Below are 288,358 nucleotides of genomic sequence, written 5' to 3' on the forward strand. Positions count from 1 at the left end.
AATACATGTTGGCACTGCTTCCCCTTTTGAAAATCTCTATTAAGCTAAGTACTATTTATGATGCTCAAGTTATTTAATTATTAAGGGCCCTGTTTATTAAGCCGTGCTTGTAGGTGCGCTAACTTTTTAGAGCACGCTAATGCTAGAGACATCTATATATTTCTATGAATGTCTTTAGCATTAGTGCGTGCTAAACATTTTGCGAGCCTACAGTGTCGCTTAGTATGGCCCTTAAAGTTAAAAATATAAAAAAATATATATAAAAAATACAAAATGAAAGAAATGATAATGGTTTGGAATTGACAAGATTAACATCTATGGTACCAATGAAGAAATTGATGCAGAGGAAATCCCTTTGAAAGAAATGTTTTGGGATCAGCATCACTGAGGTGCCATACCTAAAAACTTAATTGATCTTTTAGCAAGAGGGTTATAAGGAATCTTCTTTGAATTCATATAGTTATTTGATTCCTGCACCTATACTAAACACACTATTTGTGCCAGTGTTTGTGATTGCTATTCAAAACAATTGTAAACATCTATATGGGAAAGGGATGGAAGTTGAAAAAAAAAAAAACACACACAAAAACACAAAACCACAGACACCTGCATTATATATGCCTGTTTGTTTGTGCTGGGATCTAGAGGCAGAATAGATGAGCCTCAGAATTCTTTATGTCATATTTGAGACTAGTTTTCAGGGATTTAAAACTGGCAAGTCATGGAGAAAAGTGGAGCTCTAAAATACAGGGTGTGCCAACTTCACTTGTGTAAAAAAAAAACCAGTAGTGTCCATATAGTTTGAACAAAATTTCTTTCAGAACTACCAGCAGCTACAGAAGTCATCACTGCATCCAGCTTAGAACTCATCAGATTTTATAGTCTGTTAAATAAAAAAAAACCCTGAAAACCAAAAGCACTAGCTATAAGAAACCATCTAGCTATAAGAAACCAATCTCTTCAAAGGTTAGGCAGAGATAGATCAAGATCCAGAAAATAAAATGTCTCTAATTTACTGGTGATATTTCACAGAAATACACTGAAATTAAAATAAAAAATTACAATCATGACAGACTTATTTACATTTGAAACCACAACTTAATTATTTCCGATGTCAATGTAATTTACAGTTTTGAACTTTCAAAAAAGTCCTGAAGATATCAATAAAAGTCAACTGAACCTTTCCAAGTCTTGCTTCTGGCACTGGGTCTTGATTACAGATAACACCCCCCACCCCTGTTGCTCTTTTGAAAGAATGGCTATTACAAGCCTGCAATTTACTGCAGCACATCTGCAGTGAGTAACTGAGAATTTTCACTCCACTGTCCCTTTCACCCAGGAGATGGGTTTAGGCAGATCTTCTTTCAAATTAACATTCTGAAAGGTCTCAAAAAACCTCTCCCTTGCTTTCTCCCAGTTATGTTTGTTTTTACTTGTGGCAGAAGCATCTTCAACTGAGCCAGGCGTGCTTGCACCCAGTCCTGCTTGTTTCTTCCGCAGTTGAAGCTGGATCTACAAAATAGAGAGGACAACAGACTTAAAAAACTGTTATGTATATTTTAAGCCCCCTTCAAAGATCTTGTCCATTGATTCAAAAAAGCAGTTACTTACCTGCAGAAGGTGTTCTCCGAGGACAGCAGGCATATATTCTCACAGGCGAGTGACATCATTCACGGAGCCCGTTGTGGACACTACCATAGTGCACTATCACTTTAAAACTTTGAGGCAGTGCCCCCACCATGCATGTGTGGGTGCCTTCCTGCCCAACACTTGAGTACGGGACCAGAAGTATACACTAAAGCTAAGAAGACAACTCCAAGGTGGAAGGGATGTGATAATATATGCCTACTGTCCTCGGAGAACACCTGCTACAGATAAGTAACTTTGTCTTCTCCGAGGACAAGGAGGCATGATATTCTCATATGTGGGACTCGCTAGCTGCCAGGCTCACAAATATAATAATCATCTTGAGAACTACCAAGTGGAAAAAAGGGCTGGAGAGCAGAGTTGACATTCAAGCAGTAAAACGATTTTGCAGGACTGCTTGTCCAAACTGGTTATCCCATCTAGAATGCTGCTCCACACAGCAGTAAGCAGTGAAGGTGTGGATAGAAGACCACATTGCCGCCTTGCAAATTTCTTTGATGGAGGCAGAGTGAAAATGGGCTACTGAGGCCACCATGGCTCTTACATTGTGAGCCCAGCCTGAACACAAGTGTAGGAGATAAAGTCAGCCACCCAAGTCGAAATAGTATGTTTGGTGATGGGAATTCCTACTCTGTTACGGTTGAAAGACACAAAAAGCTGGAAGAACTTCCTATGAAGTTTTGTATGCTGCAGATAGTATGCTAGTGTACACTTGCAGTCTAAGGTATGCAGTGCTGCTTCTCCAGGCTGAGAGTGTGACTTAGGGAAGAAAACTTAAGAAAAATGTCAGGAAGTATTTTTTCACAGAGAGGGTGGTGGATGCTTGGAATGCCCTCCCGCGGGAGGTGGTGGAGAGGAAAACGGTAATGGAATTCAAACATGCGTGGGATAAACATAAAGGAATCCTGTTCAGAAGGAAGGGATCCTCAGGAGCTTAGCCTTGAATGGGTGGCAGAGACGGTTGGGAGGCGGGGCTAGTGCTGGGCAGACTTATACGGTCTGTGCCAGGGCTGGTGGTTGGGAGGCGGGGATAGTGCTGGGTAGACTTATACGGTCTGTGCCAGAGCTGGTGGTGGGAGGCGGGGCTTGTGGTTGGGAGGCGGGGGATAGTACTGGGCGGACTTATACGGTCTGTGCCCTGAAAAAGACAGGTACAAATCAAGGTAAGGTATACACAAAAAACTAGCACATATGAGTTTATCTTGTTGGGCAGACTGGATGGACCGTGCAGGTCTTTTTCTGCCGTCATCTACTATGTTACTATGTAAAACAGGACGTACAATGGACTGATTGAGGTGGAACTCCAATACCACTGGGGTGGGTTTGGGAAAACAGACCTGTTGTGGTATAACCTAAGTCTTCCACAAGGGCTTGAAGTCTGCTTACTCTTCAGGTGGTAGTAAGTGCTATTAAGAATACCTTGCATGTAAGGAACTTCACAGAACAGGAATGAAGTGGTTCAAATGGAGGTTTCATGAGAGCTGTGAGGATGACATTGAGATCCCACATCACTGGAGGTGGTTTGATAGTTTTATTCCATACCAAACCTCCTTTCATGAATTATCAAAGGATGAATGGAAACTGGCTTATTATCAATCCTAGAGTAAAAAGTGATAATGGCACTCAAGTGTACTCTATGTTAGTTTTGAGGCCAGAATTAGAAAGATGGAGGACATACTCCATAAAGGTAGTAAGAGAGCATCTAGCAGGGCCGAGTGCTCTGGTTGTACACCAGAGGGAAAATCATCTCCACTTGAAATGGTAACATTTCTGTGTAGAAGATTTACTAGAGGCTAGGAGTATCCTAGAGACACCGTCTGGAAGATTTAAGGAAAGTAAATCTATGTCGTCAAAAACCAAGTTGTCAGGGCGAGAGAGCAAAGGTGTTACTAGGGTTGGAAAAGAGCTACCCTCAACAGTTCCTTGCATGATAACTCTAGGAGAAGAGGGAACCAAATTGGATGTGGCCAGTAGGGAGCAATTAGGATCATGGTCCCTTGGTCTCAACATAGCTTGAGAAGAGTTTTCCCAATGAGAGGTAGTGGGGGAACGGCCTACTGAAGATCTGTTTCCCAATGGAGCAGGAAAGCATCTGGGCCTATATGGTTGGGAGCATAGATTCTGGAACAAAAGCAGGGAAGCTTGATGTACTGAAGAGGTCTATTGTTAGGGTCCCCCACTGCTGGAATATTCAACTAGCCACAGGCATGCTGAGGGACCATTCGTGAGATTGAAGGACTCTGCTCAATTTTGTCACAGCATTCTGTTTGCCAGCTACAGAAATAGCTCTTATACAGATGTTTCAAAAAGCTGCCCAAGTCCATATCTGGATTGTTTATCCACAGACGTGGTTTTATTCACGTAATACATCGCAACCTGGTTGTCCGTGTGAATTAGAATATCTGATCTAGGATGCGGTCTTGGAAAGTTTTGAGGGCGTTCCAGATAGCTCATAGTTCTAAGAGATTGCCATCTCCCCTGTGGGAACTAAAACCCTAGGTATGGAGACCATCAAGATGAGCACCCCAACCTACCATGGAGGCATCCGTGATGAGGACTTTGTGAGGTGGAAGGGGCTGAAACAGAAGTCTCTGGATGAGATTCTAGGGAATCATCCACCACTGTGGAGAGTGTTGCAGCTGTGGTGTAACTCGAATACAAGCTGAGAGTGAGCCAGTGGCTTGAGACCATTGACAGGAGAGCACCCACTGAGGAATTCAGAAGTGGAGCCAAGTCAATGGTGTTACATGGACTGGTGAAATTAAGTGGCTGAGTGGGCGGAAAATCTGATGAGTAGATACAGTGGAGAGATGAATTATGTTGTTTGCTCTCGGCTGAGGGAGGAAGGCTTGATCCTGAGTGGTGTCCAGGACAGCCCCAATGATCTGTAAGATCTGAACTCACTGCAGATGTGATTTGGGGTAATTTATCACAAAACCAAGGAGTTCTAGGAGCTGTACAGCGGATTGAATTGAGGTCTGTGCTGACTCTTGGGAGGCTGCCTTGATTAACCAGTCATCGTGATATGGGAAGATGTGTGTGCCCTACTTGTGGAACATTGCAGCTACCATTATTAGGCATTTTGTGAAGACTCTAGGGGCCCAAACCAAGCTGAATGGCAAGACTTTGTAGTGATAATGCACAGCCCCACAGCAGAAGTGCAGGAACTTTCTGTGTACAGGGAGAATAGGTATGTGAGTACATACCTCCTTCATATCTAGACAGCAAAGCCAGTCGTTGAGTTGTATCATGAGAATTAGTGATCCCAGGGAAACCATGCAAAATTTTTCTTTGAATAGGAATTTGTTCAAACCTCGCAGATTGAGAATTGGTTGTACTCCCCGCCACCCTGTCTTTTTTGGTATGAGAAAGTATCTGGAGAAAAACCCTTGACCCTCCTCCAATGGAGGAACGTTTTACTGAATTCTGCTGGAGACAGCAGAGAGCTCCTCTCAAAAGTACTATCATCTGGAGGGAGTTGAAACGAGACTCTCTTGATGGATAGTCATCTTTTTTCCCCAACGCAGAGTGTAATCCTGCTGTATGATACGTAGCACCCAACGGTCGGAGGTTATGAGTGGCCACCTCTGTATAAAGAGGATAAGTCTACCTCCTACTGGTAGATTGCTTGGCATGGGTAGCAATGCTCTCTAGGATGGAGTCAAAAACTGGGTTGTTGTTTAGACTGAGAAGGGGTCTGACTTCTGTCCCCGATGCTGCCATGGACGTGAGCGTTAGAGCATAGTCCTTTCAGGTGGAGGAGGAGGTGAGGGAACAATGTTTATATGTATAGCAATTAAAGCACCAAATGCTCCAACAAAAATCTAAAAGACAACGAGGCAGCAGAAGGCTGTGTCCTGGATAGAGTTTTATTTATTATATTTGTATCCTGCACTTTCCCACTAAAAGCAGGCTCAATGCGGCTTACATAGTAATAGGTAACACAGAATTTTGTTATGTAAAGTAGGAAATTAAGTATAACATAATAGAAGGATGGATGGGTAGTAAATGGATGGGTAGGTAGGTAGAGACAGGTGATAAGAGAGAGGAGGGTAAGGTGGGAGATAGATTCTGGGTCAATGTTGTTTTCTCTTCAGTATATGTAAGGTAGATGGGGTTCATGAGAATAGTATCTCTATGCTGGAGGGAAGGAGAGATAAGGATGACAGACATTCAAATATTTGAAAGGTATTAATATACAAACAAACATTTTCCAGAATGCGTTAGCTTTTGCATTTTCTCTGGTGGGAGGAAAACATTTACTTAATATGTGTCTAGAATAGATCCTATGAATGAGCTCATTTTAGTAGGCTGAAGAGTTTCAGAAACTGATGTAAAGGAGATGAACTGTTATGTTCCTGAGTGTGTGCTAAATCCTTTGATGATGTCATCAGGTATGGAAAACTGGATGCTCCTGTTTGTGCAGATGAGCTGCTATAAGACCATCAGATATCTGGTGAAAACCTCAGGGGCTGAGAAGAGGCCAAAGGGGAAGTGCTAGGTGGTTTACCTCATGAAACTGATATATTTTCTGCATTTTGGATGAATTGAAATATCTGTGTGGGTCTCCTCAAGATCCAGTGAACACAGCCAACCCTCTATAGTCAAACTGGGGAAAACAGAGGGGGAAATGTTCATTTTGAACTTCTCTTTGCAAATACATTAAGTTGAGGTCCCTGCGATTCAGGATATCATATAACCCTCTAGTCTTTAGAGGGATGAGGAACTATCTGGAATTGAACCCCTGATTCCTCTACTATATTAGAACAGGTTATATTGGCAGGAAGTAACACTTCTGCATGAAGACACTAGTTCTGAGTTCTGGAAGAACTGTTCTACCCTAGGAGGCCATGTGTGCCTGATTACATCCTGCTTGCCAATAGACAAAACTAATGTCCCTACAGCAGTTGTGTTTTGATACTAAAGTACCTGCCTTTCCCATTAAAGTTGTGCAATATTTGATGTCTAATGATTACCACTGCTGACCAGAAACAGCAATAAGCTGATGACTCACTTTATTCATGTGGCTGTTTATTTTTGTTTGTTTTCTGTTCTTTTTTAGAATGTATTTGTAACAAAGTATTTCTTTAATACCGCATTGTTCTCCATCCTTTAAAGACTCCAAGAACCCCCCCCCCCCCCCCCCAATCTATACTTTCCCGGGGACCTCCTCATTTTTCTATGCCCTCAAGGTTGGAAGGGAGTACAGTACAATCTTGATTATCTGTCCTTTGCTAAGCTGACCATCCGGCATATCTGACAGACTCCCTGGTGACGTCATTGCATAGCCATTAAAAAGCGTGTGGCTTCTCTTCCTATTTCCCAGCTTCACGCGCTGCAAGGAAACCATGTTTGATCTGAGACAGTGTTTCTCTGCAAGGGAACCACACTTTGAAGCTGATACTCAACGTGTAATTAAACTCTGGAATTCACTGCCAGAGAATGTGGTAAAGGCGGTTAGCTTAGCGAAGTTTAAAAAAGGTTTGGACGGCTTCCTAAAGGAAAAGCCCATAGACCATTATTAAATGGGGAAAATCCACTATTTCCGGGATAAGCAGCATAAAATGTTTTGTACATTTTTGGGATCTTGCCGGGTATTTGTGACCTGGACTGGCCACTGCTGGAAACAGAATGCTGGGCTCGATGGACCTTTGGTCTTTTCCAGTATGGCAATACTTATGTACTTCTTTATGCACCCCTCATTGTCATTAAGAAGCAAGCGGCTTCTCTTCCGTTGAAGAAGTTTTAAGCTGAGCCCTTGCTTTTACAGCATGGCAGCAATTTTTGGCCAGTTAAAAGAGGAAAAAAGTTGTTTTGTCTATAGAGCAGAAAAATTTGCAGAAAGACATGCTAAAGAAAGTGACCATTAAAGATGTTTTGAACTGAGACCTTGTTTTTCCTGTCAGGGAATCATTTTTGATCTGAGACCGTGCTTTTGCAAAACATTTTTGGACCAGACATGCCTATGTAGCCTGACAGCCTGCTTTTCCTGCCAGGGAACCATTTTTGACATGAGACTGTGCTTTTGCAGCAAGCAAAGCATGGTAAGATTCTTGTGCACAATGAGTTTTATGCAGTATAGTACTGCAGGTACAACTATTCCTGATAGTTCCAGGACATTTACATGACTTTCTTTATTCATACTCTCATTCTTAGATTCGGAGAGTTTTCAGTTTTAGTTCTGCTGTATTTATTTCTGCTTCAAACTATTATTGACTGCAGAAGACAAAGCTGTGAGCTCTGCTCGGTTCACACTGCCTGATGTAGAAGACAACTCTAGTGAAGCTGAACAAACAGTATATAAATATGGTTCCCTTGCTTGGTTCTGTATTTCTGTTCACATTGCCTGCTGTACAACTGCTGTACTGTATACTGCTCTGTACTGTATTTCTGTTCAAATTACCTGCTGTACAATGTTTAAAATTTTTTCATTGCTAATTAGTGTTAATAAACAATATGTTTTAAAGATACCCTATGCCTGTTCTTTATGCATAAAGTATGTTTTCTGTGCATTTTTAAGGGGTTACCATTGCTTTCTGTATTACCTGACTTTTCATTATCTGACAACAGGTCAGCCCCATTTAAGTCGGATAATCAAGACTGTACTGTACTACCTTTCAGTCATTTGCCAGAACGTTCAAACTACATACACTGCCCTCTCTTGGAATTAAAACGTACAGGGCACGATACCAAGCTGACAGTGATCGGCATTTTGCTGACCGCCACTGGAATTATTACCTGGAAATTCAATGTTGGCCATTTAATTTCTGGGTATATGGAGACGGCCAAAATAGTTAAGTGGAATATTCAGCACTTAACCAATTATAAAGAAGACAGCACTGCCTTTCATGCAGTCCTATTTATGTGGTTAATTGTAACCGGTTAAGTGCCAAATATTGCACTTAGGGCCCCTTTTACAGAGCGGCACTAAGACAAACAAGGACTTAACGCTTTCTCTTTTGGGACTACCGCCAGCCCAATGCAGCCGCCGGCAGTAGTCCCATCCTGAGCCTGTGCCATTTTTGGGAGAAAAAGAAAACCCCAGGAAATGGCGCGCACGGTGATAACCCAGCGGTAATCAGGAATCACCGCGTGCTGCCTAGTTACCGCCGGGTTAGCATGGGAATCCATATTGCTACCTCAATGGATGGTGGTAAGGGATCCTCTTACCGCATGGCCATGTGTGCTGGGGGCTTTTTTAACCGCTGCGTTAAAGAGGACCCTGGCGCATGGGAAAAATGGCCCCCGTCGCTAGCGCAGGGCCCTTTTCCCACACAGCTTGGTAAAAGAACCCTTTAATTAAGTGGCGACTCTGTCCCCAGAACACTCCCAAAATAGCTGGCTTCAGCTTGAGCGCTAACCAGCCATTTTCAGTGGTCACTATCCAGACAGGTGACTGAATGGCCAAGAGCCTCTCCTGGCTGTTTAAATTATTTTGAATATGAGGCCCACAAGTTCCACTGGCTGAAATTTTATAACCAGCAATGGATTAAAAACTGGTGAGAGAGATCATCCAGTTCTAAGAAACATTAGTCAAAAGATACCAACAGTGGCAGTCCCTTCTTTCTACTAATTTGTTTTTTTTTTTTTTTGCAATTACATTAGAAGGAATAGGTGATGCAGTGAAGTCACCTGTTTTTGATAAAAAGATGAGAGTTTGTTCTGTTTGGCTCCAGCAAGTGTTAACCTACCCAAAATTAACATTAACTTTTCTTTTAAGTTTATTAAAGGCATTTGCTGAAAATAACTAGGCAAACACTATGATAAAGCGTAAAGGTCAAGAACTTACCGGATCTTTCATTCCACTTCCGTCTTTTCCTAGTCCTTCTCCCTTTTTCCATCCCATCTGCTCCAGCATTTTTCGACCTTTGTTGCTGTCATCAATTTCACTTTAGAATAAAATTAAGGACGGTGAGCATGCGAGTATAAAACAGCATCAGTTTTGCTATTTATTTAAAAATGAATGCATGATCACATCAAAAAACATATCAGAGTCAATTTCCTTTTTTGGTGTGAAGCTCCTAAACTAACTACTGTATTACTAAACTGTCTGATAAGCAATCTTTGAAGTATAGGAGAATAATGCTAGCATACATAGGACAAGCATACAAATGGATCCAAATGAAACTATGCACAGTAAAATGTCAAGAGTGCACTGCATTTTCAGCATTAACTTTACTGATATTTAATTAGATCAAGGGTTCTCAAACCAGTCCTCAGGAGACCCAGCCAGTCAGATTTTCAGGCTATCCACAATATGCATAAATTTGCATGCATTACCTCCACTGTATGCAGATATCTTAAGAATATTCATTGTGGGTATCCTGAAAACCTGACTGGCAAGGTATGTCCTGAGGGATAGGGTTGAGAATTACTGAATTAGATTAAAATTAGATAATAAAATTACATGAAGCAGTCATAACTTGGAGTAAGGCTTAAGAAACATACACATGTACAGAGGCTGGAGCATCATCTCGCTGAAAAGAGCCTTCACTTCCCACTCTCTTTCTACGTTTTGCTGCTCGGTCCATGTACTTTGGATTCTTCAAAGCTTTAATGTTTTCATAATCTATACTCTGTTAAGAAACACACACACACACAAAAATTCTAAATATATTCTTGGAGTAGAAAACCATACTATTAATAATAATTTATAAATCAACTTGAAATTCCAATTGTTATGTTATACAAGGCTTATTATCCGCAAATACCCCAGAATTTAGTTCACTGCGGATCACAAATCAGTAAAATGGGGGAGTACCTGAAGAAAGACCTGACAGAATTAGTAGAAAAAGGAGAAGCGGAAGAGTAGTGGTCCAAGCTGAAAGCAGCTATTAATTCAGCAACAGATTTTTATATTAGGAAAGTAAACAAAAGCAAGAGAAACAGAAAGCCTATATGGTCCTCCAAACAAGTGGCTGAAAAAAAAAATGTAAAAGAGGCAGCATTCAAGAAATATAGAAAAACATAGAAAAGATTACTGTGTAAACCTCGAGGAAGCAAAGAGGGAAATTCAGGGGCCCTTTTAATAAACTGCGTAGGCACGTACGCGCATCGATTTTGAGCTACCACCTGGCTACCGCGTGGCCCGGGTAGTAATTTCATTTTTTATGCTCATCCATTAAAAGCACTGGAAATTTTCAAGTGCGCAGAGCTAACTGGGCAGTAATCGACATTGTACGCACGTAGACCATTACCACCTGGTTAACACGTGAGACTTTACCGTTAGGTCAATGGGTGGTGGTAAGGTCTCAGATCCAAAATGGATGGGTGCCAATTTTTATTTTGCCGCATGTCCATTTTAGGCCCCCCCAAAAAGGCCTTTTTTTTCAGGCGCGCTTAAAGATGGACCTGCACGCGCCCAATACACGCGTCTACACCAGCGCAGGCCACTTTTCAGCGCACCTTATTAAAAGCACCCCACAGTTAGCAAAAGCACAGGTGGAAGAAAAAAATGGCTAAAGTAATTAAAAGAAGTGACATGATTTTTTCCAAATATGCTAGTGCAAAGAGGAAGGCTAGCAATGGAATTGTAAGGCTGAAAGCTGCCAACTTCTGCTATGTGTAGCGTAATGAGTACAAAGCAGTTGTGCTAAACAAATCTCTCTCTTATGTATTCACGGAGAAAAATCCTAGGGAAGGACCATGGCTGGCTGGTAGGGGTATATAGAGGTATAACTAGGGGAAGAAAAGAAGTCCCTCTACAACTCATTGGCGAGGCTCCACTTGGAGTACTGTGTTCAGTTTTGGAGGCTATATCTCGCTAAGGACATTAAAAGATTTGAAGTGGTTTAAAAAAACAGTCAACAAAAATGATGAGGTTTGAACCAAAAGACACATAAGGAAAGACTACAAGAACTGAATATACATACCCTAGAGGAAAAGAGGGATATGGGGCATATGATACAGACATTTAAATATTTGAAGGTATTAATATGCAAACAAATCTTTTCTAGAGAAGAGGAAGCGGACATGAATTAAGGTTGCAGGGGGGTTGACTTAAGAGTACTTTTTCATGGAGAGGGTGGTGGATGCTTGCAATGCCCTTTTGCAGGAAGTGGTGGAGATGAAAATGTTAACAGAATTCAAAATTGAAAGGAAGAAACACAAAGGACTCCTATATAGAAAGAAAGAGAATGTAATCAAAACAGTGGTGGTAGATGGCCACTCCAGTAATTGGGAAGTAAGGCCAGTGCTGGACAGACCACTATGGTCTGTGCCCTGATTACGGCTAGACACATCTGGATGGGCTGAATGAGTTTTGACAAAAACTCCAGTAGTTTGGGAACAAGTCAAGTACTGGGCAGACTTCTACTGTCTGTGCCCTGAAAATGGCAAGGACAGATCAAAATCAAGAATATATATGTTATACTGAACCATTTGCTATAAGTTTATCTTATTGGGCAGATTGTATGGCCCATGTAGGCCTTTATTTGCCATCATCTACTATGTCACTACATATGGTGAGTTACATTCAGGCTCACTACGGTCATAATTACTAACCTGTGTTACTGATTAGCACATGCTATTTTACTGCAAGTCCTATTTTATGCAATGGGACCTAGTTATCATTTATCGTTTATTTGGTTTGATATACCAATTCTCACTGAGTCAAAATTGAAACGGTTTACAATATAGAATTTGGATATAGGAAAGGAACGCCATAATATAAAAGGAAAGCAGTTAGTCACTCAAGGCAGAGATAGACAATATAATCAGACAAGCAGAACAATCATACCATCAAATATAGAAAAAAGACGAGAGCATATTAACAATGCGTACTGTGTTAATGCATGCAAAACCAGTAGTGTGTGTTTATAAAAGCAGCCCCAAAGGGCGTAGTTATCATCATGGCCTTCCATTAAGATTTGTTATTTTACCACTACCTCATTCTATTTTATTTATTTTTTACTTTGTTTTTTACTTACTTACAAAGGCTTGATATACTGCAAGGTGCCAAGCTGGCTTCTATATGGTTTACAATAAAAATTAAAACTGCCTTAAGAAAATGTACACTTCACAGTAACACACACAATATTATTGACTGTAAGAGCAAGTAGAAGTGAAGAGGTATGTTTTCAGTCCTGCTTTGAACTGAGCATAGGAGCTTTCCAGACAGAGTTGAACAGGGAGTGAATTCCAGAGCTGGGGTCCGGCATAGCTAATGGTAGTAGAAAGATGTTAATATGTGTCCCAGCTTGAGACCCATCCACTGGAATAGTGGTGGGCCGAGTTATATAGCTTAAACTGCTGAAAAGCACTGACTAGGCCTAAAAATCTGATGATGGCCTTGTTGCTGAGCACCTGCAGAAGCAGGGCTGCTTGATAAGCCTTATTAGAATTTAGTGTGACATTCAAAAGCAGTGCAAAAGCCAAGATCAAGGAATTAATGGCTAAAATCCTAAAAAGTTTGGTTCAGAACATAGAGTCTGTTGTAGTTAAAATGGCTCCCAGAGTCACAAGATACAAAGAAACTGATCTCTCTATATTAGGAAAGATGTTTACAAGTCCGGAAATTGATGTTATTAAGTAATATCAGAAAGGAGGGGCAGGTGGGCACCTGACCTGCGGTTAAGTATGAATCATAGATGAAAAAAAATTAGAAAAAAAGTCTTTCTCCATTGAGTTGTATGGACTGCAAATACTATATAAGGAGTGTGAATCTGAGTTAAAATCGGATTCTTTCCCCAACGCTCCCAGGAGGCAAAGCTACGGTCCCTTGAACCTAGAATTTGACTGATGTGTGCAACAGCTGGCAGTTTTATTTGGTGATAATAAAGACTATCTTTATCACTAAACTTCTCCAGTCTCAGTTTCAATCTCTTCCTTCTCTTTAAACTGTCTCACATAAATACTATACACATAAGTAAATTATCTTTCACTCATGTAGACTTTATGTGGGAACATAAATGGCCAAAGATTCACCTAGATCCTAGAAGACAGAAAGTTGTGGTCATGGGAATTAGATTTGAACTGCGCCTTCTGTCACCCCCCCTACACCTCCGTGTCTGAAGGCACTCCTTTGGACCCCTGTTCACCTCACCGTGGAAAGGGGTTCCGCGGAGGTCTAGAGAGGGGTGGATAAACCAACTCCTAGAAAAACAAGGAGCAATACCAAGACGCATAACAGAAGGAGGGGATAACCAGAGTGAACCTGTGCAGAGGAGTGAAGTTGTCAGGAGGGTGCACATGGTATGAAAAAACATGCCAGATAAATCAGGAGCTAATTGAAGACAGGATTTATAAACTAAAATGCACAGCCTGAATTGGATTCGAGCAGAGAGAGGTAACTAGTGTTCTGACTGGAGTAATGGCATAACATGGTCAAAAGGAAATGAGCGATGAAGTAAGCGAGCTGTGGTAGATTAAACAAGTTGGAGTCTCCTAAGAGAGGAGAGAGGGAGACCTGCATGAGACCTAGTTACTAACAACTGGGGTTAACAGTAAAATACCACATCTTGACATTTGCCCACATTGATAGCTTCCCCCCACTAATTTGGGTGGTTATGTTTTTCCTTAAATTGTTCTTCCCAACATTGGACTTTTCCATTTGCTTCTGTAATGATTTTGTCACCTTTGGGGCATAGTTTAACATATGGTGTGAGGGTGTCTATATGACACTGCCCCTGTCCCTGAAGAATACTCCCTCAGAGTCAGTACCACCTTAAACCCCTTAGTCCTATCTAAAGAGGAAGCGACACAGGAGGGGTGGAGCCTGAAGAACAGCAGCCAGGAAATATAAAAAGGCATGGTCAGAGTTGTGTTAAGGAAGCCCATGGAAGGGAGAAGCAAAGCCTTCATTACCCTGTGTGTAGCTACCATAACCTGGCTCAGGTAGGTTAACCTTACCTTGAATCACTTTGAGAATCCTTTTCTTGAAACCAGGCTGGAACCAGACCAAAGTTGGTGCAACCTGAGACAGAGACTGAATAAGCTACGTCTTAGAGCCTGTCAGCCGCAGGCCTATGTAAAGATTTTCTTGAATTGCAAGAGACTTTACCCCACAGTTTCTGTGCCTGTGAAGTAACAGGCCTCTGCTTTTGAGTTAATAATGAGTTTGCTTTACTTTTGTAACTTTGTCTGGCTGTATAATCTGAAGGCCCACCTCAACCCTTGCTCATGGGTTCCCTCAAGATGTGTTATTTTACTACTACATATGCTATTTTAGCACAAGTCTTATTTAATCATCACATTTACACCCCACACTTTCCCACATGTTTGCATCACAATAAGACCTAGTTAATAACAACTGCCCAGGTGCCCTAATTCAATCCCACCCTCAAATCCTAGTCCTCACATGATGTCTACTCCTTTAAATCCATTCAGTGGGGTGACTTTACATACTCTTGCTCTGGGACCTATTTCCTGTTGCTGCAGCCTATGGCATCCATTGCTCACTCACTGACACTTGACACTCTCTCCTTTTCTTCAGAGTCTCACAGTGGTCTCTACATCCATGAAGCCAGTTGCTACCAAAGCTTTAACTACATTCTCACTGCTGTGCATATGACAGTTTTGTCTTTTCACAATGAAGACTAGGGCAAATGGAAAGTCCTACTAATAGCAAAGGTTCTCCTCGTGGAGCTTGATAATCAAATCCTCCACTTCCTGTTGACTTCTTAAAGTTTCAGCTTGCCAGATCAGCAAAAACTTCCATTTTATTACAATCCCACGGAACATGGGAATCAAGGACTGCTTTATGGAGCAGGTAGAGGAGCCAACAAGAGAAGGAAAAATTCTAGACCTAGTCCTTAGTGGAGCGCATGATCTGGTGCAGGAGGTAATGGTGTTGGGGCTGCTTAATAACATACATCATAATATGATCAGATATGATATCGGCTTTGGAGTAACTACACAAAGGAAATCCAACACGTTAGCATTTAACTTTCAAAAAGGAGGCTATGATAAAATGAGAAGAACTCTGTGAAAAGAAAAACGTAGACGAGCAGCTGCAAAGGTCAAAAATTTACATCAGGTGTGGATGATGTTCAAAAATATCATCCTGGAAGCCCAGGCCAAATATATTTTGTGTATTAAAAAAGGAGGAAGGAAGATCAGCCAGCATGGTTAAAAAGTGAGGTGAAGGAAGCTATTAGAGCTAAATGAAAACCCTTCAGAAAATGGAAGAAGGAACCGACTGAAAATAGTAAGAAACAGCATAAGGAATGGCAAGTCAAATGCAAAGCACTGATAAGGAAGGCAAAGGGGGACTTTGAAAAAAAGATTGTGTTAGAGACAAAAACACATAGTAAAAAAATTTTTTAGGTATATTATAAAAGCAAGAAGCAGGCAAAAGAATCGGTTGGACCGCTAGATATCCATGAGATAAAAGGAGCATTCAGGAAAGACAAAGCCATAGGGCAGAGATTAAATGAATTCTTTGCTTCGAAGATTTGGGAGAGATACTAGTGTCAGAAATGGTATTCAAATCTGACAAGTCAGAGAAACTGAATGAAATCTCTATAAACCTGGAAGATGTAATGGCACAATTTGACAAATTGAAGAGTAACAGATGTTCTGGACTGGATGGTATTCATCTCCGAGTACGGATAGAAATGAAAAATGAACTTGCAGAACTATTGTTAGTAATATGTAATTTGTCTTTAAAATTAAGCTTGGTTCCGGAAGATTGGAGGGCGGCCAATATAACAGCAATTTTTAAAAAAGGTTTCAGAGGAGATCCAGGAAATTAGACTGGTGAGCCTGACATCGGTGCCAGACAAAATGGTAGAGACTATGATAAAGAACAAAATTACAGAACATGTTCAAAAGCATGGATTAATGAGACAAAGGGGGGCATTTTCGAAAGAAACGTCTAAGTCGGAATTTGGACATCTTTGTAAAACGTCCAAATTTGGAGGTGGGGAAAGGTCATTTTCAAAAAAAGATGAACGTCCATGTTTTGTTTCAAAAATACCAAGGACATCCTTGGATTTGGACGTCTTTAGATTTGGAATTCTTTGATTTTTGAAACCAAAGACGTCCAAGTCTAAAATGTCCAAATGCAAGCCATTTGGACGTGGGAGGAGCCAGCATTTGTAGTACACTGGTCCCCCTGACATGCCAGGACAGCAATCGGACACCCTAGGGGGCACTGCAGTGGACTTCATAAAATGATCCCAGGTACATAGCTCCCTTACCTTGTGTGCTGAGCCCCCAAAAACCCACTACCTCCAACTGTACACCACTACCATAGCCCTTATGGGTGAAGGGAGGCACCTACATGTGGGTACAGAGGGTTTCTGGTGGGTTTTGGAGGGCTCACTCTATCCTCCACAAATGTAACAGGTAGGAGGGGTATGGGTCTGGGTCCACCTGTCTGAAGTGCACTGCACCTACTATGAAACGACAGGAACCTGCATGCACTATCATAGACCTGAGTATGACATCTGAGGCTGGCAAGTAATATTTATCATGTTTTTTGAGGGTGGGAGGGGGTTAGTGACCACTGGAGGAGTAACGGGGGGTCATTCCCAATTCCCTCCAGTGGTTATTTGGTCATTTCGGGCACCTTTTTGTGCCTTATTCGTAATAAAAACTGGTCTGATTTTAGTCATGGACGACTTTGCTTTTTTCCATTATGGCTCAAAGACGTCCAAGTCTTAGGAATGCCCAATTCCTGCCTCCACCATGCCTCTGATACGCCCCCTTGTGATCTGGACGTCCTTGCGACGGACTTCTGATAGAGACGTCCAAAATCAGGTTTAGATTATACCAATTTGGACGTCTCTGAGAGATGGACGTCCAAGTGCCGATTTATGTCAAAAGATGGATGTCCATCTCTTTCGAAAATGAGCCTGAATGTCAACATGGATTTAGTGAAAGGAAATCTTGCCTCACCAATCTATTACATTTCTTTGAAGGGGTGAACAAACGTGGATAAAGGTGAGCCAGTCAATAGTGTGTATCTGGATTTTCAAAAGGCGTTTGACAAAGTACCTCATGAAAGACTCCAGAGGAAATTCAAGAGTCATGGGATAGGAGGAAGTGTCCTATTGTGGATTAAAAAATGGTTAAAAGATAGAAAACAGAGAGTAGGGTTAAATGGTTAGTATTCTCAATGGAAAAGGGTAGATAGTGGGTTTCCCCAGGGATCTGTGCTGGAACCGCTGCTTTTTAACATATTTATGAATGACCTAGAGATGGGAGTAACTAGTGAGGTAATTACATTTGCTGATGACACAAAGTTATTCAAAGCTGTTAAATCGTGAGAGGATTGTGAAAAATTACAAGAGGACCTTATGAGACTGGGAGACTGGGCATCTAAACGGCAGATGACGTTTAATGTGAGCAAGCACAAAGTGATGCTCATGGGAAAGAGGAACCCGAATTATAGATATGTAATGCAAGTTTCCACGTTAGGAGTCACCAACCAGGAAAGGGATCTAGGCATCATCGATGATGATACGTTGAAACCATCTGCTCAATGTGCAGCAGCGGCTAAGAAAGCAAATAGAATGTTAGGTATTATTAGGAAAGGAATGGAAAACAAAAATGAAGACGTTAAAATACTTTTGTATCGCTCCTTTGTGCGACTGCACCTTGAATATTGTGTCCAATTCTGGTCACTGCATCTCAAAAAAGATATAGCGGAATTAGAGAAGGTACAGAGAAGGGTGACAAAAATGATAAAGGGAACGGGACGACTTCCTTATGAGGAAAGGCTAAAGCATCTAGGGCACATCAGCTTGGAGAAAAGTCAGCTGAGGGGAAATATGATAGAGGCCTATAAAATAATGAGTGGAGGGGAATGGGTAGACGTGAATCGCTTGTTTACTCTTTCCAAAAATACTAGGACTAGAGGGCACGCAATGAAGTTACAAAGTAGTAAATTTAAAATGAATCAGAAAAAATATTTCTTCACTCATGTAATTAAACTCTGGAATTCGTTGCCAGAGAATGTAGTAAAAGCAGTTAGTTTAACGGGGTTTAAAAAATGTCTAGATGACTTCCTAAAGGAAAAGTCCATAGACCATTATTAAAATGGACTTCGGGAAAATCCACTGCTTATTTCTAGAATAAGCAGCATAAAATGTATTGTACTGTTTTGGGATCTTGCCAGGTATTTATGACCTGGATCGGCCACTGTTGGAAACAGGATGCTGGGCTTGATGGACCTTCGGTCTGTCCCAGTATGGCAATACTTATGTACTTATGCCTTTTTTTGATTATAGGTTCTGTCATAGAGAAGGCATGGAAGCAGAATACGTTTCCTGGTGAATTCAAGAAAGCTTGTTACAAGTACATAAGATCTCTAAGCGAGTGATAGGGAGAATACATGGCATGGATGGGTACTGCATAGTCCATATAGTCGTTATCTGCCTTAATGTTTTCTATGTTTCTATGTACAGTATTTCCTTGTCCCCAAAGGGCATACAATCTAAGCTTTGTACCTGAGGCAATGGAATGCCTTAGGTACAAAATGACTTGCCTAAAGTTACAAGGAAACAGAGTGGAATTTGAACCCTGGTTTTCCTAGCTCTCAGGCCAGTGCTCTAATCACGAGGTGTTGCATAATAGGGGATTTTCATGCTTGTGATTTATCTTACTATTTTTATGACATTTTCTCTTTCAGTGTATTTCCCTTGTTTGGCCAACAGGTGGTGTCTGATCTCTGCATTATAGCAGTAGCAGAGATCTGTATACTTCTTAGCTTACCTTCCCTGAGGGAAAGAGGAAACCCCTGGGGAAGAATAACCTGCAGTGCCACTGGCCAGAAACCCCTTAGTGTTCATGCTCTGGGCACTGATTAGCTCTGAAGTGCAAGATCCAGCCAGAATATGCTGAAATTCTCCAGTCTCAGAGTGGGACTGTACAGAGAGAAGACCTCTGCACTGAGACCCTTTTCAAATCCTATGAACAGTTATTTTTCCTGAACTCCCCAGGTATTACTTAGGTAGTAAAAAAAGTCAGTTAGTTTTAATGTTGATTCCTGTTATTGTTTGCTGTTTATACCTTTTCACCATTCTACATTTTTTATGATAATAAACCTAATAGTTTGTTAGTTCTGTTGTCCTGGACTGACTAAAAATCCTGGTGGTTTGTGTTCTCGGTCTGTGGGCGTTTTCTAGGAACTGTGGGACCCCTGGTACTGTGGCCCCAGTGTCCTTAGAAACCACCAGGGAATAGCTTGCAAGTGGGAGACTTGCCCAGAGGCATGCGGGACCCAGCACGCAGGTGGAGGGTATGGCAGCGTAGGTGCATGTACACAGGTGCAGGCAGGCCTGGGCACAGCTAGGTAGGACCCTCCAGGTGGCCACAGGGTTAACCCCAGGTGGGTGCTAGAGATAGCACAGAGGTGTTACACGACACTAGGCTATTCCTCCTCTTTGATTCCAAGCTACAGCACAACAATGCTAAGTTCACAAAGTAAAATATGTACTTCATCCCAAATATCTATTTTATTTATTTGCTGCATTTGTACCCCACATTTTCCCACCTATTTGCAGGCTCAAAGTGGCTTACACTATGTTGCAAAAGGTATAATCATAAACAGAGTAAGAGGTATGGTCTAATTTAACATATCACTGTGTAAGAAATTAGGTAGATAGGTCAGTAGAATTATTTACATAACACAAAATAAAACAGGTAAGATATAATGACCAATAGTGATAATGTGATTAACATAATCAAATTAGAAGGGAATATATTTTCAGACAATGCTTCAATCTGTACAGCTTTGATTCTTGTATCACCATTTATGTAGGCTGCCCTGCTGTAGTTACTGGAGCCAAGCAAAGTGTACACAATGCGGTAGATTCCAGTGTTAATATCATTCCATTGGGTACCAAGTGCTTACTGAATTAAGTTTAGTATTGGACTGGAGAGTGTACTACAGCACCTGCCTTTATACAATGTAGCTGTAAACCAGGGGTCTCCCAAAAAAAGCCTGTGAGCCAGATGCAGCAATGAGTTTCAAGCTTGTCTAGCCTTCAGTACTCTTCCTATCTCACTCCTAGTTTTTATCCCCCCCCCCCTTTTTTTGGTCAATGTGTACTATCCCACCCCTTTTTCTTCCTCCTTCCCTCTTCCCTCAGCTTAGTCAGAAAACGTGAGCAGCCCAGCCTCTGTCTTAGCGGTCCTTTCTTTTCTATCCTGCTGAATTTTTCCTATGTGGAGTAGCAGCCCAATGGTTAGTGCAGTGGCCTGAGAAGCAGGGGAACTGGGTTTGAATCCCACTACATCTCCTTGTGACTCTGGGCAAGTCACTTAACCTTCCATTGCTCCAGGTACAAAATAAGTACCTCTACATAATATGTAAACCACTTTGATTGTAACCACAGAAAGGTGGTATATCAAATCCCATCCTCTTTCCTTTCCCTTACACTTAGATTATCTTCTCCTCTGCCACAAAAGTGGCAACAGCACAAGGAATAATGTGAAAGCATGAAAGGTCCAAGAATAGTCACTGTCAGCATACCCCAAACTGTTAAACCTGCCAAAAATGAATCCCTCTAGCTGCTTTTGGTCTCTATGATTGCACCTCAGTCATAGCTCACACTTACCATAGACTAGGCACTATCTCCCCCAGAGGAAGAAATGCTTCCCCCTCTTGGTAATGCAGGGCTGGGGTGGAGGTGTAGTTGTCTCCCTGCTCCATTATGTAAGAGTGCTTTTGGCCCCTGGTTATGTGAGTGTGGCTGCACCCTGCTCCAGGGTTCCAAGACTAGGGCATGTATGTCGGTGCTCCCTAGATCCAATAATGGAATACCTGGAGGGTGGAGTGAGGGAAAAGAAGGGGAAGGGGTGAGAGAGAAGGGAAAAAGAGGGGGCAAAAAAATTGGAATGAGGAGAGGAAGTATGAGGGAGCAGTAAAAAAGAGGAGTGAGAAAACAGCATACTGTGAAGAGGAGAGCTGAGTGAAGAGGGAAAGGGGAAATGGGACTTGATATACCGCCTTTCTGAGGTGTTTTGCAACTACATTCAAAGCGGTTTACATATATTCAGGTACTTATTTTGTACCTGGGGGAAATGGAGGGTTAAGTGACTTGCCCAAAGTCACAAGGAGCTGCAGTGGGAATCCAACTCAGTTTCCCAGGATCAAGGTCCACTGCACTAACCACTAGGCGACTCCTCCTCCTACAAGAGAGTGTGCCGGTATATCATACAGCACCCCCCCCTCCACTACTTCCCCAGGAGGCAAATGCTGGGGAAGGGAGAAGAACCATGGAATAGGGTTACCTCACCTGACTCACACTTAGAAACTACTTCCACTGCTTCTCTTCTCTCCCAACATTTGAAATCATTGAAAAGGACATCTTCCCCTCACCCCTACTTAGTATACCCTTTTCCGAGGTAATAAATAGAAATAAGACAAAACAAAGTAAAGAAAATAAAATGATATCTTTTTTTATTGGACTAACAATACATTTTTTTTATTAGCTTTCGAAAGTAAACCCTCCTCCTTCAGATCAGAAATGAGCAAATGATGACATATATCAGAATACATAAGTGAAAAATAAAAGCACTCCAATGACAGTCTCATGGGGAAAAATAGGAGTGGGTGGGGGAGGGGTGAAAACCACACTCTTCATCATTTGAAATACCCTATGCAGTCTTTCATGTGAAAAATTTAGGAACACTTGCTGCAGGGGTATACTGAGATCCTGAAAAACAGATTTTGGATTCTCATCTGCATAAAGCCAAGTTACTCAACTGTAGTGGGTGTTCTCCGAGGACAGCAAGACACATGTTCTCACACGTGGGTGACATCATCCATGGAACCTTGGTATGCACAGCATTCTATTTATTCTAGAAGCCTTTGGCAGGCCCGACTGCACATGAATGAAGCAACTTGCCCAGAGACACAAGGAGCTGCAATGGGAATCAAACCCAGTTCCCAAGATTCTCAGACTAACCATTAGGCTACTCCTAAAAATTCCTGTTGTGAAGGTGCTGCCTACACACTATTCAAAATCCTCATAGGAGACTGTCCAGGCTACATGCCTTCGCATGCAGAATTTATCGCCAATATGAGGTTGAGAACGCCTAATAACTGCTCACCTTTTGCTCTACCTTCCCCTAAAGGTATAAAATGAAGTAGTATCTACGAGCAACTATCAGCATACTAAGCACCTAAAGTCTAGAAGGACTTGAACTTAAGCACAGACTATTTAAACAAGTATAGGCAATTCAGAAAATATGTAAAAACATTTCTCTTTAAAAAATTCCCATGTTAATTCCTCTACAATGAAACTATTAAGGTATAAGTGGTCTAGAAATTCCAAATAAAGTAAAGTAAAATAAATGGGCCTAGGAGGGTGGAGTTGGGTTCTAGACTCCAGATTCTGCAGAACTGTCTGATCAAACCAACTGTTGCATATACTAGTAAATCAGGCCCGTTTCTGACACAAATGAAACGGGCACTAGCAAGGTTTTCCTCTGAGTGTGTATGTTTGACAGAGTGTGTGTGAGAGTGACTCTGCGAGTGTGTGTGTGAGATAGAGTGTGGTTGAGACAGATAGTGTGAGAGTATGTGTGCGTTACACAGACTCTCTGTGAGACTGCTGCCTGGTGAATCTTTTCTGCCCTCTGCTCTGTGGTTTCCCTTTCTGATATCTTCTCTCAGGCATTTGTGTGTTTATTTATTTCTGTCCCAAGGTTCTATTATCTTCTCTGTTGCTTCTGTGACTATTTCTCTGTATGGCTGCTTTGTAGTACGATGTCGTAGCCTTTTGCCGTCTGCTCTGCGTCTTGTACTGTTCTCTGAGCTGCTGTGCTCTTTCAAGGTTTCCTCTGATCTCGTCTCCCCCACTCTGGGATCTTTCCTTCTCTTTCTGAAATCCAGTTTGAAGGTAGAAACAATGCTGGAATCCAGTGTGACAGTGTGAGTTGAGTTTGCTTCTTATAGGAGCCTGTAGTACTGTTCTGTGCTGTAAGCATAGTTCTGAATTGCAGTGCAAAGTGCCTGTCTGCGTCTGTGTTTCATTAAAAACCCTGCTGTTCAGAAGCATGCACTTTCCACAGAGAGGTGTAATCTCTGTCCCTCTGAACTATGCCAGCTCTGGCTCCTGTTTTCAGCGGTGGCGACGTGGGGGGTGGGGAATGGTGGCGATCCTGGGGGGGGGAAGGGGGAGGGGGAGGGGGCAGGACACAGCGGGAGGGCGGAACAGGCCACGAGGAGCTTAGCCAGCTGGCTGTTCAGATCAGCTGGGCTCCGAGGGCAGGGCTATGAGAGCGAGTGTGATTCCTGTGGTTTGTCCCTTCTCTTGATGTCGCGTTAGCTGTGCTCCGAGGGCGGGAGGGCTCCGAGGCGGGGCTACGAGAGCGAGTGCGATTCCCATGTATCGTGTTACTTTCTTGTGGTTGGTTAGTGTAGCTGGTGACGTACCAGGAAGTGCCGACATCATTTCATCACACGGAGAGCATGAATGTCTCAAGGTTTAAGTGCCACGGACTCAGCTTCAGAACGTTGGAGGTGCTTTTTATTCATGGGCGTAGACTGGGGGTGGGCGAGGGGGGGCTTTGCCCCCCCAAACGACGACGACCCGCAGCGGCGAACGGGCGGCCGGCAGTAGTAAAGGCAGCAAGTAGCAGACAGGCTCGACTCCGCTTTCCTGCTCTCTCTGCGTCCCGCCCGAAAGGAAATGACATCAGAGGAAGGCGGGACGCAGAGAGGGCAGGAAAGCGGAGTCGAGCCTGTCTGCTACTTGCTGCCTTTACTACTGCCGGCCGCCCATTCGCCGCTTCAACTTCGGTACCAGGGGCTGTTGGTAGCGGCGCTGCAGCGATTACAACAGTCTGCCTCGGCCTTCCCTGCCACACGTCCCGCCTATGCGGAACAGGAAGTTGTACCAGAGGAGGCGGGACATGTAGCAGGGAAGGCCGAGGCAGACTGCTGTTATTGCTGGCTGGCTGCAGTGCCGCTACCGGCAGCGATCAATGCAAGTGAGTGAGGAGGAAGGAAAAAGGAGAGACGCTGGAACCGGGATGGGGAGGTGAGAAAAGGAGAAAAATGGAGGTACTGTTCAGCTGCACCTTTGGGAGGAGCGAGGTGATGGAACCATGTGGGTAGGGGTGAATGGTGGCAGGAGGAGGATCTACAGGATGGAGGGAGAGAGGTGCAGGTCTGCTGTGCTGGATATGTTTTGGGGGGGGGATGATGAACAGAGAGGAAGAGGTGATGGATTGGGGGGAGAAGGGATTGTTAGATGTGGATTAGCTGGTAGGAGGGAAGAAGGGAGAATGGATGGTAGGAGGAAGGGAAGAGAAAAGAGAGTGTCAGGGAGACAGAGAAGCGAGATTGTGGTCATTGAGGGAGCATAGAGACATGGACACAAAGGGACAATGCTGGACAGAGAGGGGATAAGGGCATACAGGGACAATGCTGGGAGGGAAAAAGGGATATTGGAAGATGATGGACATAGGCTGAGTAAGAAGACAGGGGAGATGCTGGAAATGGGGAGGTAAGAAAATGATGGGGGGGTGTGCTAGACATTGTATGGGGATGGGGACAAAGAGGGGATATGCTGGACATAGGAGAAATAATGATATAATGGAGAAGCTGACATGGAAGGGAAGGGGACATGGAGGGATGCTGGACTGAAGTAAGGGAAGGAGGATATGCTGGACAGAAGAGGGTGAGAGAAAGAGAATATACTGGTCAGAGGAGTGAAAATAGGGAGAGAGGGTGCTGTATAGAAAGGAGGAAATAGAAAGAGAGGGTGCTGGAAGAGGGGAGAATTAACAAAAAACACAGGAATAACAGGATGAAGATTGGGGTGAGGGACACGTTGAGGGCAGATACTGAAACTCGAGGAAGGGTAGAGACAGGGCTACTGCATAAAGAAGGCACTGCATAAAACAGAAGACACTGGGACCAAAGCGAATAGAAAAACTAAATGATGAGACAACAAAGGTAGAAAAAAGTATTTTATTCAGAATTTATTAATTGGAATATGTCAGCTTTTGGAAATGTGTATCTGTGATATTTTGCATGTAAGGTTCAATTTTTCTGGTATTGCTGCATGCTGAGTCTGTCCTTGGAATTAGTGCTGTTATGGTTTAGTAAGAATATGAGTGTGTTTTTGTACAAGTTTGTGTATAGCGTTTTGCAGTGGAGAGATTGTGTGTTGGCCTTACTGAGGTGGCACCAAAACATCAGAAAGGGTGTAGAGCCTAAATCATGACACACTACCTCTTGAAGGATCTACATATAGAGCCTATGCATTTCTAAGGTCAACACTGGTATGGTATGGGAAAGGGGGTCGGGAAATACTACTGGAGATGAAGAGGGAGTGCTGGGTAAGGAGGAAGGAAGGAAGGGAGAAAGAGCTGGCTTGATATCTCATACATATTCATTATGGTTATTCCCCCAAAAAGCCAGCTCTTTTTCCCTTCCTTCCTCCATATTAGCATATTCATTTGCATATGTATATATGCAAATGAATATGCTAATATGCTCCGCCCCATCCCTTGCCCCCCCCAAATAAAACAGTCAAACTACGCCTATGTTTTTATTATATAGGATATAAGATATAGTGATTAAAGCATGTGAGTAATTTATTGAAATATATTAAATGAAAATAGGATTATTATATAAACATAGATAATTGTTATGTTGTGCACATTTTTTTGAAAACTTACTTACATTGGGGCCATGGAGATATAAAAGTATGCTATATTTGAGTATATCTGAGACTGATGTGCATGCAACTGATTATCTAGAAAGTATATACAACATTTATTACTGTGGACATGCAGATAGGTGGAGTTTGGGGGAAGTGTAGGCAGAGTATACTGATAAGCATGTAACTTACAGAATACTATAATTTATTTGCATTCTTGTTACCATCTATATGCAGGCATTTACAATTGCTTCTTAAATCAAGGCATGTTTTCATATGCTACGTTTATAAAGAAACGTAGGTGCCTACTTTTCTTAATAAAATAAGCTTAAGACAGGCACTTTAAACAGTAGTTTTAGTTGGCACCGTTATAAAATTACCTGCTTTAGGCCTTTTTTTCATTTTTACTAGCACTCTTTGGAGCCTGGTTCATTTGGTAACACTGAACAAAAGTGACTCCAAATAGGCCTAAGTTTTTGTAAATTTTTGACTCAGGTTTTATCACAATGGCTCAGAAGTAGGTCTATAGATGAAAGAGGTGCCCCACATAGAACAGGATGATACATACAATAAACTATTACAAGGACTGCATAAGGTCTCTGGTGCAAGGTCATGGTTTACCTAATTGTAATATCTGCAACATGATGTCACTTAGGACCATCAAATTCTGAAGAAAAACTGCTCAACATCTTTGATTCAAGCTGCAAAGCCTGATGCCCCATTGGAATCAAAGGCATTGAAAGGCAAAGGAGTTACACTGCCTGCTGATGGCTCTGCAGCACCGAGGGAATCAACATTGTTTTTAGATGGTTAGAATAAAATGCTACTTCATAAACGAACATGTATCACTTTGATTTTACATAGATAAGTACAAACCGTATTGAACTGAGATAATATAATAAATGCTTTAAGTATTTGGGCAGAGTTTAAAAAAAAGAGTAATGCTTTGTCTCCTGAGACTTACAAATTGTTGTAACAGCCCACTTCCCCTAAACTTACCTGTAAGCCATACTTTACACGCATTTGTTTTAGTTCTTTTCTCCTTACTAACTCTTTTTCTTCTTTGCTTAGTACAGGACCAACTAAAAGAAAACAATTGTGAAAAATTATACCAATATACATGAACAGCTTTACATCACAAAACCCATTATATTTACTATGCCCCAAAGAAGCAGTGCTAGTAAAAATGAAAAAAAGATGTAAAGCAGGTAATTTTATAACAGGGCACCACCTAGAACTACTGTTTAAGGTGCCTGTCTTAAGCCTATCTTATTATAGTTTCATATAATACAGACCGTCAAACAAACGGGAAGGAAAAACTTTTTTGAAACTGTAGATGAGAAAGATCAAAACAACTACATAATATTAACTTCCCATCTGAAAAACATACATAACATCACATATGAATTCTTGAAAATCTATTTCTCCCTTATACCTACAAAAAAGTATATAAGGACGTGCTCATATGTTTTCTTAGGACAATCACTGATTCCAAGATCTTCAAAAATTGTCCAGGCATTAATCACAGCACATCTCCATTATTAAGAAATGATGCCTCCAAGTGCCACCCTTTATGTGCAAAAAAACTAATTTACATAATTGAAAATAATCAGCTTTCACTTAGCTTGTGCAGTTGAAAAAACGAGTCTCGACATGGTCCATGTTTCGCAGAGGCTGTTTCAAGACACCCGCCAATTAAGCTTTTGAAATTTAAGTCATGTGAAAGTGTCCCTTAAGCTGTCAACTGAAATGCAGATGCACAATAATGGAGATGTGCTATGATTAAATGTCTGGACAATTTTTGAATATCTTGGCATCAGTGATTATCCTAAGAAAACATATAAGCACGTCCTTATGCACTTTTTTATAGGTGTAAGGGAGAAATAGATTTTCAAGAGTTCATACGTGATATTATGTATGTTTTTCAGATGGGAAGTTAATATTATGTAGTCATATAATATAGAGACAATGGCCACAAAGGCAATTCTATAAGGGTGTCTAGAATCAGGCATTAGAGGGTGCGTGGTAAGAACCTTTTCTACAGAAGAATGTAAGAGCCTACTTTCCATTATAGAATACTAGCACAACCAAGTATTAGCACATAAACATTTAGGGGGCTAATTATCAAGGAGTGGTAAAAGGTTGTCTTTTATCATACCATGGTTTCCCGTAGGATTCAGGAATCTGCGAGATCTCAGTCCCACAGGTTGTTGAATCCCATATTAAGAGAATAATGCTGCTTGCAAGCCACCTCGCCAATTATTCAGTTGTTTAATAATTTAAAACTTGTTAAGATAGTAGGGATATTATATTAATATAAAAGAGCCTCTAGATTATATGGTATATTGTGTGATTTATTTAGCGTTCGCTTTTCAGAAAGTAATGAAATGTAATCAAAACTCTGTAAGAGGACTTCTCTCTTGTTATCCTAATTAGAATAACTGACTATAAATTAAGACTATATATGAGTTCTGCTAGGGGAGGATGGGTGAGAATGAAGAGGCCCTGCTGTGCTTTCTAGACGCTATCTGTTAATGCTGTAGGCTGTCAAGTTTTAAAACTATGGGGAAACAGGTTTTACACTATTTTTATTTATTTGTTGCATTTGTATCCCACATTTCCCCACCTATTTGCAGGCTCAATGTGGCTTACATAGTACCGTGAGGTGATTGCCTTTCCGGTATGACAAATACAGAGTTATATCATGGTATAATAAAGTGCATGTGTGACAGACACATAAGGGAATAGAAAGAAGGAAGCGTTAAGTTATGTCCAGTTCGAGTATTAGTATCTTTGTGTTGCAGGATTCAGGCATTTAAGTTGGATCGTTAAGGTATGCCTTTTTGAACAAGATAGTCTTTAGTGATTTCCGGAAGTTTGGTAGATCATACTTTGTTTTCGCGGCGTTTGGTCGCTCCTAAAGTTAAGCACAATTCCTGGGTGTAAACACTATTCTATAAACCATGCCTAACTTTAAGCTCGGCTTATAGAACAGCGTTTTTTTCAGCGCCATATATAAAATTCACCCCTCTAGGACTGACCTTCACACAAACATTGATTTAAGAACTGAAACCCAAGCTTCACTGTGACATTTTAAGTCCACTTTTGCACAGAACGTCTAGGTGGGAAATGGGACCTCCAAGTTGGGACATTTACAATTTCCCAGGTATGTTACTAAAGGTTTGCTGAATATGAATCCTTTTGTAAAATGCATATAATGGACACAAAAAAGTACACATGTATTGTGCAGCATCACCAGCAGGAACAGGCATTTTACAAAATCATTTATCTAGAAAAAAGCAGCATCACCCGGGGTTTTGCATGTGTAAGTGCCAATATTTACTTGTGTAAGTGGATGTCCAAGAGGAGACAATTAAAGAGCAGTGGCGTAGCCAGACCTGACATTTTGGGTGGGCCCAGAACTTATATGGGTAGGCACTAGGTGTGAGTAGTGTTTCTTGGGATACTCCTTAATAATGCCTTAGAGTGCACTTGATGATGGATTTCTAAGTAAACAGTCTGTGCAACAGCTCTCCTGCATTAACACAAACCACATACCTGGTTCATGAAACACCAACATTTTTAAATATAGTGATTTTATCCCATATCTTAAACTTGACCAAATATGACTGCTATAAGGCAAACATGTCAATGGCACATATCCTTCAAACTTTGCTTTGTAACAAATGAAAAATGCCCGATTAAGCTGTATTCATAAAACAGGTAAATTCTGAAACTGACATTCCCATTTAAAAAGCCAGAGAAGTCAGACTCATATAGATCCCCACACGAACTACATGCACACAGAATCTTTTACATCAGTCACATGCAGAACACAGACCACCCCTTACCAACTGCAGAATAAAACACAAAAAATTAGAAATCACAGAGATGGCAAATTACCCAGTTCCAGGCTTTTGTGCAGTCTTGATTTAGACTTTCAGGCATATTTTCAAAGCACTTAGCCTTCCAAAGTTCCATAGGTTTCTATGGAACTTTGGAAGGCTAAGTGTTTTGAAAATATGCCTTTTTATAACCCAAATCAGTGTGGGATTTGCAGTGCCTGATTCTGCCCATGGAAATCAGTGCTGCAAGTCCCATAACAATGGGGTGGTCAGAAATGCAGGACTGTCCCAAAATCTCCAGCCTGGAACTGTAGCCTGGCATCAACCCTGCCCTTCCCCCACCCCCATAGTTTGGCATCAGCCACGGGAGAAACGGCAGCAACAGCGATCAAAGCAGTGGCGTACCTAGGGTAGTTGGCACCCGGGGCTGGTCATTTTTTAACACCCCCCTCCAAAATCCAGTACTAGGCAAACCGAGAATACAAAACACTCAGGACCTATAGAGCAATTCTAGCATACCATAAGTAGTAATTTCTACAAGTCACACATGGAAAAGGAAAGGATCTTAAACACTACAGTGAGCACTAGAACATCAATTCACCTATTGTAAAATGAAACCAGACAGAATAGTACAGATCGTCGATCCTGCACAGACAATGCCAACTGAAAGCCATGTCTTTTTCAGAAACACAGATACACCCTAATCCACTATAGAATAAGTAATCATAAACTTTCTATTTAGACAAAAATTAAACTGAACCCCCAAGATGCCAGACTCTGCATACAATGCAACACCACAGAAACCGAAAATGTCCCCTAGTACTGTGCAAAATATAAAGACAGCAGATGTAAATTTGAAAAAAACCCAAAAACTAACAAATATCAATCACCACTTTACAAATTAACAAATAGAAATAAACAAATATAGAAAATAAAATAATACCATTTTATTGGACTAATACATTTAGCTTTCAGATGCCAAAACCTCCGTCCTCAGGTCAATACAGTATAGTGCTGTTACAGTATCCTATCCTGACCTGAGGAAGGGGGTTTTGTTCTCCGAAAATTAGTCAAATGTATTAAAATTAGTCCAATAAAAAGATTACCTTATTTACATGTTCTATTTATAAAAATGTATTAATACATCTACAATACTACTTTATCCTAAAGCAAAAAAATAAAAATATATATTTTATTTACAGTTTGTTGTCTCTGGTTTCTGCTTTACTCATCTTCTTTTCACCGTCTTCCTTCCATCCAGCATCTGTCTTCGCTCTCTCTCTGCCATCCAGTGTCTACTCTCTCTGCCGTCCCTTCCATCCACTGTATGCCCTTTCTTTCTGCCCCTTCAATCCACTATTTGCCCTCCCTCTCCCATCTATCCAGGGTCTGCCCTCCCTGTCGCTGCCCCTTCTTTTCGGCCCCCAGTTCCAGCCCCATTATCCCACCTGCCCCTAGTTCCAGCCTCAGCACACATCTCCCACCTGCCACTCCTTTTCAGCCCCACTATCCCACCAGTCCCCAGTTTCAGCCCCAGCCCTTTTCTCCCACTATTCCGTTGCTTCAGCCCCCAGCCACTTCTCCCTGTCCCCTTTTCAGCCCCAGTCCGCACAGTATCAGCCCCTGCCCCTTTTCAGCCCCCAGTTCCAGTACTAGCCCCCTTATCCCACCTACCCTCCTTTTCAGCCCCCAGTTCCCTTCATCCACATGCCTTGCCATTCTCCCACCTGCCCCAGGCATGGCCCCATTCTCCCTCCTGCCCCCTTCTCAGACCCCAGACCCGTCCCCTTCTCCCATCTGAGCCCCACCCCACCCAGACCCCATCTGAGTCCGTCCGTTCCCCATCTGATGGGAGTTCTCCCATCTGAGTCCGTCCGTTCCCTCCCCTACCAGACCCAGTTCCCATAACCTTCAACTATCTGAGCCATCCTCTCCCCACCCCACCCCTTCTCCCATTCTGAGCCCCCTCCCCGACCCAGTCCCCACCTGCCTACCAGCTCCGTCGACTGACGGAGAGATGACCCTCTTCTGCCCCCGGCACCCAGCCTTAAAAAGAAAACCGAAGAAGCGCCTCGCGCCTGCTCTGCTAAGGCAAGCAAATCACCTCGTCGCGTCGGCCCTTCAATCACTGTGTCCCGCTCTCGCGGAAATAGGAAGTTACATCAGAGGGCGGAACACAGTGATTGAAGGGCCGACTCGACGAGGCGATTTGCTTGCCTTAGCAGCGCAGAGCAGACGCAGGGCGCTTCTTTGATTTTCTTTTTTAAGGCTGGGTGCTGGGTGGCAGAAGAGGGTCATCTCTCCGTCCGTCGACGGAGCTGGTAGGCAGGTGGGGACTGCGGCGCCAGCGGAGCACCCCCCCCCCCAACCTGCTGACACCTGGGGCGGGGCGGACGTTGGTTGGGCAGGCCTGGAGGGAAAGTGGCTGAGCCTGGGCCCATTCAGGCCCGCCCATGGCTTGGCCACTGTTAAAGAGTCAAGCAAAATAACTTAACTTTTAGACATTTGGACATGATTTTACACATCAGAGAGATAAGCACAACTAATCCCACAAGGATTGAAGAGAACTACAAGTCCAAATGAGCACTTACTGGACATTTACGTCTGCCTTGAATAAATGCTAATTTCCACATTTTACTGTATATGCCTTTTCCCATTTTAAAATCTAAGATACATGTACACTTTTTGTTCCCATCCAAACCATGTCTAGGAACACTCCCGCAACACCTCCCCTTCCAACCTACACACCCCATAAGGCTTACAAGTGTAAATAACAGCTTTCTAAAAATCACAGTTTATAAACCTAAACTCTATTATTTACATATGTAAAAGCCAAGCAAACATTCTAAAATTACCTAATTTATCTTAAGAAGCCACAGCCTCACTCTACGTTACCATTATTAAGCCAGCCACATCAGGGATAACAGGATCTTTATTAACTAAATGTATTAATTTCACAGTATACAACATGTACTGTATATTAATATCAGCATACTAGTTTATCATATCTCAAGCTCAGAACAATTTTAACTTGTAGACCATAAAACATAGAACAGAACACTGTATCTGAATTTTAAAAAATGATATATGTTGCCTTCAGTATTATTCAAAAAGGCAAGTTAAAAAGCGAAAAATTATTACTGTACCAGAAGAGGTAGGTGACTTATCGTCAAGACGAAGATGTGCTCTGATCTGTCCTGGTTCACAGCCATTACAGGTTTCACAGCCAGGGTGGACATGGAAGGACAAAACAGTTTCCCCAAACTTTACTTCATCTCCATGCTTCAATACATAGGGTTCAGATATAACATCAGGCTACAAGAAAGCAAATTACACTTAGTCAAACATTTACAGTTATACTGATTTTAAAACTGAAGATGCTTTTCTTGTTCAATCTAGTATCTTAAGACACTTACTGCAGATTTTAATGGTCTATGAAAGGTCAATGTTCAATGTCACTTATCTGGGCATGAGTAATCCTACCTAGATAAGTACCACTCACCAGGGCCAGCCACGGATATCAGCAGTATAATCTGGATAATGCCAATAAAAACTACCATCAACCATGCCAGTGCTATCCAGATGGTACCACGGTGGTCCAAGGGCAGAGTAGGGCCATACTTGGTTAGCAGCAGTAACTATCGAGATAAAGAGGCCCTTTTACTAAGTTGCATTAAGCGCTACCACGCACCTAATGCAGCTTACAATGGTGAACTGCGTGATGCGCTCAGGCATTCTGTAATTGCCAAATCAGCAAGCGCTACAAGATATATGTATTTATTTTTTTGATGGCACGTGTCATGGGGGCGGAGAGTGGGTGTTCCTGTGCTACCCAGTTAGCACAGCTACATTACTGCAAAATAACTGGTTAGTGTATGGATAGTAAATGAGCCCTTACTGCATACACAATGGGTGGCAGTAAGTGCATATGCAGTATATATATATTTTTTAATATCCGCACATTAACACATAGTCATTAACACAAAAAATGAAAAAGGCCATTTTTATGGCTGCGGTAAAAATGGCCTTAGCACACAGGAAAAGGCCACGTAAAGGCATGCTAAGGCCACCTTTTAACCACAGCTTAGTAAAAGAGCACCAAAGTTAGGACAGAGGTACCACTCTGAGGGCTTCTTTTACAAAGCTGCGCTAGCGATTATCATTTATCATTTATTTATTTTATATAGCGTTTCTTATTGCTATTGCAAAACAGAATGGTTTACATTAAAAAAGAAATACTTCTCATACAAACAAACAAATAAGAACTCCAATCATTGATAGAAAAGCACAGCAATCCAAAAAGACAAAGAAATACATTTCTAATAAAATCTACTACTCAAAAAAAAAAAATGAGAGGAAGCCCATAGGAATTGAATGGGCTTCCTCTCATTTGCCGCACCGAGAATCAGCAGCATGGCTTTGTAAAAAAGCCCTGAATTATCACTGGTAGTCAGATAAGTGCCGGCAGCCCACTTATATGTGGATATTCAATGATGACAGCCAGGTATGACCCAGTGCTGAATATCTGATCATTAAAAATCTACAACAGCTGGCATTTGAAAATAAAATGCTGACTGTTGTGGGCTGAATATCAATCTGCAATCTAAAGATAAGTTGTAAACATAAAAGAAAAATAACCGCTCTTAATAATTCCGAAGATGGCAGAAAAAAGGAGGCAAGGGTTCAAGGTTCATCTTTATTTAAAACTCTGCAAATCAAACAAAGGTATGCAAAATTAAAATAGTTTGGGAAAGGGGGAGGAAAATCAGAGGAAATAACCATGTAAGGGAAACTAGGTTACAATAATCCAATGCAAATACGTGACGGGAAAGAGGTACAGTATATATTAAATCTTAAGAGACAAAAGGAGGGGAGGAAGTAGCAAAGGAATACACAACAATTAGTGAACTGCCATCCCAGCAGCGCAAACAGAGACAATAAACCAAAGAAAGACCAAAGATTAATCAGCCAGGAGATTCAAATGTCATACTTCTTAAAGTAGTACGTTTTCAAGGCTACCTTGAAATTGTTAAATGAGGGTTTAATCTGAAGTTCCAGAAGTAATGAGTTTCAATGAGTGGGGGGAGGTAACAGAAAAGCATATAGTCCTAGCACGAAGGGGAATATATTTGAAAATGTGTTGGGACAACTAAAAAATGTTATTATGTAGAGTGCAGGGTACATGCTGGAGAATATGGGAGAAGTGATCTGAAAAGAAATTGTGGGATCCAGAATGGAAAATCTGTTGTGTCAAAATCAAAATTACATAGTGGATGGGAAGACAATGTTCAGATTTCAGAAGTGGTATAATGCAGTCATATTGTTTTGCTCCTTGAATGAGTTGGATTGCTGTATTCTGAATTAACTGAAGGTGATGTAATTGGAGGAGGGGAAGACCATGAAAGAGAGTTGCAATATCAAGACGGGAAACGACTAATGCACGTACTAGAGGGCAAAGGGATGATACATCAAAAAGTGATCAAGTGGCCCTTATCTGTGGCTCTCACCTTCTCTCAAAAAATCTCCGGTATTGTGCAAAACTCCTTCTTTACATTGAGTTTTGCAAAATACTGGAAATTGTTTGAGAGAAGGTGAGCTGATTATCCAGCAGTATTCCAAGGATCTTAACCTTGTCTTTTAAGGGAACAGGCTGACAGCACAGAGAAGGAGATGCTGAGAGAACAGATGGGCAAACCAGTGGAATAAAAAAAATGAGAAAGTTTTAGAGACGTTTAAGTTCAACTTATTTGTGCAAAACCAGTTAGCGATTTTACCTAATTTTCATCATTAATTTGCAAGGAGTGAGATTCCAGGGGGAAAAGCAATTGTATATCATCAGCACATAAATAGAAAGGGACCCCCAGTTTACAGAAGTGCAAGTGGCACAAGAAAGACATTAAATAGAACAGGACCAAGAAGAGATCCTTGAAGAACCCCGCAAAGGATAGAAACAGCATCAGAAAGCTATTTCTGCCAGTGAACTTGAAATGCCATATCACTTAAGTAAAACTCAAACTAAGATAAAACAGTATCAGTGATCCCTATAGTTTCAAGGCAGCTGTATTGTAAGAAAACATTCAATCCTTGTTAAGTAACATCCTTAATAATTTTCTATAAGGCACTTGTGGGATCATTTTCCAATTCAAAATAATCACTCTTATTGAACAACTGTTGCTTCACTTCAGTCACAAAATCAATGCAATCCATTACTACAATCGCGTAGGGGCAGACTGACCATTCGGGCAATGGCCGAGGGCCCAGAGGCTCTGCCCAGTTGCCCGCCACCACACACTACAGCCCCCATGGGGCCCTGGTGGTCTAGTGGCCACTGCCACTATTCTCCCTGGTTGCACCGCTGAGTTTACAAAATGGCTGCCGAGACTCTCGCAGTAGTCTCGAATGAGGCGAGACTACCGTGGGAAGGAAAGAGGGGATTTATTTAAAGAAGCCACAGCCACTAGACCACTAGGGTAGGGTGGGGACGACGACAGCGGCAACATGGTGGGAGAGAGGCAGCACGGCGGGGGTGGGGGCACTGCTGGCAGAGGCAGCAGCATGGCGTGGGAGCCCAGAGTAGTCTCAGTGCCTGGGGGCCTAGAGTACTCTCAGTCCAACCCTGCAATCGCGTCACCTTTATCTACTCTTCAGAGCTCAATGTCCGAATTAAGCTTTAATACATGGAGGTATTGACAGTCTTCCTTAGAGAAATTCAATATGCCTTTTTGTGTCTTCTGTTTTATATCCCACAACACCAAGGACTTAAAGGTCCGAAGAACTGGATCTAAAGGCATGGAGAGAATCCATGTAAATTTAGTTCTATAAATTGATGTATCAAAATTATCATCTTCTGGCTGAATGTGAGGGGAGGTGATCGACGAAGAGTATCACAACAGAGGGAACAATACTGGATATTTACAATAAAATCAGTGAAACTACGAGAACTGAATAGAGAAATCGGCTGTTTTTATTTTTATTGACAATTTGCTGTAATGAAAAAAGTATAGTTGTTTGGTTACTTAGAGTAATGACATCAGAAAGAGGAAGTATCTTTCTTTAAAATGCCAAGGTGCCACGTTAAAAAAGCTCGTTCATGAAGATTCTGCTTGAGGATTTGTAAGTTCTTTTGAAATACTGAATAGCTCAATAAGATTTTATGGGACACAAGTGCTGAAATAATGCTAAGTTACTTACCTGAAGCAGGTGTTTTCCAAAGACAAAAGGCATATATTCTCATATGTGGGTGAAGACATCCATAGTTCTGGTGTGGCCACTGCCAAGTGCACTGTCACTTTAAAACTTTGAGGCACTGTCCCCACCACATATGCATGGGTGCCTTCCTGCACAACGCTTGATTGCAGGACCAGCAGTAAAGTACTAAAGCTATAAAGACAACTCCAAGGGGAGGCAGGAGGGATGTGAGAATACACACCTGCTGTCCTCAAAGAACACCTGCTACAGGTAAGTAACTCAGCTTTCTCCGAGGACAAGCAAGCATAATATTCTCACATGTGGAACTCACTAGCTACCAGGCTCACAACATAAATTTTGGGAACTATGTAGTTAGTGAGCCTGGTGGGAAAAAAAAGGCTGGGGTGTAGCAGCAAAAAGATTCTCTGCAAGACTGCTTGTAAAAACTGGCCATCCCGCATAGAATGCTGCTCCAGACAGTACTGAGCAGTGAAGGAGTGAACAGAATACCACTTTGCTGCCCTGCATAACTCTTCTATGGAGGAAGAGTAGAAATGGGCTACAGAAGCCAGCATGGCTCTTACATTGTGAGCAGTGACACTGGCTTTTGTGAAACTATGATTTTGAAGGTGACATGCCCACTTCTGGGTTCTCAGCCAGTCAGAAGTGATGGCACGCCTAAACCCCACTCCTTTTGCACAAACTCACTACTTGCTCTGCATTATTTGCATAGACCTGCCCCCAAATACTGCTCCTTTTGCATAACCCACCCCTTTTGATGATGTCACAGGAAGTGATGTCACAGTCACGGGCCCTTTTCCTAAGATGGCAGCTACCACTGGACACACTACGTTACTTCCTGTTTCTACTACTGGCTGCCATCATGGATGCGTCACGTGATGAGAAGGGATGCCAAGCGCCCTTGACACTGCCCTCTACAGCCGTGGAGGAATGTGTACAGCTTAACTTTTTTCTCACAGGAAAGAAAATAGGCATTTTTTAAACCCCGGACTCACTGTTTTCTTTCTGTATTGTTCTTTCAAAAGGATACTGTGCTTTTTAAAATCACAGCTCTAACGATTTTTTAACTGAATCAAATCCTCCATTTGTTTTTCACCCACCTCTGTTTTTTTCACAACACGAGGTAGAAGCCCGTTCAAACAGCAGGCACAAAGCAGTTTTAAGATATACTTTCACAAGAAACCATAGGGAGTCTGGCTCATCAGGCTTTCGATACATACTGATTTGTAAACTGCAAAATAGTCTCGATTCCAGATCCCCCCTCCTTCTCCTGATCCCCGGTATCAGACATATGTTCATTCTTTCATGAAAGAAAAAAAAATCATTTTTTACTTGGTGCAGGGAAATAGCAAAATTGCATTTTTGGTTCTAAAGAAATGTACTTTCCTTCCAACTATACTGTTCAGCCACCAAGCTCTCAGATAGTTTGAACAACTACTTTATTCTTTGACATAAGATACATATTTAGTATCTAAATTTAATAAAAGGTATTACTTGTGACTATTTTACTTTTTTTTCCTGTGTGTTGTCAGACAATTATGGATGTAAGCCCCACCCCTGGCATCACCCCTTACCCCTCCCCCTTTAGCCTCCCCAAACAGTAGGGCCACCAACCACCTGTTGGCTAGGGAGAAGGAGGGGTGAAATTAACATCACAAAGAAACAGCTGCAGTTTCTTCGTAATGTTAATTTCCCCCCTCCTTCTCCCTAGCCCTCTCCTTCTCCCTAGCCATCAGCCCAATTTGTCTGCAGCCTCCCCTTCCAAGCCATCCGCTGTAAAAATAACTAGTGTGAACGCGATGTGCTGTTCCCCTCTTCCTCTCACAGCCCTCCTGCTTTTCAAGAGATCATAGTAGTTCCACTCCACATAGAGGTCCAAGGCTCTCTTGAAGTCCAAAGTGTGCAGTGTGCCATTGTCTTTGTATGCATGAGGTTTCAGAAAAAGACTAATAGGACTACTGACTGGTTTAAGATGGAATTCTGACACTACCTTGGGAAAGAACTTCAGATAGGTGCAAAGAAGCACTCTATTAATGAAAAACTGAGAGTAAGGTGGATCAGTTAATACAGTCTGGAGCTCACTAGCTCTGCAAGCTGTGGTAACCGTCACAAAAAAAAAAAAAAGAGACCTTCCAGATCAGGTACTTTTGATGATATACACAATATGTACATATATAAATATATATATTTATACAGAGAGATATATCTATTTATCTCTCTATATGCATGTACATGCACACACGCGTGCACACACACACACACATATATACAACTCATGTTTATTTTTCTTAAACAAAGAAAAGGAAAACAGATCAAAGATGGCCGCAATCTGTTACGTTACTGCGAGTCGCGTTTTCTCTACCCTAAAGAATGCCTAAACGAAGAGGGAGATTAGCGGGTAGAGCTTCCCCGCTAACCCCCTCATTACCTGGTCCTCTGGATCGATATTTGAGACCGCAGGGAGTTCATCGGGACGGCGGATCGCTGCCAGAGGTGGGCGCCGGCGAAATGGAGACTTCGGCGCTCTCTGGCCTGGATGTTACTCTTAGCCCCGCCGAACGCACTCCCCTTCCCCAGCCGATAGGCGCCAGTTCTTTCTTTGTGGATTCAACGGGGTCCACCCCGGAAGAGGTCAGGGGCCCAGAAGATCGCCGAATGGAAGCTTCGTTTACAACAGAAGTGGAACTGCAGGGCAGTTTGCCCATGGAAACGCCGCGGTTCGAGGGGAGAGGAGCAGAGGGGCAGAGCGAGGCCTGGGACCAGCCTGTAAGTTTTGAAATTCCAAAGGAATTTGTGGTTAGACCAAAAGATGTGACATTAGAAGCTTTGTGGGACCTGGTTTCTAACCTAGGACAAGTTTTCCTGAAACAAATAAATGAAGTACAGCCTAAAGTTAAATCTTTGGAAAGTGACTTGCTAAAGAAAGATGAGCAGATTAAGGATTTGAATGGGAAAGTTGTTAATTTGGATCAAAGGATTATGAAGCTTGAAACGGTACAACCTATTATGATGAAAGATTTGACGAGCCTCAGGGATAAAATGGAAAATTTTGATAATTACACTAGAAATCATAACCTGAGATTTGTCAATTTTCCTAAACTTCAAAATGTTGCTCCTCTGGATATGTTGAAACGCTACATGCGTGAAAATTTATTAATTCCTGAACAGAATCTACCACCAATGACTATGGCTTATTACATTCCTGGGAAAGAAACGATTCAACCTGAAGTTCCGATAAATGTTTCTCTTTTGCTTGAGACCTCAGATACTGAACTAGCACTGCAGCTACATTGGTGGCGACAGTCGCATTACTACCCGACAAGAACTGGATCTTTCGTCTGTTTTTCCGAAATAAAGATAAACCCTTTTTGGGTTTAAATGTTTTATTGTTTCCTGACGTCTCCAAGGAGACAAGACGACGAAGGAAACAATTCTTGCTTCTTAGACCTGAAATTCTACACTTGGGGGGGGGCGGGGGGGGGGTACCTTTTTTTTAAGATACCCCTGCAAGAGTATAATAAAGTTTAGAGATAAAAAATATGTATTTACAGAGTCGGCTCATGTATCAGCGCTCATAACCTCAGCGAAAATGGATAAGCGTTAACTATAAGAATCTACTCCGCTTAACAGAATTTGCAGAATGTTTTTCTTTGTTATCCTTTAGATATTTTGTCTCCGGTAGATTTCTGAAATCTTGGATCACATTTTATGGACTTGAGTATAGTTTACCTAATGTGAAGCTTTTTAAGCTTCACCTTTTCCCTTTTTTTTGTTTTATATTTTGCTGTTTATTAGATACTTTTCCTGAACAAGAGGATTGTCTTGTAAAATATTGGATAATTTTAATAAAAAAAAAGAAAAAAGAAAAGGAAAACAGAGGTAGAAAGTACTACAATTGGGCTTTGTTTTGGGTCTGGTGATGATGAGACTGTGTGAGAAGGGCCATGCATGATCAGAACTTTACACTTAGTTCTGAGCTCTGGGAGAGCTATTCGGTCTTGGTGACATGTGATGTCATCACTCACCTGTATGCCTGGTTGAAGATGAAAAATATTGCTCTTATATAGCATTATAAGCCTGTTTGATTTTTGGAAAATCAATATAAATGCTTTAAATAAATCATTTTTAATACTGATACCATGAAAGGCTTCAACTCATTAAGAAGTATTCATTCTCTACACCCAGGGTCATGAAAACAGTCTTCAAAAGTTTTGCCAGGATGATGAAAAAGCTACTTAACAAATGGAGGCTGGATTGTTTATGTGGAGGATGTCAGAAACTGAGATGGTGGTGGAGAATGAAGACTCATAGGACATAAAGTAAAACACAAGAACAGTAAACACTGGCTTTAGCTCTTACTGCCCATTCAAAGCTGTGGTAAGTCAAGCTTTTGGTGTTACTCTTTATAAAATGTATGATATGAATTATTTTTCTCCAAGAAAACAATGCTTACCTGTAGAACTGGATTTCCATTAATAACAGTGCCAGTCTGACTGCCTTGATCCACAATAACATAACTTTCTAATTCATGGTCGAAGAAGACTTCTGCATGAAACTAAGAGAAGAAGTGACAAGTTTAAAACTGCATCATTTTAAGACTGTATATAATTTAATTTGTTTCTTCCTTATACTAACAGGAAGCATTAATAGCTTGATCCTAAAGCTTACCTTACTGACTGTAGCCTCAGGGATTAAGATTGTATGTTCTAGATCCTGCTCTCTGGAAAGATAGGAAGAATTTAGTATGCTTTCCTTATGGATAATATTAATCACACATATATTTATTTACTGTATGCCAATGGATATATCAGTGCAAATAACTCTCATGGTTACAGTGTCTCTAACCCAAAGAGCTCAGAATCAACATTTGATGAAAGATGGAGAAGGAAACAGGCACCATAAGCATATCCTGTAAGTACTGTTGCACTGACAGTCCAATTACATTATGAAAAGTGTTAAGAGGAGCACAGATTCTACCCGTTATTCCTTTCTTTACATGTATAATTTGAGTAACAAGAGAACATTAACATATAAATTCATTTTCCTCCTGAAACTTCCAGATGTTTGAAGATGTGCAGAGATTTGTCCCTGATTATGGGGCTTTATTTATTTTATGAGGGGGTAATAATTTTATAAAGGATTTTTTGTTCATAAAAGGGCTTTTATAAGATTATCCCAAGGGTTATGTGCATAAAACTATGCATGATAAGGCATATACTTTTACATGACCCATATGTATATACGTTTGAGGAAAAGTTTGGGCAGAGTTCTGATTTACATGCATTATTTATAAAATATATGCGTATCTGTGTACTTTATGTGCATAACTCTTTATGAATATTTTCTAAAATGTTTATGCTTACCTTCCAATTGTAGCATGTTTTGTTGCAGTGATAATATATAAAGATCCAGTCTGGAGAACTGGTGATCTAATTACAATTACTCGAATACAAGGAGGCCAAATCCTTTCGGTGTCTGTAACATTAAAAAAGAGAAAATGCATGCTACTTGTTAACTTCCTGTATTTTCAAACAAGTAGACTTAACAGGATATCATTCTAAATAATACTGATCTTATTTACAAAATTAAATTTATGTATGGAATAAGACAATTCCTTATTCTCCAGCAAGAGTTCTACGTTCTATTAACATTTATCGTCTAATTCTCCCAAGTTCCAAATTGGCGTATTTAGAATCAACTAGACATTGCACTTTATTCTTTCCTTCACCTCACATCTGAACCAATCTTCCCCTTTCCCTCTGCAGCAATACTTCTTTTAAAAAGTTTAAATCCGAACTCAAGATCTGGTTGTTTACAAAGCTTTCGAAGTACCAGACACACAGGGCTGGCCAACTACCCTTTTTTTCACTTTTGTTCCTACCCATTCTATATGATGTTTTTATTTCCCCTCCACCAGTTCCCTTTCTTCATTTGTTTGTCCTTGTCCCTCTACGTGTGAGTGAATGCACTTTCCTATCAAACAAATGGTGTTCTTTTTTCCTTTTCTTACATGTTTTTGGTAGTATGTGCACTGCTTTGTCCTGCTTGGTCTGTTTAAGTGGTATAGAAAGCTCTAGTAAATTATGTATTAGTTTATGCAAGAACTTTATAGCAAATGAAAGCCTGGATCTTCTATCAGGCTTTTCAAATTGATTACTGAAACAACAAATTAGTTGAATAATCTGGCTGGATACTAATCACTTGTGTGTTTGATCTGTCTCTCTGAAAGACTAGTTTCTTGGTCCTCTGATCTTGGTATACCTTGCCCTCCCAATACCTTCTGTTATACATATTGGGCTTGATATTCCTATGGGCGCCTACACAGTTAGCACACGCTAATTTTGTGCATGCGCTAAAAATGCTAGCGCACCTTAGTACACAGGGCCCTAAATGTCAAGTTCAAAACACTTTTACATTTCAGACCATGAAAAGTAAAACAAATTGTACCAGAGGAGGTAGGTGACTCTGTGTTGAGATAGAAATGTGCTTGTATTTGTCCTGGTTCACATCCATCACAGGTTTTTCTGCTAGGGTGCACATGGAAGCACAGCACAGTTTCTCCAAACCTTACTTCATCTCCATGCTCCAGTAGATTGGGCTCAGATACAATACCAGGCTATAAGGAAAAATCTGTATTTAATCAAGCAAATACTTATTATAACTTACATTCCATATAATCCATCAAAATCACTATCTTAGCAGATTTACAGAAATGCATCCAGAATACTGCAAACTATAAGACTGACAAAGAACTGTAGACAAACAGACACTTCACCATTTAAATTATATTTATTTATTGCATTTGTATCCCACACTTTTCCACCTCTTTGCAGGCTCAATGTGGCTTACAATACATCATGGATAGTGGAAGTAAAAAGAGAATAGATATTTGGTTTTACAGAAGGATTTTGGGTTGTATGGTAATAGAATACATGATAGTAATATAGCAGAATACATTATTAAACATTTCTGGATATATGTGGGGAGTTTAACATGTGTTGATCTCTGTGGTATATCTTGAATATATATTGAATCAAACTCAGTGTACTTATCTGCTGTATCGTACACAACCTAGTAACTAGGACATTAAAACCAGCATTTTCTACGGATAACAACTAAAGGAACAATATATGATGGGCATGACATATCGATTTGTATTAGCTTTTTCAATAAACACCAAATGGTAGAAAAGTCATAATGAACCAGATTGTAAACTCAGATGTAAATACAAACTTAAAGAAACTGCTATGAAATATACTTTGGGGGGGGGGGGGGGGGGGGGGGAAGGGAAGGAGGGAAAAATACAAACATGATTCTGTTGACCTGGAGGAGTAGCCTAGTGGTTAGTGCAGTGGACTTTGATCCTGGGGAACTGAGTTCGATTCCCACTGCAGCTCCTTGTGACTCCGGGCAAGTCACTTAACCCTCCTTTGCCCCTGGTACAAAATAAGTACCTGAATATATGTAAACCACTTTGAATGTAGTTACAAAAAAAAAAAAAAAAAAAACCAAACTCAAAGGCCCATTTCCCATCCCTAACAACACAGAAGAATTCAAAAGCTTTCATTTCCACAGAGTCACAGTAGATCAGAGCTGCATAAACTGTAATGTAATGTTATATGGCTTTTGTATTCCACCAGCTCCCCAAAAAAGGTTCAAAGAAACAAAAACAAAAAAAAGGAAAAGGAAAATCATAACAAAAATGTTCCAAATAAATATGTCTACATTTTTCCAGAATGAGTAATAGGAGCCTATGAAGTCATTTTCGAAACAGAAAAACGTCCAAAAAATGGCACAAAGCAACAGATGGATTTTTTTTTTTTTTTGCAAAAATGTCCAAATAGCTATTTTCAAAACTCAGGTTTCAGATGTTTTTCTATGCAGTTTGTCTAAATGTCAAGGGGCGTGTTGAAGGCGTGTTTTGGGCAGGACTAAGAATGGCTTACGTTTTGGATGTTTTCTGCGATAATGGTACATTGTAAAAACAACTAAGAAATAAAAATAGGCAGTCGATCAAAAAGATCCACCGATGGCAGGAATTCAGGGGCTCAAAAGGAGCTTTCATCAGCTGGGTGAGAATGACGTTGACATCCCATGACATTGGCGGAGGTTTGACAAGGGGGCTTTGACAAAAGCAAACCTCTCATGAAGCAAACAACTAAAGGCTGTCCAGTGATAGGCTTACCCTCTACACGCTGATAAGCACTGATTGCACTAAGGTGAACTCTCACTGAGTTGGTTTTGAGACCAGACTCAGACAAGTGTAGAAGGTATTCAAGCAGGGTCTGTGTAGGACAAGATAGAGGATCTATGACCTTGCTGTCACACCAGACGGCAAACCTCCTCCATTTGAAAGAATAACACCTCTTAGTGGAATCTTTCCTGGAAGCAAGCAAGACTGGGAGACACCATCCGAAAGACCCAAGGAAGTGAATTCTAGGCTCTCAACATCCAGGCTGTGAGAGCCAGAGACTGGGATGTAGAAGCGATCCCTCGTTCTGGGTGATGAGGGTCGGAAAACACTGCAATCTCCACGGTTCTTCAGAGGACAATTCCAGAAGAAGAGGGAACCAAATCTGACGTGGCCAGTAGGGTGCAATCAGGATCATGATTCCGCAGTCCTGCTTGAGTTTCAGCAAAGACTTTCCTACTAGAGGTATGGGAGAATACGCATACAGAAGACCTGTTTCCTAATGTAGGAGAAAGGCATCCAACACTAGTCTGTCGTGGGCCTGAAGCCTGAAACAGAACTGAGGGACTTTGTGATTGATCTGAGTGGCAAAAAGATCCACCGAGGGGGTGCCCCACGCTCGGAAGATCTTGCGGGCAATGCCCATATTCAGCGACCACTCATGAGGTTGCATTACCCTGCTCAGCCTGTCAGCCAGACTGTTGTTTACACCTGCCAGAAAAGTGGCTTGGAGAAACATACGGTGACAGCGCGCCCAAAGCCACATCTGGACGGCTTCCTGACACAGAGGGCAAGATCTGGTGCCCCAATGCTTGTTGGTGTAGTACATCGCAACCTGATTGTCTGTTTGAATTAAGATAATTTGGTTTGACAGCCAATCTCTGAAAGCCTTCAGAGCGTTCCAGATCGCTCAGAGCTCCAGGAGATTGATCTGAAGACCTGTTTCCTGGAAGGACCAGGCTCCCTGAGTGTGAAGCCCATCTACATGAGCTCCCCACCCCAGGAGGGATGCATCCGTTGTCAGCACTTTCTGCAGCTGAGGAATTTGGAATAGTCGTCCCATGGTCAAATTGGGCAGTACTGTCCACCACTGAAGAGAGTTGCGAAAGTCGGTGGACAGTTGGATCACATCCTCTAGATTCCCCACAGCTTGAAACCACTTGGGTCCATTGAGCAGATCTCATGTGTAGACGTGCCATGGGTGTAACAAACTGTGGAGGCCATGTGCCCTAAAAGTGTCAACATCTGCCGAGCTGTGACTTGCTGAGATGTTCGAACCATGGACACTAGGGACAGAAGGTTGTCTGCCCGTACCTCGGGGAAATAGGCTCAAGCCATCCTCATGTCCAGTAGTGCTCCAATGAACTCCAATTTCTGAAACGTGAGATGGGATGGCGTAATTTATTACAAACCCCAGTAGTTCCAGCACCTGAATAGTCATCCGCATGGACTCCCGAGCACCGTCCTCCGAGGTGCACTTCACCAGCCAATTGTCGAGATAAGGGAACATGTGCACTCCCTGTCTGCGTAGTGACACTGCGACTACTGCTAGGCATTCTGTAAAAACTCTGGGAGCTGACGCTAGGCCAAATGGTACTGAAAAGTGCTGCAGTCCTGTGAGCTGGAAGTACCAGGATATGAGTGTAAGGCTTGATGGACCCTCGGTATGTCTCAGTATGGCAATGCTCATGTTATGACCTTATGACATCAAATCATATATACACGGGTACTCATGGCACGAGGTAAAAGAAAGACTGATAGGTCCATCTCTTGGTTCAAACCTTTTGGTGTAATGGCCTGAATTTTAAAAATGAATCTCTGCTCAGTCCATAGTAGAAATCTGTCAATAGCACTTCCTCTCCATGAAGTCTAAGTGCTTGACAGTACAAAAAAATTTATAATCCTCAAATACATGGCCAGCATTCAAAGAATGTTCCACCAGTGATCTGTCCTTAATCCTCCTTTTTATTGCACTCCTGTACTCAGTAATCCTGGTGCTGAAAATCCGCTTCATCTTGCCAATGTAAATAAGATTGCAGTGGACACATAGCTGTGTGCATAACTCCTATGGTCTTATAATTAGAGAATTTCTGTAGAACAAACTTATCTCCAGACGTTGGATGTACAAACTCTTTGATTTCCAGATTCATTGAGCAAACTGAGCATGATCCACATTTAAAGTCTACTAATGGTAGCTTCCATGTAAATGTATTGCCACATGGGAGAGCTGATGGTACCAAAATATCTCAAATTCTTCTCTTTTATACGCTACCATAAGATCACTACTGGAAAAATGTTTAATGCCCTGAATGACATGCCACTGCTTCTTTAATATGCCTATTAAATCTTGTAACATATGATTAAATGTTAAAGAACACACAATTCTTTCTTTTTTCTATTTCTTCTTAACCTTCAAAAGTTCTTTCATATCTGTGATACACGCTGCAGACAAGAGTTAATACAAGCTAAAGGGTAGCCTTTCTCCTTAAATATATTGCTCATTTCTCTAGATTTTACTCTATACGTAGCTTGATCTGTACAAAGTCTTTTCAACCTTAGAAACTGACTATACGGCAGATTTGCTTTCAGTGATTACTATGAAATGCAAATGTCAAGAAATGATATAGGATGTTTGCCAAACTGTATGTGAAATCTAATGTTGGGGTCAAGTTGATTTAGCCATGTATATGATTCTTCCAAAAGTGATTAGGTACCCTGCCAAATAATAAAATATATTTATTTGTTGCATTTGTATCCCACATTTTCCCACCTACTTGCAGGCTCAATGTGGCTTACATAGTACCAGAGAGGCGTTCGCAGACTCCGGTGTGAACAAATACAAATTGATATTGTTTTCGTGGAACAGTCTCGTTAGGGTGTCATAATGCGGAAGGATTGTGTTGTGACATTCCATTGTGTTGTGACCATTACGTTCTTTGGTTTTGATGTGTTGTAGAGTTTGAGCATTTAAGTGGGATCGGAAGGGTATGCCTTTTGGAACATCAAAATATGTCTTCCACAAAATAATATTTGCACTGTAAAGATGTGTCGTAAGAAATTTCTCTTCTAATTTCCCCATGTACAGATTGACAACCAAAGGTGCCATAGTGGTGCCTTTTATCTGTTGAAAGTATTTTCCATCAAAAGCAAAATAATTCTTTGCGAGTGCAATCCTAGCAATCTGAATTACAAACTCATCAGTACCATAAGAAAGAAATCCCTCTGTGCAATAGTATCTCGAATTATGTCAATAGCATCTGTTTGTGGAATATTTGTGTATAGAGACTACACGTTCAATGTTGCCAGGATAATATTCCCTGTACAATCTATAGTACTTAAAATGTTAATAATATCAGTGTAAGCCCCTGGTGTAGGATGGTATTTTAGATACAAAAAGTCTTAGAAACTTATCTGTAAATATGGATAATGGTACAAGTAATGAGCCAATCGCTGAGATGACTGGTCTTCCTAGTGGTGATGTTAAAGCTCCCCTTTTGATATAAATGGAAGAATCATTGATTTGAGAAGGTTGGAAAAATGAGACTTTTTTTTTTAATAGAAGTAATCGGTTTGTGTTTTTCAAGCATTATATATGTAACACAATAGCTTTTATACTTTTGACTTTTTAAGCATCAAAGTTTTGGTAGCCAGTAACAAATATGAGTAAGTGGTTTTAAGCCTTTGTTAATGTGAAAATGTCACCTTTGACCCTGGCAGCCTCTATTTCAACTTAGTCACGGAATAGCAATGGTATATTCACCACTACTGTTGCTGCTGCTTTTCTGGAGAAAAGGTACGAGTATAACGGGTTTTTTTTTTTATTGCAGCCTTTTTTCAATTTTAGTTTTAAAGTAGTATAATGCTTCCCCAGTTTTATTGCTTTATAGTAATGCATAAGAGCACTGTGCTATAAATTATTAGGGCTTCTTTTATAAAGCCGCACTAGCAATTGCTGAATGGTAAATGAGAGGAAGCCCATTCAATTCCTATGGGCTTCCTCTCATTTGCCGCGTGGGAATCACTAGCATGGCTTTGTAAAAACGGCCCTTAGGGCCCTGTTTACTAAGACGCACTAGTGTTTTTAGCCACGGTAAAAATTAACATGCACTAACACTAGACACACCCATAAATTCCTATGGGTGTCTTTAGTGTTAGCGCATTCTAAAAACACAAGCGTGCTTATAGCACAGCTTAGTAAACAGGGCCCTTAGTTTGCTGTCTTATATAGCTTGAATGGATTATGCTGTATATTCATTTTTAAAGTAGCATAATGCTGCCTCAGTAGTAATGGATAAAAGGAATGTGCTGTACATTATTAGTTTGCTGTCTTATACAGCTTGAATGGCTTATGCTGTACACTCATGAGGACTTTGAGAACTACTCATATGCGTTCTGATGGTTTCTGAAAGGAAGTGAAGGAGTAGCCTAATGGTTAGTACAGCGGGCTTTGATCCTAGCAACCAGGGTTCAATTCCTATTGCAGTTCCTTGTGACCTCAGGCAAGTCACTTAACACTCCATTGCCCCAGGTACAAAACTTTAGATTGTGAGACCTCTAGCAACAGAAAAAATACCTGCATATAACGTGTACAGAACTGCGTACATCTAGTAGCGCTATAGAAATGATTATTATTAGTAGTGGTAGTAGCAGCAGCAGCAACCTGGCGGTACTTCCCACCCCAAACGTGCTGTCATACCTGGCGTTACAAAAATATATATTTATTTTTGTAGCGCCAGTGTGTACCCAGCAGTAATTGGGCAGTGCCGTGTGCTGTGGTTAAAGGGGGCCTCGGTGCACGTAAAAAACACACGTCAATGCCAGTGCAGGCCCCCTTTTGCTGCAGCTTGGTAAAAGGGTCCCTAAGTTAGGTTACATACTCAGGGAGTCTCTTTAATTTAACCCATATTACCCCTGAAATTCTGCAGTTTTGCTAAAGAGCAAATAGAGCATTAGGCTATAAGATGAGACCTTTTTCTCAAAAGCATTCATTCTTCAAGCGAGATTTTGTGTGGAATGTTACACTGCTGTTCCTTGAAGAAACAAAAATGCATTGTGTTATGAGTTCTAAATTATGCAATTCTATTTTCAGTTGTTTAAAACCAGTAGGTGAAATTCAGTGACAACACTTCTAGGATATGTATTCTTACATTATAAAAATGGACAGGTCATTCTGTTGTAGCACATATGAAGTTTAACAATTATAAATTTTGTTTTTAATATATGGTCTGTGTTTATAACTGATATTTTTAGATTTTTAATTTATACTATGTTTTTAATACTAATATGTATTTGTTTCTGTATGTTTATTGACAGTTCTGTTACAAGCCTCTAACGCAGCCCTTTTAGAGGGAAAAACATGGCCGTGTCAGGCTTTCAAATATTTATTATTTTAGAGGTGAATAAATTGAACATTTTTAAAAAATATTTTTTGGCGATCTGCTTCATTTTGTCTCTCATATTGCAAAGACATCCAGGGCAAAAAACAGAATGTTTGTTTTTAGCTAGACCTTTTTCAGAAACAACTAGGTGCCAAAAAGGTGCCCAAACTGATCAGATGACCACTGTAGGTATAGAGGCATGACTTCCCCTTAATCCTCCAGTGATCGCTGACCCCCTCCCACCCACCCCCCTAAGAGTTCTTACTGTATGGTTAAGTAGGTTGTTTGTTGTATGTCTTCTATTCTGTGTAAGGGCTATTCAGTTATTGGAATCATTTATATATGCTGAATGTGATTAGTGATCTACTAGAAGGAATGACATGATTTTATATTTGTGTCATTTGATCTCTACCGTTGTGCTGGATTTGCAGAAGTCTTCCAAAGTCCTATTCCCCCCCCCCCCCCACCCCCGAGTGAATAGTAAGAAACATTATTCATGTTTCAGACTTGCACTTTAGTGCCATTAAATAGATTAGAAGAACTCTGTCACCATAAGATCTTTTACTGAAGGTGTAAAGGCTAGCTCACTGTTCTTTAAAGTAAGGCTCATCAGCCAGTGATGGGTCCCATCAACCTCAAGTGCAGCTGTTTCACTATGTTCTCCCAATACACACTCGTCCTGCCACACCTTTTCCAGAGGTTTGTACTTGTCTGCCTCCACAACAGAGTTCTGTTTTCTACCTGAACCGTAAAACTGTCAGTTAATTTGACCCACAAAATGCCTGAATTCTAGTACTATTTTCATGAAACTATGAGAGCAGTGCAGAAGTTCAGGTACCACCATGGCTCCAACTCACTGAGAGCCGTGTACTGTTGGAATAAAAAAAGAACTGTTTTGGAGGGGGTGCTAACAACAAACCTCCAGTGAAAACCTGGGAAGAGAAAATTAATCAAGGGGGGCAGTTAAGCTTGTAGGGGCATGAGGCAAGGATGGGGTTAGGGAATATATATTATGGGAAGACAATGTGTGAGGTGGGGAGGACAGGAGCTGGGGCAAAAAGTGTTCAGTAAAGTGGCTATGTGGGAAATAGACTGACAGAACAGGAGTGTGTTGAGCTTCAGAGGGTGTATGTGAAAGAGCAGACCTAGGAGAAATCCTTCCCAGGCCAGCCGCATCACTGGAGGAAGACCTCCTAGTGACAAGAGAGATGGCTGCATTCTCTGGTAACATGCAGTAAAAGCTGTGCCTATGTCAAAGTGTTTAGTTGTGTTGTAGCCCAATTCTTGGGGACTATAAAAGATTTTAATGTACTGTATTAATACAATGTTATATGTTATCTGCATAATGTTTTACTGCATTTAAGATATTGGTTAGGATGAGTTTGTACTGATTTAATATATTTGTGTTAACTCCTATTAGAAACTCTGCAATGTACCAAGTTTCCAAGTTTATTTAGCCCTTTTAGAAAGGCACGTAAGGGCCAACATGTGTCCAGCGAGTGCCAAATCGGCATTACCGCCTGGCTACCGCGTGCCCGGGCAGTAATTCTCAATTTGGCGCATGCCGAAAACACGTGGTAGAAAATGTTTCTATTTTCTACCATGTGGCGCTTACCCGGTAGTAAACGGCAGTGGACGCGCGCTGCATGACTACCGCCCAGGTAGCATGTGAGACCTTACTGCTAAGTTAATGGGTGGTGGTAAGGTCTCAGGCTGAAAACGGACGCATGCTGGTTTTTATTTTGCTGCACATCCATTTTCCAGCCCCTTAAAAAAATACCCTTTTTCCAGAATGCAGCAGGCCCAGCGCGCGCACTTCCGCAGGCCACTTTTTGCACCGCAGTTTAGTTAAAGGGCCCCTCAGTGCTTGATCACTCAGGGAAGACTTGGGAAAGTGATCTGTAAAGTTAATAAACGCACTAAAAACACTTATGATACTTCAACTTGTGTGTGTCTTACTCCGAATACACTATATGATATGAACATTTCTGACACCCCAAACAGTAATACTTACCTGTAGCATCAAACGTCCATTAATAACTGTGCCAGTTTGACTGCCTTGATCCACAATAACATAACTTTGTAATTCATGGTCAAAGAAGACTTCTGCATGAAACTAATATAAATGAGTAAGAGAAAACAAAATTTTATTAGCATCTGCATCCCAATCCAGTTTTTCTCTTTACTTATACAGAGAGGAAAAGTTGATGGAAATGTTTACCTTACTGACGGCAGCTTCAGGGATTACAATTGTATGTCCCAGATCCTTCTTTCTGAAAAGAAGGTAACAATATTTTTTTTCTTGATGAATAATAAAGATTAATTATAATACTATTAATTGATTGGAGGCTACACGGAAAGACTGGGTACAATGAGTTATAAAAGACAATGGTCATCCATTGCAGTATTTTGCCTAGAAAATCAAATCACCACTATAACAAAGGAGGAAAACTATTCAACCAAAAAATGGCTTAACCCAGATCAAAAATATTTAAATGTAAAGGAAAAAATGATACAAGTAAAAATTATATTTATAATCACATGACAATAGTACTTATATACTGCTACCACTACAAAGTTCTAAGCAATTCACATATCCAAAGAGACTGGGTCTCACTCCCAGGAATCACAATAAAAATACTGAAAAGCAAATACACAATAGTAGTCAGTTTACAACTTATTACAGCATAAACATGAATATTACAAAAATATGGGTCAAGTGCTCAGAAATAAACATGTGGTAATAGTGTCAAAAAGCACACCATTTCAATCATTGCACTTGGTTTGGGTACTGCTCTCTCATATAGTTATTCAAGGAATATCACATAAAACACAATCTTGCCACCTTTAGTAAACATACATACATCAAAGCGGTTTACAAAATTAAAAAAGTCATAACAAATCGCATCAAACACACAAGAATTCCATTATTTAAATAGGATAGGATAGACAAGAGAGTCTTAAATCACACAGCAAAATACAAACACAGGTATCCACCATGTAATAATGAAAGCCATGTAGAAGCTCACCTAGCTAAAATAATCTAAAAAGGCCATAGTAAAGAACACAAATCCCAAGGTAATGAAATCCAAAGAAAAGGGGCCAAATAAAAACAGAATAATAGGTGGAGTCAAGCTTTGCTTGTGACACAGGTGGAAGAGAGAGAAGGAATTCATTAGCCTGGTGTAAATAGCGAAATGGCTTACATGGAGACAATAAAGATGACAAATAAGATGGGTATCTGTAAAGAGAGCATTGCGAGCTTACAGAAGAATCCTGAATTTAACATGGTATGTAACCAGTAACCAATGTAATCGGTATAAAAGAGGAGAGATGTGGTCCAATAAATGGGCTTGACAGAACACTCTTATAGCCAAACTTTGAATTGACTGTAGATGCTTTAAGAAGAATTGGGGGAGGCCAGTAAAAACAGCGTTACAATAATCCATGCAAGAGGTTACCAGAGTCTGGATCACTGTGCTTTGATCCTGTTCAGAAATCAAATGTTGGATCGTTTGACACTGGCACAAGGCAAAAAAGCAGCATTTTATCAACAAAGAAATATATGAATCAATATATAGCTGATGGTCAATGAGCATTCCTAAGTCCTTAAAAGGATCAACCAATTGCCTGGTAGTACTAGACAGATTTAGTGAGAGTGAGGGTCTCTGGGGTCTATCGATAAGCCAGAGAGCTACCGACATAGAAGGATTTAAAATGAGAAAATTCTCAAGAAAGCCACAGAGAAACACGATCAAGGAGCACAAGGGATGACGATGTTGGAGGATTTTAGCCAACAAGAGATAGTGGATTTGGATGACCCGGTTTTGCCACCTCCCTAATGAAAGCTTGCTGGTTTGAGTAGTTAGATTAGCAGATACTGGGGTGAGTACCGTACATGTATACAAGGATGATATTGAGACATTTGGGAAGTAGTGTACAGACCTCTATGTTGATATTATTATCAAATCATTCCATAGGAAGATTTGGTGACTTTACTAATTAGTAGCTAATGCTATAAAAGACAAATGTCCAACAGATTCTGACATACCATAAGAACATAAGAGTAGCCATACTGGATCAGACCAATGGTCTACTTAGCCCAGTATCCTGTTTTCCAAACTGTGGCCAAGCCAGGTCACAAGTACCTGGCAGAAACTCAAATCGTGGCAACACTCCATACTACAAATCCCAGGGCAAGCAGTTGCTTCCCATGTCTATCTCAATAGCAGACTGTGGACTTTTCCTCCAGGAAACCTTTTTTAAACCCAGATATGCTAACCTGCTGTTACCACCTCCTCCGGCAAACAGTTCCAGACCTTAACTATTCGTTGAGTGAAAAAATATTTCTTCCTAATTGTTTTATAAGTGTCCCCTAGTCTTCGTACTTTTGGAACAAGTAAAAAATCGATTCACTGGGCATCCAAATGGCAGATGAAATTTAATGTGGACAAATGCAAAGTGATGCACATTGGAAAGAATAATCCGAATCATAGTTACCTCATGCTAGGATCCACCTTGGGGGTCAAAACTCAAGAAAAAGATCTAGATGTCATTGTAGACAATACGCTGAAATCTTCTGCCCAGTGTGCTCTGGTGGCCAAGAAAGCAAACAGGATGCTAGGAATTATTAGGAAAGGGATGGTAAATAAGACCAAAAATAATATAATGCCTCTGTATTGCTCCATGGTGCAACCTCACCTTCAGCACTGCGTTCAGTTTTGGTCGCTGTATCTCAAAAAAGATATAGCAGAATTAGAAAAGGTTCAAAGAAGTGTGACCAAAATGATAAAGGGGATGGAACTCCTCTCATACGAGGAAAGGCTAAAGAGGTTAGGGTTCTTCAGCTTGGAAAAGAGACGGATGAGGGGTGATTTGACTGAGGTCTACAAAATCCTGAGTGGTTCTGAACAAGTAGAAGTGAATTTATTTTTTATTTGTTCCAAAAGTACATGGGAAATTACATGAAATATTTTTAAAACAAATAAGAGGAAATATTTTTTCACTCAACGAGTAGTTAAGCTCTAGTACATAAGAACATAAGAGTAACCATACTGGGTCAGACCAATGGTCCATCTAGCCCAGTAGACAGAAACAAAAAAAAGACAAAGATCTGCCACACAAATAGCAAACCAAAAGAAAAAGAGCAGATCAAAAAAGACAAAAAAATGGAACAGGAGGGTAACAGAAGTGATTTATTACAAGGTTACCCGACAAGGCCATGTTTCGCCCTCAGGCTGCGTCAGGGGTACAAAAAACTATAAAATAAAATACATAATGAATAAAACATAAACATCACATGGAGGGGCATAATCGAACAGGGCGCCCAAGTTTTCCTGAGGACACCCTCGCAGGACGTCCCAGAGAAGGGGTGGGGAAACCCGTATTATCGAAACAAGATGGGCGGCCATCTTTTGTTTTGATAATACGATCGGGGACACCCAAATCTCAACATTTAGGTCGACCTTAGAGATGGTCGTCTCCAGTTTTCAGCCACAATGGAAACCGAGGACACCCATCTCAGAAACCGCCAAATCCAAGCCATTTGGTCGTGGGAGGAGCCAGCATTCATAGTGCACTGGTCCTCCTCACATGCCAGGACACCAACCGGGCACCCTAGGGGGCACTGCAATGGACTTCAGAAATTGCTCCCAGGTGCACAGCTCCCTTACCTTGGGTGCTAAGCCCCCCCAAAACCCACTCCCCACAACTGTACAATGCTACCATAGACATAAGGGGTGAAGGGGGCCACCTACATGTGGGTACAGTGGGTTTCTTGTGGGTTTTGAAAGGCTCACATTTCCACCACCACAAGTGTAACAGGTAGAGGGGGATGGGCCTGGGTCTGCCTGCCTGAAGTGCACTGCACCCACTAAAACTGCTCCAGGGACCTGCATACTGTTTTTTTTTTTAGGGTGGGAGGGGGTTAGTGACCACTGGGGGAGTAAGGGGAGGTCATCCCCGATTTCCTCCGGTGGTCATCTGGTCAGTTCAGACACATTTTTGAGGCTTGGTCTCAAGAAAAAATGAACCAAGTAAAGTCGGCCAAGTGCTCGTCAGGGACGCCCTTCTTTTTCCCATTATCGGCCGAGGACGCCCATGTGTTAAGCATGCCTCAGTCCCGCCTTCGCTACGCTTCCAACACGCCCCTGGGAACTTTGGTCATCCCTGTGAAGGAAAGCGGTTGAGGGCGCCCAAAATTGGCTTTCGATTATGCCGATTTGGGCGACCCTGGGAGAAGGACGCCCATTTCCCAATTTGTGTCGAAAGATGGGCGCCCTTCTCTTTCGAAAATGATCCCAATAGTATATTTTATAATAAAACATATCTAAAAACACAATCAAATCATATAAGATAAAAAGATCAAATCTAAAAAACATAATACAATAAAATCAAATCAGTATCAGTTAAAAACATTCAGATTAAATATGCATGCAATAAAATAATAATTTAATACAAGACATAAGATATTAATAAAAAATAATATCAACACAAAATATATGTCAACAGAACTGCATTAGACAGATAGGTGGAGATATACAACACTAAAATAACTGAATGACCGTACATACTAAATATCACCTACCTAATAGGGATAAAAAGCAAAGTGAACCCCTAAAAGTAGTCATATAACCACCTAAAAATACAAAATAAAATAAATCAAAATAAATAAAATCTCACAATGCTTGGTCTCAATCGCCGTCTATTATGCACATTCAATGATCTAAAAACATTGAAATTAATATTCACTTTCTATTTAGTAACTTTTTTGTTAAAAGTAAGAATCGGTGAAAAATACCTATTAGATGGGTTTCCATGTTCTAATGATAGATAGCAACTCAAATCAATAGAAATTAACTTCAGCGTGAACACTACCTAAAAACATCATACTGTTCTGTGACAATCACATTTACCCTGATGATGGTATCATTAAAAAGAACTACACAGTGACCATGAAAAAAACTGATTCAGAAGCACTAATCACAACTCACAGGCAATCCAGCACTCATTACTGCTGTTTGAATGGGTGGATATACAAACATCAATTGAAATTGTTACTGTTGCAACGTACCAAACGTGCTTACTGTTTTGTAATAAACACATTTACCCTGATGATTGTGTCATTAGAAAAACTTTGTGGTGGATGTAGCAATACTGATTCAGAAGCACTCAGCAAAGCTCACAGGCAATCCAGCGCTCTATGCTTCTATTTGAATGGGTGGATATACATACATCTATTTAAATCATTACTGTTGCAACCACATATACCCTGATGATTGTATCATTAGAAAGAATTTAGCAATCCCAATTGAGAAACACTCAGCACAACTGACATGTAATCCAGTGGTCTTTACTGATACTTGAACAGGTAGATATACAATCATCTATTTCAATCATAACTGTTGCAACATACCAAACCCCCTTTAAATATAACAACATTAGGCTGATCAGATTACACTAATTTCAATCAGACAATAGAGCAACTGGCTTAGAAATTGCACTGATAAAACATATTTAAAGCAAGCCAAGCTGTTTAAACGGTACACACCACAGTCTAAATTCCATATGGAGTATCTTATATCCTACCTTACATAAGTGCTTCTTAAGTCTGAAGCAATATCCCAAGCTTACTCAGCAGACTTCGCAATGCTATGCTGACTGGCAGCATTATAACAGGCGCTCTGATTGGTCCTTTAAATATCCCCTTTGAGAGTTCAAAGGTCAAACAAAACTCCAGAACAGGAACTTACTAATCCAACAACAACAACAACCATTTCTAAAGCGCTACTAGGGTTACGCAGCGCTGTACAATTCAAACATAGAAGGACAGTCCCTGCTCAAAGAGCTTACAATCTAAAAGATAAGAGAACAAACTAAAGACAAGTGAACAATCTAGAGGACGAGTGAACAGTTAATCTGATAGGGTGGATAGATTGGGGTATTTTATATTTCTCGAGCGGTTAGGCGCCGAAGGCAGCATTGAAGAGGTGAGTTTTAAGCAGAGATTTGAAGATGGGTAGGGAGGGGGCATGGCGTATGGGTAAAGGAAGATTATTCCAGGCATAGGGTGAGGCAAGGCAGAATGAGCGGAGCCTGGAGTTGGCAGTAGTGGAGAAGGGTACTGCGAGAAGGGCGGAGGTTGCGGGCGGGAACATAGGGGGAGATGAGGGTGGAGAGGTAGTGAGGAGCCGCAGACTGAGTGCATTTGTAGGTGAGGAGGAGCTTGAATTGTATGCGATATCTGATCGGAAGCCAATGAAGTGATTTAAGGAGAGGGGTGATATGAGTATATCGGTTTTGGCGGAATATAAGACGTGCAGCAGCGTTCTGAACGAATTGAAGGGGGGATAGATAGCCGAGTGGGAGGCCGGTGAGGAGTAAGTTGCAGTAATCGAGGTGAGAGGTAATGAGAGCATGGACGAGAGTTCTGGTGGTATGCTCAGAGAGGAAAGGGCGAATTTTGCTGATATTGAGGAGGAAGAAGCGACAGGTCTTGGCAGTCTGTTGGATATGCGCAGAGAAGGAGAGGGAGGAGTCGAAGGTGACTCCGAGGTTGCAGGCAGATGGGACGGGGAGGATGAGGGTGTTATCAACAGAGATAGAGAGTGGAGGAAGAGGAGAAGTGGGTTTAGGAGGAAAGACAAGGAGCTTGGTCTTGGACATGTTCAGCTTCAGGTGGCGGTTGGACATCCATGCCGCAATGTCGGATAAACAGGCCGATACCTTGGCCTGAGTCTCCGCAGTGATGTCAGGTGTGGAGAGGTATAGCTGGGTGTCATCAGCATAGAGATGATACTGAAAACCATGAGACGAGATCAGCGAGCCCAGGGAAGAGGTGTAGATTGAGAAGAGAAGGGGTCCAAGGACAGATCCCTGGGGAACTCCAACAGACAGTGGGATGGGAGTGGAGGAAGATCCATGGGAGTGTACCCTGAAGGTGCGGTGGGAGAGATAAGAGGAGAACCAGGAGAGGACAGGGCCTTGGAACCCAAAAGAGGACAGCGTGGCAAGAATCCAAACGAAAGTGGCAAGAATCCAAACGAAAGTGTATATTAAAAACTATGTTCATCTCAAAAACAGATGAGTGAAAATAAATGTGAAAAAAAAACCTTTAAAAGCAGGAATAATTTTATAAAAAGAATTATATCATGAAATATGATAAATAAAAGAGAGATGAAACAGATTATCCTGTATAATAAAGCTCACCTCCAACATTCTGAGGCTGCCTGGGACCGTGGCTTCCGGTGGTGGTCTGCTTCATGGAGTAGAAAAGAGTGACGTCAGGGAGAGGGGAGGAGCCGCGAGTGTCCAATGTGGAGGGGGAGAAGTAGACTTCATGGAGAAGATAATAGTGAGGTCAGGGAGAGGGGAGGAGCCGCGAGTGTCCAATGTGGAGGGGGAGGAGTAGGGAAACAAGCAGAGCTTGTTTCCTTACACCTCCCCCTACCCAGGAATCCGAGAAGGCGATCGGCATCGACCCTCCCGCGCACACTAACCGCCCTCACAAAAACAAAAGATCAAGGTGGAGCGCATCGCTACTCCCTCGAGATGCCGGAGGTGGATAATAGTGACATCAGGAAGAGGGGAGTCGCCCCCCTTGCGGTCGCCGTCGCTCCCCCCTTCACTCGCCCCCCTCCGTCTGCCACCGGCCCGCCGCCCCGCCCCTCACAGCTCCTCACCTCCGAGTGAAGGCGCTGCAGCAGGCAACAGCTGATCGTTTCCCGGCCCTCCCTCCTTCCCTCCATGTGTCCTGCCCTCACAGAATTTACTCAGACGAGGGCGGGACAGGAAGGGAAGGAGGGAGGCCCGAAGGGAAACAATCACCTGTTGCCTCTGCTGCAGCGCCTTCACACGGAGGTGAGAGGCGCTGTGAGGGGCCAACCCCACCCCCCAAGCAACACTGACCCCCCTCAAAGCCCCTGAACCCCCTCCAAGCCCCCACCGTTGCTGCACCTCCCACCCCACCCCCTCCGAGTCCTCCCGAGTACTAGACAAAGAAAGCAAAAGCAACAGAGCATGTTCAGAGCTCCTCCAACCAGAAAGAAGAGGTGAGCCTATTTAGTTCCCTGTAAGCAAGGAAGCCAATTTGGTTGATCTCTGTTTCCACTCTCCCACGCAGCCGTCATTGCTATACACTCAAAATAAAGCAAGCAAACGTATCAGCTGCTGCATCCAGGTTGTCGTTCTTTATTATTGGTCCATCTGTAACAACTCTAAGCTGTTTCATTTGGACCCCCCTCCAAGCCCACAGCCACTTCCTCACAGTTCGCCATCCGCCCCCCACCCCAAACATTCACACACACACACACACAAAACATTCACACACACACAAAAAAAACAACTGATAGCCACCACAAACACTACCTGAAGGATCCCTCACTTTCAACCCATCACCACAAGAACGCAGACCCCCCTTCAAAACCCCCTCGCCACTCCCTCACAGTTCACCATCCCCCACCCCCTCCCCCTAACATTCTCACTCACACACACCATCACACCCTCCCAACCCCTCCCTTTCCCACCCCTCAAATATTCTGAAAACAAAAACACAATATCTATCACACACACAAAAACACTTCACTAATGACAACAAGCCACAACACGACCTGAAGGCGGTGGGGCACCACAAGCAGGCGGCGGCCGACCACAGGGCCGTGGAGAACACCTGGAAACTTATGCACAAAGTGGTGAGTTGCAGGGGAGTGGGAGAGGGGAGGGAGGACGACCTGTAAATTGGACGAGAGGAAAGGGGGCTGTGGAACTCGGAGGGGAGAGCGGGTGGCATGGGACTCAGAGGGGACAGAGGAAGACAGCGAGGGAGGGGGGGGGGGATAATCTTGCTAGCCCCGTCTCTCTCACGCAGTCTCACACACACTCACACATACACTCTGTCACACACTCACACATTCACTCTCTCTCTCACACACAGTCACTGTCAAACACACTCTGTCAAACATACACATTCAAAGGAAAACCTTGCTAGCGCCCATTTCATTTCTTACAGAAACGGGCCTTTTTTACTAGTAAGTATAATAATGTGTACCCATGGCATCAGAGAGATAATAGGAATAGACAATTTAGAAATAGAAACATAAATTATGCTGATAAATTTGATAAACAGAACAACACTTTACAGAAGAGTCCCGTCATTGAACGTAAATCCAAAAGAGTAAGAAGTGATAATGAGGAAGTATTTGATCAATTAGCACCTTTATACACCTGACCTCCTTGACCTAACCTTTCAGAGCAGGTTTTTCAGCTAGGGAAAATTTGGAAAAAGGGTTTAACAACAGATTCATCAGTACCACCAAAAGAACAAAGAGGGAGATTACCTTATTATATGGAAAGGGTACGAGGGAGAGGTGGAAGGAGAGGTTGAGGCAATTCAGTGAACAGACAATTTGTAAACAGACAAACTATGAAACAACAAATGAGACAAATAGAAGATTATTGGAAATAAAAAATGTTACACACCCAGCTTCATTATATGACAATATTATCAATTTATCTAAAAGGGAATTAAATCAACATGAGCGTTCAATTCTCAATAAAGAGTTGTCTTTTGTTCCAATAGCACAATATAATGCATTCAACACACATATCGATTTATTTAAAATAACTAGGAAATTAAGAATTATGGATTTCTTTTGGATAAACATGTACACGAAAAGAATGAATCTGTAATTATGAAAAATAGTGTTTGGATGCCCACCCGCTCAAATCAATCCCATGATACAAGCTTTTGAACAAATGGTTATTAGGGGCATTGAGATTTTGGAAAATAGGAATAAACATCCATTCTTTAATATCTCTACAAATGAGAAGAAAGCAATTGAGACATTGAAGAAAGATAACTGTATTGTGATTAAACAGACAGATAAAGGGGGAGCGGTCGTGCTATTGGATAAAGATCTATACATTGAAGAAATTAAGAGACAATTAAAAGACAAAACTTTTTATTTACCTTTATCTAAAGATCCAACCAGTAATTTAAAACATAGGATTGATTCCCTCATTGAAATTGGGCATGAAGCTGATTTTTTGACAACCAAAGAAGGTATTTTTCTTAGAGTAGAACACCCACGCATCCCGACCATTTATATACTCCCAAAGATTCATAAATCTTTGATTAACCCTCCAGAGAGACCAATTGTGTTGGGAATAGGCTCTGAAACACTTTCCAAATTTACTGATGTATTTTTAAGACCTCTCGTTCTATCTATTCCCTCATATATTAGAGATTCCACACACATCATTAACATATTAGAACATCTACAAATTAAAAATAAAGATATCATTTTGGTTACATTTGATGTGGAGTCTCTCTACACTAATATCCCCCAGGATGAAGCTCTAGATGTGATTAGGAAAGCATTATCCAATAGGTGTGTGTTTAGAAGGATACCTACTGAGTTTATCATGGAACTTATCACTATGGCATTGAAAGAAAATTATTTCTTTTTTGAAGGTACTTTTTACAAACAAATAAAAGGTACCGCTATGGGCGCAACGGTAGCACCTTCATTAGCTAATCTGTTTATGGCATGTTTTGAAGAGAAATTCTTGCAAAATAACAATTTCACACATAATATTATACTTTGGCAAAGATACATTGATGATATTTTTATGGTCTGGACTGGTAGTGAATCACGGTTGATAGATATTTTCAAATGGCTTAATACAAGAGATAGCAATTTGAAATTTCAGGTTAATTTCAATAGAAAGGAAATTTCATTTTTAGATATTAAAATTCAGTTAGAATCTGGTAGATTACTTCACTATATAGAAAACCTACTGATAAGAACCAATTCCTACATTTTGATAGCTGTCACAGTCATGCCTTAAAGTGTAAAGCGAATGCTACATACCTGTAGAAGGTATTCTCCGAGGACAGCAGGCTGATTGTTCTCACTGATGGGTGACGTCCACGGCAGCCCCTCCAATCGGAACACTTCCTAGCAAAGTCCTTTGCTAGTCCTCGCGCGCCGATGCGCACCGCGCATGCGCGGCCGTCTTCCCGCCCGAACCGGCTCGTGCCGGCCAGTCTCATATGTAGCAAGACAAAGAGAAGGGAAGACACAACTCCAAAGGGGAGGCAGGCGGGTTTGTGAGAACAATCAGCCTGCTGTCCTCGGAGAATACCTTCTACAGGTATGTAGCATTCGCTTTCTCCGAGGACAAGCAGGCTGCTTGTTCTCACTGATGGGGTATCCCTAGCCCCCAGGCTCACTCAAAACAACAACCATGGTCAATTGGGCCTCGCAATGGCGAGGACATAACTGAGATTGACCTAAAAAATTTACCAACTAACTGAGAGTGCAGCCTGGAACAGAACAAACATGGGCCTAGGGGAGTGGAGTTGGATTCTAAACCCCGAACAGATTCTGAAGCACTGACTGCCCGAACCGACTGTCGCGTCGGGTATCCTGCTGCAGGCAGTAATGAGATGTGAATGTGTGGACAGATGACCACGTCGCAGCTTTGCAAATCTCTTCAATAGTGGCTGACTTCAAGTGGGCTACCGACGCTGCCATGGCTCTAACATTATGAGCCGTGACATGACCCTCAAGAGCCAGCCCAGCCTGGGCGTAAGTGAAGGAAATGCAATCTGCTAGCCAATTGGATATGGTGTGTTTTCCTACAGCCACACCCCTCCTGTTGGGATCAAAAGAAACAAACAATTGGGCGGACTGTCTGTTGGGCTGTGTCCGCTCCAGATAGAAGGCCAATGCTCTCTTGCAGTCCAATGTGTGCAGCTGACGTTCAGCAGGGTAGGAATGAGGACGGGGAAAAAATGTTGGCAAGACAACTGACTGGTTCAGATGGAACTCCGACACAACCTTTGGCAAGAACTTAGGGTGAGTGCGGAGGACTACTCTGTTATGATGAAATTTGGTGTAAGGGGCCTGGGCTACCAAGGCCTGAAGCTCACTGACTCTACGAGCTGAAGTAACTGCCACCAAGAAAATGACCTTCCAGGTCAAGTACTTCAGATGGCAGGAATTCAGTGGCTCAAAAGGAGGTTTCATCAGCTGGGTGAGAACGACATTGAGATCCCATGACACTGTAGGAGGCTTGACAGGGGGCTTTGACAAATGCAAACCTCTCATGAAGCGAACAACTAAAGGCTGTCCTGAGATCGGCTTACCTTCCACACGGTAATGGTATGCACTGATTGCACTAAGGTGAACCCTTACAGAGTTGGTCTTGAGACCAGACTCAGACAAGTGCAGAAGGTATTCAAGCAGGGTCTGTGTAGGACAAGAGCGAGGATCTAGGGCCTTGCTGTCACACCAGACGGCAAACCTCCTCCACAGAAAGAAGTAACTCCTCTTAGTGGAATCTTTCCTGGAAGCAAGCAAGATACGGGAGACACCCTATGACAGACCCAAAGAAGCAAAGTCTACGCTCTCAACATCCAGGCCGTGAGAGCCAGGGACCGGAGGCTGGGATGCAGAAGCGCCCCTTCGTCCTGTGTGATGAGGGTCGGAAAACACTCCAATCTCCACGGTTCTTCGGAGGACAACTCCAGAAGAAGAGGGAACCAGATCTGACGCGGCCAAAAAGGAGCAATCAGAATCATGGTGCCTCGGTCTTGCTTGAGTTTCAACAAAGTCTTCCCCACCAGAGGTATGGGAGGATAAGCATACAGCAGACCCTCCCCCCAGTCCAGGAGGAAGGCATCCGATGCCAGTCTGCCGTGGGCCTGAAGCCTGGAACAGAACTGAGGGACTTTGTGGTTGGCTCGAGATGCGAAGAGATCTACCAAGGGGGTGCCCCACACCTGGAAGATCTGTCGCACTACACGGGAATTGAGCGACCACTCGTGAGGTTGCATAATCCTGCTCAACCTGTCGGCCAGACTGTTGTTTACGCCTGCCAGATATGTGGCTTGGAGCACCATGCCATAACGGCGAGCCCAGAGCCACATGCTGACGGCTTCCTGACACAGGGGGCGAGATCCGGTGCCCCCCTGCTTGTTGATGTAATACATGGCAACCTGGTTGTCTGTCTGAATTTGGATAATTTGGTGGGACAGCCGATCTCTGAAAGCCTTCAGAGCGTTCCAGACCGCTCGTAACTCCAGAAGATTGATCTGCAGATTGCGTTCCTGGAGGGACCAGCTTCCTTGGGTGTGAAGCCCATCGACATGAGCTCCCCACCCCAGGAGAGACGCATCCGTAGTCAGCACTTTTTGTGGCTGAGGAATTTGGAAAGGACGTCCCAGAGTCAAATTGGACCAAATCGTCCACCAATACAGGGATTTGAGAAAACTCGTGGACAGGTGGATCACGTCTTCTAGATCCCCAGCAGCCTGAAACTACTGGGAAGCTAGGGTCCATTGGGCAGATCTCATGTGAAGGCGGGCCATGGGAGTCACATCTGCCGAGCTGTGATCTGCTGGGACGCTCGCACCCGCGAGACGAGGGACAACAAGTTGTTGGCTCTCTTCTCTGGGAGATAGGCGCGAGCCGTCCGAGAATCCAGCAAAGCTCCTATGAATTCGAGTTTCTGCACTGGGAGAAGATGGGACTTTGGATAATTTATCACAAACCCCAGTAGCTCCATGAGGCGAATAGTCATCTGCATGGACTGCAGGGCTCCTGCCTCGGATGTGTTCTTCACCAGCCAATCGTCGAGATATGGGAACACGTGTACCCCCAGTCTGCGAAGTGCTGCTGCTACTACAGCCAAGCACTTCGTGAACACTCTGGGCGCAGAGGCGAGCCCAAAGGGTAGCACACAGTACTGGAAGTGACGTGTGCCCAGCTGAAATCGCAGATACTGTCTGTGAGCTGGCAGTATCGGGATGTGTGTGTAGGCGTCCTTCAAGTCCAGAGAGCATAGCCAATCGTTTTCCTGAATCATGGGGAGAAGGGTGCCCAGGGAAAGCATCCTGAACTTTTCTTTGACCAGATATTTGTTCAGGGCCCTTAGGTCTAGGATGGGACGCATCCCCCTGTTTTCTTTTCCACAAGGAAGTACCTGGAATAGAATCCCAGCCCTTCTTGCCCGGATGGCACGGGCTCGACCGCATTGACGCTGAGAAGGGCGGAGAGTTCCTCTGCAAGTACCTGCTTGTGTTGGAAGCTGTAAGACTGAGCTCCCGGTGGACAATTTGGAGGTTTGGAAGCCAAATTGAGGGCGTATCCTTGCCGGACTATTTGGAGAACCCACTGATCGGAGGTTATAAGAGGCCACCTTAGGTGAAAAGCTTTCAACCTCCCTCCGACTGGCAGGTCGCCCGGCACTGACACTTGGATGTCGGCTATGCTCTGCTGGAGCCAGTCAAAAGCTCGCCCCTTGCTTTTGCTGGGGAGCAGAGGGGCCTTGCTGAGGCGCACATTCTTTATGAGAGCGAGCGCGCTGGGGCTTAGCCTGGGCCGCAGGCTGTCGAGAAGGAGGATTGTACCTACGCTTGCCAGAAGAGTAGGGAACAGTCTTCCTTCCCCAAAAAAATCTTCTACCTGTAGAGGTAGAGGCTGAAGGCTGCCGGCGGGAGAACTTGTCGAACGCGGTGTCCCGCTGGTGGAGCTGCTCTATCACCTGCTCGACTTTCTCTCCAAAAATATTATCCGCACGGCAAGGCGAGTCCGCAATCCGCTGCTGGATTCTATTCTCCAGGTCGGAGGCACGCAGCCATGAGAGTCTGCACATCACCACACCTTGAGCAGCGGCCCTGGACGCAACATCAAAAGTGTCATACACCCCTCTGGCCAGGAATTTTCTGCACGCCTTCAGCTGCCTGACCACCTCCTGAAATGGCTTGGCTTGCTCAGGGGGGAGCTTGTCCACCAAGCCTGCCAACTGCCGCACATTGTTCCGCATGTGTATGCTCGTGTAGAGCTGGTAGGACTGAATCTTGGCCACGAGCATAGAAGAATGGTAGGCCTTCCTCCCAAAGGAGTCCAAGGTTCTAGAGTCCTTGCCCGGGGGCGCCGAAGCATGCTCCCTAGAACTCTTGGCCTTCTTTAGGGCCAAATCCACAACTCCAGAGTCATGAGGCAACTGGGTGCGCATCAGCTCTGGGTCCCCATGGATCTGGTACTGGGACTCGATCTTCTTGGGAATGTGGGGATTACTTAGAGGCTTGGTCCAGTTCGCCAGCAATGTCTTTTTGAGGACATGATGCATGGGTACTGTGGACGCTTCCTTAGGTGGAGAAGGATAGTCCAGGAGCTCAAACATTTCAGCCCTGGGCTCGTCCTCCACAACCACCGGGAAGGGGATGGCCGTAGACATCTCCCGGACAAAGGAAGCGAAAGACAGGCTCTCAGGAGGAGAAAGCTGCCTTTCAGGAGAGGGAGTGGGATCAGAAGGAAGACCCTCAGACTCCTCGTCAGAGAAATATCTGATGTCCTCTTCCTCTTCCCACGAGGCCTCACCATCGGTGTCAGACACAAGTTCACAGACCTGTGTCTGCAACCGTGCCCGGCTCGACTCCGTGGAACCACGGCCACGATGGGAGCGTCGAGAGGTAGACTCCCTCGCCCGCACCGGCGAAGCTCCCTCCACCGACGTGGTCGGGGAGCCCTTCTGGGAGGCTACCGCGGGCGAAGCTCCCTCCACCGACGTGGTCGGGGAGCCCTTCTGGGAGGCTACCGCACTCGGTACCGCAAGCGGCACCGATGTCGGAGACCTCACCCCGGACAATGGGCCAGCCGGCGCCTGGCTCGACGGTACCAGTGGCGCAAGCACCCCCGGTACCGGAGGAGTAGGGCGCAACAGCTCCCCCAGGATCTCTGGGAGAACGGCCCGGAGGCTCTCGTGCAGAGCGGCTGTAGAAAAAGACATGGAAGCCGATGCAGGAGTCGATGTCAGAACCTGTTCCGGGCGTGGAGGCTGTTCCGGGCTGTCCAAAGGGGAGCGCATCGACACCTCTTGAACAGAGGGCGAGCGGTCCTCTCGGTGCCGATGCTTACTGGGTGCCGACTCCCTCGGCGACCCAGAGCTCTCAGTGCCGACACGGGAAGGGGACCGGTGACGATGCTTCTTCGATTTTTTGGAGCGAAGCAGGTCACCGGAGCTTCCCGGCACCGACGAGGAGGACGTAGAATCCAGCCGTCTCTTCCTCGGGGCCGAGGCCGAAGAAGGTCGGTCTCGGGGGGGCTGTACCGCAGGAGCCCTCAGGGTAGGGGGAGACCCACCCGAAGGCTCACCGCCACCAGCAGGGGAATGGACAGCCCTCACCTGCACTCCAGACGAAGCACCACCGTCCGACGACATCAGCAGACGAGGAGGTCTCGATACCACCGACGCCGCCCTCCGATGTCGCCCCGATGCAGAGGGTCGATGCCTCGATGCACTCGATGCAATCGGGGGCGAGGATGAAGGTCCGGGCGCCGACGACGTCGAAGCAGTCGATACTCCCGATGCCGATGAAGAGCCCGAGAACAAAACGTTCCACTGGGCTAATCTCGCTACCTGAGTCCGCTTTTGTAAAAGGGAACACAGACTACAGGCCTGAGGGCGGTGCCCAGCCCCCAAACACTGAAGACACGACGCGTGCCTGTCAGTGAGCGAGATTACCCGGGCGCACTGGGTGCACTTCTTGAAGCCGCTGGAAGACTTCGATGTCATGAGCGGAAAAATCGCGCCGGCGAGATCAAAACTCGAAATGGCGAAAATGGCACCACAAAAATAGGGGGAAGAAAAACTTCAACCGAGGCCTAAAAGGGCCTACCCCGACGACGAAAGAAAACTTACCGGGGCAAAACTGGAAGTATGGGAAGGGAGAAAACCATAAAGGTCTCCTTCCGACACCTTTTTTTTTTTTTTCAAAGAACGAAGTCGATAAACAACGCGCGAGGTCAACTTTGGGGCGCGAACGGCGAAACACGACCGTACCGAGCACGGACAAAAGAAGACTGGCCGGCACGAGACGGTTCGGGCGGGAAGACGGCCGCGCATGTGCGGTGCGCATCGGCGCGCGAGGACTAGCAAAGGACTTTGCTAGGAAGTGTTCCGATTGGAGGGGCTGCCGTGGACGTCACCCATCAGTGAGAACAAGCAGCCTGCTTGTCCTCGGAGAATCTTCCTTACAGCCAATTTTTAAGAGTAAAAAATGATGTTCTGAGGATCGTGATTGTAAAGGGCAAATAGGAGAAATGGCTTATAGATTTACGCAAAGAGGCTATCCTGTAAAATATATTGAAAAAGGTATAGTAAGAGAAAAACAGTAAGAGCAAGATCTTTTGCAGAATAAGGAAAAGAAAAATAATGACCAAAAAGTTATTTGCACTTTATATTATGATTATCTATCTTCTGATATCAATAAAATATTAAGATCTCATTGGCCATTGATCCAGAACATTCCTTCTTTTGCAAATAAAGAATTGTTGATAGCATACAAAAGAAATAAGAATTTGAAGGATTTTTTGTCACCATCAGCATTACCAGTCCCACCTTGTAAGGATAGAGTAAGGGGCCATTACCCATGCTTAAATTGTTCCGTTTGTCCGGTCAATCTGAAAACAAAATGTTTTGAACACCCTATTACAGGAGAAAAATATCAGTTCAAACAATACTCAAACTGTAAGACTTCACAAGTAATATAGGCAGCAATTTGCCCTTGCGGACATCTATATTGGTAAAACTATAAGAGCATTTAATAAGCGCAATATAGAACATAAAAGCACAATAAAAAGAGAGGTATTAGATAAACCTTTAGTGGCACACATGTGAATTTAAACACGATTTTAACCAGTTAAGATTTTTAGTTCTTTTAAGAATATATTCAAATTGGAGAGGTGGAGATCTGAACAAATTGCTATTGTAAGCTAAACATCGTTTGATTTATAGATTTAAGACTGTTAAACATTTTGGGTTGAATCAAGAAACTGATCGCTCAGTGTTTTTATAGTGCTATAGAAATGATAAGTAGTAGTACTATCAGCAGATTGTCACTATGTGCTGCTCAATCCAATGTTTGTTTAAATCAGTCACCTGGTGGTCAGTATATGTCACTGCATGTATCCAATGCTTGTTCTACATTGTTTGCCTGGAAATGTCACATGACAGAATTCTTTTTATAAAATTATCCCTGCTTTTTGAGGTTTTTTCACTTTTATTTTCACTCATCTGTTTTTGAGATGAACATAGTATTTAATATACACTTTCGTTTGGATTAGTGGGTTCCTGTTCTGGAGTTTTGCTTGACCTTTGAACTCTCAAAGGGGATATTTAAAGGACCAATCAGAGCGCCTGTTATAATGCTGCCAGTCAGCATAGCATTGCGAAGTCTGCTGAGTAAGCTTGGGATATTGCTTCAGACTTAAGAAGCACTTATGTAAGGTAGGATATAAGATACTCCATATGGAATTTAGACTGTGGTGTGTACCGTTTAAACAGCTTGGCTTGCTTTAAATATGTTTTATCAGTGCAATTTCTAAGCCAGTTGCTCTATTGTCTGATTGAAATTAGTGTAATCTGATCAGCCTAATGTTGTTATATTTAAAGGGGGTTTGGTATGTTGCAACAGTTATGATTGAAATAGATGATTGTATATCTACCTGTTCAAGTATCAGTAAAGACCACTGGATTACATGTCAGTTGTGCTGAGTGTTTCTCAATTGGGATTGCTAAATTCTTTCTAATGATACAATCATCAGGGTATATGTGGTTGCAACAGTAATGATTTAAATAGATGTATGTATATCCACCCATTCAAATAGAAGCATAGAGCGCTGGATTGCCTGTGAGCTTTGCTGAGTGCTTCTGAATCAGTATTGCTACATCCACCACAAAGTTTTTTCTAATGACACAATCATCAGGGTAAATGTGTTTATTACAAAACAGTAAGCACGTTTGGTACGTTGCAACAGTAACAATTTCAATTGATGTTTGTATATCCACCCATTCAAACAGCAGTAATGAGTGCTGGATTGCCTGAGTTGTGATTAGTGCTTCTGAATCAGTTTTTTTCATGGTCACTGTGTAGTTCTTTTTAATGATACCATCATCAGGGTAAATGTGATTGTCACAGAACAGTATGATGTTTTTAGGTAGTGTTCACGCTGAAGTTAATTTCTATTGATTTGAGTTGCTATCTATCATTAGAACATGGAAACCCATCTAATAGGTATTTTTCACCGATTCTTACTTTTAACAAAAAAGTTACTAAATAGAAAGTGAATATTAATTTCAATGTTTTTAGATCATTGAATGTGCATAATAGACGGCGATTGAGACCAAGCATTGTGAGATTTTATTTATTTTGATTTATTTTATTTTGTATTTTTAGGTGGTTATATGACTACTTTTAGGGGTTCACTTTGCTTTTTACCCCTATTAGGTAGGTGATATTTAGTATGTACGGTCATTCAGTTATTTTAGTGTTGTATATTCTCCACCTGTCTTTTTTTTTTTTTTTTTAATTCTTTATTTATTCATTTCACATTTATATTAATAACAGAACATAAATGTATGGAAATATCAGAAATATAATTCGGTATTGCAAAATACCACATGTAACAGAAGAAAAGAACTTTTTCATTTTGTCCACAATAAATTGAATCAAGTACTAAGAAATTTAAAACAAATGGAAAAATTACATAAATTTCTAGCAGACGGGAAAGCAAATTATCCACAGCCAATTTTACAGCACTCTCCTTAACTATGGGACTATCTCTATTGGCGGTACAGCTATTTCTTTTGACTCAATAAATTCAAGTAACTTTTTAGGATTAAAGAAAAGATAATTTACCGATTGAAAAGAAATACAGCATCGACAAGGAAATTTTAAATTAAAGGAGCCACCCAAATTCAAGATTCTAGATTTATAAGTTAAGAATTCCTTCCTTTTCTTTTGAGTGGTTCGCGCTAAATCCGGAAATACTTGAATTTTTTGTCCCAAAAATGTCTCGCTAATATGTCTGAAGTAAGACTTTAAGATATTGTTACGATCATATTCAAGTACAAATGTGACCAATAATGTAGTCTGTTCAGAGATCAACTCCAGAGAAGACTCCAGAAATTCAGTCAGGTTTAAATCTTGAGATGTAGTTGGTTGCTTTTTATCTTGAAGCCCACTGATTACTCCCGTTATATATTGTGTCCGTGTTATAGGAGGGTATGCCTCCTCTGGAATTCCCAAAATGTCCTTAAAGTACTTTTTAAGCATATCCGAAGCATTAATTAAAGGAGATTTCGGGAAGTTGAGAAATCTTAAATTATTTCTACGAACATTATTTTCAAGATATTCCATCTTTCTTTCATGAACTTCTCGTTCTTTAATCAAAGCTTCCGTTATGTGCTGTAATTTAGTAATATCTTCTTGGATTTTCAAGTTCTTAACAGTTTGTTCTTGAAATTGAGCGTTCAATATCTGATCCGCATTTTTTAATTCCGTTATTTCATTTTTAAAAGAAGCATTAATCAAAAGTAGTGTGCTGTTCACGCCCTGGATAGCTTCCCATAGCGAATCCATTGTCACTACACTTGGTCTTAACAATCCTCCAGTACTCACAGTTCCGATCTCCGAGGCAGTCTGCAAGCTTCCCCGAAGGGATTCCTGCAGTGATGATTCCTTGCCCGGGGTTGAAGTAGTTATGGGGCCACCTTCCACTAGCGCCGAGGCTCTAGGCTGCTCCAAGGCCTCCAAACGCTGTTCTCCCATAGCTAAAAAATCGCTTCCGGGTTGCGGAGGTGTAGTGAGAGACGGGGGGCTAAGCGTCGCTCTCTCAGTGCTGCGTTAGGCGCTAGATAACGCCGGACCAAACGAAGTGGACATCTGCGCTCCAGGGATTCCAGCCCAAAAGCCCTGCAAAGTTGTCTGGCGAAGGACAGGAGTTGACGGCGGTACTTTGGTGGTAGTTACCGCCGTTTTCCCTTTTCTTTTCCCCATTTTAAGTCGGGGAAAATAGTCGCCCGTCAGGTCGCTTGTGGGCGTTCAGGAGCCGAGAAACCCGACGTCTGCTCTTGACGCCATCTTGATTCTCCACCTATCTGTCTTATGCAGTTCTGTTGATATATATTTTGTGTTGGTATTATTTTTTGTTGATATCTTATCTCTTGTATTAAATTATTATTTTATTGCATGCATATTTAATCTGAATGTTTTTAACTGATACTGATTTGATGTTGTATTTTATTGTATTATGTTTTTAGATTTGATCTCCATACTACAAATCCTAGGGCAAGCAGTTGCTTCCCATATCTGTCTCAATAGCAGACTATGCACCTTTCCTCCAGGAATGTGTCCAAACCTTTTTTAAACCTAGATACACTACCCGCTCTTATGTGGTAACAGCGGTTAGCGTATCTGGGTTTAAAAAAAAGATTTTGATAAGTTCCTGGAGGAAAGTCCATAGTCTTGAGAAAGACATGGGGAAGGCACTGCTTGCCCTAGGATTGGTAGCATGGAATGTTGCCATTATTTGGGTTTCTGCCAGGTACTTGTGACCTGGATTGGCCACTGTTGGAAACGGGATACTGGGCTAGATAGACCATTGGTCCGACCCAGTATGAATATTCTTAAGTTCTTATGGTAATGAATTGCTTCACTAAGACTGTGAATCGAAATTAAGAGTACAGTGACACTCTGGTCTTGAAGAGAGTGGCTGTTATATCGTGACAGCATGGCGCTGGGATGTTGTTGGAACTTTAGGACATCGTTGCTGTACCTTTCACCAAAGTCATTGTGTTAAAAGAACACGTGGGATTGAGTTGGTAGGATCCTAGAGTTGAAAGACTGGATCACTGGTGGATACACAGGGGAGGTCTGAAGCTGTTAATTTAACTGCTGTTAATAAAAACCATCTTAAACTGAAGCAACATACAGCTGATCTGTGCCTATGGTATGCAGGGAAGACTGTGCAGAGAGGCCATAACTCTGTACTGCTGGTAAACAGGGAAGAGTGCACTGGCTCAGACAGCCAATCTGTGCTGACACTGGTGGGATAATGCTGGCAACAGTGTTGCACTATCTAAGGATGTGCTTGACTGCACAAGTCCATGCACACAGGACAGCACAGACAGGATTGTTACCAGTACGTAGTCCTGCTCCGTTGCAAATAGAGCTTGGAGGCTACCATGTATGAAGGTGGATGCAGGTTCCAACAAAATGGAAGGGTAGTATCGGCCAACCTCTGTGCAGAAGGTGGTCTTCTCTCATCTTGGCAGGCTGAAATAAGGCAGTTTATCTCCTCCTGATACATCCGAAGCGAGGTGTGATTGTTTCTCAATCTTCGTGGAAACATGGAAGCACCATGTTCCACACAACATTTGGTCATGGCTAAAGCTAAATCAAATTAAACAAATGGGATAGGCATCTGAGATCAGGATGTCTGCCTCATTGAGGAGAGCCAATTATCTCCTGAATTTGTGCTGTTGATGCACAAGCCTTTTTGCTGAAAAGGGCCTAGCCTGCTAAGGACTCAGTTTCTAGTGGCATTCGTTAGTCTTAGGTGGATGTGACACTTTCCTTGAAGAGGCCAAGGCCTTCCCAGGTTGTGGAGTGGGACTCATAACTGGTGGTTTCAGAGGCCCCCTCAGGGCTCTCTTACATAGTAGATGACAGAAGATAAAGACCTGTATGGTCCATCCAGTCTTCCCAACAAGATAAACTCATTATATAAATTTGAGGATATCCAACATGGAAGTGGAAGAGTAGCCTAGTGGTTAAAGCTCTGGTCTTGACATCCAGAGGTGGCCGGTTCAAATCACTGCTACTCCTTGTGATCTTGAGCAAGTCACTTAATCCTCCATTGCCTCAGGTACAAACTTAAGATTGTGAGCCCTCCAGGGAAATACCAGTGTACCTGAATGCAACTCACCTTGAGCTACTACTGAAAAGGTGTGAGCAAAATCTTTAGGTCATCAACCTTCTCTAAAAGAAGTGGCACTGTCTCAGTCTTTTCCCATAGAAAACCTGTGAAGGAGTGGTCCTTCATTGGAAAAAGCCTCCATTCCAGGTGAAAGCACAATGTAGTGGCTCAGCAAAAAGAAAGTGATGTCTTGAGTGGCTCAGTCAAAACTCAGATCTAAATATACTAGAAATCCTGTGATAAGACTTCAAGACTGCATTCCACAGATGATCCCCAGCTAACTTGAAAGAGCCTGAACCTTTGGCCAACAAAGGACAAAAATTGCACCATCCTACTGTGGAAAGTTGGTAGACACTTATCCTGATTCACGACTGTTATTGCTGCAAAAAGGGCTTCCACCAACTATTGAGTAAAGGGATGTGAAGCTTAATACAATTAAAACACTTTGGTTTCTTATTCTTAATAAATTACTTTTTAAATATTTCTAGAATTGTCTTTTTCATGTTGAAAATATAGATAATGTTGTGTAGGGTAGTGAAACAAACTCCTACTTTAATAAATTTTGAACTGCACTATTTAAACACAGAAAACCTTTACAAGGCACTATATATGAAAATGGTACTATTAACAATAACGTAGTTGTAAACCACTTTGTTCAACTCCTCAATGAGGCAGTAAAAACAAATTAACAAAAGAAACATAATGTCTTGTGCTGCAAAATTAAACAAGAAATTTAACTGCTCAAGAATATCCCTTTATGAACACATCACCCAAAATGAATTCTTACCGTCCAACTGTAGCACGTTCTTTTGCAGTGATGGTATATAATGATCCAGCCTTGAGCACTGGTGATCTGATTACAATTACTCGAACCCAAGGAAGCCAAATCATTTCATCATCTACAACAATTAAAACAAACATACATACAGTATTAAGTAAAATATGTTCAAAAACTCTGAAGTAGTACTGCAGAACACAAAATGCTGAAAAAGTGTTATGTTACTAAGTTGTACGTAAGACCCCAGTGGTGTACCTAGGGTATGTGACACCTGGGGCCGGTCATTTTTTAACACCCCTCCAACATCCAGTACTAGGCATACCGAGAATACAAAACACTCAGGACCTATAGAGCAATTCTACCATAGCATAAGCAGTAATTTCTACAAGTCACACAAGGAAAAGGAAAGCATCTTAAACACTACAGTGAGCACTAGAACATCAATTCACCAATTGTAAAATGAAACCAGCCAGAATAGTACAGATCGTTGATCCTGCACAGTCAAATGCCAACTGAAAGCCAAGTCTTTTTCACAGACACACCCTAATCCATTATAGAATAAGTAACCATAAATTTTCTATTTAGACAAGAATTAAACTGAACCCCCAAGAAGCCAGATTTTGCATACAATGCAACACCACAGAGACAGAAAATGTCCCCTAGTACTGTACACAATATAAAGACAGCAGATGTAAATTTGAAATAACTAACAAATACCAATCATGACTTTACAAATTAACAAATAGAAATAAAACAAACATAGAAAATAAAATAATACCATTTTATTGGACTAATACAATTAGCTTTCAGAAAGCTGGGGAGTTCCAGAATGTCACGGTGGCATCCCAGCTTTCCCCTTTGGTGTGTCCTAAATCAAGTCTGAAGATAGGCTCCTTTTTGACCCATATTTTTGGCACCTTCATAATTTGGCATTGTAGGCAGTTGCTTGTTTTTCCTAATGTTAAATCCAGGTCTGGTTTGGCTATATTCTAGTCAATGAGTTTACTGTTTCTTTGGAACAGAATACCATATGGTTTAAATCTTATGCTTTTATTTTGAGATTTCCAATTCTGATTTTAAAAACTGGGATTAAAAAGAGTCATAGATCAAAGCCATGTATCTACAGAATTAATATACAGTTGTGTACTGTGTTTCAAAATGTTAAAACCATAAATAAATATAAAAAAAAAAAAAAGAAAGAGTCATAGATCTGATATATAGCCTTTCTGTGGTACAACCAAGATGACAGGCTACAAATGAATAGGCACAGGAATGGATACTTTTGAAACATCTGTCCTAAACAACCTGAAGAAATCTGGTAGTTTTATAGAGTTAACTTATTTCACCATATGAAAAGACTGGCATGTATTTCTAGGGTATTATACACATCAACAAACAGAGACACTAACATGAAGACAAGAACAGAAGATTCTTAGCAAAGGAAAAGGGTGAATTGGCAGAAAACAGATGCACGTCTGTCGAACTACATTAGAAAAGAAAAGTGGGTAGCCTAGATTGGCCTTTTGGGCTTTGTTGCAATCATAATCTGTTTTTGGTGTATTTTTCTCCAATATTCTATTTAACTTGATCATATTTTATTTAAGTATAATCCCTTCCCCAACCCCCTGAAAATGCAGTTACAATGCAACAGATACAGCAAACTACAAATCAGAACCAACAATTTAAAGCATGGCAAATTTGCAGCTTTTTATAAACAAACTAGTAAATAATGCCCATTTCTGACACAAATGAAACGGGCGCTAGCAAGGTTTTCCTCGGAGTGTGTATGTTTGAAAGAGTGTGTGTGAGAGTGACTGTGTGAGAGAGAAAGAGTGAATGTGCGAGTGTGTGTGTGACATAGTTGCCTGGGATGTGAAGATAGCAGCTGCATGGCATTTATACTATTTAGCAACAAAGAAAGACTACTCTTTTTGCAGTGTTTTTATTCGTAGGGTTGGCTTCTTTTCTCTTTTCGTGTGTACTGTGTTTTTGTTTTTTTTTTCACACATGGGTTATATATATCTATACATCTACCTATATATATATATATATATATATATATATATATATATATATATATATATATATATATATATATATCTACAGAGAGCGAGGATATGACAGTGGTGGACAGAGTTGGCTGCATGGATTTTATAGAGAGATACACGTATATATTTGGGATGTGACAATAGTGAGCGACTGGCTGCATGGGTTCTATACACCTGGCCAGTGAGAGGGGATTTACGGAAGTGGGTGCACATGGCATAGCAGAGTGAGGACACGTCTGACGTCTGGAAAAGTGGTCTCTCTGCTGCAGCAGTTACGTCATCGCTTAGACAGCAACGGTGATATCATGCATATACTGACGTCAGGAAGACGCTCCGTTACCAGAACAGGTGTCCACAGAGACTGATAACAGCGTATTTCCGGGTTTCCGCTCGGGTTCGGTCCCACTCCGGCCGCTGCCCCGCTCCACTCCGGACGCCATCACTCGCTTCCTTGTCCCGTGACGTCCCTCGTCAGTCGTGCTCTCCGATTGGCTGCTTGCATGCTGCTTGCCATCCGATTTGGTGTCTGTGGCCATCCCTTTCCCTCTTACCTAATGAAATTGGATGAATGCTGGACCCGTTCTGCCTTCTTACCTGTTTTCATTGTTTGGTTGCCCCCACCTCTTTTCCTATTGGTTGTTTTGTCGCCGGGCCTGCCCTGTCGGGCGATATTAACAAAGGAATTGTGGAGGATAAAGGACGTGCTTTGTGTTCTTTAAAAAGGGGGTGGAGGAGTCCATTGTCTCCGCCTTTAGTCTCCTGGACACCGCCCTTCTCTGTTTTCTCTCTAGCTGCGTTTCTCGGCTAGCCTCTCATAGCTGCGTCCCTCGGTCTCTCTGGTGGTGTTGATTTTCTGTATGCCCCGCCCTCGCGTCACTCGTGATGACGTAGAGGGCTGAGCGATGTGATTGGTTCATTGCCATTGCTCTCCCCTGAACGTCATCACGTTTGACGTGAGGGCGGGGCAAACACTTTGGGCAAATTGTGGTTTCTCCACCATGCATTTAGAAAGTTGGAGCTTGTGGAGGCTTCATAGAATGTTGGAGGTGCGTTTTATATAGAGAGATGAACGTGTTTCTACAGTTGTAATAGATGCTTAACTTCAATGCTTGGGTATTAAAATGTTCACAATTTCTCAACACAAATGAGTATATATATATTTTTTTTAATGGTGAAAAATGAGGAAACAACATTGGTTCCTCTTAAATATCAGTATTTTCTGACATTTCACACTAAAGCCCATCTATGGAAAATCAACAACCTATAAACTCCAGGCTCTTTATAAATATGCTTCTCTTACATTGAAGAGAATTTTTATTACATGGGGAAGGCAATTTTGGAAATTCTGCAGGGAGTTTGCTGTACCCATGGGACTGCATGCTCATTTTCAAAGGAGGAGGGCAATTACATAAGTACATAAGTATTGCCATACTGGGACAGACCAAAGGTCCATCAAGCCCAGCATCCTGTTTCCAACACTGGCCAATCCAGGTCACAAATACCTGGCAAGATCCCAAAAAGTACAAAACATTTTATACTACTTATCCCAGAAATAGTGGATTTTTCCCCAAGTCGATTTAATAATGGTCTATGGACTTTTCCTTTAGGAAGCCGTCCAAACCTTTTTTGAACGCCGCTAAGCTAATCACCTTCACCGCATTCTCTGGCAACAACTTCCAGAGTTTAATTACAAGTTGAGTGAAGAAAAATTTTCTCCGATTTGTTTTAAATTTACTACATTGTAGCTTCATTGCATGCCCCCTCTTCACATCTACCTGTTCAACTCCACCTGTTTTATAGACCTCTATCATATCTCCCCTCAGCCGCCTTTTCTCCAAGCTGAAGAGCCCTAGTCACTTTAGCCTTTCCTCATAGGGAAGTCGTCCCATCCCCTTTATCATTTTTATCGCCCTTCTCTGCACACAATGCAGATATAACAAAGTACTCCCCATACACTGTATCTACATCATGAGAGGTACAGAGTACAAGCAACAAAGCATTTGTGGAGAAATAACAATGTGCTTTCCATATGGAATTTTGCTTTCCCAACCTGTCTGTTTCGTTTTTTTATGTCGGTAAAAAGTTTACATGCTGTTCACACCATGTATACTTTTACCCATATTAGGTAGACGGGGGAAATGAAATTACAACATGATGTTATGTTGGTAAACACGTCTATCCATGCAAAATGTTTTGATTATTGCCCTCTAAACCTGCATTATGAAAACTTTTAATAATATCAAACATGGTTTTACTAAACTGTAATTGACCCCTTTAAATCTTTATATGCTAAGGCAAGTATGCTAACTGAAAGAAAATCAAAAGGGATATTTTTTTAAATCACCCCACAACACATGCTTGAGTGCTATCTGTACTTTCTGCACTCAGAAGGGCTGTACCAAACTCTCCTCTAAGACTTTCTTTCAGCATTACTCCTTTGGCTACCAGGGATTACTGCAGTTATCATAGCTATATTCCCCATCTTTGTGGGAGTAAGTGTATCATCTCTGCTATACACCCAACCCTTGCCAGTCCACTAGGCGGGGCACAGAAACTAGAGTCTCCTACATTATGGGATGAGTCAAACGGCCAGCTATCAGTTTAGTTTTAAGTAAAATTTTAATTAAAATAAGATCATGAAAATTACTGAAATATCATACTGCCCTTTCAACATATTACATTTTGAGATATGAATTTGCTATACAAATAGTTTATAAAGGTTGTTTAAAAAATTTACCTTCCTGTTCTGAGTTTCCAGAAGTGCCCGGGGCTATGCTTGATACATCTTCATCACTACAGTCCTTGTTTTCAGAGTCTGTGATTTCCCCTTCTTCTGGTTCACTCTGTACTGAATCACTCTCGTCCTCCTGTGGAACAATATCTTTTTTATTTGTATCCGACTGTGAATCTGTGCTCTTGGTGTCAATTTGTTTATCCACATTCAGAGGTCCATTTCTGGTTTCCATAGCCACGTTAGCCTCCTTTTTCTTTTTGTATGCAGACTCCTTTCTTTCTAGATAGCTCACTTGCCCATTAGTTAAGTTTTGATAATGTGAACTGCTAGATGATTTCTGCTTCTCTGTGTTCAAACCCTTGAAAAAAAATGAATGAGATTTATGAAAAATGTTTATAGGAATGTGTGAGTTAAATATTAAAGACACAGATAAACACCGAATATGACAGCAGATAAAGAATGTTAGTCCCATCTAGTCTGCCCATTTTCATTCTTGTACAATGCCATAGATCACAGTTGATTTTTGGCATTCCCTCTTCTTTACAGTTAACGATCCTCTGTGCTTGTTAGATGTTTTATTGAATTCTGCTGCCATTTTTATCTTCACCACCTCCAGTGGGTTGCCAGTTCATGCATCCAGCACCCTTTCCATGACAAACACAGTCATTTTAAAAACGCTATTCACTTTTTAAATACTGACATGCCAGAACACAGACATTTAAGCCCCCAAAACGTCTAAAGAAGCATTTTTTTTTTAAGGCTGGGGAAAACATTTAAGCTGCAAAAACATTTTGCACAGAGGGAGAAGCTCTGAAAGAAGAGGACATCTCTGTGGGTAAGTGACATTATTTTATTCTGAGCTTGGTAACTTAAAGATTAGGGTTTAAAAGAGGAATTGTAGGATATTGATAAACACAGAATTTTAAAATAAAAAAGAGCAAGCAAACTTTATTAGCTAGTCTCCATACCCTTTTCCCCATAGTTTTAAAAATTGAAGTTTCTGCCATAGCTTAAAGATTCGGGGTTAAAAGAGGAATTGTAGGATATTGATAAACAGAGTTAGAATTAAAAAAAAAAAGCAAACTTTATTAGCTAGTCTCCATGCCCTTTTCCCCATAGTTTTATAACTTGAAGTTTCTGCCACAGCATTAACAGATAGTCTCTAGAAGGCACAGAAGGGCCCAGTTCAGTCCTCAATCCCACCCACCCCTAGCTCAACTCTTCATTTATAGTCAATTATTCTAATTAAGACATCAAGAGGGGAATTTTCAATTTTCATTACAGTCTGAATTACATTTAATTAGTTTCTACGAAGCAAAAGGATCATTATATTCTTCTGATATCCATAGTACCTTAAGAAGTTTTAATTAAATATCAAACATATAAACGGCGAGTGACCGTACTCACTCGCAAATGCACAGTAGAGACTTCCCTGTCTGTCCCGCCCCCGCGTCAATACGTGATGACGGGACGGGGGGGGGGGGGGACAGAGAGGGAAACTGCGTGAAGGGGAGGGAACCGCCGAGGTCACCACCACTGGTACCCCCCCCCCCCCCCGGAGTCGCCGCTGCCGCCACCCCTCCACCCGGCCGTCTCTTCGCTATTCAACTTACATCTCCACAGCAGGCAGATCAGCTGAGCTGCTGTTGGCCTTCCTTCCCTGCCTGTGTCCCGCCCTCGCTGACGTTACGTCTACGAGGGCAGGACACAGGCAGAGAAGGAAGGCCGACGGGAGCTCAGCTGATCTCTGCTTGCTGCGGAGATGTAAGTTGAATAGCGAAGAGACGGGCCGGGTGGAGGGGCGGCAAACGGGGGGAGGGGGGCGGCGACCCACCAGCCCGTTTTAACGGGCTCAACGGCTAGTCTCTATAATACTAAGATGCAGTCAGTAGTCCAGCAGCGAGAGGGGTGATATCCAGTTTTTTGCATTGAGTGTCACATGTATGATTATCTCCCATTTGGTGAGATGTCATATGTGTGTGCTCGATGCAAAGAGCTCCTAGCTCTCGGAGAACGAGTCTGTTCTCTTGAGGCTAGAGTACCAGACTTGGAGGAGCTGATGGAGACAGAGGTACATAGAGGAGGCCTACAGGGACGTTGCAGAGAAGTCCCACCTCCAATCCGGCAGCCCCTGTGCTTCCTAGGAGGACGGGGGCCTTCGAAAAGGAGCGCATCACCCTGGTGAGGATGGAAGTAATCCTGTAGACCAGCACACCAGAGAAAGCAATATCCTCTCACATTGAAGATATGTTTCCAGGGGCTAGTGCCCAGATGGGAAGGGTTTGGACGGCTGTTGTGGTTGGTGATTCGATTGACTTATCTTAGAACCAATGTGTAGCTCTCAAAACATGTAGCTCCCAACATGTCTGGTGGAAGTCGGAAGATGCAGGAATGCCGCCGGGTATTTGGTTCTAAGATAAGTCATTATTTTTTTTGCATTTTGTATGTAGCCTCTTTTTCTGTGGGAAGGGTTTTGCCTATGATGAAGTAAAGTCTGTTTTTGACCACTTCAGCTCTTTAAAAACTGTTTGTTTTGAGCTACTTTGAGGATTTTCCTTCCTTTCACTTCATATTACAAGAGTATAAGTTTCATGTTTTGTGGATTACTTTTTGTCTTTGTTATTCCACACCCATCCTTTAGTATTTTAGTTAATTCATAAGATAAAACCACATTGGAGAGGAGGAGATATTGACTAACTTTTATTGTAAGAAGAACAGAAATTTATCTTTAAATGTGGACTGCAGCACCAAATGGTTTGAAACAAGAATCAGAGTTTTCAGTGTTTTTGTAAACAAAAGGGACATGTACACTGTCATATACATTCATAAGTATTTTTAAATTTTAGCTGTTGACTCATTCCTTTAGGGTTGCAATTATTTAATAGTATATATTTTAGGTTTTCCTACTGCTGTTTTTACTTAACTTTTATAAGGAGACGTTCATACTTTAAGTATATGGATACCAAAGATCAAGCTATTTTTGTAGTTACCTGGTGCCAGTGTCTTCCTTACTATCAACAACGCTTTTTTCATCATTGAAACACTTCCAAGATGGCCACTGGAATGAATAGCATCTTTTTATTTTTTAACATTTTTTTCACTTTTTATGCAACGTTTTTTTTAAATTTTAAGCAATTTGGGAAGGGTATTTGATGATTCATTGATATTGATCCTTTGTTTTGATTTTCGCTGTCATTCATATGACATTTTTCGGATTTCTAATGGTTTTTTAAAAGGTTTTAAGCAGTGTTTTCTCAAGATAATTAGCGTTTTGAGAAGGGTACAAGTAGCACCATTGGATTCTATTAGTGGTTTATACACTTTATATCATTTACAATGACACCATTTTCTATATTATTAAGGACTCCAAATCGATTATATTTAATATTTTTCCATCAAGTATTGTTCCTATAGCTAGGTATAGATTTTTATTTTTTTATGATAAATCAATGAATTTTAATTTTACAAGTGCTCTATAACCTTTAACCTCAGCATAGAGTATATAAGGTACAATCCCAGTTCAAGAAGGCAGACCCTGCTCAGCCACAGTGAAAGAGAGAGAGAACTGATGATCAGTATTTATGCTGTTTTCCTGTTTTCAAGAGCTGCTACTTGTAACTGCTGCTTGTTTTTCTTTTTTATTCATGCCCACTACTATATTTATTAAGGTTAACGCTCATATTAGAGTTATCAATCACAGTCTGGTCTGGAGGGATGTTAAGGAATCCTGGTGGTTTATGTGTTGGGTCTGTGAGTGCTTTCTGGGAACTGTGGGACCACTGGGAGTGTGGCTCCAGTAACCTAGAAATAACGGGGGATAATTTCAGAGTGGGAGACTCGCCCAGAAGCGGTTGTGACCTAGTTGGTGGGAGGAAGTTGCTACTGTACACCATGAGCGGCAGGTGCAGGCAGACCTGAGCTGTACTGGGGATAGACCCTCTAAGTGGCTGCAAGCTAACCCCAAGCAGATAGCTAGGTGCTTTCTGACAGATGGCAATTACAGCTAGTTTAACATGCTAGTATTTGCATTCCTGCTTTTCCCAGTGCAAAAAGCAAGATTATGATACTCGGTATACAATTATGTTCACAGCCTATATTACTCCAAAGTTTTCTGTGGAGGTCTGCATACTCTTTGTGGTTATATTATACCAAGCCAGTTACAAGAATTCCAACTACAGAGGTTTGCTGGAGGAGGTATGCAGGAAAGTGTAATTTTAAACATATTTATTTATTAGGATTTATTCACCGCCTTTTTGAAGGAATTCACTCAAGGCGGTGTGGTGGCACCTGAAAACTTCTCTCATTTGCCAAGAACTTTAATAAAATTAATGTGACAGAAACAGAAACCTGGCTCTGCCCTGATGACTCTGCTTCAGTCGCAGCCCTGTGCCATGGCGGTTATCTATTTTCACATACTCCTCGCTCTGCTGGCCGTGGGGGCGGTGTTGGACTACTTCTCTCTCCCTCCTCCAGATTTCAACCCCTTCTTCCACCTCAATCTCACTGTTTTTCCTCCTTTGAAGTCCACTCTATCCGCCTTTTCTCTCCTCTGCCTCTTCGAATAGCGGTCATTTATCGTCCCCCTGATAAGTCCCTTTCATCCTTTCTCAGTGACTTTGATGCCTGGCTTGCCTTCTTCCATGATCCTTCCTCCCCCTCTCTCATCCTTGGTGACTTTAATATTCCTGCTAATGATCCTTCCAACTCTTATATTTCCAAGTTACTCGCTTTAACGTCGTCCTTTAATCTCCAACTATGCTCCACCTCCCCCACTCATCAAAATGGTCACTGTCTTGATCTCATCTTCTCCTCCAACTGTTCACCCTCTAGTTTCCTTGCCTCCGATCTTCCCCTCTCTGATCACCATCTTATAACTTTCACACTTAAATCTCCTCCCTCCCAGTCCCGTCCTATCCTATCTAATTTATCTAGGAATCTTCACGACATTGACCCTTCATCTCTATCCTCCCATGTTTCAAACCTCCTCTCTACTGTGGCACCATCCACGTCTGTCAACGAGGCTGTTTCTTCTTACAACTATCCTCTGCCTTAGACACTCTTGCACCTTTGATGACCCGCCCTGTAAGGCGTACAAAACCCCAACCTTGGCTGACTTCTAATATCCGCTACCTACGTTCCTGTACCCGCTCCGCCGAACGCCTCTGGCGGAAATCTCGGGCCCTTGCTGATTTCTTACACTTTAAGTTCATGCTGACCTCCTTCCAATCTGCTCTTTTACGTGCCAAACAGGATTATTATATCCAACTGACCAACTCTCTTGGCTCTAATCCTCGACTTCTCTTCACCACATTGAACTCTCTCCTCAAGGTGCCCCCTCCCCCAACTCCCCCTTCATTATCTCCTCAGACCCTTGCTGAATTCTTTCACAACAAGGTTCAAAAGATAAACCTTGCTTTCTCTACCTCACCAGCTCTCCCTCCACTAGTCCGTTCCCCTCTCTCTCCTTCCCCTCATTCCCTTTCCTCCTTTCCTGAAGTTACTATTGAGGAAACTACACTTCTCCTTTCTTCCTCAAAATGTACCACCTGTTCCTCTGATCCCATTCCCACCCACCTTCTTAATGCCATCTCTCCTACTCTTATTCCTTTTATCTGTCACATTCTCAACCTCTCACTTTCCACTGCGACTGTCCCTGCTTCCTTTAAACATGCTGTGGTCACACCTCTCCTTAAGAAGCCTTCACTTGACCCTACTTGTCCCTCTAATTACCGACCCATCTCCCTCCTTCCTTTTCTCTCCAAATTACTTGAGCGTGCTGTTCACCGCCGCTGCCTTGATTTTCTCTCCTCACATGCTATTCTTGACCCATTACAATCTGGTTTTCGCCCTCTCCACTCAACTGAAACTGCGCTTACTAAAGTCTCCAATGACCTATTACTGGCTAAATCCAGAGGTCAATATTCCATCCTCATTCTTCTTGATCTTTCCGCTGCTTTTGACACTGTCGATCACAGCATACTTCTCGATACCCTGTCCTCACTTGGATTCCAGGGCTCTGTCCTTTCCTGGTTCTCTTCCTACCTCTCCCTCCGCACCTTTAGTGTTCACTCTGGTGGATCCTCTTCTACTTCTATCCCTCTGCCTGTCGGTGTACCTCAGGGTTCTGTTCTTGGTCCCCTCCTCTTTTCTATCTACACTTCTTCCCTTGGTTCATTAATCTCATCCCATGGCTTTTCCTACCACCTCTATGCTGATGACTCCCAAATCTACCTTTCTACCCCTGATATCTCACCTTGCATCCAAACCAAAGTTTCAGCGTGCTTGTCTGACATTGCTGCCTGGATGTCTCAACGCCACCTGAAATTAAATATGACCAAAACCGAGCTTCTCATTTTCCCCCCCAAACCCACCTCCCCGCTCCCCCCGTTTTCTATTTCTGTTGATGGCTCTCTCATTCTCCCTGTCTCCTCAGCTCGAAACCTTGGGGTCATCTTTGACTCTTCTCTCTCCTTCTCTGCTCATATCCAGCAGACCGCCAAGACCTGTCGTTTCTTTCTTTACAACATCCGTAAAATCCGCCCCTTTCTTTCCGAGCACTCTACCAAAACCCTCATCCACACCCTTGTCACCTCTCGTTTAGACTACTGCAATCTGCTTCTTGCTGGCCTCCCACTTAGTCACCTCTCCCCTCTCCAGTCGGTTCAAAACTCTGCTGCCCGTCTCATCTTCCGCCAGGGTCGCTTTACTCATACTACCCCTCTCCTCAAGACCCTTCACTGGCTCCCTATCCGTTTTCGCATCCTGTTCAAACTTCTTCTACTAACCTATAAATGTATTCACTCTGCTGCTCCCCAGTATCTCTCCACACTCGTCCTTCCCTACACCCCTTCCCGTGCACTCCGCTCCATGGATAAATCCTTCTTATCTGTTCCCTTCTCCACTACTGCCAACTCCAGACTTCGCGCCTTCTATCTCGCTGCACCCTACGCCTGGAATAAACTTCCTGAGCCCCTACGTCTTGCCCCATCCTTGGCCACCTTTAAATCTAGACTGAAAACCCACCTCTTTAACATTGCTTTTGACTCGTAACCACTTGTAACCACTCGCCTCCACCTACCCTCCTCTCTTCCTTCCCGTTCACATTAATTGATTTGATTTGCTTACTTTATTTATTTTTTGTCTATTAGATTGTAAGCTCTTTGAGCAGGGACTGTCTTTCTTCTATGTTTGTACAGCGCTGCGTATGCCTTGTAGCGCTATAGAAATGCTAAATAGTAGTAGTAGTAATATATGATGGTGCTTTTGAGGTTGGATACCAGGGACTCTGGAGAATCTCTTGCTAGGAAAAACCTGGTTAGTACCTAGAGTTAGCTGCCTCAATTGCCACTGCCATGCAGTAGAAACAGGCAGATCTTCCCTCCCAGCAAGCGTGGCTTAAAAAAGGGTGGAAGATTTGCAACACGGAAAGACTAATGGACCTTCTGAAAATGTGAATTGAGCATTTATACATACCGAGTCTCCCTTTCTGGTCTTGTTCTCTATGCAAAGGGAAGGGAAAATTAGGTTCTTACCTTGGTAATTTTCTTTCCTTTAGTCATAGCAGATGAAGCCATTACGTATGGGTTATGTCCATCAACCAGCAGGGGAGATAGAGAGCACTCAAACTTTCACAGTGCCCTCTTGGCCAGCTAGCTCCACTGCCTCTTCAGTATTTGAAGCTTCCAAAGCAGTATGGCAAACCGCAATGGGAATCACAAGAGCTTTCCTCACAGCGAACGATGGCCCATCACAAGGGCATGAACTCATAAAGGAGGGAATGCACATCCTCCTGGAGGGAATAAACTCATCCTCCTTATTGCATAAGTGGAGGGGAACACACGTGCCTCCTGGAGGGAATCACACATCCTTCCAACACACTGGAGGGAATGAACTCATCCTCCTATTTATAGAACTGGAGGGGAACACACGCACCTCCTGGAGAGAATCAACACATCCTCCAAAAGAAACATGCTGGAGGGAATGAACACATCCTCCTAAAATTTAAACTGAACATGAATCCTGAAGATTGTTTTCCAACTTTCTCCCAAGGAAGGAACTTCAGGAAATTAGAACAGAACCTGAAAAACAGATTCACAGCATACAGACAATCATACAGGGAGGGCTCATGGATTCATCTGCTATGACTAAAGGAAAGAAAATTACCAAGGTAAGAACCTAATTTTCCCTTCCTTGTCATCAAGCAGATGAAGCCATTACGTATGGGATGTAACAAAGCAATCCCTAGATAGGGTGGGAACAAGCCACACCACGCGCTAGCACTTGTGCACCAAAACGCGCATCCCTTCTGGCAGCCACATCCAGCCTGTAATGTCGGGCAAAGGAGAGCTTAGAAGCCCATGTTGCTGCACTGCATATCTCTTGAAGAGAGAGTGCTCCAGTTTCAGCCCAAGAGGAAGAAATCGCTCTAGTAGAATGTGCCTTAAAGGCTACAGGCGGAACCCTGCCGGCCAGCAGATAAGCTGAAAAGATCGTTTCTTTGAGCCAGCGGGCAATAGTGGCTTTAGACGCTGGAGACCCTCTGCGAGAACCGGATAGCAAAACAAACAGATGATCAGAAGCCCTGAAAGAGTTAGTAACTCGCAGATACTGCAGCAGAGTCCTGCGCACATCCAAAAGGTGCAGCTGCCCAAAAGATTCTGGAAACTCTTCCTCTAAAAAAGAGGGCAAGAAAATAGGCTGGTTTAAGTGAAAGGCTGAAACCACCTTAGGCATAAAGGAAGGCACGGTCCGAACCGTGACTCCAGACTCTGAAAATTGCAGAAATGGGCCTCTACAGGACAGCGTCTGGAGCTCTGACACCCGTCTCGCCGACGTAATGGCCACCAGAAAAACGGCCTTCAGTGTCAAGTCTTTCTCCGATGCTCGCCGAAGCGGCTCAAAAGGAGATGCCTGCAGGGTTTTCAAAACTAGCCCCAGGTTCCAAGCTGGACAGGGTGCTCGCACTGGAGGTCGGAGCCGAAGCACCCCTCTAAGAAACCGTGCCACATCTGGGTGAGCAGCCAAAGACACGCCTTCCACCTTACCACGAAGGGAGGCCAATGCTGCCACCTGCACCCGCAGGGAATTATAGGCCAAGCCTTTTTGTACACCTTCCTGCAAAAAGTCCAGAATCGGCGAGACAGGAGCCCGCATTGGAACAATGGCTCTGGAAGCACACCAAGACTCAAACAGGCACCAAATCCTGGCATAAGCCACGGAAGTGGACCACTTGCGGGCTTGCAGGAGAGTGGAAATAACTTTATTGGAATAACCTTTATCCCTCAATTGCGCCCTCTCAATAGCCATGCCGTAAGACCAAAGCGGCCAGCGTCCTCCATGGCTACCGGTCCCTGAGTCAACAGGTTCGGTACCAGAGGTAATGGCAGAGGAGCCTCCAGGAGCATCTGTCGGAGGTCTGCATACCAAGGTCTCCTTGGCCAATCCGGGGCGATGAGGACCACTTCTCCTGGGTGCAGCCGAATCCGCAAGAGCAGGTGCCCTATCAAGGGCCATGGGGGAAACACATAAAGTAGACCCGGAGGCCAGGGTTGAGCCAAGGCATCCAACCCCGCCGAGCGAGGATCTCTCCGTCTGCTGAAGAAGCACGGGACTTTGGTATTGGCACTTGTCGCCATTAGATCCATCACGGGCTTGCCCCATTTGGCACAGATCTGCAGGAATACTTCGTCTGCCAGATTCCATTCTGCTGGATCGATCTGATGCCTGCTCAGATAATCGGCCTGCACATTGCTCTGACCTGCAATATGAGCTGCCGACAGACACTGAAGATGCAGCTCGGCCCAGTGGCAAATCAGTTCAGCCTGCGCGGCTAGTGCTCTGCACCTTGTTCTGCCTTGTCTATTTATATAGGCCACCGTTGTCGTGTTGTCCGACATCACTCTGACAGCCAATCCTTCCAGGGTCACTTGAAAGGCCAGAAGCGCCTGAAACACCGCTTTCAACTCTAGGCGGTTGATGGACCACTCCGACTCCTCGGGTGTCCATAGACCCTGGGCATGCTTCCCCTTGCAGTGTGCGCCCCAGCCCTTCAGGCTGGCATCTGTTACCACTAGGCACCAAACGGGGAACGTCAGCGGCATTCCTCGCTGCAGCATGCTGTCCGAGAGCCACCACTCCATGCTGAGACGGGCCGCAGGGAGCCAAGTAAGTCTGCATTGGTAATCCTGAGAAATAGGAGACCATCTCCGGAGTAGGGAATATTGTAGAGGTCTCAGGTGCGCTCTCGCCCAGGGTACCACTTCCATCGTGGCTGTCATCGATCCCAGCAGCTGGACAATGTCCCAAGCTCGCGGGCGGGGCATCCTCAGGAGCAGACGGACCTGATTCTGAAGCTTGCACCGCCTTAGCTCGGGTAGGAACACATAGCCCGAGACTGTGTCGAACCTGGCCCCCAAAAACTCTAGAGATTGTGAAGGGGACAGGTGACTTTTGGCCATATTGACGACCCAGCCTAGAGATTGCAGTACTGAGACCACTCTGGCTGTAGCTTGTAAGCTCTCTGTTGCAGAGTCTGCTCTGATGAGCCAGTCGTCTAGGTACGGGTGAACCCTGATACCTTCTCGCCTGAGAAAAGCAGCTACTACCACCATTACCTTCGAAAAGGTTCGGGGAGCTGTGGCGAGGCCAAAAGGCAAGGCCCTGAACTGGAAATGTTTTCCCAACACCGCAAGCCTCAGAAACTTCTGGTGCGGGAGCCAAATCGGTATGTGCAAGTAAGCTTCTTTCAGGTCTAGAGACGTGAGAAACTCTCCTGGCTGAACCGCCGCAATGACGGAGCGCAGGGATTCCATGTGGAAATGCCGCACTCTCAGGGACTTGTTCACTTCTTTTAAGTCCAGAATAGGGCGAAAGGACCCACCTTTTCGCGGTACCACAAAGTAGATGGAGTATCAGCCGCAGCCTTGCTCGGCGGGAGGCACCGGGGTCACTGCCCCTAACTGAATCAGACCTTGTAAAGTCTCCTCCACCGCCGCCCGTTTGACGGCAGAACCGCATCGGGACTCCACAAACACATCTCTTACTGGGGCGTTGAATTCTATTCTGTATCCATCTCTGATCAGGTCCAGAACCCACTGATCTGAGGAAATCTTGGCCCACTCCTCGACAAAGAGGGAAAGCCGTCCTCCGATGACAGGCATCGAGGAGAGGGCCGGCGCACCATCATTGAGAGGGTCACCCCTGAACTCCTGGTCTTGAGCCACCGGCTGCGGAATGCTTGTCCGAGCGAAAGGAGTTCCTCTGCTGACCACGGGCACGTGAAGTGAACCCAGCAGAACGCCCCAGGCGGTACCTTCTAGCTTCACGGAAGCGAGGTCTGTACGAGGAGTGGACCGCCTGGCCCTTAGAGGAAGGCCTCTGCCTATCTTCGGGCAAGCGCTGGGGTTTTGGATCACCCAGGCCTTTCACAATTTTCTCTAACTCCTCACCAAATAGGAGAAGTCCTTGAAAAGGCAACTTCACCAACCTTTGCTTAGAGGCCATGTCCGCTGCCCAGTGTCATAGCCACAGACGACGGCGAGCCGCCACTGCTACTGCCATTTGTTTAGCCGAAGCTCTGACAAGGTCATAAAGGGCATCAGCCAGAAAGGACAAGGCCACCTCCATCCGCGGAGCCACATCCAAGAAGGGCTCCGCTCCATCTCCGGGCTGAGCCACTGCCTGTTGCAGCCAAGCTAGGCAGGCTCTCACAGCATAACAGCTGCATGCAGACGCCCGAACAGTGAGACCTGCAATTTCAAAGGGACCGTTTCAACGCTGTTTCCAGCCTACGGTCTTGAACATCCTTCAGGGCAACACCTCCTTCAACAGGGAGGGTAGTTCTCTTTATCACCGCAGTGACTAGGGCATCCACTGTAGGCATTTGAAAACGAGCCATATGTCCCTCAAGCAGAGGGTATAACTGCCCCATAGCCCTGGAAACTCTCAAAGGTCCCTCGGGGTCAGCCCACTGAGCCGAAACAAGCTCTAGGATGGAGTCATGCAAAGGGAAGGCCCGAGCAGCTTTCTTGGTAGTAGCCATCCAGGGATTACCCAAGGAGGCCATGCCACTGTCAGGATCTTCAATCGAGAGGGCCTGCAGGGTATCTGAAATAAGCGCTGGCAGCTCATCACGGTGGAAAATCCTCACCGCGGAGGGATCATCCAGATCCTGTGGTAAATCCGCACCCGACTCTGGTTCCTCAGACCAAGAACGTCTGTCAGAGTTCTCCGAATCCTCACACCCCGACCACGGGGGGGAAAAGGTGCACCACAATCTGAAGGGGAATTAACCCTTCTGCGCTTATCTTTAGGCCAAGCATCCGGGGAAAAAAGCCTCACTGGGCAGTCCCAGGCCAGAATCCATCGGGGGGGGGGGGGGGGGGGGGGGCAATCAGAGGAGCCTCAGGCGACCCTTGAGGAAGGGCTCTTTTCATCATGTATGCTTTATGCAGCAAAAGCACAAAATCCGGGGAGAAAATCTCACCCTGGGCACCCAAATCCTGTCCGGTGCTAGCCACTCCTGAAATAACCTCATCTCGAGGTGCCCCACCCGGCTCAGGTCTCTCCGTGTCCACGGAGGCCGCGCCATGCGGTGTAAGCAAAATGGCGCCCGCTGCCAGCTCAGAGTGGGAAAAAACATCGCTCGCCATGCTCGGGCCGGCTCCTACGCCAATACAGCACGATTTACAGAGCCGTGCTGCTGATTTGTGCTTGCCACAAGTGGAACAGCGCTTTACATTGTCTGCAGCCATCGCCGAAAAACGGCGGTAAAATCCAAAATGGCGGTTTCGCGCCAAAATCGCCCCGATCACGGGCCCACCCCGGAGGAGTTGGAAAACACTCTTACCTCAAAGGATCTAGTGTACAACTACGATCCTGCTGAAAATCAGGTCAAAAACCTCTGTTCCAGCGTCTCTGCGTTTAAAAACGCGACGCAACTTTTTTTTTTTTTTTTTTTTTAAGCTGTGAGGAAAGCAGAGGTATTGAAGACTCCGGAGGCTCAGATGAGTGGGAAAGGCAGGGAAAGGGCGAACCTATATGCCTGCATCCACTGTTGGTGGGTAAGGACAGGGAAAGCAAGGCAATATGTCCACATCCACAGAGGTATGGGTAAGGCAGGGAAAGGGCTAACCTATGTGCCTTTAAAGTGAAGCTGCTATAGCCTCCAACACCCCGGTTAACAACTGGCAAGCCAGGAACCACCTCCCGGCAGATTTTTCTGGAGCTCGAACAAGCTGCAGCCACCCTGCTAAGGGAGATAGAGAATACTGAAGAGGCAGTGGAGCTAGCTGGCCAAGAGGGCACTGTGAAAGTTTGAGTGCTCTCTATCTCCCCTGCTGGTTGATGGACATAACCCATACGTAATGGCTTCATCTGCTTGATGACAAGGAATAGAGTATTTAGGGGGGAATTGATTAAGCAGCATTAGGGACTTAAGTAGCGTTATTTGGGACTTACGCTGCTTGACTACAAATATCACAGTGATATTTAAGTCGCCGCGGGTAAAGTAGTAATGAGATGCCAATATGCAAATGCATGTTTTGCTTCTCATTGCTATGCAAATACCTTAATGCAACTTGCAGTGATACATTTTAGCTGACTTAATGTAATTTACCCTAATTGACAGTATTGTGTATTCCTGGAATTATGTTCTGGTTTTCTTTTCTTTAGGGGCCCATTTACAGAGCGGCAGTAAGCCCAACGTGGGCTTACCACTCGCTCTTTCGGGACTACCACCGGCTCAGCACAGCCACCGGCAGTAGTCCTGCACCAAGCACACGGCATTTCCGGGGGGAAAAGAAAACCCCCGAAAATGGCTTGCATTGCAATAATCCGGTAGTAATCAGGCATTGTTGCATGCTGCCTGGTTACCGCGGGATTAGCAAAGGAGCTCTTATCGCCACCTCAATGTGTGGTGGTAAGGGCTCCCCATCACATGGCCACACAGTAAGAATTATCTTACTGCGTGCCCATTTTTTGGGGGGAGGCTTTTACCGGCTGCAGAGAAAATGGCCCTGGCGTGCGGGGAAAAACGTTCCCCGCTGCTAGCGCAGGGCCCTTTTTCCTGCAGCTTGGTAAAAGGACCCCCTAATTTAACTGCCCAACTGGAAGATTGTAGCAGTACATAAAGCAATTGGTATGTTACGTATGTTATGCAAGTCGAGTTAGGGCCCAAAATTCATGGTAAAATAACCCCAGCATTTTGCTGCGGTTATTTTACCATCTGGAAGCATCGGGCCGCAGCTTGCTCCCATGTTGGCCAATCAGGATCCCCCAGGCTTCCGGGCTCTCCCCCCCTCCTCGACTGAGTGATAGGGAATGTAGATGGCATGAATGGGAAGACTGGATAGGCCACATGGTCTCTATCTGCCTACATTTTGTTTCTCTATTTCTATGTTTTTATTTTAAGCCCCCACCTGCACAAGGCCCATCCACCCCCCACAAATACTACAAGGTAGCCCTTGCCCACCAAAGGGCTACCTTGGTATCATTGGTGGTCTGGGGGGGGGGGGGGGGGGTCTTTGAACAAGAGTGATGACATTTTGGATCAGACCCATGGTCCATCTAGACCATGTGTAACAAACATACATATACAATGTCGGCACTTGCACGAGTTGCCTGCCAATTTACCAATCTACATGTGGACGTACCACTAATTAACAAAAGAGGTTACAATCCATAGTTATAAACAGCTTAGAGGCAGGAATTAGAAAAAGACGATTAAGGGGGATAATTCCCTTCAATCCTCCAGTAAAAAGTTTGTCAAAGGAGCAGTTTTGCAAAACATATACGTGCAAAGGAGTGGTTGTAAATCCCAATGCTGAAATATCAAGACTTACACAAGTATTTCCTTTGTAAAATGGGGAATACATGTGTCCATTTTGGTCCCACCCAAGCCCTATCAAAACCACACCCCCTTGTAATCTACAGGTAGAGCAGACTTACACATGTAAGTATCGGCTTTCACATGAATATGCAATATACATGTGTAAATCACAAAAATGGCTTCTAAAATAAGGGCCTAAATAAACAAATAAAAAGCAAGACTATATACACCTCTCCTGCAAAATTTAGAAGTGTACAGAAATTATGTACTAGAATAAAACTTTGTACAACAGAAACAAATATCTTTGAGTTTACCTATGACCGGAGCCTATTGTCAATATGTTTAGAGATACTTTTGAAATCAGGATTGGTTAAAATTGCCCCTGTAGTATTTCATTATTTAGCAGCAGATTTGGTTTCAGCAGAAAAATTCATAAAAGAAACAGTGACCATATTCTACAGCAGAGGAATATCATTTCTGGAAAAAAATTAATGATCTTGTTTTTCTTATACTTTTGAACACTTGTCAACAAATTTTTAGAAAAATATATTTCAATTTAAAAAAGGCAATGTAAACTATATTTTTAAAACATGTGAAACAATTACCGTTTCCTCATTGGTTGTGGTCATGTAGAGATCTTGCTTTTTACTCTTTCCCTTTTTCTCTTTGGCCAGCAAGGTACTTGAACAATCCATCTGGTAGGACTGCAAATCCACTCGCGAATGAAACTGATAACGTCCACTTTCAACATCGAGGTAATAATAAATTCCAGTGTTAGGGTCATAATACAGTTTACTTTCCTTTGGAATGAAGAAAAACAAAACAATGCACTAAATGTTTCATGCCAATCTGCAGAAGGTTACTTGAAGCACTCCAACCAACTTAAAATGTACTGTATAAACTTCAACACTTCTGATTTGAATAGAACAAAAATCATAATGCCTCTGTATTGCTCCATGGTGAAACTGCACCTTGAGTATTGTATGCAATTTTCATCACTGTAAGTCAGAAAGGATATAATAGACCTGGAAATGGTGCAGAGAAGGGTGACCAAAATCATTAAGGGGATGGAACGACTCAAATATGAGGAAAGGATGAAGAGGTTAGAGCTCTTCTGCTTGGAGAAGAGATGGCTGAGAGGAGATAAGATAGAGGTCTATAAAATCCAATGGAGTGGAACAGGCAAATGAGAATCAATGGTTTACTCTATTAAAAAGTACAGAGACTGTAATTTCTTTGAGTATCTCCTAAAGTAGCACATTTAAAACTAAAAGGAGAAAATACTTTTTCACTCAACATATAATTAAAGCTCTGAAATACAGAATGACACGGGGACAGGAACAGAGCTCACGGGGATAGAGCCTTTGGGGATGGGGACAGAGACAGAGTCTATGGAGATGGGGACAAACTTTGTCTCATTACCTCTCGCCTTGACTACTGCAACCTACTCCTCACTGGCCTTCCACTTTGCCATCTATCCCCCCCCTTCAGTCCATTCAGAACTCTGCTGCATGTCTTATCTTCCGCCTGGACCGATATACTCATTATCACTCCTCTCCTCAAGTCACTTCACTGGCTTCCGATCAGGTACCGCATACAGTTCAAGCTTCTCCTATTAACCTACAAATGCACTCGATCTGCAGCTCCTCCCTACCTCTCTACCCTCATCTCCCCTTACGTTCCTACCTGTAACATCCGCTCTCAAGACAAAGCCCTCCTTTCAGTACCCTTCTCCACCACCGCCAACTCCAGGCTCCACCCTTTCTGCCTCGCCTCACTCCATACCTGGAATAAACTCCTTGAGCCCATATGCCAGGCCCCCTCCCTGCCCATCTTCAAAGCCTTGCTCAAAGCCCACCTCTTCAATGTCGCCTTCGGCACCTAACCACCATACCTCTATTCAGGAAATCTAGACTGCCCCCACTTGACACTTCGCCTTTTAGATTGTAAGCTCTTTTGAGCAGGGACCATCCTTTTGTTAAACTGTACAGTGCTGCATAACCCTAGTAGCGCTCTAGAAATGTTAAGTAGTAGTAGTAGTAGTAGTATTCTCTAATGCAGACATTTTGATTTTTTGGAAAAACATGCAAAAGTGCTGGCCAAAACTGGCAAAACTTGCACGGGGGCTCTTGTGCATTCCTGCTACCAGCACATCTTCTGCGAGGACATTTTCTATTGTGGGAAGGACTGTAGAAGACAGGAGAACTAGACTGAATCCCGAGATTGTTGACGAATTATTATCCATCCACAGATTAAAAAATCATAACAGTGCTTCCTAGGGCTTATTTCTCCCCCACTAGGGCATACAGACTGGGTTGTATTTTGTACCCCTGGGTGGATTAGGGTTCCTTGGGGTAGTAGAAGTAAGATACTGTTGGGGTTGGAAGGCTAGGGGTGGCAGGGGGGTGTTATTATAGTTACTTGTTGTTTGTGATTTATAAACATCATCATTCTCTACTTAAACTCATTCTAGAGCAAGTGCTAAAAGCAGTTAATGTAGCTGGGTTTAAAAAAGGCTTGATAGTGGGCTCAGCCCGAGAGAAACTTTCAATAGTATTATGTTTAAATATTTTTTATTCAGTTATCAACAACCTTTTCAAAATACAAAATTGCAAATAGTCAAACATTTTTCCACAACAACTAACAATGATATGTACAACCAATTTTCACTCAGAACATATCCCCCTCTTCCCATCCCCCCATCCCTTGCCAGTATGTATATAGTGCGCTACTATATACATCATGGATTGCATAAATCTTAGCCGTGATTACCTAATCTTCAATCTCTCAATTTTTTAGTTTTATAATTTTTTTAATTATATAAGGGAAGAAAAAACTAAGCGGGTCAAGCGAACTAATTGTGCTGTCTTTTCATCTCCTGCTAGTTTTCAAAAGTGTCACTACAACACTAATGTTATAATTAGAACTGGGCATGAAACTGTCATATACATTGAAGATTTGTTGTTTTGAAGAGGAGTCATAGGAGGATTTTGACCAATGACTGCAACGAGGTCATTATAAAGTGCACTGAGCAGTTTTGAAATCTACTGTGCTTGAACTGCTGAGGTCTTTTTTCCTCCCTTATATAATTAAAAAAGCTAACCCCCCCCACACCTATTTACTATGCCTCGTGCTAATGCCAACACAGCCTACTGACTTTGAATGGGTTGTGTCGAATTACCTCACAGCTTAGTAAACAGGGGGGGGGGGGGGGTAAAAATTGTAAATATTTTTTTAAAAAATGAAATAATTAAATGTTTCGTTAATACTATTGAAAGTTTCTCTTTGGCTATTTAACTTGGGGCCTTGTTTTTTTAGCACGCACTAACACTAGAGACACCCATAGGAATATATGGGTGTCTGTAGCGTTAGCGCATCCTAATTTTTAGCGAGCTAAAAACGCTAGCGCAACTTAGTAAACTGTTATTATGGTAGAGCTGAGGAAAGCCACTGCTTAGCCCTGGGAAGTAGCATGGATCTTGCTACTTTCTGGGACCCTGCCAAGAACTTGTGACTTATACGGGCCACTGTTGGAAACATAGGATCCAACTTTTCAAAATGAATGGGGGTGCTAAACCTAATGGAAATGACCTCTTCCTGTACATAGTCAAAGAGTTTGCTCAATATTAGGGGTGCTCCAACATCCATTGCAACCACAGACCTGGCTCCTATGGTTAGAAACAGGATGCCGGGCTAGATGGGCCCTTGATCTCATCCAGTAGATAACTTTCATGTTCTTATGTGAAGCATGCCTCTCGGGGTAAACATTGCTCTTTCATGGTATCATACACCTTTACTAGGCAAAGTTCTCTTGTTTTCAAAACAAAAGGACTTGCTGCTATATCTTACAGTGTCACAAAGTTGGTAGCTCCACTTTCACAGAGGTGTACTACTGCTGTGAAGAATTCAGCAAGTGGCTAAGGATCAGAGAGAACAGGTGGATCAGAAAGAAGAGATCTGGAGTTCTTGGTACATACTACTAAAGAAACTATATCCATTAAAATACATTTTAATGTAGTAAGAAACATGTTTTTTTTTTTAATTAAAAAAACTTGGTTGATAGTTATAAAAGCAAATGTGATGTTACTTCTAAAATACTTTGTATGTTACCTAGAAAAAAAGAAAATCAGAGAAAGCTTGTACCGAGTCATAGTAGAAGCCAGTGTTGTAATCATAATATAATCCTGAGCTTTCGTCATACGTAAATCCGGTTTGTGACACTGCAGCTTCTGCGGTGGCTCTTAAACTCTCTGCTAATGATGTTCCTTCCAGTTCCTTTAAAAAAAAAAAAAAAAGGCAAATGAGTATGTCAAGTCAGTACTTTGCAATTCATTTTATTGACTCAATGGTTTGGGATCTCAGGAAAGAAGCCACAGACAGCAAAGCCACAGTGACTCAGTTACATTCAAAACAGTAGCACTATAGAAATGATAAGTAGTAGTAGTAGTATGAGGTTCCCACAGAACAAGGTTGAGGCTAGAGGTGTGAAAGGGGAGTAGACTATTATAGTTACTGTAGCAGCCTCACAACCAGGAGAACAAGGTTCAATTCCCACTGCAGCTCCTTATGACTCTGGACAAGTCACTCAACCCTCTATTGCCACAGGTACAAAATAAGTACCGGTATATAATATGTAAAACCGCTTTGATTGCAACCATAAAAAGGTGGTAAATTAAATTCCACTCCCTATAATCTGGTCCCCATCCCCACCCATCCCCCCCAGTCAGTTTGGATCAATCCCCACCCTATCCCCGCATCTTCTTCCTCACTCCCCATCATATTGCCACTGTCCCCTCACCATCCTCATAGTTTTCTTTCTCATCCCCAACCCCCCTTTTGATCAATCTCGTAAATTATCACCCCTACCACTGCAATTTCCCCACCCCTAGCTGTCTGTTCGTCTGTCCAATTTAGATTGTAAGCTCTGTTGAGCAGGGACTGTCTTTTCATGTTAATTTGTACAGCGCTGCGTAAGTCTAGTAGCACTATAGAAATGTTTAATAGTAGTAGTAGTAGTAAATTCCAAACAATAAATAAATAAAATAAATAATTAAATATATATATATATTTTTCTTATTATTAACACCTTATGTTAACCAAGTAAGTAAAATACTAAAGCAAATAAGTACTGATTAAGATGTTTTTTTTTAAAATATCAAAGTCCTTAATGTTCTCACTGTTCCACCAAGTTGACACTAGAGGTGTGCAGGGGGGCATAATCTGGGCCCCATCCCCACCTGTCCCCAGTTAATTTGGATGAATCCCCACCCCATCAACAACATAAATTAATCTTTTGTCACAAATATTGTGGAATTTGCATAGATGAATGAAGCTGCATCAAGAGGCAAGAAGAAAATGGACATCGTACAGAGATAAGTATTGTCGCTGTACTATACATTAGTCATGTTGATATCCTCTTGAGTCCGATGATTGAAAAATATGCTAGTCCATCCATATAGTGATATATATATATATATATATTAGATTTGGTCAGAAAAATAATAAATGTGCCCAATATATATATAAATTGGGCACATTTATTATTTTTCTGAGCAAATCTAATTTAAACTTTGCCAAGTGTGTATATTTTTGATTGTGATTGAGCTTGGTTTTTTGTTATTATCTCCTGATTTTTGTTTCAAATAATACTTTAGCCACAATCAACAACAACAGATCTGCAGAGCTGGGTTTCTAATAGATATTAATTGATCTAAATGAAAAAATCTAAATTAGTTTAGCTGTTTCCCTTCAGACATGCTTTGTATTTGATCAAAATGTATTTAGAGATATTTGATACCATTCATTATTCTTGAATAAAATGATCTGAAGATATCATGGTGTAGATGTGCAGACTCGACAGATCCTATGGTCATTTAAGTGCCATCGTATTCTATTTCTTTATCACCTTTCTATTATTGGCTATAATTTCAAGTGAGAAGTAATGGCATACTGACGCAGCTTGAACACTGCAAGTCTGAGTTGTTTTGTTGAAATCTTTTTTTTTTTTGGTCAATACTAAATAAACCTACAGTTCCAAATACCTCTGAATTTTGCATTGGACCATTCTCTTGTTCTTCTGCAGTCGCTGCATAGACGACACCAGAGTGAACATTACCCTCTGAAGTTAACTGATCTGTAGTTTTAGGATGTACACCATCGTTTCCTTTATCTGCCAGTCCTTGTACTTCACTTACATTCGTTGAAAGGTCATTGTTCTGATAATAGTTCTGTGACTGGTAATCTGTAGAAACAAAAGCATATCAAGAAATTACCTTGCCTAGACAAGTACTATATTATACCCATAAACCCAAGCAAGCACATTTAACTTAGCCACATTGAGCCCGCACAAGCTGGGAAAATGTGGGATACAAGTGAACCAAATAAATAAATAGGAATTTTCTATATTCACAGCATATCTTCTTAGATTTACAACTTAGCAAAACTATTAATTTACTGTTCCTTCTAAATGCTGACCAATACATGCCACTGTGATGGACCACTGCCTGTTAACTGGTCCTGTAGTAGCAGGAAAGCACCCTTATGATCAACAGCTTGCTACAGCCTCTTTACTGACTTCTGCTCCGTCACAGGCAAAAATTCATGAAAATTACTCTGTGGTATCATAGTTTCCTCTCTAAGCATCAGGGTCGGCTTAACCATTGGACCAGGTGAGTCTCTGGCCTAGGGCGCTGGCAAATAAGGGTGCCAAAATACCCAGCTTCTGACCTCACCTGATCTGCAGGTTAAGCCTTTTCTTCCTCTCCCTGTGGGTCCAGCAGTGCTCCCTCTCCTCTCTCCTAGTCCTGCAAATTCTATGTCAGTTACCAGAAGCAGCAGCAGCAGCAGCATGACAGGCTGCCTTCAGCCAGCCCATGGGTTTTCCCTCTGTCGTGTTCTTCCCTCCTCTGATGCAATTTCCTGTGGGCGGAACGTGACAGAGGGAAAACAAAGGGGCTGGCCGAAGACAGCCTGTCATGCTGCTGCTACAGCTGGCAAATGACGTAGACTTTACAGGACCACAGGGGAGGGAGGGAGGGAGACGCAGGAAGAGGAACAGACGAGAGGGAAATAAAGTGGACCTGGGGGAGAGGACAGATACCAAACCTGGGGGACGAGGGGGCGCTGGAACAGATGTAAAAGAGGGGGAGGCCATCAAAGCTAGTTGGATCAGGATGCCACTTTTTCTTGAGCTGGCCCAGCTAAGCACAACAGGCATTCCTAATGCAGAGTGGCACCAGTATTATGCAACAACCTGCAAACATCTTTGATAACTTATTCTCTCATTACCCACAAAGTCTAATGGCCACCTATCCATGTCTTTTCATGAATAGCCCTTATCAGCATATCAGCTCTTTGGTCCCTAATCCACTGCCATAGCTTCTATGGGTGGTCTTATCAGTGGCCTCCTACTCCTGAAGACTATCAGCTACTGAATAATAAAGCTACCTTAACTCTTGCCTTTTATGCTGTGTTTAACACTTGCAACAGCACTGCTATATGTTTTCTCAATAGTTGTGTATGTTTGGGGGGGTGGGGGGAGGAACCCCCTGTATACTTGTTATTAGTTGGTGGGTTTGAATGTTAGGGGGAAGAACAGTTTCTTATACATCACCTCTTCTCTCAGACATGACTGAGGAAGAATAGGAGATGTGAAAGTTGTATAAAAGACAGGGCAGGCTGCTGCTTCTCTCTTTCGTTTTGTCATCTCTCTTCCAATCTCCTCAGGTCTTTAAGAAATTTCCACTACTGTACTCCAGTCCTCACGCCATCTCCTGTTAACTCTCTCCATCCACCTAAGCCCCTTCCATCCAAGGTACAACCCTTGACTCCTTCCTTTTATCCAATCTGAGGAATTAGAAAGGGTCAATGAAAAGGGCAAACGCCAAGATTGCATTTGGCAGGGAGATGGGGTACACTGTTGCTAGCAGTGAGTTATCCTAGGCCAGAAAATCTGGAGACATGGCTGCCTTGCTGTTCTCACTCTCTCCCATCTTCCTCTCTTTATCCCTGCTGTATTTCTCCCCCTCTTCTTCTCTCAAGTCTTCCCTTTGCCTGCTGTAGCATTTCCTACTGTAGCAGTGAAAACTTTTCCTTTTCACACCTAAAACTGACTTGGGTCAGCAGGTGGCTTTTATAGTATGTGTAATGAAGGCCTAATTTATTTTTATTTATTAACCACCCTTATGAAAGGATTCACCCAAGGCGGTATCAGGTGCAGTTTAACATAAAATTCACAATTTTGAAAATGACCAAATATAAATACAATAAATGAGCTGAAATTGGAAAAGAGAAATTTAAACCTAATAATAGGACTAACAAGAAACAGTATCAAAAATATACACATTTAACAGCACTGCAGAACAATCATATAACAGAAATATGATAAATGTCAATACAATACAAACAATACCATAGAATGGAAGAACATTCAATAACATAGATATAATACAATATTAACATAATATCAGTGAAACACCTAATAAGCAATACAGCTTATTAGGTGATACATTTTTGTCCATAATATGCACTAATTAGCGCATAGTTCACTAAATATGATCATTTTTGCAAAGAACATAATATCTTTATTTGCATCTTCTAATGCGCATAAGCATTCAAGTGCTATGGTTTACTGCCTGCTTGCTACGGCATAATAGGAAGTCATATATGAAAATAGGCTGCAATTCTATAAAGGGTACCGAAAATTAAGCACCAAGACGAAGCACACTTAGATTCAGTATATGGTACTGAAAAATGGCACCGAACTCTGCGCACAGTGCTAATCTATAAACAGTGCTCCGAGTTGCACGCCATTTCTTGAATAGTGCTTAGAGCCAATTTCTGTGCCCATATTTGGGCGCGAGGATTTACACCATGGCATGTAAGTTTGGCACAGATCCCCAGTAGCCAGTATTCTCCAAGGAGAGCAGTCCAAGTATTCTCACATCTGGGTGATGTCATCGGAGCTCAATGCGAAGATTGATTAGCGAGATGATTGTAGAAATTTCTAGCAGCGTCCTACTGCATATGTGCTGGTGCCTTCCTTCCCGAAGAGCGAGAGCAGGTTCCTCAGTCATGTAAAATAGCTAAAGAATACAACTCCATGGGGAGGTGGGAGGGTATGTGAGAATACTTGGCCTGCTGTCCTCAGAGAATATCTGCTACAGGTGAGTAACTTTGCTTTTTCCAAGGACAAACAGGCAGTCCATATTCTCACATCTGGGAATCCCTAGATACCAGGCTCACAGAAAACAACAACAGTAGGACAATAGGGACTCGAAACATCGGGGCCTCAAAGTCAATTAACCTGAAAAACAGAGAGACCAGTGTGGGGGTGTGTGGTAAGATGGCGTCCTAGCTTGCTGCATGAGCGACTCAGTTGTTTGCTGGCAATTCCTCGAACTTTTTCTTTGAGATGCCCCAAACAAACAGGAAGGTAACGACGAAGGGCCAGCCGCCGATGTCCCTAACGTCATCTCCAGCAAACGCTCGACCGCTTTGTGAGAAGCTCTTTCTTAACTGGCGTAGCAAGCCCCGCATTCACTGACGGCGGAGCGTCGCCATTCTTGGGGCCGGATACCACCCTATCGCCGCCGGAGCTGAACCCACCTCCTTGTCCTGCGAGATCCAGGGTACAGTCAGTAGGCCTATCTGGAACCGAAGATGTTGACAGTATAAACCTATTCGGCAGTTTCCTCCCTGGTCACGTAGAGAAAAACAACCTGGAGCAAGAGACTCCCCAGGAGGTTACAATGGCGGCTATTTGGAAAGCGGTCCAGAATTTAACCGTTGAAGTGGCTAAATCAACCAGAGAAATGTCGACAATAGTGAGTAAACTCACAACAATATCTGAATCTCCAGATAAGGTTAAGACTGAATCTACAAACCAAATTCTTCAGGTAAAAGAAGATATTAACAGTGTGAAATCTACAGTGGAAGTCTTAGTCAAGGATAAAGTCCTGACATGCCGCAAAATAGAACAAATAAGACTATTGAATTTTCTAAAATCACAAGGATTGACACCTTACGATTTCTTCAAAAAATATCTACAAGAAATATTGAAATTATCTCCACCAGATATTCCTCCATGTAACAAATATACCGTCATCACAAAGAAATGAACCTGACATACAAAATTTAACAGCATTCTTAGAAGATTCAGGTACATTGATAGTATCTTTTGTCTTTGAGCAAGACTTAAATATGATAATGAAGTTATCTACTATAATAAAACGCACCTCCAATGTTCTGAAGCTGACTCCGTGGCTTCATTGAAGGGTTCGTAACGGTGTCACATCTCTCTATGCCCCGCCCTCACGTCAAAACGAGATGACGTCGAGGGCGGGCACTGCCCTCGCGTCAAAACGTCATGGTGTCGAGGGCGGGGAATCTGAAGGCAGGACTGGTGAGGGAACAAAATCGAAGGCTGGAGACGGACAATACATTATGACGTCGAGGCCAGGTAAGCAGAAAGCGGGAGGACTGAGGGAACAAAATTGAAGGATGCAGACGGCCAGGCTACAGACGGCCATCGCTGGGTGGCTGGAGGGGGAGGCAGGGGACAGAGGAGAATCGCAGGATGGCTGTAGGGGGGGGGGGGCAGGGGACAGAGCATAATCGCTGGGTGGTTGGGGGGGGGAGCAGAGGAGAATCGCTGGGTGGCTCGAAGGGGGGCAGCGGAGAGAGGAGAATCGCTGGGTGGCTCGAAGGGGGGCAGCGGAGAGAGGAGAATCGCTGGGTGGCAGAAGGGGGGGCAGGGGAGAGAGCATAATTGCTGGGTGGCTGAAGGGGGGCCAGGGGACAGAGGAGAATCGGTGGATGGCTCGAGGGGGGGCAGTGCAGACAGGAGAATCCCTGGGTGGCTGGAGGGGGGCAGGGGAGACAGGAGAATCGCTGGGTGGCTGGAGGGGACAGAAGACAATCAAACACACTCTCTCTCACACACACACACTCGCAAGGTGCTGCCAACCAGGCAGAGGGGGGAGGGGCAGGGGCTCCTGAGACAGGAGGGGAGGGGAACGCAGAGGGGGGAGGGGGTCCTGAGACCTGACAGGGGGCGACGGGATCCTGAGACCAGAGGGGAGGGGGTCCCCACGCCACAGATGGAGGGGGGAGGTATCTCTGTCACACACACACTCTCTAGCTCACAGTCAGTGTCTTTCTCTCTCTCACTCTCACACAGTATCACATTCACTCTCTATGTGTCACAGTCACTCTCTCACACTCTGTCTCTCACACACACTCTCTCTCTCACACACAGTGTATCTGTCAAACACACTCTCTCACACACTCACTGTGTCTCACATATGCACTCGCACACACTCTCATTCAAACACACACTCTCTCTCTCTCACAGACACACTCGCACCCAGACGCACTCTCTCTGTGTCACACACAGACACTCGCACATTCACTCTCTCTCTCTCTCACACACTCTCTGAAACATACACACTCTGAGGAAAACCTTGCTAGCGCCTGTTTCATTTGTGTCAGAAATGGGCCTTATTTACTAGTACTTCAAATATTCCTCAGCTTTATTCTGTGGTCAAAAAATTTAGATATACCCTGATGTGACTAAAACAACACAACAGAGAAGGAAACACTTTTTGACCTTAAGAAAAGAAGAGCTATAGGAGCAACTTTTACATTAGTTTACCCTTGTAAATGCCTGATTCGTATGCTGGGGATTAAATACGTATTCTTTGAACCAAATCAACTACGGATTTTTCTGGACTCAAAAAACCCAACTAGCCGACCGATTGAAACATCTGAAGCAGCTATAATGGAATGATAATGGAAAAAAAAAAAAGAACAGGACTAGGCCAATTTGGACTTTAATATTCTGATTTTCCTTTTCTTTAATCTCCTCATGTTTACTAAACCACTCCCCCAGACTGTCTTTTTGTGGTCTAAGGAAGAGTTAAAATGTTATAACTTGTAATTTTTTTCTTATATACTAATTCCTCTGTATTGCCTAACAATCTTTTGTTTGTAAAAATTAAAATTCAATAAATAAATAATTTAAAAAAAATAACCTGAAACTATTTACATACTAGTTGTGAAGGTGCCGCCTGGAACTGAAGAAAACTGGGCCTAGAGGGGGTGGAGTTGGAATCTAGACACCGAACAAATTCTTCAGAACTGCCTGACTAAACCGCTGGGTATCCTGCTCAAGGAAGTAAGATGTGAATGTGCGGACAGTAGACCACGTTACAGCTTTGCAAATCTTGTCTATGGAGGCTGACCTCAAGTGGACTACCGACATTGCCATGGCTCTGACATTATGAGCCTTGACATAACCCTCTAGATGTGCTCTTGATCATTCAATCATCCAGATAGGGAAATAAATACTCCCAGTCTGTGCAAAATCACTTACACTACTGCTAGACACTTGGTGAATACCCTGGAAGCTGATGCAAGGACATATGGCAGAAAGCCATACTGGTAGTGGTGTTTCTCGGTTCAGAATCTGATAAACTTCCTGTGACTGGGAAATATCAAAATAGGCATCCATTAAGTCCAGAGAGCACAGCCAATCTTTTTCCTGAATCATGGGAAGTAGGGTGCCCAGGGAAATCATCCTGAATTTTTCTTTGACAAGGAAATGTTCAAGGCCCTTAGGTCTAGGATAGGATGAAATCCTCCCCATCTTTTTGGGCACAAGGAAAGTATCTGGAATAAAATCCCTTCCCCTCGTGTCATTGCTTCGACCGCATTGGCCTACAGAAGGAAAAATTATGCCTTACCTGATAATTTTCTTTCTTTCTTTAATCGCAGCAGATGAATCCAGAGACTTGTGGGTTGTGTCCATTTACCAGCAGGTGGAAGAGATCACTGACTTTCACCCAGTGGAATAGGAAGGATAGCTCCTCAGAGAGTCAGTATGTCTCATACCAAAGCAGAGGACACATGCAGGCTTCTATTCGCACAAACGAGCTAACGCTTAGAAAAAATATGGAGAGACAACCAAGTGGCCACTCTACAGATCTCATCTAGAAAGAAAACTATTGACTCCGCCCATAAAGTCATCAAAGCACAACTAGAATGAGCACACAATGAACCATGCGCCGGTAGCAGAAAAGGACGATCAAACAGAAGCCTGATCACATCTGCGTACCAGGGTCTTCTGGGCCAATCCGGGGCTACTAGGATCACTCGGCCGGGACGACTGGCAATGCGAGTCAGTAACCTGCCCACCATTGGCCATGGGGGAAAGGCATAGAGCAAGCCCCTGGGCCAAAGTTGAAGAAGGGCATCGATGCCTTCTGAGCCCAGCTCTCATCCCCTGCTGAAGAAACAGGGAACCTTCGCATTGAATGTGGTGGCTATTAAGTCCATCTCTGGCATTCCCCAACAGCCAGTTATCTGATCGAAGGCCAGAGGGGAGAACGTCCACTCCCCCGGCTCCAACTGGTGGTGACTGAGAATGCCCGCTTGCACATTCTGTGACCCCCCACTATATGAGCTGCTGCCAAGAAAGAGAGATGAGTCAGATCAGTGCCGCCTCGCACGCTAGGGGTGCACTCTTGGTGCCCCCCTGACGGTTTACGTAGGCGACCGCCATCGCATTGTCCGAAAGAACTCGAACTTGGCCACCGCAGAGAAGAGACAAACTCCGAAAGGGCCAGATGAATCGCCTTTAACTCCAAGTGGTTGATGGACCATGACACCTCCGTCGAAGTCCAAACGCCCTGGGCCATCTGTTGGAGGCAATGAGCCCCACAGCCAGACAGTGTATCTTCCAGTCCAGGGTTGCCAGAGGAATGCCTGACTCCCGATTCTTTTGAATGAACCACCAGTGCATGATTGCGTGAAGACGGGCTAAACATGGCACCCGAACCTCGTAATCCTCCAAGAGCGGAGACCAACGGCTCAGAAGGTGCCACTGGAGGGGGCGCAAGTGAGCTCTGGCCCACTTTACCATGTTCAAGGTGGAGGCCATGGAACTTAGAACTTGTACAAAGTTCCAAGTCCGCGGGTTCAGACTTTGAAACAGCGCTCGTAACTGAGCCTGTAACTGCTGTGCTCGAGCTAAAGGAAGAGAAACTATCCCTGTTCAGGTAACGAAGCATACCCCCAAGTATTCCAGCATTTGGGAGGGTGTTAGGCTGCACTTTGGGAAGTTTATCACCCAACCAAGCGACTGAAGCAACCCAACCACTTTGTCGGTTGCCCCCTGACTCTCCACGAAAGACGCCCACACAAGCCAGTCGTCTAGATAGGGATGGACCTGAATCCCTTCCTTCCTGACATAGGCCGCCACTACTACCAGGACCTTGGAAAAGGTCCGAGGCGCTGTGGCTAGGCCGAAGGGCATCGCTATGAATTGAAAATGATGACCGAACACTGCAAAGCGAAGAAAGCGCCTGCGGGGAGGCCAGATTAGTATCTGTAAATAGGCCTCTTTAAGATCGAGAGAGGTCAAAAACTCCCGGCTGTACCTCTGCGATCCCCGATTGGAGGGTTTCCATGCAGAAAAGCCGAGCCCGTAAGGACCTGTTGACGCACTTGAGATCTAAGACGGGGCGCTAAGAACCGCCCTTTTTCGGCACCACAAAATAAATGGAGTACCGACCGCACCCTCTTTCTGCTGGGGGTACAGGCTGGACGGCACTCAGCTGTTGTAAGTTGAGGAGGGTGTGTCAAACGGCCCGCACCTTGGCTGGACATTTGCAAGGAGATTCCAGAAAAGAGTCTTCTATTCGACGAGGCAATTCTAACTTGTAGACATCTCTGATAACCTCCAAGACCCATTTGTCGGATGTTACCCTGGTCCACTCCACCAGGAATAGGAACAGTCTGCCCCTAATAACCGGCTGGATATGGACCAGGGCCCCATCATTGGGCGGACCTGGCTGCAGGCTGATTTCTGTTACCGGAAAGGAAGGCCTGCCTGTCACCTCGAAAGGGCTGAGGCCTCTGAGAAGACCTTGCTCTCTGAAAAGAGGCCCCGAACCTGGACGGTAATGCCGTGTATCCCTAAACTTAGGTCTAGGTCCCGCCGGTCGTACAAACTTGGACCTGTCCTCCAGGAAGCGCTGGCCCTTAGAGTCACCGAGGTCCTTCACAATCTGTTCTAAGTCTGTCCCAAACAAAAGCTTTCCCCTAAAAGGAAGACTTGCTAAACGTGACTTAGAGGCCACGTCTGCAGCCCAATGCCGCAACCACAGCCAGCGACGCACAGTGACGGCTAGGGAAACCTCCTTCGCCGAAGCCCTCAAAAGATCATAAAGAAGATCTGCAAGGAAGGCTAAACCAGACTCCAAGGCCAGCAAAACAGCCACAATATCTTACGGAGAGGCTTTCTGTACCCACAATAAGCATGCTTGCGCCGCATAGGAGCCACAAACTAAGGCCTGCAGGGAAAGGGCTGCTACTTCAAAGGACAGCTTCAAGAAAGTCTCCAACTTACGATCTTGAGGGTCCTTGAGAGCCGTGCCACCCTACACAGGGAGAGTGGTTTTCTTAGTGACCGCTGTGATTAAAGAATCCATCGTAGGGCCCTTCAGCAAGTCTAAGTCAGGAGCAGGTAGCGCATAAAAACGCGACATAGCTCTAAGCAACCTTAAGCCCACTGTCTGGCATATCCCACTGCGCCGAAATAAGGATCTTCATGGCCTTATGCAAATCAAAAGAACGAGATGGGCATTTGGTGCCAGACATAATAGAGGGCAATGGACCTGTTCCCCCTGACGATTCAGGGGGGAATGGCCAAAACCTCAAAAACCCTAATAATCAGGGAGGGAAACTCTTCCCTGCGAAAAAGGCGGGCAACCGTCGGATCATCCCCCTCCTCAGAGGGCAGGGTGACCTCATCTGCCAAATCCAAAGATTCTGAGGGAGAGCCCGGAGACAAAACTGGGCCATCTGTGTCAGATAGCTCCTCGGGATCCAAAATCTCCACCCGGGGATGTTTTGGCAGGAAATACTGAGAGGCTGCAGCAACTGAAGTTTGCTGAGAAAGAGACGGGGCTGCCTAAACAGAAGCTCCTGATTTCTTAAAAAAAAAAAAGCATTGTGCATTAATAAAACAAATTCTGGGGAAAAAGGAACTGCAAGGGACTCCCCTGCTCCCTGTACATCGCTTCCCTCCATCGAAGCCTGTGCCACAGAAGCGCGCTGCGCCTCTTGTCTATCAACCGCCACGTGCGGAGCAGGTCGCGCCTGAGAGGAAAAAATGACACCTGCCAACACGCGCTGCAGTAACTGCCACGAGGAAACCACCAAAACTATCTCCTGTGCTTCCGACTCACCGGACACCTGAGGGGAACCCTCATCGCGCTGAACACCCGCTGCGGGCTGACAGCAGCAGGACTCACACTCCCCCGATGCTGCTTCTAGCCCCCACACTGGGAGCAGCGCTTAGCCGCCTCAGACGGCACTGACATGCTCCCCAAACGCCTGTCCCAAAACTGACTGGCAGAACGTCTAGTTCCTCCGTATGATTAAACAAAAACAAAGTCTTTTACCTTTTTTTTTTTTTTTTTTAGTCCCCGGGTGACAGAGGAAAGGTAGGGGGAGACTGGGAGGCATCTGGCACCACCAGGTGTACACCACAAGCTGCAAACAGCCACTCAACCCCTGTCTGTGCTAAACTAAGCCCAAAGGACACCAGTAGCCAGATCAAACCAGAGCTGCAAAGAGTTGTCCCATCTGCTAGATAGAGAGAATACTGAGGTTCAGCTTGCTGCACAGGTCCACATATAGCAAACCTCAGAGGTTCTCTCTATCTCCACCTGCTGGTAGAGGGACACAACCCACAAGTCTGGATTGATCTGTGGGACGCCATGGAAATAGCTATTCTTAAATGTGAGGGCTATTCTAAAGCACATACTGATGTATCTTGGGGAAATTCTTTTGCCAATCAATGCTGCTAAGGCAGCTGCTTTAGGTGAACATCATACTCTGCCTTCCCTGTATCTAGTGTTGCCGTCTCCTTTGCCTCCTTTTACTGAAAACAAATCCATTAGTTGCAGCGTGAGAAGGTGGCCACGGGATGAGAGAGAAGGGATGAGAAGGAATCAGACAGCTGTGAGTTTTCCCATGCGACATGAATTGTCAGAAAGGATAGGCCAGACTAATAAATAAGAACAACCAGATAGGAGATGCAGCGCAGACCCTGAGTGCCACACAATTAGTTTCTAGAGGCAAGATGAGAATAAAATCTCTCAGTCAACATATGCAATCTACATAGCAGTTGCTGGTAGACACAATGAGATGGCACACCCTGAGCAGTACTAGTGATTGATCTATAAGCTCTTCTGTGTAGGGACTCCGATATATAAATAAGAACTAATCATACTGAATAACCAATCCAGGATAGAAATGTACATTCTTTTACAGGATATCTTAGCTTGCTTTATATTACTAAAGAAACAAAGGAAACTCAGAACAATGGAAAACAGGATGCTGCTATTTGAGCACAAGAAAAATCGGGAAATGGCACAGCTGGTCTACGTGACAGAAAGGAGCATAGGGAGAGGAGATGGGCTAGAGAGAGATCAATATACCTATAAAAGAGGGCCCCGGATCTAGGCTGGTGGAAGTGAATGGATGTTTAGGAAGCTAAGCCTTCCCACAGCTCCCAATTTTAATTTTCTCTTTTCTTTGTTTTAATACCTGCACTCTGCTTGCTTCTGCTTTTAATTGCTGAATGAAAAATAAAGAACCTTGATACTTGAAGCTGACAACCGGTTGTGTGAGAGATTGTTTCTTGTGTAGTAAACCCTCCACCTGGGAGAGGTGGGAGGAAGGAGTTATCCCCTCAGTGAGTGTCCAGAAAGAGCAGGCCCTCCTTCTGAGACAGGATCAAAGTCTTTCTGGAGAAGCACTCCCCATACTCAATAGAACTGGATTATGGAGAAATGATTCAGGAGCCTACCAGGCTTAAAGCCAAGGACCTGCAGAATGAATTATCATCAGCTGCTGCAAACATTAAAATACTGAACATCTGTGCCTGTACAGTGCCTTTAAAGGGCAGATCACATGGAACTATTTGATTTTTCTACCTCCATCCGCTGGTCGATGGGCACCAACACCCAAAGGTTCTGGTCTGGTCAGGATGCTAAGGAAATAATTTTAAATAAATCAATATTTAAATGTATATGCTGCTTATCCAACACAGTGATGCTCCAGGCTGTTGACAAACAGAATAAAAATTCCCTCTCATTTGCAAATGAACACTCGGTGCCACTAATTATGTTTCAGTGCAGGTGGATTCCATTTAAGTTAGAAGGTCAAGAAAGCAGCAAGAGAAAACTCAAAATGAAAAAAAATCCCTGCAGATAAATAACTTGAAGCTGTAAATCTTACTTTCCAAACAGCAATTATTTCCATTTTTCCATTCACCCCAATGCAATAAGGATGATGCAATGCTGAAGCATGTAGGAATGTGACAGGATCCAACACAACTGAGAAGAAACAAATGAAATTGTTTCACCAAGAATATGCTTCACTACCTGAATGGGACCAAACAGTGTAATCTTCTGTCTGCACTGCGGCATCATTCTTCTCTCTTTGCTTCCATTCATGGATTTCCCTGCTTAGTTTTTCCACCTGCAAGATATAACACACATGAAATGAACAAATAAATGGAAAAAGCACACAGAAAATGGATCATGGAATTCTCTCCAACCTTACTGAATGTGCAGGTGTGTGTGTGTGTTTGGTGGGGGGGGGGGGGGGGGGGGGGCACATTACTTGGCGTAGGTTTTCAGAGAAGGGACAAACTGCGGGGTGGTAGGATACTTTTTGGGTTGTGGGGGCATTTTGATACAGGTGCAGCAGTTTGGATGGGGTTGGAAGGGTAGAGGGATAGCTTAAAAGGAATTCCTTAACTGCTATGTTCACTGTATGTCAGTTTGTATACTACAGAACTTGGAACTCCTGCCATAGAGATTTACTGGGTCATATTTCATGATGGGGGTGGCACGTGAGTCTTATTTCACTGGTTATTAAAATGTTCTTTAAAGCAAAAGACTCTCTTCTTTATGAATTACTGAATAAGGATACTCCCCAAGATCTTTAAGTCCACTCAACAGGCAGAAGCAATTTTTAGGGTCACCCAATTAGGTGGGGGATTTTTCATCATTTTCCATGTCAATATCTGATTAAATATCAGGATGCAAGTTATATTTTTGAGCCTCAATATCTTGCCATGTTTCTTAATAGTAAATCCACAGAAGCCCAGGTTACAGGCTTACCTGGGTCTGTGGCTAGTCCTCAAGTTGTAGAGGATAATTAGTAGATTTGTACCATAAATTGTGCCAATACTTTTTGGTTGTTGTTTCTGTTTGCGTAGTCTAAAAATTTCCTATGATTTGTATCTTGCCTTCTCTCACTTGCTGTAACTGGTAGGGAATACTAGTATGATGTTTATTGCAGTGTGATTTGCAATGGCGAAAGCTAGAAGAATCATATTTGAGTTCTTTCAGTAAAGACAGGAAACAAGACGAACAGGAAACACCCTCTGTGAGAGTCCAAAGTATGCTATGGGAAAGAAGAGTAATAGTAATAGATCTAGGAGTCTTTTATTCAGGCATCTTCCAGGTTCACCGAGATTTCTTTCTGTTCCTTCGCATCATCATCCTTGAAAACCAATTTCACTCCACAAATAGTTAAGCCCTGAAACTCGTTGCTGGAGGATGTGGTAGCAATGGCTAGCATACCTGGGTTTAAAAAAAAAGGTTTCAACAAATTCCTGAAGGAAAAGTTCATAGTCTGCTATTTAGACAGACATGGGAAGCCACTGCTTGCCCTGGGATTGCTAGCACGGAATCTTGCTACTTTTTGAGTTTCTGCCAGGTACTGGTGACCTGGATTAGCCACTGTTGAAAATAGGATAGCATATTTGGAAGAAATATTTGAGGACTGGGACTCAGAAGAATCAATAGAATTCGGGGGGAAGTGACGTCACCGTGGAAGATGGCGGCTTAAAAATTCAGCTCCCACTCACCGGAGCAAAGAAACGTGAGTTCTCCCGTTAATCGAGCCCTCCTAGTGCGATCTGGGCCCCCAGCGATCGAATAAGTGGTGGCGATCCGAGCGGAGATGAGCACGCAAGCGGAACTCAGCCAATTTGGCTTCAAAGGCGGAAAGGCGGCAAACCGCGTGGCGGGCCCGGAAAACCCGCCCGAGTGCTCCCGCAAGCTGATGGACGGCGAGTCCCAGCAAAGTTTGTGCCTCTTTGGGGAAGATCAGGAGCACACAACCGCGGATCCGCTAGCGGAGTTAAAAGAGTGGCTGCAGGAGATCCGGGCAGATGTAAAGGCGGTCCGGGCCGAACTGGAAACACTGGGCTCGGATCTTCGGGGAGAAATTAGAGAACTGGGAAGCCGGATGGAAGAAATGGAGACCCGAGTTGAGTACCATACGGAGGAGCTCGGATCGCTGGACCGAGCGGTCGCAGATGTCCGCTTGGGGCAACAGCAATTGGCAGACAAGATGGAGGATCTAGAGAACAGGAGCCGATGGCATAATCTGCGTTTCAGAGGCATACCTGAAACACCAGAATACGCTGATTGTGAAGCAGTGGTGCAGCAAGTGGTGAGCGCTCTCTTGAAAGAAACGGATGCCCCGCAGGAGGCTACTACAGTTGTGCTGGAGCGCTCCCACAGATCACTGGGCCCAACGCGGAATAACTTGCCCAAAGACATCATAGCCTGCTTCCAAGACTATAAGTTAAAGGAGAAGGTGTTCCAGGCGGCAAGACGTCTGCAAAGTTTCAAGTGGGATACCTACCAAGTGGAAATATACCAGGATCTAGCGTCTGCCACTTTAAAGCGGCGTGCGGAGCTGAAACCAATAACCCGGCAGCTGCAGGAGCTTGGCATTCGGTACCGCTGGAGGCATCCTTTTGCCCTGGTATTCTACAAAGAGGGCCGTATGCACCAAGCAAGAACTCTAGCTGAAGCTAGAGCAGCTTTGCCAGAGACACAACAGGAAGCTCCCCCGGTGACTCCGGGGAAACCCAGCAGAGACAGAGCTCCGACATCCCACTCGAAATGGCAGCGAGTGGGCAAAGGACAAAAGAGGCTACAACGACAGCAGTCGGCTGGCTGGCTCACATGACTGTGGGTAAGGGGACCAAACACTGTGTTATCCTGAGATAGGCTTGGGCCTGACAGGAGCCTAGAATCACAAGTTTAATGGTGATATCCAATTTCTGTTTGAAACGGTTTATAGTTCAAGGGAGAACGGTTAATAAGCTGTATAGTAGTAATTTGAGGGTGAGTGGAGGGGTGAGTTGCTTCCTCTATTAGATACTTCTTCAATTATGAGGGAGGATCTGTATGAATATGGGGGGAGGCGGGTGGACGGGTGGGAGGGGAGAAGAGAAAGGGGGGGGGAAGGGGGAAGGAATTAATGAGTGGCGAGGAGTATGTGGACGAGTGGGAGTGGATACACACTGGGGTAGGCCGAGAGAGCTTAAAGGGGGTAAAGAGATGCAAGATGTAACACTAGCACTCCTGAATGTCAGAGGCTTAAATGTACCAATGAAGCATCAGCTTCTGTTTAGGGAGCTGACTCGCTTAAAAGTCGATATAGCCCTGATTCAGGAGACTCATTTGAAAAAGCAATATGAGAGGCTGTGTAGGCATCACCACTACCCGCACATTTTCTTTGCATCGAACAGTTCAGGCTCTAAGAGCAGAGGGGTGCTGATAGCGCTTAATGACTCCCGATCATGGCAGATCCAAAAAGTCATCAGAGACAAGGGGGGTCGATATATTTTGCTGATTATTCAGTTGGGAACACAAAAGTACACTATAGTGAACGTATATGGGCCTAATGCAGACCATCAGGAATTTTTTCAGCAACTAGATCAAATATTATTGACACATGGGGAGGGATCAATATTAGTGGGAGGAGACTTTAATATTACCCCTAACCCGCAACTGGATAATTCCGCCTCCTTAGTACACTATGCTAGACAAGGGCGGGAATCACTCCACGCCTTCTTAGCCAGGTGGCATTTGAGCGATCTATGGAGGCAAGCTAATCCAACACAAAGGGATTATACTTATTTCTCCCAGGTTCATAATTCCTTCTCTCGGATTGATTTTTGGCTGGGGGACACGGCGGTGATGGGTTGTGTTGGAGACCACTACATAGAGCCACGTATGTGGTCGGATCATAGCCCGGTCCTTTTGGTTCTGCGGCCTGGGGAGGGGCGAGGGGATACCCCACAGTGGCGCCTGGATGATGCATTGCTGACTGAGGTGACTCATGTGCTTCAATTTGAGAGGATAATTAAAGAATATATCCAATTTAACGATAATGGAGAGGTTTCCCCAGAGGTGCTGTGGGAGGGATTTAAGGCGGTGATGAGGGGTCATTTCATCGCCCTGAAAGCTCACGTGCGAAAAGAAAGAACTCAGGCAGAGGAGTCGGGGCGTAAGAGACTAGCACAGCTGGAGAGGATGATAAGCAGACGGGGACATGGGGGCTCAGTCCAAGCTTTGTTAGATCAAGCACACAAACTTAGACAAGAGATCCGAGAGCTTCAATTGGCGGACATTTTAGAGCAGTTGCAGAGGGCACGCCAGACACATTTTGAATTCGGTAACAAGACTAGTAAGCTTTTAGCTCACAAACTAAAGCAGCAGGCAAAAAAAGCGCATGTTACTCAGTTGAGAGATGATAGAGGGAACCGAATAACGGATCCGGTGGCTATGCAAACAGCTTTCAGGAGTTTTTATGAAAAACTATATACCCCGGACATTAGCCCAGAGGAGGTTGAGATACAGGCCTTCTTAGACAGAGTCAAACTGCCTACACTCACAGAGAGTGCTCAACATAGACTTTCCAGACCAATCGAATTAGAGGAGGTCTTACACGCAATAAAAGAACTGGCACCAAGTAAAGCTCCAGGGCCCGATGGCTTCACAAACAAATTTTATAAGACTTTTGGGCCCTTGGTGGCTCCTATGCTGCAGAGGGTATTTAACGATTTGGAAAAACAGAGGTCTCTTCCGGAGACCTGGCATCAGGTGAATATTATAGTTATACCCAAACCGGGCAAGGACCCTCAGCTATGTAGTTCATACAGGCCAATCTCCCTCTTAGGGGTGGATTATAAAATATTCACTGCAATTCTGGCGTCTCGCCTACAGCAGTATCTCCCGCAATTAGTTCATGAGGATCAAGCGGGATTTGTGCGTGAGCGTCAAACGTTCGACAACATTCGCAGGACAATGCACCTCATTCAAGCTGCCCATATGAAAAAGCTGCCACTCTGTATAATCTCTCTGGACGCAGAGAAGGCGTTTGATAGGGTGCATTGGCCGTTCCTGTTCGCGACCTTGAGGAGGGGGGGGAGTCCCAGAGGGCTTTATGCACTGGATCTCTTTATTGTATAGAGCGCCCACGGCCTCGGTGAGGGTCAATGGGAGCCAGTCCCCAACGTTTGTGCTGCGGTGGGGGACGAGGCAGGGATGTGCCTTGTCGCCTCTCCTTTTCGCCCTGGCTGTAGAACCGTTGGCAGCTTTTATTAGATCACATCCTGATATAGAGGGGATACGGATGGGAGTGACCGAGTCTCGGATCCTATTATTTGCGGATGATATCCTTCTCACGTTAGCAAACCCTAGCACAGCACTCCCAATCATAGGAGCAGCCTTGCGAGATTATGGCTGGGTGGCAGGATTCAAGATTAATATGGATAAATCAGAGGCGTTGAATATCACTATCCCAGAGGATCAAATAGCAAGACTGCGAGATACTTTCCCCTTCCGGTGGGTTTCCAGAAGCATTAGATATTTAGGGGTAAACCTTACAAAACGGTTGGAGGATTTGTATGCGGCCAATTTCCCAGCAAACGTCCGGGAGCTTTTCATGGAAATGGATAGATGGGAGGGCCTAACGATATCATGGACGGGGAGGATAAGTGCGGTCAAAATGATCTTGCTGCCGAAATTGCTATATCTATTTATGGCACTTCCTATCTCACTACCTGATAAGTTCTTTAAAGGCTTACAGCACAGGGTCTTCTCCTTTATATGGAAACGGAAGCCACCACGGGTGCGCCGGTCGGTAATGCATCAGCCGAGAGCACAAGGGGGCATGGGAGTACCATCTTTTTGGCTCTACCACCAGGCGGCACACCTTCGCATATTAGCGGAGTGGATGTATGGGGGTGCAAAGGCCTGGAAGGCCATGGAGCAGACATGGTGCTATTCACACCCATTAAGACTCATCCCCTGGCTATCTGATTGGGAGTTAAGAGAGATAACAAAGGAAATGCCACCAGTGGTCCAATGGCCACTTATGACTTGGAGTAAAATTCGTAGTAATTTTTTCCGAGGACGCACACATTTTTTACACATGACAATTCGCTATGCACCAGGATTCATCCCAGGATCCTCGGATCCCTGTTTTAGAAACTGGGAAAGAATGGGTCTATGGGAGCTGGGACAAGTGTGGGAGGAGGGGGAACTTCTAACTTTTGAGACACTGCAAGAGGAATATGGGATTCCGGCCTCTAATGCATTCCAATATCGCTAACTTAGGGACTTTATTTTGAGGCGGGCAAAGGAAGAATTGGGCTTGGAAGAAACGCAGCTGGAGAGAGCGATGGCTGGGGGTGGGGGAAGAGGGGGGATCTCTAGGCTATACAAAGCACTCTTGTTACAATCACAACCCATTCTATACTACACATCCAGATGGGAAAAAATATTGGGGGTTTCTTATGAATACTCACAGTGGGAACGAGTGTTTGTATCTCTGCTTCAAGGGTCAATTTCTTACGCTCTGATAGAAAATGGCTATAAAATATTATATTGTTGGCATTATACACCACAGAGATTAGCTAAAATGTTTAAAGGGGTATCGGCTCTCTGTTGGCGTCAATGTGAAATGATAGGAGATATGGTTCACATCTGGTGGACCTGTCCCCATGCTCAACAGTATTGGGAGAGGGTTGTGAAATTGATTGCCAGTGTAACGAAAATAGATCTTCCCATGAAAATGGAACACTGCCTTTTACATATGCGGCCTCAGGGCACAAAAAAATATGCATTTCAACTAGCCACGCAAATACTGGTGGCCAGCAAATTGGTGCTGGCGGCGGCTTGGAAGCAACAAACTTTACCGGGACTAAAAGTGATCCTACGAAAACTGGACTATATCCAGCTGATGTCTAAGCTAACAGCAATGCGACAAGGTCGCCTAATAGTGTATCATCATGTTTGGGATCCATATACTGAGTGGTTGGCGCAGTCTGACCCTACCTTGCCAGTTGTTTAGGGGGGAGGGCAGGGAGAAGGGGAACACACAAAGGGGTTAAAGAATAACAACAAACAAAGAGTTTGATATTTGCAGTTGGAAGTATTTGTATTGTGTGATTGTTTTCATTGTTATATGCTCTGTTAATGCTTAATAAAAATAAATAAACATTCAAAAAAAAAGAAGAATCAATAGAATTCAAACAATGGGTTCATACTGACCGTGAAACGCTCGAAACACATGTTCTCACTGTTGACAACTTTATTGAAAAACTCGCTAGCAAAATTTGGAAACTGACTGGCCACCACTTCATTTCAAAATATCAAAGCGAATACTTGAAGTCATTAAAAGCTGGCCTAAAAGAAACCGAACTTATTGTACTGATGGATTTTGCGCAGAATTACTGGTTTGTTGTCCAAGACGCTGCTCAAGGCTTTCAAAAATTTCGTCAATCTGTGCAATCACAAGAATGATTTTGAGGCCAAATGGAACTTTTTTGGTACGAGTCATGGCAAGTCACCATGTGATGGAGTTGGTGGCACGACTAAACGTTATTAACCGACCAAATACTGACACCAATAGATCTGTTTAACTTTTGTGACAAAAACATTCATGGAATTAAATATATGTATGTTCCGACTGAAGAAATCCAAGAAAACAGGACGCTGCAAGAAGAAAGATGGAAAGCTAGCTGCACAATACCTGGCCCAAAAGATCATCACCAGTTTGTGCCAGTTGATTCAAATTCGATTTCTGTCAACAAAGTTTCAAATGACACGATTAACTTTGTGGCCAAAATTTCCGATATCGTCGATCCTAATTTAAAATTGGCCAAACTATTGCCTGGTTGTTATGTTGCCTGCATTTATGACAATAAGTGGTGGGTAGGCAACGTTGTAGAAATGTCCGTCGAACAAAATGATGCATTGGTAACATTTATGCATCCACCAGGTCCGGTTCATTCATTTTATTGGCCTGAAAGACAAGATGTTTGTTGGGTTCCAGCACATCTTATTTGTGTGCTTCCAGCGCCATTAGTTACGTCGTCAGGCCGCCAGTATCAATTCCCAGAAGTGACACTAAAGAAAGTGGCTCGTAAATTCAATAATAAATAAGCAATCGTTGGAATTTGGCAGTTCATACAAACATTACGGACTTCGGCTTGGGAACCATTTAAGATACCCACTTTAGGCTTAGGAACCTAGGATAAGCTGCCCAATCGTCGGCTCGGGAACCGGACAGATACCCACACAAGGCTTTGGAACCTTGATGAAGAAACCAAACTAGAGGCTTGGGATCCTCATCCAAGAAACCCACCCGTGGCCGGTGTTGCACAACTATCGGGCGTGACCCCTATGGCGATGGGGTTACTGGTTCAAGTTCCTGAACTGGTAGTGACAATGTCACCATGGACCAATGCAATTTAGGTACTAATAATGTCTGTATAAAACAAAAATAATAGAATGTATGTGATGTTGCGATAGCAGCGTGCGATAGCAACGTCCTCAAATTTGTCCCTATTTCTAAGGCCTTATATGCCAGCGATGAAAAACCAACCCTACTTTTTTAAGGGGTTTGAAACATGATCTTTCTAATGAAAATGATTAAAAAGAGTTTCCAGAAGGTCTTTTTTTTTTTGTAAAAGTGGGCTAAAAAAATACCCTATTTTTGGTGTTTTTGCAAAAATCACCAACTTTACACTCAATTTGTGAACTAATGGAAAATATTAGGAGAATGAAATTTTATATTCGAAAACCTTGTGTTGATAAGTTGTTGTGTGCAAAGTTTCATGTTTATCACACGTTTAATTCCAGAGATATAAAAAGCCAAACTTTACAATTTTTTCATGCTGCAAATTTTTCGGACCAAGTTTGCTCCAAGTTTTCTTCATGGAAATCGCTCATGATTTTTTTTATTATTTTGTTTAATAGAGCGCAAAAAGTTGTATAAAATGGCCAAATTTTGTTTCTCTCAACAAAATATTGCCGGAGATACAGTGTCTCAAAGTTGCCAAAACAACGGAGTCATACCATAGAAGGCTGCAGTATGGGGTCAAACAGATTACTATATCTCAGCAAGTATTGCATCGGCAAACGTAAAACTTTACCAATGTTCATTAGGGACATGAATGAATGTTCAAAGAAAATTTCATCGAAATCCGTAATGGTCGCACAGGGACCACCAGACCACTTGACATGGAATGCAGCGATGAAGAAGATGAACTGTCTGCTGCAAAAAAACAGGCAAAGCTCTCAGTTCCTCATTGAAAATGACTGTTTAGGCCAAAAAATGAGATGACCCCCTTCAGCCTCATAAGGGAAGAGAGATTCCCCAACCCAGCACTGAGACAATTGTAAGGTGTCCCACATAGAACAGATAGCTAAGCAATTGCACTCTGGATAAATATGCAGATATAATAGCTGATACCTGCATCAAGGCTGTCATCACTAAGGACTTAAGCCCAGAAGAAGTATAGGTGAAGGTCAGCACAGGAAGATCCAAGAGTAAGGGAGTCAAATAATGGGGCAGTTCAGCAAACTGAAGAGTAGCAAATCTCCTGGACCGGATGGTATTCATCCTAGAGTACTGACAGAACTGAAAAATGAGCTTGCGGAGCTACTGCTAGTGATATGCAATTTATCCTTAAAATCGAGCGTGGTATCGGAAGATTGGAGGGTGGCCAATGTAACGCCCATTTTTTAAAAAGGTTCCAGGGGAGATCCGGGAAATTATAGACCGGTGAGTCTGACGTTGGTGCCGGGGAAAATGGTCGAGGCTATTATTAAAAACAAAATTACAGAGCACATCCGAGGACATAGATTACTGAGACCGAGTCAGCACGGCTTTTGTGTGGGGAAATCTTGCTTGACCAATTTACTTCAATTCTTTGAAGGAGTAAACGAACATGTGGACAAAGGGGAGCCGGTTGATATTGTGTATCTGGATTTTCAAAAGGCGTTTGACAAGGTACCTCATGAAAGGCTACAGAGGAAATTGGAGGGTCATGGGATAGGAGGAAAAGTTCTATTGTGGATTAAAAACTGGTTGAAGGATAGGAAACAGAGAGTGGGGTTAAATGGACAGTATTCACAATGGAGAAGGGTGGTTAGTGGGGTTCCTCAGGGGTCTGTGCTAGGACCGCTGCTTTTTAATATATTTATAAATGATTTAGAGATGGGAGTAACTAGCGAGGTAATTAAATTTGCTGATGACACAAAGTTATTCAAAGTCGTTAACTCGCAACAGGATTGTGAACAATTACAGAAGGACCTTACGAGACTGGGAGACTGGGCAGCTAAATGGCAGATGACGTTTAATGTGAGCAAATGCAAGGTGATGCATGTGGGGAAAAAAGAACCCAAATCATAGCTACGTCATGCAAGGTTCCACGTTAGGAGTTACGGACCAAGAAAGGGATCTGGGTGTTGTTGTCGATAATACGCTAAAACCTTCTGCTCAGTGTGCTGCTGCACCTCGGAAAGCGAATAGAATTTTGAGCATTATTAGGAAAGGTATTGGAAACAGGTGTGAGGATGTTATAATGCCGTTATATCGCTCCATGGTGCGACCGCACCTTGAGTATTGTATTCAACTCTGGTCGCCGCATCTCAAGAAAGATATAGTGGAATTGGAAAAGGTGCAGCGAAGGGCGACTAAAATGACAGCGGGGATGAGACGACTTCCCTATGAAGAAAGACTAAGGAGGTAGAGCTTTTCAGCTTGGAGAAGAGACGGCTGAGGGGAGACATGATAGAGGTATATAAAATAATGAGTGGAGTGGAACAGGTGGATGTGAAGCGTCTGTTCACGCTTTCCAAAAATACTAGGACTAGGGGGCATGCGATGAAACTAGTGTAGTAAATTTAAAACAAATCGGAAAAAATGTTTCTTCACCCAACGCGTAATTAAACTCTGGAATTCATTGCCGGAGAGCGTGGTGAAGGCGGTTAGCTTGGCAGAGTTTAAAAAGGGGTTAGACAGTTTCCTAATGGACAAGTCCATAAACCGCTACTAAATGGACTTGGGAAAAATCCACAATTCCGGGAATAACATGTATAGAATGTTTGTACGTTTGGGAAGCTTGCCAGGTGCCCTTGGCCTGGATTGGCCGCTGTCGTGGACAGGATGCTGGGCTCGATGGACCCTTGGTCTTTTCCCAGTGTTGCATTACTTATGTACTTATGTAAATATGAATAACTGAGGCGTCAACTCTGGCTCAGAAGATTCAGAGCTGCCAGGGTTGGCTGCAAAGCTTGACAAATGACGGATCCATGCCATAGCTCCCACAACTGCCAGTTGCTGTTCAGAAACCCCAGGAAGATCGACTGAAGCTAAGAACCCTAAGCAGGGTTCTGAGCTTCAGTTGATCTTTCTGCCAGTTAGTTGTAGAACAAAGCCCCAAAGCTGCCAGTCTCAGATGGGAGGTCTATAGCAAACAGCTACAGAAGAAATTGTGCACACAAATGACACTTCCCACCATGAAAGAACTGCTGAAAATTCACATAGACTGAAGCCGCTGAAATCGCCACAGTCGAAGATTCAGATGCAAATCTCTGCTGCCAACTATGAGACAAGGTAGACACCTGCAGGAAGAACCTACCTAGTGGAGAGACAAGTGAGAGGCCACATAGGGAAAGATTGCAGGTGCAGGAGGAACTCCTATAGGAGGTAGTGAACTGAGAACCTCTATTAGGAGACAGAGGGAACTGAGAATCTCCCTAAGCGAAAGAGTGAATGGAGAACAGAAAACTTCCATAGGAGACAAATATGACTAATAACCTTTAGATGACGTGGAGGGGCATAACTGAACGGGGGTGGCCAACTATAAGGGCGGCCATCTCCAATGATGGCCCCGTTAAGCGGCGTACCCGACTGTATTATTGAAACAAGAAACCTATGGAACTTTGGAAGGCTAAGTTCTTTGAAAATATGCCTCAGTGTAACATAGCAGATGACGTCAGAAAAATACCTGCACGGTCCATCCAGTCTGCCCAACAAGATAACTCATATATGCTACTTTTTGTGTATACCTTACCTTGGTTTGTATCTGTCTTTTTCAGGGCACAGACTGTAGAAGTCTGCCCAGTACTAGCCCCACCTCCCACCACCGGCTCCGCCATCCAATCTCGGCTAAGCTCCTGAGGATCCATTCCTTCTGAACAGGATTCCTTTATGTTTATCCCACGCATGTTTGAATTCCGTTACCGTTTTCATCTCCACCACCTCCCGCGGGAGGGCATTCCAAGCATCTACCACTCTCTCCGTGAAAAAATACTTCCTGACATTTTTCTTGAGTGTGCCCCACTTCAATCTCATTTCATGTCCTCTCGTTCTACCGCCTTCGCATCTCCGGAAAAGGTTCGTTTGCGGATTAATACCGTTCAAATATTTGAACGTCTGTATCATATCACCCCTGTTTCTCCTTTCCTCCAGAGTATACATGTTTAGGTCAGCAAGTCTCTCCCTCATACGTCTTGTAACGCAAATCCCATACCATTCTCGTAGCTTTTCTTTGCACCGCTTCAATTCTAGATTGTAAAGGACAAAGGAAGCAAGTTCAAAACGGCTCAAAGTATGTGGGCCAATCTAATTTGGGGATCCAGAAGTCAATCCCGTAATTCATTAGCCTTTCTCCTCTCTCTCTTTTCACCTGTACCCCTGGCTGAGCTGTGGCTCTCTCCAGTAGGGGGAGACCTTGGTCTACCAGTTCTCACCTGTCTGCGCAGGCTCCGGTTGTAGCGCTGAACTCTCCTCCGCAGCCGCTGGTTCTGCTGTAGCAGCGCCCACCGGGTTTTCAGTAGTTGACTTCGGCAGGCCTTCAACTGCCTCTTAAGGCTGATGTCGCTCAGGCCGCACTCGGCCTCGGGGGCGGCGCCGGGCTTTGAGGGGTCAACACTCAGCCGCACCGGGGCCCCCTGTAACTCCATTCCCGGGGGCCCCTCACAGTACCGTAGTGACGACGTTCATAGCGAACAAGCGCGGCATAGAGGGTCCGAGGCCCCGCGCGCTCGCCCTCTACCGGCTTACGCTGACGCCAGACCCGTGCGCCACTGTGTTGGTTCTACCTTCTCTACCGACGTCAGTACGGCGGCTGCAACAAGTCAAACTAACTCCTCCTGTCGATCGCTAGCTAAATGGCAAAGTATTCCTGATTACTTGAACAGCCGGTTTCGAAGAGTTTTCACAGTTCAGACAAGCCATAAACCCCATCAGTGGGAAGGTGGACATTAGCAGAGAGCAAAAGGGACATAGTTAACCTAGCATAGGTCCGAGTTAGAAGCTGCCGCCCTGGTGGTTAGAAGTAAACATTGTTATGAGGCAAACTGTTTCTTCAAAACGACTGCGGGGTGATAAACTGAACATACCCTTATTCTTCCCTAGATGCAGCGGAGGGAGACATTTTGGTCAGTCATTTTAACGCACTTCCTGAAGCAGTGTTGGAAGAATCCTGCTCATTCACAGAAGTGCTGCAGGTCCCCTAATGACCAGGGCAGGGGCCAATGCAAAAACTTTGCGTTAGGTCATGGTGCATAACTTCCTATTGGGATGGGCATTTGTTTGTAATGACATGCCACTGCTTGTTATTTTCAAACAAAAACGAGCAGAAAAAAAACATGAAAATGAATCGTTTTCTGATAACGCTCACTCTTTCAAGAGCACCCATTGCACACGCACAAACCATTGTTCATGTGCACATAGTGCTTATTTTTTATGAAAGAGTGTGTCCTCTTTGCACTTAGTGCACGCTCTTTCAAAGAAGTGCACACTCAACAACTTTGCTCCCAACAATGAAAAAATGACCAAACAAAATGCATACTCCCGGAAACAATATGAGAAATGATTCAAAAAAGAAATTTTCTGGCTGCCCAACCCTACTTCTTAACACAAGATTAAGGACAAAGTTTTGCTCCCCAATCCAGTAACCAAATGATATGCAAAAAATGTCCACTAATGTCAGAGCACACCAGATGCATGCAGACATGGGTCTACATTGGTTTCAACTGGAGGGTTTGCACAAGACCTCCAGTTCATAACATACTATAAGAATCGCCATACTGGATCAGACCCATGGTTAATCTAGCCAAGTATTCTGTTTCCTACAGTGGCCAAAGCAGGTCACAAGTACCTGACAAATCCCAAATAGTAGCAACATTCCATGCTACCACTCCCAGGGCAAGTGGTGGCTTCCCCATCTACTATAATAAAACTCACCCTCAACGTTCTGAGGACACTGACGTCAGTGAAGCCAAGCACTGACTTCCTTCAAAAAGGTTCGAAGGTTCATGGTGGTGAAGCCACCAAAATCGCTCCGGGCCCCGCCCTCGAGGGCGGAACAATGGCAGAACAACGAAGGGGTTGGCAGGGAGGGAGGCGGGGGGTGGGAAATCGCTCCGGGCCCCGCCCTCGCGTCAAACGTCATGACGTTGGGGGCGGAGCAATGGCAGAACAACGAAGGGGTTGGCCAGGGAGGGGAGGTGTTGGCGACGAAAACCTTGCTAGCACCCGTTTCATTTGCTCAGAAACGGGCCTCTTTTACTAGTGTCTAAATAATAGACTTTGAACTTTTCTTCTAGGAAGTGGAACAGTGGCCTAGTGGTTAGGGTGGTGGACTTTGGTCCTGAGGAACTGAGTTCAATTCCCACTTCAGGCCCAGGCAGCTCCTTGTGACTCTGGGCAAGTCACTTAACCCTCCATTGTCCCAGGTGCAAATAAGTACCTGTATACAATATGTAAGCCACATTGAGCCTGCCATGAGTGGGTAAGCACAGGGTACAAATGTAACAAAAAACTTGTCCAAACCTCTTTTAAACCCAAATACACTAACCGCTGATACCACATCCTCTGGCAATGAGTTCCGGAGCATAACTATTCATTGAGTGAAAAAATATTTCCTCCTGTTTGTTTTAAAACTAGTACCATCTAAGTTCCTTGAGTGTCCTCTAGTCTTTACTTTTTGAAAGAGTAAAAAATCGATTTACGTTTACCCGTTCTACACTACTAAGTATTTTGTAGACCTCTATCATATCCCCCCTCATCAGTCTCTTTTCCAAGCTGAAGAGTCCTAACCTCTTAAGCCTTTCCTCATATGAGAGGAGTTCCATTTCCTTAATCATTTTGGTCACCCTTCTTTGAACCTTTTCTAATTCTGCTTTTTTAAGATAGGCAACCAGAATTGTACACAATACTCAAGGTGTGGTCGCACCATGGAGCGAAACAGAGGCATTATAATATTCTTTGTCTTATTTTCTATCTGTTTCCTAATGATTCCTAGCAATGACAGCCCAAGGCAATCTGCCACCTAAGGCAGGGATGAGATGCCATCTGCCCCCACACCCGCACCAGGTCTAGCATCTCCCCCTTCTCTGCGTTTACCATATTTTCTTTTCTAAAAGGCGGCAGCGATTCCCATAGATTGCCCTGCTGCTGGCTCCAGCCTGTTTGTTACTGCATCCCGCTGCTGAGGAAACAGGAATCACTGCCACTGCCGCCTTTTGGAAAAGAAACAAATAAGGTAAAGGGTTGAGGAGGGAGGAGAGAGTGCCAGTCCTGGAGCATGCCACCTGAGGCCCCCGCCTCAGGTGGCTTAATGGTAGGGCTGCCATTCATTCCTAGCATCCTGTTTGCTTTTTTTGGCTGCTGCACACACTAGGCAGAAACGTTCAGTTTATTGTCTACGATACTACTACTACTACTACTACTTAACATTTCTAGACACCTAAATCTTTTTATTGGGTGCTGAAACCTAATGTGGATCTTAGCATGAAGTAACTATGATTTGGATTATTCTTCCTAAAGTGCATCACTTTAGATTTGTCCTCATATTTTGTTTGGGGAGGGGGGGGGGGGGCAGACTGTCATCATTAGTTGATACTAGTGCAGGCCCTATACAGAGCATTTCATCTCTGCCTATGATTTCCCAACCCCACCCCATGCTGCTTCTGACACTCTGTCTCTCCAGATTCCCTCTAGCCCCCACAAACATTCCTGGTTGTCTCTGGTCCCTGGATCCCAACCCTTTACCTCCTAAAGATTTTCCCTGGTGGCTCAAGTGGCTCCTTGCAGTCCTCTTCCCACCCCTCCGCACCAAAAAAAATGCTGGTAGCCCTAGCTGATACCCCTCAATCCATCTGACCCCCTCAGAATCACATGTACCTCCAATGTTGGGAAGCAGGAGCAACGCCCACTTACTACTGCCTCAGTGTGACCACTTTGGAGGGATCAGGCACCACCATTTTCCAATATGGTGACACATAGACAGGAGTGAGTAGGCATCACTTTTTCTTCCCAGAAGATTTGGGGGTGGTCAGAGGGGTTCTGAGGAGCATTGTTGGGGGTCCACTTGGGCCCCCAGCGTATTTTTTTGTAGAAAGGGCAGGGTGGTTGAGAGCAGTGCTAGGGATCACTTGGGCCATCAGAAAAAAATCTATGGGATGGTAAAAGAGGGTCAGAGGTTATTTGGACCACCAGGCACATGTGTGGGGGTTGGGAGTCCTGAGAGGGAGGTAGGTGCAATTGGCAGTGTAGAGAGGAGGTGAAGTGTTGCACTTCAGCTCATACAAGTCCTTTGCTCCCAGTTGCATTTTTACATGTTATTAAGCGAAAGGTAAAGAAAAGTGTGCTAAGTTTTTGCATGTTTTTTTTTCATTGGGAGCAATATATTATTCAGTTCTTTGCATGCAATTTTGATTATTACTGTACTATCCTTTACTTGAGGTTTTCCTGCATTAGACATTTTTCTGCATTGGAAGTAAGACTAGCACAGGAAAATCTCAAGCTAACTGCTGTACTTTATAAAGCATAGCACAATTTATTGCATTGGCCCTCCAGGATGGGGTAGTTAGATATGTAGGACTGTCTAAACAATCTCTCTCCTGAAACTAGGTAAGTTGGCTGTTCAAATATCAGGGGTTCTCAGGTGTTTTCTACCATCTTGGCCAAACTGACCAAATGAACGTACAAGTTCCCAAATTAGTTAATTCTGCTGCACGACTTATATTCCGCCCTCTCCTCAAGTCACTTCATTTCCACATACAGTTCAAGCCCCTCTTATTGACTTAGAAGTGCATTTACTCTGTAGCTTCTCAATACCTCTCCACTCTTCTCTCTCCCTACACTCTTCCCCCAGGTAAATCTCTCTTATCTGTACCCTTCTCTTCCACTGCCAACTCCAGACTCCTCTCCTTTTATCTTGCTTCACCATATGCCTGGAATAGACTTCCTGAGCCATTAAGTCCTCCATCTCTGGCTGTCTTCAAATCTAGGCTAAAAGCCTGCCTTTTTGATGCTGCTTTTAACTCCTAACCCCTATTCACTTGTTCAGTACCCATGTCTGTTTTATCATTCGCACCTTAGTAATTCCCTTATCCTTTATTTGTCCTGTTTGTCTGTCCTGAGTAGATTGTAAGCTCTGTTTAGCAGGGACTGTCTCTTCACGTTCAAAGTGTACAGTGCTGCATACGTCTAATAGCACTATAGAAATGATAAGTAGTAGTAATTAGTTAACATTCAGCTCCCCTCATTTCCAGCTTATTGCATGGTAGAAGGAGAAGGGGAACGTTTGCATAACAGTGTGTGTCATCTCGTAACCTAAGTTTCCATACCAATAAACCATAGAAACATTGAGGATAATATTCAGCCAGCAATGGTCAATGGTTTTTAAGCCGCTAACTGCCAAAGGCAGAATTAACCCTGGATATTCAATGCTCAGCCATGTCCAGGCTCCGGCATTGAATATCAGGCATCAGCCAATATTCAGACTGGTGCCCAGTTAGCTCGGCAGATCAAGTTAGGATAGGTTTTTTTGTTTTGTTTTTTTTGCTGTTCTAACTTTATCCGCTTACTTAGCCAGTTAGTGGACTGAAAATTTCCGCTAATCAGTTAAGTACCAGCTCTGCCCAAGCTTTGCTCATGGGCTACCCCTGCATTAACAGGACAGTGCAGGGACAATTAAATCACTTTAAATATTGACCCTATTGATTTTATTGCATACATAAATGGAAGCGTTGTTCACAAAAATTTATATTACAAATATGTCAATTTCAGAAACTGTTTACTTGCATAAGTAGGCTGTTTGAAAACTCCTAGCCCTCTGCCCCTCACCCCTCACTCTCCAAATAAAAATATGTGTGGGGATCGAGTGTTTTTTACCCAAAGGAAAAAGAGATAGCTTGAGGTTGGGTATGCATTTTAAAAACTACATTTGCAGCCCCATTTTAAGAAAGGATGTAAAGGTCAGAATTGAGTCAATCGAGAGAGGGGAAGAAAGTATACCAAAAGGTCAATACAAAAAAAGAAGCAGACATCGACCTCCAGAAACAGGACAATCAAGAGTTCTTTATTAGAAAGACCCGCATTTCGGCAACCAAGCGCCTGCATCAGGGGTCTAAAAATGATAACATATATAAATGAAACTGTCAAATGAAAAAAAACTACTTAACATACATAATAATCTTATTTAAAAACATAAAACATTAAAAAATCTAATAATTAAAAGATCTAGGGCTCCTTTTACCAAGCTGCTGCAAAAGGGGGCTGGTGCTGACGTCGGCGCATGTTTTACACGCGCACCAAGGGCCCCTTTTACTGCAGCTGATAAAAGGGAAGTCTTGCTTTCCTACAGGAAATGGCCGCATGGCAAGTAAAGCACTTGCCGCGCAGCCATTTCAGGGGAGACCTTACCGCCACTCATTGAGGCGGCAGTAAGGGCTCCCACGTTAAACCAGCGGTAACCGGCAGCATGTGGCACTCCCCTATTACCACCATGTACACTCCAGTACTACAAAAATAAATACATTTTTGTAGCACCAGAAATGACGACCACTAGGGGTGGGAAGTACCGCCGGGCTGCTGCAGTAGCCCCGAAGTACTTCCTGTATAGCGAGCGGTAAGCTCACATTGGGCTTACTGCCGCTTAGTAAAAGGAGCCCTTAATTATTAAAAATGAGTATAATTAGAATACATATCAGTTGAATTCCTACAAGCAAATCTTTAAGATGTTCAAGAAATAATATACAACAAATATAATAAGACAGAGACATTCTGCAAATAAAAATAAATTTGAAAAAATGAACTTCAGAATATAAACAAAGGCCACAGGTTGACACATAAAAATAATATGCTGTTATAAGATTCTGCTGCCAAAATATAGATAAACATCTTTTTTTAAATGGCGTATCCTATCGTTTTACTTCCTATAGTTTCGGCTTGTTTGAATGCAAGAGTTCCATCAGGAACGCTCGCCAGTAGAGACCGTTTTCGTCAGCATTGAAAATGTCATGAGGTGCAAACTCGTTCAAGATGATAGGAAGAACTGAAACAACCCAATTTTCAGCACCAAAGTCATCAGCGTCTTGTTTTTCACCATGCTGTTTCTTGAATTTTATGTTGTTCCTCTCCATCCATCTTTCCAACCATCCAGCAGTGGCTTTGAATTCAGGAAACTGTCTGCTCCTGACTTGAGAAAATCACCGAAGAGCATCGGTTTGAAACTGAGCATGGGCAACCTGAGAGATAAGGCAGGCCAGGCAGCAGAGAGAAGAAAAGCAGCACTGGAGGAAGACTCTTCTGCTGGTGGGTCTTTGGGATCCCCACCAGCCAAGATATTACAGTTGCAGCAGATGGCGGCGAGCTGCAGTAGGCAGGCGGGCGGAGGGGCGGTGGCAATCCTTGGGGGGGGGGGGGCAGCAGCAGCAGTGGTGGCAATGATCCTGGGGGGAGCGGGCCTGGCAGCGGCGGCCCTGCCCCGGACCTGGCTCAGTCTCTCAGCGGCCCTGCTCTTAGAGACCCTATGTACTTGTCCCAAGCTCTCTCGAATTCAGATATTGTTTTTGTCTCGACCACTTCCACTGGGAGGCTATTCCACAAATTCACCACCCTTTCCATGAAGAAATATTTCCTCAGGTTACTTGAGTCTGTTTATACCTTCATCCTACATCCCCTCATTCCAGAGCTTCATTTCAATTGAAAGAGACTTGCCTCCTGTGCATTTATGCCATGTAGCTATTTAAATGTCTCTGTCATATCTCTTCTCCTGCCTTTCTTCCAAAGTATACATATTGAGATCTTTAAATCTGTCTCTATACACTTTATGACAAAGACAACTGACCATTTTAGTAGCCGCCCTCTGAACCAACTCCATCCTGTTTATATCTTTTGGAAGATATGGTCTCCAGAATTGTACGCAATATTCTAAATGAGGTCTCACTAGAGTCTTGTACAGAAGCATCATCACCTCCTTTTTCCTACTGGCCATTCCCAAGCATCCTTCTAGCTTTCACCGTTGCCTTTTCTACCTGTTTAGCCACCTTAAGATCATCACATACAATCACACCCAAGTCCTGCTCCTCTTTTGTGCACAAAAGTTCTTCACCCCCTAAACTCTACCGATTTATGCTCAGTATGTATGTCTTTGGGTACCATTTTCTAACAAAAAATGTCCTAGAGAAAAACGCATAAAAACAAGCCATAGGAAAGACAGTGTGGCACCATTCCTAGTAAACTAGCCACACAGACATCCCAGCAGAGCAGAGGGGCAGCTTTGTGATGATTACAGTAGACTTCACATAAAGGGACCCAGGTATAAATCCCACCTTAACACCCTTATTTTATATTGTAAGCCCTCCAGGAACTCCTAAGAACCTACTGTACCTAACTGTACACCTCTATAAAAGTCCTCAGATCTTCAGGTGTCTCAGGAGTAGCCTAATTGTTAGTGCATCATGCTTTGATCCTGGCAACCTGAGTTTGATTCCCACTGCATCTCCTTGTGACCTTAGGCAAGTCATTTAACCCTCCATTGCCCTAGGTACAAAAAAACCCCATAGATTGTGAGCCCTCTAGGAATAGAGAAAGTATCTGCATATAATGTGTACAGCACTGTATAGAAATGATTTGTAGATACAGTTGTAATTTTGTTGGTTTTGATTGGCTCACAATTTCCACAACAAATGTACTTTATAAAGAAGAAAGGTCCCACTTAACTTTCTTTCTGAGAAGTTATGAGAGAAGAGGCCATTTCTCTGGTAAGTGAACATTATTTTTCTTTGTGCTTTGGGAACTTAATGATTGGAGTTTAAAGAAGGAATTATAGGTTAGTGATAGGCAGAATACAAATTTAAAAAAGCTAACTTTAGCAACTAATCTCCATACTCTTTCCCTCCTAGTTTTAAAACTTGAACTTTGTACCACAGCATTAACAGCCTCTAGCAGGCACTGCAACCTAGTTTAGTCTTGGTGGGGGGGAGGGAGAAAGAAAAGCAAGCATTATTAACTAGTTTTCATAGTGTACAACCTTTTTTCCCATAGCTGAAATTTTCTCTAGAAGTAGACACTTTTCCCATAGTTTTAAACTGAAACTATTTCTAGAGGTAGAAAGCTCAAATCTTGTTCTACAAGACAGTTATTTTCTGTTCTTTGGTTGCTGGAGGGGTAGCACTGCTACTGACCTCAAGTAGGTGTTAATTAAGGTGTTAAGAAGTAGAATATTTGCAGAGGTTACTAAGGGCAACCTGATTACTTAACTTTCTATCTGAGAAGTTGTGAGAGAAGAGGACAGTTCTCTGGTAAGTGAACATTATTTTGCTTTGTGCTTTGGGAACTTAAAGATTGGGGTTTAAAGGAGGAATTATAGGTTAGTGATAGGCAGAATAAAAATATAAAAAAGCTAACTTTAGCAACTAATCTCAATACTCTTTCCCCCTAGTTTAAAACGTTAACTTTGTACCACAGTATTAACAGATAACCTCTAGCTGGCACTGCAGGACCTAGTTTAGTCTTCGTCCCGCACACCCTCCCCAGTACCTGCCTACCCCTAGCACAACTCTTCATTTATAGTTAGTTATTATAATTAGATACCAAGCAAGGAGTGCTCTTACAGAGTTTTAAATACATTTCATTACCTTCTAAGAAGAAAACACTAAATAAATCACACAATATACCATATAAACTAAAGGCATTTTTATATTAGGCTAATATTCTTAATACCTTAGCAAGTTTTAAATTATTGAAAAACTCAAAAATACTAAGATGGAGTCAGTAGTCCAGCAGCAAGAGGGGTGCTATCCAGTTTTTTGCATTGAGTGTCACATATATGATTATCTCCCAGTTGGTGAGCAGTTATATGCAAAGAGCTCCTAGCTCTCAGACTGGAGATGAACTTCTCTACAATATCCCTGTATGTCTCCTCTATGTACCTCTCTGTCTCCCTCAGCTCCACCAAGTCTACTATTTTAGCCTCAAGAGAATGGACCTGTTTTGAGGCTAAAATAGTAGACTTGGTGGAGCTGAGGGAGACAGAGAGGTACATAGAGGAGACATACAGGGATATTGTAGAGAAGTTCATCTCCAGTCTGGTAGCTCCTGTGCTGCCTTGGAGGAGGGATGTCTCCTAGAAGGAGAGCATCACCCTGGTGAAGTAGGAAGTACTCCTGTAGCCAGGAACTGCCCACCAGGGGATGTACTATCCTCTCACATCGAGGATATGTCTCCAAGTACTCCCCATGAGGGAAGGGTTAGGACAGCTGTTGTGATTGGTGATTCAAACATTAGGCATATAGATAGCTGGGTAGCTGGTGGACGTGAGGATTGCCTGGTGACTTGCCTGCCTGGTGCAAAAGTGGTGAACCTTATGCGACACCTAGACAGGATCTTAGATAGTGCTGGGGAGGAGCCAACTGTCTTGGTACACGTGGACACCAATGACATAGGAAAATGTGGGAGGGAGGTTCTGGAAGCCAAATTTAGGCAGAAAGCTGGTCCAGATCCTCCAGAGTCGCATTTTCAGAGATGCTCCCTGTTCCAAGCCCAGGACCCAAAAGACAGGCAGAGCTCCAAATTCTCAATGCATGATTGAGACGATGCAAGTATGAGGGATTTAGATTTGTTAGGAACTGGGTGACATTCTAAGAAAGAGGGAGACTGTTCCAAAAGGATGGGCTCCACCTTAACTGGGATGGAACCAGGCTGCTGGCGCTAAGTTTTAAAAAGGAGATAGAGCAGCTTTTAAACTAGAATGGGGGGGGGGGGGGGGAAGCCCAGGAAAGTATGGTTCGGTGTGGAGTATCCTTAAAAGATACTATTGAAACAGGACATTAAGGGAATCCCGGTAGAGAGGTTTCAACAATGCTTTAAGTAAGCCAGGTATGATTAATGAGAGAGCAGGATAAAGGATGTGCATTATGCCCTTCAACATCTAAGCAGCTTGTAGATCAAAGGAAAAAGCACAATTTGAAGTGCCTGTATACAAATGCTAGAAGCCTAAAAAATAAGATGGGAGAGTTAGAATATATAGCACTAAATGATGAGATAGCTATAATAGGTATCTCAGAGACTTGGTGGAAGGAGGACAATCAATGGGACACTGTTAACAGGGTACAAATTGTATCACAATGATGGGATCAAATTGGAGGGGGGGGGGGGGGGTTGCGCTATATGTTAAAGAGGGAATTGAGTCAAATAAAATAAACATTCCATATGACACAGATAGTAGCGTGGAATCGTTATGGATAGAAATTCCATGTGTGAAGGGAAGGAGTATTCTTGTAGGGCTGTACTACCGTCCGCCAGGACAGAATGAACAGACGAATGAAGAAATATTTACAGAGATTAGGAAAGCTTGCAAATTGGGCAATGCTATAATAATGGGTGATTTCGATTACCCCGATATTGACTGGATAAATGTTACATCAGGGAGTGCCAGGGAGATAAAATTTCTAGATGTAATAAACGACTGCTTCTTGGAACAGCTGGTCCAGGAACCAACGAGAGGGGGAGCCATTTTGGATCTGTTCCTTGGTGGCGTGCAGGGCATAGTGTGAGAGGTGGCGGTTTTGGGTCTCCTGGGAAACAGTGATCATAACATGATCAAGTTTGAGCTACTATCTGGGATGAACCCGCAAAAGAAATCTACTGTAGCTGCATTTAAGTTTCGAAAGGGCGACTATAATAAAATGAGGAAAATGGTTAAAAAGAAACTAAAAGGATCGGCTGCATAGGTTAGGACACTAAATCAGGAGTGGATATTATTCAAAAATACCATCTTGGAAGCCCAGTCCAGATGCATTCCACTTATTTGCAAAGGTAGAACGAAGAGAAAACGTCAGCCAGTATGGTTAAAAGATGAAGTAAAAGAGGCCATTACAGCTAAAAGATTGTCTTTCAAAGAATGGAAAAAGGACCCAAATGAAGAAAATAAGAAGCAACATAAGCACTGGCAAGTCAGATGCAAAGCATTAATAAAGAAGGCTAAAAGAGAATATGAAGAGAAACTTGCCACAGAAGCTAAAACTCACAGTAACAACTTTATCAGGTACATCAGAAGCAGAAAGCCTGTGAGAGAATCCGTGGGACCATGAGATCACGAAGGAGCAAAAGGGGCACTCAGGGAGAACAAGGCCATAGCAGAGAAACTGAATGAGTTCTTTGCTTCTGTCTTTATGAAAGAAGATGTAAGAGATCTGCCTGTACCGGAAATGGTTTTCAAGGATGAGGATGCAGAGGAATTGAAAGAAATATTGGTGAACCTGGAAGATGTACTGAGCCAAATTGACAAATTAAATGTAGTAAATCACCTGGCCCGGATGGCATACATCCAAGGGTACTCAAAGAACTCAAGCATGAAATTGCTGATCTGCTGTTAGTAATATGTAAAATATCATTAAAATCATCTGTAGTACCTGAAGATTGGAGGGTGGCCAAAGTGATGCCAATCTTTAAAAAGGGTTCTGGGGTGATCCAGGAAATTATAGACCGGTAAGCCTGATGTCGGTGCTGGACAAAATAGTGGAAACTATTATAAAAAATAAAATTATAGAACACGTATACAAACATGGTTTAATGGAACAGAATCAGCATGGTTCAACCGAGCGAAGTCTTGCTTCACCAATTTGTTTCATTTCTTTGAAGGTGTGAATAAACATGTGGAAAAAGGTGAGCCAGTTGATGTAATGTATCTAGATTTTCAGAAAGCTTTTGATAAAGTTCCTCATGAGAGACTCCTGAGAAAAATAAAAAGTCATGGGTTAGGAGGCAACGTTCTGGTGTGGATTAGAAATTGATTATTGGACAGAAAACAGAGGGTGGGGTTAAATGGTCATTTCTCTCAATGGAGGAGAGTGAATAGTGGAGTGCCGCAGGGATCTGTACTGGGACCGGAGCAACGAGTGAGGTGATCAAATTTGAGGGATGATACAAGGTTGTTAAAACACATGCGGACTGTAAAATACTGCAGGAAGACCTTAGGAAATTGGAAGACTGGGTGTCCAAATGGCAGATGAAATTTAACGTGGATAAATACAAGGTGATGCACATTGGAAAGAATAATCCAAATCACAGTTACCTGATGCTAGGGTACACCTTGGGGGTCAGCGCTGAACAAAACGATCTGGGTATTGTAGATAATATGCTGAAATCTTCTGCTCAGTGTGCGGTAGCGGCCAAAAAAGCAAACAGGATGCTAGAAATTATTAGGAAAGGGATGGTGAATAAGACTGAAAATACTATAATGCCTTTGTATCGCTCCATTGTGCGCCTGAGTATTGCATTCAGTTCTGGTCGCTATATCTCAAAAAAGATATAGCGGAATTAGAAAAGGTTCAAAGAAGAGCGACTAAAATGATAAGGGGGATGGAACTTCTTTCGTATGAGGAAAGGCTAAAGAGGCTAGAGCTCTTCAACTTGGAAAAGAGACAGATGAGGGGAGATATGATTGAGGTCTACAAAATCCTGAGTGATGCAGAACGAGTAGAAGTAAATCGATTTTTTACTCGTTCCAAAAGTACAAAGACTAGGGGGCAGTCGAGGAAGTTATGTGGAAATACTTTAAAAAAAAATAGGAGGAAATATTTTTTCACTCAACCAATAGTTAAGCTCTGGAACTCTTTGCCAGAGGAGGAGGTAACAGCAGTTAGCGTATCTGGGTTTAAAAAAGGTTTGGACAAATTCCTGAAGGAAAAATCCTTAGTCTGCTATTGAGACAGACATGGGAAGCAACTGCTTACCCTGGAATTTGTAGTATGGAGTGTTGCCACGATTTGGGTTTCTGCCAGGTTCTTGTGACCTGGCTTGGCCACTGTTTGTGTAAGCCCCCTAGTCCCATGAGCTGACTCTGTCCTACATGTACCTGAATAGGATTTAAGTGCATCACCAGTGGCCTGCAACGTTACCTCAGACAGAGTGCTCATGTAAAGACAAAGGGATAAGCTTCATTAACAAACTAACCTCGTCTCAAGTTCCCAAAAAATCTTGAGAGGAAAAATAAGTGAAAATATAGAGAAAAGGTGTTACATTCCAAAGGAAAATTTTGTATGTAATTATATACAGGATAATGAAAGGATGACCAACTGAATGTTTAACAGAATATGGTTATTCCACAAGATGTGGTTTACTTAAGGACTAGTTGACCTATAAAAGTTTTATAGAACCTTGGTTAACAGGGGTGTAAGAAAGAAAACTGTACACCTCAATGAATAAATACAAGGATAAAAGCAAAGGAATGTTACAAGTCAAATGTTTTTTCCCTCCCACTTAACAATAAACTACGTGGAATCTCCTCTTACAGCTCAGAACACTTTGGTGTACTCAAAAATCAGAAACTCCTTTTTCTTACAATATCAGATAAGAGGTTTTGCAGAAAATGTGGTATCCCACACTAGTACTGGGACACTTTCTCTCAGGATCAGAAACGGTTGGGCCCTGCTTCCTCTTTGTCCTCTTTCTGCATAGGGTGTTGAATGATCAGCTGCAACGGAACCTACTGCCTACTACTAAAACCAGTGGTGTAGCTAGGGTAGTTGACACCCGGGGCCGGTCATTTTTTAACACCCCCCCCAAATCCAGTACTAGGCATACTAAGAATACAAAACACTCTACTACTACTACTACTACTATTTAGCATTTCTATAGCGCTACAAAGCATACGCAGCGCTGCACAAACATAGAAGAAAGACAGTCCCTGCTCAAAGAGCTTACAATCTAATAGACAAAAAATAAATAAAGTAAGCAAATCAAATCAATTAATGTGAACGGGAAGGAAGAGAGGAGGGTAGGTGGAGGCGAGTGGTTACAAGTGGTTACGAGTCAAAAGCAATGTTAAAGAGGTGGGCTTTCAGTCTAGATTTAAAGGTGGCCAAGGATGGGGCAAGACGTAGGGGCTCATGAAGTTTATTCCAGGCGTAGGGTGCAGCGAGACAAAAGGCGCAAAGTCTGGAGTTGGCAGTAGTGGAGAAGGGAACAGATAAGAAGGATTTATCCATGGAGCGGAGTGCACGGGAAGGGGTGTAGGGATGGACGAGTGTGGAGAGATACTGGGGAGCAGCAGAGTGAGTACATTTATAGGTTAGTAGAAGAAGTTTGAACAGGATGCGAAAACAGATAGGGAGCCAGTGAAGGGTCTTGAGGAGAGGGGTAGTATGAGTAAAGCGACCCTGGCGGAAGACGAGATGGGCAGCAGAGTTTTGAACCGACTGGAGAGGGGAGAGGTGACTAAATGGGAGGCCAGCAAGAAGCAGATTGCTGTAGTCTAAACGAGAGGTGACAAGGGTGTGGATGAGGGTTTTGGTAGAGTGCTCGGAAAGAAAGGGGCGGATTTTACGGATGCTGTAAAGAAAGAAACGACAGGTCTTGGCAATCTGCTGGATATGAGCAGAGAAGGAGAGAGAAGAGTCAAAGATGACCCCAAGGTTTCGAGCTGAGGAGACAGGGAGAATGAGAGAGCCATCAACAGAAATAGAAAACGGGGGGAGCGGGGAGGTGGGCTTGGGGGGAAAAATGAGAAGCTCGGTTTTGGTCATATTTAATTTCAGGTGGCGTTGAGACATCCAGACAGCAATGTCAGACAAGCACGCTGAAACTTTGGTTTGGATGCAAGGTGAGATATCAGGGGTAGAAAGGTAGATTTGGGAGTCATCAGCATAGAGATGGTAGGAAAAGCCATGAGATGAGATTAATGAACCAAGGGAAGAAGTGTAGATAGAAAAGAGGAGGGGACCAAGAACAGAACCCTGAGGTACGCCGACAGGCAGAGGGATAGAAGTAGAAGAGGATCCACCAGAGTGAACACTAAAGGTGCGGAGGGAGAGGTAGGAAGAGAACCAGGAAAGGACAGAGCCCTGGAATCCAATAGAGAAATTCTACCATACCATAAGCAGTAATTTGTACGAGTCACACAAGGAAAAGGAAAGCATCTTAAACACTACAGTGAGCACAAGAAACACTACAATGCTTTCCTATTGTAAAACGAAAACAAACAGATTAGTACAGATCGTCGATCCTGCACAGTCAATGCCAACCGAAAGCCATGTCTTTTTCACAAACACAGATACACCCTAATCCACTATAGAATAAGTAATCATAAACTTTCTATTTAGACAAAAATTAAACTGAACCCCGATGCCAGACTCTGCATACAATGCAACACCACAGAAACCAAAAATGCCCCCTAGTACTGTGCAAAATATAAAGACAGCAGATGCAAATTTGAAAAAAACTAACAAATACCAATCACCACTTTACAAATTAACAAATAGAAATAAAACAAATACAGAAAATAAAATAATACCATTTTATTGGACTAATACATTTAGCTTCTAGAGGCCAAAATCTCCTTCCTCAGGTCAATAGTGCTGTTACAGTATCCTATCCTGACCGGAGGAAGGGGGTTTTGTTCTCTGAAAGTTAAGTCAAAATGTATTAAAATTAGTCCAATAAAAAGAGTACCTTATTTACATGTTCTATTTATAAACATTTATTAACACAGCTACAATACTATATCCTAAAGCAAAAAAAATAAAATATATATTTTATTTACAGTTTGTTGTCTCTGGTTTTTGCTTTCCTCATCTTCTTTTCACTGTCTTCCTTCCATCCAGCATCTGTCTTTGCTCTCTCTCTCTGCCATCCAGTGTCGGCCCTCTCTAATGTACCTTCCATCCACTGTCTGCCCTCTCTCTCCCTTCCATCCACATCTGCCCTCTATTTCTGCCCCTTCCATCCACCATCTGCCCCAGTCTGCCCTCTCTCTCTCCCCCTTCCATCAACATCTGCCCTCTCTCTCCCTTCCATCCACATCTGCCCTCTATCTCTGCCCCTTCCATCCACCATTGCCCCAGTCTGCCCTCTTTCTCTCTCCCCCTTCCACCCACCATCTGCCCTTTCTCTCTGCCCCTTCAATCCATCTGCCCTCCCTCTCCCATCCATCCAAGGTCTGCCCTCCCTCACGCTCCCCCCTTCCATCCAGGGTCTGTCCCCTCTCTCTCTGCCCCCTCTTTTCAGTCCCCAGTTCCAGTACTAGCGAGGCGCTGCCTGTGTCGTGGCATAGTTTTTTTTTTTAAAAGGCAGGGTGGTGGCAGAAGATGAGAGCTGTCGGCTCTCGACGGAGCACCCCCACCCGCTGGCACCCGGGGCGGACCGCCCCCACCGCCCCGCCCTTGCTACGCCACTGACTAAAACCAAAACAAAATGGAGAGAAAACTACCTCCTTATCCAAAAGTGTGTGCAACCTGTCACTCAGGATATGTTCCTAACAAAAAAATCTCTTTTAGTTTAAGAATCTAAATACTGTTTGGACTAACTTTCTCTTAAATAAAAATAATTATTGGTATATGCTAAATACTATCTGACTATCTCAGACTTCGTTTCACCTCACTGACTACTTTGTGTCTTGGATGACTCTCTTCAAAAATACTATTCACTTCACACACACAATAGCAATCACCAAAATAAGATTACTTTCTGACAACAACAGAAATATAGCTGTTGCAGTATCTATGACACTTGAAGTCCCCAGTGACAATGAAGCCACTGAAGGAAAAGAAACCCTCCTCCACCACAGAATTCTCAGAAATTCAAACACACTCTGAATTACATCTGAAGCTGAGACATAGCTTAACCCTTTCACAGTTTAGATTTATTTCTGTAAGAAAGTAAGTAAGTAATTTAGATTAACTTCAATAAGTCTTCTCTATAAAATACCACAATAATTATTTAAAAAATACTCCTCAAGCTGTACACACTTTGCAGGGTGCTCACAGAACTTGTATGTATTTTAATTCTCTCTTTCCCTTTAAGTTCTCACAGCTTTTCAGATAGATGAAAAATCACTTCTAGGTAATTCTGATAATTATCTGAACAAATTTTTACTTTACTTTAGAGCAGAACTTCCTCTCTCCAAAGGGTCACAAAAAGGTTAAAGTCTATCCAAAACAGTCACACTTTAGCTCTCACTTCCACTCACCAAACTTCTTCATATATTAGTCAAACAAATTATTTATTTCTTCAACTCACACTTTAACCTCCCAGAATCTCAGACACCCACCCTGCTTGTCCAACTATGTTCTTTTTTCTCCCTTGAGGCTCCAGAAAATTCCTCAGAAAAAGGTTCCTGTAGTGAGCTGTGCAGCCAATCAGATTCAAGCCATGAAAATTTCTGAAGAAGAAGAGGGCTTGGCGAAGTAAGCCCTGCACAGCTCAAACACAGTTAAAACAGTCAAAATTATCCTAAATAAACCCAGGGCTTTTTTTGAGGAGGTACTTGGGGGTACTGAGTACCGGCACCTTTTCCATTGTTTGCTAAAATTGACCCATGGACCCCAAGTTTTAATGATAGAGCTCAGGCTCTACACACCAATTCTGTCTTGTCATAGATTCAGTGACTGGTTGCAGGGGACCTGGCTATTTTGGGGTGGGTCTCTCAGTGATCACCCCACTCCTGAAGGGTGGCCAATCGTTGAGTACCGGCACCTCTTTTGCTAGAAAAAACACACTGAATAAACCTCTCATATTCACTTTTAACATCATACAACATCTTATAGCCATGCTTTGAGGAGAATTATGTGAAAATCTGCACTTTTAAACCTCTCTTAAACCCCCAAAGAGAAACACAATTGAAAGCATTTTATATATCAAATTTCCACAAGGGTCACAGCACCACTTTAGGACCTCTGGGCACCTGAATTCTATAACTTATAATCATACACAACCATCAAAACATTTTAAACAATGTATCTTATATACTAGTCCTAGTGTCATTGTGGACTATTTCTAGGCTTCCCTGAGCCCCCCACCCCCCCTTGCCTGAAACGAGCTTCCCCTTCAGGCAAACAAAATCATATTTAATCGCAGGTTACATTTGGAAAACAGGATACTGGGATAGATAGACCATTGGTCCGACCCAATATAGCTACTCTTATGTTCTTATGTAGAGTGGGATATGAACCTCGGTCTCTTTCTCTTCAGTACACTGCACTGACCAGTAACCTACTCCTAGGACCAGCTTGCTGCTTTAATATCAGAAGCTGTCACAGAGCCCGTTCTGTACTGTCACTGTCACATCTTTGGGGTGTGGGAGGGGGTCAGTGACCTCCGGGTGATTGAGGGGTCATGTTTTAATCCCTCCAGTGGTCAACTGGTCAGTTAGGGCACATTTTTGTGACTTAGTCATGATTAAAACATATCTGTACCTGTACCTGTACCTAACTGACCAGTTGACCACTGGAGGGATTAAACATGACCCCTCCTTAATCACCTGGAGGTGAAAATGTCCCAGTTTGGGTCCTAGACAGTTTATTTTGTTCCATTATTGTTGAAAAACATCCAGCACAGGCCCCTGAGGAACCCCACTATCTACTCTTCTCCACTGAGAATACTGACCATTTAACCCTACACTCTGTTTTCTATCTTTTAACCAATTTTTAATCCAGAATAGGTCATCACCTCCTATCCCATGACTTTCGAATTTCCTCAGGAATCTTTCCTGAGGTACTTTGTCAAATGCCTTTTGAAAATCCAGATACACAATATCTTTTTTATTTGTACTGTCCTCTTCAGGGCACAGACCGTATACGTTTGGCCAGCCCTATCCCCACCTCCCAACCCCCACCCCGCCTCCCACCACCAGCTCTGGCACAGACTGTATAAGTCTGCCCAGCACTATCCTCGCCTCCCAACTACCAGTCCCGCCTCCCACCACCAGCTCTGGCAGTTCCTATTCTAAATTACCTGCAGGTGGCTACAGCCTGGTGCCTATATAATTCCCCCAGCACCAATTTTTTTGGCACCAAGTTTTGAGCACCATTTACTGAAACCAGCCCATGGAGCATAAATGCAAGAAAGGCATTCACATGGGTGGAGCCCAGGAGATGCATAGGCCCTTTCTTATATTTAGGCACCCACAGCTACTCTAGGCCTATGGTTGGTGCAACTGAGGGAGCCTAAACTGTAGGCCTGCCAATGCTGGGCTTTGCTAGTACTGTATAATGGAATCTGGATGCACAGATACCATTCTAGAATAGGCTGTCATAGCCAGCACCAAGGGACCTAAAAGGAGGTGCCAACATATATACTAGCTCCTGAAAGTTTTTAAAACATATTAACAAATACATTTTCTTAATATCTGCATACATTTTTGTTTATTAGTTTTGATTTAATTCACATTTTGTTGCAAACTTTTCAATGTATATAAACAGGATGGAGTCGGGCCAGAGGGTGGTTACTAACATGGTCAGTGGTTTTCATCCATAAAGCATACGGGGACAGACCTAAAGATCTCAATATGCATACTTTGGAAGAAAGGTAGCAGAAGGGAGATATTTGATTTATTGGGATTAATTAACAGCATAACAATAGTAAAATCTACAAGTATAAACATAAATACAACGAAAGATGAAAACTTGAAAACAGCAAATTTAAACTTAATAATAGGACTACTATGAAACAGGATCAAAAATATACACATTTAACAGCACTGAAATACAAACAACAGAGACATAATATGATGCAAGCATAATAGTGATGGAATATCTAATAAGGACACAATTAGAACATTCAAATAACATTGCTATGATACTAATGCTTTTCTACAATACAGCTTACCATATGGCTGAGGAGCCAAATACAGATACATAGATGGCGACAAGATATGTGGTACGGAGTCAGTTGGAATAAATAAATGGGTGGCTAAACTAAAGGCAAGTTCTTTGAGATATTATAGAGACATTTAAATACTTCTGCGGCATAAATGCACAGGAGGTGAGTCTCTCTCAATTGAGCGGAAGATCTGGAACAAGGGGGCATAGGATGAAGGTGAAAAGGGATAGACTCAGAAGTAACCTGAGGAAATACTTCACAGAAAAGGTGGTGAATTTGTGGAACACCCTCCCGGTGGAAGTGGTGGAGATGAAAACAGTATCTGAATTCAAGAGAGCTTGGGACAAGTACATAGGATCTCTAATGGAGTGATAGGGAGAGTAGATGGCATGGATGGGCAGACTGGATAGGCCATATGGAGGGGCATAATCGAAAGGCGCTGGCCAAATAGCTGGCCAGCCATCTCCGACGCCGTAAGCAGGCGGAGCCAACCGTATTTTCGAAAAAGATGGCCGGCCATCTTTTTCTTCGCTAATACGGTTGGGCCCGGCCAAATGTCGGAGTTCGCCGGGGTTGAGATGCCCGGCCTCGGTTTTCGGCCATAATGGAAAAAAATGCCGGCGATCTCAAACCCGGCGAAATCCAAGGCATTTGGTCGTGGGAGGAGCCAGCATTTGTAGTGCACTGGTCCCTCTGACATGCCAGGACACCAACCGGGCACCCTAGGGGGCACTTCTAAAAATTTTTTTAAACATTAAAATAGCTCCCAGGTGCATAGCTCCCTTACCTTGGGTGCTGAGGCCCCCAAATCCCCCCCACAAAACCCACTCCCCACAACTCTACACCGTTACCATAGCTCTTATGGGTGAAGGGGAGCACTTACATGTGGGTACAGTGGGTTTTGGAGGGCTCCCATTTACTACCACAAGTGTAACAGGTAGGGGTGGATGGGCCTGTGTCCACCTATCTGAAGTGCACTGCACCCACTAAAAACTGCTCCAGGGACTTGCATACTGTTATCAGGGAGCTGGGTATGACATTTGAGGCTGGCAAAAAAGATTTATTTTGGGGGGGTTTTGGGTGGGAGGAGGTTGGTGACCACTGGGGTAGTAACGGGAGGTCATCCCCACTTCCCTCCAGTGGTCATTTGGTGAGTTGGGGCTCCTTTTTGAAGCTTGGTTGTGAAAAAAAAGGTCCAAATACAGCCGGCGAAATGCTTGTCAAGCCTGGCTTTTTTATTCCATTATCAGGCGAAGCCGGCCATCTCGTGAGCATGCCCCCATCCTGCCCCTGTCCCACCTTCACTACCCTACCGACACGTCCCCTTGATATTTTGCCAGCTCCGCGACAGAAAGTAGTTGAACCCGGCCAAAACCGGCTTTCGATTATACCAATTTGGCCGGGTTCAGGAGATCACCGGCCATCTCCCGATTTGTGTTGGAAGATGGCCGGCGATCACTTTCGAAAATGAGCCTGATGGTCTTTATCTGTCTACATTTTCCTGAGTTTCTATGTATGACTGCAAGTCTTTCCTGTCATACTTAACTATGGGGCTCTTTTACTAAGGTGCACTAAGCTTTAATGCAGGTTTAGCATGCCAAAAAAGGCTTACCGTAGGACATGCATCACGGTCTTACCATGACTCTGGAAACGGCATCATCCATAGCTGTCAGGCGATGGGGAGAGCCTGCCTTCCCATGTCCCAGGGAGTGTTGCGGGGTCCGTGCAGGTGAGTGCCAGCATGCTCAACCCTGCAGTGACAACAGACGCTGGCTGCAGTGGCGGGCCATTTAATCCCGTCAGACTTGGGCTCTGGTGCTTTTGCATCGCCATCCACCTTAGATGCTGTCTTGTTTCTGTGGGTCCTGAGATACCTCCAACTTCCAGTCTGCATTGTATGGATCTCTGTCACGCCTCCAGCTTCTGTGTGTGAATGGGTTCCAGTTATGCTACCTGCTTTGTGTCTGTGCGGGTTTCTGAGGAGCTTCCAGTTTCTGTGTGTGAGTGGGTTCCAGTTTCACTGCCAGCTTCAGTCTGTGTGTGAGTGAGTTCCTGAGAAGCCACCAGCTTCTGTGTGTGAATGGGTTCCTGAGAAGCCACAAGCATATAGATATGTACCCATGTGATTTAATCTACATCGGTAAAACTAACAGGCAGTTAAAGTCACATATATTTGAATATAGGAGTTGCATCAAAAGGAGTCTAGTAGGAATCTAGTAGATGGACCAATTCTTCAAACATGCCATTGATTTTTAGTGCACCTTTTGAAGATTTTCCTCCCTGTTTACCAAGCTTCACTAGCGGCTGTCGGTGCAGTAATGCTGACACAGCCCATTCACTTTGAATGGACTGTGTCGGCATAGCCGCGTGACAGCCGCTAGTGCAGCTTAGTAAACGGAGGGGTTGTCTTTTGCTTTAATGGGTGTATGTCTCTAACCAGTACAGATAGTGAATTTTTGTCCATTTTCCTGCTGGTTGGATCTGCTTTCTGGTGTGTTTTTTCCACAGGTCCACTTTAATAATGGTTTATGGACTTTTCTTTTAGGAACTTGTCCAGACCATTTTTAAACCCTGCTATGCTAGCTGCTTTTACCACATTCTCTGGCAATGAATTCCAGAGCTTAATTACATGTTGAGTGAAAAAATATTTCTCTGATTTCTTTAAATATACTACTTAGTATACCGCCTTGAGTGAATTCTTTCAAAAAGGCAGTAAATAAATCCTAATAAATAAATAGTAACTTCAGTGTGTGACCCCCTAGTCTTTGTACTTTGGAAAGGTTAAACAAGCAATTCTCATCTACCTCTTCCACTCTACTAGTTATTTTATAGATCTCTATTATATTTCCCCTCAGCTATCTATTCTCTAAGTTGAAGAGCCCTAAGCTCTTTAGCCTTTCCTCATAGGGGAGTCATTCCATCCTCTTAATAATTTTAGCCACCCTTCTCTGTACCTTTTCAAATCCCGCTATATCTTTTTTGAGAATTGCACATAATATTTGAGGTGTGGTGTATCATGTTAATCATATTACTAAGTTTTCAACTTGTTATTTCCAAGCTTACCTCATTGATTGTATTTATGCTTATATTTGGTCATGTTACTATTGTTATCTGTTAACAAAATTGTAAGTTTTATGTCAAGTTGTACCTGATGTACACTATCCTGGGTGAATCTCTTTATAAAGGTAATTAATAAATCCCAATCAATCAATACTGTGGAGCGATATAGGGGCAGTTTCCTAAGTATCACAGTATAAGTAGGATGTTACTGTTCCACTGTTTCCCACTGGTTGTTTGTTGATTAGCTATTTCTTTCAATTGTATCTGTCTTTTCTGTTACTCAGGTGTTCATGCAGCAATGTAAAAAGGGCCCTTTGCTATAGTGTCTGCATTGCCATTTGTCTTCCTTATGTTTCTCTTAAATACAGTCACGTAGAATAAAAGCAATATCTTTAACATTACTTTTGTCAACGAAAAATAATTACTGTAAACTCTGGAAATCACAGTGTTGTGAGAATTCAATGTTCTCTTGCAAATAGACAATTACAATGTTAGAGCTGGGATGGAACTGAATAGTAATACGTCAGCAGTACTGCAAGATAATACCAAATGGCATTCACATTCTGCCGCACTGTGGTTCCTATATCATCATTCATTGAGAATTATTAGTCTAATCTCTCTGTGGAATGGTGAAAGGAAAACATTAAACAGAGAGCAGAAAGTATATATCTTTCAAGAATGTTGCTGAAAATGCATCCTATTGTCTATATATATATATCTTTAGAAGACTGAATTTTGCAACAGTTTTCCTCCCTTCTTTGCACTTTTGAGCAGGATGCTTGTAATAGATTTCAGAGGGCAGCTACTGTTACTACATAAACTGGCTCCATATATGGGAATTTCAGTGGTTTCATTTCAGAATTTTGTGTTTGCAATAATATTAATGGCTAAATTCCCAAAATCACACTGCTCTTTTAAAATACAAAAAGGAAACAGTGAAAACAAAGCCCAAAACATGATTTCCAAAATCACAGGTTCATATAGCAAGTAAGAATTTAGTGGGCCTTAGGCGAACAAGCATATAAGAAACCTGGTGGAAGGAGGGCAATCAATGGGACACTGTGTTATCGGGGTACAAATTATGTCACATGCATGCGCTGGCGTCTTTTAGCAGCAGCGCCATTAGTCCGGGACTTCTGTGGGAGATCAATCCTGTGCAAGCAGCCGGTCTGTGAAAGAAAGGTATTGTTATATAGCAGTTTGATTAGAAAAAATTAAATGGTTGAAGAGTAAATTGTGATATAGGATACATATATGGTTTTGTGTCTATTTGCTTATAGTCAAACCCCTGAAAACGCCACTGGTGAAACGCATCAATTGCGTAGGGTTTGCGTAATAAGGTGCTGTTCATCTTTATTTTCCAATGGAAGTAAAGTTGGAACTCAGGACATTGATATGAGAAGATTTCATTGAGATACCGAGGGAGGAGTGTGAAACTAGGTTGGACTATATTCAACAACCTATAAATATTTTGGAAAATCTGACCAATATGCCATCGGATGGTCAAAAGAACTATATTAAACAACTTATAAGTACTTTGGGAAATCTGACCAGAAAGTTATCAGTTTGGAATACACAAACTTGTGCAAAAACACACTCATAACCATACCAAACCATAACAGCACTAATTCCAAGGACAGGACAAGCTACAACCTTATGTGTGGAAAGGCAGCACTGTAATTACACCAGGTTCTAAAACACCAATACACTACCTAGTGAAAAAAGCAAAACTAAAAGGGCTGCAAATACTACACGCTAGCACAATACTGCACCTTGATCACACATTCAAAACACATGACACAACAGATATGACACAAGGAACTAGAAATAACAAAATATGAAGGTAAACTACAGAACTGGAAAGTTACCTCAAGAAGTCAGACTTGGCATGCAGCAATACTAGAGAAACTGAAACTTACATGCAAAATATCACAGATGCACGTTTCCAAAAGCTGACATATTTCAATTAATAAATTCTGAATATAATACTTCTTTTCTACCTTTGTTGTCTGAGCATTTAGTTTTTCTATTCACTTTGGTCCCAGTGTCTTCTGTTTTATGCAGTGCCTTCTTTCCATTTGATAATTTTTTTCACTCACCATGCTCACCATCCTCCTGTGTCCTTATGCGTCCTGTCTACCATCTGTAGCCCTGTCCCTATCCTTCCTCCAGTTTCAGCATCTGCCCTTAAAATGTTCCAATCCAGCCCTTAAATTCAGCAGTTTCCCTCCATCCATATCCAGCATTTCTCCTCACTCCCCTCCCCTCCATTCATATGCATCTACTTCCTTTGTCTTTCCTTCCCTCCATCCTTGTCCAGCATTTCTTCTCTCTCCCCTGCCCTCCACTCCAGCCATGTCCAGCATTTCTCCTCTCTTCCCTCCCCTACATGTGCATCTCCTTCCTGTCTTCCCTCTCCTCCATCCATCCATGTCCAGCAGCCCTCCATTCTCCCCTGCCCTCTCCTCCATCCATCCATATACAGCAAATTTCCTCTCTCCCCTGCCCCCTCCATTCATGTCCAGCAAATCTCCTCTCTCCCCTGCCCTCCCCTCCATGTCCAGCGATTCTCCTCTGCCCCTCCCCTCCATGTCCAATGATTCTCCTCTGCCCCTGCCCTTCCCTCCATGTCCAGTGATTTCTCCTCTCTCCACTGCCCTCCCCTCCCATTCATGTCCAGCAATTCCCCTTCTATCCTCCCTATCCATGTACAACAATTCTCCTTTGACCCCCATCCTCCCCTCCGATCCATGTCCAGTGACTTCCCCACCTCCCCCTTTTCAGTCCCTGAGTTCAGTTCCAACCCTTATCCAGCCCCACCTGCCCGCCCTCAGCTCCCCGACAACCCTCCTCTCTGTTCCTGCCACCCTGGAAACAGCATAGCGAGCTTGCCTCCAGCCTTTCCCTTCCCTCTCAGTGTCTCGTCCTTGCGGAAACAGGAAATACATCATCAGAGGAAGGCAGGACACTGAGAGGGAAGGGAAAGGCTGGAGGTGAGTGAGCCCGCTGTGCTGTTTAGTGTTTCCAGTGCCGTCGCTGTGACTTAAAATAAAAGATTGAAACACAGGGCGGCAAGGATAGAGAGGGCTGTCGGGCAGCTGAAGGCAGGAAGGAGGGACTGAGAGCTGCCTGCAGCCGGGTTGAGTCGGCCCTGTATTTGGGGGGGGCAATGCCCCCCTCGCTCCGCCCAAACTATGCCAATGAGTGAGGACCTTTCTAAGGAACTCTGGGACTTTCATGCTTTGCCTTTGCAAGAGGTCTCTTAGCCTTGTCTTTGTGTTTGCCGTTTGAATCCTTGTTCCTGTGTGTCTTTTTTCTGAACACTGTTCCTGAAAGCCTTGCTCTTGCAAACCTTGTTCATGGAAGCCATATTCCTGTATGCCTTGTTTCCTGCTTGGCTTTGTTCCTCCGAGTCTTGTCCCTGAATCCTTGTTCCCGTGTGTCTTGTTTCTGAACGCTGTTCCTGAAAGATTGGCTCCTGCTATAGCCAAACCCTGCTCCTGGTTTCTATTATAGTTTGACCCTGCTCCTGGCTCTTGCTACAGTTAAAATCTTATTCTTGGCTTCTCCTACAGTCTAGCTCTGTTCCTGTTTCTGCTATAGCTAAGCTCTGTTCCTGGTTTTTGCTACAGCCAAGCTCTGCTTCTGTTTATGCCAGGCTCTGTTCATAGTTTCTGTCACAGCCAAGTTCTGTTTCTGCTACAGTCAAGCTCTGTTCCTGGTTCCTACTACAGCCAAGCTCAGTTCCTGGTTCCTGCTACAGTCAAGCTCCATTCCTGGTTCCTGCTGTAGCAAAGCTCTGTTCCTGGTTCCTGCTACAGTCTGAGGCAGCCTGGACAGAGAAATCATATTAATTTGCTAATTCTGTTTAACTTTGGTTCAGTCCTGCAAGTGGTAGAATGCCATCTGGTTTTAATTACTCAAATGTCTAGCTTTTGCTAGACTAGAGGTTAGAAAGGTCAGCGAGAAATAAAACTTTCTTTGTCCCTTTTTGAGTGATGGATTGTTAAGGCTAGTTCATGGGTATAATAATAATAAACCACATCTGGATGCCATTCTAAGCAAGGCATACTGGACAGTCTCGAGGGGATCAGCAAGCAGGCAGTTTTAAAAGATTAGGCTGAATGCTGTTTAGAAGAAATAGGAGATAGTTTAGATTTAAATATTCTTGATAATTTAGATTTTGTTTTATAAGGAATTCTGATTTCTGCTTATTTTAAAATATGTTTTATTCTGTTTAATTAATAAGTTCTATTTCTCTATGTAAAATACCTTTTCAATTCAATGTCTGACTTTCAAGTGAGATTTGTCTGCAGTTTAAGAGGTCATCTGGTTTGAATTATCCGCAGTCCTAGCTAGGTGAAAGAGGTCAGGAAAAGTCAACTCTTCTCCTTGATTGATTATAACTAAGTGTAGGACTGGACTCCTGAAAGTAATAACAAACCATGTCTGTGTGCCATTAAGCAAGACTGGCCCCTTGGCCCCTTAATGAATGCCAGAGCCCAGTTAGTATGAAGTTAGCTGGGAATCTGAGAATTTAATAATAATAAAATGCAGGAGATAGGTGCCACATTGTCTAGTTTGAGAGGCCCCAGGTCATAGGTCAGTTTAGGAAATATCTGAAACCTATGTAACTGATATTTTGAGTAAATGTGTAGAGATAATTAGTTCAAGACAGGGTAATCAATCTATTCCTTACCATCTGGTGAGAAAGGGGGGCTAGAGGGGTTTAGGACCATATATAAATGAGAACAGAAGCAGCTTACGTTAGACGAGAAGGAACCAAGACAGGAGACGCAGGACACAGAGACACAAGACACAGAGAGCTGAAGAGAAGGAGAGGGCTAGCGCTGATGTCCTACTTTGTTTGCTGGCAAATAAAGAAGACTTCTCTCTCATTCTGGTGTTTGACTCCTGAAGTACCATAGATTCTGCTAACAATAGTGGTAATTCCTGCATCAGTCAAGCTCTGTTCCTGGTTCCTGTTACAGCCTAGCTCCATTCCTTCCTTGTCTTTAGTCTGCTTTTTTTTTTTTTGTTTGTTACATTTTGTACCCCGTGCTTTCCCACTCATGACAGGCTCAATGCGGCTTACATGGGGCAATGGAAGGTTAAGTGACTTGCCCAGAGTCACAAGGAGCTGCCTGTGCTGGGAATCGAACTCAGTTCCTCAGGACCAAAGTCCACCACCCTAACCACTAGGCCACTCCTCCACTCCCTTGCTTCTGTTTGTTCCTGTTGCCTAGCTCCTGCCTTGCTTTGTCTGCTGTGTTTTGTGCCTTGTCTTGTTTTGCTCTTTCTCATGTCTGGATCCAGTTCTTGCCCTGCCTAGGCTTGCCTTGTCTGAACCCAGTTCTAACCCTGTTCCTGTGTCTTGCCGTGTTAATGTCTGGTTACAGTTTTAGCCCTTTGCCTTGTTCTCTTGCCTCATCTGGATCCAGTTTATGTCTTGCCTGTCTGCTTCGTCCAGTTATGCCTAGTTTTGCCTTGTCTTGTCCACTCCTGTCTGGATCCAGTTCTTACCTTGCCTTTGTCTGTTTGTCTTGCCTTTTCTGGGCCCAGTTTTAACCTAGTTCTGTATCGTTCCTTGTTCTGCCTGGGTTCCAGTTCTGCCCATTTGCCTTGCTTTCCATGCCTCATCTGGACCTGGTCCTTGTCTTATTTGTTGTATCTTGTTACTCCTGCCCTGTGCCAGCCCAGAGAATTTGTCTGCCACAGCTCTGGCTGTGGTCTAAGGGCTCACCATCCCTGAATCCATGACAGATTGCAAAGGCCCCAGTGGCCATGACACAGTCAAAGCAAAAGGATATATTCTGACAGCCACAGAAATTCAAAGAACCAATAATACATACATTTATCTATATGGGCAATTTTCAAATTGCCTGTTTACCTGGGTAAATAACTTTTGGAAACTGCCCTCATTTGTGTGTGAGAAACCTTCAGCCTTATGCTGCTCCACCACTCAGTTAAATTTCAGGCCCCTCCTCTACCCCTCCCAAGGCATCATACTTTTAAATATTAACCTCTGTGGTGTGTATGATGTCTTTGGGGGGAGAGTAGAGGCCGGAAATGTAACTGAGTGAAGGAGGGGCATAAGGATGAAGGTTCACCTATGGTGCCCAATACCCTTGCACCAGCTCAATTCCAAACTTTTTCTATAATTTGGAGATTTTCTTATAGGAGTGGTTTTACTGGAGCATGACAGCAGAACACTGTAATAAATTCCCTTGGAACTGAGAGAATGTCTCTATTTGAGCAGGAATTATTTACCACTGGGACTGTTAAAGGCAATCTCTGCCACAAGAACTTTTGTGGCTTATGGCACTAAAATGTATCTGCAGTGCTTGGTCACATAAAGAAAACATAGGAATCTTCAGCCACTCAGCACTACCAAGGATAGGCACATACCACCGGATTCCATTTGGGCACGCAAATTAATGAGTTAACAAGGTGTCAACAATCAATTATTGATGTTAATTGGCACTAATTTGGATTTGCTCATGTATCTGTCTGCGTGCTGTTCTATAACAGTGCACACCTAGATTGTTTTGCGCGTAACCCAAAATGGGACATGTCCATGGGAGGGGCATGGGTGAGTCAGGAGCATTCCCAAAATTTAGGCACAGTGGTATAGAACACTGGGATTATGTGCCTAACTTGTGTGTCAGGATTTACACCAGGTTTCAGCAGGCATAAATCCTTGTGCTCAAAGTTGGGCATGGGACTTTGAGCTAAGCGCTGTTCTTTATTCGTTAATCTTTATGGAATAGCGTTTGGCACAGATTTTTCCTGGTGCCTAAATCTGGATGCCAGTTGCTGAATCTGGCCTATAGTGTGCTTGACATATTTAAAAAAAAAAATAAGGGACCACTCATTTCAGGAGGGGGAAAGGTAGCCTACACACATCTTTGTACACCTCATAGGTGACAGTAGTATGCCTGAAAAGGAAACCTAAAGATTATTTGCACTTGCCCAAGGTGTGACCCTAAAACTTGAGATCTAATTGTCTCTGTTCAAACCTGTCAGTTCTGCTCAGTGCCCAAGAAATGCAAAGTTCAACAGTGCAGCGTTGTACTTTTTTTTTTTTCCAGACTTGACAAGTCAGGACCCTCTGCCTTGAAAGGAGAAGTGGCTAGGCCACCCTACCTTCTAAGGAGTTAGATACAAAGAAGGACTTGAACTAACAGCCTATGGGACCATAGGCAGCTGTCCAAGAAGCTAGGAGAGCCGGAGTTTAAAAGTATCATCTTATGTTTTGTTTTGTTCTTTTTTTGTAAAGCCCAGTGGGAATTGAACTAAAATCTGTAGCAACACGAGGCTAAACTTCCAAAGAGAACCACACAATCCTTTATGCCACTATTCAACTCTTTTATCACATTGAATCAATTGGATTAGGGAATAACTTATGGCCCTCTCAATACACACTGCAGATTTACCATTTAACTAGATTGAAAATTTGCATAAACATCACAGACATCAGACAGTTTACAGCACTAATGCATAAGCAAATTTTTTTCTACTTATAATTAAAATTACATGAAACATCTTTGGACCACAGAATAACCATGCAAAAAAAATATAAACAGAAGTAATTTGTAATCCAAATTGATTCCTTCCTGTTCAACTGGACATTTGAATATTCAGAGTTTCATTTACAGACAGAAAAGTAGAACTGCAAGTTTGAAGGTAGAAAATTTTAAAACGGTGACCAACTGAAAGTAATGAGACAGAGCTATTGTGTGGTCACATTAAGACTTCTCCCTTGGGTAACATGAGATCATTTAGCATTTCCAGATCTTAACTCTGGTTGCTCAGTAAAAGTAAATAAAGTGTTTTGGCATCTTATTTTTCAAAACTTTCATATTTTCTGTATAATACCATGCATAACAGCATTCATAAGAATACAAGAGTTGCTGTGCTGGGTCAGTCTAAGGGTCGAACTAGCCAGTATCCTGTTTTCAACAGTGGCAAGTCCAGGTCATAAGTAACTGGCAGAGTCCCAAAAAGCAGCAACATTTACAATACTATAAAAACAAAATAAGTCAAACAACAAAAATGACAAACTAACCCCAGCTTGCTGCTACTATCACTGCAAGTATGAATAATGACCAGTACTATCAGACAGTATATGTCAGCAGTATGACAGGCTGCAAGAAATTGTTAAGATAAAATTAACATTAGTCACCAAAAGTCTGAATTAAAAGAAGTGTTTTAAGTCACTTCTTAAATTCAGACATTTCAGATGTAAGCCTGAGAGCAGTGGGCAGCTGATTCCATTCAGAAGGGCCATGAATTGAAAAGGAGCATGCTCTAGTCTCCGAAAAATGAATTTTAGATAATGAAGGAATAGACCATTACTGCATTCAGATTTTAGGGCTCTGTAGAGTCTGTAGATTTTCAATACAGTAGAGAGATAATGTGGAGCATCATGCTGTAATACTTTATGAATTAAAATCAGAAATTTAAACATAATGCAACATTGAACAGGCAATCAGTGCAGAGTCTTAAGATGTGGTATAATATAATGGTGTGGAGGTACTCCTGTCGGGAAGTGAGCAGCACCAATAGCAAAGCTTTCACACGTGCTAGTGAAATTCCCATAAAAGAGTAGTTACAATAATCAAGCTGTAATAAAACCAGTCTCACGATAACAGTTCTAAAGTCATCAGGACACAGCATAGGTTTCAGTTTGCTTAATAGCTATAGGTGAAAAAAAGTATAAATACGATACTGGGTCCAAGAAGGTCTCAAAGTAAATACCTATTAGAAAATCACCCGACATGGTCCATGTTTCGCCCAGTCATGGGCTGCCTCAGGGGTATAATAACAATTACAAGAGTGCCAAAAACCTGGCATTTTCAATTATAACAAATAGCAAAGCTCTTCACAAGTGTATAATAAACAGAGTGACAAGTGTCTCAGTCTAGCGTTAACCAGTTTTCCATCAAAACAGTAATTACTGCATCCAAACTCCTGGGGGTCTTGTTCTTTAATTCAGCTCTGTTTTTTAGAATTTTGGATCTGTTTTCTAATATGGCCTTGGATTTACTGTTTGCCAAGCATATTTTTCATAGTTTTGTAGATCAGGTAGCATATTATTTACCCCATCACACACTTTTTTATCTCATTTTTTATCACTAGGTTTTAAGTTTAATTTTAATCTCATGAAGATTGTGGAAGTTGGTATATTGTTTCTCTGATTTTTTTCCCTTGGTTTGGACCTTTCCTAGGTGGTTTTATCATGTGCAGTTATTTGATTTCTTTCAGTCTGAAATTTATGGTATTTATATACATTGCCGGAAAATGTGGTGAAGGCGGTTAGCTTAGCAGAGTTTAAAAAGGGGTTGGACGGTTTCCTAAAGGACAAGTCCATAAACCGCTACTAAACGGACTTGGAAAAATCCAAAATTCCAGGAATAACATGTATAGAATGTTTGTACGTTTGGGAAGCTTGCCAGGTGCCCTTGGCCTGGATTGGCCGCTGTCGTGGACAAGATGCTGGGCTCGATGGACCCTTGGTCTTTTCCCAGTATGGCATTACTTATATAGAAAGGTATGTGTCAGCACATACACAGTATTTCTGCAGCATATATTCTTTTTGCACAGTGTGTATCACATTCTTTATCACATTTTTTTCACTCCATTTGACACGTCTTTTGAACAAGCACAGTTTCTAGAACTATAGCACACATTATTTCTGGACATCACACCACATTTATTCTGCCCATGTATTAATCACAGCATACATAACTGTTTTGTGGCACTGATAATGTCTGTTATGCTACATGGTTACACGTACACACCTATATACACCACTTTATGTTCAAGTGTTATCATTTCTCCGTTTGTTTTTTAATTTTTTATGCCATATATGTACTTTATTCATGTTTGGTATTTTGCTTTATATTTTTATTTTCATGAGGACTCCTGAGAAAGGCTTGTTTGCCGAAACACAGCCAGTGTAGGGTCCATCTATACAGCATGTGTTTAGAACTATGATATATAGGAGCCAACTTTTCAAAATGATTGGGGGTGCTGAAAATTCTTTTTTACAGGTGGTGCATTTCCCCCCCTCCCCTCCCTCTCCCCTCCTCTCCCCCCTCCATTCATATCCAGCAATTCTCTTCTCTCCCCTGCCCTCCCCTCTCATCCATGTCCAGTGAATTCTCCTCTTTCCCCTGCCCTCCCCTCCCTCCATCCATGTCCAACAAGTCTCATCTCTCCCCTGCCCTCTCTTCCATGTCCAGTGATTTCTCCTCTCTCCACTCCCCTCCAAGTCCAATGATTTCTCCTTTCTCCCCTCCCCTCCATGTACACTAACTCGCCTCAAACACCACCTGCCCCTTTTCAGCCCCCCTCCTCCGAGTTCCAGTCCCAACCCCAGCTCGACCTCTTCTCCCACAACAGTCCTCCGTCCTTGCCTTCCTGCCGCCCAGAATTTAAAACTCATCTTACTTCGGTCCCAGCAGCAGTGAAAGGCAAGCAGGCTTGGCTTCAGTCATCCCTTCTCTCTCAGCTCTGGTTCCGCCCTCACATGTACAGTTGGGGGTAGTGGGTTTTTTTTTTTGGGGGGGGGGGGGTTTGGGGAGCTCACCACACAAGGTAAGGGAGCTATGTACCTGGGAGCAATTTATGAAGTCCACTGCAGTGCCCCCTAGGGTGCCCGTTTGGTGTCCTGGCATGTCATGGGGACTAGTGCACTACAAATGCTGGCTCCTCCCATGACCAAAGGGCTTGCATTTGGTCATTTCTGAGATGGACATCCTTGGTTTCCATTATCGCCGAAAATCAGAAACGCCAAGTCTACGGACGACCATCTCTAAGGACGACCAAATTTCAGGATTTTGGCATCTCTGACTGTAGTATCGAAATGAAAGATGGATGTCCATCTTGTTTTGAAAATACGGGTTTCCCTGCCCCTGGATAGGGACGTTTTGCGAGGACATCCAAATCGAAACGAGGATGTCCCTTTCGATTATGCCCCTCCACATGTCCCTTCTCCCCCTCCCTCCAAGTTTGTTAGTGGTGTCCTGCTACTTCATTTGACTCATGTATCAAGTGCCCCCACCATTTCTACCTCTTGTGGGATATGATGGGCTATTTCTAAAATGTTAAAACTAGGGCTGCACATTTAATTCATTAATAACGCGATTAACTTGTTAAATGTTTAATGTTCATTAAAGATTTTGACGCGTGTTAATGCCAGGTCTGACTCCCTCATTCACTGCTACCATGTGAGCATACCTGGGCTGCAGAGACCAGCTGCTGGATCCAAATCCGGGTCGGTTGTGCTGCTGTGCTGTTCCAAGCGATGTGGGGAAGGTGGAGCCACACTTGTGACCCAGAAGTAACTGCGGAGGTATGAGTCCATGGCACTTTGGGTCCTGGGCATGGTTGGAAGGGTTCTAAGCAGCAGCACTGCTGGGGTCCGGAAGAGGTGGAATGTGATTATTCTCTCCTCCCTTATTCCTGCTCCTCTGGGCTCTCTGACATTGCCTTCAGCACTGAAGGCATGCTGTTTCTTTCAGCTGCCCGAAGCCTCTGTTTGTAGTGTCCTGCCGGGAAATGGGAAATTCTGTCAGAAGAGGCAGGATGCTACAGAGGCTTTGGGTGGTTGAAAGAAGAAGCATGCCTTCAGTGCTGCAGCGCTGAAGCCAAGTCGGAAGGCCGAGAGGAGCAGGTTTAAGGAAAGAGAGAACGCAGAATGTGGACAACAGGGTAGGGGGTGAGGGTTCAGGAGCAAAAGATTTGGGAAAAAGAGAGAGAATGGGGACCGTGGGGGGGGGGGGGGAGGGTCTGCAGGAGGGAAGGTTCAGAAACACAAGAAGAGTTGTTGGGAGAAAGAGAGAGAATGGGGACTGGGGGGGAGGAGGGTTCAGAAGCACAGGAAGAGTTGTTGGGAGACAGAGGGAAAGTGAGAGAATGGGGATCATGGGGGGGGGGCGGGTTCAGGAGCACAGGAAGATTTACTGGGATAAAGAGAGAGAGAGAGAGAAAAAGAAATGTGTTTGAGAGGGACAGATGCTGGAAACAGGTGATGGAAAAAACAAGGGAGATAGTGATCGTGGAGTGGAGGGAAGAGTCAGGGCCCATGGAGGGAAAGGGAAGGAGAAAGAAGAGACGGTGCCCATGGAGGGAAAGGGAAGGGAAGGAAAGGGATGGTGCCCGTGGTCGGGAAGAGAAGGAAAGAGAAGAGACGGTGTCTGTGAAGGGGAAGGGGGAAGGGGAGAAAAGATATGGTGGCTGTGGAGGGGAAGGGAAGGGGAGAGAAGAGACGGTGCCCATGGAGGGGAAGGGAAGAGAAGAGATGGTGCCTCTGGAGGAAAGGAGAGGGGAGAGAAGAAAAGAGAGACAGAAGGAGACGGTGTCCAGGGAAGGAAAGGAACGAGATGGAAACTAGACAGAATTGAAAAGGAGGAAAAAATGGATGAAAGTTGAATGTAAAAGATGGATATAAAGCAGGATAAGAAAGAGGAAAAAAAAATAAATAGTGAATACTAGACAGGAGGCCCTGGAAGTAGAGTTCAGAACATTTGTACCCTGCGCTTTCCCACTCATGGCAGGCTCAATGCGGCGGGCAATGGAGGGTTAAGTGATTTGCCCACAGTCACAAGGAGCTGCCTGTGCCGGGAATCGAATTCAGTTCCTCAGGACCAAAGTCCACCATCCTAACCACTAGGCCACTCCTCCTGGAAAGATAAAATCACCAGACAACAATGATAAGATAAATTATTTTATTTTTAGTAATTGAAATATATCAGTTTAAAGATGCATATATTACACTGTACAGGAGGAAATGTGAGGGGGCTGCTTTGTGCAATCAACAGAGCAATTAAACATTTTAATCGCGATTAATCATCCGGTTAGGCCGTTTGAGCGCGATTAATTGTGTGATTCTATTTTTTTTATCGACGGACAGCCCTAGTTAAAACTGAATTCAACAAAGACAAAAGTTCTCTGGTTTACTAAGGAAATAGACAGTCTTCCAGATGATATCCAAAAAATATATTGAAGGGTGAACAGTCATCAGGAGTATTAGGAGTGATTCTAGATGCAATTTTTATCTGTTGAACCACAGGTAGATAATCTGTTTAGGAGGGTTTTATGAATTCCTTGACTGCCTAGATCCAGAACCTTGCGTATACCCAGCAGACAGAACCTGGACTAACTTAGAGACATTATCAGAGGACATCATCTCCCAAACGCTCAAAAGATTTGCCAAATCTCACTGCAAACTAGACATATGTCCAAATAACCTTATGACATCTGCTCCTCAACAATTTATAACAGACATAACGAAACACCTGAACTATATGTTACAAAATGGACTCTTCCCTAAGGAAAAAGGAAACATTCTACTCACCCCCATACACAAAGACGCAAAGAAAAGCGCCAGTGAACTAACCAACTACAGACCAGTTGCATCAATTCCCTTAATAACCAAACTAACGAACGGATGGTGACCAAACAACTCACAAACTACTTAAATAAATTCTCAATACTTCACTACTCCCAGTCAGGATTTCAGTCTAATCACAGCACTGAAACAGTACTAGTTACACTCATGACTAAATTCAAACAAATGATTGCAACCGGAAAAAACATACTACTCCTACAATTTGACATGTCTAGCGCCTTCGACATGGTTGATCATGGAATACTACTTCATATCCTTGAGTACTTCGGAATCAGAGGTAACGTTCTCAATTGGTTCAAGGGATTCCTAACCACACGATCATACCAAGTGACATCTAACTCGACTACTTCAGCCACATGGACATCTGAATGCGGAGTCCCACAGGGATCCCCCCTCTCGCCGACTTTATTCAACCTAATGATGATACTATTGACCAAACTATTATCAAACCAAATCCTCAACCCATACATATACGCAGACAATGTAACGATCTACATCCCATTTAAACAAGATTTAAAGGAAATTTCCAAAGACATCAACCAAAGTCTCCATATCATGCATTCATGGGCAGATGCATTTCAGCTGAACCTTAATGCAGAAAAAACCCAGTGCCTAATACTCACCTCTCAATATAACACGAACAAATTCACAACCATTAACACACCAAATCTGAACCTTCCAATCTCGGATACCCTAAAAATTCTTGGAGTTACCATAGATCAACACCTAACACTTGAGAGCCACGCGAAAAACACAACCAAGAAGATGTTCCATTCAATGTGGAAACTAAAGAGAGTAAGACCTTTCTTCCCAAGGAATGTCTTCCGCAACCTGGTACAATCAATGGTGCTCAGTCATCTAGACTATTGCAATGCACTCTACTCCAGCTGTAAAGAGCAAATAATCAAGAAACTACAGACAGCCCAGAATACTGCAGCTAGACTCATATTCGGTAAAACAAAATATGAAAGTGCTAAACCCCTACGAGAAAAGCTACACTGGCTCCCACTTAAAGAACGCATCACGTTCAAAATATGCACGCTAGTTCACAAAATTATTCACGGAGACGCACCAGCCTACATGTCAGACTTGATAGACTTACCACCCAGGAACGCTAAAAGATCATCTCGCACATTCCTTAATCTGCACTTCCCCAACTGCAAAGGTCTAAAATACAAAATAATGCATGCGCCAAACTTTACCTACTTGAGTACAAAGTTATGGAACACACTACCGCACAACTTAAAAACGATCTACGAACTAACCAACTTCCGCAAACTACTGAAGACCCATCTCTTTAACAAAGTATACCACAAAGATCAACAAATGTGAACACACACCACTCCTCCACATATATTCAGAACTGCTCTACAATTTCTACTTGCTATATTACTATCATGTTTTATCATTACCATGTTACACAAGATTCTTCTGTAACAATAATAGTCTAATTTCTAATGCTTTTTCACCATTCTTGATATATTGTAAGCCATTATCATGCTACCCAAGATCCTCTGTAACACAAAATGTCTGTCTTCTAATGTAATTCCACCATTCATGAAGTATTGTAAGCCACATTGAGCCTGCAAAGAGGTGGGAAAATGTGGGATACAAATGCAATAAATAAATTAATTAATTAATTAAGACAACTTAGATCAGTGAAATCATATTTTGATGAAAATTATTTTAGGCTTCTAGTCCAGAGCTTTATATTAGATCAGTTAATGTTTTGTACTTGGTAATATCGAATAAGTTAAGAAGTCATCTGCAGCTGGTACAAAATACAGCAGCCCGTATGATAAGTATGAACATGCATCGCCTTTGAATTACATTGGTTGTGTTAATATATGGCCTAGCTTTAAGGCTACCACTGGAATAGTGATGGCCAAAGCTATGCAGCCTAAAACAACTGAAAAAGTACTGACTAGGCCAAACAACAAGTAAATGATTTAATATTTGAGAATCTGCAAAAAGCAGGTCTGAATAATGACTTCTGACACAAATTGGTACAATTTTTAAATCAAATATAGCATCTGTAATGAAAGATCAGATGAATAAAATGGAGCTTATTAGTTTTGGTATACAATGATACAGAGGTAATACAGAGTTCATGAGAAAGGTATGAAAAGTATTGCAGCCGGAAGATGTGAAACTGTTATCTCAACGCTTCCCAAAACATGTTGATAATTAGCAGTAGCTGAGAACGGAAGGAGTTGGGTACATCAGATAGCAGATCGCATGGGAAAGTATGATCTCAGAAAGTGAGAAAGATTAGGAGCAAGGTATCTCACCATTCACTTCTATGGAGAAGATAGAGTATAAAAGAGGGGAGATTTTGGCTCAGTTTGAGAGTCTTCTCCAAAGCTTCTGTCAGACGGCGAAGCCCTGTGCGGCTGAAACCAGAATCTGATGTCTGTATTTGTATCAACTTGAAGACCTGTGTTTGGGTAAGAAATAAAATGTACCTATCTATCTAAACCTATCTCTGTCTTTATTTTTATTGATTCTATCTTCTCTTTACCTTACATTTAGTCTACAAGGTAGATCACATACAAGTGACACTCAGTCTTTGCAGAAACTTAGACAGATGTTTAATAAGATTTATGTGGGAACATAAATGGCCCAGAGTATATCTAGATCCAGAAAACAAACAGAAAGCAGTAGTTATGGGAATTAGTTTTCAATTATGGCTCCTAATGCCACCCTCTTATGATTGGGTGACAATGGAGGTTAGAAAAACTATACAGAACCTGATATATGAACTAAGTACCTTTAGTCCCCCGTGTGACGGAGTCAGAAAGAGGTCTAACAGGGGGGGGATAGAAAAACAGTTGCTATTAGAGGCGTGTATTCTTTTTAAAGCGGGTTGTCTAATTTTCAAGATCTGGCATGGTCTAATACCTTTGCAAGTTTCTCAACTAGTTCTCTGTTCAACCAGGATATATTCTAGTCGATTAACACATCGAATGGACCTTGTTAAGTCATCATTTAAAGGTATTAAACTTAAAATGTTTTTGCATCCTTCTTTCTTATATCATGCTTTTCAGGTTTGGAACAAATTACCTTTAGTTCTTAAATATTAATTTTCTTATGTCTCATTCAGAAAGGATTTGAAAACTTTTTAAATTTAATATAGTTAAGAATTAGGTCATAGCTTGTATGTTTTGATTTCAAGTTTTGTAAATTTTACTGACCTGCTATTGTTACCCATTTTGAACCTGCATAGGGATGAGGCAGGCTATAAATGTCAATTTAGATTAGATGAATATATTTAATTTTTGCGAGGAATGGAAACAGTGCTACTCTCCATTCATATGCAGTTGAAACTGGAAAAGAATTATTTTCTAACTAGAAATAAGTATCCAGAGAACACACTAATCCCGTGGTTTACTAACCTGTGCTAGCGGCTGCCACGCGGCAATACCGACACAGCCCATTCAAAGTGAATGGGTTGTTTTGGCATTAGTGCACGGCAGCCGCTAACGTGGCTCAGTAAGCAGAGGGGTAACATGGGAGTAATTCTTATACACAGGAAGACAGCACCCATTCAAACCAAGTGGCCTAATCAATTTCAATGTGCTAAAAGTGAATGCATCAGAAAGTGTGTAGATAGATCAATCCTAATCAGACACAATGGAGCAAAATGAAGCACAGTTTTGAGCGTACAGTTGAGTTGTTATTTGATGTGTAGAATACTTTGCATTTTGTAAATCATACATACAAACATTCACAGCTCAGAACTTTGTTCTATAAATTCCTGTTACTTCAGTAATGCATTTTTATGATATACATATTAAAAAACAAAAATCAAATTATACCGGATTTTTATTGTTTTTATTTGCTGCAGTTATGTTTGTATATGTAAGTATAACTTGAGGGGAAATCATACAAATTAATGTGACTGCTTTGATTTGCTTTGGCCATATATTGTTTTGTGGTTAATGACCACCAATCATAGTGTTTATATTTGCATTATGATTTACATTTTGTTTTCTGTTCCTTCCTTCCTTTAATAAGACTAGTTTGGAGGAAGCTGAAGTTGTTTAGGTGTCTGTGATGGTAGTGGAAAAGCAGCTGTAAAAATCATGTGTACATTTGTCAATGGGTGAAGCTTACAAAAAGTTTAAAGGAAATAAAATTGTAGTCAGAAATATAACTGGCTAGAATGAAGGCACTTACTGGGGTGTCCCCTGGTGGGTTAGTAAGGGGCAGGAGAGTTTTCCAGATATTCCTGCAAAGTTGTCGACCCAGGCTCTGAACCCTAGCAATAGTCTTGTGGCACTAGCACTAGGGACCAAGCTGCCAAAGAAGAGTGTGAGTAGCAGGGCTTTTTTTGAGGGGGTACTTGGGGGTACTGAGTACCGGCACCTTTTCCATTGTCTGCTAAAATTGACCCATGGACCCCAAGTTTTAAATGAAAGAGCTCAGGCTCTACCCACCAATTCTGCCTTGTCATAGATTCTGTGACAGGTTGCAGGGGACTTGGCTATTGTGGGGTGGATCCCTCAGTGATCACCCCGCCCCTGAAGGGTGAGGCCTTGCATTTGAGTACCGGCACCTTTTTGCTAGGAAAAATTGCACTGGTAGATAGATAATACAACTAATATGTGACCTGATTCTCCCAGAGAGCCTCTTAAATGGGCCAGAACAAGAAAAATCCTCTCATACACACCTCACACCTGCATCCCCAATCTCCTTAAATATGCCTCAATCCCCCAATGTAATCCCCTCACTCCAAAATCCCCCTTCTTAAATACCTATTCATCACCCTCACCTAACCCATATACCCACGTGCATGCCAAGCTTCTACTTACACTCTATTCTCTAATTAAATATGTATTTTGTGTAGTTCATATTTGCAAGGAGGTGCACACATGGGCAGTGCACAGGCAGAATGCACACTCACATGCCTCGTAGGTATAACCCAGGGGTTATTTGTGACAGATAAAATAGCTCTAGCTGGCTGACAAGGTCGAGGCAGGCATCAGAGTTTTCACCCAGTTCACAATTATTTATTTAGGGCCATGGGCCAGGACTGCAAACTGCTCCAAGAGTATATGGGTTAAAGACAGTTTTGGTTCTGATTCCCCCAAATGCCGGCCACCATGAAAAAGGAAATGGACCTCCACTAACTCCAGATTCTATGCAGATCGCCAAAGTTAGGTGCTCAGTTTTGGGTGTGGATCACAGATCCATGTGCAAATTAATTGGCTAAATTGGCACTAACAAATAATTGGTGTTAACAAGCACTTAATTGGCAGTAATTAGGAGTTACGCACAAATCTGCTCTACACCCTATTCTATAACATGTGCCCCTATATTTCATAGTGCACAATTCCAAAGGGGCGAGGCCATGGGAGGCACATGGGCGGGTTGGGGGCATTCCCAGAAATTAGGCACGATGTTATAGAATACCTACATTTGTGCACCTAACTGCCATTAGTTGGGCGTCATAGGCGCCCCGTATAAGAGACTTGGGGAGGCTAAACCTCCCCAGCCCGCCACTGCCCCGCCCCCCGCCGCCACCGTACCTTTAAATATTACAGTTTTGCTGGAGTCGCAGGCAGCCGGCATTGAAGACATCGGCAGGCTTACGCCGGTTCCAGCAGCCTTCCCTTCCCTCGTTGCAAGTCGGATGATGGCTCCGCCCTCTTCTGACGTATTTCCTGTATCTACGAGGGCGGAGCCATCATCCGACTTGCAACGAGGGAAGGGAAGGCTGCTGCAACCGGCGTAAGCCTGCCGATGTCTTCAATGCCGGCTGCCCACGACTCCAACAAAACTATAATATTTAAAGGTATGGCAGGAAGGAAACAGGGCAGACGGGAGAGGAGAGGAGGGTTGCTGCACATGGTGGAAGAAGGGGAGAGGAGGGTTGCTGGATGGAGGGAAGGGGAGAGGAGGGTTGCTGGACATGGTGGAAGAAGGGGAGAGGAGAGGGCAGGGGAGAGGAGGGTTGCTGGATGGAGGGAAGGGGAGAGGAGGGTTGCTGGACATGGTGGAAGAAGGGGAGAGGAGGGTTGCTGGATGGAGGGAAGGGGAGAGGAGGGTTGCTGGACATGGTGGAAGAAGGGGAGAGGAGAGGAGGGTTGCTGGATGGAGGGAAGGGGAGAGGAGGTTTGCTGGACATGGTGGAAGAAGGGGAGAGGGCAGGGGAGAGGAGAGTTGCTGAACATGGGTGGATGGAGGGGAGGGTAGGGGGGAGAGGAGGGTTGCTGGAGGGGGAGTGAGGAGTGAGGAAGGAGATGAGATAACAGAAAAGGAAGAGAGTAGAAAAACTGCACATGGATGAAGAAAATAGGCAAAAGCTGGATCCACTGGACAGTCAAGTTTGCGGAGGACCCAGCTTTTACTTATGGATGTAGGACAAGAAATGAAGAAGAAAGGCGGAAAGTAAACAAATAAATGGAAAGGAAGCCCTGGAAACGGAGTTAAGAGAACAGATAGCAGCAGAATCGGATACTGGGCCAGCACAATCAGAAAAACAAAGTCACCAGACAACAAAGGTAGAAAAGATCATTTTATTTTCATTATAGTGTTTGGAATATGTCCACTTTGAGAATTAGGTGTTCAACATTAAAAGTTTATTTACTTATTTATGACATTTTATCCCACATTAAACATGAATTAGGATGTTTTGTGGCTCTACATGAGAATTGTGATATTATGATCCCTTATTTCAATATTGTTGATGGTCTGCATTTTCCGTATGGGTGGTATATTGGTGTATTAGGTTCTGCCCAGTGTAATATTTATGGTACAGTAAGGTTCAGAGTGTGTTTTTGCACAAAGTTGTGCATAGTGTTTTGCAGTTGAGCGATTGTGGTTAGTATATGCTTTGAGCAACCACTTTATTCTTTGACATATGATACATAGCTAATATCTAAATTTAATAAAAGGTATTAATTGTGACATTTATTTATTTTTTTTCTGTGTGTGATCAGACAATTATGGATTTAAGCTCCACCCCTGGCCTCACCCCTAACCCCACCCCCTTTAGCCTCCCCAAACAGTTGGGCCACCGACCGCCTATGTTGGGCGTGATCATTTACGCCATCCTTTGGCAGGTGTAATTGCTTACACCCAAAGTTAGGGGTGAAATGTGCACAATGCTAGTATTCTATAAAGGCCGTTCCTTGCAGAGTGCCCTTTGCAGAATACTAGCTTACTGCGGATCATCCATTCCCGACGCCTAACTGTGGGCACCATATATTGAAACTAGCCTTAAGTGCTTTATCATAGAGGAGTTTACATTCATATATTTATAATTATGTTTTTTGCTTATGAAAAGCAGAAGAAAGATTTTTTGCTGGTGTTTATGAAATTTTGAACACATAACAAGCTTTTAGTTATAAGCTTTGTTTAGCTCTGAGGGACTTTTTCCTTCCTGTAATGGCTGTGTTAAATGTTCTTTTGTACTATATTGCAATATCTTGCCAGCATTCTTTCCCAGACCTCATGCCCAACCTGGCGAGAGCGGACTGCACACCTTGGACTGCAAGCGAGCATTGGCCTTTTACTTGGAGCGGACTAGGCCCTACAGAAAGTCCACCCAAATTTTTGTTTCTTTTGATCCCAACAGGATGGGGGGGGGTGCCATTGGGAAATGCACCATTTCTAATTGGCTGGTGGATTGCATTTCCTTCACTTATGCCTAGGTGGGGCTGACTCTTCAGGGTTATGTCAAGGTTCACAATAGAACTATGGCTGCATTGGTAGCCCACAAAGTCAGCCTCCATTGAAGAAATTTGCAAGGCTGCAACATGGTCTTCAGTTTACACATTCACATCTCACTACTGCCTTGAGCAGTATACCCGACGTGACAGTCGGTTTGGACAGACGGTACTGCAGAATTTATTTGGGGTCTAGAATCCAGCTCCACCCTCCTAGGCCCATTTTGTTCTGTTCCAGGCCACATACAGTTTTATATAGTTTCTGGTTAATTTGTATTTAGACCTCGCTGTTAAATGGATCACTGTTGTTTTTGGTGAGCCTGGTAGCTACATAGCTCAGAGAGAGCGAAGATACTTACCTGTAACAGGTATTCTCCAAGGACAGCAGGCCATATATTCTCACCACGCCTCCCTCTTCCCCTTGGAGTTTTCCATAAAGAAGATTTTTTGTGGCCCTAGTTTTGTTTTTTCTTTCTTCTTTTTTTGTGGACTGGATGGACTAAGACTTCCTGGGTGCGGGACTATTTTTTGAGTTTCCTGGATTGAGCGAACTGAGATTTCTTAAGTGCGGGACTATTTTTTGGAATCAACCAATGTGGAGTACAGAGTATTCACGTAGAGGGAGATATTTCCTTCCCTGAAAGAAGCATATGATTTATGTACAGCAAAGAGCATATAGACAACAGCGACAGTCATCTTTTGAGATAAGTAAAAAAATTTGTTTTATTTATTTTTCTATTTAAGTATAGCTGCTGGTGCAATGATTCTCATATGTTTGCCATTTTGTTTCAGGGTTGGAATATTGGGGATGTACTGAGCACTAATTTCACATATATACAAAATGTTTTTATATATTTCAGTGAGGAGTATTAGTCAGTAAGTAATAAAAGAATACATGTTCATTGTGGATATCTTGAAAGCCTGACTGGTTGGGTGTGCCTTGAGGATTGGGTTGAGAACACTAAGGCATAATTAAGTAAGCTATTCTTTTGTATCACAGAAGGCATAGGAAGGGCAATGTTACCACATCAACTTGTAACCTGGAGTTACACTCATGCAAAAATCAGTTGAGACAGATGGCTAAATGTGTTTCTAGAAGGAGCAGATATGCAAAGATAGCAGAACTAAAAAAAACTCATTGGAATAGCACTGTATTATCTTTCAGATTAGCCCGTACTTCTGTTTCTTATCTGTTTTACCAATGACATCACATAGTTATTGTGGGGGATTTTATCACCAAACTTGGCATCAGCGCAAATCTCTCAAATGACAAAGACGAATATGATAGAATGCAATTTTGAGCTACATCGAGAAGAAGAAAAGAATTCCTTTTATGCATCCATATTAACGTGACAGCTGCACAGGCAACAGAAAGAGACTGCTGATTTTAAAACCCTTTGTATGAGGAAATTGAATGGAATAGAAAGATCCTATCTGAGATAGATAGTGACAACTTTTTTCCTCAATGAATAAAGTATACGCTACGGTTTCCAGTTTAATGAAACAATTGTTTGGGGTTTTTTTTTACGTGGCTTCCAACAAAAGCAAACACATTATGACCATCAATAACCTGAGAGATGCAGTTCTATGTGAGTGAAAAGCACAAATACAAGAATATTAAGATATTTTTAAAAGGCATTAATTTTACCAACTCCTATATCACTTTCTTGAGCTGAAATCATTATGCTCATATCTGAATATGAAATTAAATTCAAAGAGTTTTCTTGAGTTCTAAATTGTAGAAAATAATTATCATTTAATGTACACAGTAATGTTGCTTTCTGTATTAATCAAGTCAGGCATGAAAACACCCAGTTCTCAGAGCACAGCAGGAACAATTTTATCCTTTATAAAGCTGGTACATTGTAGGGGTGTTCAACAGAAGCTAATTAAATTTATAGTATCCCTTGCCCAGTGAATTAATTTTGTATCTGAAATGAGACTTGTGAACCTGAGATAAGGAATAAGGGGGTATGAATTATGTCAGGCAACAACACTCACCGTAAACCTGACTTCAACCTAATCTTAAGGCTTCAACATAATTTCATAGTGGATGACAGTAGATAAAAACCAACATGGCCCATCAGAGTCTCCCCGGCAAAGTTGTGAAGGCTGTAGGTGCCGCATGGTGCAGGTTACTTTCCCCCTGCATTTGTTTTTGGGTATGTACCTGTTGTGCAGTGCAGGTTACTGTCCCTGTGCTTTTGTTTTTGGGGTGTATCTGTTGTGCAGTGCAGGTTTCTGTCCCCATGCTTTTGCTTTTGGGGTTGTACCTGCTGCACTGTGAAGGTTACTGTCCTTCTGCTTTTGTTTCTGGGGCTTGGAAGCTGTGCAGTGCAGGTTATTGTCCCCATGCATTTGCTTTTGCAGTTATAGCTGCTGTGCAGTGCAGAATAACGTCCCCATGATTTCTTAGACGTGCAAAAGTTATTTCATATCTGTTTTGAGCTGAGGTGCTCTTGGGTTACATCCTCTTACCAGAGGCCTAGCCAGGTTTTGATGTCAGGGGGAGCAGTGCTGTTCTATAAGGGTACGTGTAAGTGACATAGCATGTATATGCAATGGGGTCAGTCACATGAGTGGAGCATGGGCAGGGCTCCCACTTATGCCGGTTAATTTACAGAATATTGTAAGTTACATGCACCCTTCCACATTATTGCAGCTGCAGTTATGCTAGGTCTATGGAGTGGAGGAGTAGCCTGAGAAGTTCTGAGAGAAGAGGACACTTCTCTGGTAAGTGAACACTATTTTGCCTTGTGCTTTGGGAACTTAAAGATTGGGGTTTAAAGGAGGAATTGTAGGTTAGTGATAGGCAAAATTAAAATATAAAAAAGCAAATTTTATCAACTAATCTCCATTGTTTTTTCCCCTTAGTTTTACAAACTTTGTACCACAGCATTAACAGATAGACTCTAGCAGGCAATACAGGATCTAGTTTAGTCTTCCCGCACACCCTCCCCAACACCTTCCCACCCCTAGGACAACTCTTCATTTATAGTCAGTTATTGTAATTTGGGTGGCAAGCAAGGAGTGCTCTTACAGAGTTTTAAATACATTTCATTACCATCTAAGAAGGAAACACTAAATAAATCATACAATATACTATCCAGCTTATAATTGAAAAAGAAAAACGCCTATATTGCGACCCAAATCGGGAGATAGACGTTTATCTCACAAAAACGAATAAAGCGGTATAATCGAAAGCCGAATTTGGACGTTTTCAACTGCACTCCGTCGCGGATGCGGACAAAGTTGATGGGGGCGTGTCAAAGGCGTGGTGAAGGCGGAACTGGGGCGTGGTTATCGGCCGATCAGAGATAGGCGCCTTTCGCCAATAATGGAAAAAAATATGCGTTTTTAGCGAGAATTTAGGGCACTTTTCCTGGACCCTGTTTTTCCACGAATAGGGCCCCAAAAAGTGCCCTAAATGACCAGATGACCACTGGAGGGAGTCAGGGATGACCTCCCCTGACTCCCCCAGTGGTCACAAACCCCCTCCCACCACAAAAATATGCCGTTTCACAACTTTTTATGTTCACCCTCAAATGTCATACCCACCTCCCTGGCAGCAGTATGCAGGTCACTGGAGCAGTTATTAGGGGGTGCAGTGGATGTCAGGCAGGTAGACCCAGGCCCATCCCCCCCACCTTGTTACACTTGTGCTGGTAAATGGGAGCCCTCCACACCGCCCCCCAAACCCACTGTACCCACATGTAGGTGCCCCCCTTCACCCCTTAGGGCTATAGTAATGGTGTAGACTTGTGGGCAGTGGGTTTTGAGGGGGATTTGGGGGGGCTCAACACCCAAGGGAAGGGTGCTATGCACCTGGGAGCTCTTTTACCTTTTTTTTTTTTTTTTTGTAAAAGTGCCACCTAGGGTGCCCGGTTGGTGTCCTGGCATGTGAGGGGGACCAGTGCACTACGACTCCTGGCCCCTCCCACGAACAAATGCCTTGGATTTATTCGTTTTTGAGCTCGGCGCTTTCATTTTCCATTATCACTGAAAAACAAAAACGCCCAGCTCACAAATTGTCGAATAAAACATGGAAGTCTATTTTTTTTCGAAAATACGGTTCGGTCTGCCCCTTCACAGACCCGTTCTCGGAGATAAACGCCCATGGAGATAGACGTTTCCGTTCGATTATGCCCCTCCACATAAACTAAAAGACATTTTTATATTAGGCTAATATCCTTAATAATGTAGCAAGTTTTAAATTATTAAAAAACTCAAAAACACTAAGATGGAGTCAGCAGTCCAGCAGCGAGAGGGGTGCTATCCAGTCTTTTGCATTGAGTGTCACATGTATGATTATCTCCCAGCTGGTGAGATGTCATATGTGTGTGCCCGATGCAAAGAGCTCCTAGCTCTCAGAGAACGTGTCCATTCTCTTGAGGCTAGAGTAGCAGACTTGGTGGAGCTGAGGGAGACAGAGAGGTACATATAGGAGACCTACAGGGATGTTGTAGAGAAGTCCCACCTCCAGTCTGGTAGTCCCTGTGCTACCTTGGAGGAGGTAGGTGTCCTAGAAAGATAGCATCATCCTGGTGAAGTAGGAAGTACTCCTATAGCCAGGACTGATTCGATCATTAGGCATATAGATAGCTGGGTGGTTGGTGGATGTGAGGATCGCCTGGTGACTTGCCTGCCTGGTGCAAAGGAGGCAGACCTCACGCGTCACCTAGATAAGATTTTAGATAGTGCTGGGGAGGAGCCGTCTGTCTTGGTACATGTGGGTACCAATGACATAGGAAAATGTGGGAGAGAGGTTCTGGAAGCCAAATTTAGGCTCTTAGGTAGAAAGCTCAAGTCCAGAACCTCTAGGATAGCATTTTCTGAAATGCTACCCGTTCCACGCGCAGGGCCCAAGAGAGAGGCAGAGCTCCGGAGTCTCAATGCATGGATGAGACGATGGTGCAGGGAGGAGGGTTTTAGATTTGTTAGGAACTGGGCAACATTCTGGGGAAGGAGGAGCCTATTCCGAAAGGATGGGTTCCACCTTAACCAGGGTGGGACCAGGCTGCTGGCATCGGCATTTAAAAGGGAGACTGATGAAAAGGGAAGAGAACTACAGAGCCCAGCAACACTTGCAAGGAAGGAGGGAACAAGAGAAACAGTACCACAACTCCCAGCAGGTAGTAGAGTCAGGGGGTGATTGGGAGATGGAGGATAATCAGGGGGAGGAGCAGCACCTGGGAGAGAGGGTGGGGGAAGACTCCATGGAGTGGGAGGAGATTGAACTAGGAGAGGAAAGCGAAAGGAAAGTGGTTGGTGAGGAGCAAATGGAGTTCTTTTGCTCAAGACAAAAGGAGGTGGAAAAGGAAGAGACTGCAGAGAGAGAGAAGCCAGAGATTTGGGGCCGCTAAGTGACATTGCCTAGATGTGGTCTGGCTTCATGGAACTGTGGGAATTAATTACCTGAAGGAGGTCAGTCTGAACATTTGTGGGAGGTTGTCAGAGTGTTGGTGTCTGGCAAATGAGGGTAGTGAAAATGCCTCTAACTCCTAGGCAGTAGCAGAGAGGAGCGGAGGAATAGACTGAACCACAGGTTTTCCCAAGTCTTTAGCTAATTCTAAGACTGAACTGTTGTTTGTTTGGTGTGTTGGAAAAGTGAAGCAAAGTGCACGGAGACCAACAGCTGTGGTACAGTGAACATTCTGTTTTTCCCACTGGTACCGCGGTGTAATAAAGTACTCTGCAGGATAAATTTGGTACTGTGAATAATTACTTTTTGCAAGTGAGCAGAAGCAGTGCCTCTTAGGAGGTGGATTAGCCCCAATTGTGTGGGTGAAGATGGACAGAACGGAGAGGTGCGGGTCGAGAGCGGACAGCACGGAGAGGTGCTTGCTGACAGTATACATAGGAAATCAAATACATTAGCGTTTAACTTTTAAAAAAGAGACTATGATAAAATGAGAAGAATGGTGAAAAAAACTTAGAGGAGCGACTGTGAGGGTCAAACATATCAGGTGTGGATGCTGTTCAAAAACACCATCCTGGAAGCCCAGGCAAAATATATTCCGCGTATTAAAAAAGGAAGACGGAAGACCAAATGACAGCTGGCATGGTTAAAAAGTGAGGTGAAGGAAGCTATTACAGCTAAAAGAAAATCCTTCAGAAATTGAAAGAAGGAACTGACTGAAAATAATAATAAACAGCATAAGGAATGTCAAGTCAAATGCAGAGCGCTGATAAGGAAGGCTAAGAGGGACTTCGAAAAAAAGATTGCGTTGGAGGCAAAAACACGTGGAGGGGCATAATTGAACGAAAACGTCTATCTCCATGGGCGTTTATCTCCGAGAACGGGTCCGTGAAGGGGCGGACCGAACCGTATTTTCGAAAAAAATAGACGTCCATGTTTTATTCGACAATTTGTGAGCTGGGCGTTTTTGTTTTTCAGTGATAATGGAAAATGAAAGCGCCCAGCTCAAAAACGAATAAATCCAAGGCATTTGTTCGTGGGAGGGGCCAGGATTCGTAGTGCACTGGTCCCCCTCACATGCCAGGACACCAACCGGGCACCCTAGGTGGCACTTTTACAAAAACAAAAAAAAAAAGGTAAAAGAGCTCCCAGGTGCATAGCACCCTTCCCTTGTGTGTTGAGCCCCCCCAAATCCCCCTCAAAACCCACTGCCCACAAGTCTACACCATTACTATAGCCCTAAGGGGTGAAGGGGGGCACCTACATGTGGGTACAGTGGGTTTGGGGGGGTTGGACGACTAACCATTAAGCAGCACAATTGTAACAGGTAGGGGGGGATGGGCCTGGGTCCACCTGCCTGAAGTCCACTGCACCCCCTAACAACTGCTCCAGGGACCTGCATACTGCTGCCAGGGAGGTGGGTATGACATTTGAGGGTGAAAATAAAAAGTTGTGAAACATCATGTTTTGTGGTGGGAGGGGGTTAGTGACCACTGGGGGAGTCAGGGGAGGTCATCCCTGATTCCCTCTGGTGGTAATCTGGTCATTTAGGGCACTTTTTGGGGCCTTATTCGTGAAAAAACAGGGTCCAGGAAAAGTGCCCTAAATTCTAGCTACAAACGCATACTTTTTTTCCATTATTGGCGAAAGGCGCCCATCTCTCCTCGGCCGATAACCACGCCCCAGTTCCACCTTTGCCACGCCTCCGACATGCCCCCGTCAACTTTGTATGCTTCCGCGATGGAGTGCAGTTGAAAACGTCCAAAATCGGCTTTCCATTATACCGATTTATTCGTTTTTGTGAGATAAACGTCTATCTCCCGATTTGGGTCGAAATCTAGGCATTTTTCTCTTTCAATTATAAGGTGGATAGTAAAACTTTTTTTTAGGTATATTAAAAGCAGGAAAACGGCAAAAAAATTGGTTGGACCGCTAGATGACCAAGGGGTAAAAGGGACGATCAGAGAAGACAAAGCCGTAGCGGAGAGATTAAATGAATTCTTTGCTTCGGTCTTCACCAAGGAAGATGTGGGTGAATACCGGTGCCAGAAATGGTATTTGAAGCTGACGAGTCGGAGAAACTTAATGAATTCTCTGTAAACCTGGAGGATGTAATGGGGCAGTTCTACAAACTGAAGAGTAGCAAATCTCCTGGACCGAATGGTATTCATCCCAGAGTACTGATAGAACTGAAAAATGAACTTGCAGAGCTATTGTTAGTACTATGTAATTTATCCTTAAAGTCGAGGGTGGTACCGGAAGATTGGAGGGTGGCCAATGTAACGCCGATTTTTTAAACGGTTGCAGAGGAGATCCAGGAAATTATAGACTGATGAGTCTGACATTGGTGCCGGGCAAAATGGTGGAGACTATTATAAAGAACAAAATTACAGAGCATATTCAAAAGCATGGATTAATGAGACAAAGTCAACATGGATTTAGTGAAGGGAAATCTTACTTCACCAATCTACTGCATTTCTGTGAAGGGGTGAGCAAACATGCGGATAAAGGTGAGCCGGTTGATATTGTGTATCTGGATTTTCAGAAGGCATTTGACAAAGTACCTCATGAAAGACGCCAGAGGAAATTGGAGAGTCATGGGATTGGTGGTAGTGTTCTATTGTGGATTAAAAACTGGTTAAAAGATAGAAAACAAAGAGTAGGGTTAAATGGTCAGTATTCTCAATGGAGAAGGTTAGTTAGTGGGGTTCCCCAGGGGTCTGTGCTGGGACCGCTGCTTTTTAACATATTTATAAATGACCTAGAGATGGGAGTAACTAGTGAGGTAATTAAATTTGCTGATGACACAAAGTTATTCAAAGTCGTTAAATCACGGGAGGATTGTGAAAAATTACAAGAGGACCTTACGAGACTGGGAGACTGGGCGTCTAAATGACAGATGATGTTTAATGTGAGCAAGTGCAAAGTGAAGTATGTGGGAAAGAGGAATCCGAATTATAGCTACGTCATGCAAGGTTCTACGTTAGGAGTCACAGACCAAGAAAGGGATCTAGGTGTTGTCGCTGATGATAAGTTGAAACCTTCTGCTCAGTGTGCTGCTGCGGCTAAGAAAGCAAATAGAATGTTAGGTATTATTAGGAAAGGAATGGAAAACAAACATGAGAATGTTATAATGTCTTTGTATCGCTCCATGGTGCGATCGCACCTCGAATATTGTGTTAAATTCTGGTCGCCACATCTCAAAAAAGATATAGTGGAATTAGAAAAGATACAGAGAAGGGCGACAAAAATGATAAAGAGGATGGGACAACTTCCCTATGATGAAAGGCTAAAGCGGCTAGGGCTCTTCAGCTTGGAGAAAAGGCAGCTGAGAGGAGATATGATAGAGGTCTATAAAATAATGAGTGGAGTTGAACGGGTAGATGTGAAGCGTCTGTTTACGCTTTCCAAAAATACTAGGACTAGGGGGCATGCGATGAAGCTACAATGTAGTAAATTTAAAATGAATCGGAGAAAAAGTTTCTTCACTCAACGTGTAATTAAACTCTGGAAAAGTGCATAGACCATTATTAAATGGCCTTGGGGAAAATCCACTATTTCTGGGATAAGCAGTATAGAATGTTTTGTACTTTTTGGGGATCTTGCCAGGTATCTTCAATGCTGCGTTCGGCACCTAACCCTTACCGTTCAGAGAATCCAGACTGCCCCAATTTGACTGCCCCTATCGGACCGACCGTTCACTTGTCTATTAGATTGTAAGCTCTTTGAGCAGGGACTGTCTCTCTTTGTTAAATTGTACAGTGCTGCGTAACCCTAGTAGCGCTCTAGAAATGTTAAGTAGTAGTAGTAGTATCTGTGACCTGGATTGGCCACTGTTGGAAACAGGATGCTGGGCTTGATGAACCTTTGGTCTTTCCCAGTATGGCAATACTTATGTACTGATGGTTAGTGCAGTGGCCTGAGAACCAGAAGAACTGGATTTAATTTCCACTGCAGCTCTGGGCAAGTTACTTAATATGTAAACCACTTTGATTGTAACTACAGAAAGGTGGTATATCAACTCCCATCCCCTTTCCCTTTCTATGGCTGGTGTAAATATAAGGTATGCCATTGTCAGATTATGCTAGAATTCTAAAACTGAATCTGGGCACCCATTGGGGCAGCTGAATGGAGGTGCCCCCTTTTATATTCTTAGTAGTCTGGAGAAGTGAAGGAGAGATCAGCCACAGGAACGTGGATGAACAATCTTTCCCTATGACCGGAAAAGTGAATACAATGCTTCAAATGAGGCCTTTCCAATGGCCTATATAGGGGCATTATGACCTCCTTTTTTCTGCTTGCTATACCCCCTTCTGTGCACCTAACACACTTCTGGATTTAACATCTCCTTGCTACATTGTTTTGCCACCTTGAGATCCTCAGACATTGTCACCCCACTCCAGGTTCAGTCACATCAGCCTCTCCCCTTCTATTGCATATAGCTAATTTTGAATGCTGCAGCACGATTGATGGAAGGTTACAAGCAGCATGACTAACAGGCTTATTTTCGAAAGGGATCACCGGCGATCTTCTGACACAAATCAGGAGATCGCCGGCGATCTCTCAAAAGCGGCTAAATCGGTATAATCGAAAGCGGCGTTTTTTACATCATCGCCACTTTCCCGTCGCAGCGCTGGCAAAAGTTCAAGGGGGCGTGTCGGCGGCGTAGCGAAGGCAGGACATGGGCGGGCATAGGCATGGCTACCAGATGGCCGGCTTTCGCAGATAATGGAAAAAAAAAGCGTCGTTCATCAGTGTTTCGCCGGGTTTACTTGGTCCTTTTATTTTCACGACCAAGCCTAAAAAAGGTGCCGCAACTGACCAGATGACCACCAGAGGGAATGGGGAATGACCTCCCCATAGTCCCCCAGTGGTCACCAACCCCCTCCCTCACTAAAAAAAAATACAAATAAAAACCTTTTTATACCAGCCTGTATGCCAGCCTCAAATGTCATACCCAGCTCCCTGACAGCAGTATGCAAGTCCCTGGAGCAGTTTTTAATGGGTGCTGTGCACTTCAGGCAGGTGGACCCAGGCCCATCCCCCCCTACCTGTTACACTTGTGGTGCTAAGTGTTTAGCCCTCCAAACCCCCCTAAAACCCACTGTACCCACATGTAGGTGCCCCCCTTAACCCATAAGGGCTATGGTAATGGTGTAGAGTTGTGGGGAGTGGGTTTCGGGGGGATTTGGGGGGCTGAGCACCCAAGGGAAGGGAGCTATGCACCTGGGAGCTATTTGTGTATTTTTTGAACATTTTTAGAAGTGCCCCCTAGGGTGCCCGGTTGGTGTCCTGGCATGTCAGGGGGACCAGTGCACTATAAATGCTGGCTCCTCCCTATGACCAAATGCCTTGGATTTCACTGGGTTTGAGATGGCTGGCAGTTTTTTCCATTATCGCTGAAAAACAAAACCGGCAATCTGAAACCTGGCGAACTCTGGCATTTGGCCGGGCTAAACCGTATTATCAAAAAAAAGATGGCCGGCCATCTTTTTTGAAAATACGGTTCCGGGCAGCTGTTGCTCCGCCGGCAAAATAGATCGCCGGCGACCTATTTCGCCGGCGATGTTCGATTATGCCCCTCAACATCATACCCTTCCTGCAAAAACTGCATGGCTACCAGTACTCTACAGGGCTAAATTTAAAACTGTTTTTGATTTTTGAGGACCTCACACAAAATGGGTCAAAGTACCTAGAGAATAAGTTAGCCCTCTCTATATGATTGAAGTCTCTAAGGTCTTCTCAGGGAGCATCACTGTCTATATCCTCATCAGAAGAAATAGCATGATGCGATACCCACCAGTGAGCCTTCTCAGGAGTAGCCCCCACACACTGGAACTCACTTTCAGAGGGGCTTCACCTAACTCGACTACCTCTGCTTCATAAGACAGGTGAAGGCCTGTCTTTCTCCCAAGCCTTTAATACATGCAATGACTGTCCATTCACTCTGTACCTGGACTAGCTTGTCACACACTTTGTATCTAAAATCATTTCCACAGACCTCATTCAAATGTACATATAACTTGCCTTCAATTTAGCCACTTGTATTTATCTCAGGGCCCTGTTTACTAAGGTGCGTTAGTATTTTTTGCGCGCCTACACTTAGCGCGTGCGCTAACCATGTAGGCAGCTATAGGAATATTGTAGGCACATACATGGTTAACTCGCGTATATGGTTAACACGCGTTAAAAACATTAACGCGCCTATAACGCTGCTTAGTAAACAGGGCCCTCAGTGCTTTTGTCCTACTCATTTTGTCTGTGTATATGTCTGAATTACATTTGTTGGCCTCCTCCCTGGCTTCTTATTAGGATGTCTCGTTGTATTGTGACCATCATATCCACTCAAGCTTATTAAGATATTTCATTAGTGTTGTGCTGACATTTTGTCAGTATCATATCTATGTTATATGAATGTTCTAATGTGTTGCCTTTTAAAGTATTTCATTTACATTGTATCATATCTGTGTTATGTGAATGCTCTTCCATACTGCCTATTATTTATTTATTTATTGCATTTGTATCCCACATTTACCCACCTCTTTGCAGGCTCAATGTGGCTTCGCCAAGTCCGGTAGAGAAACAAATAAAAGGTGATATTGTAGTCGAATAAGGAGTTCGCTAAGTCCGGAAGAGAAACAAATATAAGGTAATATTGTGGTCGAATAAGGTACATGTGTGTCAGGTACAATGGGGGTTGAGGAGAGGAAAGGTTATGTGGAGGGGCATAATCGAACGGAAATGCCTATCTCCATGGGCGTTTATCTCCGAGAACGGGGCCCCCCTGATATGCCAGGACACCAACTGGACACCCTAGGTCAGTGCGGTGGACTTCAGAAAAAGCTCCCACATGCATAGCTCCCTTACCATGGGTGCTGAGCTCCCAACCCCCCTCCCCCAAAACCCACTACCCACAAATGTACAACACTACCATAGCTCTTAGGGGTGAAGGGGGCACCTACATGTGGGTACAGTGGGTTTTGCAGACCTCCCATTTACCAGCACAAGTGTTACAGGTGGGAGGGGAATGGGCCTGGGGCCACATGGCTGAAGTGCACTGCGGTACCCACTAAAAGTGCTCCAGGGACCTGCATACAGGCAGGCCTCTAGGACTGGTTGCTGCTATATAACATTGGCACACCAGTTGACACCTGAAGACTAATCTCTCCGAAAACGTCCTTTATTGGAATAACCGCGTTTACTCACAATTAACTGCAGATCAGAGGTTGTGCCCCACTGGCAACAAGTCTCCCTGGTACTGAGATGAGCAGTAGGTCAGAGCTGGCAGAATGCTGTACAATGCCCTCTCTCAGCCACATTCAAGGGAAGAACTAAGTTGTCTAACGTAACGTGGCTAACACAGGAAAGGGAACTAAAACTGGCTTACAAAAATGGCCACTATCGCATGGACTACAACAGGAAACACAACAGGGCACACTCTGACCCAGTAGGCAGGGGGAAAACCACCATGGGAGAAGAGCCTACCAACTACCAACATCGTGAGACTGTAACACAAGCTAATGAAATCATGGAGCCCAATACCCTACACCCACCACAATGCAATGTTGATGTGACCCTTTAGTGCACCCGAGAGCCACATCTGACCTAGGGAAAGGCTGTGACAGGATCGAACACATTCTGCTGTCATGGAGGTGGGTACGGCATTTTAGGCTGGCATACAGGCTGGAAAAAAAGTTTTTAAAGTGTTTTTTTTTTGGTGGGAGGGGGTTAGTGACCACTGGGGGAGTCAGGGGAGGTCATCCCCGATTCCCTCCAGTGGTCATCTGGCCAGTTGGAGCACTTTTTTGGGACTTGTTCGTGAAAAAAAAGGGTCCAAAAAAAGTGACCCAAAATCGCGTTAAAAACGCCTTTTTTTAAACGATTATCAGCTAAAGACGCCCATCTCTCCTCGGCTGATAACCACGCCCCAGTTCCGCCTCCACCACGCCTCTGACACGCCCCCGTCAACTTTATTCATTTCCGCGACGGATTGCAGTTGGAAACGCCCAAAATCGGCTTTCGATTATACCGATTTGGGCGCCTTTTTGCGAGACAAATGTCTATCTCCCGATTTAGGTCGCACTATAGGCGTTTTTCTCTTTCGAAAATAAGCTGGATAGTGTCCGTTACGATCTTTGGTTTTGCTGTGTTGCAGAGTGTCGATATCTATGTTGGATCGGTGGGGTATGCCTTTTTGAATAGGTAGGTTTTTAGTGATTTCCTGAAGTTTAGGTGGTTATAGGTTGTTTTCACAGCTTTTGGCAATGTGTTCCATAGTTGTGTGCTTATAGAGGAGAAGCTGGATGCGTAGGTTGCTTTGTATTTGAATCCTTTGCAGTTTGGGTAGTGCAGGTTCAAGTAGTTTCGAGATGAACTGGTTATGTTTCTGATTGGTAGGTGAATGAGGTTTGTCATGTATCCTGGGACTTGGCCGTAGATAATTTTGTGGTTGCAGATTTTGAAGGTGATACGTTCTTTGATTGGAAGCCAGTGCATTTTTTCTCGGAGGGGTTTGGCACTATTATGGTGCAGTATTCTGCTGACATTTATCATATTTCTGTTATGTGAATGTTCTATGATGATATTTTAATAAATTATTCAGCTCATTTTCGAAGGTGATTGCCAGCCATCTTCTGACACAAATCAGGAGATGGCCGGGGATCTCCTGAACCCAGCCAAATCGGTATAATCGAAAGCCGATTTTGGCCGGGTTCAACTCGAAACATCAAGGGGGCGTGTCAGTAGAGTAGTGAAGGCAGGACAGGGGCGGGACGGAGGCATGCTCACGAGATGGCCGGCTTTGCCAAATAATGGAAAAAAAAGCCAGACTTGACAAGCATTTCGCCGGCTTTACTTGGTCCCTTTTTTTCACGACCAAGCTTCCAAAAGGAGCCCCAACTGACCACCAGAGGGAATCGGGGATCACCTCCCCTTACTCCCCCAGTGGTCACTAACCCCCTCCCACCCCCCCAAAAAAACCTTTTTTGCCAGCCTCTATGCCAGCCTGAAATGTCATACCCAGCTTCCTGATAGCAGTATGCAGGTCCCTGGAGCAGTTTTTAGTGGGTGCAGTGCACTTCAGACAGGTGGACCCAGGCCCATCCCCCCCTACCTGGTAGTAAATGGGAGCCCTCCAAAACCCACCCCAAACGCACTGTACCCACATGTAAGTGCCCCCCTTCACCCCTTAGGGCTATGGTAATGGTGTAGAGTTGTGGGGAGTGGGTTTTGGGGGGGATTTGGGGGGGGGCTAAACAACCAAGGGAAGGGAGCTATGCACCTGGGAGCTATTTGTTTTTAATTTTTGAAGTGCCCCCTAGGGTTACCAGTTGGTGTCCTGGCATGTGAAGGGGGCCAGTGCACTACAAATGCTGGCTCCTCCCACAACCAAATGCCTTGGATTTGGCCGGGTTTGAGATCGCCGGCATTATTTTCCCTTATGGCCGAAAACCGATGCCGGCCATCTCAAACCCGGCGAATTCTGACATTTGGCCGGGCCCAACCATATTAACGAAGAAAAAGATGGCCGGCCATCTTTTTCGAAAATACGGTTGGCTCCACCCCGCCGTTCGATTATGAACCTCCATGTCATTACTATTACTAGGATATAGTTTACCTCATTTATTGTTTTTTTATGCTTATATTTGGTCATGTTATATTGTTACATTGTGTGTAAGTTGTTTATTTCAAGCTATACCTGTTGTATACCACTGAGGATGAATCTCTTCATAAAGGTGGTTAATAAATCCCATTAAATGGTTAGAGTAAACTCCTTTGGGTTTCTGCTCCCCAAATTCATCGTTGTGCATTTCTTTTCTTTCTGTGTTGAACTCCTTTCCCTTTTTCTTTTCCTCCTTCTTCACTTCTTCCTTTCTTTTCTCTGACTCCCTCATTTTTCTTTTCCCATGCTCTTTCCCTAGTAACTCGTGATCATTTTTAAATTGTTAACTGCTCTGCTATGCCTTTTAGCCTTAAAGATGGTATATGAAATAAATGAATAAATAAATAAATAAATAAAGGAGCAATTCTAGAACTGAGGCCACACAGTAGGAGACTATTCCACAATGGAAATTGAATGCCCAGCTTCCATTCTAGAATACTAACGTAACCCAGTATCCATGCTCATAATATTTAGTCGCCCACAGTTACATCGGCCATAGAGCTGGTCTAAGGGCAGCTGCCTAAATGCAGCAGTATTCTGTAAGTCGCATGCATAAGGAGGAGCCTCATCCATGCCCTGCCCATAGTTCGCGACAATCACTGCTGCCCAAGTGGGCCCCTATCCATACATTAGACACAATGGAAGTAATTCTAAAGTGGGTGCCCTTCTATAACAGAACTTAAGCGCCTAGGTTCCATTACAGAATACTAGCCTAACCCGATAATGGTGTGCCCAACATTTAGGTGCCATCACTTATGCCAGCCATAGAGTTGGGGTACGAATAGGTGCCTAAATGCATCAGGGAAGCATGCAACTTTCTGTATTCTGTAAGTTATCTGCGTAAGTGAGAGACATGTCTATGTTCCTTCCATGCCCCTTACAAATACTTACTATTTGCAAAATAGTGCCAAGGAACAGTGCTAGCACTTACACAGGTATGTGTGCACCTGTCTGACCTCATTTGCAACTTTCTTTAAATTAGTACCTTATTGTCTTACTTCTGTTACTCTATCTTATCTATCTATATGTTCCATCTTTGCTTACATCCTGTACTATTAAAATGATTTATTGTGCATTGTGTTGACATTGTAATGTAGTATACTGTGCCATACTTTGAATATTTTACTGCTGTAATTGTCTATTGCTTATGTTTGACTTATTCTTGCTATACACTGCTTGAGTGAATTCCTTCAAAGAGGCAGTACATAAATCAATAAATATGCACATTAGTGCTCATGTTCTAAACATTTATATGTGAAATGTGAGCACCTTGGTTATAGAATTGCCCTTAAGCCTCTGTGAGTACTAGATCCAGTGTCACGTCTTTCCTCATGGGTCCCATTTCCATTTGCCTGAGTAGAGTTAATTGAAAAGCACCCACAGCCTCTCTACTTCTTTCCGATTCTGTAGACAGAATGCTCCTGCCATTATCTAGTAGGTTGAAATCTTCTAGTCATAGGTTTATATCAGAATAATTTGTACTACTGCTGGATACAGATGGAGGTCCCCTACAGTAGCAGCAGCAGAAGTAGTGACCCCAGCTGAATACCCAATTTTAAAACAACACACAGACACAGAGTTCTGAATTCTCAACAAGCCAGTGGAAATGGTGTGCTTTTTCCACTCTTCCTTTTTAGTAGCATTGCAATGAATAAGCTCCAGAGGGAGCCATAGTGCCTATCCCTCACAAAACTAAATTCTCTGCAGGATTTCTATATGCATTTCCCTTTGCAAATATTATCATACCCGAGAACTCCACTACCTTCATCCACAGACTCATGGATTTCAATGCAATCTGATGCATTTAGGTGCCCTTATAAAAACATAAGCTGTCACACACACTGCCCCTGTCAAGGAAAACAGGAACGCAGCAGAGAAGCGGCCTGCCCTGAAAACTGACAATGAGAGTGGAGACGCAGCAGAGAAAAGGTCCATCCTGAAAACTGACAAGAGCAGGGTTGCCTCAGAGAAAAGGTCTGTTTAAAATGATGTTAAAGCAAAAAAGGCATGTTTGTAATTAAAAGAAAAAAATTGACATCGTGGAAAAATGAAGAAAGGGCGTGTCTGGGAAAAAATTAGCAGAAGAATATGGCGTAGGAACATCTACAATATCTGACATAACAAGACATAGTGATGCTAAACTATGTCTCAGTTCTTGAAAAAGAGGAAGGGAGTTGTTCCAATAAAACCATGAGGAAAGGCTAAAGCAGCTAGGGCTCTTCAGCTTGGAGAAAAGACAGCTGAGGGGAGATATGATAGAGGTCTATAAAATAATGAGTGGAGTGGAATGAGTAGATGTGAATCGCTTGTTTACTCTTTCCAAAAATACTAGGACTAGGGGGCACGCAATGAAGCTACAAAGTAGTAAATTTAAAACAAATCAGAAGGGCACACTTCCCTGTAATTTATCCAGTTGCAAACTATGCCAAAATATTTCACAGGACCCCACAGTCATCCACAAAGAAAAGATATTCAACATAAAGGAATCTTTCACTTGCTCATCTTCCAATGTGGTATATATCATTCAGTGTAAAAAATGTAACGAAGGATGCTATATTGGAGAAACAGGCCAGATGCTTAAGACAAGATTCAATTTACATAGACATCACATGAACAATACTGGTGCCAGTAGGGCTCCCACCCCTGTTGGTCAGCATTTTACAGGACCAGGACACTGTACCAGTGACTTCACAGTGAGAATCCTGAAAGGTAAATTTAAAACCATACAAGAACGTAAGACCTTTGAAGTCAGAATGATTGAATATTTTAACACCCAACAGAAAGGACTTAACAAGGATCTGGGGTTCCTAGCCCATTATAAACCATAAAGCTGTATTTCTCTGTTGATCACCCCACCCCTCACCTATCCACACCCATCCTGTTAGAATATCAATGATATGCTTTGATGTCCCCATGCATACCTCCTACCCACTCCCATCCTCCCACCCTGTCAGACTGTCATAGTAATGCTTGAATGTTTTCACTTATATACACTGTCAGCTAGCACATTTGCTTATTTCCGATCTGATGAAGAAGGGCAACCTTTGAAAGCTAATCAAGAAATGTATTAAGTTATGTCCAATAAAAAAGGTATCATCTTATTTTCTTTTCCATGTTTTATTTTGTTTGATTTCTATTGATTCACTCAACGTGTAATTAAGCTCTGGAATTCGTTGCTAAAGAGATTTGTAAAAGCAGTTAGCTTAGCAGGATTTAAAAAGGTTTGGATAGCTTCCTAAAAGAAAAGTACATTTGCGTCCATTCTCTTTCTATATAGGCATCCTTTGTGTTTCTGACAGAATACTGTAAGTTATGCACTGAAGTGCTGCAGCTAGGAAGGTCCAAGAAAACAACAGGGCAGTCTGTCTGCAAGATCCAAGATGGCGACAGAAAAGGTAGAACAGGTGAAAAAAATCTATATGAAGATGAATCCACACGATGGCTTAGTGAATCCACCAGTGCCATTGCTGTTTAGCTCAAATACAAATCAACCTATGCATCCAGCTTCTCTTATATAAGCACGCAACTATGGAACGCACTACCAATCACCGTGAAAAGAACATACGACCACCTAAACTTCTGGAAACTCCTAAAGACTAACCTATTCAAAAACGCATACCCTAATGATCCAACCTAAATGCCTTAACCCCGCTACACAACAAGATAAAAGTTCGTACTGGACATAACCTAACCCTTCTTCCTACAACCCCCCAATATGCCTATCACATTTGATCATTACCCTGCCTTAACCTCACTTTGTATTTGTTCATACCGGTATTGGCGATCACCTCTATGGTACTATGTAAGCCACATTGAGCCTGCAAATAGGTGGGAAAATGTGGGATACAAATGTAACAAATAAATAAATAAAATTATTAAACTAGATTTGGGGAAAATCCACTGCTTATTTCTAGGCTAAGCAGCATAATATGTATTGTACTGTTCTGGGATCTTGTCAGGTACTTGTAACCTGGATTGGCCACTGTTGGAAACAGGATGCTGGGCTTGATGGACCTTTGGTCTGTCCCAGTATGGCAATACCTAGGTTATGTCATCTATTGAGCAGATAGATAAAGCTCTATATCTTTGGTTTCTGCAAAAAAAGATCATTGGGCCATTCAATTTCTGGGCCGCTGTTAGCAGAAAAGGTGATGTTTTTCAGTCATCAACTGCAGGGAGATTCTGATTTCAAAACCAGCACTGGATGGCTTCGAAATTTCTAGCACCATCACAGGATCAGGCAAATAGAAATCCATGGTGAAAAACCTTCAGCAAATTTATCAGCAGCTAATGACTTTCTTGTACAATTTTATGACATTATAAAGAACTATGACCTGAATTGTTTTATAACGCAGATGAAATGGGTCTGAATTGGAAATCACTTCCCTGTAAATCTCTGATTTGTCACAAGGAACAATCTACTCCTGGTTTCAAGTCATCCAAAGAGTGTGTCACACTGTTGGTTGGGAGAAATGCAACCGGTAGTCATAAGTTGGAGTTATTGCTGATTAGGAAATCTAAAAATCCAAAAATCCTCATGAATTCAAAAACATATCTAACCTACCACTGTTATACCAAAGCCAAAAAATAGACTGGATGAGTTGTGAGGTTTTCCTTAACTGGCATGACACTTGTTTCATACCCTAGGTGAAAAGATTTCAACTTTGAGCTAGAAAAGATAAAAACGTCATTTTATTGTTGGACAATGTGCCGTCACATCCCACAGCTGAAAGCCAAGAGTGAGAAGATGATAGATTCAAAATGCTTTTTTTGCCACCAAATGTGACATCTATAATGCAGCCAATGGATCAAGGAGTTATCGTTTGAGACGACTTTACAGGAAACAATTGCTAGAAAAACTTACGCCCCTGCTTACTAAGCTGGACTAGCAGCTGCCACATGGCAGTGTCGACACAGCCCATTCAAAGTAAATGGGCTGCATTGGCATTAGCGCACGGCAGCCGTTAGCATGGCTTAGTAAACAGGGGAGTTATTTTGGCTGCTATTGAAAATGAATGCGACATGATACAATTCATAAGAGAACTGACTATAAAAGATTGTTCCTACATGGTTGCTGACATTTGGAATCAGATTAAAAACCAAACTCTGAAAAATGCATGTAACATCATTCTAAAATCAGAAAGACACGGAGGAGAAGATGAAGATAATAGCTTTAAAAACATTGACAAGGATCTTCTACAAGTTCCTGGCTGCTCCAGTTGTGATTTTGAGAATGTCAGCGGATGGATATCAGTGATGCTAATGATCCAGGGTGTCAGATCATAACAGATGATGAAATTGTGAAATCAGTACAGGACAAGAAACATGAAGAATCAGAAATAGATGATGATCACCGGGTAGGACCAACAGGTGCAGAATGTTTAAATACAGCAATGACTTGGCTTGAAAAGCAGGAAGAAAGCAGTAGGACCATGCTCCTTTGTCTGAAAAGACTACTTGATTTTCCTGCAGAGAAATGAAAATTGGCACAGAAGTAATTAAGAATCACTTCCTTTTTTATATAAAAATACAGTACTGTATGTTCAACAAACACTGTACATACTTTACTTTTGAAATAACTTGCGTTTAAAAAAAGAAATACAGTGGTGTATGTACTACAAATACAGTACTGTACTATGTTGTCTTCTTCATTACTAACAGTTGAAAATAGAATTATGTTCAATATACAATATTCTATTGTGTGTGCTATGTATGTCCAATCATGCGGATTTTCGATTATCCGGACCACCCCCTGCTGAGGATAGTCTGGATAATTGGAATCGTACTGCATTAGAGAAACTGCCAGGGCGTTGCAGTTTCTAAGAAGAAAATTTTGAGCACATGTTCCGAGTCCTGAATTTGCATTCCTGTCAGACACAGATTCCCCCTGTCTCCCCTCCCCCAGCAAGAAGTCATTATAGAAAATACTTTATTTACACCGAGGACAAAATAGAAATTTATGATAAATACAGATAACTATTTTCTGTACCTCTGGGATGCTGAGTCCCTGTCATTAAACGAGCTGCATAGCACAACAAACATAAAAAATGATGGCAGATAAAGACCATACTGCCCATACAACCCTGCCCATCTACACCAAAACCAACTACTAAGGTCTACAATTCTTTCCTCTTCCTCAGCGATTCTCAGTACTTGTCCCATGTGTTTCAGATACCATCCTCATCTCCACCACTTCTACTGAAAAGCTCTTTCATATCATCTATTATCCTTTCTGTAGAGAAATACTTCCTTAAATTAGTCCTGTCTAATCCTCCTTTCACCCTCATCCTATGACCCCCTCATTCCAGAGCTTCCTCTCAGTTGAAGGAGATCCACATCCAGTATCTTTATACCATGAAGTATTTTAAATGTCTCTCTCATGTCTTCTCTCTCGCCTTTCTTCCAAAAGCATATATACTGTATTCACTTTTTTCTTGATTCTCTGTTTATTTGTAATGTAACTTCTTACTTATATAAGTTAACCACATTGAACTGATACTACTTTTTGGCAAATGTGGAATATAAATACCAATAAATACATATTTAGAACTTTAAGTCTGACCCCGTATGCTTTATGGCAAAGACCATTGACCATTTTAGTAGCTGCCCTGTAGAACAACGCTGTTTATATCCTTTTGAAGATTTATTTATTTATTTCCAAGACTTTCTATTAGAGAATGACACGGGGACAAAGTTTGTCTCTGTCCCCGCCCCGTCCCCATAGATTCGGTTTCCGTCACCACCCCATACCCGTGGGTTCTGTCTCTGTCCCCGCCCCGTCCCCATCTGCAGAAGCCTCGAACACTTATGATTTTATATTTAAATCTTTTTATTAAAATATAAAAAGGACAATATGCTGTGCAACTGTTGTATATAAATTACAAATAGAGAACAATAATAACAATGAGCAGCTATAATAACCCTCCTTCCCACCACCACCCTCTACCCTTCCAACCCCAGCAATAGGTGATTTCTACTACTCCAAGGAATCCTAATTCACACTGTTAAAATGTCCAGGGGTATAAAATACAACCCGTTCTATATGCCCTAGAGGGGAAAATATGCCCTATAAAGCACTGTTATGTGTTTTAAATCTGTGGATAAATAAGAAATCATCAACAATCTCAGGATTCAATCTAGCTCTCCTGTCTTCCACAGTCCTTCCTGGAATAGAAGTTATTTTCTTAGAAGATGTGCTGGTAGCAGGATGTACAGGATCTCCCATGCAAAGTTTGCTAGTTGTGGCCAGTATGTTTGCTTGTTTTTCCAAAAAAATCAAAATACCTTTATAGGCATCACTTAAACATAAATAACAGTCCAGTTCATTAACAAGCTTCAAAGTAGAAAATGACACGGGGACAAAGTTTGTCCCCTATCCCCATCCCTGTGGCCTCTGGCCCCATCCCAGCCCCGTTCCTGCGAGCTCTGTCCCTGTCCCCATCCCCGCGGTTACTGCAGTTCCCCATCCCCGTGTCATTCTCTACTTTCTATACCGCTCTGACAGGCAGCGCAGAGAGGTGTACAGGTTACATGAGGAAACAAGAAAGGAACTCCATTAGATTATGGGAAAGCAAGCAATCACACCAAGGGGGGAAATAAGAAAGGGGAAGGAAGGGAGAGGGGAAAAGAGGATAAGCAGCCCTCACAAATACAGCTAGCAAATTCAATCACACTGTTTGTCCATTAGTTATTTGAAAGAGCCAAGTTTTAAGTTCTATCTTAAATTCCTGAAAGAGAGATCACTATGGAGGATTAGAGGAAGATTATTCCAAGTATGGGATGCTAGAAAGAAAAAGACACTATGATGTGTAGATTCCAAGCAGGCAAGTCTTGGGCTGGGGAGAATTAAAAGATGGTTGTTTAGGGAGTGTAAAGACCTGGCAAGACAGTAGGGGATAGTAAGCGAAGAAAGGTAGTCTAGAGTACCTAATCTTAGATGTGGTCTCCAAAACTGCACACAGTACTCCAAATTAGAGGATGACCAAATTTTGGTTTGGTTGGTGCCAAAACCGGGCCCAAATCCTTTTTCTGCCCATTTTCAGTTTCAGCCATGTGTTTTCAATAGAAGCTGAATATTTTGTTCCATTTGTCTCCCTCCCTCCTGGAACCCCCCCCCCCCCAAGTGCCTCCCCCCTCCTATAAGCTCCCTTAGGCCTATCTTAAATCCCTTGTGATCTAGGGGTATAGCTTGGACAGGAACAATTCCCAATTTCTCCTGCCCATTCCAGCTCTGCTCTCAAAATTGGGGCATTGCTCCTGCCCTGACTATACTACTAGACCAAACAATGAAAATAGGGTTGAGATACCTAGATCAGTCAGATGAAAGTAAAAAATTATTTAGTTCTCAAAGAAATTACTTCAAGCAAGTACTCTTTATGTCTTCAAGAGGAAAAGGCCTCGAGAAACCCCTTGACACATAGAAAAGTCAATAGGGGGCTTGGACTTCCTCATCATCAGCCAAAAAACCTCTGTATGAAATCTTTTATCTTGGCTAAACAATATTTAAACAAACTTTAGCTCAATAAAAAGTCAATCTCTGTGTTCCCTTTGTTGATTTTGACCATGATCAACGGTGGCCAGCGTTTCGAATTCGCATGTTCAGCTTCAGGATCACTGGACAAATCTGAAATCAACAAAAGAGAACAAATAGAAGAGTGTATAATCTTGTCTACAGGTTTTCTAGACAGCGTACTTACTTCTGCTCGATTCTAATGGCGGATATCACAGAGACAACCCCTAGGAAAAATGGCGCAGCTTTTAAAGTCCCACTGATGTCAGACGCTAAAGAAGATGATTGGTTAGAAGATATGCAACTCCATTGCTAGCATACTAGTGGCACTTAAAGTCATCAATCTTATAAAAAGTGGACCCACTCAATTTTAGAATTGAGACTTGTTGGAGTAAATGCTTTAAGCTTGTAGATCCATCTCTGTTCATTTTGTAGTAGGATTCGATGTTTATTCTTTCCTTCTACTAGAATTTGTTGCAACACTAGACACTGTAAGGAAATGAACTGATGTTTAAATTCTTCGCAATGAAGGGCTAAAGGAGAGGTGTGCTTTTTTATCTTAATGGCACTTTTATGGTTGATTAGCCGTACATACAAAGTTCGGGAGGTTTGTCCTATATAAATCTTTTTACAGGGACAAATAATGCAGTAGATCACGGGGGATGCTGTTTCCCAGCAGATGCTGTTTGACCCGTGTCTGCCTTGCATTTTTGGTAAGTCATCATTACTTTTATGCTTTATACATACTGCCCCCCCTTTATTTATTGCCAGTAAAATGTCATTTGAGAAAAGAATCATGACACAGCTTTCATACACGCAAAGAAGCTGCGTGTAAGCCGGAGTACTTTTATTTTTTGTGCTCCATTTTCCCTGCCTTGTTTCTCCCCTTCTCCCACTTGCGATAATGAAGAATCGACAGATCCAGACCTCTTGTTAAAATTTTCACAGTAAAGGTGGGGACTGCTTTTGTGCATGGGGTCGGAAATGACTGTGCATCGCCTTGCGTGCACATTATAATAGTAATTAGCTCATTATAATAGCTTTGCATTCTGTTTTCGTTAGCTGCTACCGTGAAAGGAAAATGGCTCAGAGAACCCTTTTGTGCATGTCCCGTATACCACTTGCACGCTAAACCGGCTAGAACTAGCTTAAAAACCATGTTGCTGGCTCTTAGGTTTAGTGCATCTGGCCCTGAGTGATTTTCAAACAAAGGGGATTTGACAAGTCGTTTGTGACTTGGGATTTACAACGGAGAGCTCTGAGCTGTATAGGCAAGGAAAAAGTTTTTTCAACAAGAGCAGAAATGTTTGTGGGCAAGAGAGTGACAACTAGCATTTTGCATAATTAATCTCGACACAGAGGAAAAGACTTCTACTCAGTCCAAAGCCAAGACAAATAACCCTTTATTGCTTCTATTGTTGAGAGGAGAAACTTCAGAGAGCTTCAAAGGTTAACAACATATAATATAGGACTAACAAAAGACAAGAGGACTGGTATAATTTGCATTTACATGAGAAGACAAAGTTGTTTAGAAAATTGGGGTGGTTATACCAATTATCTTTTCTCAACACATAACAATGATTTTGTTTGTGTAAAATGTAAGCAAGTAGGATTTTTATTCTAAGTATAATTTTGATATGTGAATAAAGAATATTTGAGTAAGTAAGTACTTAGTCAAGATGTATTAGCAGTATAGTTAAAGTGCAGGGATAAATAATGGCTTTCCCATATCTATTATGCTAATTTTTTATGGACTTTTCCTTCAGGACTTGTCCAATCCTCTTTTGAATCCCACTACATTGGTTGCCTGGACCACATCGTCCAGCAACAGATTCCACTACTTAATTATGCACTGCCTGCAAAAAGCTTTCTATGATTTGTAGAATTTTCGCATAGGGCAAACTACCCAGATAAATGCCTACAGTATTTACGTAGTGGAGATTGCTACTTCCATCAAATCCCACGACATCCAGTCTAGGGAATGCCTACACACTTTTGTCAATGGACTATTGTGCTGCCTTCTTTTTAGCTCAGAAACAAATGAAAGCCCACTTGGAGGGGCATAATCGAACGTGAACGCCCATCTCCATGGGTGTCTATGTCCGAGAACGGGTACATGAAGGGGTGGGACAGACCGTATTTTCGAAAAAAATGGGCATCCATCTTTTGTTTCGAAAATACGGTTTGTATGGACCAAAATGCCATGGATTTAGTCGTTTCCGAGCTGGGCGTTTGTTTTTTTTTAGCGAAAATGGAAACTAAAAACGCCCAGATCAAAAACGTCCCCATCCAAGCCATTTGGTTGTGGGAGGGGCCAGGATTGGTAGTACACTCACCCCCCTGACATGCCAGGACACCAACTGGACACCCTAGAGGGTCAGTGCGGTGGACTTCAGACAATGCTCCCACATGCATAGGTCCCTTACCATGGGTGCTGGGCCCCCAACCCCAACCCCCTCCCCCAAAACCCACTACCCACAAATGTACAACACTACCATAGCTCTTAGGGGTGAAGGGGGCACCTACATGTGGATACAGTGGGTTTTGGAGACCTCCCATTTACCAGCACAAGTGTTATAGGTAGGGGGGATGGGCCTGGGTCCGCCTGCCTGAAATGCACTGCGGTACCCACTAAAACTGCTCCAGGGACCTGCATACACACAGGTCTCTAGGACTTGTTGCTGCTGTATAACCTTGGTACAGCAGTTCACACCTGAAGAGTAATCTTGCTGAAAACGTCCTTTATTTCAATAACCACGTTTACTCACAGTTAACTGCAGATCAGAGGTTGTGCCCCACTGGCAACGAGTCTCCCTGGTACTGAGATTAGCAGTAGGTCCGAGCTGGCAGAATGGTGTACAATGCCCTCTTTCAGCAACATTCAAGGTAAGAACTAAGGGCCAGATGCACTAAACCTTAACAACCCTCTAACAACCCTTTAACGAAGGAAATTCCTAACCATTGCATGCATTAAAGGCCTTTTTCCGATGAAGCAAGCAGCTAATGAAAACGGAATGCAAAAGAGTAACTACCATTGTAATGTGGGCGATTCGGGATGCACTAACAATACTGACGATTACACCGAATCATTTACTGCGACATATTAAACGTATGGTCAGAGCAGTCGTAAAGGCCTGAGCTGTCATCTCCCCGCTTCCCCCTGCACCTTAAAATTCCAAGCTGGCATGTTGAAAAACAAAATAAACAACACAAACATGTGGCTCCCCGCTTCCCTCTGCATACAATACAAATGAAACGAAAACAAAATCAAAAATGGACCAGGAGGGGGCAAGGGCACTCCTCAGGAGCGTCCTGTATGGATGGCCTTGCCCCTGCCCCCCCCCCCCCCCCCCGAGGTCGTTGCTGCTCCCAGCTTCCGCTCGTATAAAATAAAAATTAAAACTAAACTAAAAAGTTTAGCAGCCCCGGTCCCCCTCCCTTCCTGTCTCTCTCTCTACTCCTTCTCCCATAGCTCCGCCTCCTGGCATCCTCCGCCCCATGCCCCGCCCCCCTGAGCTCGTTGCCGCCGCTCCCCCCCTCTACCGGACCCCGCCTCCGCTTTACCGGCCCGCGCAGCGCCTCTCACCTCTGTGTGAAGGCGCTGCACGGGCAAGAACAGCTGATCGGCAATCACTGCTGCCTCCTCCGACGTCTCTCTGTTCTTCCTGGGCCCGCCCTCCTCTGACGTAAGTTACCTATGTAGATAACTAACGTCAGAGGAGGGCGGGCTCAGGAAGAACAGAGAGTCGTCGGAGGAGGTAGCAGTGATCGCCGATCAGCTGTTCCATCTCGTGCAGTGCCTTCACACAGAGGGGAGAGGCGCTGCACGGGCCAATAAGGCGGAGGGGGGGTCCGGTAGAGGGGGGGAGCGGCGGCGACAAGCTCAGGGGGGCAGAGGATGCCGGGAGGTGGAGCTATGGGAGAATGAGTACAGAGAGAGACAGGAAGGGAGGGGGACCGGGGCTGCTAAACTTTTTAGTTTTGTTTTAATTTTTTATTTTATACGAGCGGAAGCAGGGAGCAGCGGCGACCTCGGGGGGGGGGGGGGGGCAAGGCCGTCCATACTGGACACTTCTGACGAGCGCCTTTGCCCCCTCCAGATCCTTTTTTGATGTGTGTTTATTTTTGTATTGATGCAGGGGGAAGCAGGGAGCCACATGTTTGTGTTTTTTTGTTGTTGCTGTTTTGGACTTTTGTGGCATGCGCAGAGCAGCCAGCATAACGCTTGGCTGCTCTGCGCATGCTTTAGGGGCCGATTACCAATGGGGATTACGAATCTTTGATACATTGTACTTTTCAATACCGCACCGAACATGTGCGACTTGTTTTTTTGGTGCATGCTTCGTTTTTTCAAATTCGTTAAGGACTTTAACGTTTTAGATTTTTTTTACGTATGTTTGATGCATCTGGGCCTAAGTGCTGTAACGTGGTTAACACATGAAAGGGATCTAAAACTGGCTTACAAAAATGGCCACTACCTCATGGACTACCGGAAACAACACAGGGCACACTCTGACCCAGTAAGCAGGGGGAAAAGCACCATGGGAATAGAGCCTACCAACTACCAACATCGTGAGCGTTTAACACAAGCTAGTGGAATCACGGAGCCCAATACCCTACACCCACCACAATGCATTGCTGATGTGACTCTGCAGTGCCCATAACAGAAAAGGTGTCACACTCACCCGAGAGCCATATCAGAACCAGGGAAAGGCTGTCAGAACACATTCTGCTGTCATGGAGGTGGGTACGGCATTTGAGGCTGGCATAGAGGCTGGAAAAAAAGTTTTTAAAGTGGGTTTTTTTTTGGTGAGAGGGGGTTAGTGGCCACTGGGAGAGTCAGGGGAGGTGATCCCCGATTCCCTCCGGTGGTCATCTGGTCAGTTGGGGCACTTTCTTGGGACTTGGACCTGAAAAAAAGGGTCCAAATAAAGCGGACCAAATTCTCATCAAAAACGCCCTTCTTGTTTCGCCCCAGTCCCGCCTTCGCCATGCCTCCGACACACCCCCGTGAGCTTTGGTCGTCTCCGCGATGGACTGCAGTTGAGGACGCCAAAAATTGAGTTTCGATTATACCAATTTGGGCGCCCAAGAGAGAAAGACGTCCATCTCCCGATTTAGGTCAGAATTTGGGCGTTTTTCTCTTTCGAAAATAAGCTGGATAGTCATACATTAGCCATATAATTCAATATACAGTACCTCTGGTGGTCCATCAAGTAGTCATTAAGCAAAGTTCAGTTATATTTCCAAACCCTCTCACTTTGTTTCCATTCCTGAACAATTTGAATGGATTCTTTTCTCACTTAAGTCCTAAACTGCTAGGATTGCTAGTGTGATACCTGCATTATTGCTCATTCAGAGAGACATAGCATGAAGGTTATGGATGTAGTCATTATGGGCTTCTTTTACAAAGCCACACTAACGATTCCAGCTCAGCAAATGAGAGGAAGCCTATAGGAATTGAATTGGAAAAAGGAGAGAAGGAAGGTTCACACTGCTCCTGGTAACACTTTAACCTGTATTCAGCATCTTGTGGTCAGGAGGGAAAAGGCTTGTGTTAACTTAATAGCATTTTGGATAAAGGCAGCATGGCAGTGTTAGCTGAAAGAAGAATGTGAGAAACTGAAGGACAGAAGCAGCTGGAGGGAGCAATTGGGCCAGGGCTCTGCGCTTTAACTCTGTCTGACTTCTTTAGTGAGGATTAATTGTCCTGTAGCCCTTGATGAAGATGTGTTTTGCTGGACTCTTTGTACAGGAATATTTTACTGAACTCTGAGGATTATTCTTTTTGAACTGTGTTTAGAGGATTATCCTAGCTGAACTCTTTAAGGAGGATTCTAGCAGCTGAGCATCTTTCCGGAACTTATTACAGAGGAAGTTTCAGCCTATTCAGACTGTTTCTTTTGCACTCATTATAAAGGATTAACAGGCTGCATTTATTGCTGATCATTATCTCTGTTGTACTGATTATCACTGTTGTGTACACTACTGAGGATTATCACTGTTGTGTTCTTTTGATGAAATATTTTGGATGCTGTCTTTTCTTTGGATTAACCTAGTTTCTAAGTGTTTGTGCAGCTAGGACCCTAACTTAAAGACCCTCGGATAGTCCAAGCATTCTTGAGCTACATTACTACCCACTATCGAGCAGCAGCACCACACACAAGGCTGACAACAGACACACACAAACATGCACTTCTCCCCCCCCCCCCCTCCAAACTCACATGCATGCAATTTACATGCAGAGGGCTTGGAAAGAATTGCATGAGCCGTACAATGCATGCTTTCACCACTTGTATTTTTAATTATAGATAAATCAGTCACTTCTAATCAGCCAAAGAGAATCCAAGCACAAATTGGTGTAACCCCCATACAAAATATATAAAGGGCTAGATTCAGAGAGAGAGAGAGAGAGAGAGAGAGTGTCAGTTTTTATCTGGTTGATATTCATAAAAAGTTTAACTGGCCGCCGACTGGTTAAATTTTTTGTTCGGTGCTATCTGTTCATTTTCAGCGGCAGGTTTTCACCGCTGAAAATTAGCAATTAGTTCCTAAGTGAAAATTGGCTATTTTAGGGGTGTTCCCGGGGCAGAGTCAGCAGTTGGCTGGCTAAATGACAATATTCATCACTGAACCAGCCAGGGTAACCACATAAATGGGATCGTATAAATCACAGTCCTGTCTTTATCTGGACATGGCTTGGCATTGAAATATCCAGGAATAACATTGCTGGCAGTCAGCAAAACACTCACTGCCACCAGCCAAATGTTGACCCCTCCCCAGTTACTTATCCTAACTACCAACTTTGAACAATACCCAGCATATAACTTTTCGTAAAGTGTGGTAAAATTTTGCAGCTATTGCAGAAATTACCGTGTAGTGCCTTCAATGCCTCTATTAACTGTTTGAGTAATTTCCAGCCTTGCTTATGCAAATAACACGAGAAAATACATGTATGGGATAATTCTTTACAGTGCGCCAAAGGTACGGCAGTTAAGCGCCAAAATGAGGGGGGGGCGCTATAGAATTAGCCTGTTAGAGTCAACCTGCTAAGTTTACTGTTAGTGTGGCCATGTGCTAACAGTGCATGCTAATTCTCACATTAAATGCTTAACACACTTAGGCCCTCAGGGGCAGATGCACTAAGGTCCTTGGAAGAGCCCTTCCCTTCCCGATTCCATAGCGAATCGGTAGGGAACGGCCATGCATCAAGGAAAGGGAATGCAAACGAGCTGCTCGTTGTAGCTTACTTGCATTCTCTATTCCCTCGGAAGCCAGTCGGCCGGTCGAGCATGCGCAGAGCAGCCAAGCATTATGCTGGCTGCTCTGCGCATACCAAGGACGTCCTTTATGGACGTCCTTCACTCAAAAAAACAACAAAAAAAAGGACTTGTCTGAAAAGAGCCCCAGTTAATTTAAGTGCTACTGCTCTGTTGTGTAACATTTCCATTGTTGACTGCTTTTCATGTTAAAGGCAGGCTTACATTATGCAATTAGGAAGGACTTCTCTGAAGAAAAAAAAAATCGAAGTGCGTCAGGGACCTCTACCAAAAGCTGGACGTCTTCCTGCAGCTTTTGTGATGGGCATCCTTCTTGGACCTGCTTTTCTAATCTGCAATTAGGAAGGACTTCTCTGAAGAAAAAAAAAAGGACGTTCCTGTTTTTCTTACCTGCCTGAACTGACCACAACCACAGTTCTCTCCCCTCCAAGGTTGTTTTCATCTTGCGCCCCCCCCCCCCCCAGGATTGGGGGGGGGGGGCGTTTAGCTGATACTGGTAACAGCTAAACGCGCTGTGATTGGCTGAGAGAGACCTGGAGGGAGGGACATCCAAAAAGTTTTGATCTTGTTGGGGGGGGGGGGCACAAGCTGAAAACAACCTTGGAGGGGACTGTTGAGAGAACTGTGGTTGAGGTCAGTTTAAGCAGGTAAGAAAAACAGGGACGTCCTTTTTTTTTTTTCAGAGAAGTCCTTCCTAATTGCAGGTAAGAAAAACACATCCAAGAAGGACACCTATCACAGAAGCTGCAGGAAGACGTCCAGCTCGTGTTAGACGTCCCCGACGAGCACTTGGACGTGTCTAGGCAATGAAGGATGTCCACAAAGGACGTCCCAGGCTGACGAGCACTTGGACGTTTTTTTCCCGATTTGTTTTGTTACATTTATAGAAGTTTTTAGAGGCTGCGCAGTCCCAACGAGAGGTACAGACCTCACGTTAGATTTTCCACAGTTAGGCAATCAGAAAACGGTAGTGCATCTCATTACAATACGATTTATACACATTGGGGTACTAATTTGCTCATCTGCATTCCGTTTTCATTAGCTGCTACCGTGATCGGAAAATGGCTCGGAGAAGCATTTAGTGCATGCCACGGTTTACTACTTGCTCGTTAATGGCTCGTTAAGTTTATTTATTTTATTTATTTATAGCATTTATACCCCGCTCTTTCCCGCTCAATAGCAGGTTCAGTGCGGCTTACAAGGTATGGTACAAAGTATCACAGAGATAATACAAAGTATGGTACGAAGTATCACAGAGATAGCCCAGTTATAGAGAGTAGGACAATAGGAAGAGACGTGGGGGAGAGGATTGGAGTAGGGTAGTGCTATTGGTGTGGATTAGGTTCGAGAATTAAGTTGGGTTGTTTGGGTAGGCTTGTTTGAAGAGGTAAGTTTTCAGCAGCTTTTGGAAGGGTAGATGTGCATTGGTTGTTCGGATGTGTCGAGGTATTGCGTTCCAGAGTTGGCTGCCTATAACGGAGAAGTTGGATGTGTAGTAGGTTTTGAATTTGAGGCCTTTGCAATTGGGAAGATGAAGATTAAGATATGTTCGAGAAGATTTGGACCCATTCCTGGCTGGAAGATCGATCAAGTCGATCATGTAGCTTGGAGATTCGCCATGGAGGATCTTGTGGATCATTGTGTGGGCTTTGAAGTTTATGCGTTCCTTGATAGGGAGCCAGTGAAGTTTTTCACGTAGTGGTGTAGCACTTTCAAATCGTGATTTGCCAAAATGAGTCTGGCTGCTGTGTTTTGGGCGGTTTGGAGTTTTTTCATGATTTGGGCTTTGCAACCGATGAAGATGCTGTTGCAGTAGTCGGCGTGGGTGAGTACTGTGGATTGTACTAGATTGCGGAAAGTTTTCTGTGGGAGGAATGGTTTTACTCTTTTCAGTACCCACATCATGTTGAACATCTTCTTCGTTGTGGCTTTTGCATGAGTTTCCAAAGTTAGGTGGTTGTCTAATGTTACTCCTAGGATTTTTAGATTGTCAGATATTGGGATTTTTTAAACAATCTCTTTGGTACTTGCTCTTACAATGCACTACTCCATAAATATGAATGAGAACAAGTATTTACTCCATTATGGCAACTACAGTTGGTTATAGAGGAAAAGACTTCAGACTCCCGGTCACAGCTGTTTACGCTTAAAACTAAACTAGCTGACCGCTCTGCTCTGCGTGTCTGACATTCAGTTCACGCTGGCGAGAATCCTCATCAGTCATAAAAACCTCTTGCACATCGATCTATCAATTTCACGAGCGAAGCGGGAGCTCGCCGTCGGGCTTGGACTAATAGGATTTGCCCTAGCACAAACCACAGCTAAGTATTATCTGAGTAGTTTCAATCACACATCGAATAAATATATGAAATATATGAAATTGATAGATCGATGTGCAAGAGGTTTTTATGACTGATGAGGATTCTCGCCAGCGTGAACTGAATGTCAGACACGCAGAGCAAAGCAGTCAGCTAGTTTAGTTTTAAGCGTAAACAGCTGTGACCGGGAGTCTGAAGTCTTTTCCTCTATAACCAACTGTAGTTGCCATAATGGAGTAAATACTTGTTCTCATTCCTATTTACAGATATTGGGATTGTAACGTCGGGGATGATCAGGGTGGTTGGGAGCAGAGTGGCGTGTTGTAATGAAAGGATTAGGCATTGAGTTTTTTCTTTGTTCATTTTCATCTTGAAAGCGTTGGCCCAGGATGCTAGGATGTTCATGGCAGTGATTATTTTCTCCGAGATTTCTGTAAGGTTGGATTGGAAAGGGATGAATATTGTGACGTCATCAGCGTAAATGAAGGGGTTAAGGCCGGATTTGGATAGGGATTTGGCCAGAGGAATCATCATAAGGTTGAAGAGGATTGGGGATAGGGGTGAGCCTTGGGGAGCTCCGCATTTTGATGACCACGTAGGCGATAATGATGAGGTTGATTTGACCTGATATGATCTGGTGGTAATAAAACCTTTTATCCACTTAATGATGTTTCTGCCGATCCCTAGTTTAGTGCATCTGGCCCTCAAAGAACTGTACAGCTTGTTGTGGGGTAATGAAGAACATGGCATTGGGGTTCCGCCGATCCCTAGTTTAGTGCATCTGGCCCTCAAAGAACTGTACAGCTTGTTGTGGAGTAATGAAGAACATGGCATTGGGGTTCTTGTTCTCTTTGAACAACTAGTTAAACTCTTTTTACAGTTCGGCCCACTTAAGGTTTCACTCCAGTCCACCTTTTGGATTTGGCTTTCAGAGCACTATGTTTGAGTACTAAACAAATTTCCACATTCCTTTTCCACAGCATTAACTTTATTCAAGCTCCAAATAAACACAAATAATGTGCAGTCTTACATTTCAGGGCAACACTTGGACATCTTTCTTCTGCCACATTTCCAGACCTTGGATAACTTCTCAAACATTCCCAGTTTCCACATGCAAACTGGCTTGGCTCTTGGGGCATTTATATACAGTCCCAAGAATTCCCAAAGTAAACCCCTCAATTAAACAAATCTTTAACCACCATCACCATTCCAGTGGGAAAACTATCTTCCATCCCCTTAAAGTTGTTCAGGACTGCTGGCAGCCTACATAAGCCTTCAGTTAAAATGCAGCATAAGTCCCTACAAAACTCCAACAGTTTCTCCAGACCCCTTGCATACAGCTCAATTAGCTCTGGCTCTGACGTCCATCCATAACTTCTAACTAGGGCTACAAGGAAAACCTGGCAATTATTACAGTTTGCTTTCTTCAGAATCTGTGATTTCAGACCTTCAGTTTGCAGAGCCATAGAAGCCAACTTTTCAAAATTATTGGGGGTGCTAAGCCCAATGAAAATAACCCCTCCTTGGACACATACAAGGAATTTTCTCAATATTGGGGGTGCTCAAGCACCCACAGCACCCACAGAGTCGGCTCCAATGTGCAGAGCAACTTCATCATGATAGCCTCCTAAGTATCCAGGCTAAACAACCACCAAGTACCTTTTCCTTTGTCCTGTCCACACATGCCAACAGAGGTCCTGCTCCTGCAACCTTTCTGAGCTCCTCTAGCATTATGCTTCAGTCAGTTGACCACCCTTTCCTTCCTGTGATTGTCAGCTTCTCTCCAGGAAAACCAGGGGATAAGGGCTTCTCCCTTCCTTGCATTCAGGTTTGTCTTGGCCACATTCCTGGCTTCTCCATACTCTGTACTTTATTCCTGGCCCAGCATCTACTCTGGGGTCCTCAAAGCCCTGGGATGGGTAGCCCATTTACTCCAGCTAGCCAGCTCTGAGGGAGCTGCTTTCTCCCTGCTCTTCCAGCCCCTCTAACCTTCTTACAGGGTCATTATATACTGACTTGCAAGCCTGAGGATAGTGCCTGCTGTTTGCCACGTCCCCTTTTCTCCAGCTTTCCTCTCATAGGATTCATCTCTCAGGGCTTTGGAATCCCCTACCCTTTTGGAGGATTCCAGTTTGGGTTTTCCTTCCCACCAAGGTTCAAGTCCTCCTACTCTCCTACTAGGGTATGTATGTGGTAAGGGGAGGCACAATCAGTCTTACAGCAAGTTGTCGGTGGGATTTTTAACATTTCTAGCAGCATTCAATAAGGATCTATTTCATTTTAGGCAGCAGGAATTGGCTTCTTGTAGAATAGCAGCTAGCAGAAAAGTATATACCATGTTGAGATGGCAGGCATACGTTGCCAATGGGAATACACATGGGCTAAGTGTGGGCAGAGCATCTGCAGAAAATGCAAATATGTGCATAAATGATAGTATTCTATAATTTATATGGGTTCTGGGCTGGCTAACATCTAGGCTTGATCACTTACATGAGCTATAGGGTGGTGTATTGAGCTATAGGGTGATTGTGCATAGGCTTTAAATAGGCACCTGCATGTCCTCTTATCCAAGGTGCCCTGTTATAGAACTACCCTTAACGTGTGGCCTGGAATTTATTAATAAAGGTAGCTTGAAGTAAGAATGTGTGTATATTTTATCTTAGAGCCAGTCTAGGAGGGTGGGGGAGGGAGGTCTCAGGGGTGGCATTGACTACTGCATCTGGGAGCTGGCACTTGCATCTTCCTCAGGGCAGGTGCAAAGGCCGACAGAGATAATTTAATTATAGATGCAGCTTTCCATTGTAAAAAGGGAGCTACACATCTATTTATGAGACATAACCAAATAATGCTCCAGCCCCCACCACCTTTAAATCCCTGTGTCCCAGGGATATACACATGCACATTGTGGCTTTCTAAAATTGCTATTTTATTTCAGCATTTATATCCCACATTTTCCAATTGACATTGTTTCAGTGTTGCTTACAAATAACAAGAATAGTTACATTAGATTAAATGACTTGTCAGTGGTAGAGGGTTAATTATGTTATTTGTGTGTTTGTGAGAACTGGTTGTTGAGTATGTTTAGGTTTTCAGTGAAGGTAAGGTATTTTAATTGGTGGCTAGTTGCCTGTCCATGGAAAGAAAGATCGAGTCCAAATAAGTGGTGAAAATTTAACAAGGAACTTTCTGATTGGCATGTTAACTTGGAGACCCCCTGATTTGCATGTGATTTAGATATCTAGATGTTTCCATTTATATGCCAAGAAGCTTCTAAATCTGGTCACTGGGTGTTATTTTTGAGTAATGACTGAAACTCTTTCCCCCGAGGGCTATGAATGCTGCATTTTCAAAATTATTCTGGGTCTGTATATCATATAAAAAAAACCCAGAGTGAATCTCTACTAGCTCTACCTCTTTAAGTTTACAAAAGCTAGTTTGTGTAAAAGTGTTGAGTGGGCTAAATTACTTCTTGCTTCACAAGTGGGGATCATAACTGACTGAATTCTGTGTAGATATTTCCCATGGGTAGTTTAAAGAGGGGTGAGCTCAGTGAATTTACGTATCTAAGGCATGTTAATCTACAACAAATCTGTATAAGCAAAGCATGGCATTCAGGAGTCCATAAAGATGAATCATTTCATCATTCGATACTTCAACTGCATCCAAGTAATGCACAGTACCAAACTTTAATACTCTGATGTGAAGGCTTAAAATGTCTCCCATTAAAGTCAAGCCAGTAACAGAGAAGAGTCCTACATTACCGTTGTGCTCCTTAGAAAACATACTTTGAATAGACTTTTGATTGGAAATAGGATCATACTGTTGGAAACTGAACAAATCTGAAACAAGTTAGGCTGAAATGCAGCTCTTCCATTCTCGTCAAAGCTCAGGTGCATTGCTCTGTTTGCCATGGAAAATTCTATTCTTAGCTGCAAAAATAGGACCAGGTGTGAAGTTTTCAATTTGGATTCCCAGAGCAGACTTCAGTAAATGGTTAAAAGCATGGATAAACTTGCAAGTTCTATATACTGTATACATTTGCTTTTAAAATAAATAATTCAAACAATTACACTAATTGTTTGAATAGTGATGGGTGAGCCAAGAAAGGAATTTACTAAGCTAAAGTATAATACTGTAACACATTTCACCACAGCAAAATATATTGAGGAAATCACCAACCTGCGGGACCTCAGTACCATGGAAGTTCCGAATCCTGCGATACTGAGGTACTGTAGATTAGCGACTCCCTAGGTAAATTTTTTTTTTTTTGAATGGCTGTAGCCAGGAAAAGTGTGCATTGCTGGCTGCACTGCTGCAGAATTGTGAGCCCTAGATGGGCCCACTTCCTGGTTTTCTTTTGTTCCATATAGAGTTAAGGGATAATTCTAAAACTGGGTACTTCCATTTCCATTCTATAATGGCATCCAGATTCTGTTATAGAATACTAGCATATCCTGATATTGGCATGCCTTACATTCACTTACCTGCCATTATACCAGCCATAGATCTGGCATAACTTTGGGGGCCTAAATGCAGCAGAGACACACATAACTTACAGTATTCTGTAAGTTACATACATAATAGGGAGTCCTACATAATGCCCATCCATGCTCTGCCCATGTACATGCCCCCTTACATGCACCTTTACAGAATGGTGGTTAGAATCAACCACTTTTGTGAGTAAATATACACTTATGTGCATAAGTTTGAGTATTCTGCAAATTAATGCATGTAAGGGGTGTGTAAATGTGGGTGCCTAGTTATAAGTTATAGAATTGCCCTTTTTCTGTCCACTTTTGACCAATAGTCTAAAATCAGGAGATATCAATGTTAAGCCTCAGAAGCAGACAACCTGTCAAAATATGTTGGGTCAGTGAAATTGTTCTAGAGCAGTGGTTCTCAACCTAGTTCTTGGAGCACAAGTGGAGGGGCATAATCGAACGCGAACGCCTATCTCCATGGGCGGCTATGTCCGAAAACGGGTACATGAAGAGGCGGGACAGACTGTATTTTCAAAAAAATGGACGTTTTTCAGCTGGGCGTTTGTTTTTTTTTAGCGATAATGGAAACTAAAAACGCCCAGCTCAAAAACGTCCTAATCTGAGCCATTTGGTCGTGGGAGGGGCCAGGATTCATAGTACACTCGCCCCCCTGACATGCCAGGACATCAACTGGGCACCCTAGAGGTCAGTGTGGTGGACTTCAGACAACGCTCCCACATGCATAGGTCCCTTACCACGGGTGCTGAGCACCCAACCCCCCTCCCCCAAAACCCACTACCCACAAATGTACATCACTACCATAGCTCTTAGGAGTGAAGGGGGCACCTACATGTGGGTACAGTGGGTTTTGGAGACCTCCCATTTACCAGCACAAGTATTACAGGTAGGGGGGGATGGGCCTGGGTCCACCTGGCTGAAGTGCACTACGGTACCCACTAAAAGTGCTCCAGGGACCTGCATACACGCAGGCCTCTAGGACTTGTTGCTGCTATATAACATTGGCACACCAGTTGACACCTGAAGACTAATCTCTCCGAAAACGTCCTTTATTGGAATAAGCACGCTTACTCACAGTTAACTGCAGATCAGAGGTTGTGCCCCACTGGCAACGAGTCTCCCTGGTACTGCGATGAGCAGTAGGTCAGAGCTGGCAGAATGCTGTACAATGCCCTCTTTCAGCCACATTCAAGGTAAAAACTAAGTTCTGTAATGTGGCGAACACGTGAAAGGGATCTAAAACTGGCTTACAAAAATGGCCACTACCTCATGGACTACCGGAAACAAAACAGGGCACACACTGACCCAGTAAGCAGGGGGAAAAGCACCATGGGAGTAGAGCCTACCAACTACCAACATCGTGAGCATTTGCCACAAGCTACTGGAATCACGGAGCCCAATATCCTACACCCACCACAATACATTGCTGATGTGACTCTGCAGTGCGCATAACAGAAAGGTGTCACACTCACCCGAGAGCCACATCAGAACCAGGGAAAGGCTGTCACAGGATATAACATATTCTGCTGTCATGGAGGTGGATACGGCATTTGAGGCTGGCATAGAGGCTGGAAAAAAGTTTGTAAAGTGGGTTTTTTTGGTGGGAGGGGGTTAGTGACCACTGTGGGAGTCTGGGGAGGTCATCCCCGATTCCCTCCAGTGGTCATCTGGTCAGTTGGGGCACTTTTTTGGGACTTGTTCGTGAAAAAAAAAAGGGTCCACAAAAAGTGACCCAAAATCACGGTAAAAACGGCTTTTTTTTTCGATTATCAGCTAAAGACGCCCATCTCTCCTCGTCCGATAACCACGCCCCAGTTCTGCCTTCACCACGCCTCCAACACGCCCCCGTCAACTTTACCCGTTTCCGCGACGGATTGCAGTTGGAAACGCCCAAAATCAGCTTTCGATTATATCGATTTGGGAGCCCATGGGAGAAAGATGCCCATCTCCTGATTTGGGTCGCAATATAGGCATTTTTCTCTTTCGATTATAAGCAGGCTAGCCAGTCAAGTTTTCAGGATACCCACAATGAATATGCATGAGGCAGATTGCATTCTGAGGATGCAGTGTATGCAAATCTCTCATGCATATTCATTGTGGATATTCAGAAAATCCAAGTAGTTGGGTGTGCCTCGAGGACTGAGTTAAAAGGTACTGTTCTAGACATTGGCCCCGATACTTGGACTGCAGGAGGTAGCCAGACTGCCTCCTACGGTCAGCACTGAGCCCAGATATTCAATGCTGGACTGTTTCCAGTGACCGGTATTGAATATTGGGTTTATTTTTGGCCACTGAGAACATAGTCAGCCAAACCGATATTCAGCACTGGCCAGCTAAGTTCATAGCCACCAAAGATAGACCTGCTATTGATGTGGCCAGATTTGGCTGCCAAACTTGCAGCCTCTGCACATTTGAAAAGCATTTCATCTCTACTGATCATTTGTATTTATGGGAAAACTTACAGGTAAGTCAACCTACAATTTTTATGAAAAAAATAGTTGTATAGGAATTCTTTATACATGGATTGCTTGCTCTAGTAGTTTTTAACAGAGAAGGTTTGAGTACAATGCAAACAAGACGTGGGCATGATCAGTAACCATACAGTGGTGTGTTAAAATCATGTGTCAAAAGTCAAAACTCTTTTGTCATAGACAACTCTATAAATTTTCTTAAGCATGCAGCTCTGTATGAGCCACTGACCATCTCTTTTTGCTGAATAGATATTTTTTTTTCTGTTCCTCAGGGGCAGTGCCTAATTTTGAGAGTTCTACAAAACGCAGAAAAGTGTATTTTTCCCCCTCAGTCTGAAGGCTGAAATGCCTTTCGTTCCTGAGAGATAATGAGTCGTGGCAGTTCTCTAATGGGAGGCAGAGTTCTCAAATGAGTCGTAACAGTTCTCAGATGGGAGGCATTCACTCTTAGTTGACTGTAAAAACACAGGAAGGCCAGGAAAAAATAAAAGGAACCAAACTTCGCATGCTTCGTGGCTCTAGGAGATGAGGTCTGGCATTGGATATCACTTCCTGTCATATGGTTTACACTACTCACTGCCATCTTGAATTTGTGATGTCACAGGAAATGACACAATGGGCACTGCCATCTTGGAATTGTGCAACATACAGTCACCGCAATCTTGGAATAGGGGCATAGCCTGGGTGGAGTTATAACACTTCCTATGACCTCACAATGGCACTTTCAGTGACATCATCAAAGGGCAGGGAGAGCCACGGCTTGACAGAGTGGTCAGGGCTAAGGCAGCCTGAATTCTGATTGGCTGATAATCCAGAAGTGGGCATGGCACCTTCAAGACCAATTATGCAATTTAGGTTTGACAAAAGCTGGTGAACCTTACTACTAGTGCTCATAACTTTTTTTTATTAGTTTATTGGTATAAAATCGCAAAAACTACTTAATAGCAGTATTTGAAATAACTGTACTCACACAGTAAGTTGTAGTACATTTTGAGGTAGGACAACAAATCAATCTCAGCAGCATTTAAAACACTATCAACTTCGACATAAAGCAATAGCAAAACACATTGCAATCCATCCTTGCTATCATATAGCGCTTTTGTCTGCAAAATATCACCATCTTAGTAGCATAACTAAATAACAGGAGTGAGAGGACTGAAAACTGGGGTCTGGCTTATGCCCTAAAGACTAAGTATTTAATAATGTGGGTAATAGCAGCTATGTAGGAGGTTCAGCAGCAACTCGTTTCACACAGGAATAAACCCTGTGACTTGCCTGCATCGTCATCGGCTTCTCTTACACACAACCTCTAGGTTTATCAATCTTTAATAATACAAAATAATATAAACTTTAAAACTTACCTTTTCAGTTTCAAAATAGTAAATTCAGACCTGCGCCAACATGGACCATGTTTCACCACGCTGCATCAGGGCTATATGTCTGTTGAAGAGTTGAGGAGGTGCCAAGAAGTAATGATGTCTTGATTTAGGACCTCTGTAAACAGAGAGATGTTGGACTGGGGGGGAGGGAAGCCAGGGTGGCAACTCATCCCTCCCCCCTGCTTTACTTCATGCTAAGCCCAGATTTTAACACGGCACTTTTATAGGGCTTTTTCAGTACAGAATCCCTGCTCAACAGAGCTTTCAATCTAATCAGGACAGACAAACAGGACAAATAAGGTAGAAGGGAGTAGCCTAGTGGTTAGTGCAACAGGCTTTGATCCTGGGGAACTGGGTTTAATTCACACTGCAGCTCCTTGTGACTCTGAGCAAATCAATTAACCCTCCATTGCCTCAGGAACAAATAAGCACCTGTATATACTATTGAATGTTGTTGCAAAAACCACAGAAATGTGGTATATCAAGTCCCATTTCCCTTTCCTTTCCCTTAAGGTGGGAATAATAAAATAGACATGGGTACAGAACAGGTGAATAGGAGTTAAAAGCAGCCTCAAAAAGGTGGTCTCTTAACCTAAATTTGAAGATGGCCAGAGATAGAGCTTGATGTACTGACTCTACATTAGCCAGCTCATAATGTGTTAGCTGGTTAATGCTTCCACGCTCATGCCCTGCCCATGCCATGCATCCTCTGAGAAAAACCCTTACAAATTAAATAATGCATGGTTCAGTATGCGGAAACAGGCACAATACCATAAAGGGCTAGATTCTATATATGGTGCCAAAAGATCATTGCCAAAAAAGCACTATTCTTGAAGATACACTTAAAGTTAGGCGCAGTTTATAGAATAGCGTTTATGGCCCGGAATCCTGCCTAAATTAGGCGCAGCCATTTGCACCAACTGAAACATGGAACAAATGTACTTACCTATATTAGGCAATTATCCCTGGTATTTTATAACAGTGAACGTTAATTTTAGGTACATCCCTGTTATTCCCATTTCCATGCCCTCTTTTTCAAATCACGTATAAATGGTAATTAAATCTAATTAGAGCCAATAATTGTTATAGCCCATTATTCAATTAAATTGTGCATGCAAATTGGACACGTGCTAAAATCTGTGCTAACACTCTTTAATAAAAGGGTCTCTTTATCTTCCCTTAAGGGATTGTAAGGTATTTGGGGCAGGATTATCTTGAGCCTGAATCCTAATAATGCCATATGCCTCTTTGAGCATTATTTGGAAAGTAGACTAAAATACCATATTTTATTATTATATTTGTTTCTATGTGCTGAATGGGGACAAATCAGTACCTATATAAAAATATTAGTGCATTGATAGTTTTAGTAAACAAAGGCATGGCTATAAAGTGGTTTGGCTTATTGATAATTTTATAGTGGGAATAAAGATTTTTTTTTAGCTAAAATGGTGCATATTGCCTATTATTTACAAATACAAAAAAATACATTTCTGTGATTTTGGTTCTCTTTATTCATCTGAGCTTTAATTTGAAGAGACAGTAAAAAAAAAAAGAGTTAAGCCTGGCGTATTGCAATTTGTTGTATTTCAAACTACCTCATTCCAGTATTCAAAAGCTAGTGGTTTTGCAAAATATCACTAAGTTTACTGACTAGCACAAGTAGATTCAATGATATTTGTCCAATACTCAAAAGTCTTCACTGGCTTCCAATAAAAGTTTTCACATACGGTTTAAGGTCATGGTTCTGAGCCATAAAATCCTGCATACTGGTGTACTTCTGTATCTTCCATATTTGCTCATTTCCTACATCTCATCCCAATCACTTTGTTCCCAATCAGTTATTTCTTCCAACTTCATTTCAGCCTTGATTGCATATACCATATTTCTTCTTTTTGGTCTGCTAGAATGGAATTCTCTTCTGTGCCTCTTGAGGGAAGACATTTTCAGGCAGCACTGAAGACTTATTTATTCCATCGGGCCTTTGGGGATAGTTGAGACTGCTAGCTCTAGATATGGCATTCCCCTTATCTTTTTTTTTTTAATATCTACTTTCAGGCTGTTCTCTTCTTCTTTTATTATTTTAATTACTTTTTTTATATTTCTTCATTTGTAATTATGGATGTTGTAAATGTTCTTGTTTCCTTTTCCTATATTTATGGATTGTATTGTAAACCACTTTATGTCTTTACTGAAAGGTGGTATATCAAATGTTACAATAAACTAAACTGTTATGATGTTTTGTATTTAATGGTACTTTGTCTTTCCAGGCAGAACATTCTTTTTGTTATCATATTCCCTTTTGTCTTTGTGACAGTTTCTACTTCACTTAAAGGTAATTCATGTTTCAAATGATCAAGATGCTTTTCATCCTGCATATGATGATCATTCTTCAGAAAGATATGTTCTATGAATGATGACTTTAACTGATGTGGTACGGTGGATTCTATTTTCCTTATTTTTTTTTTTGTTCAAAGAAATATTTATCTCATGGAACAGAGACTTTTAGAAGGGAAATAATATGCTAGAAATATAGCATAGCCTCTTTTCCATTAACTTTGGTAATGTAACAGTATTAAAACCTTTTGGAAATCAAGTATTGATGTTTTATAAACATGCATTATAAAATAGAAATACCTTTTTGTATGGAGGTTTGCTTACTGGCTAACTAAAAAATGTTAAATGTTATTGGTAATATTTTGAAAGGTCACACAGTTTATAAATGTTACATTCATATTAGCAAAGAAATTCACATTTGCAAGATATACTGGTATTTTGCTCCCCACCATCAAACAATGAAATAACTATGTGTTTGAATTCAAGAAAATGAACAAAATAATAGCATTACCTGGTATTTAACAGACAATCACAGGGATAATGTATGTCTATCTCTAGATACAGTAATGCTCCATAAAAGGGATGGAAATTATATAGTATCTGATAGAAAATACCTTGGAGGTATACAGTGGGGGAAATAAGTATTTGATCCCTTGCTGATTTTGTAAGTTTGCCCACTGACAAAGACATGAGCAGCCCATAATTGAAGGGTAGGTTATTGGTAACAGTGAGAGATAGCACATCACAAATTAAATCCGGAAAATCACATTGTGGAAAGTATATGAATTTATTTGCATTCTGCAGAGGGAAATAAGTATTTGATCCCCCACCAACCAGTAAGAGATCTGGCCCCTACAGACCAGGTAGATGCTCCAAATCAACTCGTTACCTGCATGACAGACAGCTGTCGGCAATGGTCACCTGTATGAAAGACACCTGTCCACAGACTCAGTGAATCAGTCAGACTCTAACCTCTACAAAATGGCCAAGAGCAAGGAGCTGTCTAAGGATGTCAGGGACAAGATCATACACCTGCACAAGGCTGGAATGGGCTACAAAACCATCAGTAAGACGCTGGGCGAGAAGGAGACAACTGTTGGTGCCATAGTAAGAAAATGGAAGAAGTACAAAATGACTGTCAATCGACAAAGATCTGGGGCTCCACGCAAAATCTCACCTCGTGGGGTATCCTTGATCATGAGGAAGGTTAGAAATCAGCCTACAACTACAAGGGGGGAACTTGTCAATGATCTCAAGGCAGCTGGGACCACTGTCACCACGAAAACCATTGGTAACACATTACGACATAACGGATTGCAATCCTGCAGTGCCCGCAAGGTCCCCCTGCTCCGGAAGGCACATGTGACGGCCCATCTGAAGTTTGCCAGTGAACACCTGGATGATGCCGAGAGTGATTGGGAGAAGGTGCTGTGGTCAGATGAGACAAAAATTGAGCTCTTTGGCATGAACTCAACTCGCCGTGTTTGGAGGAAGAGAAATGCTGCCTATGACCCAAAGAACACCGTCCCCACTGTCAAGCATGGAGGTGGAAATGTTATGTTTTGGGGGTGTTTCTCTGCTAAGGGCACAGGACTACTTCACCGCATCAATGGGAGAATGGATGGGGCCATGTACCGTACAATTCTGAGTGACAACCTCCTTCCCTCCGCCAGGGCCTTAAAAATGGGTCGTGGCTGGGTCTTCCAGCACGACAATGACCCAAAACATACAGCCAAGGCAACAAAGGAGTGGCTCAGGAAGAAGCACATTAGGGTCATGGAGTGGCCTAGCCAGTCACCAGACCTTAATCCCATTGAAAACTTATGGAGGGAGCTGAAGCTGCGAGTTGCCAAGCGACAGCCCAGAACTCTTAATGATTTAGAGATGATCTGCAAAGAGGAGTGGACCAAAATTCCTCCTGACATGTGTGCAAACCTCATCATCAACTACAGAAGACGTCTGACCGCTGTGCTTGCCAACAAGGGTTTTGCCACCAAGTATTAGGTCTTGTTTGCCAGAGGGATTAAATACTTATTTCCCTCTGCAGAATGCAAATAAATTCATATACTTTCCACAATGTGATTTTCCGGATTTAATTTGTGATGTGCTATCTCTCACTGTTACCAATAACCTACCCTTCAATTATGGGCTGCTCATGTCTTTGTCAGTGGGCAAACTTACAAAATCAGCAAGGGATCAAATACTTATTTCCCCCACTGTATATAGTTATAGGTATTATACAGGTCAGTGGTACACGAACCTGATCCTGCACGCCAGCCAGTCAGGCTTTCAGAATACATGCAATGAATATTCATGAGAGAGATTTGCATATACTACCTCCACTGCACATAAATCTATCTCATGAGCATTCATTGTGGGTATCCTGAAAACCTGACTGGGGGGGGGGGGGGGGGTTCTCCAGGATCAGGTTTGGGAACCACAGATAAAGGTATTATATAGTATCTGGTAGGAAACACCTTGGAGGAGTTTGAAAACTAGAAGCATCAGATCAGTGTTTTTATAAACTGAATCTCCCTCCTTCCACCCATAAAAGAAAGAAGTCTCTCCCTTTTCCCACCCACCCCCATCCCCCCCAAAACATCCTCACTGCTGTCTATGGGAAATGTTACAGCTGTAGAATGTTGACCAGGGCTCCATTCCAAAGGTACCCCCTCCTTCGCAGTAGCAATTTTCCATAAAGCAAATGGACAGATAAAAGGCCCAATATAATAAAATTCTCTAAACTTATTGGTCAATATTCAAAGGAGGGGCTCTTGCCCACTTAAATTGTCCTCAGTGGGCCAGGCACTGATATTCAATGGTACTGAGCCAGACAGTGCCACTGAAAATTGGCTCTGACCAGCCATTTATGAAATCCAGAGAGGGGCATTCCAGAAGCGGAGCCAGGAAGGACTTGGTGGCTTTGCGGTTGCTGGAAATATTCAGTGCCAGCACCCACATAGCTAAGCAGCATAAACCCTCTCGATTAATGTATTCCTCCACAGCCAATCTGTTTGACATACCTTCATACAAGGCAATGAATCTTGAGGAATACAGGTCTTCTACATTTTAAATACTGGGCCCAACACTTTGGAATGGTTTGCTTCCAAATATTCGGGCATTGAGCGATTTTAAAAGATTTTAAGATTGCTCTAAAGACTGTTTTATTTCAGCAATCTTATCAGCTGGTCTGAATACCTCCTGATGTGCTGCACAGTAATAGTATCAATAGTTCTAGTCTATGTAATGGCAGCATAAGGTCATCTATGTTACACATGTGTTTTAATATGTTTTAAGGTTTTTTATTTTAATGTTGTATTATAAGTACATAAGCATCGCCATGCTGGGACAGACCAAAGGTCCATCGAGCCCAGCACCCTGTCACCGACAGCGGTCAAAAGAACAAGCAATTTGACCCGCCCATCCTAGAAATACTGTATTATTCCCTTGCCATTGAATAACATTCTATGGCTTTTTCTTCCAGGAAGCCGTCCAACCGTTTTTTGAAGTCCACTAAGTTAACTGCCTTAACCACCTTTTCCGGCAGCGAATTCCAACTACGCGTTGAGTGAAGAAAAATTTCCTCTGATTCGTTTTAAATTTACCACACTGCAGCTTCATCGCATGCCCCCTTGTCCTAGTATTTTTGGAAAGCGTAAACAGATGCTCCACATCAACCCGTTCCATTCCACTCATTATCTTATAGACCTCTATCATATCTCCCCTCAGCCGCCTTTTCTCCATCACTAAATTAGTTTGGGGGCTTTTTGGGGGGTCATGATTTGACTGTATTATGCCCGTGGTCTAGGCATCTCTTCTCCTTCTCCCCTCCACAGTCTGTCTCCTCCTTACCTTCCCAGTCTTCTTTAAAAATGTATTTCCCTTCTCAGAGGGGTCCTGGCGCAGCAGCCATCCTCACAAGCTACACCAAACTTTCCCTCTCTGCTGTGATCAGCCCAGGCAGAAACAGGAAATTGCATCAGAGGGGGGCAGAATACAGCAGAGAGGGAAAGCTTTGGGGCAGCTGGAGGTAGCTTGTGAGGATGGGCTGCTGTGCCGGGGCCCCTCTGAGAAGAGAAATACCTTTTTAAAGAAGACCGGGAAGGTAAGGAGGAGACAGACTGTGGAGGGGAGAAGGGGAAGAGATGCCTAGACCATGGGGCCCCCTGGAGCTACGTAGCCCAGGGCAGCCGCCCTGTTTGCCCCCCCCCCCCCCCCACACCTAATGCCAACCCTGAAGACAATCAAGGACTCAGGCCCTGCCCTACCCACTTTAGCCCCTCCAAACAGCTAAGCTACCAACCGCCTATGATCTCACTTCATGGCGTGGTAAATCTCACTCTTTGGGATGGTTCACCCTTGGCATCTCTGCTATTACCTTGTTAACTAGCACTGAATATCAACCCCTTTATTTTTTCAGTTTAGTTTTCACAAAAAATAAATCCAAATAAACACTAAACAATGGAATGGCATTGATCAGGAAGTAATTGTTCACTCAAAGAGAGCTTCTTTAATGCATAAATAAGACTGTATCAGCTGATTTCTCTAACAAGGGAGTTTGCCTGGTAACTGTGGTGTCATTAACCAGGTGTCATAGCAATAAGATTACATCAGATCTTCCCAGAGGAAAACCATTCATTAATTTACCTCCGGTTCACATGTCACAACTTGTTTCTTGGGCTGCATTTAGCTTCTAACCTAGCAGGAGAGTGACACAGGTAAAGGTGGCCCTGTGGAGAAGGAGGAGGACCTGCGTTTGATAGATTTATCAAAGCAAAACAAGAAAATATTGTAAGACTTAGTTTTGTAGCAATCACGTCAATGTTGTTCTCAGATTATGGAGACGATATAAATGTATGAGCTACTGTAGAATTATTCTTGGTGAATTAATACTCCCCTCCACCCCAGCATCAGGTACAATTCAAAGGTTTAATCCACTAGATCAAAAGTTGAAGATAGATTGAACTGTAGGATTAAACCCTTACCATTTTGACATAGTATGCACCAAACAGTGTCATAAATAGACACAAATAACTGTTTCTGTACTATGCCATGTTCGAAAGCCTGATTGGGTAAAGTAGAGAACATCATGTTGCATCAAGTATGAATTAAGCTGATTACAAACTAAGCCCTCCATTAATTTAACGAAAAAAGGTATTGAAGTGACCGGTCTGTAGTTAGAAATTGAACCATTAGACTCTTTCAAATCCTTCATAATGGGTGTTATTATAATTCCTCCTAATCTTCCGTCCAATTCCTATCAGCCACTATTTCAAAAGAACTAGTTGTAACCTCATATCTTTCAGTCTGCGTTAAATTTGAGAATAAGGATCTAGCTATTAAGAGTTTACCATGAAACTACTCATGCCTATGTACATAGAATGCATCCAAATTAGCTATGGGTCCAGGGAGACAGGCTACACATGAAGGAAAAGGAAGAGAGGAGACAGGCTGCATATTAATGAAAGGGAAGGGAAGAGGGGAGACAAGCTGAACATAAAGGGAAGAGAAGGAAAGGAAAGAGGGGAGACAGGCTGCATATATAAGGAAGGAAAGGGGGGAGACAGGCTGCACATATAGGGAAGGGAGGAGGGGAGACAGGCTGAGCAGGGCTGCCGAGAGACTGAGCCGGGCCCGGAGCCCCCGCCGCTGCCACCCCCCCAATCGCTACCACTGTCGCTTCCCTCTCCTGCTCTCAGGCCGCCAGCATCGCAGTCCTCAGTCTCCACCCGCCCGCCCCCCAGCCCCGTCGACAACCACCCTCTGTCCGCCACTGGGCCCCCTGCATTCAAATCGGCAGCTCCTCACCTCCGTGTGAAAGCGGCAGATCGCTACCCTTCAGGCTCTCCCTCACTGTGCCACGCCCTCGCGGAAACAGGAAGTTACATCAGACGAGGGTGGGACATAGTGAGGGAAGGCCCGAAGGGAGGCAATCTGCCGCTTTCACACGGAGGTGAGGCACTGTTGATTTGAATGCAGGGGGCCCGGTGGTGGACAGAGGGGGGCTGTCGACGGAGCCGAGGGCGGGCAGGTGAGACCGGGGACTGCAGTGCTGGTGGCCTGGGAGTAGGAGGAGAAAGACCCCGGCACCGGACCCCCCCTTGGAAGCCCAGGCCTGGGGAATTTTGTTCCCCCTGCCCCCCCTCTCGGCGGTCCTGAGGCTGAGCATAAAAGGAAGGAAAGAGGGGAAATAGGCTGAACATAAAAGAAAGAGAAGGGTGGAGGGGAGATGTGCTACACATAAAGGGAAGGGAAGAGGGAAGACAGGCTGAAAATAAAGCGAAGGGAATGGAAAAGGGAAGATATTTTACACATGCATGGAATGAAGAGAAGAGGGGATACAGGCTGTACATGAAGGGAAGAGAGAGGGAAAACAAGATAGATTTGAGAGGAAAGCAGAGAAATTGAAGAAAGCTGAACATGAAAGATCAGTGCCAAACAGACATAGAGCAGGAGGTGAGAAAAGAAATAGCAAATAGAAAGGAGGTCCTGGAAACAGAGTTAAAAATACAGACAGAGGAAAGCAGAGCCAAAGATTGGGAACAAGATGATTGTAATAATAAAGTCACCAGATTATAAAAGTAGGAAGAATTATTTCATTTTCAGTTTAGTGATTGAATTATTTCAGTGTCGAGAATTTATATCTGTCGCCTTTATTTTGCACTGTACAGGATGACATGCATTTCTTTCTATTTCTCTGGTGTGGCATGACATGTTTTTTGCGGTTCCCTGTTTTGTGTCAGGTTAGAGCCATGTTTTGCATCTGCTGTTGAGGTTAAGGATTCTGCTGGCCTGTGGTTCCTGTGTAGGAATTTGAAACAGTCCATGTTGTTCCAGTTTCCCAGTAGCAGGTATATTGGTGCATTAATGTATTTCAGTAGCATAATTAAATAAAATAACTACTTCTGAAGATTACAGGTATGGGTGGGGATGGAGGAATGGAGGACATTTCTTGCAGGGATGAGTGGTGATGGAATGGATCTTAGCAGGGACAGACAGATATGGATTAGATTCCAGTGGTTTGCCTTGACAATTTTTTCACCTTGTAAGTGAGCCGCAAGATGAAAAAGGTTGAAAATCACTGCATTACACCATTCTTGTTCCCTAAGGGAATGCTCCTTTATTTGGCAGCTTGATCCCTAATGGTAGAACTATGATATACTGCAAGGGGAATTTGGGTGGCAGGTGCTCACAGGACAAGAGTGACTGGGGATTTCTCCTACCCCACTAACCACCACAGAGATCTGGGAGGTAAAGGGGTGGGGTCTTTAGAAAAAGATGTTGTTGGAGGTGGGGATTTGGAAAGGGGCTGTCAGGGAGATGACAGAGTTGTGGAGGGTTGTGATTGGGAGGGTTCTGGTCCTTCAAAAGATAGTGTGCCCCAAGTTGGGCCTGTTCTCTTTGCCTTCCTGCAGCCACGAATGCATCATATTCCCAGCTACAGCAGCACAAAATGAAATTTACCATGCCAGTCATTAACCTGCATTACTGAAGAACCACAAGTTAGTGACTGGCATGGTAAATTTCACTGTGGTAGAATGCAGTATTTTATCTCAGCTTAGTAACTAGATTTCCCTCACTCACACCTTGGACAGCAACTGCTCTTTAATTTTAAAACATTTTCTCTCATTTTCCCCCATCACCTGCCTTTTCCTACATATATGTTTCCATCATTCATTTTCTTTAATACAATCTAAAAAAGTTTGGATTTAATTTATGTCATTTCAAAAGCAGCTCAACGGGTGTTTTCCTCTCTCTAACTGGCTTACAATCTAAGGGGCTCTTTTACTAAGCTTCAATAAGCAGTGTAAAAAGCAGCACCACAGGGCGTGCTTAGGTATCCTGCGGTAGTTTTGGGCTTGGCAGGTGCTTCCCACATGCTAAAAAATAGAATTTATTTTTTAACACTGGGGTCATATCTGGGGGACAGAGAGTAGGCATATTCTGCGCTAATCAGTTAGTGCAGCTACATTGCTGCACGCTAACCAATTAGTGCAGGATTAGCGTGTGAGCTCTTTCCCTCTGGAACACAGGTTCTACTACTATTACAAATCATTTCTATAGTGCTACTAGATATATGCAGTGCTGTACACATTATATGGAGGTACTTTCTCTATCCCTAGAGGGCTCACAGTCTAAGATTTTTGTATGTGGGCAATGGAGGGTTAAGTGACTTGCCCTAGGTCACAAGGAGCTACAGTGGGAATCAAACCCAGGTCATTATGATCAAAATCTGCTACTCATGCACTAATGGCCATACACTAATTGGGAAATTAGCATGTGGCCATTAATGGGAATACAGGAAAATGGGGCCATTTTACTGTCACGCTAAAAGTGGCCTCAGTGCACGGGAAATATCCATGCTGGGCATAGCGCAGTCACTTTTTAGTGCACCGTGGTAAAAGGGCTCCTAAGTTTGCAGCTCATGCAATTTTATTTTATTTATTTTGTTACATTTGTACCCTGTGCTTTCCCACTCATAGCAGGCTCAATGTGGCTTACATGGGGCAATGGAGGGTTAAGTGACTTGCCCAGAGTCACAAAGAGCTGCCTGTGCTGGGAATTGAACTCAGTTCCTCAGGACCAAAGTCCACCACCCTAACCACTAGGCCACTCCTCCTCCAATGGAGAATTAAGTGACTTGCCTAAGATAACAAGGAACCAGAGTGGGATTTAAAATCTGGAATTTGTTGCCAGAGAATGTAGTTAGCTTAGCGGAGTTTTAAAAAGATTTGGATAGCTTCCTAAAAGAAAAGTCCATAAGCCATTGTTAAAATGACTTGGGGAAAATCCACTGCGTATTTCTAGGATAAGCAACATAAAATGTATTGTACTGTTTTGGGATCTTGCCAGGTACTTGTGATCTGGATTGGCTACTATTGGAAACAGGATGCTGGTCTTGATGGACCTTCGATCTGTCCCGGTATGGCAATAGTTAGGGTTGGCTGACCTGTTTTTGTTCTTTGTATTGTTTTGGAGGGGAGGGGGTTTAGCACATAACTTTAATATGAGGCAATGACATCCACTAAAAGTAGGACCTCAGGCAGGACTACCAGGAACCAGTATCCACCTACCCAAGAAAGGGGGATACTAAAGTGAGGCATGTCATCTCATTCATCTTGGAGGAGGTTGGTTGGAGGTTGCAGCCACACTCATGGGAGGGCACCTGCAACCTGAGGCCTTGATCTGGGACAGAGGTGTTATGACTTACTAGTTGCCTATTAGCCACATGGAAACTGGTATTGTACAGTACATTTGCATTATTCAATAAATACATTTACAAATGAGTACAGGTGTCCTGTTTTGAATACTTATGTCGAGCCCTCAGGTGGCATCGCACTGCCCTGATGAGGTCAGGGTTCTCCCGCCTGACTCGCCGGAACCTCCTGTGCAGGGACTCTAGGTCCCTGTGAATGCCAAACCATCTATAAGATATAAGTTTGTATAGCAGGAGTCAGGGGATGGTCGTTCTTGCCTTCAGCACAGATATTCATTTGTAAATTCAATAGCACAGAGGCACAACACTGTGTGTGTGTGTGGGGGGGGGGGGGGGGGGGGGGGGGGGACAAACACTTACCTTTCCAGCCTGTCCCTTGTCCGGGACCAGGCTCTCATTGACTGTATCCTGGGGGGCAGGTGGTGGTGGTGGATAAAGAGCCTGTGCCGGTGCCTAAGGTACAGCCGCACCAGCAGCAGGCTCTCTGCCTCACTAAAATTGGGCTCCCTATGGAACTCCTCCATATTTTCAGTGAATAAGCGTTCTTGGAAAACAAGCGCCTTATATGGACGTCCTTGCGTGACGGACGTTGTTTCGTGCACAGCTCCATATATGGATTACCATCCCATATATGGCCGAGTCAGCACGTGGACGCCGTCGTAAGCATAGACGTCCATGACGTGCATGAATGGTTGTTATGCGTGCGGGCCCTTGATGCGTGCGGAGCTTGCCTTATATAGATGAGTATGAACATTGCGAACCTTTTCACATATACACAAAATGCATATAGCTGCATGTTCCTAGGTACAGTGCATGTAGTTCCGGACATCCAGATATGGAAAATATGAGGAATATTCGGTGGAGCGGCATGATCCTACTGTAGTTTCGCTTATGAACGTTCCATATATTTCCCGTACCTGGATGTCCAGAACTGCATGCACTGTACTTGCGGAACACCTAGGTACATTCTTTTGACTATAGTTTATGCGGGCCGGATTTAGTCGTTATCAACTGCGATAATCGAATGTCTAAAGGCGCCCTTTTTACTACCCTTTGTGGGGCCGTTATTTGGGCGTTTTGAACAGCGATAATCGAACGTCTAAGGACGTCCCTATTATTATTCGATTATACCTACTGGATTTTGCCCGACTTCGCAAGGGCGTCCTAATTCGTACTTGGACGACCTTTCGATTATGCCCCTCATTAGCTCATGTTAATGTTAGGTCAGGTCACTGTGCTTTAATGAATAGGCTCTCTTCAAATTTTACATCTCTCTAAAAAATATTCAGTCATGTCATATTACTCTCTTGTCATGCCTGAAACAAATGTTTTCTTCTCCTCTCCAGGTCTAGTAAATTTGGGGGTCCTTTTACAAAGCTGCGCTAAAAGGTGGCCTGCACCATGACTAGTGTGTGGGTTTCCCCGTGCACTGAGGCCACCTTTAGTGCAGCTGTAAAATGGGTGAGTTTTCATTTCCTCAATTAATGGCCACGGGTTAATTTCCGAATTAACGTGTGACCATTAGTGAGTGAACCCTTACCGACACCTATTTAGTAGGTGAAAAGGGCTCACGTGCTAATCGGTAGGCGTGCGGCAATGTAGCTGCACTAACCAATTAAAACTGCTTATTCTCAGCCCCCAAACACACCCCCAGCGCCTGGAAGTATTTTTAGCACCAGGAAGCATGCGCAGATGCCAGCACTACCATGGGATGCCTGAGCACGCCCCGTGGTAATTCATTTTCCCATATGGTAAGCACATATTAGTGCTTACCACCGCTTAATAAAAGGACCCCTTTATTGCTTACATAAAATGTTTTAATTGCGGAAGTAAAGTACAAAATCAAGAGCTCAAATCACTGCTTTCGATAGCTTGTCACAATGATATGGTTAGTCCAATAAAAAAGGTATCACCTTATTTTTTTATCTTTTTGTTTTACTTTATTTCTATTTGTTCCTTTAAAGTGGAATAACATGGCCACCACTGTAAATTGGATTACGCAGCATATCAAACTTGCAGTAAACATAAACTTTGTCCATAGATAATTCCAGCCACTAAGGTGGCAATTCCAGAAAACTTTGGTGCCAAAAACGTGCCCAAAATCAACATCTGACTCCCCAAAAGTCAGGAATGCTCAGAATTATCCTATAAGGGCAAAGCAGGCATGCATATATTTATTTATTTAAAATTTTTATAAAATTTCATATACTGCCTTTCAGCAGGTATCAAGGCAGTTTGCAAGATAAAAACATGGTCATTGTCATAGTAAAAACCATACATCACAGAAAACCAACAATACACGGGAGGACAAAACATCCGTGACATGAAATAAAAGGAAGAAGTTACACAAAAATAAAAACCAGTATGCAGTGCATGAACTGTGAAACTTAAATCTAAGAAGACAAAACATACAGTCCCCAAAAAAGTCTTAGCGCTGTATATTGCTTTTCTGAATACATATGCATGCAAACAACAATAATCCAGCTACATGCTATTCTGTAAGTGTGCACATATCTTCAGTGGCACACCCTTTGCAGGTGGGCAATCACATGAGTGAAGTATGAGAATTGTGGATGGAGTGCACACTAACATGCAAAACGTATGAGTTACAGCGCATATCTCTGAACGTAGGTGTAAGCATAAGAGCATACGCGTTGCCATACTGGGACAGACCAAAGGTCCATCAAGCCCAGTATCCTGTTTCCAACAGTGGCCAATCCAGGTAACAAGTAGCTGGCAAGATCCCAGAACAGTAAAATAGATTTTATGCTGCTTATCCTAGATATAAGCAGTGGATTTTCCCAAGTCCGTCTTAATAATGGCGTATGGACTTTTTTTTAAGGACATTATTCAAACCTTTTTTAAACTCTGCTAAGCTAACTGCTTTTGCCACATTCTTTGGCAACAAATTCCAGAGTTTAATTACACATTGAGTGAAGAAATATTTTCTCCAGTTTGTTTTAAATTTACTACTTAGCAGCTTCATTGTGTGCCCCCTAGTCCTAGTATTTTTGGAAAGAGTAAACAAACGATTCACGTCTACCCATTCTACTCCACTTAGTATTTTATAGACCTCTAGCATATCTCCCCTCTTTTCTCCAAGTTGCTTTAGCCTTTCCTCACAGAGAAGTCATCCCATTTCCTTTAACATTTTCGTTGCCCTTCTCTATGGCCAGTGTGAGTGTTCATGCCTAAACACATATACATGTATATACCCAGTTACCCTACTATTCTATAAAGGAAATAGGCTCCAATAGGTCCTCTTTAAGTGCCCCTTTATAAAATTGTCCTTCCCATATTCCAACGGGATGGAATCACTAAAATCAAGTATATTACCTGCTTTCACATTAGCACGGGTTACCGTGTTTTAGGGATCCCTTTTCCAAGTTGCGGTAAAAAGGGCCCTGTGCTAGTGGTGGGGGCCCTTTTTGTTGGGCTCTGTGGCCTGTTTTACCACAGCAGGTAAAAAGGCCAAAAATGGCATGGCCATGTGGTAAGATTTCACTTACTGCGTGGCCATGTGGGGGAGAGTACTTAATGCCACCCATTAAGGGCTCCCGTGCTAACCCGGCAGTAACCAGATAGTGTACTGCCTGATTACCACTGGGTTAGTGCCACACAGGAAAATATCTAGCTATTTTCCATAGCGTGGCAAATGGCGCACGCGCCAGTTCTCATGTTTGGCCAGCAGTAGTTCCAGATTAGCATGCGGTAAGCCCGTGTTGGGTTTACTGCAATTCTGTAAAAGGGCCCCTTAGTGAATCAGTCTCAGAATGTGGCATTTATATGTGACATTATTTCTAGCCCAACCTATGTAGACTAAAGGTGCAGAAAGAGCTTTATTATGCTCTATTACTGAACTCTTACTTCACTGCTGCCTTGTTACAGAATGATCTTTGCTGGACAAGATGAGTAAAATATCAGCATCAGAATAGCATTTATTGAATCCTGACATATTTTTTACCTATCAATTTATTCATCCAAGCTTACAAATATAGATAAAAAGCAGACACTTTTCTTTATTGTACAAAGTAAAATTGCTTGAATGCCATCAAATTGGTTCCAGTTACTAGTGCATAATAATTTGCATTTTATACAAAAATGTTCATTCGTCATTTGGGGGAGTTAAACCAATCTACATACAACAATCATTTGTGGAAGCATGCAATAATGTTCACAGGAACATTGTCTGAAGCCTGAAAAGTATTTTGAGAGAAAATAAATAGGAACCAAGGTATTACTTACCTTTTATTTGAAAAGGGACAGCCGTGCCTGTTACTGTCAAGAGTGACTAGTGTGGGTGGCTATTATGGTGGAAGAACAACTCATCAAAAACAAAAAAGCTTTTATTTTTTTTTACGTAAAAGTTTTTCTTCCATAGCTTGTAATCTTTCTTGTCTACAGAGCTGTTTGAGTAAAATATAATTGGCAGGCATGTGACTGGCCATAATGTATTCATTGTTTGGTAAATAAAAAATAATCAGCCCCATATTATTTCATTTATTTTTCTTAGAGTTCTTGTCTGTCATCCCAAAACATTATGCAAGACAGAGTATTACATTTAAAAATACATCAAAAATCTTAGCAGTAACCCAGGCTGACAGACACCCCACAATCCTTGCAATGAAGACACAAATGAAGCCATGGAGAGGAGGAGTAGCCTAAGGGTTAGTGCAGCAGCTTGAGAACCTGAGGAACTGGGTTCATTTCCTACTACAGCTCCTTGTGACCCTAGGCAAGCCACTCAACCCTCCATTGCCCCAGGTACAAATAACCTTAGATTGTGAGCCCATTAGGGACAGAAAAGTATCTGTAAAAATAGTAGATGTGAACTGCTTTGAGTATCTACAGAAAGGCAGTGTATCAAGTGTAGAATAAAGCCCTCACCCAACAGAAATCCCCACCTTAAGCATACATGGAAAGATTTGCTTCAGGGAATGCATGCAGAGATGAATTCTCTCTGTTTGAGGACGCTTTTGAAAGTATGTGTGTGTATTTGGGGAGTGATACATGTGTTGGTTAATGTTCACCATTAAAAATTTTATCTATGATTTATTGTTATTGTAAACTGCTTTGTTATAATGCATGTTGTTAAAGATGATATATTAAATGAAATGAAATACATTGATCACAGTAATCTCTTACTTTAAAAGGGAGGAAATATTCTATCCCTTCTAGCTTAATTTCAATAAATTTCATACAATAAATATCTGACTTGAAGATGAGGGCTCTGCCTTCGAAAGCTTGTCATAAAGATATAGTTAGTCCAATAAAAAAGTATCACCTTATTTTTATTTCTTTTTGTTTTACTTTATTTCTATTTGTTCCTTTAAAGTGGAATAACATGGCCACCACCGTACGATGGATTAGGCCGTATATCAAACTTGCAATAAACATAAACTTTGTCCATAGATAATTCCAGCCACTAAGGTGGCAATTCCAGAAATATTAGGTGCCAAGAGCATGCCTAAAATCAACATCTGACTCCCCAAAAGCCAAGAATGCTCAAAACTATTATATACTAGTAAAAAAGGCCCGTTTCTGTTTTAAAGGAAATGGGCGCTAGCAAGGTTTTCCTCGGAGTGTGTATGTTTGAGAGAGTGTGAATGTTCGAGTGTGTGTGTGTGTGACAGAGAGAGAGTGAGACTGGGTGCGAGTGTGTGTGTGAGAATGAGAGTATGTGCCAGGGTCCCCCCTCTCTCCCAGTTCCAGGGTTGTCCCCCCCGGTATGTCTCCCATTTGCAGGGTGTCCCCCCGCCCTCCCTCCCTTCCTTCCTTCCTCCCAGTTGCAGGGTCCCCCCCTACATCCCTTCCTCTTTTTTTCCCAGTTGCAGGGTCCCCCCTCCGGGCCCTCCCTTTTTCCCAGTTGCAGGGTCCCCCTCCCCCACTCCGAGTTGCAGGGTCTGTCGTCTGTGTGTCTCCCCCCTCCTTTTGTCCAGTGGAAACAGCTGCAAAAACGGCAATGAGAAGCAGCTCCTAGGTTTTCTTTTTTTTTTTTTTGAGTGTATAGGAATGACGGCTGCTTTGGGGAGTGGAATCAGAGATTAACCAATGGGCTTCCTTGCTTACCATAGACTTGCTTTGTTCACTTCCACTCCTGTCTATTGAACGTCCTGCAGCATGTCATAGCAGCCAATCAGTGGCACTTCAGGAATGACATCACTTTTAGCTACTCCACTTTCCTTTTCCACGGTTCCAGGCAGCCTCAGAACTTTGGAGGTGAGAATTATTATATAGGAAGGGCAAAGCAGTCGTACTGATTCCCTCACAGTTTTTCTGCTTCTGATGTACCTGAAAAAAGGTGTTACTATGAGTTTTTGTCTCCATGGCAAGTTTTTCTTCATATTCTCTTTTAGCCTTCCTTATCATTGCTTTTCATCTAGCTTGGCACTGGTCATGTTGCTTATTTTCTTCATTTGAATCCTTTTTCCATTCTTTGAAGGATGCTCTTTCACTTCACCTTTTAACCATGCTGGTTGTCGTTTGCTTTTCTTTCCACCTTTTGTTAATGTGGAATACATCTGGTCTGGACTTCCACGATGGTATTTTTAAATAATGTCCACACCTTTGCGGGCAACCTGTTCAGTTTCTTTTTAACCATTTTCAGTGCGTTTTTTTCTAGCAAAAAAGTTGCCAGTACTCAAATGCCAGGTCACCCTTCAAGGGTGGGGTGATCATTGAGGGACCCACCCCACAATAGCCAGGCCCCCTGCAAACAGTCACAGAATCTATGACAAGGCAGAATTGGTGTGTAGAGCCTGAGCTCTTTCATTAAAACTTGGGGACCATGGGTCAATTTTAGCAGACAATGGAAAAGGTGCTGGTACTCAGTACCCCCAAGTACCCCCTCAAAAAAAGCTCTGACCATTTTCCTCAGTTTGTCCTAGTCACCCCTTCGAAAATTAAATGCTGCTACAGTAGATTTCTTTACTAACTTCACTCCAGATATCAGCTCAAACTTGATCATGTTATGATCACTGTTTTCCAGCAGATCCAACACCATTACCTCTCATACCATGCCTTGCATTCCACTAAGGATTAGATCTAAAATGGCTCCTCCTCTTGTCGGTTCTTGGACCAGTTGCTCTATGAAGCAGGTGCATTTTATTATATAGGATTATTTTTTTATTATTTTTTAAATTATTCTATTATTTTTTAATCACACAATTTATACATACAATTGGATGCTATATATTTTTTTTCTTTTTTAGTTTTCATATAATATTTTTTGTACTTTTTTATTTTTTATTTTTCATTATTTTTTCTATTTTATTCATTTTTTTCTGAAATACCTATCGAAACTTTCCATATGTGACAGTATCAAAAATATATTTTTTCTCATGTATATGTACACAGATTTTATATGTAATATTTTATTTCATTTTGAATTCTGTATCTTGAAATTTTATATGTGATATCCTTCTACTCAAAGTTTTTACATGTAATCTCCTATTTGATATTATTTTTGATATTCATAAAACACAACTTGGGTATAATTTTTTATATTCATATTTATGTAAAAATTGTTTTATTATTATATTTTTGTCGTAGATATCTCTGCTAATAGACAATTTGACTTCGAGTGATCTGTTTTACCAGTGTTTTGCACCAAAGATTGATAGGTATGTTCCTTTAAGTATACGTTGATCATTTTTTATAATATTTTGATGAATATGTTTTGATTATTATATATATTTTTTTATTTCTGATCAGTTTATATATGTATTATGTTTATGTTTACTTATAGACCCCTGACGCAGGCCTTTACGGCCGAAACACGATTCGTGTCGGGTCATTTTATTGATTTAAATAAAGACCTTGTTTGGGAAACATCATTTGTGAGAGCACTTCTTTTGGATCCACTGTTCTTATAGCTGTCACTAATTTGACACCAGAGTTTGTATGTTGAGTTGTAAAGTGAATCATTCTATTTCTGCTCTGTATCTCTTTTTGGGAGAGTTTTATTGGTTGATCGGGAATGTTCTATGAATGAATAATTATATCCTATTTTCTGTGTCAGTACTTGTGGCAGTTAGTTGCTGGCAGCCACCAGAGAGGGCTAAACCTTGCAAGAATGAATGAGACATTTTTCTTTTGTGTGTGGTTTGACTCCATTAGGCTGTTCCACTTTGGTTTTATGTGGATATAATATATAAATATATATGGTTTATGTATTTTCATGATTTTGTACCAAACTTAATTGCTAGGTTCCTGTCAGTTTGTAGTTTTCTATCACTCCCAGCTGGCAAATTTAGGGTGGGCCTGAGCCCAAAGAAGGTGGGCCCAAAAACTCATCTCTTCCCTGCCCTCCTCAGCCCCTCTCCAGTGCTCTCCTTGCCCTCCTTCTCCCCCTCCGTTGCTCTCCTGCTCTCCTCAGCCCCCCTCTGGTTCTCTACTCTCCCCAATAAAACCAAAAGAAATACCTGAGCTGGCAGGGGATCCACAAGCCCCGTCAGCATAAGATCTCCTCCTAACAGAAAGAACACTTACACCGGGGCCAGCCTCTGGTTTAAATCTTTTTTACCTCCGTCGAAGCAGCTGCGTCATTGAAAGCCCTGCCCATCAAGCCTTCCCTTCGTGAGTTCATTCCCTCAGAGTCCCACCCTCGCGGAAAGAGGAAATGATGTCAGAAGGCGGGACTCTGAGGGAACAAACTCATGAAGTGAAGGCTTGATGGGCAGGGCTTTCAATGACGCGGCCGCTTCAATGCAGATAAAAAAGATTTAAACCCCGGGCAAGGGGATGTTGGGTGGACGGGCCTGGAGGGAAAGTGGCTGGGCCTGGGCTACGCCCCTGCCTTACTCCCTGATTATAGCTCTGAGGAGGGAGATTGGGGGGGGGGGGGGGGCGGGATGCTGGGGGGGCTGTGGGGCCAGGGTGCCATCTAATCCCTCACCTTAGGCTGCCCCTGATTATGCTTACACATTCCTGAGCTTCCCAGTGATGGTGAGATCTAGAAATCTTGATGTCACTTTTACCAGGTACTTCTGCAGCACTCACATTATAGAGGGTTCTAGTAGAAACAAACTACAGTGACTTCAAGGGTACAGTCAGGGTCTACAAACCATACTGCTTTGAGATGTAAGTTCAAAACCAGGCCTGGTCAAAAAGCCTCCCTCCTGGTACTAATCTAATCTTGACATTTTTATTCTGCTTTACCGAGGTGGCTCAAGGCGGATCACATACAAAATACGAACCAAAGAGATAATTCTTCTTATAACATGATGTCCTGGTTCATATAGAATCTAAATCTCCTGGAAAGAGAAGACAGAACCTGTATCCACATGGGGGTTGTCTACAGATCTCCAGCACAAATGGAGAAGTTAGACAAGGATCTGATAGATATTCAAAAGTTTAGTATGAAAGGGGAGGTGCTAATGTTGTGAGATTTCAATTTGTCAGAAAGAAGTAGGAAGATTGTGGATGCCTGTTAAAATGTTTTGCTCAGAGAAATGGTGACGGAACCCAGGAGGGAAGGGTCGATGCTGGATCTAGTGCTCACGAATGGAGGAAGTGTTTCCAATATCCAGGTGGGTGCCCATTTATGTAATAGTGATTATCACACCATATGGTTTAAGGGTAAAGGTGGAGTGCAGATGCACAAAACTCAAAGTACTGGATTTAAGATGTACTGATTTTGATAAAATGGGGGAATACCTGAAGAAGGAGCTGTTGGCGTAGGAAGGCATAGGAGATGTGGAAAAACAGTGGTCCAAGCTAAAGGCTGCTATAAATATGGCAACTGATCTTTATGTGAGGAAAGTAAACAAAAAAAGAGAAGCAGGAAGCCTATATGGTTCTCGAAACAAGTAGCTGAAAAAATAAGAGCAAAAGAGGCTTTGTTCAAGAAATACAAAAGAGCACAACGAGAGGGTCACGGAAAAGATTATCGGATTAAACTCAAAGAAGCGAAGAGGGAAATACGGCTAGCGAAAGCGCGAGTGGAAGAAAAGATGGCTAAAGATGTAAAGTGAGGTGACAAGACCTTTTTCAGATATATTGGAGAAAGAAGAAGAGATAGGAATGGAATTGCGAGACTGAAAGATAATGAAAGTGGCTATGTGGAGAGTGATGAAGATAAAGTGAACGTGCTAAACAATTATTTCTCTTCGGTGTTCATGGAGGAAAATCCTGGAGAAGGACCGTGGTCGGCTGCCGAGGGAATATCTGGGAATGAAGTGGACACTGCACCGTTTATGGAAGAAAGAGTTTATAAACAGCTGGTGAATCTGAAGGTAGACAAAGCTATGGGGCCGGATGGGATACATCCCAGGATACTGAGGGAGCTCAGACAGGTCCTGGCAGGACCTCGTAAAGATTTACTTAATAGATCTTTAGAGATGGGAGAGGTTCCGCGGGATTGGAGACGAGCGGATGTGGTCCCTCTTCACAAAAGTGGAGACAGGGAAGAAGTGGGAAACTACAGACCGATAAGTCTCATGTTGGTGATAGGAAAAATAATGGAGGTGCTGCTAAAACAAAGGATAGTTAACTTTCCAGAAGCCAACGAGTTACAGGACCAGAGGCAACATGGCTTTACCAAAGGAAAATCCTGCCAAACAAATCTTATTGACTTCTTTGACTGGGTGACCAAAGAACTGGATAAAGGACGTGCGCTAGATGTAATCTACTTGTATTTCAGCAAAGCCTTTGATACGGTCCCCCACAGAAGACACATGAATAAGCTGAAAGGGTTGAACTTAGGACCGTAAGTGGTGAACTGGATAGGACACTGGTTGACTGACAGGTGGAGGAGGGTGGTGGTAAATGTAATCCGCTCAGAGGAAAGGAAGGTGAGCAGTGGAGTTCCTCAGGGTCGGTGCTGGGGCCTATTCTGTTTGATATATTTGTGAGAGATATTGCTGAAGGGTTATAAGGAAAGTTTTGCCTTTTTGTGGATGACACGAAAATAGCCAATAGAGTGGATACCCTGGAGAGAGTAGAAACAATGAGAAGGGATATTTGAACGTTAAAAGAATGGTTGAGGGTCTGGCAGTTAAAATTTAATACCTTAGTAAAGTACTCTGGGGTATTTATAGCTGTTCGGTCTCCCTTTTATTAATTAATAGTACAGTCCAGAAACCATTCAAAAAGCTTACTCTTTGTTTTGTTATTTTTTAAATATGCGTATAGTGCTCAGTAACTAGGTATGCCTTACCGAACTGACTAGCAGTTCTATCTTGTATCTTACCCAACCAGCCATCATCGCACCAGTACCTCCTCCCTACCAATAATGTCCAGATAAGTATGAATTGTTGAAAAACCCCTCGCACCAGAGTGCACCCAAAAATTATCAATATTAAGTCCACTACCCATCTTTATGTTATGATGGGATGGCTGTTGGTTCCATGTTGTTCGGTGGCTGCCCAGTGTCTTCCGTGATATGTAGAGTGGTAAATAGTACCTTAAGTGATGTTCCCTTTCTTTTATACTGGTTAAAATTTAATGCCAAGAAGTGTAGAGTGATGCACTTGGGGTACAGAAACCCAAAAGAGAGATACCAGATAGGAGGGGAGAGATTAGTATTCTCGACTCAGGAGAGAGACCTTGGGGTGTTGGTGTCCAAGGATCTAAAGGTGAAGAAACAATGTGACAAGGCAACGGCTGTCGCCAGAAGGATGTTAAGCCGCATAGAGAGGGGTATAATCAGCAGAAGAAAGGAAGTGTTGATGCCCCTCTACAAGTTGTTGGTGAGGCCCCACTTGGAATACTGTGTTCAGTTTTGGAGGCCGTATCTTGCTAAAGATGTAAAAAGACTGCAAACAGTGCAAAGAAAAGCTACAAAATGGGATTTGCATTGCAAACCGTACAAGGAGAAACTTGCCGACCTGAATATGTATACCTTGGAGGAAAGGAGAAACAGGGCTGACATGATACAGACTTTCAAATATTTGAAAGGTACTAATCTACAAACAAACCTTTTCCGGAGTCAATAAGGCGGTAGAACTAGAGAACGTGAATTGAGGTTGATGGGGGGCAGACTCAGGAGTAATGTTAGGAAGTATTTTTTCACGGAGAGGGTGGTGGATACGTGGAATGCCCTCCCGCGGGAGGTGGTGGAGAGGAAAACGGTAATGGAATTCAAACGTACGTGGGATAAACAAAAAGAAATCCTGTTTTGGAAGGAATAGATCCATGGAATCTTAGCTGAGATTGGATGGCAACGCCGGTAATTGGGAAGCAAAACTGGTGCTGGGCAGACCTCTATGGTCTACTCCTTGATTGTGACTGAATAGATATGGGTGGCTGGAGTGTACATTTTAAGGGGCTTCGACATTAGTTTTAGAACTTTTAGTAAAAGAACAGTGCTGGGCAGACTTCTACAGTCTGTGCCCTGAGAATGGCAAGGACAAATCAAACTCGGGTATACATATAAAATGTCGCATACCTGTAAAATGAGTTTATCTTGTCGGGCAGACTGGATGGACCGAACAGGTTTTTTTCTGCCGTCATTTACTATGTTACTCGTTACTATATTTCGGCCAACAAGGCCTGCACCAGGAGTCTCTTAAATTCCACTGAAATGTCCACTTGAAATGATGTCTATGATCAATATGAAAAAAACGGACAACATGTAAAGTGCTCCGTGCGCTAAAAGAGATGAGATCTCACACGAGTTTCTAGCCTTCGCTTGCAGCCTAGAAACTCGTGTGAGATCTCATTATTGATGATATGCACAGAAACCGTGACAGGGGATCTGCCTTTATACAAGTGTTGCTGGTTTTCTCAGCAGCCTTCGATACTGTGGATCATAATATCATGCTTACAAGGCTAGCAGAAACAGGTATCAGTGGCACAGTATTTATATGGTTCAAATCCTAATTGTCAGACAGACAACAATCAGATCTCTTCAACAAAGGCACATCATTACTTTGCGCACTGAACTGTGGGGTGCCACAGGGATCCATACTGTCTCCTATTTTACTTAATATCTACCTCAAGTCTCTGGCTGAGCTGTTTCAGTCAATAGACACAAAATTCTATGTCTATGTTGATGATGTGCAACTACTCATGCCCATTGAACCAGATCTACCCACAGCTTTGAGTAAACTGATTGCCTGCTTAACCACAACTCAGGAATGGGCTAACAACAATAAACTCTGCCGGAACCCAGGCAAAACGAGATTCTTTGGGTACCTAACACAAGTGGACAAATACCTGACTTCAAAATACCTTTTGGGAAATATGAACTCCCCCTAAAATCACAGGTCAGAAATCTTGGGATACTGTTAGACTCAACACTCACTCTGATCTTGCAAATTCAAACAACCTTTAAAAATTGTCTCTATCACCTGCGGCAGCTATGAAATCTCTCTCCATATATTGAAAAGATGAGCCTGACCACAGTGGTCTATGCCATGATAACATCACAACTAGATTACTGTAATGCCCTCTCCACTGGCCAAACCAAAAAGAGTTTGTATCAGCTCCAATCCGATGTTTCTCTCATATGATCGATAATATCAGAGCTTTTTTTGAGGGGGTACTTGGGGGTATTGAGTACCGGCACCTTTTCCATTGTCTGCTAAAATTGACCCATGGTCCCCAAGTTTTAATCAAAGTGCTCAGGCTCTACACACCAATTCTGCCTTGTCATACATTCTGTGACTGGTTTCAGGGGGCCTGGCTATTGTGGGATGGGTTCTTCAGTGATCATCCCCACATCTGAAGGGTGACCTGGCATTTGAGTACCAGCACCTTTTTTGCTAGAACAAATGCACTGGATAATATATTCAATAACCTTCATTTAAATAATGGTTTACTTCAATCTGTAACTTACTCAATATAACATCTCTCAAATCAAAGCGAGGATTGAAATGAAAAACAGACACTTGTTATGTTAAATTTCTTCTGAAGAAGTAGCGAAACAGATGGGTCCCTGTACTATTGAGAAATCGAAAGATATTCCTTGAGTAATCGAGTGATCTATTTTGAAGAAAAAATGAGAGATATATTTGGAAGACTATTCTTTGCGAGTAACATAGTAACATAGTAGATGACGGCAGAAAAAGACCTGCATGGTCCATCCAGTCTGCCCAACAAGATAAACTCATATGTGCTACTTTTTGTGTATACCCTACCTTGATTTGTACCTGTCCTTTTCAGGGCACAGACAATGTAAGTCTGCCCAGCACTATCCCTGTCTCCCAACCACCAGGCCCGCCTCCCACCACTGGCTCTGGCACAGACCGTATAAGTCTGCCCAGCACTATCCCCGCCTCCCGCCACCAGCTCTGCCACCCAATCTCGGCTAAGCTCCTTAGGATCCATTCCTTCTGAACAGGATTCCTTTATGTTTATCCCACGCGTGCTTGAATTCTGTTACTGTTTTCATTTCCACCACCTCCTGTGGGAGGGCATTCCAAGCATCCACTACTCTCTCCGTGAAAAAATACTTCCTGACATTTTTCTTGAGTCTGCCCCGTATTTTCCATACCTCTGCTTCTCCCCCTCTATAAGCTTTCCAAGCAAGTAGTTTATACAGATCCGGTTTGGGGATCTAAGATAATTGAAAGACTAGAACAGATTTGGATTCCTCATGGTCAAAAATACTAGTGGATATATTGGAATCAGTATGATGTATACATTCATCTAAAACTAAGCAACACTTTGATTTGAGAGATGTTATATTGAGTAAGTTACAGATTGAAGTAAACCATTATTTAAACGAAGGTTATAGAATATATTATCGATCATATGAGAGAAACATCAGATATACCATTTTCCACTTAAAGGTCGATTATAAGAAGGTGGGGGGTTTTTGTTCTGTTGTCTTGACTATATATATCATTACCTTTATGAGTTTTTCAAGTCCTAAATTATTATATGAAGTTGTGATTTGTGCACTTTAATCAAGAAATTATTAAAAGTTACTACCCCTTCTTCCGTTTTTTACTACAGATTTTTTCTTCCATTTTTAAAAAAGTTTTTTTTATTTTTTAACTCTGTAGGTGTTTTCGGAAGATGGAGTAGCCGATGATGTTAGCCACTACAGTTGGTGTCCTATTCTAAAGGTACCCTGGGCTTTTGAGGCTATTATATCAATTATTTATATAATTGTAAAAAAGTGCCAAACCCACTATTGAGTTTCAGAGTATTGATTCTTTATTGATAGTTTCTAACTCCTAATACTCCGTTCAGTTTTGAATTTTTTGATAGTATACTACATACAATGTCAACACAATACGTAATACAAATTTTAATAGACCACATAGGGTGTAAACAAAGATGGAACATACAGATAGATAAGATAGAGTAACAGGAGTTAGAAAATAAGGGGACTAATTTAAAGAAAGTTGCACATGAGGTCAGAAAGGTGTTTGAATATTATCTTACCTAGGGCAGGAGTGGATAAACATGTCCTTCTATATAGTATGTGCAGTCGGTGTCACTCCTTGTGTGTGTGTGTGTGTGTGTGTGTAACTAGCAAATTAGTTATTCCATGTTTCTATGCTTTTGCACACACAAAACCCCTTTTGCACATCATCCTTAAAGTGACTTTTCCACATTCACAAGGAGTGGTAGAAGTGGTATTCTGAACTCCCATTTCTAGCTGCCTAAGAACTATGTTACACATTTTTTTTTTTAACATTTGTACCCCGCGCTTTCCCACTCATGGCAGGCTCAATGCGGTGGGCAATGGAGGGTTAAGTGACTTGCCCAGAGTCACAAGGAGCTGCCTGTGCCAGGAATCAAACTCAGTTCCTCAGTTCCCCAAGACCAAAGTCCACCCCCTAACCACTAGGCCACTCCGCCAGTTCTTTATCTTAATTTTATTATTTGTGTACCTTTCTCCTCTTCTGGAGCTCTGATATGCACACTCATGAGCTTTACACATTGAGGTTTAACAAACATCTTCCTGGGGAAGGTTATTTCTACATGATATATGCACAGTAGACTAGAGAACCAGGTTTCTGTTTTATTTAAGTTCATTTCTTACTACATCTCAGAAGTAATTAACAAAGGCAAATAAATATATTGAAAAGGTGAAATTATAACATTTGTTCACTCTTGTGGCTTTATTCTGTATGGTGGAGTAGTCAGTTGTTATGAAAATATATGGCATACAGTTGAAAGGGTTAATAATGCCATGTCATTAAATTGAAGGCTATGATACATGATTTATCCAGCAAAACTTCATTTGATAACCATGAGAAAATATTTAGACTAGTTACTTCACAGGAAAACAGACCTCATCAACATTATTTTCTTGTTCGTTTTCTAGTCCAGGTCGATGGAATGGGTCATACTCAAAGGTCAACCGATTGATATATTTGCCACTGGAGACCATTCGGACTACAGTATTGTCACAACCAATCTTCATTTGGGCTGTGTAGCAGAGACAAATAATTTATCAGACATGACAGAAAAGCTTCAAAGCATTACATCACATAGCCATTGCTCATGAGAATCATCTGGAATGAGTCTACCTTTCACGAGGGAATTTAAATTTGCTTCTACTGTATTTAAAATTGCATCATTATTATCAAAGATTTGTTTATAAAAGTTCCTCTTTCATTGTTTCAGAGTTACTTGTTTGAGTTGTTATTGAGTTATAATTCATTTACTGCACTATCATTAGTACCTTTTAGCTTCTCCCAAATTACTCTTTTGACTAAGCCTAAACAATGGCCTAAATATGTCAATCTAAAGGGAAAACAAAGTAACTGCGAGCCAGAGAGAAAAGTCAAAAGACCACACAAGTGAAAATCTACTTGAAGAAAAGCCACACAATACCATAACTACAAAGAGCTTCATAATCCATAGGAACACCAAACTAGATTAAAAATGGGATCCCATAACCAAGCCATGTAATGGAGGAATAACATAGGGGTCAGTGTTCAAAACAATTTAACTGCCCAGGAGAGGCACTGAATATCAGTACTAACCGCTAAATTGAAAACCAACAATTTTATAGGCGGTCCAGGACAGGAGTCATAAAACACAGTCCTATCTTTGTCTAGTTTCACTTAGGCAGTTAAGGTCTGAATATCACACATAACCAGATAAAAGATAGCCTGCCACATAAACCTAGATATTCAATGCCAGAGTCCAGACATAGCCTGGCATTGAATATCCACAAATAATACCACTGGTGACCAAAAAATGCTTACCACCGTCAGTTGAATACCCCACAATGATTAGAGAATTAGGCTGGAAACTAGGGAAGCCAGGATTCAAAGTTTGCTTCTCCTACTAACACTCCTTGTGGAAGTCATTTCATTTTCTGTTGCCTAAAATAAAACTTTGGCAGGGGAGCAATAATAATACCTGAATCGTATTTTCTCTTACCGTAGCTTGGATTTGGAAAAGGCGGAAGTGATTGAGGGTCGTAGTTATCAAGATGGGCTATTGTTAAGATGGGCTATTTTACCTCTAACTAATGCTATTTAGGCACAGGTCCCATTTCATGCAATGAGACCTAATTACTAATAATCCAGGTTAATAGTAAAATAACATGTCTTAACGATAACCTACATTGATAACTTCCTTCATCAATCTAAAGTCCAAATCCATGCTTCAAAACGTATTCAAATTGTATCAACAAAAAGAAAACCTATATATCGTCCAACCATAGGAGCCAACGTTTCAAAATTATTGGGGGTGCTAAGCCCAGTGGAAATAACCCCTCCCTGGACACATTCAATGAATATTCTCTATATTGGGGGTGCTCAAGCACCCACAGCACCCACAGAGTCGGCTCCTATGCATCCAACCTACAAAAGTTTCATCTTTGGCTGAATCTTTTTCACAAAGATAAAACTGTGGAAGGGCATTTTCAATATGACGTTATGCAAGTCCATAATGGAAGAAATAAACATGTTCCAATATTTGAAAATACACAAAAATAAATGTTTAGAGAGAGTACATACTGGAAATGTCATAGACGTTCTGAGATAAATATCTCCGCCAATCAAAAATGCACTACGTAAAACATGCAACAGTGGTACTGGTCCCCATTGCAAGAAAACATCCTCCCCAACAGCATAACGTTCCATTTATATGCAAAACATGCATATATACCTCCTGCATATGGAGGAATGTCCTTCAGTGTGGACAGTCATCTCCTCGGAGGGAGCCTAATTTCAGTGTGCCAGAGATAGAGCTTCTGGTCGTCCTGTGCCTCAGGCACCACCACCACCTGCCCCCCTCCCCCTACAATATCTCCATGAGGGCATGAAGATCCATTAGAGGCAGCCTGGCAAGGTGAGTGTGAAGCAATGCCCCCCAGGATCACTCATGTGCAACCACCAAACATAGGCAGGGTCACATACAGTGAGGTCCCTTTGTTGTTGCAATACATGTTACCGATTTTTCATAAAAAAGAATAACAAAACATAGGTGAATATCCAGTTATGGGGCCCCCTCCACTAGCCATTCAATGCTGAAATGAGAGGCTGCACATATCTGGACCCCCCCCCCCCCCCCCAAGCAAGCATCCTACCCTACGCCTACATACTGATGTGAACGTTGGCAGCAGCTGAGTAAAATACATTGAGCAAACCTGCATTACCCCACTGCCCATCCCCACCTCCCAGCAACAGTGCATATGCTCCACAGAAAGGCCACCATGCCATCCTCTGTCCCCATGGCCACCTCAGCTCACACAGCACCTGTGCCTGTGTACTAAATACTCAGCCCCCCCCCCCCCCCAGTCTGACTTTAGCCATCTGTCACAGGCTATGTAAGGAGCATTGCACAATGTGCCTTAAAAATAATAATGTATGTGACGCCAAAAAAAGCCCATCTCCTGAACCCTGTCTCCACCAACATTTGCTCTATAGAAGATTCGGCATACCCAGGAACCTTAAGGTGATCAGGTATTGGTACTGTAAGATATGGTGTGAAGATCCAGGTCTCATCCAGTGCATTAGGGAGCACTTCAGGGCCTGATGTAAGTACCACTGACATTGCACCCCTATAACAGCTCTGTCCTGGATCAAGGCCTGAGTATGCAGTTACCTGCAGTACAGTGTGTCCCCTACCCTCATATCCACTAGAATGTGCTGCAGCCAAATCCCAGCCTATGAGATGACATGAAAAGGAAATGGGGAAGGGGAAGGGATGTTGGACAGCACTCTCCTGTGACCCAAGGAAAAGTAGTCAGCATGACACATACAACTACCAGGCATATTGCAACAGCTATGGCAGGGTTTTAATAAAACTGTAACCAGAAAGAACCACATTGGGAATCAAACCCAGATTCCCTGCATTGAGGGCTTACAGAACTAACCCCCTACACCACACACAAACCTGACAAAGGTATGTGCAAGGAGGTCAGTACATTGACTACAGAGGGCTTTCAGAGCACAAGTTGGCCTCACACCCCACATTGGTTATATATAGCATTGTGAGGTGCAAAGTTATGTATGCTGCCCTCAAGGCCCAACGGGGGGTGCTTCAAAATGGTACATGATAGTGGCACACAAATCCCTCCTTAGGGAAACCACCACCTATGCATACCCCTCCACCCCCTGGCATCTATAAGGGCCACAAGCCAGCTAGCCTGATTACATCACAGATAGATGCCCCCAAATCTTGCAGGATGTAAAATGCCATTCCAAAGGGGGTCCCAGCAGAAGTGGCCAGAAGGATGGGAGGATCTAACAGGGTCTCATGCCATCTCTCAGCCAACTGTAGGACACATAGGCATGGGGATGCACACACACCCACATCTCTAATAAGAACTGTATCAATGGCCCCAGCCAGTCAACAGCATAGTGCCATACTACCTCTCAGCTAGTGCCTGGTCACCCAGGACCCTCCAGCAAGGCCAGAACCAAACTTGCATGCCTGTAAGAAGACAACCTTCTCAGGGAGCAAACAGCTTTCAGATCTTTGGCTCTGGGATTCACTCTATGTCATCCCATTGGCGCCACAGATGTCCACCCGATAACAGCAGCCCTCAGCTGTCCCTGTCCCTGCCTTCTGATAGCCACCATGCAAGCCATGTAGAATGTGTTGTTCTCAACAGCAAAAAAAACCATACAGGTCACCCTCCAGCTGACGCACAGCCTGCCTTCGACTACCAGTTGCTGCACAGTCAACCCTGGATCAGCCAACTCAGACTATCCAGCTCCACAGCATCCAGCCCTGGACCAGCCTGCTCCACAGCAACCATCCCCGGACCAAACTGCAGCTGAGAGGGCCTAGGAGGAGGTGGCCATGGACCCTGGCTCCTGGGAGGTGCCTCTTACCCCACAACAGGGCTACACCCAGCATGAAGATGTTGAGGGTGAGGAGGAGGATCCTTGGAGGGACATGCCCCCACTGGAGGGGAAGAACAGGCAGACCAACAGCTCCCCCCCCCCCCCCCCCAGGCAGCAACACAGCACCTGACTGCATCTCAGTCCCCCTGGAAATGACTGCCACCCTCACAGCCATCCTAGTTCAGCTCCTGCTGCAGGTCACAGGCCTGTGCACAGACATGCAGCAGGAGCTAGAGCCATAGGAACAATACAGGGGCAAATCCTCAATGAACTGAGGATGCTCTGTGAGGAGTGGCAGCAGCCTGAATGAAGGCCAAGGACTGATTTTTGTTGTGTTTAACATTGTTTGCGTTTTTATTTATTTTTAAAATACAGTGTTCACAGTTATTTCCATACAAAGGTCTCTGCCTCCATTCTCTAAAATATGTGTTCATTCCCTGATCTGCAAGGCTGACAACTGCTGTGGTTGAAACAAGGGAGTGAATGGTATAGTGGCAGGTGTCCCTAGGAATACTCCCTCACTTAGGTTGTAGTTTAGCCACCTTACGGCAAGTGGCACGAAACCTGCCAAGTCTGAGTCAGAGGGACAGGGCTCAGATAAGGAGGTGGTTACATTCCCTGAGCCACAATAGTTCTGAGAGGTCCCAAAGCAAGAGGCTTCCCAGGGTGAGACTCTGAGGCAAAAGATCTCTGGAAGGGAAGCTCCTAAGGACAAGGATCCCTCCAGCATGTCCTGTTGGCTGTAGTACCTGAGGAAGTGGAGCGACCTTCAGTGGACATCCTGAGTTTGTGTGAAGAAGAGGTTCCAGTAAGGTAGGGGAAATTCCTTGGAACCTAAGTTAAGAGAGGCTGAGATGTGACTTTAACCTGTGGGAGCTGTGTCTGGGACAAGCCCTGATTCATGAGGGAAACTAGTGTACAATGAAGAGGGAAACCTATTGGGGACAGAGTACAAGGATTGTATTAGAGATACTTTGTTGAAGGTGCAGAATCTGTGAGGAAACTAGCCAGTTTATTTTTTTCTGTTTGTACAGAAACAAAGTTTTCCTTTTGACCTTTTCACTACCTGCTGTATGTATTTTATGAGGAGTCCAAGCCTTCCGGTTGCTCACATGGTGACAGTGGTAATATTTTTGTGCCTCTGCAGAAGAGACAACCCACAGATCTTCAGGGCTGGGGACCTCGGTACAGCTTGGGGGGACAGTTATGTAGAAAAGGCTAAGGAGATTAGCTCCACCTTAGAGAGGGGGAAAACACAAAAGCTAGTAAGAGCTGGACAAATTGGGTTTTTTTTCCCTCTCTCTGTGGGGTACAGAGAATGTTGCAGTGCTGCCAGAGCTGCAGGAAAATCTGGCCTAGAGTGATCAAGAAGAAAAGAGTGTATTCCAGGGCTGTTATGTCAGCCACACCTAGTCAGAAGAGTGGCAAGGTTTTGAAGGAAGAGAAAAGAAAAGAAGTTTTCAAAAGTGAGAAAGGAAGTAAAACCCTGAGACTGCTCCTGGTTGGAAGAGCAGTGGAAGAGTGTTGTGGCTTTAGTGAGAGAGCTACAAATGCAGGATTCTGACAAGCCCAGGTTTGAGTAAGCTGCTGAACCCACCTGGTGAAAAGGAAGCACAGCATGTGAGCAGTACATGAATGAGAGAAAGAGAATGTCAAGCACAGTGACTGCAGCTGAGTGTAACTGCCAGAGAGCTGGAGCTGTTTTCCTGGGAAAAACCAATGCATAGAATCAGTGCATACTAGAGAAGTCAGCTGCAACCAGGTCTGCTGGAAAATCTGGAGTGGAGCAGCTATGTGAAGGCAGTCTACCTGCATCAAAGGAGACAGTCAGTTGGGGGTTTTCCATATCGTGACAGGGGACTTTTTGGCACCTGACCTAAGGTGGAAAGGAGCAAGAAACTCCAGGATGGGCATTTGGGACTAGGAGAGGGAAGTAGCTTGGTCAACCCTGCATCAGTGCCCTGCAACCAGAGCTAATTACTGTCCCTGGGATGGGAATGTGCCTGAAGAAAAAAGAAGTCAGGCTTATCAGAAAAGTAGAGGAATTAACGAAGGCAACTGGCAAAGAGATTGTATGTATTTTATGAGGAGTTCAAGCCTTCCAGTCATTCATAAGACCGCACACTGCTAGGCAAGCCCTGGGAAAGGAAGAATGTAGAATTGGGGGGGGGGGGGGGGGGAGGTATCCAAAGGGCCCTCAGTGGACCCATTCAGAACAGATCCTCCTTAATGTCAAGTGTTGTATCAGAGGGCTGCCCAGTCGAGAAGGATCCAGTAGGGCACAAGAAGGCACAGTGGGACTCGAATCTGCCACCCCAAGGATGTCACACCATACTCCGAACCATTATGCCGTGCCTCCAGTAGCTAGAAAAAAGGTGACAGGGAATTTGTAATGGGCTACCACCGCCAGCACTAGCCTTTGAACCTAGGTTGCCCACTCCAGCACCTGAAACAAATGTAACGTGTATGGAAACTGCTACCAGGTTCCACTCGGGGGGGGGGGGGGGGGAGCATACATGACTGCAGTCTCCCTTTCCACTCCCTTCTCCTAGATCATGGCTGCAACACATCTGTGAGTGGAGCATTTCCTGAGAAAAGACCTTGGGCCAGATATGCCTCTGCCAGTTTAGGCATCCTGGCCTCTCAGGTGGTGAGGAGATGCCCAAGGAATCTATGTGAGAGACATGTGGAGGCACTGGTAACAATGCCTGTACATCTCTTGGACAGAATCCTTGGGCATCTCCTCACCATCTGAGGGGCCAGGGTGACCTCAAGACTGGCAGGGCCATATCTAGCCAAAGCTCTCATGTCAGGAAAGACAGAGCAGAGAAATAGAATTATGGGTCACCAGATAGGGCTGACTGCCCATCTACATCATCATTGCACTCTGTAGTGATCTGTCCCAAAGATCTGGTCTGTGGGATACTTGGGGTTAATGGGGCTGGATTTTATGTGACATAAGCATTTGTGGAAACCAGCATGTTGGGCCTCCAGTCCAGCTCCATGGTGAAGTTGGAACAAAGTTCCCATCACAGGGGTCCTAACAAAGAGGATAAGTAAAGCTTTGCACAGCTACTGATGTCGGTCACATTTGGCCCACCCTAAGCATTACCATGTCTGTACCAACCAGCTAAAAGCAGGAGTCCAGTTCCATATATGCCCTCCACCCTGCAGACTCACACCCATTTGCCAGATTGCATACAGCTAATATTATTAAAGGTTTGTTGTCTCACACTAGCCACAAGTGTGGTACCAATCAGCTGGTATTCCTAGGCAGTGCCCAGACTAAGGTTTATTCAAGAAGGCCGGCGAGGTGCATGCCGAGCAGCCGCCAATAACATGGCGGCTGCCACGCAGCAGCTCCCCGAACCGAGCAACCCTTCCCTTCCGGCTTCCCTCTGAATGACGTAGAGGAGAACCTCGCCGGTCATTGGCTGGCGGGCCGGAAGGGGGCGGGGCTTCGGGGGATGCCCTCTTGCACCACTTAAAAGTCGCCGACGAGACAAGGGGAGTCTCTTGGTCGGCGGTTAGCGGCGTGGGAATTTTCCCCACCCTCCCTTCCCCTTCAAGTTTCTTAGAATGGCCACTGGGCTCATCTGGTGCTGTGCAAGGTGAGCGGGGTTCTAGCAGAGTGCAATTTTCCTGTTTGGCTGTGATACCCACCGCAAACTATTGGGACCGCTCACAAGAGAATCTATTGTATGTTTTGTTACTGTCTGTTGTGCTGCATGGTTCATTCCCCATGGCATTGTGTTGCCATTACATTTTTTAAGATTCCCTTATAAGGTTAGGTTGCATTGTTAGTTCTCCATGTCATTGTAGAGTCTAGAAGTTGATACAGAATGTGCCCACAGAATGGCATTGCGTTGCCATTACATTTGTTAAAGTTCCCTTTGAAGGTCAGGTTGCATGGTTAGTTCTCCATGTCATTGTAGAGTTATAGAAGTTTGTTACAGAACGTGCCCACTTTTGTTTACTTGCCATATATGTATATCACTGCACTGCAGGGAATTTAGGCTCGCCTACGATTACTGTTGTCTCTTCACAGGCGGATGCTTAAAGAATCTGTACAATGTCACAGCAGCGGAGGCACCCGAGCCTGGGAAATCTGGGATGTGCTGGAACAACAGGCAAAAGGAAGATTGCCCGCTTCAGGCAAGGGACAGGAACACCCACTGCTGGCAGACCAATCACCTCGCTGGTTACACATGGCAGGTGGGACTCTGGTCTGGGGTGCAGTCCTAAGCTGGCTTGCCCGCTTCACGCAAGGGACGAGAACACTCACGGCTGGCAGACCAATCACCTCGCTGGTTATACATGGCAGGTGGGACTATGGTCTGGGGCGCAGTCCCAAGCGGGCGGATGCACGGCCACGCTAAGGGCGGAGTCAAGGCTGGCCGTCGCGTGGGCGGAGATGCTGGCTCTCTAGCTGGATAAGCATGGCGGAGGGCTGGAGCATCTGCAATGTCCAACCCAAGGCTCGGGTGCTTCCTAGGGGCAGTTTAATGTGTTGTCAATAAAGCTGTGGCCATTTATTCCCAAAATCTGTCTCATGCCTGTTTTGTGTGTGCTTGAGGGGAAAAGCGAGGGAGGGGGCGCGAGAGTGTGCAGCCTGCCTATGTTATGTTAAGCATGCTGCCTTGCCTACAACCAGCATGGCTGAGGGCGTAAGAAGATACACAAACAGCTGCTTCCTATACACATATTTACATATTTAAAACAACATATAAAATTACAGATGAGGGAAGGGAAAACAACTATATACAAATAAGGGGATATATACATGGGGAGGAAAAGGAACTATTACATGTCTGTTGTCTCACAATAGCAACCAATCAGGTACAAACCAGCAGGCCTCCTTTCCCATGGCACAGACTAGAATTTACTCTGTGTTCAGCAGGCTAGAGGGCAGGGGAATAGTGTAGGCACCATGCACACACTGAGGCCTTGTCCAGCACACTTCCCCCCCCCCCCCCCCCCCCCCCCCCAGCAGGAGCATGTCCCTCCCAGTGGCAACTGCTACCGCAGATGGCAAGTGGCAACCAAGCAAGTCCTGTGTGACCTCAGCAGCAGCTTCAGGGAATCCTAAAGCTAGGACAGGAGCCCTGGCCTCAGGGTCCACTGAATTTGAGGGCCAGGATACGGATACAGGCACCAATACTGGACACTGTAAATCTCAACGCTGGGCCAAGTTTAATGGAGTTTTACAGAAATGGATATCGAAGACTGGCCAGAAAAACAGGAGGCAGCTAAAGAGGAAGGTGAAGGACAAAGCTATAGAGAATCTGTAGGATGTGGACCCTATGAACTTCAGCTCTGAGGAGCATGTGGAACAGAGACCCATTCCCAGGGACTCCAACCCCCACCCAGATTCTCATGAAGACAGCCACAAAAGGGTGTGTACGCTAGGGTACAATCTGCACATATCCCTACAATTACATTGTTTCAGCATTAAAACAATAAATACATAAATAGAATGAAATAGTGTGTTTCAAAGTCCACTGCTGTCCCTTGTGGTGCTGCTGACCAATACTGTGCTGTATCTTGTTTAGCAGTCAAGTCCTACAAAAAGAAAGGAGTCCTTGGTTAGCAGAAACAAGGGGCAGATCTATAGGCGGTCGGTGGCCCAACTGTTTGGGGAGGCTAAAGGGGGCGGGGTTAGGGGTGGAGCTTAAATCCATAATTGTCTGATAACATGCAGAAAAAATAAATAAATGAAAATAAAAGTCACAATTAATATCTTTTATTAAATTTAGATATTAGATATGTATCATATGTCAAAGAATAAAGTGGTTGCTCAAAGCATATTCTAACCACAATCGCTCAACTGCAAAACACTATGCACAACTTTGTCCAAAAGCACACTCAGAACCTTACTGTACCATAAACATTACACTGGGCAGAACCTAATACACCAATATACCACCTATACGGAAAATGCAGACCGTCAACAATATGAAACAAGGGATCATATCATCACAATTCTCATGTAGAGCCACAAAACACCCTAATTCATGTTTAATGTGGGATAAAATGCGATAAATAAGTAAATAAATATAAAATTTTAATGTTGAGCACCTGATTCTCAAAGTGGACATATTCCAAACACTATAATGAAAATAAAATGATCTTTTCTACCTTTGTTGTCTGGTGACTTTTTCTGATCATGCTGGCCCAGTATCCGTTCTGCTACTATCTGTCCTCAGTGCAGGTCAGGAAGTCATCTAGTTAAATATCTCCCTGGCAACCCAGGACACCTCCAGCCAACCCCCCCTGCTTTCCCAGCAGTAAGGTAAACAAACCATAAACCAATTTCTACAACTGCTAGAGGGCTTTCACTGCAGCTCCTGCTGTGAGGATGGAGGTAAATCAACAATTTAATCCCCTCAGAGCAGCTGGACTCCACAGCTGATCCATTCTGCTGCAGCAGGGGGAGGCTTAGCCTCTCCAAGCCTCTTATACCGGGGCACCTATGGGCAGATCAGATCTCAGGTCATCTCCCTAGCAGAAGGGGAAGAGTAGGTTCAGAGGTCTCTGCTTACCTGGAGACAGTGGCAAATGGGGACTCAGCCTGCTCATCGCTCCACTGTTGGGGCAGAATGGAGAGCATAAGCGTCAGTTTCCCTGGTGTTTGGCCTTTCTGGCTGATGAAGTCACCTCCCTCTTAGCAACTTTAAGACAGCATTGAGTGTTGAAAATGGTATCTAAATTGCTTATTTTAGAAGTCATTCTTCCTAACATGTTTTCATGTGTGAGCCACTATCTCCCCCCCCCAAAAAAAGAAAGTTTATTCCCCAAATGTCTAAGTGCCCAAAGCTGATATGTCTAAAAATGCTCTATAAAAACATGCATCTCTGGATTTTCAGACCTGCACAGCCCACACTTACAACAGAATCCAAAAAGAAGGTCCCTAGCAGGAAGCTAAATTTCAGTGATGCTGAAATTGAGTTCCTAGTGAAGGAAGTAGTGCAATGCCTTGCCAATCTGTTTGCTCCCAAGGGGCAAACTATTTGTGCTTATACCAAACAGAAAGAATAGGTGACAAAATGCCAGCGGCTTAAATGCAGTCCACCACACAAATAGAGAATGATGGCAGCTGATGAGGTTTGTCAAGCAGAAGGCTAGAGCCAACCCACTGGACGCAGACCCTATGAACCTCACCCCTATGGAGCACACAGTGTAAAGGCCCCTTCCCAAGGAGAGCATCCATGGCCTGGGAACCCATGACACTTCTAAACAGGCTGGAGAATCGGGTAAAGTTTGGTGAATAAAAATGTGCTGGCTGCTCTCTCTATTCCACCCTCACTCCAGCAAGCTTGGACAGTGTGGGAGGCTGATAGGAAATCCATCTGTACTAGAGGTTCTCGAGAGGTGGAGGGAAGGAGGGAAGAAGGCACTCCAAGCTACAGGCAGAAAAGCTGGTGATCTGGGCCTGTGTCCAAACAAATCAGCATGGAGTAGTGGTTAGTGGCTAGGTTTGGGAGCACACAGGTCAAAGTTTGAGTCCTACTGTGTCTATCATTTTTTTAGTCCTTCTTCCTTTCCCCCTTTCCCCGTCACCAACCAGTGGCTATTCCTGCTTTCAAAGCATCTGTGACCCTCTCACTGTGCTCTCCAGACCATTCTATCCTTTTTCCTTTACCCACCTGGCTGTGTGGCTGATTGTCATCATGGTTTCTGAGGTCCACAGTACACCATACCTCTTGGCTTCTGCAGTGTGGTATGTGGAGGCATATATTGTGTGGTGGCTTGACAATGGCAGTCATCATCTGTGGTATATGAGTGAACATGGAGTGACAAGTTTGGGAAGGCTTCAACAGACACATTTCTTCTACTTTCCCTATGTAGGTGAGGACACTGAGTTGGAGGCAGAGGCTGGAACCATCAGTCAGTAAGTAGCGCAGATACCTCAGACAGAGGAATGGGAGTTAGTGGCAACAAAGGAGTCACAGGAAGGCACTGGGCCAGCAGAAGAGCACGCTGAAGACACCAGCCAGGAGCCGGCTGCAGAGGAGGAAGAGGGACCCATTATTCTTTGAACTTGCCCCCTCCCTCGCGTGGATATGCCAGATGCCCCTGTAGAGGCTGAAGAGCCAGAAGAGGAGCCACAGTTGGCCCATAGGGGACCCTCCTGCCACAGGTGGCTGGTTGTGCAGCTGGCCAACAAACTCTTGGCCTGAAATATGCAGCTGGCTGACTACCAGGACCAGAAGCTATAGCTACTATGAAAGGGGGGTTCGGGTTCAGCAGCAGAGGCTCTAAGCCTAGAATGACCGCCTGCAGGTGCTGCATACCATGCAGCAGGAGAACAGGGATGCTAGGCACAATATGTGGCTGCAGCTTCAGGTGATCCAGTGAGATCTGCATGATTACACAGTAGACTTATCCAGCACAATGCCCACCCAGCAGGCACCTGACCCTCCCATGGGAACCGGTGAGGCCAGCATTCCAGCAGTACCACCTTCCACACCAGCCACAAGTGGCACCAGTGCCCACACCACCCAACCCAACTTCAAAGGAACCTCCTCAGTTCCAGCCAAGCAACTGGCATCCAAGCGGATACAGATGGGATTCATAGGACCACAGGCCAGTGGGTCTGCCTTGCAGCTAGGTCCCTTTGGAGTAGCACACACTGCCTTGCTGGGTGCTGTGCCCAGCAGCAACTCAGCCACAGGGCCAACCAGGTAGCCCAATTTCCATGGGGCAGCAGAAACAGCTGCATCTCCTGATGCCTCTGAGAGCTGTGGCAGCCCCACAGGGGAAGACGTAGATACTATGTTTGATCCTGCAAGTCCTGGACCATCCCCTGCTGCTACAGGGAGGGGTGGGAGAGGTGGCCTGCAGAGGGGGCAGGGGAGGGGGGTGGGAAGGATGAGATAGGGCTATGAGGCATATACTTACCATGCTGTGGTGGTATGTTCAGGGGGGAATGAGATGGGGGCTGTGCTGGGGGGAGGGAAGGGTGGTGGTGGATGGGATAGAATAATATATGGTGAGCACAATTAAATACTGCACTGACCTTTACTGGAAATTGGTCTGTATGAGTCTTTGTCTGGTGCAACCCCCAGATGGTTTTGGTCTCTGGTCATCTTCCTCTTGCTCTGCCTGTTGCTGCTGCTGTGTATCCTCTGACAAAGGCTGTCTTCGTTGCACTGAAAAGTTGTGCAATATGAAGCAGGCCATGAATATCTTGGTAACCTTTTCTGGGCTGTAGAGGAGCTCCCCTCCAGAATGGTCAAGACATCTGAACCTGTTTTTCAGGTGGCCAAAGGCGAATTCAGTGATGTTGCAGGTGTTCTTGTGGCTCTTATTATATTCCTCCTCTGCCTTATTTAGGGGATGGACAATTGAAGTCATTAGCCAGGTTCACCTGCAGAGGGGACAGGGGAGGGTGGTGATGTCACCTGTGGGGGGGGAGCAGGATTCACAGTCTTGGGTGTGTATTTGTATGTGGACCTTGTGGAGTGTGGGTCATGGGAGTGGGTTCTGTGGGCATGTTGAGGGAGGTAGGGTGTTTGATGTAAAAGGGGTGAGTGGGTATGGGAGTTAGGAATCCCAGTACTGCTTACCTAGGAGTCAGCCACCAGTGATCTATCCTCAGTCAAACCTGTGGTAGATTCCAGAATTCTGCAGGATATATGCATCATGGGTGGACCCCGGGTAGCAAGCACACATGTCCACAATCTCCCTCTGGGCATCATACATGGTGTGATATGATTTTCTGTTCCTATAGGTCCCCTCGTGTGCCTGGGAGGGTCTAAGTGCAACATGTGTGCAGCCAATGATGCCAATGACTGAGAGGAAGCAGTCTATGGTGTAGAATTGGGCCATGTTATTCTGGAAGGCCTGGGCAGTAGTGGGGAAGGTAATATAGTCTGAGGTGTGGGTGAGGAAGGCATTGAGGAACTGGGCAAGACAGTTGGAGATGACGGGCAAGGTGAAGCCTGCACTGACTGAAAAGTGCCGGTGACAAGAAATGGGAGGGAGGCAGTGGCCTTAAGGGGGACTGGCATTGGATTATTTCTGCACGTCTTGATCTGGAAGAGGGGTTGCAATTTGTCACAGAGGTATTGTATGGCAGCTCTATAAAAGTGGTACCTTGTAAGGCATTGCTGGTCAGGGAGGTCCATGAAGCGGGTCCAGGGCCTAAATACTTTGGGACTGGGATATCTCCTCCTTGGCCTCCCCTCCAAACTTTCATCCACATCCAACAAAGTGTCAGCCACAATATCATTCAGTGCATCCATGATTGACGTGCAGGTGTCCCACCACCACAGGTGCAACCCAATAAGCCCAGTAACAGCACTGCACACTCCTCCAACTATTGCACCCAATGAGACCCAGCACCAGTACCCACTCTCCCAGCACCAGCACACAGTTCTCACACAAACAGCTGCAACACAAAGCACAGTGACAAACTGGGAGTGGACAAACAGAGGAACAATGAAAGATAGAAAACAAGCAAGTAGGGGGTTTGAATGGGAGGTATGGGGGTTTCGGGACAGTGAGAGTTTGGTGGGGGAAGAGGACAAAGTACTGAGAAAAGAACAGGTGTAGCTAGGTGGCTAGCAGGTGTGGGTAAGGACCTGAGGAGGTGAGACACAGGAGAGGCAAGGCAGGAAATGTGAGGGTCCAAAGAATCAGACAGGGGCAAAAAAACAAAGGTAACAGACCACTCAGCAACTGTCTACTCTTTTTCACAAACCAACAATTCCACCTCCAACTCAGCAAAATCATGAGTCCAACGATAAGTTTGGTCTTGAGCTAGTCACTTTTAGAGCAGGTCTAGTTCCTTTTTTTTTTCCAGCACAAGGAAATCATTTTGCTATTTGTTATTGCCAACACCCCCCCCCCCCCAAAAAAAAAAAAAACCAAAACATACATCATGTAAGACCGCCCATCTCATGCCCCCGAAATGCCCACTCTCAAGACGTTTTCATTTAGTGAATATCAGACTTAAAGTTTTTTGGTTTGTTTGATTAATATGGTTTAAACATTTTTGGGTTAGAAAAACATTCATCTGCCCCTTATGCTACTTTTGCACATTCTTTTCTTTTAAAAATGAGCCCTTAAACTTAACTCTTTTTTATCAGTACAGCGTTTTTTTTTTTTAATGTATTGACTGTCTCATCTCAGTGTTGGTCATTACAATCTGAGCCAAAAAGAGGCCATTGTGTTTTTTCTATGGCTAATTAGGTTTTTACAGTTCTGATATATATGGCTTGTGATTAAAACCCATTTTAATCTTATAGTCATTTAAATTTTCTCAAGAGTTATTAGCAGATATGAATTTGAGATTTAATTTCTCTGCTTTTCCAAATTTAAGCTGAAGGTGAGTTATAAGCAGGTCTATGAGTTAATTCTATGCCCGAGTGGGCCTACAACCAAAGATATACAAGAGCGTCCCAAGCCATATTCATGCTCTGAGTGACATGCCCTCTAGCACCCACAGCATGGTAGCTACTGCAGGAGAGTCAATGAAAGTGGAAGCAATTTTTGTGCTCCCATTTCCCATGTACTTTGTGCAGCCCACCACCTGCATGGCCCTTGGGACATCCCTGAAGTCATACTTGAGACAATGTAGGGAGATGTGACTTCCCAAGGTCAGAGGGCAAAGCAGGATCTGCACACTGGATTACCTGGCTCCAAGCTGTACCACCAGGCTACTCCTCTGTTATAGTGTTTTACTAAAGTCTTCACACCCTTGTACATGTTCTATTGTCTAAAAATGCACAATTCAAAATACATTAATATGTGCATTTGTTTCACTGATCTACACGACATACTCTATCCTTTCAATATAAAAGAATAATTAAAGAAAAATTCTAAAGGTATTTAAAAAATTTTAAAAAATCATCATATAAATCTTCACACTTGCTGTCATAGCAACCCCAAATTAGCTCTGGTTCCAAATATGGTTTTATAAATACCATAGTAAGTTAAATGGAACTCATCTGTGTCCAGGCACGGTAGTTAATTCTTCATCCAAGAGTATCTGAATCAGCTCAAGCTGCCAGAAAAACTCCAGGATAAATTATTGAAAGATACAGATAGGAGAAAGGCTACATGAACATTTCAGTGTGTTTGAATATTCTTTGGGACACTGTCAGGTCTATCACCGTAAAATGGAAACAGGTTAGGACCACAGAGCTGCCAAGGGGACCAACCCACTCAGTGGGAGATTTAGGGCCCGCCCCACCATGCCCAGCCCCACCCACATCTCTGCCCATTGCTCCGCCCATCTTGACCCATTGCTCCACCCCAGCACTGCAGATTCACGGCCAGCAGCAAAAGGAGAGTCTCTCTGTCCAGTGGCAGCATGAAACGCCTTCATAAAACGTCATCTGCTGCTGCCGTGGATGTAGGAAGGAGTGCAGGAAATGACCCACAAAAGCGGGAGTCTCCCGCTGAAAGCAGGTTGGGGACCACTAACACACTATCTTGATCAGTCTGTACCTCTAAAGTCAGTAGCTGTGGATTATGGGAGCTGTTAATGAAGGTCACTGCAAGGCCTAAGATTAGTTTACAAGACATACAGAGGCCTCTGGCTGACACAGGAAAAATGTTATCTGTTCAAGATTACTCCACAAACATGACCTGAATGGAAGGGTGACAAAAAAAATCCATTTCAGACGAAAAGCCATATGATGTGCCACAAAATATTTGTTTAAAAAAGAAAAAACTGCTGCATACATGGGAAAAGATTTTGCAGTTTGAGACCAAAGTGGAACTTTTTGGTCTCGATGCTAACTAATATGGTGGCGATTCTACAAGTGGGTGCCTCCTTTATAGGACCAATGCAGCACAGGAAGCACCAATTCCATATTGGATCTGGGCACACAGGTGACATTATAGAATACTAGCATAAGTTGGCATTGGCACCCTTAAAATGTATGTACCCACAGTTACACCAGCCATAAACCTTGTATAACTGTGGGCCGTAATACGGCAAGGGTGCATGTAACTTACACTATCTTGGAAGTTAGGAGAGATATCCATGCCTCTCTCATGCCCCACCATGCATATATACTTAAGTGTTATCTTTCTCTGCATTTACACACACAAAGGGGTGTGTACACATGAGTGCCTAGCTAGAGAATCGTCCTTCACCTGTGGTGTAAAACAAACACAGCGCATTACCTGGCCAACACCTTCTTTACAGTAAGCATGGTAGTGACAACATTATACTGTGGGGATGCTTTGCAGCAGTGAGGACAGGAAAGTTTGAGGAGATTGAGGGAAAGACGAATGGTGCAAAGTACAGGCCGATCCTAGAGGAAAACGTATTCCAGGCTGGAGTAGATGTAGGACTATGAAGAAAATTCACCTTTCAGCACACAGTGATTCTAAGCAAAAAGTAACAATAGAATAGCTCGGCAAGAAGAAAATGAATGTTCTGGAGTGGCCCAGTCGAAGTCCAGACCTGAATCCAACAGGAAAATCTGTGGCAACACTTAAAGACTGCAGTCTAGAGATAATTCCCAGATGACCTGAAAGAGCTTGAGCTACTCTGCCAAAAATAATAGGTAAAGCTCCAACATTCTATTGTGTACAACTGGTGGACACTTACCTTGAAAGACTCATGGCTGTTATTGAAGCAAGCGTTAGGAGAATTCAAGCAGGGCAATTGCCCTGGGCCCCCATGGTAGAGGAGGCCCCTAAGCCTGCTTCAAGCTGAGGGAGATGCTGTCTGCTGGTAAGCTTTGGGGTCATCTTCCAAGTTTCTACCCTGGGCCCCAGCATGTTTAACACCAGACCTGAGTCAAGGAGGTGAAAATTTATGCAACTTAGACCTTTTTGTTTCTTATTTTTAATTACTTTTTGAATATTTTTATAATTGTTCTTTCAGTTGAAATTCTTGAGTATGTTGTACAGATCAGTGAAGCAATCTTCTACTGTAATGCACTTTTAAATTGTATTTTCTAGAAAGCGGAAGATGAGAAATGGACAAAGGACAAAGATCCTTGGACTGCTGCTGGGGCTTTCTGCCCTTTTTACTTCTGATAGTAGATTGATCACATGTCTCTGTGACCAAAGGAACATTCGTGAACTTATTGAGCCTATCTCTTTAACATGGAGCATAAGCTCTTATCCTTGACTGTCACAAACAGGTGTGTTTTTAAGAATTTCCACAATAAATATCATGAGATGCGTTTGTATGTATTTGATTCAAAAATCATGTATGTTAGCATAATTTACAGACCTGTTTGCATCTCTCAAGAAGAGGTCTTTGACTTCTGTCTATCTATACTACTCCATTGTAAGCTGCTGTACTGAAAACTCTCACCAATGGCAGTATATCATGCACATGTATTAACTAAGGGGCCCTTTTACTAAGCTGTGGTCAGAACTAATGCGTGCTTACTGCAGGATAAAAATCACTACTGTGGAGTGCACCAGGTGTCCTGTGGAAGTTTTTGGATCAGTGTGCACTTTCCCTGCACTAAAAAATGCTTTTTAGTTTTTAGCACGGGGAGCGTGTTTGGGGGTGGAGAGTAGGCATGCCTAGTGCTAACTCATTAGCACAGCTACATTGGCGTGCAGCAACTGATTAACACGTGATTAGCATGAGAGCTCTTACCACCTAGAAAATAGATGTCGGTAAGTGCTCCCACGCTAATGGCCATGCGCTCATGGGAAAATTAGAACATAGCCATTAATAGGGGAAATAGGAAAGGCAGCCATTTTACAGCCATGCTAAAAGTGGTCTCAGCACATGGGAAAGGCGCGCACTACTGATACCGTGGGCCACTTTTTAGTGCAGCTTAGGGCTGTTTAATAAATAAATAGGTCTTTGCTACTAGATAGAAGTATTCCAGAGATGAGTACAAAACTCATACATCAGATACACTAAATTTGATTTAATTTTGATGTCAGTAAAACCAGTGATACTAAAAATGTTCTCTCTCTCTCTCACTAGCTCATGAAATTGATCTATAACTATTGTTTAAAATGGTCAAAGCAGCAAACAAGAGGAGGAAAGAATGTTTCATTTTCTCTGTTTTATGGAGCATGCTTAGCATTTTCAGTTATCAGTCGGAAGCAGGGAACCAAATTCTCCCAAAATAGAAGGAACAGTCCTACATTTTAGGTGGCATGATCCAAGTTGGGGGTTTTGTCTTGGAAAAGAATGTGGACATATCCCTTCCTTTCTATGACATATGTTCCAGAATGATTCAGAAAACAGTTTTTAAGATAATTACCCTAGGTAAAAGCTATGGGCAGCTATGTTGTCTCTGGACTTCAAGTAGACTCTAGCAATCCAAACCCTTTCTCTGCTTTTCTGTACTTGACAAATCCCCCAGACCTCAGCAATAGCCCTTACTGCCAACCACTGGAAAGAATGCATGATTTGTTCCTAAAAATTCAGCTTTCTGTATAGGAAGAGAGCAGTGATCTGTACTGTAAGCATGTGCAACAAATTAATAATCAACAGAGGGTTTTGTTTCAACCAAATAATCTGACTAAAAATATTCAATTAATAAATAACACAATACTTGAATATTTGCAAAACCTTTTCTGGAGGACTGATTTCAGCACTCCCTGTGGCATTTTTTTTCAAAAATTAATCAGGTGGACAGTGCCAGAGGGATGTATTTTCCCCCACAGGGGGTCAAAGGCAAGAGGAAGCGAACATGAGAAATTCAAATCCTCTTGCATACTTTCAGTGCAGCCCTGACCTCACCCTCTTCACCACCTGTTTCCCCAAGGGAAAAAGTTTGTTCTGTTGGTAACAGAATCAGGGACTACAAATCCCACACTGCTTTGGGATGCAAGTTTAAAACCATGACCGGCCAGAAAGTCTCCCTCTTGTAATGGGTAACTTGGCAGCTCTGGGTGTAGTACAATTTTTAAAGGAGCTGTTTGTGCAGGAAAACACAGCTTTACCTACAGAAATCCTTCCAAAAATTGCTCCACTTATCAATTACAGAGATGCCAAGTTACCCAGTTCCAGTCTGGAGATTTTGGGCCAGTCCTGGATTTCTAACCACCCCCATCCTGGTGCATTATGGAACTTGCACAGCACTGATTTCAATGGGCAGAATCAGGCACTACAAATCCCGCACTGCTTTGGAATGGAAGTTCAAAACCAGGACTGGCCTAAAATTTCCAGCCTGGAACTGGGTAACTTGGCATCTCTACAATTAGTCTTTTAAAATCTTTAAAAAAGAAACCATTGTTAAGCCTTATTATAAGGGCTCTAAGTAGATATTAGTGGAAACCGTCAGTCATCTTATGTAGAAAAAGTAGGAAGCACTCACCAGGACCATGAAAAGAGTAGCACAGATCAGCTAGAGGGAACATCTTGGAGGGGTCAAGTCCAGCACCTCCTAAAAGCTCCACAAAGTCTCCAGATCCCTGACAGCCAATAGGTGGTGGTTTCTACAAAAACATAGGAGCAGATATTTCAAAAACAGGCATATAATGCCAGCACTAATTTTCTTTCCAAACCTGTGAAATTATAGTGACCAAGTATTATGGCAGAACCAGAGGCAGAAATAATTGTTTGGCCAATTCATCTGTGCCTCTTGCTCCAGTATACGGTGCCATGGATTGCAGGTATATAATAACGATAGGGAGTATTATTCAAAAGGGTTTAATGAGGCAGGGGAGGCTCCTACCCAGTTAAACCCCGCTGAGTTGGCCATGTTCTGTGGCACTTAATTGTGCAGTGCCATTGGATATTGGCTTTAACTGGTCATAGTGATATTGGCCGGTTAAGGGGCAGTCCCGGACAGGGCCTGCTTAACCTATGGACCAGGTGAGGCACTGAGTCAAGTCACCAGTGATAAGAGCATTAAAATCCCAGACTGGTCTACCTTCAGATTCCTAGATGAATGGATGCCAGACTGGGATTTTGGTGCCTTTATCATCAGCCAGTGCCTAGGAGAAGGGGATTTGAGAAAGAGGGGGAGATGCTAGATCACAGGTGAGGGGGAGTAGAGTGGAGGGAGAGATACCAGACTGCAGGTGGGGGGTGGAGGAGCCAAAGCAAAAGCTGGCACAGGGCTCCACAGTCCCTTAAGACAGGCCTGACCCAGAAAATATGCGGGGCATCAGCAATATTCGGGGCTGGTGCCCACAAAGCTAACCAAGCAAGTAGGACTACATAAATAGCAGTCCTAACTTTGCCTAGTTAGATATAAAGGTATGGCAATGAATATAGCTTCCAGGTATCACAGCTAACCTGGATGTTCAAAGCCGGTGCTCGGACATGGTCCAGCATTGAATATCCAAGTCTAACTTTGCCAGCGATGGTCATTACATTATAATCTTGTATCCCACAATAACCAACAAGTTCAATGCAGGTAACAGCCAAGAAATCTGAAGAATTCTCCAGAGAAATTACAAATCAACAAATAAATCTCACAAAAGAGAGGCCCTCCAAAACCAACCATCATCAATTAGCACTCAAGAGATATTTCCTAAAGAGAAAAGTCTTGAAAAGCTTTCTGAACTGATGGTAATTCCCTATTTGACTGAGGAAAGCGGATAGAGGATTCCAAATAGATGCTGTTTGATATGACAATAAACGTAAAGTCTTAACATTTCGAACAGAAGGAAAGCCTAACAAATAAGAATTTCTAGTAGACCTAGGGCCCTGTTTACTAAGGTGCATGCGCGTAGACACCTATAGGGATATTGTAGGCATGTACATGGTTAACGTGCGTTAAAAACATTAACACGCCTAGAATGCTGCTTAGTAAACAGGGCCTGTAATGAGACATCCATTTAAAAAAAAAAAAAAAGAATTGATCAAATAGTTAAGCTGGAACATGTTCAAGGTTAAGATGTGGAAAAAATAAAATAAAATAAAACTCAACCGTCACTGGCTGATTATTGACTTCAGCAGTGTTTATTAATATTTATAAAGAGTTTTCAGTGCATAGAGAACTTCACAAAAAATTCACATGATTGAAAAGAGCTTTCAAGGTTCAGAATAGGGAGGCTAAACAACTTAAGACCATCTGCTGAGAAATATGAAAATCAAAGCAGGACTGTGCTCTAAGAAATATGTTAAAGCTCATTGTGGGATATATGATAATGCTATCTATTAATATATTTTTACTAAAGAAATATTAATCAAATTGTTTCATGAATACATTATACCTCCACCTACTTGTAGACCCCTAAACAGATTTGCCACTGCATAAAAAGTGCTCATTATTGTTTGTTACGTGCTGTTCACAACACTGATTGGCTTGTTAAGCCAATTAAGTTACGCATGGATACGCTTGGATTTCGGAACGGATCTCTAGGCACGCTATATAGAATCCAGGGCTTAGCACAAGCTTATTTTTAGTGCACTCTAAAAATGCTAGCGCTCCTTTGTAAAAGGCCCAATGGGTGCACTGCTGAGATGGGCATGCAAACTAATTGGTTAATGAGCTGTTAACTGTCAATAATTGGGTGCGAACAACCAGTGATTGCTGTTAATTGGTACCCATTAACATTTGTGGGTGCATCTGGCTGTGCGCTGTTCTATAAGGCAGGGCACCTAACTTTTTTTTTTTTGTGATTCATTAATGTTTTGCTTTCCAATAATTATTAATGGCACATACTTTTACTTGTCAGTATTTTAGGAGACCATTTACATATGTAAATTATTTTCTTCATATGTAAATTACAGATTCTTTAAAACACGGCTGCCAAACTAATCTTTCAGTTAACAACATTTGATCATGCTACTCCATCTTTGATTAAGTTACACTGGTTCAGGTCTATGCTTCTTTTAAATTAGATTCTTTTTTTTTTTTTTCTTTTTTTTTTTATCTATTAGGATTTATATTTAAATCATTTTTATTGGTGATAATATCACTTGTACAACTGTTCAAATAAAAAACAAACGGCACACACAACATGTCAACAATACTACCAATATCACCTAACAGTTTTACTTTTTATCCCCTCCACCTCCCACCCCATCCCTTCCCGCATCCAACACTCACCCACAACCAATTTGGTAGGGTCGTGCACAATGTTGCAGCAGCTAAAGAATAAACCAGTCCACATAACCTACCACAAAGGGCCTTGACTCTTATGGCCCCTTGCCCGATACTGCTGCCTCTAACAGGGGTCATCTTCGTCATCTTCAATTTTGTGGTTGCATCAATTTGAATTCAATCATTGTTGTCATTGACAGAGCAAATTCATCCAATACATAACAATACCTCATAGCCGTACAACAGTAAACAGTTCTCAGTTACAGGATGATCTGTACCCTCTAAACACAAGTGCAAAACCCACCAGCACCTCCGATTTCTAAAACACAAACCTAACCCTCTCCCATCTAATCTCTCCCTATGCACTCACCCCCACCCCCCTATCTCTCCCCCCCCCCCCCCCCCCCCCCCCGGGGAATCACCATGGTGTACCAATCAGCAATTCAAAATCCTGCTGCGCGCCACTGGGGTCAAAGAATCCCAGAAAGGTGCCCACCGTCTACAAAAGGCATCACCTTTAGGTGAGGCTAGGTCCCCCACCCCCCTACGCTCTAGTGCACACAAAGAAATCATCCTAGACCTCCACTGCTGTAGAGTTGGGAGCTCTGCTACTATCCATTGATGAAGTATAACTTTCTTGCCCATAAGGGTCGCTCTCTTCAAGAAGGGTTTAAGCCCCACTACTCCAGGCGTCAGCAGCTTAAAAAGATCAAATAACTGAGAGGCATGGGGCTTCCAATTCACTCCCCAAATAGCCGACACATGTCTAGCCACCCGTCTCCAAAAATCCAGGACACATAAATTAGATTCTTTTTAACTAAAGTTTTTAATGGTACGGGCCCTGAGTTACTAGTGGGACTTTTGTCAGTCTTTTAGAATTATTGATTTCTGAGAAAAAAAAGGCAACTTTATTTTCCTTCCTTTACAGGGATTTGTTATTTTAAAAAAACGTTAGAAGACGCTTTTACTTATAAAGCTTTACAAATATGGCAATCATTACTAGAAAAATTGAAGTCTATACAATCTTATTATGTGTTTCAGAAAAATTTGAAAACCTATTTGTTTTAAAATTTTGTAATGTAACTCACTGTTTCTCTTGATTATTTTTGTGGATAAGATGTTAAAAACTTCTGCTCAGTGTGCTGTGGCGGCTAAGAAAGCGCACAGAATGTTGGGTATTATTAGGAAAGGGATGGAAAACAAACACAAGGATGTTATAATGCCGTTGTATCGCTCCATGATGCGACTGCACCTCGTATATTGTGTCCAATTCTGGTCACCACATCTCAAAAAAGATATAAAGGAATTGGAGAAGGTGCAGAGAAGGGCGACAAAAATGATAAAAGGGATGGAATGACTTCCCTATGAGGAAAGGCTAAGAAGGTTAGGGCTCTTCAGCTTGGAGAAAAGGCGGCTGAGGGGAGATATGATAGAAGTCTACAAGATAATGAGCAGAGTAGAGCGGACAGATGTGAAGCGTTTGTTTACACTTTCAAACAATAGAACCAGAGGACCTGTGTTAAACTGTGTAAGTGTAATTTATGCCAATATGAAAAACACTCAATTAAAATATGGGGGGTAAATATTTAAAGCAATTTGAACAGACAGGAGAGGCTCCTGGCCATTTAAATCACTTCTCTAGGACAATCCGAGGATATTCAGTGGTACATAACTGGGCAGTGATGCTAAATAGTGCCTCTAACCCCTGTAGCCAGATATTGAGTCTTGGGGCGGGGGGGGGGGAGGCCTGAGCACAAAGTGGGGAGCACAAAATTTTGCCCTTCGCTGCTGCTGCTTTTCCCCTCCCCTACAACCCTCACATACCTGAGCTGGCAGGAGTCCCCAAGTCCCACCAATGGAAGTGCTCCTCCACCTGCAGCCTGCATGTTCCCTGGGTGATGGCCATGGCTGCTGCCACCGCAACATGCCCTCCCCCAGCGCATGCTCGGCTTCCATGAAACTGAGCATGCGGGGGGGTGGGGGGCGGGGGGGAATTTACATGTGTATTTCATAGCATCTTTATAGGTATTTTACAAAATGCTCTCCATTCAGTGAGCCCTTTCTGGACATCCCACTTCCTACCTCATTGTTCAAAGCCAGCCATTCCTGGGGGACACCTAGTCCCATCAGGTTTTCAGGATATCTACAATGAATATTCATGAGTTAGGGTTGCATTCAATTGATGAAATCAAAATCTCCTGTTGATCTTGTTTTGTATAGATCGCTGTCTCGAAATTATAACTATCATGTCAAGACAGCTAAGGGACTTTATCTTGCCAACCAAATTAAGAAGGTTCCAAATCCCTCAAAAAAGTTGTATCTTATTTACCGTACCCTTACATCTAGGAGCCTCACTCCAACACAATCAGAACCATTTACTGAGTCCCTCTCCATCTATTTTTCTTCCAAGATTGCCTCGTTGTTGGAAAATCGATCTAGTTGTCCTGTTTCAGGCCAGCCTTTAACGGCACCTCCTCTTCCTCTCCAATCTCTTACACAGAATATATCATCACCTTACTCTGAACTCTCTGATCCTCCCGTTTCATCATCTTACTTAGGTTCCTCTTCTTGGACGGCTTCCTAAAGGAAAAGTCCATAGACCATTATTAAATGGACTTGGGGAAAATCCACTATTTCTGGGATAAGCTGTATAAAATGTTTTGTACATTTTTGGGATCTTGCTGGGTATTTGTGACCTGGATTGGCCACTGTTGGAAACAGGATGCTGGGCTCGATGGACCTTTGGTCTTTCCCAGTATGGCAATACTTATGTACTTATGGTCCTCTTTTTACCAACAATCCTTGACCTCACTATCTAAATTACTTAAATCACTGAAGGTGTCCTTCTGTTCTTTGGACTTTTTCCCCTCCTCCTGGCTACAAAACTCTAACCTTGGTCTCTTGACCTACATTCTAGCTATTATTAATACTAGTCTCTCTATAAGTCAAGTTCCAGTTACTTGGAAGTCAGCTGTTCGTTCACTCTTTAAAAAAAACATCTCTTGACCTATCAGTACCAGCTAACTACTGCCCTGTTTCAAATCTGTGTTTCCTGTCAAAATTACTCAAAACAATTGTTTTCTTGCAGCTCTCTGATTATACAGAGAAACCTTTTGCCCTGCATCTATGCCAGTTGGGTTTTTGACCTAATTTCAGTACTAAAACCAAACTAACCACCCTACTAAGTGAAATCTACTCTCATTTAGATAAGCACAATATTGTTCTTGCTATTTCTTTAGATCTCTCCACTGCCCTTGACCTAGTTAACACTCACTACTCCTTTCTTCACTTGGAATATCAGGTACTGTACTTACTTGATTTTCTTCATTTCTCTCAGGACGCTCTTATATTATCCAATCCCTATCTTCTGTTTCCTCTCCTCGCTCATTGGCTTGTGGTGTTCCCCAAGGGACTATCTTTTCCCATATTCTCTTCAACCTCTTTCTCAGCCCCCTGGCAACTCTTATCCAGTCTTTTTGTATCTCTTGTCACCTTTATGTGGATGATAACCTACTAATTTTTTCTGTTAATCCCTATTCTGTAGATATTCATCCCCTACAGGACAGCTTTCTGGCTGTTTCTAAATGGTTACCTGCCCACCACCTAGTTCTAAACACCCAAAAAGCAGTCCCCTGCTGGTTTACCAGTGGTCTTCCAACTCCTTTTTGGAACTCTTGTGCAGCCTTCCGACTCCTTTCGCTATTTAGGAGTCACTTTGGATTCACAACTGGCATTCCTTCTGCAAATTTCTGCTGTGTGTAGTCATGGTTTTTCATTTTGCATCAGTTACACTCAGTCAGATGTTTCTATGATCATACCACATTTCACTCCCTCGTTGTTTCACTATTATCTCTAGATTAGACTATTGCAATATTATCTACCTAGGATGTCCAAACTCCCATGTCAAAAAACTCCAAATGCTCCAGAATACTGCCATCCATCTTCTCTGTCATGCCTGGTGTACAGATCATATCCCTCCTTTACTTCAACAACATCATTGGCTTCCAATCGAGCAACAAGCTGTTTATAAAACCCTTCTCCTCACCTTTAAAGCCTTTTGCATGAGTTGCCCTGATTATCTTTCATCCCTCACTATTTGCTATGCTTCTTCATGCTCCTTCCATTCCCTGAACGATCATCGTGTTGTCTTTCCTAATCCCAAACAGACAATTTCTTGAGTCAACCAGACTTCAAGCTTTTTATTTCTCAACCCCAGCCCTCTGGAATTCTATGCCATTAACCCTTCATTCTGAATCTTTCCTAAAACAGTTTAAAATTGATCTCAAAACCTGGCTATTTAATCATGCTTTTTCCCCTGACTGAGAGTTTATTTTCCTTGAACCACAGGGACCTTTACCATTCCTTTCTTTCCTTTCTTTTTGTTCTATTTTATACTATTTGTTTTTCTCTCCTGAGTGTTTGTTTCACCTGTCTTATTTGTAGTTCCCTTCCATTCTCTTTCTCTATTGTAATTTTAGACTGTACACCGTCTTGGTCTGCTAGTCAGTAAAGGTGGTACAGAAAGTAAATAAAATGAAATAAAATGAATGAATAGACCTAGCCCATTACCCAACCCATCCCCCTAGCATTTATGTGTTATGCTTCTTACACACACCGTTATAGAATAGTGCTTAGGTGGCCTGCTAGCACTTTCATGGGTAAGTGTACACTTATGTGTATAAGTGCTAGTATTCTGTAAATTAACACATGCAGGGGGTATGTAAATGTGAGCATTCAGTTATAGAATTTCCCTTCACTAGCCTTAATTTATGCATCACTCACTGCTATTCTTGTCAGCTATCCATTCTGATGATACAAGAGATGCAGTTCAAGCTGAGAGATGAGAGATTATTGAAAATGAAAAAAGCATCAATTGTTCCTGGCCTCAGAAATGACAGGAAAAATTACAAACAAGAACAGGAATAGTGGTAGCAGACCATCTGGACCTAAAAGTCACATGTTTGATTATTTTCCAGTTGGTGAGAGGTCATACGTGTGTATTTGGTGCAAAGAGCTCCTAGAGCTCAAGGATCATGTCCGATCCCTGGAGGCTAGAGTAGCAGACTTTGAGGAGCTGAGGCAGATAGAGAGGTATATAGAGGAGACCTACAGGGATGTAGTACAGAAGTCCTACCTCCAGCCTGGCAACCTCTGTGCTGCCATGGAGAAGCAAGGTGACCTGAAAGGAGAGCATCACCTTGGAGAGGTGGAAGTGATCCTTCACTCAGAACCTGCCTTCCAGGAAATGCAATATCCTCTCAAGCCAAGGACATGTCTCCAGGGGCTTCTGCCCAGGAAGGAATGCTTAGGATGGCTGTTTTAGCTGGAGATTTATTTATTAGGCATATAGACAGCTGCATGGTCTATGAATATGAGGATCGCTTGATCACTTGCCTGCCTTGTACAAAGGCAGTGGACCTCAAGTGTCACCTAGATAAGACTTTAGACAGTGCTGGGGAGAAACTGTCTATTTTGGTAGATGAAGGTATCAATGACATAGGAAACTGTGGTAGAAAGGTTCTGGAAGCCACATTTAGGCTCCTAGGTAGAAAGCTGAAATCCAGAAACTCCAGAGTAGCATTTTCAGAAATGTTCTACTTTCCATGTGCAGTAGACAGACATGTAGAGAGTAGTTTAAAGGCTGTGAAGATAATCAATCTCACATACTCAGAAGCCACATAACTCTGCAGGAGGGGCTAAGGTAGAATAAAGATAGTGCTCCTAGAAGTAGAGGCCTTTTGGGACCTTGCTAGGGAAGCTATAAAAGGAACTTTACAAACAGAGATCCAAAGGATGCCTTTTATATTAAACTGAACAAATCTGGAACCAAAGGCCTTTTAATTATGAAAATGAGCTACTTGAAAGTTGCCCACCAGTGCTGACTATCTAGTTTTAATTTTTTTTTTTAAAGTTAACTCTTTATTGGTTTTCCAAAATCAACAATACACTTACATTCTCTATATCAGTCAAGAAACAATTTATAACCACTTGGTTGCTTAATTCAGTTACAAGCATTACCTTCAGTATTCTTTCCCCCATTCCTCCCCTTGATTGTCAACTTGGAATGGATGTATGGATAATCGTTAACTCTGTGACCAGCATTTGGAAGAAATGCTGACTGCAGAATAAATATTGTCCTGACAGTGTTTAATAAGTATGATGTGATATACTATAGCAATACTTGTGATCTGTAAATTCATTTTCACAAGGGTATTGTTGACATGTAGCATGCTGGAATGTGAAAACTCACCTTCCCCTCCAGGTTTCATTTTGGATCTTACAGGGCACATCTGGAAAAATCCACATTTTCAAAGTTGTGAGTTAACTCTGCCCTGTTTGATCAGAAATGAGACCTGAAATGGTCCCTTTTGGACTTACCTGCACCTTGTTTATTCCAGACTCACCTTTAACTGAAGATCATTGAAGTAGCCCAGGGTGAGATCTGATATTTTTATTACCACAGGGTAAATGATGGAAAAGCTGCAGTTCCTGTGCTGGTGAGGAATCACCATGGTAAATCTTCCATTAGCAGTCTGAGAAATCACATTGCAGGCTGTTAGAATGCAGGAAGACATGTCAGCACATTGGAAGTAATGCAAAGTTACTAAAAATACACATGCAAAAAATAAGGATAGAGGGTGTAACATGGGAGGATTTTTAGCCATGCAAAAAGAACACAGACCTCTCTGTTCTGCACCTACATAAGTGGGTGATGAATAGCTGCAAGTATTTGACTTTTCATAAGTTTTTCTCATGCTGCAAAACTGTTTGGGGCATATTTGGGAGTTATTCACTCTGGACCAAACCCTATAAATGGCGCCTTAAAAATCAGCACCGAAAAACCACGCAGTTACAATGATTCTGTAAACTATGCCTAAAGTTTGGCATAGTTTATAGAATATGCTCAAATGCTGTTCTTGCGACTAAAATTTAGGCCACCTAAAACCAGGCCTTAATACCTGCACCTAAGTTAGGTGCAAATTGGATGTATTCCATAATACTGCGCATACTTTTTTGAAACCCCCACAACCCACCCATTCCATGGCCATGCCCCCTTTTTGAATGCATGCACTAGAATTTACACATACCACGTAGAATACACCTAGTAAGTTGTGTGCGTACATTCTAATTAAAGCCAATTAGTGCCACTAATAGGTTGTTAAGTACCAATTATCAACGCTGATTGGCTTGTTAATCAATTAAGTTATGCGTAAAATTTGACCATGTTGTATCCCCCCACATGGGGGTCTTTCTTTTCTTTTTTTTTTTTGCACAACTTCAAAAGTCACAGCACAGAACCTGTCAGGCCTTTATATTTGTAGACAGTGTGATAGGGCAGAAGTCATTAATGTTTTTTTTGTTCTCATTAATGTAGCAATATTTTATTACTTAATCTATCATATAACTATGGCAGTTCGAAGAAAATAAAAATCAGTACAGGTTTTCTTTCTTGAACTGAAGCTTATTAAATCAATTTGAAAGCGCCTTGTTAACAGGGCTGTTGATGGACAAAACAGTGCCCTGGGCAAGGGTTACATTCAGCACCTGCAGGCTAAGGCAAAATTCTATACATCAGCACCTCATTTTTCCCCTGGATTCTATATAGCGTGCCTAGAGTTACATGCGGTTCTGTGTGTAAATCTAGGCGTATTTTATAACTACATGCATAGATTAATTGTTTTAACAAACTGTTAAGCATTGTTAACAGCTCTTAACAAGCAATAATGAGCACTAAATGGAAAAATTAGAATTTAAGTGCGTACATTGCTAAGCATATTCTGTAATGTGGAGGAGTGGCCTAGTGGTTAGGATGGTGGACTTTGGTCCTGGAGAACTGAGTTCAATTCCCACCTCAGACAGATCATTGTGACTCTAAGCAAATCACTTAACCCTCCATTGCCTACCACATTGAGCCTGCCATGAGTGGGAAAGCACGGGGTACAAATGTAATAAAAAAAATGTACTGCACCTAAATTCTAACAGGCAAACAGGGTCATGCATAGGGGTGTGGAAATGAATTTTTTGTGGGCATTCCAAAATCTACATGCGTTGGTATAAAATATGGGCCAGTGCGTGTAAATCTACTTGCAGGGATTTAAATCAACTTTTTGTTGGCGTAAATGGACGTGTGTAGATTCAGTCATATGAACTAACCTAAGCATATTCTAAATACTGTGCATAGATATCCATGCAGTATTTATAATACAGTTAGGCGTAATTGCCCACACATTCATTTTAGGTGCCATATAAAGAACTGGGGGTCCTTTATGTGCCACAAAGGGGCATATTTAGTGCCAATTCTATAAAGGCTTAAGGAATGCCTAAGCCATTAAAGAATACTAGTAGAAAGGTGCACTGGTGTCCCAAACTTACGATGGGTCAGTTGTTGGCATCACTGGGCGCATCTAAGTGCACCATGCTACATGCGCAACTGATAGTATTAGTTGCATGTCACTTGGTGAAATGTCTATGACATGCCATGCGGCACGGTTTATAGAATTTATTTATTGCAAAACGTTCTAGGCAGCTTACATATCTAACATCCATAATGTCATAGTTAAAACATTTGTAAATTTAGGCACATCCATTTGCACCAATGAAAACGTGGTGCAAATACCCTCACCTAAACATACGCACCATGCTCCTCCCAAAATGCACATGACCCTCCCACTTCTGCACCCCCTTTTCCAGGATGCACATAAAATTTAGGTGCAAACATTAATTGAATTCAATTAGCACCAATCGTTGTTTGTTACAAAGCTAGTTATTGGCACTAATTGGCTCATTATTCAATTAAATTGTACGCACAAATTAGACATGCACCCAAATTTGAACGCGTAAATTTTGGTGACTTTTATAGAATTAGGGGGTAAGCGATGTAGATGCACTGTTTATAGAACAGCACCTAACATAGATATATATTACTGCCAATTATTGGCACTAATCAGGCAAATAAGCACTACTGTTCTATAAACTAGATGCCAACAACAGTCTGTAGAATTACCTTCTAACTCGATATTTCATATAGAACCCCTTTTCCCCCTCCCCCTATTGGTACCCCAAGTGATTGCCCTTCTTGCTCACCCATTAATCATAGCCCTGCTTGTGAAGGCATATTTCAGTTTCAGTTTTTAATTCACCAAAGCATACAAAGAAGAACTCACGAAAGATATTTGGTATTTTTCTAATGGTTATTATAAATCCATTCCCTGGTTCCTGAATCCTGAAGAAAACCATGGCCACATTTTGTGAGGCCTGGACAGTCGCTCTGGTGCTGCCGGGGTCACAGAAATCTATGTAGCGTTCCGAGGTGGGAAGAGGATGGTCCAAAGAACTGGGGAATTTTTCCCCCTTTATTATCCAGCCATCAAACACCTGGAAACAGTTTAAGAAATGAAACATGAACATGTTTCCATCACAGAGGACCAGAAAGAGAACTCACAACTGAAGGAAGGAATGGAAGAATTTCTGCTCTGTACCCTCTGGGACAGTGCAGTCAAGCATTGACATCAGGGCTGTAGCATCATTACATTCAAAAGCTAGGTCAGTCTGATAAATTTTCTTGTAGCTAGAAAAGTGAAACGAGAGCTCTGTCCAAGGTGCTTAAGTGTTAGAGAGAGAGCCCAGTACAGCATAGTCTCAATTATCTGACCTTTGCTGATCTGACCATCTGGCATATCTGACCAACCCCTGGTGACATCACATGGCTTCTTTTTCTGTTTTCTGAACCCGAGACCCTACTTTTTCCACCATTGTGAACTAGGACCCTGCCCTTGTTTTTGCATTGTTTGAGGGGTTACCATTGTTTTCCGTACTGACTTTTCATTTATCCGACAAGGGGTCAGTCCCGCTTAGGTCGGATAATCAAGACTTTACTGTAATATAAATCACAGTAATTAGGAAGTATTCAAATTAACCAGCATACAAAACAGAACTAGCATCACTGTACTTCTACTATAAAACAAATAAAACGAAAGAAAGGAAAGGAAAGGAAAATACGGTGATACCTTTTTTTATTGGATTAACTTGGGGGCCCTTTTACTAAAGGACATTAAGCTCTTTACACTAACAGGCTACCACAGAATGCGTTAAAACATTTTTGCAGTATGTTGCCTGTTTGCGTATGATAACCTGTGTTAACTATTTTGGAAAAATAGTTTTAGGAGGGGGCGTGTCATGAGCAGAGAGTGGGCATTGACTAATTTTCCAGCTAGTGCGTAAGGATTAGTGTGCGCTAACTGGATAACACAGGGTTAACATGGAGCGCGTAGGGGTAAATTCAGTAAATGACACCTAAAGATGGGTGCTGAAAAAATAGCGCTTAGTGCTATTCTATAAATGGCACTCAAAGTTAGGCATCATTTGTAGAATAGGGCTAAGCATCGGGAACCATGACTGCTTTTAGGTGCGACCATTTATACTAGTGAACCCTTGGTGTAAATCCCTATCCCTAAAATTGGTGCGGATCCCCCATATTCTATAACAGCGTGCATAAATTGTGGGAATGTCCCTGATCCGCCCATCCTATAGCTGCTTCCCCTTTTTGGAGCTGCACGTAATATTTACCATGGATCTGGGCATTTAAATATACATGCATAATTTTTCATTAATGCCAATTAGCACCAATAATTGATTGTTAGCTCACAATTATTGGTGCTAATTGGCTCATTATCCAATTGTGCATGAAATTTAAAGCGCCATTTATAAAATTAAGGGGATAGCACATGACCTGCAAAACAAAAAGCCCTACAATAATGCCATGTTAAATCTGGGCTTAGCACAGGAAAGTCCTGCATTAGAACATGCTAAGCCCAGATTTAACAGCTTATTTTTTATAAACGTTTGAAGGCAGCTGCCCCACCTGCCTTCAAACGTTTATTAAAAAAATGGATTGTTAGGCCAATAAAAAAAGATATTACCTTATTTTCCTTTCTTATGTTCAGTGCAATTACACTCCTTTATTATAAGACCCTTAGAATAGGTTCCTTTATGCCTGTGTTTGTTTCATGCTGTGTGTCTCAATTTACAATTCTTATGAAACATTCATTACACATATATGATTTTCTGCAGTGTGCACACTGATAGTGGCAATGAATGAAACAGTGGACCATGCCTTGTTATTTATCTGCTATATTCTGGAAGGAGACAAGAGAGGCTCACTGAAAACTGTCTATCCTGGACAGGTTTTCTTACGCTCTATTGATGAGCTCTTATGTGTTAGAACAATCAACAAGCATCTCTCAGGGACAGGATGTCGTTTGCAATTGACATGGGAAATGGCAATGATACATCCCATATTGTTGCATGTTGTTACCAAACAAAAGTGTGCAGAAAAATACATTTTGTGTTTTTTCATTTGCCGATAATAGTGCACACTGTTTGCAATGAGGATGCAGTCTTAACGGTATTGCTTCTGTAACAACAAAACGGTAAAACAAACAAACAAAATGAATATCTCTGGAAATAACAAGAACTGAAACTTTTCTGGCTGCCCATCCCTAGTATCTCTCTTTCTGCACAGCATGGACTATTAAATAAAACCAGTGGCGTAGGAAGGGGGGCCGATGGGGCGGTCTGCCCCGGGTGCACGCCGCTGGGGGGGTGTTGTCTCCGTTGGTTCCTTGCTCCCTCTGCCCTGGAACAGGTTACTTCCTGTTCTGGGGCAGAGAGAGCAAGGAACCAATGGAGCCGACGCAGCTCCCAGTGACATGGACTCGGGGGCGGATCGTCCCTCCCGCCCGCCCCTCGCTTCTAAAGTAAGTAAGAATGCGCTCCGGGGGGGGGAAGGGTGCGCGCTGAGGGGGGGGGGTGCCGTGCTGCACCCGGGGGGGGGGGGTGCGCAGCGGTGACCCGCCCCAGGTGTCAGCCACCCTCGCTACGGCACTGAATAAAACCATTATATTGCAGTGGTCCTTATGTTGCTTCGTGTGCTGACAAATGTCACTGTTAAACAAACACTATGCATGTTTCTATCCGCCAGTGAACTTAGCGATTTTTAAAACAGTGACCGGCAGGGGCATAGCCAGACCTCGAGGTAGAAGGGGGCCAGAGCCCAAGTTGGGGGGCACATTTTGGTCTGCCACCCTTACGCTGCCCCTCGCCACCTAGCTGCCCCCCTCCACCGCCTCACTGCCCCCCTCCGCCGCCCTACCACTCCCCACCCACTGCTGCCACTGTACATCTTGGCTGGCAGGGGTCCCCAACCCCCACCAGCTGAAGCACCACCGCCACAAATACCTTGGCTGGCGGGGGTCCCCAACCCCCGCCAGTTGAAGCCTTTGTCCAGCGTCAGTCTCTGGCGCCACCGCATTGCTTGCCCTGCTCTCTCTTCCCCTCACATCCTTCACGCTCCTTTTAGTGAAACATGAGAATGCTCAGTTTCACTAAAAGGAGTGTGCCGGGCATGACGGGAAGAGAGAGCAGGGCAGGCAATGTGGTGGTGCCGGAGACTGGTGCTGGATGAAGGCTTCAGCTGGCAGGGGTTGGGGACCCCCGTCAGCCAAACCAGGGGCCCAGAGCAAATTTGGGGGGTCCAGGCCCCACGTAGCTACGCCACTGGTGACCGATGCACAAAGGAAATTGTATGCAGATCAGATGCACAGAAAATCTGTAAGCTGTTCGGTAGAGAAAGCGCCTAGCACATGCACAGCATAGTCTCTCTGTAAGCACTGATGTTCTGCACATGTTTTGCTCAACTTTCCATTCCTATGGCACACATGACCAGTTGAAACATTAAAAAACTGTTTGTGTGTTTAAGCTTGTTTATTTCATTTAAAAAGCTTGGGTTGACTTAACAATTTGGGGGTGGGGTGGGGGGTAAGTTGCTTTCATTTGCTCAGTTGAAGTGGGTTTTCTTTTTGGGGGGGGGGGTGCTTAGTTTACATTTGCTAGTCCTTGTCTGCCGAGGGCTGAGACATTTCACACAAGTATTCTACATCCAGCAAACTGTAGTGCAAGCAGACTGCTACACTAGGTTGTCCCTGTACACCAACAACTCCAGACCTGCCAGACAAATTTGCACATTAAAGGTAGGCACTCCTTTCTGTGCATCACATGGAAACATCTGTGCATCGCTCAGAGTGCTCATTTTAATACTAATGAACTGCTTGTAATACATTTGCATTGGGTTATTGGTAGCTGCTATGCAGAACCCTTTTGTGCATTAGATGCTAAATAATGTTTGCTTTAGACTGGCTACAGCTGGTCTGAAGCAAACGTTCCAAGCTCGGTAAGCTTTGTGCATTGGGTCCTTAGTTATTTGATTATACTTTTAACAGGCCAGATTTAAAAAAAGGAAAGGGAGAATTCCAGTTAGGTCCTCATGTTGGATGCTTGAAAAAATCACAGTCTCGTCAATATTGTTGTATATGCTCCAGATCCTAAGGTCTTCCTCTGTTGCACAGGCTCAAATTTAAAAGAGGTTAATCTCTATAAATACTGGACTTACATTTTGCCCTTTTAAGACTTTGACTTTCACTTTATGGTTCTGCATTGCAATGATGGTCAAGTATAGCTGATGTTCTCATGTTCTTGAAAAACAAAACAAAAAGATCTACCCCACTACATTTTGGAGCTCAGTATTTTTAGAGAGAGCTCTGTGATTTCTGCTTGCTGGTTCAGTGGTTCCCAAACCTGGTCCTGGAGGCACCACAGCCAGTCGAGTTTTCAGGATATCCACAATGAATAGTCATGAGACAGATTTGGTGCATGCAGGTCTCTCTCATGGATATTTATTGTGGATAGTATGAAAAAGTGATTGGCTGGGGTGCCTCCAGGACCAGGTTTGGGAACCACTGTGCTAGCTGAAAGGAAGAATAGAATTTGCTTTAATGCAAACATGCCTGTCAGAATCAGGAATATTCTGCATGTTAGATGCGGAAAGATGGAAGTACCAAGTGGAGCCATAAAAAGTTGGAACTACAAGTCCCTGAGAATAAATCCAGGACTGGCTCAGCCTCTCTCTACAGATGTGGAGCAACATGGTAGCTCTATATTGTAGGGTTGTCAACTGGCTCCATGTTTTCAGGACAGGGTCATCCAGTCCTGGTTTTACCCCACTACATGCCTGAGCTTGTAGGTCACTGATTTCCCTATGAAAGAGACAATCAACAGCTCATTTGTTCAGCTTTTAGCAATCATTCTCTGGAAAGTTGGGATAACGTCTGAACAGGCACAGCTTTAGTCATTTTAGGGTGCCAGTGCTGTCTCTGGGCAAGATGCACTAAAGACTTGTTAAAGCCCTTTCCTTACCGATTCCCTTAGTGAATCGGTAAGAAACGGACAAGCATCAAGGAATAGGAATGCAAATGAGCTGCTCATTGTAGCTCACTTGCATTCTCTATTCCGTCGTTAAACAGTCGGCCGGTCAAGCATGCGCAGAGCAGCCAAGTGATATGCTGGCTGCTCTGCGCCTGCCAAGGACGTCCGAGATCACCGCCCCCCCCCCCCCGAGATTGCCACTGCTTCCCCCTGCATTGAAATGACAGCTTCCCGCAGCCCCTGCCTCCCCGCCGCCCCCAGTGCAGTTGAGGATGCCCATCCAAAAAAACACCCATTTTGGCCACCTTCCCCCCCCCCCCCCCCGCAACAATAAAAATGTCTTTTTTGGCAGTGCTTCACTCAGCTGAGAGACCTGGAAGTCTCTGAGCCAATCGCAGCGTGTTTAGCTGTCCTCTGCATCAAGGCACATCGGAGGGGGTGAGCAGCGCGGCGTCTTCGGGGGGGGGGGGAATGACAGCTAAAATAGATGCTTTTATTATTGCACTGATGAGCACTTGACTTTTTTTCCCTGATTTTTTGTTTTTTTTTACTTTTGTAGCAGTTTAACGAGAGGTACAGACCTCTCGTTAGATTTTCCAGCGTTAAAGCAATTGGAAAAGGTTAGTGCATCTCATTACAATAGGGTTTCTACACAATTTGCTCATCTGCATTCCGTTTTCGTTAGCTGCTACCGTCCTCGGAAAAAAAGTCTTTAGTGCATGCCAGGGTTTACTACTTGCTCATTAATGGCTCGTTAAGTTTAGTGCATCTGTCTTTTAAAATTTTGCTCTTGTGCACAAAGTAAACCAGCCTAGTGCACTCTCTCTGAAGATCAGTAGGATGCAAAGTTATTTAATGCTTAAATGAGTTTTTGAATAAAGCCTTTGGTGTAGTTTCATGGAAATACTAAAATACATTATGTAGCTCCCAAGTAATGAGGGCTTGTACTTCAGCAAATAGTTTGATTTTCAGCAGATACCTCATGAAAACGTCAGAAAGGTTACTGGCACATGAAAGACCCTTACTAGGAGATTTGTAATCACTTCTGGGTTAAGTATACAGTTACTCACAGGCTGATGATCAGAACTCCCATGGTAAGCCAACAGCACAGAAACCTAGGTCACCAATGCTCAAAGGAAATGGTATTCAAATTATGTGCACGCTGCAAAAGTGAAAGCAAGTGGGAATGTGCTTGGTACATACACAGAAGCATTTTGCGATAAGATCGGCTCCTGTGCGCATGCACCTGACAAACCCAAAAATGAAGCACACATTGGTGTTGTTTTTTGTGCCTTTAAATATAAGCATTTCAAGTTTTGTTTTTTTTTGCTTGGAGAAGGCTTATATTTAAATACAGGAAATAGGCACTAATGTATGTTTTCACTTTTGGGTTTGTGTGTGAAGTCTCTAACTACCAGTGCATAGGGGCTTATATAAAAACTGGAAGATTTTAAATAAAGAATCATGAGAAATCCTCTCTTCAAACATGCAAATTCCTGCTCTGAGCTGGCATTTTTTTGGCATTTTTTTCAGCGGTAAGACAGCGCTGTTCTCTGAGCATTGGGAAGAAAATGGAAAATGGCCTCATTAACATCCATTTGACTACATTAGCATGCTATTTGCACTAATCTTTGGCGCACTCATTGTTTCCTGTGTTAGAACCTCAGAGCATTCTGCGCTTATAATGTGGGAGCTAATTGCCTCTAGCGCTTGAGTTTAGTTCTGAGCCCCTAAGAACTTTAATTAGCTTCTATAAAATGGAAAGTTTTCACTTCCACTCCTTTTTTCTCTTATGTGAAAGCTAATATCTTATGCAGTTGCTGCCACTGACCATCACTGTTGAGAAAATGTCTTAGGGAGTACAGTCTAGTTACATTTCTACTCTCCATTTTTAATAACCTTTAATGTTGTCCACATATCCAGCAACATCTTAAGAAGAAATGAACATAGATAATTAAAACACAAACAATTCTGATCTGTTAATCAGACAGTTGTTCTTTTTACATTTTTAAAGAAAACCCTACGAACTTCTGAATCAGTATAGTTTGATAGTTCACTCCTAGCTCTGCGTACCAGAATCAGAGTCTGTATTTTGCCTCTTCCCTGTTTCACTGTTAAAAGCTCATTTTTCAACCTACAAAAAATTGCACGAACCAGGCATGCTTCTTGTTGGCTGATTGCTGGTGTACTGGTGCTCGCATGGGGAAATTTGATGGTGTTATGAAGAAGGCATGGCTTTTCTTACCTTCAAGAAATCTCCTCCACGGCAGTCGATATTGACAAAGTTGTACTCTACAGTGATTAGCTCCTCAGGGTCTCCAATGAGAAAAAGAACACATTGCAGCTCTGGTTTCTCTGCTGTGAAGGTGAACTGGCCCTCTATACTCAGCATGTCAATACAACCTGCAGAAGAAAAGTCAACGTCTCCTCTCATTCGTGGTTAGAGACAGTGGAAGAGATATTCCCAATGTCACCACCAAATACCTTCAGAAAAGATTTAAAAACCTACCTTTTCAGGAAATTCTATGGATAACCAAAAGTGATGCAAAGTTCTACACCCAGTCTAATTGTAATTGTAAATGCAAAAATACTATAATTTCTCAATAGTGCAATCCCTCAATACCTGTAATTTCTCCTATCTGAAAATTGTAAGCCACATTGAACAGAAACTTGCTTTTGGATAATTGTGGGACTCCATTGCCTCAGGTACAAACTTAGATTGTGAGCCCTCCTGGGACAGAGAAATATCCAATGTACATGAGTGCAACTCACCTTAAGCTACTACTGACAAAGGTGTGAGCAAAACCTAAATAAATAAATAAATAAGAATGAATGAATGAATGAATGAATGAATAAATAAATAAATAAATAAATAAATAAAGTCCCCTAAAGTCATGCCCAATAATCAACTTGCTTGAAAATGCAAACACGTGGCATGCAGAGAGACTTCTACGAGTTTCTGCATTACAACACAAGCATGAAACGCAATACCGGCAATATTGTGCAGATTACAGAAGTGGTGGTGCTCATTCATTTGCATTCGGTTTATAATAACAGCTTGGCTTTAGCAGCCACGACCGGCTGTGTTCCTTAACTAAGCCTTTTCATTTCTTATATTCCGGCTCCCGATCCTGACCTTGACCTTCAACCCCTACTTGCCAAGCAAAATACCAGGAACACTCACGAAGAGAGCGTCGGTAGATCTGCCTTTCAGAGAGGTCTCGTTTCAGATTTGATTTAAGAAGTGAAAATACATCATCTTCTGCAGCATCCCTAACCTGCAAAAATACAAAGGTTGATAGAAAGCAAAATAGTTTAGCACCTGTGCTCTGCAATGTGCAAGTGAAAACGGATGCACCCTACACACTGCAGAATCTGGAGCAAAGCATTGTATATTAACTACGTGATTTACACTGCACAATCAGGAAGATTAGTGAATAACTTTATAAAATAAAACTTACCAGAGAAAAGAAAGGAGAAAAAACTAGGAATGCGATAAATGATCACTTAAAGTAATCTTGCTGTTTTTTTTTTAATGGAAAGAAGAATTGAAAGAAAGATAAGAAACTGATATGGGAAAATGAAAACTGCGAGCGTAGCTGAATGGAAAACTCTGCCGGTAGATGAACGCATGCAGAAAGTTTGCTGGCTGATCGGCAGCATTTCTCACCTCCAAGTATCTGCTCTCTCCTTTGAGGGCTGCTGAGAAGATCAGGATGAAGTACCACTGAAGTCTACAAACCGAAGTCATGCCGGTTCTCCCTGTGTGCCTCCGAGAGGCTCTGATTTCCTTCTAGCAGGCGCTGATCGCCAGGAGGAGTCTGAAGGGGTCCTTTTGACAGACCCTTTATATAGAGAGTAAGAAGGTCTTTTCACTGATATGAATTCAGTAACCATGGGTTACCCTATCTCGGCGACAAGGACATGAGAATGACGAGGGTCCAGCTCATAGCTATACAAACGCACTTAAGCGAAATCGTTTCTCTCCTCAGTGCTTTTCTACGCCTTTGTTGGTATACTTACACTAAAAATCATTTATTTATTTTATTTGTTACATTTGTACCCCACATTTTCCCACCTATTTGCAGGCTCAATGTGGCTTACATAGTACCGTCAAAGGTGTTCGTCAAGTCGGTTGATAAATACAAGGTTATATGGTGATTGAATGAGGTAGTTGTAAGGGTCGAAAGAATGAAGATTGTATATTGTCCAGTACGATCATTGGTAGAGTTTTGTATATTTAAAATAACTCAACTTTGAAACAGTTTCTGATTGCAAGCTGAGCATGCATATGAACCCACTTCAGTTACTTTGTTGCATGGATTTCAATCTACTAACTAAATCCAGCATATACTTAAACTTACAAACAGTTCTCCACAGGCATCTTCTCATACGCTCATAGTTTTAAAAAATGAGTTTAAGGACTGTGGAACAAATAAAGGGCAGTTCTATGACTGGACACCTTCATTAATGTGGCAATTACCGCCGGGTTACCCCTTGTGTAAATATTTTTCAAATAGTTCTGCTAGTGCCGGACATGCCGCCGGGGGTGAAACTACAGCCGGCGCCCTCGTTGGGCCAGTGGTAGTTCCGGATTGCTGTGTGGTAAGCTTACCACTGCGTTGTTGTTTTTTTTTGTTAAATATTTTTATTAAATTTTAAAGATACAGCATAACAAACAAAAAGAAAAACATGTACCAGAGTACATCAAAACAATATACACACTGAAATACACCAAGCTGAGTCCATGTTATAAAGTCAAACCATAGATGAAAAGAACAGATCCAAAGATCTCCATTTCTGAAGACCAGATGTATGGCCATGTATAGAAGTCAATGCAGTCTGCTTTGTAAAAGGGACCCTAGGCACCCAAAATCTTTGTGCTAAGGTAATATTCTATAACGGCATCTGACTGCCTAGATTCTGTTACAGAATAGAGCCCATGTTGACACCTAGGTGCATAACTTATAGAGTTCTCTTAAGTTTGGTGCCTAAGAGGGGGGGGGGGGTGAATTCTATATATGGCACCCAAAAAAAATCGGTGGCAAAAACAAATGCGCATAATGCTATTCTATAAACCTCACCTAAAGTTAGGCACAGTTTATAGAATACATATAGCACCCATTCCCATGACTAAAATTTAGTTGTAATCATTCATGCCAACTAAAGCCTGGTGTAAATGTCCACACCTAACTTAGGCATAGATCAGGCATATTCTGTAACAGTGAGCATAATTTTTTCAGAACACCCACGACCTGCCATGCCCCTTCCATGGCCACACCCTCTTTTAAGATCCACATGTTAGAATTTATGGGCACAACTTTATAGAATACTAGTTAAAAAAGGCCCGTTTCTGAAAGAAATGAAACAGGCGCTAGTAAGGTTGTCCTCTAATGGCAATTATGTTTTTAAGGGAACTGTTAGGAGAGAGTATGTGTGAGAGAGTGAATGAGCATGTGTCAGAAAGTGAGTATGTGTTAGAAAATATGTGTGAGAGAGAAAGAGTGTGTGTCAGAGAGAGACAGTGTGTGTGATTGAGAGAGAGACAGAATGTGTCTGTCTGTCTGTCTGTGTGAGTGAGAGAGTAGTGTGTGTCCCATGTGCACCAATTATGCTCTCTCCCCTGCATTCATCCATATGCAGCAAACGTCCTCTGTGCCCTGCCCCCTCCATCCATTGTGGTGCAGCATCTCTTCCCTGCCCCCTCCATCCATTGTGGTGCCGCAATTCTCCTCTGTCCCTTGCCCTCCCCCCCCCTACATGTGCATCACACCTCCCCCTCCACCTCCCCCCTCTGAGTTCCAGGCCCCACTCCCTCCCTCCCTCCCATTTCCAGTCCCTCCCAGTTCCAGGCCCCCTCCCCTCTCTCTCTCCTTTCCCTCCCCGCTCTCCGAATTTCAGGGTCCCCCCTCCCAGTTCCAGGGTCCCCCCTCCCTCTGTCCCTCCCTCCCTCCCAGTTCCAGGGTCCTCCCTCCCTTCCAGTTCCAGGGTCGTCATCCCTCCATCCCTCCCTCCCAGATCCAGGCCCCCTCCCTCCGATTTTTAAAACTCATCTTCACTTACCATGTCGGGGTTACGGCGGCCGGCAGCAGTGGTAAAATGCGTGCAGGCTCGGCCCTTCTCTCTCTCTCAGCTCTGGTCCCGCCTAAGTTAGATGTGGACCAGGTGTACTCTATAACAATGTGTATAGATTTAAGAAATGCCCATGACCCGTCCATTTCATGCCTATGGCCACACCCACTTTTCAACTCTGCAACTTAGAATTTATATGCAGCACATCATAGAATACGCTTAGACAGTTCTGCGCGTAAATTCTAATTAATGTCAATTAGTGTCAATAATTGCTTGTTAATTGGCAATTATCCTCACTGATTGGCTTGTTCATTAATTAAGTTGCATGTGCAAATACAGAATGCACCTGTATTTGCACACACAACGTAAGTCACACTATATAGAATCCGGGGGATAGTGTGTAAATGCAAGGGACGTTCACATGGGCGGAGAATGGGAAAGACATGGGCAGGCATGTAAATGTTAGGTGTGCTGATGCTGTTTCAGAATAGTCTCTCACCACTGATTCCAAAAGTACAAAGACCAGGGGACACTCAGTGAAATTGCATGGAAATAATTTTAAAACAAATAGGAGGAAATATTTTTTCACTCCAAGAATAGTTAAGCTCTGGAACTCAAAAAAAGAAAAAAAAAAATATATATATATACACACACACACACCCTCCCATAAGGTAAGTCAATAGATTTTAGAGAGAAATGTACATAAGTGTAGCAGACTCCCAAAGTAAATTACAAAAAATATTTTTGGTAAATATTAAATGTACTGGGAAGGCAAGTTGGCATCAGACATGTATAAGAACAAGCTATAAGACCTCTTCAATTTTAAGGCACAGTTTATATGGAAATGTCAATTACTTGCCAACATGTCTCTCCCGCAGTCATTTTTACTTTTTAATAAATCCACAACGAGAATAATAATGACAAAAAAACTTTATATCAAAACAACGACTACCACTGTTTGGTGCTAGCAACCAAACATAATGACCTGACGCCTTCTTGGAGTAATGGCGTTTTGGTCAAAGACCTGCATCCGGGCTTAATCACCAGCTCTCGCAAAAATATCCAAAATCGCAATATAGCGATGACCACCAAAAAGCGTTCTCACTTAAGGTTTAAGGTGAGAGGATGTGATAATAATGGCAGTTAGCATATCTGGCTTTAAAAAAAGGTTTGGACAAGTTCCTGGAGGAAAAGTCTATAGTTTGTTATTGAGATGGACATGGGGGAAGCCACTGCTTGCCCTGGGATTGCTAGCATGGGATGTTGCTAATAATTAGGTTTTTGCCAGGTACTTGTGTCTTGGATTGGCCACTGCTGAAAGCAGGATACTGGGCTAGATGGACCGTCGGTTTGACCCAGTATGGCTATTCTCATGTTCTTATATGGAGCTGGTGTATAGTATTCTATGTCAGTGGTTTTCAATCCAGTCCTCAGGGGCCACCAGTGGCAGCAGCTATTTGCATTCTCTGCCTGTGTCAGCCTCTCTGGCATGTCCCGCTCTCACAATGTCACTTCCTGTTTCCTCTTTGGCAGGATTCAGCACAGGGGCACGGGTCACAGGTAGCGGGATCTGGGAGGCAGAGGACAGCTAGAGAGATGCAAGACAAATGATGTGGGGGGAAGGAATGTTTTGGAAGAGCCTACCCTGGGTCTACCCAAAATGGAAGGTCTAGTTATGCCACTGGTTAAAAGAGAGAAAACAGAGAGTAACATTAAGAACATAAGAATAACCATACTGGGTCAGACCAATGGTTCATCTAGCCCAGTATCCTGCTTCCAACAGTGGGCAATCCAGGTCACAAGTAACTGGCAGAAACCCATTTAGTAGCAACATTCCATGCTACTGATCCCAGGGACAAGCAGTGGCTTCCCCATGTCTATCTCAATAACAGACTATGGACATTTCCTCCAGGAACTTGTCCAAATCTTTTTTAAACCCAGATATGCTAATCGTTGTTACCACATCCTCTGGCAGCAAGTTCCAGAGCTCAACTATTCTTTGAGTGAAAAAAATATTACCTCCTATTTGTTCTAAAAGTATTTCCATATAATTTAATTGAGTGTCCCCTGGTCTTTGTACTTTTTTCACTGCCATGGTGCTCACAAAATGTGAACTAAGATGTAATGCATTAGTTTACATTAAACCATGTCCAACAATCATCTCAAACCCCCAGGGGCATCTTGGCCTCTTCTACGCAAATCTCTCACATGGCTTTTCAGATGTCTTTCAATGGAGAAAGGTGAATAGTGGAGTACCACATGGGTCTGTCCTGGGATCAATGCTTCAGAATTGTACACAATATTCAGTGTTCTTAACCTTACTCTCTTCATCTCAAAAAACATAGTAGCATTATAAAAGGTGTAGAATGACACCAATTTGTAAATGCTAAAGAGGGTTCTTCAGCTTGCAGAAGAAATAGCTGAGAGGAGATATAATAGAGGTCCATGAAATTATGAGTGGAATGAAATGGGTAAATGCAAATCAATTCTTTATTATTTCAAAAGCACAAAGACTAGCAGACATACCATGAAATTACAAGGCAGTACATTTAAAACATACAAAAGAAAATATTTTTTTCATTTAACACGTTGTTAAGCTGTGGAATTCATTGACAGATGATAAAAACAGTTAATATAGGTGGGTTTAAAAAAGGTTTGGACAAGTTGTGGAGGAAAATGTTATTAAGTTAGAGCTGGGGAAAGTCTCTGCCTATCTCTGAGGGTAAGTAGCATGCAATTTTGCTGCTTTTTGGGATCCTGCTAGGTATTTGTGACCTAGACTGGTCACTGTTGAAGACAGGACACTGGACTTTATGGACCTTGGATCTGACCCAGTATGGCAATTCTTATGTTCGTATATTCTGTGGCATGCAGGTTTCCATGATCAATATTGTATTTCTTGATAATTAATTTAATCATTTTAAAAGATTTATTCAAAGCTGAGGACAGTGAATACCTAAAATGAAATACAACACACTATAAATAATCAAAAGAGATCCCAGGACTCTGCCAAAATTACCAAATATAAAAAATGAAAGCATTTCCATCTTTGCCCTGTAGATGGTTGGTAGTGATGACTGTGTAAAATAGAGGATTGGAAGAAGGTTTGGACAAGTTCCTGGAGGAAAAGTCCATAGTCTGTTATTGAGATAGATATGGTAGAAGCCACTGTTTGCCCTGAGATTGGTAGTCTGGAGTGTTGCTACTATTTGGGTTTCTGCCAGGTACTTGTGACCTGGATTGGCCACTGTTGGAAGCAAGATACTGAGCTAGATAGACCATTGGTCTGACCCAGTATGGCTATTCTTTTGAGCCAATTTAACGAGAAATTTCCAGAAACTTCTCCTCTTCAAATCTAGTGCATTTTTAACTGTGAGAAAAAGGAATTGCTTGCAGTAGAAAATGGTCCACAATGTCATAAAGTTCCACTGTTCCATTCATTGCTTTATCTATAATCAAGGCAATGATCAATCACTTTGCTTCAGCTATACAAACAACATACATTTGGCAGTATTATCTATAGAGGACAGCATGAGATGTATTTTTCGATTTCTTCAGCCTCTGCTCCAGGCAACACTCCAATCACTACTTGTTCATCATTGTACGTCCTGTCTGTCTTGATTAGATTGTAATCTTCAAGGACCAGAGACCATTCATTTTGTATCTCTGCACAGTATTACATATAGCTGGAATGTATTATAGAAATCATAAGAAGTTATTATGATTTAATAACACTAATAATAATATACCGTACCTCTTGCTGAAATGTTGATGGCAATCCCTTTGGAATTAAACTTTTAAACACATTATATCAATGTCTTAATGAAGTTGATTCTTTTGAAATTACTGCTAAACAGGGTTATCTCCTCCCTCACAGCTATCTGATCTATTCTAGAAAATATAAATGTAAATTCTCTAGAGGTACAAGGTCCCATCCTGTAATCTTTGACTGTAAATATCATTAATCACTAATGAGAAAGGATCACTAGCTTAGAATGTGAGGTAGATAATATGCTTCAAGGAAAGATGGTTGTTTTATCTCTGAGCTTTAGACATTTTGCTCTATGTCTGTATAATTTATGTATATATATCATATTCATATTTTTTAAATTTGTTTTTATTAAGAACCCCCGACGAAGGCTTTATATTTCAAAACATGGCCCATGTCGGGTTGGTACGTCAGCATATCTTCTTTGGAGAATAAACTTTGGTCTCCTTGGTTGACTTATTCCACTCCTTGTGCAGTTTTAACATGTTAACTCAGGGGTGGGAGACCTGCAGCCTGAATGCGGTCCTCTGTTGAATGTTATGTGGCCCATGAGACCATGGGAAGTATAAACAGTATCAATAACCAGAGTTTTGGTGATTTTAAATACTGTATTTTGCACATTTTTTTCAGAATAGCCACTCTAGCCATTTGTTTCCATTGCTTTGCATTTTTAATTATTTATTTATCATAGGTCTATGGAGCTCTGTGCATTTCTGGTTCTGATATTATGTAATGTTGCACCTCACTAGGGATAGTGCTGACATTCATGCTGCTCCCTGTGTATAAAGGTTGCCCACCC

The 288,358-nt window shown here is 43.2% G+C and overlaps 2 protein-coding genes and 1 long non-coding RNA gene across 5 annotated transcripts; 1 reads left to right on the forward strand and 2 right to left on the reverse strand.

Annotated features, from left to right (window-relative positions):
• Positions 1-997: 997 nt before the first annotated feature.
• AGGF1 (angiogenic factor with G-patch and FHA domains 1) lies at positions 998-127,286 on the reverse strand. Of its 3 annotated transcripts, none has more exons than XM_030193254.1 (19): positions 126,926-127,286; positions 114,446-114,542; positions 102,032-102,231; positions 100,134-100,265; positions 96,596-96,790; positions 81,167-81,521; positions 76,391-76,502; positions 70,273-70,305; positions 53,058-53,109; positions 52,851-52,952; positions 43,715-43,883; positions 42,631-42,742; positions 41,936-41,987; positions 41,721-41,822; positions 33,205-33,373; positions 27,213-27,295; positions 10,096-10,223; positions 9,437-9,536; positions 998-1,512 (listed from the first exon to the last, which is right to left on the reverse strand). In XM_030193254.1, exons 1-19 carry the CDS (start codon positions 127,136-127,138, stop codon positions 1,315-1,317), a joined length of 2,604 nt encoding a protein of 867 aa, XP_030049114.1. In that variant the 5' UTR covers positions 127,139-127,286; the 3' UTR covers positions 998-1,314. The 3 variants fall into 3 exon arrangements, with proteins under 3 accessions (XP_030049114.1, XP_030049113.1, XP_030049115.1); XM_030193253.1 differs by having other exon boundaries at positions 114,443-114,542; XM_030193255.1 differs by lacking the exon at positions 70,273-70,305 and having other exon boundaries at positions 114,443-114,542.
• Positions 127,287-231,857: 104,571 nt separating this feature from the next.
• Positions 231,858-240,898, forward strand: LOC115462281. Its single transcript, XR_003940800.1, has 3 exons — positions 231,858-231,927; positions 239,257-239,319; positions 240,531-240,898. It is a non-coding gene; the product is annotated as an uncharacterized LOC115462281 (long non-coding RNA).
• On the reverse strand, positions 240,257-281,469 carry CRHBP (corticotropin releasing hormone binding protein). The gene is made up of 7 exons (XM_030192292.1): positions 281,389-281,469; positions 280,903-280,996; positions 279,964-280,121; positions 272,624-272,834; positions 269,864-270,012; positions 260,778-260,898; positions 240,257-240,634 (listed from the first exon to the last, which is right to left on the reverse strand). The coding sequence occupies exons 1-7, from the start codon at positions 281,467-281,469 to the stop codon at positions 240,477-240,479; spliced, it is 972 nt and encodes a 323-aa protein (XP_030048152.1). The 3' UTR covers positions 240,257-240,476.
• Between the last annotated feature and the right edge of the window lie 6,889 nt (positions 281,470-288,358).

The sequence above is a fragment of the Microcaecilia unicolor genome, chromosome 2, assembly GCF_901765095.1.
Source record: "Microcaecilia unicolor chromosome 2, aMicUni1.1, whole genome shotgun sequence".
NCBI classification, from domain to species: domain Eukaryota; kingdom Metazoa; phylum Chordata; class Amphibia; order Gymnophiona; family Siphonopidae; genus Microcaecilia; species Microcaecilia unicolor.

Bases quoted from the DNA above. Each gene is read 5' to 3' on its own strand.
- CRHBP (XM_030192292.1), bottom strand. From the start codon at position 281,469: ATGACTTCGGTTTGTAGACTTCAGTGGTACTTCATCCTGATCTTCTCA. The intron at 270,013-272,623 runs GTGAGTTCTTCT...GCATTCTAACAG, and splicing joins AAAAATACCAAATATCTTTC to CCTGCAATGTGATTTCTCAG. The intron at 260,899-269,863 runs GTGAGTCTGGAA...ATGTTTTTGTAG, and splicing joins TCAATGATCTTCAGTTAAAG to AAACCACCACCTATTGGCTG.
- AGGF1 (XM_030193253.1), bottom strand. From the start codon at position 127,138: ATGGAGTTACAGGGGGCCCCGGTGCGGCTGAGTGTTGACCCCTCAAAG. The intron at 70,306-76,390 runs GTAAGAATTCAT...TTTTGTTTTCAG, and splicing joins GAACGTGCTACAGTTGGACG to ATTGACCGGACAAACGGAAC. The intron at 43,884-52,850 runs GTAAGTATTACT...TTTTCCTTATAG, and splicing joins ATGGACGTTTGATGCTACAG to CCTGGTATTGTATCTGAGCC.